General features: G+C 38.2%; 3 protein-coding genes and 1 pseudogene across 7 annotated transcripts; 2 read left to right on the forward strand and 2 right to left on the reverse strand.

The window, feature by feature from the left end:
* Positions 1-21827: 21827 nt before the first annotated feature.
* Positions 21828-94805, reverse strand: FAR1 (fatty acyl-CoA reductase 1). Of its 3 annotated transcripts, none has more exons than XM_067749820.1 (13): positions 94647-94805; positions 92827-92924; positions 61351-61546; positions 51183-51358; positions 43870-44049; positions 40766-40943; positions 39666-39710; positions 39424-39542; positions 38443-38510; positions 36769-36940; positions 29557-29686; positions 27046-27173; positions 21828-24731 (listed from the first exon to the last, which is right to left on the reverse strand). In XM_067749820.1, exons 3-13 carry the CDS (start codon positions 61537-61539, stop codon positions 24569-24571), a joined length of 1548 nt encoding a protein of 515 aa, XP_067605921.1. In that variant the 5' UTR covers positions 61540-61546; positions 92827-92924; positions 94647-94805; the 3' UTR covers positions 21828-24568. The 3 variants fall into 3 exon arrangements, with proteins under 3 accessions (XP_067605921.1, XP_067605923.1, XP_067605922.1); XM_067749822.1 differs by lacking the exon at positions 94647-94805 and adding an exon at positions 94307-94448; XM_067749821.1 differs by lacking the exon at positions 92827-92924.
* Positions 82734-83615, forward strand: LOC137231119 (small ribosomal subunit protein eS24 pseudogene; annotated as a pseudogene).
* A 342-nt stretch (positions 94806-95147) lies between the features above and the next one.
* On the forward strand, positions 95148-212845 carry PTH (parathyroid hormone). 3 transcript variants are annotated; one of them, XM_067749825.1, is made up of 6 exons: positions 95148-95275; positions 97751-97872; positions 99557-99687; positions 104132-104282; positions 212131-212221; positions 212341-212845. In XM_067749825.1, the coding sequence occupies exons 5-6, from the start codon at positions 212136-212138 to the stop codon at positions 212600-212602; spliced, it is 348 nt and encodes a 115-aa protein (XP_067605926.1). In that variant the 5' UTR covers positions 95148-95275; positions 97751-97872; positions 99557-99687; positions 104132-104282; positions 212131-212135; the 3' UTR covers positions 212603-212845. The 3 variants fall into 3 exon arrangements, with proteins under 3 accessions (XP_067605926.1, XP_067605927.1, XP_067605928.1); XM_067749826.1 differs by having other exon boundaries at positions 104132-104256; XM_067749827.1 differs by lacking the exons at positions 95148-95275; positions 97751-97872; positions 99557-99687; positions 104132-104282 and adding an exon at positions 209971-210226.
* LOC137230437 (large ribosomal subunit protein eL21-like) lies at positions 204113-204645 on the reverse strand. The gene has a single exon (XM_067749824.1). The coding sequence runs from the start codon at positions 204619-204621 to the stop codon at positions 204139-204141; it is 483 nt and encodes a 160-aa protein (XP_067605925.1). The 5' UTR covers positions 204622-204645; the 3' UTR covers positions 204113-204138.
* Positions 212846-223593: the final 10748 nt, after the last annotated feature.

Raw genomic sequence — 223593 nt, forward strand, 5'->3', positions numbered from 1 at the left:
AAAGCAGCCCACCAGGGGTGCTCAGAAGAGTCGTGCTTTGTATTTTCCCCTGCAGCCCAGGTGCAAGAGAATTTGCCCCAGCAGAAAACAACAGCTTGAGCATTCGTGCTAATCCTTTCTTTTTTCTTTGGCTTTTCTCCAAAAGGCAAGTATCTTGCGAAAACCTTCAGCTGTCTTTTTTCTTGCCATAGATGCAGCATGTGCCAGGGCTTTGAGGGAAGGCCTAAATTGCCCAGAAATAATATTACTGCTGAAGTTTCTAAAAGGCCTCCCTCAGGCCTTCAGGTCCGCTTCCTTAGGCCCCGGTCAGGCAACGCCTATTGGAATATTGGCTGCAGGGCTCCAGACCTTCCGAAGGCCGTTTTTCCTCACAGCCTGACTGGACCTGCCTGGGTGAGAAGGTGACGTAAGCAGGTATGTTTTGGATATGGGAGCTGTGTCTCTGCAGCAGGCAGAGGAAATATTTCCAGGATGAAGCCTACTGTAGGAGAGTTTTGAGCTTGCTTCAAGCTCCCCAAACAGCAGAGGCCTGAGAAACGATGGCTGCAGCCCTAGGTACACCCAGGGCATCTTCCTCCGCCTGCCCTCTGTTGGCTGAAATCCTCAGCAGAGGGTCATCATCAGCCAGGTGAGGCTGGTGCCCATTTCAGGGCTGGTCTTCCCGTTTCTCATTCACCGTGACTTTCTCTCTTGGAAGATCAGCCTCCTCCTAGGTCAGCTCTGGGTCAGGGAGAAGGCAGCAGGAGCACGAAGGAGGGAGTAAGGAACCACCAAGTAAGCTCGTCTGAGAAAGAACATTTAGAAACAGGACCCTCAACCCCAGAAGGAAGCTGACCTTCTGTCTCCACTGTCTGAATCTGTGCCCCTCCCACCTGTCACAGTCACTACTGCTGCCCCTCATCCCACTCCACTCCTACGTCCACCCAGCCTGTTTCCTCCCCCCTCATTTCTGGATTCACTACACTTTCTTCAGTTCCTCCAAGCTCAGCTGCACCCTGTGCCCAGACACCTCAGGGCTCTGGCCCAGCAGGATTGCCACAGAGCCCAGGGCCTATTTCTCCTGTGCCACCCCAGGCACCCCAGCCCGAGGCCTGACCCTTTTATGGCAGGTGTTGCCAGCCCAGCCCTGGCATGGCCTCATGGCTGCTACCCCATGTGGGCTGACTTCTCAGTGCCTCCCATTTGTCTTGATACTGGCTTCTGGGCCCAGAAGCAGTGGGACAACTGACTAGCTGAGGCCCTCCTGCTGTGGGTCCAATCATCTGCCCAGGTCACACTGAGGGCTGCAGTGCTCTCTGTGATGTCAGCCCCATTGACTCTGGGTTCCTTGAGGACAGAGAAGGTGTCATAGCCACAATTACCTCCCCAACACATGTCTAAGAATCTGGCACAGGGAACATTTGTGGGTGGACCCGTGGAAAGACGGACAGATGGTTGGATAAATGGATCAATGCCTGCTGGAGTCCCTGCCATGACTTAACCCCAGTGAGGCTCCATGACAGTCCAGTTCTCACTACTTCCTGGTATTTCAAAGGATGAGTCCAGTTGGCTCCAGAATTTCTATTTAGAAGGAGCTTAGGAGTAGCAATCAGGTTGGGAAGATTGGCAAGAGGATTTGTCTTAAAGTTGCATTTCCCACTTTTTTGTGTGTGGTAGACATGGAGGTTTACCACCACAGTCCCCTTTGAGGGAGGACTTGCTGCTCAGCTGCAGGGAGCATGGTCAGCAGACAGCCTTTGATGTCAGCTCCTACAGGGTCTGCCTCAGCTGAAGAGTTGCCATGTCCAAAATCATGCCCTCACCGGGGCAGCCCCTATCTGGTGACCGAGGGAGGTGGCATATCTAGGCTTAGCTATTTTGGCTTGATGCAAGACATCTAACAGGCAATGCTGACTTCCTGCTGGAGGGCTGAGGCTCTATCAGCATCCAACACAGTTTGATTTCCACCTCTACCAATTTCACAGGTGTTAATCCCTAACAAACAGCTTGATTCCAGAACCCCAACCCAGAGTCTGTTCCCCAAAACCCAAACTGTCACATTTCTTTAAATTTAAAGATAAATACAAATATCAATATTTTCTAAACTTCTTGTATTCAAGCCTTTCATACATTTGAGAAAAATCATCCCTACCGAAGAATACCAAGTGGTGGCTCCAGGGTGTCAGTGGAGATGGTGGAGAAGCTGAAGGCTCTCCAGTCCTCCCTTTTCACCACACTGACATCTGGTAGAGTTTTCTGGTTTGGAAGCCCTGTGTGTACAGACAAACTTAGCAAGGAGTACGTCAGGGACAGGGAGCTGGGTGCCCCAGGTGGATCTAGGGGGAGAAAGGGAGCTGCAGATTTCTTCCTGGATATCAGGCACCTCCCTAATGAGATGGCCAGAAACAGTAGCAAGATCACCCGCTTCTCACTCAGGAGGGACTTCCAGAGCCTTGGGGAGCCCAGGATTGAGCGTGGTCTTCCTAGGTGGAGGAAACAGAGAGCAGAGTCTGGAGCTGCTGAGGTGCCTGGAAATTGAGAGTCAGGATATCAGAGAGGAGGGAGCTGCACAGGGAAGGAGCTCCTGCAATCTGCGTATGAACCCCCTTGGGTCTTTCACCAAATGCTAACCTGTAGATGCACAGAGCAAGATACCACAGGTCTGTCAGAAAGGAATTATCCATTGGGGTCTGTATAAGCGAAATGAGGATTCTGAAGGCTGCACAGTGCTGAGATATTGGTGTTCCAACTAGCCAGAATAAAGTGACATCCCAGGCATTCAGTGGAGAGCTCAGAAGGACCATATCTTAGAAGTAGGTTTGCTCTAGCCTTAGAATAAGGGCTATGCTAGTCCCATCCTAATGAAGCCTAAAACCAAGTCCCAGTTGGATCAAACTGATGTGCCGATACATTAACTACCTAAAAGAACAAAAAAACAACACTCTTTGAGGGAAGAAAACAAATCCAGACTCTCAATAATGTAATATCCACATGGCTCAGCAAGCAATAACAATCATTAGACCTGGAAAGGAGCAAGAAAATGCGACCCATAACCAGGAGTAGCAACAACAAAACCAAAATGGTCCAAAGAAACAGACTCTGAGAGGACACTGGAATTAACAGCCAAGGACTTTAAAACAGCTATTATAAATATATTCAAGATTAAAAAAAAAAAAAAGATGGAGGTAAGGCATCTCAGCAGAGAAATGGAAACTATTAAAAAAAAAAAGAACAGAATGGAAATTCTAAAACTAAAAATCATAATATTTAAAATGAAATTTTGGGATTTCCCTGGCAGTCCAGTTGTTAAGACTCTGCGCTTCCACTGCAGGGGGGCGCAGGTTTGATCCGTGGTCGTGGTCGGGGAACTAAGATACCACATGCTGTGCAGCATGGCCAAGAAGAAAAAACAGCACAACAAAAATTTACTGGATGGGCTTAACAGCAAGTTGGACACTACAAAACAAAAATCAGTATATTTGAAAACAGGTGAATAGAAACTATCCAAACTGAAACACAGAAAGAAAAAGGATTGAAAAACACAGCCTCAGTGACTTATGGGATAATGTCAAGCAGTCTAATATACGTATATATGGAGCCTCAGAGGGAAAGAAAGATCAGCACAGAAAAGATTTTGAAGAAATAATGGCCAAAATTTTCTAAATTTGATAAAAACTGTCAACCCACAGATCCCAGAAGCTCAATAAAACACAAGCAGCATAAACATTAAAAAAAAAAAAACTAAACTAAAAATCCATCGTAGTCAAATTGCTAAAAGAAAATAAAAATAAAGCACCCAGAGGAAAAAAGGCACATTACATATGGGGGTCAATGATAAGAATAATCACTGACTGCTCATGAGAAGCAACGGAGATCAAAAGACAACAGAATGGAGACATTCAAGATGGCAGAAGAGTAACACGCGGAGATCACCTTCCTCCCCACAAATACATCAAAAATACATCTATATGTGGAACAACTCCTACAGAACACCTACTGAATGCTGGCAGAAGACCTCAGACTTCCCAAAAGGCAAGAAACTCCCCATGTACCTGGGTAGGGTAAAAGAAAAAACAGAGAGAAAAGAATAGGGACGGGACCTGCACCACTGGGAGGGAGCTGTGAAGCAGGAAAAATTTCCCCACACTAGAAAGCCCCTTCACTGGTGGAGATGGGGGCGGGGGGGTGAGGGGGAAGCTTCAGAGCCACAGAGGAGAGTGCAGCAACAGGGCTGCAGAAGGCAAAGTGGAGAGACTGCCACACAGAGGATCGGTGCCGACCAGCATTCACCAGCCCAAGAGGCTTGTCTGCTCACCCAGGGGGATGGGAAGGGGCTGGGAGCTGAGGCTCTGGCTTCGGAGGTCAGATCCCAGGGAGAGGACTGGGGTTGGCTGCATTAACACAGCCTGAAGGGGGCTAGTGCACCACAGCTAGCCGGGAGGGAGTCCGGGAAAACGTCTGGACCTGCCTAAGAGGCAAGAGACCATTGTTTTGGGGTGTGCGAGGAGAGGGGATTCAGAGCACCGCCTAAACGAGCTCCAGAGACGGGTGTGAGTCTTGGCTATCAGCATGGACCCCAGAGACAGGCATGAAACGCTAAGGCTGCTGCTGCAGCCACCAAGAAGCCTGTGTGCAAGCACAGGTCACTAACTACACCTCCCCTCCCAGGAGCCTGTGCAGCCCGCCACTGCCAGGGTCCTGTGATCCAGGGACAACTTCCCCAGGAGAACACACGGCGTGCCTCAGGCTGTTGCAATGTCATGCTGGCCTCTGCCACCACAGGATCACCCCTCATTCCGTACCCCTCCCTCCCCCTGGCCTGAGTGAAACAGAGCCCCCTAATCAGCTGCTACTTTAACCCCATCCTGTTTGAGCAAAGAACAGACGCCCTCAGGTGACCTACATGCAGAGGCAGGGCCAAATCCAAAGCTGAACCCCAGGAGCTGTGCAAACAAAGAAGAGAAAGGGAAATCTCTCCCAGCAGTCTCAGGAGCAGTGGATTAAACCTACACAATGAACTTGATGTACCCTGCATCTGTGGAATACATGAATAGACAACGAATCATCCCACTTAGGCGGTGGACTTTGGGAGCAATGATATATATATATATATATATTTTTTTTTTTTTCCTTTTCCTTTTCTTGTGAGTGTGTATGCTTCTGTGTGTGATTTTGTTTGTATAGCTTTGCTTTAACCATTTGTCCTAGGGTTCTGTCTGTCCGTTTTTTGTTTTTGCTTTTTGTTGTCGTTTTTAATATAGTTTTTACTACTTGTTATCACTGGTGGATTTGTTTTTTGGTTTGGTTGCTCTCTTCTTTCTTTCTTTCTATTACTTTTCAATTTTTAATAATTATTTTTTATTTTAACAACTTTATTATTTTTTTCTTTCGTTCATTCTTTTTTTCTCTCTTTTATTCTGAGCCATGTGGATGACAGGGTCTTGGTGCTCCGGCCAGCTGTCAGGCCTGTGCCTCTGAGGTGGGAGAGCCAAGTTCAGGACTATGGTCCACCAGAGACCTACCAGTTCCACGTAATATCAAATGGTGAAAATCTCCCAGAGATCTCCATCTCAACGCCAAGACCCAGCTCCACTCAACGATCAGCAAGCTACAGTGCTGGACACCCTATGCCAAACAACTAGCAAGACAGGAACACTACCCCACCCAATAGCAGAAAACCGGCCTAAAATCATACTAAGGTCACAGACACCCCAAAACACACCACTGGACAGAGACCTGCCCACCAGAAAGACACGATGCAGCCTCATCCACCAGAACACAGGAACTAGTCCCCTCCACTGCGAAGCCTACCCAACCCACTGAACCAACCTTAGCCATTGCGGGCAGACACCCAAAACAATAGGAACTATGAACCTGCAGCCTGTGAAAAGGATACCCCAAACACAGTAAGTTACGCAAAATGAGAAGACAGAAAAACACACAGCAGATGAAGGAGCAAGGTAAAAACCCACCAGACCAAACAAATGAAGAGGAAATAGGCAGTCTACCTGAAAAAGAATTCAGAGTAATGATAGTAAAGATGATGCAAAATCTTGGAAATAGAATGGAGAAAATACAAGAAACGTTTAACAAGGACCTACAAGAACTAAAGAGCAAACAAACAATGATGAATGACACAATAAATGAAATTAAAAATTCTCTAGAGGGACTCAATAGCAGAATAACTGAGGCAGAAGAACGGATAAGTGACCTGGAAGATAAAATAGTGGATATAACTATTGCAGAGCAGAATAAAGAAAAAAGAATGAAAAGAATTGAGGACAGTCTCAGAGACTACTGCGGCAACATTGAACGCACCAACATTCGATTTATAGGGCTCCCAGAAGAAGAGGAGAAAAAGAAAGGGACTGAGAAAATATTTGAAGAGATTATAGTTGAAAATTTCCCTAATATGGAAAAGGAAATAATCAAGTCCAGGAAGCACAGAGAGTCCCATACAGGATAAATCCAAGGAGAAACACGCCAAGACACATATTAATCAAACTATCAAAAATTAAATACAAAAAAAAATGTTAAAAGCAGCAAGGGAAAAACAACAAATAACATACAAGGGAATCCCCATAAGGTTAACAGCTGATCTTTCAGCAGAAACTATGCAAGCCAGACATATTTAGAGTAATGAAAGAGAAAAACCTACAATCAAGATTACTCTACCTGGCAAGGATCTCACTCAGATTTGAGGGAGAAATTAAAACGTTTACAGACAAGCAAAAGCTAAGAGAATTCAGCACCACCAAACCGGCTTTACAACAAATGCTAAAGGAAGTTCTCTAGGCAGGAAACACAAGAGATGGAAAAGACCTACAATAACAAACCCAAAACAATTAAAAAAATGGTAATAGGAACATACATATTGATAATTACCTTAAATGTAGATGGATTAAATGCTCCAACCAAAAGACACAGACTGGCTGAATGGATACAAAAACAAGACCCATATATATGCTGTCTACAAGAGACCCACTTCAGACCTAGGGACACATACAGACTGAAAGTGAGGGAATGGAAAACAATATTCCATGCAAATGGAAATCAAAAGAAAGCTGGAGTAGCAATACTCATATCAGACAAAATAGACTTTAAAATAAAGACTATTACAAGAGACAAAGAAGGACACTACATAATGATCAAGGGATCAATCCAAGAAGAAGGTATAACAATTGTATATATTTATGCACCCAACAAAGGAGCACCTCAATACCTAAGGCAAATGCTAACAGCCATAAAAGGGGAAATCAACAGTAACACAATCATAGTAGGGGACTTTAACACCTCACTTTCACCAATGGACAGATCATCCAGAATGAAAATAAATAAGGAAACACAAGCTTTAAATGATACATTAAACAAGATGGACTTAATTGATATTTATAGGACATTCCATTCAAAAAGAACAGAATATACTTTCTTCTCAAGTGCTCATGGAACATTCTCCAGGATAGATCATATCTTGGGTCACAAATCAAGCCTTGGTAAATTTAAGAAAACTGAAATCATATCAAGTATCTTTTCCGACCACAATACTATGAGGCTAGATATCGATTACAGGAAAAAAATCTGTAAAAAATACAAACACATGGAGGCTAAACAATACACTACTTAATAACCAAAAGATCACTGAAGAAATCAAAGAGGAAATTAAAAAATACCTAGAAACAAATGACAATGAAAACACGATGACCCAAAACCTATGGGATGCAGCAAAAGCAATTCTACGAGGGAAGTTTATAGCAATACAATCCTACCTTAAGAAACAAGAAACATCTCAAACAAACAAACTAAACTTATACTGAAAGCAATTAGAGAAAGAAGGACAAAAATACCCTCAAAGTTAGCAGAAGGAAAGAAATCATAAAGATCTGATCAGAAATAAATGAAAAAGAAATGAAGGAAACAATAGCACAGATCAATAAAACTAAAAGCTGGTTCTTTGAGAAGATAAACAAAATTGATAAACCATTAGCCAGAATCATCAAGAAAAAAAGGGAGAAGACTCAAATCAAGAGAATTAGAGATGAAAAAGGAGAAGTAACAACTGACACTGCAGAAATACAAAGGATCATGAGAGATTACTACAAGCAACTCTATGCCAATAAAATGGACAACCTGGAAGAAATGGACAAATCCTTAGAAAGCTATAACCTTCCAAGACTGAACCAGGAAGAAACGGAAAATATGAACAGACCAATCACAAGCACTGAAATTGAAACTGTGATTAAAAATCTTCCAACAAACAAAAGCCCAGGACCAGATGGCTTCACAGGCAAAGCCATCAAACATTTAGAGAAGAGCTAACACCTATCCTTCTCAAACTCTTCCAAAATATAGCAGAGGGAGGAACACTCCCAAACTCATTCTACAAGGCCACCATCACCCTGATTCCAAAACCAGACAAGGATGTCACAAAGAAAGAAAACTACAGGCCAATATCACTGATGAACACAGATGCAAAAAACCTCAACAAAATACTGGCAAACAGAATCCAACAGCACATTAAAAGGATCATACACCATGATAAGGGGGGTTTATCCCAGGAATGCAAGGATTCCTCATCATATGCAAATCAATCAATGTAATACACCATATTAACAAATTGAAGAATAAAAACAATATGATCATCTCAATAGATGCAGAAAAAGCTTTTGACAAAATTCAACACCCATTTATGATAAAAACCCTCCAGAAAGTAGGCATAGAGGGAACTTATCTCAACATAATAAAGGCTATATATGACAAACCCACAGCAAACATCGTCCTCAATGGTGAAAAACTGAAACCATTTCCACTAAGATCAGGAACAAGACAAGGTTGCCTACTCTTACCACTATTATTCAACATAGTTTTGGAAGTTTTAGCCACAGCAATCAGAGAAGAAAAAGAAATAAAAGGAATCCAAATTGGAAAAGAAGAAGTAAAGCTGTCACTGTTGGCAGATGACATGATACTATACATAGAGAATCCTAAAGATGCTACCAGAAAACTACTAGAGCTAATCAATGAATCTGGTAAAGTACAAGGATATAAAATCAATGCACAGAAATCTCTTGCATTCCCATACACTAATGATGAAAAATCTGAAAGAGAAATTAAGGAAACACTCCCATTTACCACTGCAACAAAAAGAATAAAATACCTAGGAATAAACATAACTAAGGAGACAAAAGACCTCTATGCAGAAGACTATAAGACACTGATGAAACAAATTAAAGATGATAGAAACAGATGGAGAGATATACCATGTTCTTGGATTGGAAGAATCAACATTGTGAAAATGACTATACTACCCAAAGCAATCTACAGATTCAATGCAATCCCTGTCAAACTACCACTGGCATTTTTCACAGAACTAGAACAAAAAATTTCACAATGTGTATGGAAACATGAAAGGCCCCGAATAGCCAAAGCAATCCTGAGAAAGAAAAATGGAGCTGGAGGAATCAGGCTCCCTGACTTCAGACTATAGTACAAACCTACAGTAATCAAGACAGTCTGGTACTGGCACAAAAACAGAAATATAGACAAATGGAACAGGATAGAAAGCCCAGAGATAAACCCACGCACCTATGGTCACATTATTTTTTGATAAAGGAGGCAAGAATATACAATGGAGAAAAGACAGCCTCTTCAATCAGTGGTGCTGGGAAAACTGGACGGCTACATGTAAAAGAATGAAATTAGAACACTCCCTAACACCATACACGAAAATAAACTCAAAATGGATTAAAGACCTAAATCTAAGGCCAGACACTATAAAACTCTTAGAGGAAAACATAGGCAGAACACCTCTATGACATAAATCACAGCAAGATCCTTTTTGATCCATCTCCTAGAGAAAGGGAAATAAAAACAAAAATAAACAAATGGGACCTAATGAAACTTAAAAGCTTTTGCACAGCAAAGGAAACCATACAGAAGACGAAAAGACAACCCTCAGAATGGGAGAAAATATTTGCAAATGAAGCAAAGGACAAAGGATTAACCTCCAAAATTTACAAGCAGCTCAATATCAAAAAAATAAACAACCCAATCCAAAAATGGGCAGAAGACCTAAATAGACATTTCTCCAAAGAAGATATACAGACTGCCAACAAACACATGAAAGAATGCTCAACATCACTAATCCTTAGAGAAATGTAAATCAAACTGCAATTAGGTATCACCTCACAGCAGTCAAAATGGCCATCATCAAACAATCTACAAACAATAAATGCTGGAGAAGGTGTGGAGAAGAGGGAACCTTCTTGCACTCTTGGTGGGAATGTGAATTGGTACAGCCACTATGGAGAACAGTATGGAGTTCCTTAAAAAACTAAAAATAGAACTACCCTACGACCCAGCAATCCCACTACTGGGCATATACACTGAGAAAACCACAATTTAAAAAGAGTCATGTACCAAAATGTTCATTGCAGCTCTATTTACAATAGCCAGGAGATGGAAACAACCTAAGTGTCCATCATCAGATGAATGGATAAAGAAGATGTGGCACATATATACAATGGAATATTACTCAGCCATAAAAAGAAACGAAATTGAGTTATTTGTAGTGAGGTCAATGGACCTAGAGTCTGTCATAAAGAGTGAAGTAAGTCACAAAGTGAAAAACAAATACCGTAAGCTAACACACATATATGGAATCTAGAAAAAAAAAAAAAGAATGGTTATGAAGAATCTAGGGAGAGGACGGGAATCAAGACGCAGACCTACTAGAGAATGGACTTGAGGACACAGGGAGGGGGAAGGGTAAGCTGGGATGAAGTGAGAGAGTGGCATGGACTTATATATACTACCAAATGTAAAATAGATAGCTAGTGGGAAGCAGCCGCATAGCACAGTGAGATCAGCTCGGTGCTTTGTGACCACCTAGAGGGGTGGGATAGGCAGGGTGGGAAGGAGACACAAGAGGGAGGAGATATGGGGATATATGTACAGCTGATTCACTGTGTTATAAAGCAGAAACTAACACACCACTGTAAAGCAATTATACTCCAATAAAGATGTTAAAAAAAAAAGACAACAGAATGATATATGTAAAGTGCTAAAGAGAAAAACTGTCAACCTAGAATTCTTTTTCCAGAGACAATATCCTATAAAATGAAGATGAAATATAGACATTTCCAGACAAAGGCACAAGAATTCATCACCAGCAGACCTACACAACAAGATATGATAATGTTTTCAGGCCAAAGGGAAATGGCACCAGATGGAAATATGAATCTACATGAAGAAATGAAGAACTCCAGAAATGTTAAATACTTTTTCTTAAAAGTACTTTAGAAAAAAAAAAAAAAAGTACTTTAGAAAATACAAAGTCTTGTTTTCATTACAAGAAAAACAGCTGACTGTTTAAAGCAAAAGTATTAACAATTTATTACAGTTTATAACATTTGGAAAAGCAAAAAAGAAAAAAAGAAAAAGAAAAATGTTTGGTAACAGTATCATGAAGAATGGGAAGGGGGTAATTGGAAATATACTGTTGTAAGGTTCTTATATGCTAAGTGGTGTAACATTAATTCCACGTAGACTGTGATAAGTAGAGATATTAGCAAGCTAAACTCAGTAGTGTATACAAAAGACACTATACAAAAACTAAATTGGGTTTAATCCTAGAAAAGTGAGTTTTATAATTTAAAGTGGAATAATTCACTCTATGCAAATTAAAGGAGAAAAAAATAATCATGTTTTTCCTATTCTAGAATTGTCCTTTTCCATCCTGACAAGCTAACTGTGCAACTTCTAACCAGGCCACATAGAGATGCTTAAGTTTGACAAAAGATGGCAGATATATTGCACACATCCCATGTTTCTGTTTTTGCACCCATGGCAGACATCAATAAATGATCATGCCTCGCATTCTCTTCTGCTGAGCCTCTCTTGGGTCTCAAATTTTTTCTCAATACAGATATTAGTTATCAACTGACTGGCAATAATACCTAAGATAATGTCCGTTTACAATAACTGGTTTGGACCAGAAGAATGAGATGTGGAATGGAGTTTTATCAGAAGTCTGGGATCACTTAAGAATGATGGTTAGAAGACTAATCTTATTATTATAAATAATAACAGTAATGATTATGATGATTATGACAGTAATGATCATAATGATTATGCCAGTAATAATGAATCAATGCTATCAACTGCCTATCTCCAGATTTCTTATATAAGAAAACTTAGTAGCAATCTGTTTTTGGATATTTGCCATTGAAAGCATTCTTGATACAGACTTGATGCCTAAATTGAAAAGTGAAAGATGGGTGAGAGCTGACAAAATTTTGCAGGTAGAGGCACGTCGTGATCAAGACAAGACAGAGATTAGAACTTTGGTAGAAAAGCAAGTGGTTGAGGCATGAGGAACAGGAAAAAATGTAGGAGATGAGAATGTTCAGATCATAATGAGCTTTAGAAATCTGTGTTATGAAGTACAAACTTTATCCTGGGTACAGTGTACAAATGGGAAGTCACTTAGGGGTTTTAAGTATGGAAACCAACATATCAGAATTGTGATTTAGAAAGATCATTCAGTTGTTGAAGAGAGCATGCTTTGGAGAGGAACCAGACTAGAGGCATGGAAATCAGTTAGGAAAATGTCATCACGATCCAGGTAAGAGAAATGTTGGTCTCTGGACCACAGCGGTAGCAATGAAGATGGAAGGAAGTTAACATATCCCCAATGTTAAGGGAATAGAATGGCAAAGATCTGGTGACTAATGCAAAAATTAGTATAAAGAGAGGGAAGAGCAAAGAATGATTCCCATTTCTAGTTTACCTGGGTGGATGATGGGGTCCATCTGATGGGACAGAGGAGGAGAGTTTGGGGGACAGGGAGAAAAATATAAGAGATAATTTCCATTTTTTGACAACCTTGAACAGTCTCTTCCAGAGCTGAGTTCATCTTAAGGAACGGATGAAGGGCTCTTTATTGAAGTACTACAACCGTGACTCCACTGACAAACAACAAAAGAGTGTGTGTGTGTGTGTGTGCGTGCGTGCGCGCGCGCACGCGCATGTGCGCACGCCTTTTTGGGAATGGGATGTATAGATGGGGAAGACAGACTAGGTAGAAAGAGTGGGGTTTTTTTTGTTTTTTGTTTTCAGGCAAAGAATTTGCCTTCTAGATGTTGGTGGGCTGACCAAATCTGCAAATTAGCAATCGGTTCCACAGTGATATAATACATATGGAAGAGCAAGGATGATTCCCATGTAATGATGGTGTGCCCATATCAGGTACTGACAAAGGAAGTAGTAGCCAACTTGAAAAAGTGAGAAAGGCAGTGAACATTTTTTCAGGACCAACCAGTAGGCTTTACTCCACCACATTTGGGGTCCTGAACTGTGTTAGTGGAAGGTACCAGCATTGCTAAGATGTAGATGAGGAGCTGTATCCAAACCGGACAGGAAACAGATGGCACACTGAGAAAAGTAACAGAGGTCAAGGAAGGGACTACAAAAGTATGAGCAGGGTTAAAGCAACGACGAGGAACGGTGAAGCACAGGGACTATCAACAGTGGGGAGCTGCAGGCAAGGGGAGGAGACGATGATTGGAACTCTGAGAAATGCGGAGCTGTAGGAGGGAGGCCACCCTGCAGCAGCAATGGCATTTGGTAGAGGAATGCAACCACTGCCAAACCAGAGCTCAGAGGGAATGACTGAGGAGCAAACAGTCCTATCCTTTCTCTCCTCTTGTCCTCTACTCCTGCCAGTGCCTCTCACGGGCTGAATCCAACTGGAAGCCAGAAGGCAAGGGAACCCAAATGTGTCATCCACAGAGGTCAGCTTGACGTGGCAAAGAGCAGCGTGGAGAATAGAGTGGGTCTGCAGGGGCAAAGAACATTCAGCAGAGGAACTTTCCTCTTGAGGGAAAAGGGTGAGGCGGGGTGCCTCTAAAGTGAGGACTGTGAATCAGAATTAGAAACTCAAATGAAATAACCAGCAAGCTCTAACCAAGGAAAAAAGGTAAAAAGTAACTAGACTTATCTTGGAAAAAAAATAATTGAAGCCCAGGGTAGGGGTGGGAGGGGGAAGAGGGGAACCTGACAACTGATGTGGAAACACTGTACATTCTCCTTTGAAAATGAGGAAGACTGAGAAAGCTGTACAGAATGCCTGGCAAAGCAAAGAATCAAATCTAGAGCTAAGAATCTGTGATTTAACAGTATACAAATACACGTACCCTGCAATTTCTAGTTGTAAGTGAAAATTTCCTGAAGATTTTTGATTCTGAGGAAGAAACCTTGTTCAAAAACGAATATTTTAAATGTGTATGTGGGAGGGTGGGATGATTTCCAGAATTGGCTTCTGGATAGTTCAAGTCTTTTCCTAATTACAGGCCACTGATCAGGATTGAGGACTACAGAGCTAATGGAATGCGAAATGCTCCAGCAGCCAAGTTATATAAACAATTAGAAAAAATTGACAGTTTGCAGTTCAAGTTTGTTTTATCTCTTTTAAATAAAAGCAAGAGGAGGGAAACTCCCCAAAGAATTCTTGGAACACAAATGAGGCCCAGGTCATGTGCTATAATCTACCTCAGCAAGAAGACAAACTATTGGGTTGACTACAGATCATTAGGGCAGATAAAGAGGGCCAGTTGTCTCAACGTGCCCGCGGGTGAAATGACTAAGTGGGACTTCTGTTCCCGTATGAGGAAATTTTGAAGGATCCTCATTTTATCCAGTGGGCAAGTCCTGTTGATTGCAGAAAAGCCACAGTGGAGAAGGGTGCTCAATTAAAGTGATAATAATATTAACACTGCAAGGTGTAAAGAGAACTGATTTCTTATACTTTTATTCAAAATGTTCAAAATTTGTATTCCTTAATGATTAAAAAAAGTGGTATCTGGGACTTTCCTGGCGGTCCAGTGGTTGAGACTTTGTCATCCAATGCAGGGGGGTGTGGGTTTGATCCCTGGTCAGGGGACTAGGATCCCACATGCCTCGGGGCCAAGAAACCAAAAACATAAAAGCGAGGGCAATATTGTGTCAAATTCATATTGTGTGTGCAATATTGTGTCAAATAAAAAATGAGGACTTCCCTGGTGGCACTGTGGTTAAGAATCCGCCTGCCAATGCAGGGGACACAGATTCGATCCCTGGTCAGGGACGATCCCACATGCCGCGGGGCAACTAAGCCCATGTGCCACAACTACTGAGCCTGCGCTCTAGAGCCCATGAGCCACAAGTTCTGAGCCCACGTGCCACAACTACTGAACCCGCACGCCTAGAGCCTGTGCTCCACAACGAGAAGCCACTGCAATGAGAAGCCCGTGTACCACAACGAAGAGTAGCCCCCGCTCACCGCAACTAGAGAAAGCCCGTGCACAGCAACAAAGACCCAACACAGCCAAAAATAAATAAATTTAGATTTTAAAAGAAGACTTTAAAAAAATGGCCCACATTAAAAAAATCTTTTAAAAAAAGTGTTATCAGAAATGGGGAAATCATAGTATAAAATTGGAGAATATAAATTGCGTTGCATTAGTATAACTAATTCCATAATTATTCCATAGCTTTATTCCTTAGGCATTTTTGGTGATTTTGAAGAAATAGTTACTGAACACTATGTAACACACACTTTATATTCATTATATCATTTAATCCTTACAACCACGTTCCTGGGCAGGTATTTTACAAAAGTGGAAACTGAGTCTGAGAGGTTAAATGACTCATTCATAGTCACACAGCTCATAAGCGGCAGTTGATTCATGCCTAGTCTTACAGCAAAACTAATGCTTTTTCTACTATACAATTCTGCTTCTCTGCCCTTACGGAAGTTTTGTTGTATTTTTTTAAAAATTTTAGAAGTGACTATGTACTTGTGCTCCAGTTACCATGGAACAGTATGTTAGAAAAGTAGACATGGAGTATTCATTCTCAAGAACAATTAGAATATCTGTGAGAATCCCTTTCGACACTAATCTTTAACTGCTTAGTTATTTTTATTATTATTATTAACATGGCTGTGCCACGCGGCTTGTGGGATCCTACTTCCCTGACCAGGGATCGAATCCAGGCCACGGTAGTGAAAGCACTGAGTCTTAACCACTGGGGCGCCAGGGAATTCCGCTTAGTTATTTTTTAAAACAGCAAATCCTTCATGTGTGCGGACCTTATAGGAATTAAGCCTCCTAGAAGGAATATTAGTCCAACTCCCTGCAAGAAGAATGTCAGTAATTCTGGAAGACTCACTGCAGCTGGAAAGGGAGTTTTCAAATGGGAAATGCGGAAGACAAGAGCAGAGAGAGAACTGTCAAGAACTATGTGACAAAAGGCAGAGTAGCAATGGGACCAGAGTGGGCAAACAAGCAGTAGTGACTCTCAAACAGATGAGGCTAGGTTTTAGTACATTACCTGGGCTTTGTGAAGAAGTCCCAGAGCTGGAGTTTTAAAATGCCTCAAAGTCAACGTTTTCCCCTTGCATTTTTTCTGTGTTAAGAAAAAAAAGCTTTCTTTTCAGACAAAAGGGATTCCTCCTAGGATGCCCAACCTAGGGGATGGTTCTGTGTGCCTTTTTGAGATTACGCTAATACGTGTGCCTAGTGCCAAGGAGGATCTCGGGATACTCCAGAATCCCAGTACTGACATTTCTTGAAGAATTTGTCCTTATGCTCTGCGATGACCTACAATTTTATGGTCTGTTAAGCAGAGTATTGATGTCTATGGATACAATATGCTTGCAGGTAAAGTGCATCTGACAATTCGAGAAGTAGGAGGGTGCTCATAACATGGTATAAGTTTGAACAATACTGGAATTATACAATGAGGAAATTGAGGGTTGAAGTGATGTCAGAGCAGGGCGGGCATTTCATATAGTGTACTGAACATTACCTCGTGTCAAAGGGAAAAAATTCAAAAATTGGCCTAGGCCTGCAAGATCATTCTGGTATACTGGGGAAGAAGGCAGATGATATAGCCAGGTCAAAAATGTGCCATCAGGCCATTCTACTGTGCTGCCAGATGTTACATGCACAGTCGACCCTCCCAGTTGCTTTCGCACCACTGAGCTAAGCAGATTCATAAAGCTTATCCAGAGATTTTCTGATCTAAAGCACACACCACTAGGAATCACCACACACCAGGAATCAAGTTGCCCTTCATTCTAGACAACTAGATTTCTTTGGATAAGTGTCTTCATAAAGAAAAACTCTAGAAGTAGTACAGACAGCAGTACTAGTACTTTATGATCTACTAAGAATTCAGAAGATTGTATATAGCATGACTTTACATTAGTGGAAAGCAAAGAGCCAATCAATGCTTATGGAATAAAAGACTAAACTTTGTCAATTGTGGAGTTTCTAACTTGGAGCATTTGCATTGTCTTTTGTTAGCATCTCTAGGTGAGGAAAAAAAATGAAATTATTGGTGTCAACTTTTATATTCCTTTTGGCAAATTCTTTTTTTTTTTTTTGATGTTGGGGGAAGGAGTTTATTTATTTATTTTTGCTGTGTTGGGTCTTCGTTTCTGTGCGAGTGCGAGGGCTTTCTCTAGTTGTGGCAAGCTGGGGCCACTCTTCATCGTGGTGCGCGGGCCTCTCACTATCGCGGCCTCTCTTGTTGCGGAGCACAGGCTCCAGACGCGCAGGCTCAGTAGTTGTGGCTCACGGGCCCAGCTGCTCCACGGCATATGGGATCCTCCCAGACCAGGGCTCGAACCTGTGTCCCCTGCATTAGCAGGCAGATTCTCAACCACTGTGCCACCCGGGAAGCCCTTGGCAAATTCTTGATTGTAATTTTGTATTATATAGGAAAAGGAAGCTTAACAATTCTGGGGCTGATAGAAGGAAGGACAAACTTCATATTATCAATTAAGCTGAGACATTTATTGAGTAACTTCTATGTGCCAGGTTCCTTAAAGAAATAGGCCCTGCCCTATGGGAGAGCTCACAAGTGCATGAAGTAAACAGAGTAAACAGGTATTTTCAATCTAATGGGGTTAGATCCTGTTTTCATATAGCTTAAGGCAAACCCCCTAATCATTTCAGATTTTCTCAAGTAAAACATTCTAAAATTAGCAATACTTTCAACTGCCTGCATGCTTTGGTAATTATGCGAGGTTCCCATGGCACAGGCTCTAGAACCCAGTTTTAAGGACAGAAACACCTTCTCAACCTATGAAGAGCTGAGCACTCTCTGTGACAGCTGACTCTCCATAAACTCACAATTAATTGATATATAAAATGAGCATTATAATGGGAATTACAATGGGAAAGTAAGCTAGTTGGAGGACTGTGGTAACTTGGCTGCACAGAAAGGACATACACTCATGCTTAGTACCAGATAAAGACTGAGTAAGAAACTAGTAAGCACAGAAATGAATATACTTACCAAGTTTACCAAAAACCTAACAAAGACCTGGACAATTTCAAAGGCTATCATAGCATAGTAAGTTGTTGTTCTCTAACCATGAGACAAAAATGCCATCTCAAGATCTGGAGTTAAAAACCCAGAATGAATGGACTTTTTTTTTTTTTTTTAAGTCTTTTCTTATTTTTCCAGATTCCGGAAACACACCCTCATTTGTTACTGTAAAATAAAAACTTTTGCTTTAGTTTACAAAAAACTCAGGCTCATTGCAGAAAACGTAGAAAATATGAAAGTATAAGGGTCAAAAAGCTAGACCACCCATAATTATCACATAAGGCTAACTTCTTGAACATTTTGGCATTATTCCTGTGAGGCCAGACCATTTCCTATGTATTACTATGTGTTTTGTGACATGTTTTATATATTGACTTTTAGTTTCAAGTGGGACTTTCCAGACCTTGTCCCAGGTCCTAGGAATGTACTCTACTTGGACCTTGCTGGTATCTCACGAAGACTGACTACTCAGACCAGCAGTTCTCCAACTTTAGTGTGCGTAACGATCACTTGGAGGCCACCTCAGAAGAGGCTGCTGGGCCCCACCCAGTTTCTGATTCAGTAAGTCTGGATGGGATCTGAAAGCTGCATTTCTATTGAGCTCCCAGGTGATGCAGATGCTGATGCTGCTGGTCTGGGATCATACTTTGAGAATCACAGAAAACTGAAAAACAGAGACACCAGCTGTTTAAACACTGGTGTGGCCTGTATTCTCAAAAATACTTAGTGTCACTATTTAAGTAGAATTTTTTCTCTTAAGTTGATTTCATTCAGGAAATAAGTGTTATAGGTCAGTTCACTGAAGTCCAAAATCTATTCATATTTAATAGGAATTGGTGTGCTTTGGCTAGGAGGACCTTCTCAGTGTTTTTGACCACAGCCATTCCACATTCCATAGTGAATTCTGAGCATATAAAGGCCCTTGGTTGGCCCCCAATTGCCTCCCCAGCCTCATCTTCCCTTAGTCATCCTCCCCTTTGGCACCAAGATATTTCCTCATGGCTCCCCACACTTCCCTTTACACATGCCCTTCTCTATACCTGGAATGCTTCCCTTTCCCACCATTCTTCCAATGAGACTTAAAACCACAATTCAACTGTTGTATGTCTGTATGAGCTCCTCCCTGAAACACTAAGCAGTAAATCACTCCTTTGTGCTTTTAGTATTTTGTTCTTTATATGTTATATTAAAACTATGTTTACTTACCTATGTTAAGTCATACAACCCTAAAGGGTAGTGGGTCATACTCCGATCTGAACCACTGACAAGTTTAGAGTGTGTTGAGTGATACAGACAGATAAACAGATAATTGCAATATATAAAACACAGTGCCTAACCCAACAGCATATAAGAGAACCTCTCTAAATGGTCCAGAAGCACATGCTCCTATAGTGAAAGACAGTATAGTGTCATGGACAAGTGTAGCAGGCTTTTGAGCTAGACTTACTTGAGTTCAAACCTTGGCTCTGCCACTAGCAGTGTTAACATGGATAAATTACTAATGTTACATACCTTAGTTACCACACCTATAAAACATGGGTAACAGAGGTGCCCTTCTCAAAGGGTTGCTGTAAGTCACAAATGGGTTAATACATGTAAAATGCTTAGAGTAGTGTCTGGCACATAGTGAGTGCTCAACAAGTGTTCACTAATGTTATTTCTACAGTGTAAAAGGTGCGAGCTGGTTTTCCTCTCAACAACCAGAAATCAACAACCCAGTTCGGGAAAATGACAAACCTGTGAAAGATGTAACATAAAGCAGAGAAGTAGGTATTATATGTCAAAAAATTAAGTACTGATGAAATAAACATATATTCTCCTGGGATGACTATTTTAAATAAAATCCATTCATCTGTATGTTTAGGTTCAGGTGTGTTTGTTAAAAAATAAAACAAAAAAAGCAGCTCTAATACTAGGGTAGAGTCATATGAGATTATCTTTGTAGTTCAAAGACCATCAAGTATTAGCATTTTTACGTGTTTCAACCTAACACTTTCTAGTTACACTTTGCTCTCAAAAACTGAAGATAAGCTTTCCACAGATATATGTGAGAGAGAGAGAAAGAGAGAAAGAGAATTAGGTTTTCTGTATAACAGCAGAAAATAAAGGAATTCTGCCTCCAAAGCATCTTTGGAGGACACCTAATTCAACCCCATAAAAAAACAAAGTCAAATGTCTAGGAGAGAATCTCAAAGTAAATATTTTGAGGAGAATAATGAGGTATGCTTATATATTTTAATAAATTCGGAAAAATCCCCACGGCCTCTCTTCATCTTTTTTTAAAATTTCTTGGCTGAACCACGCAGCATGTGGGATCTTAGTTCCCTGACCAGGGATTGAACCCACACCCCCTGCATCCCTGCATTGGAAGTGCGGAGTCTTAACCACTGGACTGCCAGGGAAGTCCCTGCCTCTCTTCATCTTGTATATAAGTATAGGTATTGTATGTGATCTGTGACAAAGGAAGGGAGGGAGGGAGGGAGGGAAAAAGAGGGAGAAAGAAAAGAAAGAAAACGACAATTATAGCCTTATTTGCCCACCATAAAGATATTTAACTCATATTTATCACTTTACATTTTTCTATATAAATGTATTCTTACAGCCATCAACTTGCAAAGGAGCACGTCAAACTTAATGTTACTCAAATTTTCTTTAATAAAGAAAAATCAAAGGAATAATTTAACAAATATGCTCAAATGACAAAGATGATTTGTTTAGGAATCTTAAGGGTAGCAGAGATGTATGCTAAGAGAGTACCATCATAAAAAAAAAAGGCATTCATTCATTCTATGACTTGAAAATGTCTCAAGATAAAAATACTAATTCAATAAGAAAATATTTCATATTTCTTTTATCACAGAGACTGTAAATTTAATTAACACATTTCTATATCAAGTTATGCAGTATACCTTCCTTTCTCTAGCTTCTCATGCAAAAGATTAGGGAGTTTTTCTCAAAATAGAGCAAGTCTGTGCTAATATTTTCAAGTCACAGCTTGGAGTCAGCCTAGAAGAGCTTGGCTAGGAAGGACATTTATATTCACCTGTACCCCAGCCTGATATCAGCTCTCTCCTTTTTTAGTTACCCTCTATTACTAATGAATGATTCTTTATACTTACTCAATAGACAAATTACAACAAATGTATTTATAAATTAATATAATATCATTCAATGTGGAGGAGAGGAGCTGGAGCCTAATGACACCCTGGCACTGTTTTTAGAAAAACCACCTCATTCCAGCTAATAAATAAAAATGATACTTTAACAAAAAGTATTCATCCTGCCTATATGCTTCCCCTAAAATGCTGTGTAAGAGATTTAGAATTCAATAAAATTAGGATATAAAAAGTAATGAGTACACCTTTAAAAAGGTAAGAAGTATAAATGAGAACTGTTTCCCGTAATCCTAACCACATTACCCCATGAGTGATTTTCAGGACAATTATTGTAAAAATACAATAAATACTATAATGGAAATATAGGGATTCATTTATTACTTTTTGGTTTACAAACAAAGGCACCCAATAATGCTTCTATTTATTTCTTATAAAAGACTATCGATTTACATTTAAAACAAAAAGCAAAAAACCCTGAAACAGTTCCTACAGACAAGCACAAAAAAGGGAGAGAAGATTTTTCCTCCCTGCTTCCAAGCTTTATTACACAGATTCAGAAAATATTTATTTTATACCATCCTTAAGTCAAAGAATGTATTGCCATGCTTCTCTGTGTTGAGTTTTTGAACATATTAATGTTGCCAAGTCAAGTTTAAATACAGTTATAATGACTTCACGACTGACAAATGCATATGTTAGAATTATAAGAATCAAGGGTGAATAGCGGGAAAAAACCCAATGTTTAAAAATCAGCTTTATCAAATGAGTTAAATGAAATATTAGATTTATTTAACAGGCTATCCTGTTAAAATTTGAGTTTGTGTGTAAAACACAATCAGAAAGAACTAAAAACCATATCTAGCAAATGACATAAATACAAATGATTTCCAAAATCTTTGTTTGAGTTAAGCTTAAAGTCAAGTTGGTGAGGATTAACAACCTATATACTTTTTATACTAATTTTAGAACTTTAAGTTCCAGAATGACATATTAATTTATTCATTAGCTTTCTTTTGACAGAATTCTAAACACACAAAATTAATGCAGTGGCCTCAGCACCCTCCCAGTTATCATTTCTTTAAGTTAGATTACAAGAACAATTACTAGAACTGAGAGTTCAGAGACATCACATTCCATGTGCTTCACACACCTGCCAAAGTTGTACCTGATTCTTTTGCAAGACACAAAGACAATTCATCTGATTCTAAGTATATTCAGCAGATGTGTAAAAATCATACAAATGTTAGCATGTTTTCAACACATTATGGAAATGTATTTGGAGAGATGGAGTACTCAATGTATAGAGCATCTATAGTTAACTTTGTGGGCCACTTCAAATCAAAGGCATCGTCATTTATTCCATTTTTAGACACTGCCATGGTCTCTCACACCTTACACAAGGTATGGTCCTAAACCAGAGACTTTAGTATCATTGCAAAGAATACATATGTATTTATATTTATATACATATTTCTTTTAAAATAATGTTTTAAAAGGTTTACTACAGAAAATCTGGCTTCAACATGGAAGCATTTTCCTTTTCAAGATTATACACCTGCATGGAAGAAGGTGGTTTCCTTTACATTTAGTTTTTTTCACAATAACAAAATAAATTTCTTATACATTGCATTTAAATTGATGAAGAAAATTAAGATGTAAAGTTCTATGTAACTTTTTGTATTGTGAACTGACTTCATTAAACATATTCAAGATACATTGTTAATGATTTAAATATAGTACAACTTGATCAGCTAAATTAGAACATGTTATGCTGATATGTTAAAGCAAATGTGTTATAACAGTAAGGAGAGTTACCTATTAAGATTTAAAGGGAATTATAATGTATCATTAAAATATACATCGATTTTCTTGCTATTACTTGTTTCTATAATGAATTCCTTTCTAAAAGCTAAAACCACATGCAGAAAAAAATAAATGATATCTTTAAACTCATTCAACAGTTTGCTACTTTATGTGGTATGTAAATAAAGTTCTTTAATTTTATACACATTATTTTATGTATTATTTTGTTTTTCTGGAAGAAATTCAGCTCTCAAGGTCAAAAATTAGTATGTGTTTACACACGAGAACATTTTCTTAATGCTATGACTACCTGCAAATACATTCTTCCATAGTAATGTACTTTTAGTTTTCATTGAAAAGACAGTATAAGCCTTTTAAAGTCCTATTAATAAAATTTATAAAGGGCAGAGAGCATAAGTATGGTGAATTCCTCCCTGCACCCACACCTGCTTGTCAAAGTCTCAAGTAATCATCCAGCTTCAAAATATGAACAAAATGTCACAGAACGGATTTTCATTTGGTCATAATGTGGTCAAGAAAAATGTATTCCTGTTCTTTTTGATACTAACTGTCTTACTGAATTTTCATTTTCCTTCTAAAAACACATAGCATATGTTGACATGATTCTCAAACTCATTTAGATCCAGTAGGGCCTCTATAATAATATATAGCCTTCTGATTATGAAAGCAACTGACTGCTTATAGAAAAATGATATGCATCAGACCTCTAATCAGAGAAAGAAAAATGAGAACGTGTCTCTCATGTCTGAGACTACTCAATAACTTACAGGATGAGGTGAAAATAGTTTGGCTGTAATTTTAACAAAACTAAAACCCACTTGAACTGATGAAAAAAATCAAACACTGAAGAATCAAATATCTACCACTTAGCTAGTATTCCTGTCCAAATAAATGCTTTCCACTGCACTAAATATTATAATTAGAAAATCACTGTATGTTAAGGCATATTTTAATTAATACGTTCCAGAATTGCACAGTTATACTGGTCAGTGTTCCTATTTCCCCACTCCTATCCTCACCCAACCCCTTTTCCCCAGGGATCAAAATGTTAAGTCATGGTTTTGGTGGCTATTATAGATTTGAGTTGGCATACCACAGTGTATTCACTAGGTTTTTATGAGCATATGTTACATAAAACGTTCCATAATTTACTCCACACTCTGAGTTAAGATGGTTTAATGTCTTGACAAAAGGTGAAATGACTTAAGTACATTTTACATTTTGTGCATTTAGACCACCATATGCATAGATGTTCTAATGCTAAATTCTTGTCTTCAGTATCTCATAGTGCTGGATGCTCGGAAGTAAGACAGAAACTTGTAGCACAGACTAACCACAAAGTACCAGATGTTTCTTGCCATTTGTGATCTTGCGATAAAAATGCGCCAAATCAGGATCACGAGGATAGTATTGAAACCGTAACGTATGTTCCTCAACCTGAAAAGCAAATCAAGAAATGTACTGGATACTATTTTCTAGAATAGAATATTGTTGGACAGCAGATAATTCATGCTCAGTTTTAATCTAATCAAAATTCAAATCCATATTAAGCTGCAACTTATTTAAAAACTAACTAGAAGCAACTTCCCTGGTGGTACAGTGGTTAAGAATCCACCTGCCGATGCAGGGGACATGGGTTCGAGCCCTGGTCTGGGAAGATCCCACATGCCACAGAGCAACTAAGCCCATGTGCCACAACTACTGAGCCTGTGTGCCACAACTACTGAAGCCCGTGCACCTAGAGCCAGTACTCCGCAGCAAGAGAAGCCACCGCAATGAGAAGCCTGTGCACCGCAATTAAGAGTAGTCCCCGCTCTCCACAACTAGAGAAAGCCCGCTCGCAGCAACTAAGAACCAACGCAGCCAAAAGTAAATAAACAAATCTATTAAAAAAAAAAAAACTAACTAGAAGTCCTTAAATTAGAAAGTTAGCAAACATCAAACAAACCTGACTGTGCACATTCTGGACAAGAGTCCATCAAACAATGCATTACCTCTATTAATAATGAATAATGCAAAGTTTTTTTATAACTACATTTGGGATGCAAATTTATTTATTTAACAAGTATTATTTAGCATCCTTCTGTATGCCCTATACTGTGCTAGTCAGCAAGTACATTAGTAGGTACAATAGACATATCTCTTGCACTTCGGAGCTTCCTATCTAATCTAAAAAGGTAGATTCATCATATACATCATCCTACAGACAAAATAAACATTTTTTGGACATCTTTAGCTGCTTACAAGTTGTCAGACAAGTGAATTTACTCCTTCAGTCACAGGATCAAAAGCCAACTGGACAAGTCCTCATTCATGAAAGAAACATGGCACTTGCTCTAAATAGGAAGACCCTCCTATTCTCAAAGAGCAACATGCACATTATCTTGCTCATGTTTCAAAACATTTTTGATGTTTTTTAATGGTGTTAGAAAGGAATATAAATCCTTTAGATATGCAATACTGTTACATAAATTCCATTAACTTCAACAGGCAGTGAAAGATATAGGACTACAGTTGATCCTTGAACAACGTGGGGGTTAGGGCATCGACCCTCCAACAATCCAAGTATAACTTCACAGTCAGCCCTTCTTACCCGTGTTTCTGCATCAGTGAATTCAACCAACTTCACATTGTGTAGTAACATAGTATGTATTTGTAGAAAAAAATCTACATGTAGCAATAAATGGACCCATGCAGTTCAAACCTATGTTGTTCAAGGGTTAACCAAACAACACACAAACAATGGGTGTAGACAAAAGAGCTTTGAATTAGGAGTCAAAGATCAGTATTCTAGTTTGCCCTGCCACTTAATACAATACGACCTTGTCAAACACAATTTTCTTAAGTCTCCATTTCCTCATCTATACAACTAGCTGCCCTACAAATTCTCAAAGAGTTGAAAACACAAGAATAATAATGTGAAACTTTTGAAAACTGTTATAAAACTTGTATTAAAAAATTACTATGGGGGCTTCCCTGGTGGCGCAGTGGTTGAGAAGTCCGCCTGCCGATGCAGGGGACATGGGTTCGTGCCCCGGTCTGGGAAGATCCCACATGTCGCGGAGCGGCTGGGTCCGTGAGCCATGGCCGCTGAGCCTGCGCATCCGGAGCCTGTGCTCCGCAATGGGAGAGGCCACAACAGTGAGAGGCCCACGTACCACACACACACACAAAAATTACTATGAATAAAAGAGATTACTATTAAAACTAACTGCATCTCTGAATAATGGATTAATAGTAATTTTTCCTTTTCTATTTTCTGAGGTTTTTTTTTTTAACAATTAGTATGTATTACTTTTATAAGAGACTAAGAGAATAATTACAACTATTTTATAAACAAGGAAAAAAATTCTATAGTGAATAATGTATTATTATACCTCTTTTCCTCTTCTAAAGATGTATTTAAATAGGGTAAAAGAAACTTTACATTACCTCCAGTTTAAAATATATTTTTATTTTCTCCTAATATCTTTACTTCTTCCTTCACTAGCATTAAGGGAAGATTAAAGTGATATTTAAAACTAAATTCCACCTGACTTTATTACTAATGGACAGTATAAGCTGATGAAAATAGTAAGGTTCCACAATCATAGGCTAAATTAATACTACCATAGTTACAGCTCAAAGGCAACCACTTTTCTTAAATATTGATACAATATGTTATTAGCAGTATCTCAATTTATCAGCTTAGAAAAAATTGTAATATTTCATAAGGAAGACAAGATGAAATCAAACCCATACAAAAACGTACTTGTTCAGATGTTTTCTAGCTGCAGGGAGGCCAGACATTTCTTCATTCAATACATATTTCTTAGTTCCCATACAGTAGTTCTCTATATATTCTGCCCAATGTAACTGTCGTACATCAATATTAAAAGTCTACATAAACAAAAAAATTATTGGTTACTTTCTTGGATAATTTTTTTCACAACCAGTCAAAAATTCACACTTTTTCTAAAGGCTAATTCCACATGACATGATTACAAAACATTTACTGTATTAATTGTTTAAATGTTACTGCTATTCACAAAAAAGTTCTTATTTCATATCGTCCATTAAACAAAGAAACATTTGAGAAGATAATCTAAAAACTCATGTCAGCTTTTAAAGAGGAGTACATGAAGAAGAAAGAAGCCTGCACCATTAAAAATAAATAAATAAACCAACAAAATCCCATTGTCCAAATAGACCTAAGTATTCCTTTTATACATGTAACAATACACCTGTTTCCAGTTTCCTTCTGTCTACACTATCTCTTCTTTTTGAACATCCTGCATACCACACAGATTAATTTTCCTAGAGAAACAGTATTGACATCAAGAGACAGAATATGTTATGAAAGCTGGCTTAGGAATTTAGATAACTTTAAGTAGGCCATTTGATGAAAAGGGTAGATAAATCTGAAAAAGAAAGCCTTACAAAAATGCTATTTCATGACAAAATAAGAGGGCTATACACTGCTCAGTGCTCCTCCACACACAATCAGGTAATTTTTTTGGTGTAATAAATTATTCACAATTTAATTTACCATTATTTCTGAAAATAGCAAGTTCTAGACCAAAAATAAAAAAGCTACCATAAATAAATCACTAAAGTACCAGTGCACTGAAATGGAGACTTGACTTAAGATATGAGATATTATGAGAAGGTCACACATATGTGCAACTGTATTCCCATAGGAAGAGTGAAAAAGAATAGAACAGAAGCAGTATCTGAAAAGACAATGGCTGGAAATTTTCCAAAAATGGTGAGAGACCAAGCCAAAGATTCAAAACACACATATACCACATATACACACATATATCTACACATATTAGAGTAAAACTGCTGAAAGTCAAAGAAAAAATTTTTTTAAAAACCAGAGAAGGCACTGTGGATTACCTCCAAAGAAACATTAGTCTGACCAACTGAATTCTGAAAAGAAGCAGTAGAAGCCAAAAGACTATGAGAAGATGTCTTCCAAGTGCTCAAAGAAAGCTGCTAACATAGAATTCTATACCAGTATAAATATCTTTGAAAAATAAAAATAGTCCCAGAAGAATAAAAACGGATACAAACTGACATCAATAGAAGACACACACTAGAAGAAGTATACTAATGGGTACTCTTCAGGCAGAATGAAAATGATTCCAGATTGAAGTCTGGAATCATTAGAGGAGGATGGACGATGGAGGAAGAAATAAGAGCAGTAAAAGGACAATTATGCCAGTAAATCTATATGAATACTAATTGACTAGACTACAATAGGAATGATTGTGAGGCACATAACATAAATACAGAATTAAAAAACATAACAACATAGCAGATAGGTGTTACCCTTTGCATTATCCAAGAAAAGGTAGAAGTATCAATATTATATTAGACCTTGCTAAATTAAGAAAGGATACCGTAAAGCAGCCGCAAATTAGACTGGCTTTTCAACACTAAGAAAATAAGACAAATATAAAAAGAAAGTTGTCTTTAATGTGCTGAAATCATGTAACATAATCACAAACTGAGAATTCACTACCAACATACCTGCTACTCAAACATATTCTCATATTCTGGATATATTTCAAGCAGAAAAAAAAATAACCCTAAAGAGAAGATCTTATAGCAAAGACTCTAGTAAATATATAGTTAAATCTCAGTAAAACTGAACAAAATAATCATTTCTAATTATGAGGTTTAAGTAGAGAACTAAAGTAACATATAACCATATAAGTTAATGAGGATGGTAATCAGAGCTAAAACATTTTATGGTCCTAAATATTATTAAGGAAGAGGCTATAGAAATTGCTCAATTTAGACTTTGTTAAGTATGCATGTTCAAATATCTAAGGTAACCTTAAAAAGAAAATACAGAGTTTAGTCTCAAACTAACAGAGAGCAAAATGTGGAATGGCAAAAAGTAAAAGAGTATACAAAAGCAATTTCTGAGAGGTTTTCCTTAAAACTTAAAGAAAACAGAGTGTTTGGGGGGAAAATGCATAAAGAATTCAAAATTCTCTTTGAATCTGGCATTAAAGAGAAAAAGAGAATCAACATGTCAATCATGCTTTGAAAATACCTCTGCTACTCTCATACTTACATTATAAATTCTAGGATAAAGCAACTTTATCACCACCAATTATGACTGAAGCTTTAATGGGAGAATATAAATAGATCAAATTTCTTATTGTATAATGGTTGGGGGAAATACTCAATTATTTCTCGGGTTGCTAATTAGCATACTCTAATTAGTATGCTACTTGTTTTCTAATATAAAACAGAAATTACTTGCCTTTTTATCTTCCGGGTTTAGTTGATTCATTAACATATTGACATTGTCAGTATTCCAAACCCAAGAATTACTTGTGAAATATTCAAGAAACACCATAGCTTTGTGAAGACGAGTTATTGTCTTCATCATCCTGTATTATAAGAAAAATTGAGATTCATAATTTGCATAGATAGGGAAAAATCTCATCACCACCCAGGGAACCAGTTTCTATTTTGAGACATTAACAATAAAATTGTAACACGTAATTCAATAAGTGTACCAAACCACCAGGAAAAAAGAATATTTCTGCATCTTAGAAGAACATTCTATAAATCCAAAATGAATTTAATACAGCAGCAGTAAGTTTAAGCAGCAGTAATTGAATTTAAGCAGCAGTAAATGCCTAAAGAGAGTTCTGCTGATATATGAAATTAATTTTCAAAGGAAATGCAATACTTCAAGCTCAAATTTTCTACATACAATACTAAGCAAATAAATGGATTCAATTAGTATTCCTTTCCTTTTTGTTCCTTAAGCCACATTTTAGTTCAGCTGCATTTTACTAAGATTATCTGTGAATTCATAACATACTGTTCCATTATAATCTCAACTCTTCATGGAAGCAAAGTATACAGAAATATTCATTTGCCATTTAGTCAACTCTCTCTATATATTTTAAATAACTTTCTCTTGAACACTAACGGGTTCCGTGATTGTCTGGACGTGCCATGAAATCAATGACTCATGTTGACAGCTTTCTGAAAAAAATATTCAAGATATTCAAGATATTCACTCACCTTCCCAAGTCCCCAATATCCATCCTTATGGAAACAAGGGAGTTCGATACTTTTTTTGTTTCTTTTTAGAAGTGTGAAGGGCTTTAATCTTTAAATTTGTCATTTTATATATCATGGCTCACCATAAGTCATTGATATCGTAACACTAACCAGAAAAGCAACATCTATACAATAATAATTACCTATGATAAGTAGAGGAACGGAAGAAAGAACTTTTTGAAACAAAACACACACCAAAAATTCCTAACCTCTGGTAAACAGAAAAATTACGTGTGAAGTAATACTTTAAAAGAATTCTATTTATAGTCCCACAATAAGTAATAGCATTATATGCAGTTTAGAAGTCCCAAAATTATGGGCTTCAGAAACGGGGGAAATAGGAGAAAATTAGAACATTAGAAATGGGGGGGAAATCAAAACAGTAACATTAGCTAAGAAATTCTGATGACATATACATTTAGAAAGAAACCCTAAATCCAGAATACTGAAAGAAAATGAGGCAACATGGACTATGTAAAGAAAAACTGTACTTCATGCAAGGAAGCAATTCCAAAATAAAACCTCCATTAAACACAAAAAGAATTATTGAGCATCAAAGGCTAAATGTGGACAGGAATAGTTCAAATAGAAAGTACTTGAAGGGGAAAAAAAACAATTCATGCTGCTTTTAGAAAAGCGATTAGGCAATTTTTTTCTAAAAAACAACAAAAAGATTTAACAGATTTGTAATTAACACCCACTATCACAGCCAGTATAGTACACTTGAATCACACATATACACATATTTAGTTAATGTGATTTTCCAACATACATCTTACTAAAAAGTTTTTCTTCCTAACTCCTTTTTCACTGACAATTCTCACCTAGTCTTATTTTCAGATTCATTCAAGTGACAGAATTACCCTAAAACCAATCACTGATTCAGCCATAATGACAATAAAAAATTGGAGGGGGAGAAGGAAATCTGAAAGGTCATATATGTGTGAAGTTCACAGAATACTTATCAAGCAATAAAACTCTGGATTGAATACTATGGGGGATAAAAAGAAACTTAAAGCTTTGCACCATCAATCTTTGGTTAAACATGCTGTAAGAGCAGATGCCTGGGACTACACTGCCATGTATGTTCTGAGTATTTATTCTTTATTACAGCAACCTGTAAAAAATAATCACAATCTTTTAGAGGCAGGCAAGATCTTAATGGTCATCTAGTCCAGGGTTCCTCAACCTCAGCACTATAGACATTTTAGGGCAGATAATTATTTGTGGTAGGGGGCTGTCCTGTGCACTGTAAGATGCTCGGCAGCATCCCTGGTCTCTACTCACTAGATGCTAGTAGCACCCATCCCCCAGTTGTGATAACTAAAAACATCTCCAAAAATTGTCCAATGTCCCTTGAGGGAGGCAAAATTGTCCTCCACTGAGAATCACAAAGATAAAAAAATATCATATTCAGAGAAGTTAAGCTGGAGAAAGTTAAGCTAAATAATCAAAAAAAAACAAGACAATGGAAACATTTTTTTTAAATACCATTTTAAGAGTGATGAAATATCTACTACATTTCAAGAGCTAGAGTAAATAATTTATACTGCTTCTACATGTGATAATATCATGCATCTTAGTCCCCAGTGACTATTAACCAGGAATCCATATGATGTGTATACTTTTTAAATTATGTCAAGATATAGAGTAAGTCAGATTTTTATCTAGCTGGTACTCAGAATAATGTAAATGAGTAAACTGGACATCACGAATGACATGACTGACATTAGTTTAATGCAGAACTAGGCATTATATTAAGGCCCCAATATAAGGTATAGAGGCTAGTACCTTGCTCAGTAAATATCTGAACAAATTAATATAAACTACATATTTATATTTGTAAATATGTAATTTATATTACATATAAATTAATATAAATTTGCTATATTTATATTTAACATTTATAATATTGCTAATAAAAAACCTTTATGTCTCTTGTTGCTTTTACAGTATAGGCTCCCAAAGCATTCCTGCTTTGATACTTAGGAAGGCTTGTACAGGACAAACCTCATGTAAGAAGATTCTTTATTTGATGTTTCCTATTTGTAGCAAATTTTAATTTCCAAAGGTGGCTGCAAATATTATCTCCCATCTTACATGTTCACCTATAATATCACCTTAATTATCGCCCTATTAAGAGGTGAAGGTAACTTATACAAAAAGAATGAGGAGGAAGTGACACTGTGTGACTTCCGTGGAGAGGTAAGAAAAAGTGATGTAGCTTTCTGCCTTGCTCACTGGAATACTCACCCTTGAAGCCTTCAGAGGTCATGTATGCTGTCCAACTCCCCCTGAGGCTGCCAGGCTGTGAGGAGGCCCAAATTAGTCCACGTGTAGAGACCACATTGAAAGGCTCTGAGACTATATGAAGAGAGAAAGATGCCTGGCCACCCAGCTGCTCTGTACCCTTTCTCTCCTTTACCATTCCTACAGTGTACCTGTTCCAGCCCCTATGACTGCAACCACTTGAAAGATCCTGAGAAAAAACCACCCCATCAAAGGCTTCTAGAATTTCTGACCCACAGAAATCATGAGCAATAAATGAAATGATTACTGTTTTAAGATACTAAGTTTGATGTCAATTAGATCTCAATTTTTTAAAAAAAGAAAGATAATAAATTTGAAAGATTTGCTATGCAGCACAAATAATGGGAACTGAAAGATTTGTTATGCAGCACAAATAATGGGAACAGATATCAGTACTGGGAGTGAGGGACTGCTATAATAAGAATCTAAACATGCAATACTGACTTTAGGATTAGGGGGCAGACAGAAACTGGAAGGCCCTGGAAACCACTGCTAAAACCTGGAAGGACCAAGAGTGTTAGTGGAAAAAATAAAAGGGCTCTAAGGAAACTGTTGGTGAGAGTTTCAAGGTAAGTGAGGAAAATAATGTTGGAAGTTAAAAGAACAAAATTGTCACCTGTGGTCACATGGAAAATGTATCTAATAAACTCGATGACCTAGCTAAGATTTCCTCAAAGATGATCTTAAAAAATGAACTATCTGTTTGGGTGCAACTTGGAAGGAATGTAAATTTCCAGCCAGGAATTCTTTAAGAAACAACTTCTGGGGATAGATCAAATCCAGAATGTAAATATAAGATTCTTTGTTAGGACCGCAGAAAGATTTAAGGTAGTATACTTCATAGAACCTTTCAGACAAACAAAAGTTTCACTCTAGATGTTAAAGACATGTCTTACATAAGCTCTACTGTTTAAGAGGCAGGATGTAAGAGTCTAAGGATCTAAGATTCAAGGGTGTTATCCCACAGTAACCTCATAAGGAACCCAAGATAGAGAAGGTTATGTCTCAAAAAGATATGTGGGCTTTGGTCTAATGGAGTGGATTGTTTTAAAATAGATACAAGGGAAACCCACACAGTTTTAAAAGGAATCCTATGAGTTTACACTTAAAAGGACAGAGACAGTACCAAATGAAAAGAGGCCTCTGGATCAAGGGCCAGCAAACCAGAGCTTAGGGGCCAAATCCACCTGTTTTTGTAAATAAAGTCTGATTGGAACACAGTCATGCTTATTCATTTACATATTGCCTAAGGCTGCAGAATTGAGTAGTTACAAGGTGGAAGCTACATTTAACAGCAGAGTTAAGTAGTTACAACAGAATCCATGGCTCACAAAGGCTAAAATATTTACTATATGGCCCTTTACAGAAAGTTTGCCAATCCCTGCCCTGAAGATTCCCAACTTTTTACAGGCAGGAAGTAGGGTACGAAGGCTGTTCAGTTGCAAACACAGGCCATTTTTTTTATGGGAAAAGAAGGATGACTCAGAGGGGAGAGCCAAAAGCCTCAGAAAACAACCAGGGAGTGGGAATGAGCCCTAACTAAGAAATCATCAAACGGGACCCTGCTGGAATGCAGAACTGTTATGGACCACTGATTGCTGCATGCCTCTCTTTTTCTCTCTTTCGAACAAGACTGTCTAAAGTATTTCCTATGCTTGTCTCACTATTATATGTTGGGTGGACGGGCAGCAGGTAACCTGTCACTTTAGTTCACAGGTTTTCAGATTAACACTTGAGGAACTATACCTGAAAAAACACTCCTAAAGAGCTTCATCCACAATTTACCAGATTTCGCTGACCACACTGGCTTCAAGCTGATGTCAGAGAGGTTTTGGGGGGAAAAGGCAAGAGTATTTTCCATGTAGGAGGAATATGAATTGTTTGCACCAGAGGCCTGACTATAGCAGACTGAACTTTCCAAAAATGGCTGCAACAATACCTTTCATCTCACCCGTTCATTTACAAGATGATCTTGACTATTCTCTATATCCCTTCTTCTTCAATCTTGGAGGATCTGTGACTCGCCTGTGACTAAAAGAATGAGGTGGAAGTAGTGCTGCATGATTTCCTTAGGTAGGTCAGAAAATGCACATAACTTCCACCTTGCCTGCTGAAGCACTTTTCCTTGAAGCCTTCAGTTGCCATGTAAGTAGTCCAATTCCCCTAAGGCTACCACTGGTCCTTGCAAAGAGACTCTATGAAGAGATCCTGACACAACATGAAGAGACAGTGATACCAGCTGTTCCACTGCACGCCCCCCTTTCAGCTCCATCTGACCACAATCACATGAAAGACCTCTAAGACAAAGTTGCCCAGTGGATTCCTTCCTGAATTCCAGATCCTGAAAGAAATAAAATGACTACTGCTGTTTTAAGCCACTAAGTTTGGGATGATTTGTTATGTAGCAACATCTACTATAAATTATTTAATAAACTTTGGCTCTTCATTTTTTAAGTTTACTAAGCCCCATTTTCTGTGTAAAGCACTGTGATATATTTAACTTATTTTACTTTTTTGACCTAGTTTTGATTGTTCTGCTCTAATTTGCAACAACTTTATTAATATCAAGACAGCATCACTGCCATCACTCATAAATTTACATCTGCTTTTTAGCCACGAAAGAATGTTGCCAATGACAAATACTGTACTTTGCAGATCATTCTAGGAAAACTTGAAGATGGCTTTAATGTATTTTGGATCTTCTTTCCACTGAGTATTTCTTTACCTATTCTAAAGTTGTTCAATTCAACACCTCTCTTGTATTTCAATATTTAACATACAGGGTTAGAAACATAATGGACAACTGAATCCACAGAAAATTCCCTACATGTAACTCAGATCTTGATACACTATAACTGGAAGATACCTCACTTTTATTTTTTTGAGCAGTTGATGAAAGTTCTGGAATCAGCATCTTCTTTATACATAAATACTCAAATCCTGAACTCTCTAATCAAAGGCTCTACTATAATGCCAATGTAGTTAAAAAAATAAATATTTTATAGTATATTTCACTATAATTGTGGTAAAGACAGTAGGATTACTTTAAGTTTGTGGGGTTTCAATAAAAAAGAAAAGAAAGAAAGGCCATAACAACTATAATAGAAAGTTTTCCATTTGTTAACTTTTGTTTTAAATTCTCAACCTTAAAAATTAGTCAAAAACGGTAATTACCATATTATAAGCTGAATAGGAAGCTGAGATAGCTCAAGCAGTTAATTTTCTAGAAGCATCCTAGGTTTTTTCATATAAAACTGCACAATCCACTTAAAGCAAAACATTCAACCCTTAATCCCCTATAAAACTCACCTCCAAGTTTTTAACGGGGAGAGAAGGGCTCAATTTCAGCTTATAATAACAATGACAACCTTGACGCTGGACATTTCCTATATTATGGGATTTTGGAGGATCAATGGCCCAATCAGATGAGATCCACAGTTAGTCTCCCCAAATATGCTTAATTTCTAAGAAATGTCCTAGCATCCTGACTGTGATTGTGATTAATCAGGTTAGTAATTCTAAAGGTAAAGCTCATGCTAGCGACTTTTTGTCTCTCCAGCAAGCTTCCACCACCTTACCAATACATAGTGTATTTACTGCTATTCTTCTTACCACGGTTTCTGACCTGTCAACCTGAGTGCAAGATCGAGCAATAATGCAGGTACTGTATGTCTGACACCCTTCCAATAATGAAGCAATAAGTTGTTGGAATACAACTTAATATTGGGGCGCCTGAATACTTGGTTTAAAGGATTCATCTTGAAGGAATGATTTAGATAATATCCTGTAGGAAAAATAAGCGTCAAAGCATTTTGAATGTTATTTGTTATTCAGAAAAAATACCTGAAGTTAGACCTAGAATTCAGCACATAACAATAATTTATCATCCAAACTTTAAAACAGAGTGAATTATAATACTACCTTCGCTTTTCTGACAAATTCTTAAATTCAAGAGTCTTCTCATTCACAAAAGGCCATTAAGCCTTATCATAAGCATAAACAAATACAGAGTTAATATGCATTTTAGCGTAAGCATGGGTTGCTTAACAGTCAGAGGAACAGATAAGACAGAGCTAGTCACCATTACCTTGGGCTTCTTCCAGTCATCCTGAGGTAGATATCATACAGGAATGCTGGGGCCTTATGGCTTACAGCAATCCAGTAATGATATAAAAGGTGATTGGAGGTTAGATTTACATTGGGCCGTCTGAAGGCCTGTTCGAGAGGATTCCTCTTGAAAGTGGAAATTACATGGTATTCTGAGGAAGAAAAGTTGTGTAACAGCTTTGATAATAACCATGTAATGAAGTTTTGAAAAAAAAAACAAAAACACATGTTTTTACAAAGCAAAATATTTTACCAAAGATGTAAGAGTTTGCTCATTTAAAAAACAAACTTTTCTATTTTCTATAGTAGCTAAGAGAATATGGGTATTAGACTGCGGAACTCAAATGATTTTAGAACTGCCACTATTTATGAATTTTAATTAGATGAATGAATTTTTGCTAAAATTCACTCTTAAAAATCCTTTTAATGTTTTACCTACATCAGTTTACAATGTCAGTTTCTATATTTCACCTCTCATGATAGCTTCTTTCTTTCTGTTCCTCTTTCCAGATTCTTATTACTGTACTTACTTAAAAAAGAAAAGGGAAACCATCATCCTTTGCTTGTGAATAATTAAGTTGCTCAAATTAACATATATCAACAAGCTTAAAACAACCCCAAATTAACTTCTGTTGTAATTTATTTAGGTTATGCAATATCAAAATAATCAAATCTATTATCATGTATGTTAATACTTCAATGGAAATGTATACTGGAATATTCACTAAAATAAAGCTCAACTTGATTTTTGCTAAACTTCATAACACAATGAAAGACTACAAAAAACCTAACTCATTAAAGTGTTTTAAAATTCTTAAAAGAATACAAAGTATCATAAAATTAAAAGCACCCTAGATTTTCTTTTTCTTATATGCTCTAACAGTCAATCTTTCAATTGAAATAAAAATGCCATAAAAAACCCGAGGATGAAAGACAAAGATTTACTTTAAAATCAAATCGCTCCTCAAGGGTAACAAAAATTGTTCAATTAGAGGTAAAATAAGACCTAGTACTAAATCAACACTGTAAATACATTTTACTTTAAATTTGAAAACATAAACCAACAACTTAAAAATGATTCAATTTAAGTAGGCCTTTAAGTTATACTATTCCTATTCTAAAACAAGTAACATAGCATATACACTACCTGCTGTGAATCTGTGAATTTAAACAGATTAATAAATGTAATAGAAAATATTCTGGCAACATGTATTCTACTTGCTAATTCCTTCAGTTATTACTCTTAGGACAACTAGCTATCTCCTACAATATACCAACTCTTGTAGTTGGAAGTGATACTGCCTGTGCACAGGGAACATCAGGATTGAGAGTACCCACGAGGGAGGAAAAAAGCATTATTTCCATACCACGAGTATCTATAGGCGTTGCTGCAGATGGCAGCAGAGAAATAGTAAGGGTCAGACAAGGGTGGGATGAGGAAGGAATATACAGCAGGATATTTTAAAATTTATGAAACATTATTAAGGACCAAAAGGCAGTACTAGTAGATATTCTAACATGGCAATTAAAATAAGAATAAATTGGTAACTGGTGGCTTTAATGCCTCATGGGTTATTCTAACGTAAAAACTCAGTGAACATTTTAAGTTCGTTAAAATTTATTCTAACATTCAAAAACACAGGTAAAATCATACCAACTTCACCCCAGTGGAAAGGATTAGTGCTGCCTGTTGTACAATTATACACCATGATGTTTCTTGGTCTGCAAAGACAAAGATCAAAGCAATGAAACATAAAAAGAGGCTAAACTTAACCAATCTAAATCTTACATGATACTTAAGTAGGAAGAAATGAGGATGATGGGTACCTCTTCTACAGTGAATATTTAAAATATTACCTTTAAAGGATTAATTTTTGTGTCTGAACGACTATTTACACTACCCTTTTTCCCTATTCTACCAAAAAAATTATTTATAAAAAATAATACAGACTTCATATTTTCTTCTTTGTATTAGCAGGAGTGTCTGTTTTTCATGCGAGGAAAAAGAACAACAAACAACCTCAGCTCTTCCTATCTCCTTCCCATTTTCAGAGGCTCTAGCTGAAACAATTATGAATTGAGTTCCCTTTCACCAGAAACAATATATTCATATAATCATATCCCTCCTTTTTAAGATATAAAATACTGACTTCAAAAATAAGGGCAGTTTATTATTTAGAAAAAAGTTATTAAGAAGCTTAGGTGTTTAGGCTTAGGTGTTACCTGTAAATGCTACTACTCCCTTTTAAAAGGAGGCCCATGAGTTGATTAAAGTGCTGTAGTGTGCATATTTGATATATGTAAGCCATTCTCTGCGAATTTTAGCTCTTTATATACGCCAAGTTTATACCAAGTTCTAGTTTGGATTTTTAAAAAAACATGTTTTTTTAATTTCTAATGACCTTGTCCATCCTGTGGGCAGTACACAAGAATTTATGTTAATTCTTAATAATTGCTGATGGAACCACTTCATCGCCTATTTAAACCAACTCTTGCAGTTTAAAGTGATAATGCCTATATAATATTGGTATGGGTTAATAAAACTGATAAATATCAGTTATGAGGGATTATTTAACATTAGTATTCCCATCTCAGTTACTATATATTTAACAAGTGACACTGTCATCTCATATACCTATTAACTCCGGAATACCAGGCTGCCGCAAGACTCATGTTGACAACTACATCTACAGGAACAAGATCTGCAAGGGCATTGTTGGAGGCACGCATTGTTCGAAGAATTCCTTTCCCTGCCTTTGTTGAAATTAAAAACAACACCTTAAGATATATAAGCCAAAGCACATATACACAATATACAGATACACAGAAAACAGAAAAAAAGTACAGAATATTCAATAAAACAAAAGGCTTACTTACCGCAATAAAGAGACCACTTGGTCCATTAAAGTTATCAATCCATCCCTAATACCAAAAATTAAAAAAAGGGAGGGAGCTTAGAAATATTATGAAACTAGAGATTTATCATTTGAAATCTATAACTCCACATACATACTTGGTAGTTTTCTTCTAAAAACTAAAAAACAGACTAGATTCAGGCCAGAATATTTCTCCCCATCTTAAATAGAAGCAGTCTTCCTCTGAGATTGCAAATGACTAAGTAAAATAGTTTTCAAAGGCGTACCTACTCTTCCATTAACTCTCTGCAAAGAGAATTTTTAAAAAAGGAGTTTATATCTGTCAAATATTTTAGCTAAATGATGACTGTTTAAGTTTGATTTTGTGCTATGTACTAAGGCAGTAGCCTGAGATTGAGGGAAATGGTAAATCCTCCTCAAAATTACTGAATAAAACAGAAGAAAACAGAATAATGCCAAAGCAACAGAAGAGATACTATCATTTACTACCATTACAGAGACCTAAGTTTTTCCTAAATCAATTTATCTCTTATGTTTTCTCTTATTTCAGGGATTCACAAATACCATAATGCCTTGCTTTTCTACAGCAGATCACAGAAATCTCTTATCTTCCGTAGCTTGTAATCTATACAGGGAGGAGTCAACCTCTTGGAAGGCCTCTTGCCTCTTTTTGGTACTAAAAAGCAAATTAAATAAAATAAGATCTGAATATTCTCATCTCTATTTCCTTCACCTCTGCAAGGGAAACTAATCTGCAAATAATTTTAAACTCCAACAAACGCTGACGTGTCAGAGTCCAATCCCTCATCAATCATGAAGAAAACTCATGGTCTCCTTTGACTCCAGACAACACCATAGCCTTCGATTTAATTTTCAATTAACATTTTAAAAATTGATCTGCATATGTATACATACAGTATTACATTAGAAATAAAAGTACCAAATAAGAGTGTCTCTTTCTACAAACGGAAACAACTTTGCCATAGTAAGCCATGTTCAGTAAACAAAACCCGCTCATAAAAAATTGCCAACTCTTTTTGTACAGAATTATGCCTTAAAATTCCCAATTCCAATTATTTACAAAGATTTCTAACAACTTACTGGAAAAGGTTCTTTCCAACTGGCACCAACAATTGATGGCCTCACAATCGCCACATTTAGCTTTGCTCCTTCTTGTTGTACAACATATTCTGCCAATGCTTTTGTGTATATGTATGTATTAGGTCTGTCTCCTATCAATTTTGGTGTGATGTCATTTACTAGGCCATCATCCATCCACCTGGTAAACAAAGAAATTGCATGCAAAAATATTTTCGGATGTTTTACTATAAAATGAAAAAACACTTTGCATATTTCAAACATATCTGTTGCTCTGACTCAAGTGATCTGACAACAACTTTTACTAAAAAAAATGGAAATTAGCTTTACTTTCATTAAATATCAACCAGAACTCCATTATCTCTTATATCCAGTGTCTATACCCACAAAGGTCTGAAAACCAAGAGTTCTTTAATAACTCATATGGTCGGTAGCAAAAGTGAATCAGAACTGATTTATGTTCTTTTTTTTTTTAAAAAAAAACATCATTTAGTTGTACGTATTCATATACTTCATATGTGTTTGATGAGGGGTGCTACCCCGAATCCAGTTGAAGTTATTTCATATTACACAATACATAGATTATATTTCCTTTCTAAAGTCTAAATAAATTCCAAAATACATCTGGCCCCAAGGGTTTCAGATTAGGAATTACAGATTTGTGTATAATCACCATAACAGCATAACATGTAAATTATATACATTTTAAATGAACATACATTTACAATCAACATAAAAGGTCTAGTAATCTAAATATTTAAGGTGAAGCACTAAAACTTGTTATACTCTCACTAGCAACACTAACAAATACTGGGGTAAATGATAAAAATAAATTGAACCGTGCTGTAAAAGTTCAATTAGCAACCTACTGTGAAGTCACAAAATTCCTCCAATTCTCTCAGTGTCTCTGAAGAAAAGTTCTACTATGATAATCTGTAAGAGGAGGGTGATACACTAGGTGATCTCTATGGTCTTTTCCAGTCTAAATTTCTAATTCCAAAACATTATGTACTTGTTTTCAGATAGTTTTTCTTCCTGTCTATAATACAATGCATACTAAGTACTCTATCAGTGCACAAATGATACCCATACTAACTGATAAGGGTGCATAAAATGGAGACTATCAAGATAAACTTTCTTCTGTACGTGGAAGTACTTTTTGCATGTAGAAGGAAAAGAACACTAACAAAATTGAAGGGAGGTTGCTACTCAACTTAGGAAAAATTCCATAGTGGAGATGAACTTTGAAAAATGGAAGAGAGAGCTGCTATATTAAAAAAAAACAAGGGCTTCCCTGGTGGCGCAGCAGTTGAGAGGCCGCCTGCCGATGCAGGGGACACGGGTTCGTGCCCCAGTCCGGGAAGATCCCACATGCCGCGAAGCGGCTGGGCCTGTAAGCCATGGCTGCTGAGCCTGCGCATCCGGAGCCTGTGCTCCACAACGGGAGAGGCCACAACGGTGAGAGGCCCGCGTACCGCAAAAAAAAGACAAACTAGCTAAATCGAGGAAAGACTTTTAGAGTCAGTAAGCCTCATCACTGGAGTGAGTTTACAGAGCCAATCTATGAGTTATCCTAAAATTATCTGTTGGCCAGTTGGTCAGATTTCTTTGTAAGCAAAGAAAGGAAATAATAGAATTAGAAGGTTATAGGCTCTTTCTCAGCAACTTCGATGTCTGGCTATACAAACTGCTAATAAGAGAAAAAGTAAAAAGATTTATTAACTTCCACACCCAGCTGTTCCCAGAGATATTAAACACTTCTGCCTACTGACCTGAGGAAAATGAGGTAGACATTTGGGACCATCTAAGAAACGAATTAGAAAACAGAAACCAGGGAACTGCCATAAGAATGTCTCAGTAAGCTCCCATACTTATTAGTTTCCTTACAAACCTGTCCACTTCCTCATATTTCCAGGAAAACTTTAAAGAAATAGACTTATGTGTTTATTTTAGAAGAAAACTTGGAGAAGGAGCTACCAACGTTCTGTAGCACCCTTGGGAAGAAAAGAATTCAACTGAGAAAACAGGGGATGGTAACTGAAGAGCTGAACGTGAATAGGATTCCTTGGAAGAAAAGAGACCGAAAAGCAAACAGAATAAAGGAGGAAAAAGCTCACAGGAATATTATATGAGGATTAACAAGTATGTGAAGATACGATACTGGAATTTTCTATAATTATCGTCTATAAAAGACCCTTTATTTATTCTTGCTCTGATCCTGTTTGTTTGTTTCACTCGATGAGAAAGTAAAGGCTGAAGCAAATGAAATCTTGGCCATGCCTATTTGTATCCATCAAATGCAAACATTTCTCAAGTAATAATTGATGACAGGATCCTAGTCCTCAGAAAGATGACAAACAACAACACTAGGAGTATCAATTAAAGGACCATGACTCCTCCGATTCCCTAATGATTCAAGGCCTCTCTGCAGATATACAGTTGACACTTGAAAAACATGGGGTTGGGGCGTTGACTGCGTTGACTACGCAGTCAAAAATCTACAGATAACTCTACAGTCAGCCCTCTGTATCATGGTTCTGCATCAAAAGATTCAACCAACTGCAGATTGTGTAGTACTAGAGTACTTATTTATTGAAAAAAATCTGTGTATAAGTGAACCCACATAGTTCAAGCCCGTGTTGTTCAAGGGTCAACTGTACTCCATTGGGCAAAATAAAAGGATAATCTTTTAATAAATTAGACCTTGCGACTGAATAGGCAGTCATTAGTCCCCATGGATATCAGGTACTTCTTAGCAGCTAAGATTGATTCCTTGGAAAAACGGAGACTCTAATACCATGGATGAGTTGTTCAGAGGCTTTCCTCCAACCATCACACCTGGTCAAAAGTGAAAGCTCTACACTGACTTTACACATTGACTTTATGGAGAGTCATTTAGGTACAAATCTATACAATAAAAAGAACATAGTAGATACATAATAATTTGCTGAATAAGGAAGAGGTAAATGTATACATAAGCATGGGTGGAGATTTAGAGAGAAAGAGATAGAACTGAAACAGACCAAGAGATACATGTAAATAGATCCAAAACTCGGATCCAAAGTTTGGGGTCAAAGCAAATGTATATAAATTTCAAACAAACGTACTCTAAAGAATCAATCAGCTTCTTGGGATCCACAGGGGGTGGATAGACTACTTCATCAATATGCTTTCGATTGCAGTAGGCATATGCCGTTGATACATGCATGAACACTTCCAGATTCTTCATCTGTTGTGCAAGCAGAATAAGCTGTCGTGTAGCAATCACATTTAACTGAACAGCATCTCTGTAAAAGAAAAAGTGACAATAAAAAATTGGGAAGCTGTGTCATTTTTTCACCTGTTAAAAAAATCTTATTTCCATTTTAGAGCATCAGAGACAGAAAGGGACAAAGAGGTTTTTGTTTCTTTACAACTGATCCCTTAGCTCAGATTTCGTGTGTTATTTCAACATGAAGTACAACCATTCTACCAGTTGTGTTTAAAATTTTTCTGATTATAAAATAAACTTCATATTAGGATTGTAAAAATAAAAGCACAAATTAAAAATTTTAAATTACCCAGAAATAGACACAGATAATTTCAGTCTTTGGCTTTTATGCATACATTTTTGAAGTCATTTTAGACTTCTTTTGCCTCTTGATTTTTGAAAGCATACTGTTTTCTGAATGGCTATACCACCAGGAGAAGTAAGAATCATTAAGTAATTTTAAAACGCTATGGTAGAGTCATCAATAAGGGTAAAACAGTCAAAGAAAACTCAAAAACATTAAATTATATTAATATATAATCAAGTAAAAGTATGTTTACTTCTCTCTTTGTAGCAATTAACCCAAACACCTTTTTAAGACTACCTTACAAAATTCAAAGCGGTGTTATAATACATTTGTTACAAGAGGCAAATGCAAGACCCCAAGATGATCTATATATTCCCTTCTTGAAATTTATTTGAGGTAAATAATTTCACAAATGCAAAAGTATATATGCAGAAAAATAATCGATGAAGCATCATCTAGTAATAGCAAAAGCCTAGAGAGCTCAAATATTCACTATGAAATGGTATAATAAAGTAGGTATCTTATCACAACGAAAGAATATAGCCATTAAATAACTGACAACTATAAAAACATGGAAAATCTGTGTGAATAATATTTTTTAAATATATAGATTATGAAGTGAAACAGGATTAAAAACAAGACTCTGGAATAAGATCTGGGTTCAAACCCTGGTTTAGCCTGCCTATCAGCTAGGATTAGGTGACCCTGTAAAGTCATTCAAGCACTCAGGCCTCAATTTCTTCATCTGTAAAGGAGAATACATAATGGAGACTAACTACTAAGATTTGTATAAAGTTAAATTAAACAAAACAGCTTGCAAGTATTCAGCATTATTCTTAACATAGTCCCAAAATAGGCATTCAATAAATATTACTTAAGGGGTGGATAGTTTTTCCTTTCTATTATACTTTTGTTTATAACTTACTTGAGGGAAAAAAAGTTGAAATACCCCAAACCAGTAATACTGTGAAAAAACTGGAAAAGTAATACACTGTTGGTGACACTATAAACTGATACAACTGATCTGAAAGAGACTAGGACAAAGTACCAGGAATTACAGAGATGACAGAGTTATTAATCTAGTTAACCCACTGAAATTAACTGAGAGGAAAAACTTGTTCTAACCGTAATTTTTCAAACAGAAAGAAATTAAGATTCCCTAAATTTGTTTTTTGGGTTTTTTGGTTGTGTTTTTGCTTTTGTGTTTTAATTGAAGTATACTTGATTTACAACGTTGTGTTAGCTTCTGGTGTACAGCAAAGTGATTCAGTTATACATATATATTCTTCTTCATATTCTTTTCCATTATGGTTTATTACAGGATATTAAATACAGTTCCCAGTGTATATACATTAGGACCTTGTTGTTTATCCATTCTATCTATAATAATTTGCATCCTCTAGTCCCCAACTCCCAATCCAACCCTCCCCCGCCCCTACCCCTTGGCAACCACAAGTCTGTTCTCTATGTCTGTGAGTCAGTTTGTTTTGTAGATAAGTTCATTTGTGTCATATTTTAGATTTTGCATATACGTGATATCATATGGTATTTGTCTTTCTCTTTCTGACTTACTTCATGTAATATGATAATCTCTAGGTCCATCCACGTAGTTGCAAATGGCGTTATTTCATTCTTTTTCATGGTTGAGTAATATTTCTCTGTGTGTGTGTGCGTGTGTGTGTGCACGCACACACACACACACACACGCACGCACACACACACCACCACATCTTCTCTATCCATTCATCTGCTGATGGACATTTAGGCTGTTTCCATGTCTTGGCTATTGTAAATAGTGCTGCTATGAACACAGGGTTGCATATATCTTTTTGAATTATAGTTTTGTCCAGATATATGTGCCCAGGAGTGGGATTGCTGGACCATATGGCAACTCTATTTTTAGTTTTTGAGGAACCTGCATACTGTTCTCCATAGAAATTGGCTGCACCAATTTACATTCCCACCAACAGCGTAGGAGGGTTCCCTTTTCTCCACACCCTCAGAAAAATTCCCTATATTTGCTATACTAAGTGAACATGACATAAATTACAGTATAGTAACATGATGAAATATCATATCATGAAAATTATAACTATGAAAAAGTTAGAAATATGGAAATTGTTTCAATAAGTAAAATTACAAATTCTATGTTTACGTTTTATGGAAAGCAACGTATTTTCAAAGAGAAACCACAAGAAAATTTTTTAAAAAAATAAAAATAGTTTTGAGTACTTTCCAAAATTCTTACATTTTCAGTATTTAAGAAGAAAAAAATCCAACTGTTCTTTTAAAAGGCCAGGATATGTCACAGATAGAATCTGGTCTACTTGACTGTAAAGTAGTTCTTTGATGCGTATCACATTTGCAAAACAGTGGGAATGGGGAGGGTACTGTTTTCGAAAAGGTATACAGAGAATATCCTGTTACAGGTTTCTGAGGACAGAACAACAAGTTCTGGGTCACTAGGAATAAGAAGTAATTCATGAGAGGAAAAACTCTTGGGACTTATTTTTTCTTTTAATTTAATATTATCTGAGAACCTATGAAGACATACTAAAAGGAAAAAAAAAATTTTAATGGAATAATTGGGCTGGGATCTTAAAAACATGAGTGTATCTTTTTCCTTCCTTATCTCAGCTGAGGGAGGAAAATCTGTTTAAATAGATATCCAGCAAAAAAGACGTTTCACAGAGAGGATACTGTCCACTAGACTATAAGGCAATGTGCTATTTTCTTTTGCATTTGCAAAACAATAGTGGTAGGGAGAGTGATGTTTTGGGAACAGAACACAAAGGATATTTTGTTACAGGTTCCTGAGGATGGTGACAGAATTTCTGGGTCACTGAAAATAAGGAATAACTTGAGAGAGGAAGCACTCCTGAGCTTTGCCTACTCACCTCTTCCCATCCATCCGCACCTGACAGCGCAAACCTGAAGGCATTTTGTGCCCATGTAAATAACTTAGTATCTCTGCCAGGCTAGTATCCTCATTCTGTTTTACTACCATCCAATTTGTACACCTTGAACTTTAGGCTGAGACCCTGACATGTTAGATCTGAAAGCATTTAGCAGTACCAAACAAACATAAAGTTCTCACTATGTTTTGGTTATGGGTATTCATAAACGCATCTTATATAACACTGGCTTTTTGGGGGGAGAGCAAAAATGAATAAATCTTTGTAATTATGGTCCATCACTAATGTAGACATAGAAACCACTTTAATAAAGGAAAAAGCTCAACTTGAACTGCCAATAAATTTTCTTATTCACCTGTCTTCTATTGACATATTGGGTTGTTCAAAATCTATGCTGATAACACTTTTAAGACCTTAAACCAGAGATCATGCTTTGCTTGACAGACACCTGTGAGCTTATTAAAAATGCAGATTGCTGGCCCTCATCTTCAGACACTTTTTAATGTGTCTTAAATCACATCTTTTTTTTTTTTTTTTTTGCGGTACGCGGGCCTCTCACTGTTGTGGCCTCTCCCGTTGCGGAGCACAGGCTCTGGACGCGCAGGCTCAGCGGCCATGGCTCATGGGCCTAGCCGCTCCGCGGCATGTAGGATCTTCCCGGACCGGAGCACGAACCCGTGTCCCCTGCATCGGCAGGTGGACTCTCAACCACTACGCCACCAGGGAAGCCCTTAAATCACATCTTATATAAGCTCCCCAGGCCATTCTGATCTCTTCCTCATCACTCCCTTCCCCACCTCTGAGAAAATACTACCTACATGAGATCTCATCACTATACTGCTGCTGATTTTTTTTTAACTTAATGAAGATATAGAAACAGATGTCTATTAAGGGGACAATTAATCAATCAGGGTAGGGGATCCAGTCGTTTGTAATTTAAATCACACCCTAGGCTCTTATTAAAAATGAGGATTCCTGGGTATTATCTCAAAACTAGAGGGTCTGAATTTGGCAAATACAGTCCAAGACTATGCATTTTTTTTTTTTTTGGCAGTACGCCGGCCTCTCACTGTTGTGGCATCTCCCGTTGCAGAGCACAGGCTCCGGATGCGCAGGCTCAGCGGCCATGGCTAACGGGCCCAGCCACTCCGCGGCATGTGGGATCTTCCCGGACAGGGGCACGAACCCGTGTCCCCTGCATCGGCAGGCAGACTCTCAACCACTGCGCCACCAGGGAAGCCCAAGACTATGCATTTTTAACACATTTTCCAGTAATCCTTAAGATTCATAATACATTCTAAAGTTTGAGAATCCATGCCCTTAGGCTCAACAGTTTCTTGATCTTTTCTAAATCATCTATCTTTACTTCCACTCCTTTCTGAACACCTACTCTCATATTCATACCCTGGGCCCTCTCACCCAAAATTGCTCTAGCTCTAAAATCTCATACTATGAATTTTCCCCAGACCACACTATCCGTCCTCCCATTTCTGCCCTTAAGCCTGTTTTCTGTCCTCATCATGGTCTTTAGTCTTCTGATACTTCTTTACTCTAAAGTCCAATGGCCCTGTTCTACCTTCACTTTCCTTACTAAGAGATACCATACCTGTGGTCAACTATTTAAGTAACTCCCTTTATTATCCTCAATATCACTCTCTCCTCAACTTTTGTCAGTATTTCTTTATAATTCCTAATCTTGATATCCATTTTTTCCCACTTCAAGATTTATAGACCACCGTATCTGAAAATAAATGAGCTCTGCCACCTCTCAACTCTCACAGCACTTTAATGTATGCTCTTCAGTAACTCCACATTTTCTATCCTATTTTATGGTTATTTAAGTATATTCCATTTCCTCTAATAGACAATATGGACTTTGCAAACAGGATCTGTGTACAATTTATTTTGATTTCTCCCAAAATACAGAGTATAATGTTGGGAGTAAAATCTGGATTTTCTTGTCCTGGCAGTAAAGGCTCTGAACAATTTTTTATTTGTGGGCTAACTTAAAAAGTGGCTATAAAGAATAATTGTTTTGTAAGTAGTTATTATATGTCAACCTACAGTATTTTAGAATGTTGTAGTATCACCACTTAGACATCAATATCCATTAAAATTGCTCCACAGAAAACAATAATCTCAATTAATGACTAGGATTAGGTCAGTAAATATGCATGCCCTGACAAAGAAGAGAAGAACAATAAATTTTCTTGTTCACCTGTCTACCTCCTTCCACTATGGCATCTCTAGTGAAAGAAGAAAGAATAATAATAAAAAGATTTCCCTTTTGTTAATGGTAACCTTGTTTACCCTGAGGGGAAGAGAAAGAGGAGAGAACATTCCCCAAAAGTGTTACACTTTGGTTCTCCTCGTTACTTGGATGAGTTTCACCCTAATGAATGTTGCCTGTTTGTAAAACAATTTCCCCTTCAAAAGCATCTGATTTTCCCTTTGAGGACTATACCATAATTATCAAGTATCTATATACCTTTTTCCTTGAAAACAGTTTCATAAGGCTATGTGAACTCTTTCTTTTGGTTATGAAAAAAATGAAAGCTAGAACTACAGGGAAAAATACCAGTTAGACGGACTATTTCATATTAAAAACCTACCTGTAATAGCACTATCCAAATATAATAACTGGCCAATATTAAAAGATATGTATATAAATACACATTTATGTACATACATATTTTATGAAAATGGGATTATACTATAGTTCTAATAAGATTCTTTTGTCACTTTTGAATCCTGAACACATTAATTGCTGCATAAAAAGAACTAAAATGTAAATAAATTATTACCACCAGATAATAAAGGATAAAGTCAAGATTAGAACTAAGGTGTGTAATTCCAAAGCTCATGCCCTCTCCATTATACAGTGCTGCCTCAGCTTCCTCAAGTATAAAATAGATTCGACCATTATATTACATTGGGTAACATTAAGCATGGAATGAAATAATGAGCGAGAAAACACCCTGAAACTATAAAGCATTGTTAGAGGAATCTAAGGGACTATTATAGTGTCCTTACCTGCAATATAGGCAAAACTCACTGTAATGCTTTGGCACTGAACTGTCATGTTATACACTGTCGATTAAGGTTTATACTTCTACACATAGACAATATGGGGGATAATCTCAAAACTCTTTACAATCAGAATTGAACTTAAAAACATTTTAAGAAGGCCGTCAAGCAATTATGAAACCTAAAGAAGTGTGCACCATTTTAATTGATATAAGACCATACAATTAGATTAACATTATAAAACTGTATATAACATCAAAAAATGCTCTGAATTAAGCACCATTATTTGAAATGTGTATTTGTTAGATTTTTAAAAACATAGTGACCATTTAAAATGTTATTTTTTTCTTGAAATAGGGCATCTTGAAGGAAGTCCAGACTGTTTTTAAAGTAAACCTATATCCAATGTACCCTGCCCTTAACACTGATACCAAAGTTTTAAAACAAAAACAGGGTATGACTTCAGTGTATAAGCCATTTCATCTTACTCTGCAAAACCTGAGCCTAACTTTTTAAAATTTTCAGATGAATATGTGTGAAGTAGACAAAGCTGCTGGGGTATATACTTCTGAAAGAATGGAGGGCAGAGGAAATAAACATTATTAGTTGTTAAGACTAATACTCCTACCCAAGGGAAACTTCTCTTTCTTCTACTCCACACTTCCCATTTCTTGCCTCCTCCCTGCCCCATATATAAATTTATGGCAACTTCTAATAAACATATACTAGCTATCCGATGTTTTTAAACTGTTAAGAAGAGAAAGAAAATTCTTTTAATACTCTGTAGGACACGGAATGCTACAATTAACAGAGAGCAAACATTTTCAAAACACTTTCAAATGACTTGACTAAAAAGTAGAATTCAAATTAGATCTTTTAACTGTGCTGCAGTTCAAATATCATATAAATACCTTTACTTACCTCAAGTTTTCATTAAACCTTACTGTAGCTGCACAGTGGAATATAATATTGGTAGACTCTATGATGATCTCTTTATCTTCTTCACTAAGAGCCAGTTTAGGTTGGGTGAGTTCACTGTTGACTGCTATAATTTTCTCCCTAAAATCTGGATTTTCATCTCTCAATCTGTCAAAAAGCTATCAAAGGGGAAAAACATTTTAGGGCAGTATTTTTCAACTTTCTAAAACCCATCATCACCACCTTTTCCTCCCCCAAGGATCACTATTTTTTAAATTGCAACTACGTGAATCCTAAGGTTGCTTAAATTGCTATCATTCTGCATGAAAAACACTCTATGGGGTCCACATTGTTATCCCCATTTTATAGATGAGGAATCTGAGACACAGAGAGGTTAAGTAACTTGCCAAAGGACATAGGGCTGGTAGCTTGCAGAGTTAAATTTTAACTGTCCATGCCTTTGTTGATTAGATTATATTATCTCTCAGAATAGACATAAGCAGCACAGACATCAGAACAATGTTTACAATGATCATCCAGAGACTTCCTGGTGGCGCAGCGGTTAAGAATCCGCCTGCCAATGCAGGGCACACGGGTTCAATCCCTGGTCCGGGAAGATCCCACATACCGCGGAGCAACTAAGCCTGTGCATCACAACCACTGAGCCTGCACTCTAGAGCCCACGAGCCACAACTACTGAGCCTGTGTGCCACAACTACTGAAGCCTGCACACCTAGAGCCCGTGCTCTGCAACAAGAGAAGCCACCGCAATGAGAAGCCCGTGCGCCGCAATGAAGAGGAGCCCCTACTCTCCACAACTAGAGAAAGCCTGCATGCAGCAACGAAGACCCAACTCAGATAAAAATAAATAAATAACATTTTTTAAAAAATAAATAAAAATAAAATGATCATTCAGATTTCTAAAATCCAAACCTTAATTTATCACTTCATTTTATTTTGCTTTTAGTCTCTTTTAGTAGATTAAAATACCAGTAATCATACTCTACCTAAAATCTTAGGAAAATTTTAAAGGGGAAAACAAAGTAAGTATGTTAAAGGAAAAAAAATTTGGTAAGCAAATGTGAATATGAAGCTGGATAAACTTGAGAAATACATATAGGATTCTAACTTGAAAATAGAAAATTCAATATTCCTTAAGTATACTCAAAGGAATAAATTTTTAGCTAGAGAATCAGATCCCAAAATGGTTACAGTATAAAGGTACATTCAATTTTGAGTCAAATTTAATTTTTTATCCCAGATTTTACAGAGGAACAATGATGTCACCTCCAGATCACTGTTCTATTACACCCTGACTCTCCACTCCATTTAAAGTCCATATTTGTAGTTTAAGCAGAGATTCTGAAATCTGGGGAAAAAGTCTATAAAACATATATGGTACTCGCTTTCACCTTCCCAGGTGACTTTTAGTAAGTAACAGTCTTCCCCTCCACCACTGCTAGCTAGTGACTTCAATATTATTGTTTTTTTATATTAATTAATAAAATATTTACTAAGCATTTCAGATGAACTAAGTACCTTCTAGACACTGAGAAAACAAGAATTATGACCTTTGCCTCAGGCTATTTAGAGTCTAATAGGAAAAATTAGACAAGTAAACAGTTAAAGTATAATGTTATAAGTAATAAAATAGGGATAATATAAGTGTTATGAGACTGTACAGGAGCAACATCTAGCCCTGCTAGTTGGGAAGGACCTGAGATTATAAAGTAGAAGAATAGTGTTTCAAGTAGAGAAAGTAGCATGTATAACCACCTAGAAGTAACAGAGCATTAATGTTTGGGAAATTTAAAAAACTCAGTAAGACTTGGCCAATGACTGGAAGAGGGATAAGGAATATAAACTCCATGTGGACAGGGACTAGGTCTATTTTGCTCAGAACAAAGGCCCTAGATAACAGAGTGCCTGGCAAGATAGTGACATGATAAACATTTGTTAAATGAATAAATTCATTAGGTGGAAAACACTGGAAGAGAAAGAAGTACAGCTATGGAGATATGAGTTCAGTTTTGTGAATGCTGAGTGTAAAGTGCCAATGAGAACACCCCAGAAGACTGGTCTAGTAGAGATAACTGGCTCTGTGGGTCCTGAGTTCAGGGAAGAAAGAGTCAGACTACTGATATAGATTTTATTAACCACCCAGGTAGCAGCAGTGATGAGCACCCAAGGTCCAGACTATATGAAGCTTTTTCCAAATCTAATTTAAAATACAACCTTTCACCTCACACAAAACAGAAGGTGCTGAGTAATTACCTAAATGGACCTAGTAAAAAGAGATCAAGGCCTAGGAAAGAATTCTGAAGAATATTTAAGGGTCTAGCAGAGAAAAAGGAGCCTGAGGAATGATCAGAAAAGTACTTTTAACACACTGAATTCAGACTTTTTCATTCTCCCAGACTGCCAATGACCTTTAATTCCCCTTCATATCAGATATCTCCACCACTACCACCAATACATGATCACGCTGCTTCACAAGTTACATCTCAAATGTGATGCTCTTCCCTTCTTTAGCTACCATCTCTTTATTCAATACCATCTTTTCCAAAGTTTTTAACCCACTGGTATCCCAATTAGTTCCTACTTTACTAAGTCCACTAATGCCCTCTTTAATGTATTTTATTCCCTTTCCAGAATTTATTTTGTGGTCAACTATTTGCACTCCTTGCCAGCAATGAGGTTTACCTTCCCAGAGACATTCCTGTAAATCAGTGGTTCTCAAGTTGGGGCAATTTTAGCCCCCAGGGAACATTTGGTGATGTCTGAAGACATTTTTCTTTGTCAAAACTGGGATGGTGAGGAGAGGGAGCTGCTGGCATTCAGTGGGTAGAGGCCAGGAATGCTGACCACCCTACAATGCATAGGACAGCTCCCCATAACAAAGAATTATCTGGCCCAAAATATGAATAGTGCTGAAGTTGAGAAATTCTGCTATAAGACAATGTCCCACTATAGTATATGCTCTATGCCTATGCTCTTTTATTCCTGTTTCAAAATCACAGAAGGCTCTACCTAAAAGTTTCTTAACAACTTTAAGTGTACATATTCACTGCTACTTGATATAAAAAGAACTCATTTTATTGATTCACCAGAAATGCTATACATAAGTGGGAATGAATGGCCCTAGGAGTAAGTGGTGGGATGTGCCGGGGGGAATTAAAAGCATAAGATAAAATGACAAAATTTTATAGAGTATTTTAGTCAAATATTTATTTAGACAAATACGTGGAGACAAGGCATTTTTATATTGAAAATAATGGCCATATGTTTAGACTAAACTATAAAAGTTCAATGAAATTTCAGGCTTTCAGTAGAAGATAACCATTTTCTTTACAAATCAGACTTACTGGTGAGGAAAAATTTTAGAAGCATTACCCTGGAGACCCCAGAGAAGATGCCCAACTCTTTCACATTTTACTTAGGTCCTCAATTCCAACCAAGACATCAGCTTCAATAATTGCTCCTATCCAATCTCTCTTAACACCTCTACACTCTCTCTTCCTTCCCTCCTCCCTCTTAAAAACTCTCTAGACTGTAGGCTCCATTAAGGCAGGGACTCTTATTTATTCCTGAATTCAACCCCTTACATCAAGTCAAGTGCCCAGCACTGAGTACACACAATAAATGTTTTCTGAAAAATAAAAAATGAATAAGAAAAAATAACCTCTCACTAGGGGGAAGGAGGGTGTTGGGAAGGGAATTACAATATACCAATTACAAGTGGTTCATGATAAAATGCCAAGATGAGTAAACAAAGGGCAGAGATGGCAGCAAAACACACATGCAGGCATTATTACTTAAAATAGGCCTTGTGGTCTGATAGCCCCCTTGATGACTCCCTTCTCACAGGTTTTCAGGGAAGCAAAGAATTCCAAAAGGATCTGGCAAAAAATCAGAAAGAGGAAAAAGAAGAGAGACTAACATACACTATCTGAGTAGTTAAGAAGTTTAGGGATAACTTCTAAATTTTGGAGAAAGGATTTTACATCCTACAGTTAAATAAAAATAAAAGCAACATGTTAAGTATCTGCTGCATGATGTCAAAGAAAAGCTACTGTGACATGACAATTAGTTCTAATCCAAAGAACTATCACAAAGGTATACGAAGTTCATTCAAAGTAAAAAATCTGGTTAGTTGCTATGTAAGGATTTGCTAATTTTTTTGTTTTTTCCAACAGGACTATAAGAATTTAGATAGACAAATGAGCATCATTCTCTTCCAAAAAAAAAAAAAATAATGCTATCATTGACATTTCTTTGGAGGGATATGCCTATAGAGTCAGAGCCCTTGCAAAACTGAGCTCACAGCTTTCTAATCACTTTGGTTTCTGACTCCAATTTTATTCTCTGAATCTTTACTGCCAAGCTTGGGTTCAAATTAATTTTGGATGTCTGCAAAAGTCAACTCTCTCCTTAAAGCATGAACATTTGCCCCTATTCAGTATATCCATTAGAATGTGCCAGTAGGCTGTCCCCACATGGTCTAAGCAACACTGTACACTCTTAATCAGCACCAGTTCGCAAAGTGTAGAAGATCCTAGGAGTCCCTGAGACTCCCACTTAGGGAGTTCACGAAGTCAAAACTATTTTCATAATAAAAGTAAAACATTATTTGCATTTTTCACTTTCATTCTCTCACAAGTATAGAGAGGAATTTTCCAAAGCTACATGTGTAATGACATCATCACTCTCGATGGCTCATGGAATGTGTGCTTGTATGTATATTCTTTTACTTTAAAAATTTCTCAATTTTAAATGGGACCTAATGAAAAAAGCTTTTGCACAGCAAAGGAAACCATAAACAAGACAAAAAGACAACCCTCAGAATGGGAGAAAATATTTGCAAATGAAGCAACTGACAAAGGATTAATTTCCAAAATTTACAAGCAGCTCATGCAACTCAATATCAAAAAAACAAAAAACCCAATCCAAAAATGGGCAGAAGACCTAAATAGACATTTCTCCAAAGAAGATACACAGATTGCCAACAAACACATGAAAGAATGTTGAACATCACTAATCATTAGAGAAATGCAAATCAAAACTACAATGAGGTATCACCTCACACCAGTCAGAATGGCCATCATCAAAAAATCTACAAACAATAAATGCTGGAGGGTGTGGAGAAAAGGGAACCTTCTTGCACTCTTGGTGGGAATGTAAATTGATACAGCCACTATGAAGAACAGTATGGAGGTTCCTTAAAAAACTAAAAATAGAACTACCATATGACTTAGCAATCCCACTACTGGGCATATACCCTGAGAAAACCATAGTTCAAAAAGGGTCATGTACCACAATGTTCACTGCAGTTCTATTTACAATAGCCAGGACATGGAAGCAACCTAAGTGTCCATCGACAGATGAATGGATAAAGAATTGGCACATATATACAATGGAATATTACTCAGCCATAAAAAGAAACAAAATTGAGTTATTTGTAGTGAGGTGCAAGGACACAGAGACTGTCATATAGAGTGAAGTAAGTCAGAAAGAGAAAAATAAATACCGTATGCTAACACATATATATGGAATCTAAAAAAAAAAAAAAGGTTCTGAAGAACCTAGGGACAGGACAGGAATAAAGACGCAGACGTAGAGAATGGACTTGAGGACACAGGGAGGGGGAAGGGTAAGCTGGGACAAAGTGAGAGAGTGGCATGGACTTACATATACTAACAAAGGTAAAATAGATAACTAGTGGGAAGCAGCCCATAGCACAGGGAGATCAGCTCGGTGCTTTGTGACCACCTAGAGGGGTGGGATAGGGAGGGTGGTAGGGAGACGCAAGAGGGAGGAGATACAGGGATATATGTATATGTATAGCTGATTCACTTTGTTATAAAGCATTAACTAACACACCATTGTAAAGCAATTATACTCCAATAAAGATGTTAAAAAAAAAGAAAAGAGGAAACTAGAAGAGGAATACAGCATAAAGCTTACTTTGATAAATCTATACACAGAAAAAGATGGGTGAAGAGCTGAACTCGGGAAGCACAGATCATACCTACAGTGTGAATACCCGACTGTTTGGAAAATTGTTCTTGTTAAATAACTCTCAGCACTCGATGAATGATCTAGCAATCCAGTATAAAATAAATCAATATTAATATTGCACTACAATTATCATAAGTACTAAATCACTATCATTGCTATTACTGCTTCTATCATGTTTTGAGTTTTTACTATGGCCCAGGCTCTGTGCAAAATGTTTTAAATAGCAGTATCTTATTTGAATCAATCATTCAACATGTATTTAACACGTAGTCTGTGTAAGGTATTGTTAAAGTCTCTAAACTTTACAAAGAGGTGTTACGGACTGAAAGAAAAAAAATTCTCAATTTTAATCTCTACTACGATAAAACATCAGTAAGATATTTGAAATAAAACCTCACAAAAACAAAATCTCTTTGAAGTCCTCAATAATTTTTAAGAGTGTAAAGGGGTCCAGAGATCAAAAGTTTGAGAATCACTGCCTTAAATAAACAGAATCTTTCAACCTATTTGGATGATATGAAAAAATACAGCCATAAGGTAATAATATCAGTCTGCAATACACTGCAGTCAATATACATTATCAAATAATTTGCTCAAGAGTTTTAATTAAAAGTCACTTGGAAAAAAGCTATAAATTATATCACATTTTTTAAAAAGTCCTTACACTAGGCTACCAAATACTTTTAATTTTAAAATGATATTGAATACAGTTTAGTTGATCTTCCCAGTTCTCAGGAAAAACTGAAAATGACCTTTGTACCTACCACACTTTAAGATGGCAAATTCTTCAAGCATAGTTATTATGTAGCTAGATTTTACGGTAGTAAATACTGAAATATTAACTCACATCTTTTTTTTATTGTCTCTAAAGAATTTAGAAACAATAATGAAAATGACTAAAACTTGTCTTTTTGTGTGTGTGTGTGGGGGGGGGCCATTCCCCTTGGCACCCAGGATCTTAGTTCCCCGACTAGGGATCGAACCCATGCCCCCTCCAGTGGAAGCAAAGAGTCTTAACCAATGGATCGCCAGGGAAGTCCCTTGTCTTTTTTTTTAATTGAGATAACTAACACTGGTTTATAACATCATATAAGTTCCACGATTAGGACATTATATTTTGACTCCTATATACACTACTGCGTGCTCACCAACAAAAGTTTAGTTTCCATCTGTCACCATACAGTTGACCCCCTTTACCCATTTCACCCTACCCCCAACCCCTTCCTCTCTGGTAATCACTACTCTGTTCTCTGTTTTCACATTTAACCCACATCTTACTTTTAAAAATAAGTACATAGAAAGTTCATGTGATAATTCCTTAATCTAAGAGTTTAAAGTTAACACTTGCTACATTTTTCTCATGTGTAAGTATAAATATTTGTTTGAAGCCCTCTTCCTCAAGTCAAACAAGCAAAAATTTAAAAGAATAATTAACAATTTCGATTGTATTTTAAAAGGCAAAAATCTCACTTGGGTAGAGGAAAGTGTTAGTAGGAATATACTCCGGCACTTAGTATTTACTTTACATGCCTTATACAGAGTCCAGTAAAGCAAACACCACAGCTTGCTCTGACACTCTTCCAACCTGCCAAGCAGTTCTCAGAGCCTTTGCCCGTGCTGTTCTCTCTACCTTTAACACTCTTCCTCCACGTACCACATGCATTCTTCCTCACTTCATCATTCAGGTCTCTGACCAAACGTCACCTCAGAGAGAACTTTTTCTGACCATCGTATCTAAAGCAGCACCTCCATCGCTTTCAATCCCCCTTTTCTGCTTTACTTTTGAACAGCACGTGGCACTATTCAACATGTTATATAGTTGTTAACTTGTCTCCCTAACTAGAATGTAAATTCCAAATGCTGGGATTTTGTTTTCTTCATTGCCGTATCTCTAGTAACCTGAACAGCTTCTAGTATGTAGCAGGACTCACATCTTTGTGGAAGGGAGGGCAAATGGGAAGAACACAAGTGCACGAGAGTTTGGGGCAATGGGAAGAACGTTACTAGAGTATAACTACCCTTGTGAGCTGTACTGTCACTGAGTAGCCCTCAAAGAAGTAGATTTGTTTTAAAAAGTAATTCAGAGAAAAGAAGTTTTTCTAGTTGAAATAAAGATTATTTAAAGTTTTCATGTGGGGACAAACTCAATAAACAGTGGGACAAAAGTAAATATTATTTTTATTCTTTAATGCCCTATTAATAGTTTCAAACAATTTATTTTTTAAAGTAAAAACAAATATTAATTTACATCACTGTTACAACCCTGTAGGTCTAGGATTACCTCTTAATGGGGAGGAGGGGGAATACAAACAAGAAAAACGTGGATGCTTCACAAAAGAGAAGTTTATCTTTCTGAACCAAAATTATATTTGAATGGAAATCATTCTCAAACAACGTAACATCTTAGTAAAGAAAACATTCTAAATATAGTTTAACCTTTTCTTAATTTATCCTAAGTCACTGTAGTGAATATTAGTGACTGTATTTTATTTTAACTCTGTAATGTTAAGAAAATTAAAAGTTATATTTAAACCCTCCCACACTTCTGTACAGGTCTTATTGTGTACCTTCTCTTTTTCTATTATTTTTCTGTTATCATACTTTATCACTCCTAGGAGATAAGCTTCCCACTACTGCCCTAACCCATAAACTGACTCTTATTCCTTCTGATGTTAACTTCTGTTATTCGCTGCCCTTCATGCACTTCTCCTTTGCTTTTGTCATCTTCTCTTTTAATTTTTGTAAACTTGGGCACCAAGCTTTTTGCCATTGGCTTAGGGAAATTAAGCTATTTTTACTCAGTGTGTACCAGCTACAACATACAACTAGTAAGGTATCCAAGTCTCAAGATTACTTTTTCCATTTTATCACAAAGTGTTCCATCATCTTTGCCTTACTTTCTTATCTATTGGGGAAGTAATGCTATAAAGTAGAAAGGGATTTGTTATCAAGTCATCTGCGTTATATCCGACATCTATTAGCTACACAACTTCAGATAAAATAACCACCTCTGAGACTCATTGTCCATATTTGTAAAATGCGATATATCAACATCTGTCCCTGCCAGAGCATGAGCTCTGGTTTCAATCGTTCACAGACATTGGCTCTAACACTAACTATATGACCTTGTAGAATGGGAATAAGACCAGTACTTACCTTGAAGAGTTCCCGTGATAATTAAATACATATGAGGTGCTTTGCACACAGTGCCTGGCACAACTTAAGCACTCAATAAATGTCAGCCACTATTAACTATGGATTTCTACTGAAAGATCAAAACAGGCTGGAATACAAATCATGTCTAATAAATTATTTATTAACTCTAGAGAACTGTTAATCTATAATTAATCAACATATCTTTTGATACTTTTCAGCAATTCTTTCACTGCTCAGAGTAACTCAGAGGTTTCTAGTTTTGGTCTTTTTTGTTTTTTTATACATAAGTCACAGCTGCCCTAGAAGGTTAAAAGGTACCAGATACCCACCTAATAACTAAAAAATTACATAGCTACTATACCAAACTTACTAACAATGAATGTCAGATAAATTCTAAAGCCTATAACTGTGAAATAATTTTACTCCAGCTCATTTCCATTTTTTCTTAGCCATATTTTACTAAAGGTTCAAATGTATGACATACTCTTATATTCTATATAACCCCTCTGTCACCATGTTCTTATTTGTCAAATGGGAATATGTGACTTTGCTACTTCCTAATACTTTTGTGAGGAGCAATTAGTGCTTACAAATTTTTAACTGTTATCAAAGCACTGTCTCACAGCATAGTAGGAGTTAGAAACTAACTCATTATTATCATTCTGAAACTATTTAAACATCTAGTAATTACAAATAACCTGCCTCAAATATTCTAAAAACACATTAAACCTTTACCATAAAGGTAATTTAGAACTTGTTATATAATTTTGTTCATCATAGAAGAAAGCTTTTTTCAAAAAAAAAAAAAAAGAAGAAAGCTTTTTTCTCCTCCTGATCACAAGTCATATTCAGTTTACTGCCATTCTTATAGGGGTTTTTTTTTACCAATTTTTTTCAGGATACTTAAGAAATATACTAAGCTGTTGATGATTACAATAATTACATGCACAAACACACACTTTTTTCTCTCTTCCAAATGATCATTTTCCATACTTACCTTGCCACTAATGACTTCTTCTACTCGTTCCTGGGGTGTCTGTCCAGCTTTCTGCCTCACCAAAACATACACTGAATTCACCTTAGGACAAGACCTCAGCAACTTTTCCAGAAGTACCTTCCCTAGGAAACCAGTAGCTCCAGTGAGGAGGACATTCTTGCCTTCATAGTATTCTGGGATTGAAACCATTCTGATCCTATGGAAAATATGACAAATAAGCATCAACTTCAAAGATTTATGTTCATTGTTACATACTGAAAATCTCTTGGTATTCAAATAAGTATTTTCAAGGACAGGCAAAAATCAAAGTTCAACGTTAACACAAAAGGGGACATTAACGTTTGGCTCATTGTAGTAAGGTGGAAAGTACAGTGAACTGCAACACTGGCTTCTAATCCCTGTTTTTACCTGGACCACCTCAGACAAGTCACTCACCTTCTCTGGGCCTGGGTTTCTTTAGTACAGTTTGTACCAAGTGACCTCTAAAAATTCCTTCAGCAATAAGAATCCAAATCTTCACTTAAACCTCAGTTAAACCCCAAACATGAATAAGTGGTGTTTCTCTGTCTCCAAAAGTATTTATAACACCAAATAGAGGTCAGCAGCAAGACTCAATTGCCTAGCTTGTATAACATGGTGAGGTGTCATATTCACCTATCATCACCAGTTGAAACAAGAGGTAACACCAAGTCCTTTCTTTTATATGTCTGTAGTGACAATATATTCAAAAGGTACTTAAACCTCCCTTTTAGTAAGAAATATAGTAAGGAATATATAGACTGACTTATCCTCCCTACCCAAATTCCACTGAAACAGCAGAAAAGAGAGTATACTAACAGAATGAACACACAAAAGAACCATGATGAGTGGAAAAAACAAGATGCAGAAGGACTCATGCAGTATGTCACTATTCAAGGCTCAAACACATTCAAAATGATGCTACTTACTGTTTAGAAATGCATATACATGATAATATTAATAAATGCATTAGAGAGAGTATAATACAATCAGAAAAGAGAATAAGAAGCTTCAATTGTATTTATGTTTTGTTTAAGCTAAGGAGTAGATACCTGTATTTTATATCTAAATTTTTCACAATTATAAAAAATTAAATTTATAACAATCTGAAAACCCATTAACAAGCAAAAAGAAAAGAAGGAAGGAAGGTAGGAAGGAAGGCAAGAAAAAAGAATTTCCACACGAAACAGATGAGACTAAACTGATAGAGAAGCCATAGCATAAGAAATAACAACCTAAGCAAAACAAACATAGGAAAGCACCATAAGGAGGCAAGAGCTGTCCCAACCCCCTAAATAGAAAACACCAAGTTCAGGATCAAGAAGCTGAATAAAAGCTTAGGGAAATTAAGGTACCTAAAGGTTGCTCACAGAACAGCAAAGCCACTCCTGACAGTCTTACTTCCTGTATAAACTTTGGCTCCCAGGCTTAGTATCCAGATCTGCTGAGAACATCCAGCATGGCTGCTAAAGGACAAAAGAGAAGTAGGGCTAAGTTTGAGGTTGCTCTGTACATCCACAAATGGAGGTGGGGCACTGGGAGAAAGGAAACAAAAACAACCAAAAGAAGAAAAGTCTTCAGAGCACTTGTGCCCCAGAAATAAATTTTAGGTCCTTAGATTATCTGGCTGCTGCTGACCCTTAAAACAAACTCATACAGAGCTCTCAGTAATTCCACTTGGAGAAAAGATCTCTTGGAAAATCAGGCTTCAGAAAACTGAGAGGAAGGCAGTATCAGCTACCAAAACCAATCATACTAGTCCTTCATAAATATGGATAACTAAGGATCATCAGATATTTAAGGAATATCCACAAAATTAAGAAGGACCAAAATGAAAAGCAACAGAATCAACCACGAAAACTAAGGTAATGAAAAATTTACAGGAAATTTAAATTCTAATAAATACCCCCCAAGTCATTCACAAGAATATTGCATCCATCGAGTAAACTACTATGAAAAAGGAACAGAGAATCAGAAACCATTGGAGACGGAGCTCTGCCCACCACAGCAACAGCCAGCTCTACCCACCACCAGTCCCTCCTATCAGGAAACTTGCACAAGCCTCTTAGATAGCCTCATCCACCAGAAGGCAGACAGCAGAAGCAAGAAGAACTACAATCCTGCAGCCTGTGGAACAAAAACCATATTCACAGAAAGATAGACAAGATGGAAAGGCAGAGTGCTATGCACCAGATGAAGGAACAAGATAAAACCCCAGAAAAGCAACTAAATGAAGTGGAGATAGGCAACCTTCCAGAAAAAGAAATCAGAATAATGATAGTGGAGATGATCCAGGACCTCGCAAAAAGAATGGAGGCAAAGATCAAGAAGATGCAAGAAATGTTTAACAAAGACCTAGAAGAATTAAAGAACGAACAGAAATGAACAACACAATAACTGAAATGGAAAATACACTAGAAGGAATCAATAGCAGAATAACTGAGGCAGAAGAACGGATGAGCGACCTGGAAGGCAGAATGGTGGAATTCACTGCTGCGGAACAGAATAAAGAAAAAAGAATGAAAAGAAATGAAGACAGCCTGAGAGACCTCTGGGACATTAAACACAACAACGTTCGCATTATAGGAGTCCCAGAAGGAGAAGAGAGAGAGAAATGACCTGAGAAAATATCTGAAAAGATTATAGGCGAAAACTTCCCTAACATGGGAAGGGAAATAGCCACCAACGTCCAGGAAGCACAGATAGTCCCATACAGGATAAACCCAAGGAGAAACACACTGAGACACACAGTAATCAAACTGGCAAAAATTAAAGACAAAAAAAAATTATTGAAAGCAGCAAGGAAAAAACGACAAATAACATACAAGGCAACTCCCATAAGGTTAACAGCTGATCTCTCAGCAGAAACTCTACAAGCCAGAAGGGAATGGCATGGCATATTTAAAGTGACGAAAGGGAAGAACCTACAACCAAGATTACTCTACACGGCAAGGATTTCATTCAGATTCGAAGGAGAAATCAAAAGCTTTACAGACAAGCAAAAGCTAAGAGAATTCAGCACCACCAAACCAGCTCTACAACAAATGCTAAAGGAACTTCTCTAAGTGGGAAACACAAGAGAAGAAAAGTACCAACCAAAACAAACCCAAAACAATTAAGAAAATGGTAACAGGAACGTACATATTGATAATTACCTTAAACGTGAATGGATTAAATGCTCCAACCAAAAGACACAGGCTTGCTGAATGGATACAAAAACAAGACCCATATATATGCTGTCTACAAGAGACCAACTTCAAACCTAGGAACACATACAGACTGAAAGTGAGGGGATGGAAAAAGATATTCCATGCAAATAGAAATCAAAAGAAAGCTGGAGTGGCAAAACTATATCAGACAAAATAGACTTTAAAATAAAGAATGTTACAAGACCCAAGGAAGGACACTACATAAGGATCAAGGGATCAATCCAAGAACAAAACATAACAATTATAAATATATATGCACCCAACATAGGAGCACCTCAATACATAAGGCAACTGCTAACAGCTATAAAAGAATAAATCGGGGCTTTCCTGGTGGTGCAGTGGTTGAGAGTCTGCCTGGTGATGCAGGGGACACGAGTTTGTGCCCCAGTCCGGGAAGATCCCACATGCCGTGGAGTGGCTGGGCCCGTGAGCCATGGTCTCTGAGCCTGCGCGTCTGGAGCCTGTGCTCCGCAACGGGAGAGGCCACAACAGTGAGAGGCCCACATACCGCCAAAACAAAACAAAACAATAAATCAACAATAACACAGTAATACTGGGGGACTTTAACACCTCACTTACATCAATGGACAGATCATCCAAACAGAAAATTAATAAGGAACACAAGCTTTAAATGACACAATAGACCAGACAGAATTAATTGATATCTATAGGACATTCCATCCGAAAACAGCAGATTACACTTTCTTCTCAAGTGCGCATGGAACGTTCTCCAGGATAGATCATGTCTTGGGTCACAAATCAAGACTCAGTAAATTTAAGAAAATTCAAATCATATCAAGCATCTTTTCTGACCACAACGCTATGGGATTAGAAAGCAATTACAGGGAAAAAAACGTAAAACACACAAACACATGGATTGTTCATATTTTGACAAAACAATATGTTACAAAATAACCAAGAGATCACTAAAGAAATCAAAGAGGAAATCAAAAAATACCTAGAGACAAAAGACAATGAAAACACAATGATCCAAAACCTATGGGATGCAGCAGAAGCAGTTCTAAGAGGGACGTTTATAGCAATACAAGCCTACCTCAAGAAACAAGAAAAATCTCAAATAAACAATCTAACCTTATGCCTAAAGGAACTAGAGAAAGAAGAACAAACAAAACCCAAAGTTAGCAGAAGGAAAGAAATTATAAAGATCAGAGAAGAAATAAATGAAATAGAAACAAAGAAGACAATAGCAAAGATCAACAAAACTAAAAGTTGGTTCTTTGAGAAGATAAACAAAATTGATAAACCATTAGCCAGACTCATCAAGAAAAAGAAGGAGAGCACTCAAATCAATAAAATTAGAAATGAAAAAGGAGAAGTTACAACAGACACCGCAGAAGTACAAAGCATCCTAAGACACTACTACCAACAACTCTATGCCAATAAAATGGACAACCTGGAAGAAATGGACAAATCCTTAGAAAGCTATAACCTTCCAAGACTGAACCAGGAAGAAATAGAAAATATGAACAGACCAATCACAAGCACTGAAATTGAAACTGTGATTAAAAATCTTCCAACAAACAAAAGTCCAGGACCAGATGGCTTCACAGGTGAATTCTACCAAACATTTAGAGAAGAGCTACCACCCATCCTTCTCAAACTCTTCCAAAAAATTGCAGAGGAAGAAACATGCCCAAACTCATTCTATGAGGCCACCATCACCCTGATACCAAAACCAGACAAAGATACTACAAAAAAAGAAAATTACACACCAATATCACTGATGAATACAGATGCAAAAATCCTCAACAAAATACTAGCAAACAGAATGCAACAACACATTAAAAGGATCATACACCATGATCAAGTGGGATTTATCCCAGGGATGCAAGGATTCTTCAATATACGCAAATCAATCAATGTGATAAACCATATGAACAAATTGAAGAATAAAAACCATATGATCAACTCAATACATGCAAAAAAGCTTTTGACAAAATTCAACACATATTTATGATAAAAACTCTCCAGAAAGTAGGCACAGAGGGAACCTACCTCAACATAAACAGGCCATATACGACAAACCCACAGCAAACATCATTCTCAATGGTGCAAAACTGAAAGCATTTCCTCTAAGATCAGGAACAAGACAAGGATGTCCACTCTCACCACTATTATTCAACATAGTCTTGGAAGTCCTAGCCACGGCAATCAGAGAAGAAAAAGAAATAAAAGGAATACAAATTGGAAAAGAAGAAGTAAAACTGTCACTGTTTGCAGATGACATGATACTATACATACAGAATCCTAAAGATGCCACCAAAAAACTGCTAGAGCTAATCAGTGAATCTGGTCAAGCTGCAGGATACAAAATTAATGCACAGAAATCTCTTGCATTCCTATACGCTAATGATGAAAAATCTGAAAGAGAAATTAAGGAAACACTCCCATTTACCACTGCAACAAAAATAATAAAATACCTAGGAATAAACCTACCCAGGGAGACAGAAGACCTGTATGCAGAAAACAATATGACACTGATGAACGAAATTAATGATACAAACAGATGGAGAGATGTTTAACATGTTCTTGGACTGGAAGAATCAATATTGTGAAAATGACTATACTACCCAAAGCAATCTACAGATTCAATGCAATCCCTATCAAATTACCAATGACATTTTTTACATAACTGGAACAACAAATCTTAAAATTTGTATGGAGACACAAAAGACCCCGAATAGCCAAAGCAATCTTGAGGGAGAAAAACGGAGCTGGAGGAATCAGACTCCCTGACTTCAGACTATACTACAAAGCTACAGTAATCAATATGATGGTACTGGCACAAAAGGAGAAATATAGATCAATAGAACAGGACAGAAAGCCCAGAGATAAACCCACACACCTATGGTCAACAATCTATGACAAAGGAGGCAAGGATATACAATGGAGAAAAGACAGTCTCTTCAATAAGTGATGCTGGGAAAACTGGACAGCTACATGTAAAAGACTGAAATTAGAACACTCCCTAACACCATACACAAAAATAATCTCAAAATGGATTAGAGACCTAAATGTAAGGCCAGACACTATAAAAACTCTTAGAGGAAAACATAGGACGAACACTCTTTGACATAAATCACAGCAAGACGTTTTTTGATCCACCTCTTAAGAGTAATGGAAATAAAAGCAAAAATAAACAAACGGGACCTAATGAAACCTAAAAGCTTTTGCAAAGCAAGGGAAACTACAAACAAGATGAAAAGACAACCCTCAGAATGGGAGAAAATATTTGCAAATGAATCAACGGACAAAGGGTTAATCTCCAAAATATATAAACAGCTCGTGCAGCTCAATATTAAAAAAACAAACAACCCAATCCAAAAATGGGCAGAAAACCTAAATAGACATTTCTTCAAAGACATACAGATGGCCAAGAAGAACATGAAAAGCGGCTCTACGTCACTAATTATTAGAGAAATGCAAATCAAAAGTACAATGAGGTATCACCTCACACCAGTTAGAAGGGGCATCATCAGAAAATCTACAAACAACAAATGCTGGAGAGGGTGTGGAGAAAAGGGAACCCTCTTGCACTGTTGGTGGGAATGTAAATTGATACCGCCACTATGGAGAACTGTATGGAGGTTCCTTAAAAAACTAAAAATAGAATTACCATATGACCCAGCAATACCACTACTGGGCATATACTCAGAGAAAACCATAATTCAAAAAGACACATGCACATCAATGTTCATTGCAGCACTATTTACTACAGCCAGGTCATGGAAGCAACCTAAATGCCCATTGACAGACAAATGGATGAAGAAGATGTGGTACATACATACAGTGGAATATTACTCAGCCATAAAAAGGAAAGAAATTGGGTCACCTTAGAGACATGGATGAATCTAGAGACTGTCATGCAGAGTGAAGTAAGTCAGGAAAAGAAAAATATCGTATATTAACACATATATGTGGAACCTATAAAAATGGTACAGATGAACCAGTTTGCAGGGCAGAAATTGAGACACAGATGTAGAGAACAAACATATGGACACCAAGGGGGGAAAGTGGCGGGGGGGGTGGGGGGGGGTGATGAATTGGGAGATTGGGATTGACATATATACACTAATATGTATAAAATGGATAACTAATAAGAACCTGCTGTATAAAAAAAAATAAAATTTAAAAAAAGAAAGCATTGGAAATCAGAAATGCAAATGTACACAGAAAATTCAGACAATACGTAAGTAAATTATTAGAATTACCAAGTGAATTTGAGAACTAGATACAAGGTTTATACAGAAAAAAAAACAAATGTATTTCTATACACCACCAACACACAAGAAATAAAGTTAAAAAAAAACTATACCACTTATAATACCATCCAAAACACCAAAAAATTATGGAAAATATCAAGTATCGACTGATGAGGATGCAGAGAAACTGGAACTCATGCACATTGCTGATGGGAATGAAAAATGATTCAGCTGCTGTGGGAAAGTTTGGCAGTTCCTCAAAAAGTTAAACAAAAAATTATCATATGACCCTGCAATTCTGCTCCTAGGTATACACCCCAAAGATCTGCAGATAGGTACTCAAAAAGTACACATACACACTTGCTTATAGCAGCAGTGTTTACAACAGCCAAATAGTACAAACAGCCCAAAAGTCCATCAACAAATGAATGGATCAACAAATCATGTACATATAGTGGAATATTATTCAGTCATAATAAGGAATGAAGTACTGACACGTACTACAATGGGGGATGAACCTCAAAAACATACTAAGTTTAAAAAATCAGATATAGAAGATCACATACTATAGGATTTCACTTTTATGAAATATCCAGAATAGATAAATCCATAGAGACAATGCAGACTAGTGGTTGGCAGGAGCTGAAGAGTGGAGAGAGTGGGCAGTGGAGGAAAACTGCTTCAGGAGCTTTACTCTGGAGTGAAGGAATTCTGGAACTAGACAGAGGTGGCAGCTGCATAACATTGTGAATGTAGCAAATGTCATTGAATTTTTCCCTTTAAAATGATTAATTTTATATTATGTGAATTTCACCTCAACGAATTTTTTTGGGGGGCTGAGTTGGGTCTTTGTTGTGGTGCACGGGCTTCTCATTACGGTGGTTTCTCTTGTTGCAGAGCACAGGCTCTAGGCACATGGGTTTCAGTAGCTGTGGCTCACGGTTCTAGAGCACAGACTCAGTAGTTGTGGCGCACAGGCTTAACTGCTCCATGGCATGTGGCATCTTCCCGGGCCAGGGCTCGAACCCGTGTCCCCTGCATTGGCAGGCGGATTCTTAACCACTGCACCACCAGGGAAGCCCCTGAATTATTTTTTTTTTGAGAACACCAAAAATTAGAAATAAATGTAAAAGATACTAATGGAAAACTACAAAACATTGAGAGAAATCAAACAGTACTTAAATAAATGGAGAGATGTACTACATTCCTTAGATTCAATACAATCCCAATCAAAATTTAAGCTGTTTTTATTTACGTATGGAAACTAAGACTCTAAAATGTTACAGAAATACAAAGGGCCAAGAGTAGCCAAGACAAGCATTAAGAACAACAAAGCTGGAGAACTTATATTACCATGTAACAAGATGTATTATAAAGCTACAGAAATGTGGTATTGGGACAAGAAGAGAAGAGTACAATCAATGGATGTCCATATAGCAAAAAATGAATCTTGACTTCTATACCACACCACACACAAAAATGAATTCCAGACAGACTATACACCCAAATGTGAAAGGTAAAATAGTTATGATTCTAGAAGATGACACAGAACATCTCCATGATCATGGGGTAGGCAAATATTTATTAAATAGGACACAAGAAGTGCTAACCAAAAAGGAAAAATATTGATAAACTGGAAGACACTAAAACTGAGTTCATCCCACAACACTATTAACAGAGAGAAAAGGCAAAACAGGTAAAAGATATTTGCAGTAGTATGTATAAATGACAACTGATTACTACCCAGAATATATGAAGAACTACAAATGAATAAGGAGAAGTGAAAAAAACAATAGAAAATGGGAAAGCCTTGAACAGAAAAGGAAGCATAAGGGAGAGTATCCAAATGGCCAATTAGCACATAAAAAAGGGCTGAGGACTTCCCTGGTGGCATAGTGGTTAAGAATCCACCTGCCAATGCAGGGGACATGGGTTCGATCCCTGGTCCGGGAAGATCCCACATGCCACGGAGCAACTATGCCTGTGTGCCACAACTACTGAGCCCACGCACCGAGAGCCCATGCTCCACAACAAGAGAAGCCACTGCAATGAGAAGTCCGCGCATGCAATGAAGAGTAGCCCCCGCTCCCCACAACTGGAGAAAGCCTGCGCACAGCAACAAAGACCCAATACAACCAAAAATAAATAAATAAAAATAAAATATAGTTTTAAAAAGGGCTGAACTTCATTAGTTATCAAACCTCAATGTGATCCTGGTACACTGTCCCCAGAATGGCTAAAATGAAAAAGACAGACAATACATAGTATTGGTAAAGTTTCAGAGAGAGAAAAATGGAACTCTCATCTACTGCTGGAGAAAGTACAGATAGTTATAACACTTAGTAAAAGTTGTACAACCTAATAAAGCTAAACAATCACATATCATATGATGTAGCAGCTCCATTCCTGATTATATACCCAACAGAAATGAGTACATTTGTTCACCAAAAGACTCATAAACAATGTTTACATGTTTGTAGCAGCACTATTCCTACTGACCCAAAATTTTAAAAACCCAATGTCTGGTCAATAGTATATTACATAAATTATAGTATATTCATACAATGGAATATTAAAAAACAATGAGAATGAAGGAATTATCCTACACACCACATGGATGGGGCTCACAAAGAGAACACTGAGCCAAAGAGGCCAGACACAAAAGGTGTATACTGTATGATATCATGCATATAAAGTTCAAAAACAGGCAAAAATCATCTATGGTTAAAAGTCAGAACAATGGTTATATTCCAGGGGAGGAAGAGGTAGTGACCAAAAAGGGTGTGAGGGAGGCTTCTGGGATACTGATTATGTTCTATTTCTTGATCCGGGTGGCTCATTTTTAAAACTCGTCAAGTTGTACACAGGATTTATGGACTTTCTGAAGGTATGTTATACGTCAATAAAAAGTTTACTGTAGGGCTTCCCTGGTGGCGCAGTGGTTGAGAGTCCGCCTGCCGCTGCAGGGGACATGGGATCGTGCCCGGGTCTGGGAAGATCCCACATGCCGCGGAGCGGCTGGGCCCGTGAGCCATGGCCGCTGAGCCTGCGCGTCCGGAGCCTGTGCTCCGCAACGGGAGAGGCCACAACAGTGAGAGGCCCGCGTACCGCAAAAAAAAAAAAAAAAAGTTCACTGTAAAAAATAAAAGTAAATATAGGGTTACCATATATGTCCTGGTTTTCCTGGAATAAGCCTGGTTTTACACATTATTCCAGCTTAACTTTGATTAGAGTCCCCTCTTCTCAAAAGTGTTCCAGTTTTCACAGTATGGTTACTCTACTTATAATCTGCTTCAGGTCTAATAAGACTATTTCAAGACTTCGTTGACCCCCAAACCTAATTAAAACTATAGAGCATTAAAATGTTGTCATAGGGGAGAAATGAAGAATAATTCTGCATCAATACACCTAACAAATCTGGTAAGTATTAATGACAATTACATACTAAATATATATTAAACACAGTGTCCTAGACACATGACCTAGAACAAGTTATTTAATTCTCTGAGCTTCATATGTAAAAATCTATTCAAGAAATATTTATTAAGCACCTACCAGATACCAGGAACCAGAAAGTTTTCCATAGGTGTACACATGCATTTAAGACAGAAAAAGATACTAAGCAGTTTGCCCTTTAATAATTGAAGATTTATAGCCTGAATATGTGATTGGCTCAACCCTAAAAGGATTGGCTCAACCCTTCCTCACCTACCAGGACACCCTCCCTATAAAAATCTGTTAAAACCAAACAACAGAAAATTTTTACCGAATTTAATACTCTCTCCTTAACAGTATAAAGATTATTTGCTAAGAGAGTTGTAGAATGAAACTACTTCTTACCAGTTTCAGGTAACTAGCTTAAAGCTAATTGCATGTGATTTTATCCTTAAGGTTCTCTTCATGGAAGAAAGAACAGATTCCCACAGCTCCCCAACTTTATCACAACACAACCAAAAACTTTACAAGCACCAAGTATTTTTAAACTCTGTCTCCAGGTATTCTTGATTCCCCCACCCACCAATATACTTTACCCTATTAACTTACTGGCAAAGTAAGTGCATATGAGCACTCCTTTTAAGGAAAGTCTAGACTTATCACATCTTCCACATAGTCCTGCTAGTATGGCCAAAAGCTACAGGAAAAGCAGAAGCCAGGAAAGAAATGCTGCCAATCCTTCCAGAGCATGCTGTTTAGGTTCCTACTGTATGATTCTACTTACACAGGAAAATATCTAAAGCTCCTATCAGCTGTTAAAAAGTAGCTGCAGCACTGCAGTAATGAGAAAAGCAGCAATATTATTCCATGTGCCAGGGCAGAGAAGCTGTGAAACATGATTCATATTTATTTTCACTGTTCTTGAGATGCCTTAGGATACACCACCTAGCAGTGGCAGCTGGGTATTTTCTTCAAAAAGTGCCTTATCCTATGGTTCAATAGTTAAAGAGGCAGAAATCTTTCAGAAGACCAGCAAAATGGTGGGTACCAAATATCACAATTACTTAGAGGCTTTCTTGCTAAAGTGGGTTTTCCTAGTGGGTTTTATATTATGCACATAAACTTACATTAAGAGAACACATTATAAAGCTACTTAAACTAAGATACCTTTACTTGCTAGTGGCTGAGGTCCAGGCTCTGCCACTTTGAAGCCATGAGATCCTAAGATAAACCTACTACTCTTAACCTGTTTCCTTATCTATAAAAGGAGAACATGCAGGCTCATGGGCAAAAAGAGCCTGGAATGGATGTAAATGGAGAAACCACAGATAATTCTAAGATAGCACTCACCCAATCAATATAAACTGCACCCTTGTAACATAATTGTAGTCTCTTAATAGATGTCCTAAAATTAATGGAAAGCCAATCATGTTGTCTCATTACTTTCAGAAACCTAGTTAAGATAAATAATTAGAGACAAGTTCCTTCTCTCATTTTCAACTTTTTAAAAAAGAGTTCTTTATACTGTGTATAAAGTGGATGACTGGTGAGAGTCTGCTGGGTGGTACAGGGAGCTCTACTCAGTGTTCTGTGGTGACCTAGATGGGAGGAAAATCAAAAAAAGAGCAGATATGTGTAAAAAACTAAAAATGTAAACTTAAATTTTTTAAAAAGAGTTCTTTAAATAGACAAAGCAATCAAAGTGAGAGACTGGGGTATTACAGTAACATGAAAACCACAAAAATCTGCCAAAAAAAGCAGCTCTTTAGTGCCAAGAAATGGGAATTCCTTTGCCTATATTACCGCTAAAAACAACTCAAATTAATTAAAACTTTTAATATACTGTCAAGTAGTTGTTTCAGAAACTTGCTAAGCAGAAAGACAAATGTGAACAAAGTACATGGAGATTAGGATATGGTGAGAGGAACGAGGTGGGTCCATGGGCTTGAAGCAAAGCTTTACAGAAGCCATTAGTGATGAGAAAAATAAATAATAAAAGGAAGACAGGAAAAGGAGAGATTAAGCACAAAAAACTACATCTCTCATGCTTTCCAATACAATTTCCTACAAGTCTTCGTAATAATTTTTCTTGCCTAAGGTCACTCAGCACCTATATATAGACAGAGGCAAATTTAAACCAGTATCTTCTAACTAAATTCCACATTTATAGAGAGTATAAGAAGTTTCCACTTGTCCTACAGTGAGGTAAAGGCATCAACTCATGGGTAAGGAGTGAGTGCATAACACTGGAAGAGAAGTTGCAGGAAAGTGAAAAGGCTGGAACAGATGGTCTTCCTTTCCATTTCTAAAGTTGTATGATTCACTATAAGAGGAAATGGACAGTATCTTTACTACAGGGTCTTCTTGGCATATAACAGTCAAGAACCTGCTCCACAGAAAATTTTAGCATATGAAATAAGGCAAATTGTGGCTGAAAAATCCTTAAAACTCCACATCATTTCACAGTAAAAGCTGATGGGCCAATTAAGCAACACAGTTTAGAAATGAGACTATTAACTGGTTCAGGTAGACTCTTAAACAATTAAAGCTCAAGAGCAATTAGACTTTACCAGTATTTCCCTGAAGGCCATTTCCAGAGGCACCCAGCAAAGAGAATGAGAAAGGAAAAGGTCTGTTGTCAAACTTAGAACTCGACTCACAAGAACACCGAAGCGGACTTAATTATTGCCACTATCAGTTTGAATAAAAAGACATCATTCTCAGGTTAAGAAATACACACTTATCGAAGGTTAGTGGATTTATTTCCAACTCTACTCTACCCGACCCACTGAAAGACCTTTTCTAAACAGAACTATTTATTGGAAGACTAGAAACAAAAAACTCAAGGCAGTAAAGGTAATAAGATAAGGTAAAGACAAGAAGCTCTGAGAGCTTCTTAAGGTCTTGCTTAAGATTAATAACAAAATTCAAACATGTTTCTATAAATATCTATACCAATATATGCAAATATCTGTACCAATATATATACTATGTATCACATTTACCTACCTTTGAAAAACAGTGAGTTCTGTGTAAGGGAGTATGGGATCAGAATTTACACCCCAAAGCTTATCACTAATAGCACATGGGTTACTTTGAGCTGAAGGAACTGAGATTCAACAGATGCAGAAAGAATTCTTCTCAGAGCTTCCCTCATCTGATTAAAAGCAGAAACTTCCAAGAAATGAGGGCTGCCATAATGAGGACTCTCTGGGTGAGTTTTATGGCCATGAAGAAGATGGAATGTTAGCAACCGATACCTTCTATTAGTTTTCCCACATATTTACCTTCCCACAATTTATTGCCCCTAGAAGCCCAAACTCCTTTTCCTTTGTCTAGTCACTTCTCCATAATTTATAACCCTTTGTTAATATGGTATATAAGCTCTCAAGTCTAACCATCTTTTTTTGGGTTTTCACTTTTCTGTGAAGCCTTTATGCACATTTTAAAAATATACATATGCCTTTTCTATTAATGTCTTTTGTCAGTTTAATTTGCAGGCATCAGTCCTAGAACATAAAAGGATAGAAGAAAAGTCTTCCTCCCTTACATAAGCTATTAAGAAATTAAGTCTCTAGTGAAGCCATTTTCAGTACTCTATTGAATCCGGCCCTGTTATAAACTGCTTCCTGATAAACAAGGTAGGCCCCCTTTGTGGAAACAAGCCTTTCAGATAACCCAATGCCATGATGTAGTGGGGACCTTTGGGCTCTGAGTCTAGCAGGGCTGGGCTGGAATCCAGGCTCATCCATTTATCTTGGGGGTGAGCTTACTTATCTGTTTGTTTCTGTAGTTTCCTCATTTCTAAAACATACAGACAGCATATACATCCCCACCCCTTCACTTCATAGCATCTGTGTAAGGATTAAGGCTGGGCACATAATTACATTTCCTTATTCATCTTCCCCATACTTCTTTGGCAGTGATTTCTCTGTGGTCCCTCAGCAGTCAGTCTGATCTGTAATATTTCAGTCTAAAAAACTTTAATTATCTTTTTTTATGGAAATAATCATTTAGTTATGAGTGTAATTTTTAGACTAGGAAAAAATTTTTATTACCAAAGTAAAAATAATAGCTACTTTATCTCTGGACTGTATGCTGTTACAGTCACATGCACATATACCCATTTTTTTAATTCTGGGAAGGAAATTAATGATTTTAGGAGAAGTAGGTTTAAACCAAACCTCTGAGGACTAAAGAAGGAAAGAGGTGGTTCAACTTATACTGATATGACACACAGCATTCATGATTAACTTTAAAAGCCAAGATGTAATATTCTGTATGATATACCACCTTTTATGGAAAAGGAATGAAAAAATGAATGCATATGTTTATAAATACACAGATTTTTCTGGCAAAAAAGCCAGAAAACTGGTAATAATGGTTGCCTCTGGGAGGGAGAATTGGATAACTAGGGAAGAGAAATGACGGGCATTTGCTTTTCACTATACACACTATATATCCTTTTGCACAATTTAAAATTATGTACATTATAAAGCAGAAACTAACACACCATTGTAAAGTAATTATACCCCAATGAAGATGTTAAAAAAAATAAATAAATAAAATAAAATAAAATTATGTACAAAGTGCATGTGTTATATATTTTAAACTACTGGTGCAGAAAGAAACATACAGGTAGAGCCTGTAAATAGAAAAATCAGAAGGTACCAAAAAAAATTTGAAAGCGTATATTTTCCCATCAATCAGCCAGTCTATACTATCTTTTGTCCTCTAACAATTTACATACTCACTTTCATCTATGAGAAAAAAAGTACGAAAAATCTTTTCTAAAGTGAAAAATAAAAGATGAGCATTGTGTTAAGAAAAAAAGTGTAATATCTTTCTTCTGCTAATCTTTATTACTTGAGTTTTTATTTCATTTCTTTATTAGATGGCAAACCTACTAGATTAAAAACCAGATGATGTTTTAACTATGAAACTGTTGTTTAACAAGACTTTAGCAGGCTGGATTTCCTAAATGGAATGTGAGAAATTCTTCCCCCGTCTGGATAATGTTGATCTTTGGATCAGATACCACTCTCTCCCATCTCCTGAGAGGACCCCTACGCTCACCATGTTCACCAAGGAGTCAAGTACACAGAATTACCAAACACAGTTCTGAGGTGAAGTTCTGCAGTGAGACTGGCTCTACCTATATGTTTCTTTCTGCACCAGTATTTATTGAACATACAGTAAAAACTGACAAAAGGTAATTGTAAGAACTCTTAGTTCCTTGTTTTAGCTGCTATAAATTTATTTAGGGAAACTAAGCACTGAATATGAAAATCTCTAGACAATGTCTAAACATTCATTCCAGCTTCCTATAAATTTCCACCTACAGCTACACCTTAAAGTAGGATCTACTTAGTTGTCTTCCTCTTAAAAAGTGACTCCTCTGTGCCTCTAGCATGTAAACAAACCCAAAGTAAATAACCTACCAATGGAGACAGTGGGGAGAGCAAAGAGACAAAGAATAAGCTATTTCATCTATCTTTTTATTGAGAGTCACTGATTGACTCCCAATCAGGGGCAATTCTGTGTTTAACACAGACACATCCAATGCTGTTTTGTCTCATAATCCTACTACACCTCTAAGCTGGAGGACCACTTGGCAGGAGTACTGGAGGAAATTCAAGCAGCAGTAGATAGAATGCTGAGCTAAATGGCCTTTTAATATCCCTTAGATTCCATGGCTGAAGAAGTAAAATAAATAAAAGAATTTCAAATATCCTTAAAAGAGGGGGAATTAATTCCAAAATATTCGAAACCAAGAGTTGGCAAAGGTTTCTGTAAAGGGTCAAGTAGTAAATATTTTCAGCTTGTGGGCCATACAATCTTAGTAGCAACTACTCCATTCTGCCATTTGGGGCACAAAATCAGCCATGAACAGTAAGTAAACAAATGGGCATGGCTCTGTTTCAATAAAACTTTATTCACAAAGACAGGACAACAGTTTGCAGGTCACAGTTTGCCAACCTCTGTTCTAAATAAAGATTCTGAATATTCCACATTCAGAAAAATGAACTACTAAGAAAGGCATCAATGGGAAACCAGCACAGTCTAAATATCCATTGCCTATGATTTCACTATTACTAGAGTTACTATGCATTTCACTCTAAAATGGACAGTAAATAATTGATACAATATTTTCAAAACAAAAACAATAAATGAATGACAGGCTTCAGAAACACAGATATGTCAGAGACTAAACACAACACAAAGACATGATCTTTAGCCTTTTTCAAGGTGTACCTAAAAATACGTATTTTTAAAAAGAGAGCCCATTAAGATAAGATGTTCAGGGGTGAAGCTTGGGCGATATTATTTTGGAGAAAAGGCTACAAGTGAAGAAGAGCACAGAATATAATCCTGTCGCAGACTCAGAAACCCTAGACCGCTACCATGTTCAAAAAAATCTTGATATAATAATCAAAAAATAACACAGAATTTAAAGAGGTCAAGAGTTAACCCAACACTGTTGCAGGATACAAAGCTTTGTTTATATACTGTGTACAGGTCTAAAACTACATAGATTATTCTTTTCTACATAAAAGTATAACGTTACTTATAATTTTATGTAGCCAAAGGTTATAATACATGGCTAAGGGAACGGGAATGGAAGCAGAAAAGAGACTACGCACATGGTAAATATCACAGAATTATGAAAATTCCCCAAAAAGCTGCACTGAGCTACAATGACCATGAGGGGATTCCATATACATACTTCTGCTTCCTCATTATTTTTCCTTTTCGTTTGCTTTTCCACTAAAAGGGAAATAGAAATTAGGTATCTGTAACTGATGGGAATTAATAACTCTCTAATCCAGAAGTTCATGAACAGGCTTGGGGGGTGGCGGGGAAATCCAAGAACGTGTTAAAGTTTCATGCAAAATATTGTTTTGAGTGTGTTTATGTGTGTGTGTACAAGTGTGCACTCCCGTGCATATATTTGTACATTTTTTCTAGAGGAAAAATCCACTGTTCTTATCAGATTCTCAAAAGGGTCAATGAGCGTAAACAGTAAAAAACTACTATCAAATTTTATGTGTAGTATGTATGTATGCTAGAGAGAAAGGGGACCTAAACTGCAGAGAATAGAGCTTCATGGTCACTGATTAAAAACCCCATTCACATCTAATCTGGAGTAAAAATGTTTAAATGGTTAACACATAATTATATCAATCTCCCTTGAAGCCTGTTATGGATTGAACTGTGTTCCCCCTAAAAAGATATGTTGAAATCCTAATCCCTAGGACTTCAGAATGTGACCTTATTCGGAAATGGGGTTGTTGAAGGTGTAATTAGTTAAGGTAAATGATATAACACTGGAGCAGAATGGGTCTCTAATCCAACATCACTGGTGTCCTTATAAGAGGAGAGGCATGTAAAGACATAGATATACACAGGGAGAACTCCACCTGACAACAAAAGCAGAGACTGGAATTACACAGCTACAAGCCAAGGAATATCAAAATTGCTAAAAAAAAACTAGGAAGAGGCAAGGAAGAATTCCCTCACAGGTTTCGGACAGAGCATGGATTTTGGGCTTCTAACCTCCAGAACTGTGAGACAATAAATATCTGTTGTTTTAAGCCACCCAGTTTGTAGTACTTTGTTACAGCAGCCCTAGGAAACTAAGAGAAGGCCAAATACCATAGTAACTAAAATTAAGGTACAGAGCAAAAGGCCTTCTAAAGATGATCATATGCTCTCATGACATAATAAACATATCATGGACACTTTCCAACAAACATGACAGTTTCAATTACCAAAATACATTCTACTAAATAGTTAAGGATGGAATGGCTTTTCCAAACGGGTACAGGAAAGAATGATAGAAAAAAAGCTTTATATATCAAAGGTAAAGACCAAAATAAAGTTAATGTTCAGATCCCAGAACAAATCATTGCGGTATATCACTAACTGTACATCTGTACACTGACAAATCTCAGTATATAGTAGCAGATTCAGGGAAAGTAGTGTTCTGATTATCTATTGCTATGTAACAAAATCACTCTAAAACAACATCTTAAAGCAACAATAATCATTTTTATTCTCTCTCATAGTTTCTGAGAGTTAGGAATTTGGGAATGGCTCAAATAAGCAGTTTTAGCTGAACAGTTCTAGCTCCTATCTTAGGGCCTCTTCACGTGGTCTGTCCACATGAGGCAGTCTGGGTTTCCTTATAGCATGGCAATCTCAGGCTATACTGATGAAAAGCTGTTGAAGACTTCAAGACCAGTATTTTGGTGAGCTGGATGGAAGCTCACCTTTTCTGACCTCACCTTATTGCTCACAAGTGATTCACAAGAACACCCAAATTCAAGGGAACGGAACATAACTCCACCTCAGGATGAGAGAATGGTCAAGGTCACAAGAACATGTGAGAAGGGACACATTGTTACAACTACTTTTAGAAAATACAATCTGCCACAAAGAATATGGTAAAGTAACTGCTCATTACTCCTGAGATGGTCAACCATTTGAAACTGTCCCATAGGTTAACAGAAACTGATGACTAAAAGAAATTCTTGAGCTTGTCTTACAGAACAGCAGCTAAGGGAACAGCTTATTAAAAACCCCCCTGATTGTAATATGCTTTCACTGATCAAGCTCATCTTAATTATTTCTTTTGGCTCCTTAACCACCACGTATAGATAACACCTCTGTCGTATGGGTCCCTACAGTATTGGGGGCTTATGCTGTTTTCCAGAAACTTGGAGTCAGCTCTTATCCAGTTCAAGCCGGCTAAGATTTTTGGTTGGGACAACTGACCCTAAAACTGGGCCTGCAAAGGTGTCCAATAAATGACCTTTTGACATCAGAGGACTCAAAACTCCACCCTCATATCATGCTAAGTGCCTCCATTTTTGAACATGCATCTCAAGAAGAAGCATGTAACTCAGATATGCCTGCAAAGAACACCAATTACCTCACCTTTTCCCTACCTCCAATCACCTTTCCCCATGCCTAATACCACCCTGCTTCTTTATCCCATAAATATTTCAAACCCCTTGCCTTCAGGGAGGCAGATCTGAGATCTGCTCTCCTGTCTCCTGTCTCCTGACTTGGCTGTCTCCTGAATAAACCCTTTCTCTGCTGCAAACCTCGGTGTCTCAGCGTTTGGCTTGCTGCACATCAGGCAAACAAACCTGGTTCGGTAACCCATTTAATCCATGTTCAAGTTACCCAAAATGCCTTAAAAAAATGGCCCCATGGGCCTCATACTTCTAAGTACAGATGATCCTTGAACAACACAGGTTTAAACTACATGGGTGTACTTATGCACAGATTTTTTTCAACAAATGCATATTACAGCATTATACAACCTGCAGTTGGTTGAACCTGAGAAGGCAGAACCACAGATACAGAGAGCCAACTGTAAAATTACACACAGATTTTTTTGACTTCTAGGAAGACTGGCACCCATAACTTCCACTGCTGCTCCAGGGTCAACTGATTTTGCCCACCAAATAATCTCATTCACTGAATAAAAATTTCACTTTCCCATATTCACTTAATTGTGAACTTATAACCAGTAGATTTCCACTTGGAGTTGACATACTTGTAGCCAAAAACAAGCCAACTCATTTTAGTTAGACTATTAAGAGGCCTCATATTATAGGTAAGCATATATTTTCTTTTAAAATTTTTGATAGACTCTCATCTGGAGGCATATCGGGAACCACTGGTATAGCGTCTTTTTACTATATTTTAATAACTCTAGAATATTTAGTGTTTTGATTAAGACTCAACATAAAAGAAAACCTCTGCAAGTGAACTGTAAACAACAAAAGAAGGACTAAAAAATGCAAACTCAAAATGTACAAGTTGATAAGAATAGTGGGTTCCTTTTTCTTTTCAAAAATTAAGGCTTACAAAGCATTTTTCAACAAACAAAAGAATAACTCTAGCATCTTGGTTTTCAATAAAAGATGCTAGTGTCCAACCCTGTTGTAAGCACCCATTGAAGTGAATATAATGGCCACTCTGTTTGCCTACACAGACATTGATATGCCAATATTTAACTCTCTATATCCAATCTTCCCCAATTTCTACGACACATCTTGGTAAGGAATCTCAGTAGGTTCGTTAGTTCTTAGGGCACTACACAACTATTTTGTATACTGATGTTACTCCGTAAGCATGGCACTTTGGCAAGTTAAAATGCCTCTAAAACCTCATTATCCTGGAAAATATTAAACGTTAAGAAAAATCAGACTCAGAATTCCTTTGAGTGATGTAAAAATCAAACACAAAAACATCCTTAAAAGTCAAGTTCTACTTCATCAGAGAGGAAATGTCAATTCTACAGCATTAAAATTATTTGCTGACAAGAAAACTTAAATTTTTTAGCAATACCCATTTTCCTTTGTTTCTGTCCTCGAGGCTTGTATACCAGTAGGGTAACTTCTCCACTGTAAAGCCTACAGAAGAAGGGCTATGCTCTTGTTAACACAGTTTGGTAATAAACAGTTCCACAGCTTGCAAAAACATGTATCCAATTCCATTCTGGGAGAAAACAATCTTAAAAAAGTAACCTCCAAAAGTCATACATGATTTTCTTTAGATCAACTATTGTGCTACAGATGCCTTACCTTAATAAAAATGTGTTCATGTTAAATATTGTAATTTTTATCCTAACACTTTCAGACTCAAAAAAGTGAAATACAATATACAAAGGCATACTAGTATTTTAAGTGTATTAGCAAAGATAAGGCTTCTTAAACTTCTCCAATACAACACAGAAATCGAAATATCCCATTTTGCTTAAAAACTCATTAAAGTTGTGCATCTGATTCCATAATATACCTAAGAATTAATATAAAAATATTTCACTCTTTTCCTCTCTGGCTGCTTGAAGATCAGCAACCATCATAAATGACACAGTAGCTCTCCAGACCAGGAAGTTCATGACCAACCAACTACTTTAGCAGAAACAATTGGTCATCGACATCCTTCACCCTGGGAAGGCAAAAGTAGCTAAGAGCGATATTCAGGAAAAACTAGCCAAAATGTACAAGACCACACCAGATGTCATCTTTGGATGTGGATTCAGAATCCATTTTGGCAGTGGCAAGACAACTGGCTTTGGCAGGATTTACGATTCCTTGGACTACAGAAAGAAAAATGAACCCTAACATAGACATGCAAGACATGGCCTGCATTAAGAAAAACACCTCAAGGAAACAGCAAAAGGAACGAAGAACAGAATGAAGAAAGTCAAGAGGACTGCAAAGGCCAATGTTGGTGCTGGGAAAAAGTGAGCTGTAGATTGGACAACAGAAGGAGTAAAGACTCTGCAGTGATTGTATCTGTGGTGACTGTGCAGATTTTTCATGAGACGATTAATAAACTAAGAACTTTTACGTGAAAATATATACACATTTCAAATTACTCAGCAAAATTGATTTTAACATGAAAATGTTCCATGTATACCACGAACATTACATGTAGACGTACACATACAAGTTTACCCAAAAAATTGACTCAGGCAGATTACTAATCATGTATCTTGTGTGGTCTGATTTAAAACTACCAAAGCCTATTCATGAAGATTAGTAACTTTAAGAACAAGTTGTTAGAATCAGGTATTTCACTGGTTACAGAAGTAGACTTTGTTTGAAAGCTGTTTATACTCAGTCTGATTATTATAGCAAATAACCTGCAACTCTTAACTACGGAAAAGTGCTTTGAAGTTCCTGCTGTATGCTGTTATTTCCTCTCCATTTCTCTTGTGTCACTTTCTTATGAAGCCTTCTGAATCTGTTCCCAAGGCTGAACCTAAAAACAGGCTCTAGGCCACCAAGGCAGCATTTTCCAAATTGTGGTAAATGGGGCTGCGATGCTGTACATTTTATCCCCAACCAGGAGCGCTACAAAGTGCATTAGCATATCAAAGACCTACAAAATGTACTGAGGTAAAGAAACTCCTAGACCTCTTTTTTTAATTTAATTTTTTTTTTATACAGCAGGTTCTTATTAGTTATCCATGTTATACATATTAGTGTATACATGTCAATCCCAATCGCCCAATTCATCACACACACCCCACCACCCCCCCGCCGCTTTCCCCCCTTGGTGTCCATACGTTTGTTCTCTACATCTATGTCTCAATTTCTGCCCTGCAAACCGGTTCATCTGACCTCTTTTTAAGGCTGGGCTTTCACCAATTTCCCAACACCGCTAGGGAAACAATGCTCCTGAAAAGCTCATTATTGCCACATCAGCCTTCTAAGGTAATGACTATACAAACATGGACCAAACCTCCCATGGTCTACAAATGATTTAGAAAGCATGACCTTCCATTGATCCACAAGGCTACTTATGAATAAACTATAAAGCCAGTTATTAAGAGTTGCAAATATGAGTATGTTATTAGAATGTACCGAAAACTTCAGTTTGTATACAATTAATAACTCTGCTTGCTGCAACTCACAATGCTCCAAATATGCACACTCAAAACCTGGAATTCTGTAATTTTCAAGAGGAGCAATCAATCATTGTCAGTGAAACTGGTCATGGTTTTCAATTATCATTATTCTTCTAATTAAGTTGAGCTTAATTATTATCATTTTAGTTGTTTTATTAAACCAGGAGAATGTGTTATATAATTCCATCACTAGAATTTGAGACCTACAGTTTTCTAACTAGTCTAAACTTTAAGATAAGTATATTTTTTGTGATTCAAATAAGGAACCATCCATTTCCCTAACTGCTGAAGAAAGTCCCTCTCTCCCCCAAAATGCTTATACCTTGACAATTTAGTTGTTATTATTCCACTAGAAAATGGGAATTACTGAGCTAAAGAATGACCCAGCTAAAGGGCCGAGATTAAAAGAGCTGGAGGGTCACCGTTCTAAAGGTCTTTACCCCAGCTATAGGCGCAGGTCTTCTCCCTGGTCACCAGGTCCACACCAACCAAATGTGGCATGAGGACTTGGAATCAGAGCCCTTCGTGGAAGTAATAGAAACTTCTCTGAACTTGAATGTCAATGACCCCTCCAGTCTCTAGTTTTGAGGAGGAAGCTTCCAGGAATCTCTTTAAACAACTGAATCCCATAACAAAGCCTCTTCTCAAAAATCTTCCTGGTCTAGCTTTAAAACCTTGCCAGGTTCTTATGTAAAGCTTGCAACAAACAAAATGCTGTCAAGCATAGAAAGGTACAGAAAACAGGAGGGAAGTGTTTGATGACTTTGTGGATTCTTAGAATCTCTTTCCAGCTCTGAAACTGACTTAACGCATCTAAGAAGCCCAGCGAATTCTTAGTCAATTTATCAATTGAGAATCAAAGTCACAATGCTAAAAACTCTGTCAAGATATTTCCTTCTCCAGAAACTGAGATCCAGAACGAAAAGACAGCCAAGATAAATAAGAGCAACAGACTACACTGTTGTGACTGCCACTAACCACGTGACCTTGGGCAAGTCAATTAATTGCTCTGATCAGTCATAAAATTCACTGAAGGGGAGGCTAAATCACTGATGGATAAATCCTCTTCTAGCTCTCAAAGTCTATGTATTACTGTATATTAGAATAAGTTTATTTCCTAGTAATACATTAGATACTCAGAAAATTATTAACTCCAATGGGTCACAAGGTTATCACTTTAAAGCCATACACCTAATATTCACTGATCTTCAAACAACCTATGCTCTGCTCTGCAGTCAAATGTCTCATTTAGCAGCTAAGTGATCTGTTCCTATCTCCTAAGGATTCTGCTTATGCTAATAACCATTATTACGATTATATTTTAGGTACAATCCACAAATTTTTAAAACCCCATACTTCTCACCTCACACTGGTCAGAACGGCCATCATCAAAAAAAAAATCCTCAAACAATAAATGCTGAAGAGAGTGTGGAGAAAAGGGAACCCTCTTGCACTGTTGGTGGGAATGTAAATTGATATACCCACTATGAAGAACAGTATGGAGGTTCCTTAAAAAACTAAAAACAGAACTACCATACGACCCAGCAATCCTACTACTGGGCATATACCCTGATAAAACCATAATTCAAAGAGTCATGTACCACAATGTTCACTGCAGCACTATTTACAATAGCCAGGACATGGAAGCAACCTAAGTGTCCACTGACGAATGGATAAAGAAGATGTGGCACATATATACAATGGAATATTACTCAGCCATAAAAAGAAACGAAATTGAGTTATTTGTAGTGAGGTGGATGGACCTAGAGTCTGTCACACAGAATGAAGTAAGTCAAAAAGAGAAAAACAAATACCGTATGCTAACACATATATATGGAATCTAAAAAAAAAAAAAGGTTCTGATGAACCCAGGGGCAGGACAGGAATAAAGATGCAGATGTAGAGAATGGACTTGAGGACACGAGGACGGGGAAGGGTAAGCTGGGACAAAGTGAAAGAGTAGCACTGACACATATACACTACCAAATGTAAAATCGATAGCTAGTGGGAAGCAGGCGCATCGCAAGGGGAGATCAGCTCAGTGCTTTGTGACCACCTACAGGGGTGGGATAGGGAGGGTGGGAGGCAGACGCAAGAGGGAGGGGATATGGGGATATATGCATACATATATCTGATTCATTTTGTTATACAGCAGAAACTAACACACCATTGTAAAGCAATTATACTCCAATAAAGATGTTAAAAAAAAAAACCATACTTCTAAGAAATATATTTAGGCCCATCCTTCAAACTAGATGGACAATAAACACTTATGATCTCAGGGCTCTACAGAGAATCAATCCTCTGTCAGACCAATACATGTTTCTAAGCCTCTGTGTATCATATCTAGGAGTTGTTTTAACACAAATGTGAACCTCAAAATACTTTAACAGATCCTTTCCTCCACAGATCTTAACTATTTAAGGGCAAGAGAGGTCAAACAAGATTTTCCTTTACCTCTGAAAAAGTGGTATTTATGTATTTATTCATTCTTAAATCATATTCTACTTCATCTTAATTCAGGATGGATAGAAGCCATTATATAAAGTTCCATACATTTATTCCAAAATCTTTGGTAAAATCATTCCTACATATTCAAACTGGCTACAGCTTGTTTTCCCCCAAGAATGCAATTAAGAATTGGTCTTTTAAAAAATTAGGCATTGCATAATGAATTTTATAATTTCACTCAATAATGAAAAACACTTGTTTGACTCAAAATTCCTTCAATGACCACTGCTAAGAATGCAGGTGTCGAAGAATCACTGATAGTTGAGAAAATTTTGCAAAGTTCTTCAGAAGTTGGTTATGACGCTATGCTTGGAGATTTTGTGAATATGGTGGAAAAAGGAATCACCGATCCAACTAAGGTTGTAAGAAGTGCCTTACTGGATGCTGCTGGAGTGGCCTCTCTGTTAACTACAGTAGAAGTCGTAGTCACAGAAATTCCTAAAGAAGAAAAGGATCCTGGAATGGGCGGAATGGGTGGGATGGGAGGTGGGATGGGAGGTGGCATGTCCTAATTCCTAGGATAGTGCTTTACCATCATTAATGAGATGTGAAAGGAAGCTCAAGGCAGCGTTCCTCACCAATAACTTTAAGAGAGGTCAGTTGAAGGAGATGACTGAAGAAAAGGCTGGCTGATGTTTAAGAAAATCACTATAACCATCAGTTACTGGTTTCAGTTGACAACATAGAATGGTTTACTGCTGTCATTGTCCATACCTACAGATAATTTATTTTGTATTTTTGAATAAAGACATTTGCACATTCCTGGTAAATGAGTATAAGAGCCAGGTACCAATGTACTGCTTTCAACTTAAATCACTGAGGCATTTTTACTACTATTCTATTAAAATCAGGATTTTAGTGATTGCCATCAACAGATGAGAAGCTAAGAAGCAGCCTTTCTGTGGAGAGTAAGAATAATTGTGTACAGAGTAGAGCAATATCCAATTATGTGACAACGTTTGTGTAATAAAAATTGTTTAAAGTTAAAAAAAACAAAAACACTTATATGTAGAAGGTGAAAAGCACAAAGAAATAAATAAAGTTGAGTTTTAGCAGTATGCTATCTGCCTATACATTAAAGAACGGATTATTAAACCAGAATCTGTAAACCTTCAAAGATACCTGAATGGGTTTTGAAAGTCTTATTATTAGCCTCCTGAAATTATTAGAAAAACTAAGTGTATATGTATATTTTTTCTGAGGAGAAGAGATAGCACAAAGCTCTGAGATGCTCAAAGAAGTTTATGACCTTTGACAAAGACTCTGCATCATGGGATATATTTTAAGATTTTAATTCTCAGTTAATAGTTCAAAGTTTTTAAGTCAATACTCCAAAATAATAAGATATAGTGGTAAGAATTCCTTACATTCAAGAAGGATTTCTCATGTGGCTGCCATGCCAACATTTTTGGCAAAAATTCCATAAAGAACAAGAATGATCTAGACTAGATATCTCAAAGCAATCTTAAAACTGTCAAACAGTTAAAACTTAAACACACACACACATACACACACTCCACCAATGTCATTTCCCATTTAGAATCTCTAATACTGGCATATGATCTTACGTTGCTACATTCTGTTTTATACATGTATATTCAGTCTCTCCAACTACTTATCCCTGTCCTACAGTAGATTATTATATCTAATTTCTCTTGCTCAGAACAGTATAATATACAAGTCTCAAATATATTTATATGAAGAAATTTCCACTTCACTTAGATTAGCATGTCTATTGTTGCATTTATCATGCTGTATGGTAATAACAGGTAAAAATGTCTAGGGACTTGTTTCAAAATTAAGAAGGGGGAGGGGAGTGGGTGGAGATACAGAAAAAACAAGATTGACCACAAGTTGAAAAATGTTAAAGCTGGTGATATGCATATTATTATATTTTTATGTTTGCAATTTTCCATAATACAAAGTTTAAAGACATTGGCCTCGCCTATTAGAACAGAGAGCTTCTTAAAGACAGGTGCAGGAGCTTTCCTCTTTGTACATCTGCCCAGTAGAGAGCAGTTACTTTGCTAAACACATTTCATTCTTTATGTGAAAGGCAGCAGTACTATCCTTCAATGAAACTTCAACAACTCTTTGATGGTATTTTATTTAAACAATTCTTTTATTAACCCAGATAAAACATATTCATTCATTCACTACTTACTGGTTACCTACTTTTCTCAGATATCCTGTCTTGATAAATGGAGGATATAAAAAGTAATTCATACTCTCTAATAAATTAAGAATCTGACAATACCCTCAAGGATCCATGGGAAAAAGGGCAGGGAGGGAAGAAAGGGAGATAAAGGGAAAGAAAAAATAGTAAAAAGCAACAAATACAGTATTTTAAGAAAGGGCTCTAAGGCATTCACATTTTTAATTAGAAAGAAGGCATACAGTTTCTTTAAGCTAGACAGGTCTAAAAGTTCCCCTCCCCACTCTATTCTACAGATGAGGAAACTAAAGCTCAGAGAGGGGAAGTGACTTGCCTCAAGTTACACATCAAGTTGCTAACAAAACCAAAAGTAAAATTCAGATCTGCTCATTCACAGTGCAATGTGAATTTTCTACATAAAAAATTTCCTCCTACCCCATAATATTCACTACCTAAAGAGAATGACTATTTTATTATTAATATACACTTCAATTCTGTATTCTACCATACTAAAAAAAAAAAGCAATACACTAAGTAAAGGGAGGAGGCTGGGTAGAAAATGCAAACAAACTGCTAAGACAGTTATACATGAATACTATATGCACATACCACACTTCCTTAATTCTGAGACACATTTGACTTTAAGACATAGTATCCATTTTGTAAACATTTTTTAAAAAATATAGACACTGTAAAATCTTCATTTCAAAAAATATTAAAATGTGAAAACACACACCTCTAAAGCAATAAAATATAACGCACCCTATAAGACACAAAAATCACTATCATTTAAGACCCCATGTCACAGGCACAAACACACAGAGCAAGAGTCCCATCTTCTAAAGTAACGAATAGTTACTAAATACCTAAGGCTATGTGGCATTTTTTTCAGTTGTCTGTATTAATAAACAAGTCCTTTTTGCCATACATCTCATATGCATGAGCTCTGGAGTCAGAGAAAGCAAACTGGAATCTCCAGCTCTGCCACTTAGCTCTCTGGCCTTTGGAAAGTTACTAATTTCTCCAAATCTCATTCTCTTCATAAAATAAGATAACCACCTTAGAGAATTGCCTGAGAATTAAATGTAATAATTTATTTAAGGAACATAGTACAGTGCCTAGATGAAATATTAAGTTTCCTTCCACAATTCCTATGGACCAAATGAAATTAAAACTAAAAACTACGTCCCATTCTTGACTTATAAGATTGGAATAAATCTGTACTAACCCTAGGGCAAATACTACTAATTTCCTTTGGAATAATTATTTGATAAGAAAAGCTTATTTTCTTGAAATTTCTCTCTTTTCTTCTTCAAACTGGGAACAGAAAACAATGACAAATTTTAAGTGTTTAAGTTAAACTTGTTATATGTAAACTCAGCACTTTCATGTTGCCTTACTGAACTGAGACTCTAAGCCCAATACAAACCCACTGACGAGAGGAACTATAAGCCTACGTGTGGGAGGAGAGAAGGGTATAAGGTCAAAAAGACACATTTAAAATGACTCAATGTACGACTGGTTTGGTTTTTTTTAACCTTAAATTCATTTATTAAACAATGTTCAGAAAAGCCAAGACCGTATCTCCATGATTCAGGGTACTTTAGTAACCTGATCCCCCAGATTAAGCAAATGTAGTTTCAGGTTGTTTCCAACAATAACAAGTCATTGCCAGGATGGGACTGTGCCTAGCAAAGTGGCTCATATGCAGTAGACACTGAAATAAGACCATCTTCTCTCCTACCCCAAACATAGTACAGACTAGACCACCCACATATTCTCTATTAGTTCATTTTAGTTGAATGATTTTTCCCCACTAATGATAAAAGTAACAATGTTTGTTTTTAAACTTGGAAAAATACAAAAAGTACCAGCATTTTTAAACTACCCATGATCTTACCAGCCAATAACTAAAATATTACAAAAGGACATACCAACATCTTTCCTATGAATTTGACCATAATTATGATCATACCAAACTTTAAATTTGTATAGAGCACTTGCCACTAAACACAATTAACTACCAGTCCATATGTTAGTATCTTCATTATGGCTTTCTTGAGACCAAATTCACACTGTTTTTCCTTACTTAACTCAATGGTTTCTTCTCAATCTTTCCTCTTCTGAGTCTCTACATATTTTGCTGATGATCACTTCCTCTTTCTTAAAACTCTATCCTAAGTTTCCCTAAACAGTATATTCCTCAGTGTCTACAAAAGTCTCTCCAACTAATCTTTTTCTATTTCTTCACTGGCTCTCTTCTGTTAACTCCTGACAATCTCTAAAACATGGCTCAGTCCTGACTTTGAATTTGCTTGTCAACCTTGAATCCCTAGCACTTAATAACACAATGCCTGGCATGAAGCAGATGCTCAATTTACGTTTACTTACTGACTTTGCCAACCCTGACCTGCCACCTACTAGTTGTGTTACCTTGGTTAAATTAAATCTTTCTGAACCTCAGTTCTCTCATTTATAAAGTAGGGATAATCAAAGGAAGATGATGCTTGGAAAGCTCAAAACAGTTTCTGGCACAAAGTTGCACCCAATAAATTTTGCTATTATTATCAACATAATCTAGTACAGGAATCAAAAATATTTATTATTGGGCTTCCCTGGTGGCACAGTGATTGAGAGTCTGCCTGCCGATACAGGGGACACGGGTTCGTGCCCCGGTCCGGGAAGATCCCACATGCCGCGGTGGCAGAGGCCACAACAGTGAGAGGCTTGCGTACCGCAAAAAAAAAAAAAGAATTTATTATTATATACGGTTGAACACCAAATCTACTTCTCAATAACCTAATTTACTTTCACCATATTCCTCTTATCATAACTATCAAAAAACATTTTTGTACTCTTCACCACTTATCTCTAATCCATCATCAACTATTCTAATTTTTCTCTCCTAGCCACCATACAAAACCATCATTTATCAACTAAGCTATAACAACAGACTTAGCTGATTTCTACACCTTTATATCTTCATTCATGGGCTTCCCTGGTGGCGCAGTGGTTAAGAATCCACCTGCCAATGCAGGGGACACATGTTCGAAACCTGGTCCGGGAAGATCCCACATGCTGCGGAGCAACTAAGCCCGTGTGCCTCAAGCAACTACTGAGCCTGCGCTTTAGAGCCCGCGTGCCACAACTACTGAAGCCTGCACACCTATAGCCGGTGCTCCACAACAAGAGAAGCCACCGCAATGAGAAGCCCATGCATCACAAAGAAGAGTAGCCCCAGCGCACCACAACTAGAGACAGCCTGCGTGCAACAACGAAGACCCAACTCAGCCAAAAATAAATAAATAAATAAAATTTATTTTTAAAAAGATCTTCATTCAAATCTTCAATCCTCCTTAAAAACCATTTTTAATTTGTCACTCTTGTCCACAGTTGCTTATAACATGTCCATACTACTGGAATGCCATCCTCTTATCTTGCAATAACCCATGTCCCAACTCCTAGTTCAAAAGATGGCTCAACACTCACCTCTTCCAGGAAACTTTCCCTGATTAACTCCACACCACTCAGATTACTTCTCTGCTTCGAGTCGCCTCAGCCCCTCAGCACTTAGGTACTCTGTTATACTAAGAGTAAAATGTGATCAGTGAATAGCATTACCAAGAAATTACTTCCACAAAACTATTTCTACATCCTAAAGAATGGTCCATTACCTATAATGCTTTGTTGATTTGGTTAATTAGGAAACATCCTATATGACAAATGCCCTCTTTGGGTTTTGTCCTTAACACTATACTACTTCATGTTGGTAAAGAAGCACTTAACTCTTCACAATCCTTTTGTCCTATCCTCAGGCAGAAATAATACCTCAGTTGTATCACCTCCTCCTGTTTAAATCCAATGGAAATGTAGTAATGGACCATTTTCTTTTCTACTATCTTTTCCCTGCCCCCAACCTCTGTCCATACCCCGCAAATAAAACTTCCAAAGCATTAAACAGAAAGGTAGTAGCAGTGATACCACGTTTTTCTTTCCTGTAAGTGAAAAGAACTTTGAACCTATTTAGCTACAAAACTCTTCCCAAGGCTGAAAAATTTCCCAACAAGCAGGATGCATAATCAAATTCTACATCAAAATGCTTGATTCTTATAGAGTAAGAGAATTGTACTTATGTTCACTCTTACTTGTGTTACTGTAAGAGATCTTACATCATTTTTATGACACATGACTGTTGAGAAACTCCCCTGTATTGCAGTTTTCGCAAAGTATCCTGTGATGTTGTCTTTAAACTAACACATTCTACTTTTTTTTGATATAAGAATTAAGCGATTCCTCACTGCCATCCAATCAAAAGCAAACAATATTTGTGCCATGGCTTGTGAGAAGATGAGTTCGTGTGCTGCTGAGGCAAAACAATGAGATGAACTGTCACACGGGTGGGAGAAGGGTTGGGGAGGAAGGAGGAGGGTTGGGGAGGGAGGACAATCAACCTCAGCGGTGAGAGTTAACAAGTCTGTGAGTTTGGCCGTCGATGAGTAGTGAATGAACCTATGGACCTGGCTAACTGACTCCTACCTGACAAAACCGACAGTTATTCTTGCTGACTTACTCATAAAAGATCCACACCCTTCAGTTACCATACATAAACCTACCTCGTTTGCTCCTCGTATACTTTCTCCTAACTGGCCACCTAACGCTTTCTAGTCTAACAGCCTCCAACCACACCTCACCTAAAACCTCTGCCTCTCAGTCACCTTCCGGCTTTAGTAAGTGCCTCTTACTCCAGATTCACGTGTCCCAAGCCTGTCCTCCCTTCACTCCCAGCTCATTTCCCCCCAGTCTCAATCAATGCCTATTTCCAAGAGGCCAACCACACGCCCCGGCTCCGCACCTTCTCCCCGGGCACCCTTTTCTGAGCATCACCCTATTCCCATCACTTTCTTCGTCCCCAGACCCAGAATCCTGCCATCACAGGCCTCCTTTCACTGCCACCCTCAGGCGCACAAACCTGCTCCTCCGTTAACTACTCCGCCCCACCTTCGCCACCTCTACGCGGTCTCACCGCCCCAGGCGGCGCCCCCAGGCTCCGCGTCTGCAAACCAAGCCCCCCCTATGGCACCGCTCTCAGTCCCGGCTCTCCAGAGGGCGGTGGCCCCGCCAAGCCTCGCAGAGACCATCCGGGCAGAAGCGGGCGCCCCCCGCTCTACGCAGCCGTGGGCGGGGGCGGGGCAGCTGGTGTAGCCCCCGCCTCGGCCAGGCCTGCCTCCCCGGCTCCCAGAGCCGTGGCCCCGGCCAGGCGAGGAGGGACCCGCAGCCCGCCTCTCCCGCCCGGCGTCCCCGCCTCTCACCTAGACGCAGAGGCTCGGGCCTCGCTTTCCTCCTGGCAGTCCAGAGAGGGCTCTGTCGCCGTCGGCGTCGCGCTCCCTTCACTCGCTCTTCCACCGCCCCCGACCGGCCGCTGAAGAGCAAACGGGCGGTGGCACGCCCATTGGCTGCGGCCCGCGCTCGCGTCAGCCGGCCCCGACACGGACCTCGGAATGTGACTGGCTAACGCGGCGCCTCTTTTCCACGTCTTGTCCTGATTGGCTCTCTAGTGCCCCCTTACTAGGAGGACCGCTCACCCTCCTCCTGGCTTCGGCCTCCCACCCCCTCAACCCCGTTTCCATCCGGGCGGGAGGAGACGGGAGCGGGCGCGGGTGGGACACGAACGGCCAATGGGAGGGCGGAGAGAGGGCCGGGAGGTGGGCTCTGCTCCCGGCCAGCTCGCGGGGAAAGTTCATCCAATGGTCGCGCGCCCCACACCCCGAGCTCACGAGCGCCCCCGCCGGCAGCTCGCGGTCTGGCGGGTCGCGTCCAGGGCCACACCCGGGCTGCCCGTCGCTTGGGAGCGGCGCCCACTGGAAAGGTGGGGAAGATGCGGCGAGGCGGCCGCGGGTGACCGCTGGCAGCCATTGTGGCGTGCTCCCGTGCTGTCTTCGTGAGTCCCGACGCGACTCTTGGCGGGGCTGGTTTGGGTCGGTGAGAGCGGAATCGTGGCTCTGTGGTCCCCTGGAGCCTCCGCGGGGTGCCCTATAGAGAGGGAGCCGAGCGTGCGTCTCGTCCAGCCCCGCGGGACTGTGGGTCAAATATTTCCACTTAACACTGCTTCCAGAGTAATTTCATACAAAATTTATCCATGAGAGAAATTAGAATAATGGTTATCTCGCGGGGGGGAGGAGGGGAAATGGAAAGGGCACAAGGGAACCTCACGGAAGCTCGGAGCGTTCTGCCTCTTGATCTGGGTGGTAGTTACCGAGGTGGTGTCTGCCTAGATAAAACTTCACCGAGTCGTACACTTAAGATTAGTTCACTCAACGCACTTTATGTATAATATCTCAATTTTTTAAATGATAAAAGGATTGTGAGAAAAACTCTAATATTACCATAACCGTAGGCTCCATGGGACACCCATGGTATAAACAATCCCACTAGGATTTAGCTATCGTTCAAAAACTAGAAACCAGAGGAAGAAAAAAAGGACTGTGAGAATTTAAAGTGAGTGAAAGCTCCTGGCACGGTGAATAACACTCACAGGTTGGTGCTTTAAGGATGAGCTAAGATGGTTCAGAATGATTTTTCTCTGAGGATTTAGAGCCTGTTTCAGTGCCTGACACTGTTACCAGAACTAAAGCACCCATGGTGCTGCACCCAGTTGGAAACTACAGAAGTTTACGGAGCTGCGTACTTTACTTTCATTTGAACACCATGGCTTCTGCCTTGGAGGAGCTCACAGTCCAGCACCAAGTACAGTCACCCTCTGTATCCGTGGGGAATTGGTTCCAGGACACACTCTCCCCCCGCCCCCCCCCGCAAATACCAAAACCACAGATGTTCATGTTCCTTATGTGAGATGGTGAAGAATCTTTGTTTCTGAACTTGACATATAAAGTTAGGTAAGATAGTATTTTCCACAGAGCATAGGATATAATAAGGACACAGACATAAACAGATAATTCCACTATAATGCAGGATGAGGGAATACATATAAACAGGATCTTACCCAGCCTAGGGAATTTAGGGGCATCTTCTTAGAAGATGCAGAATTAAGTTAACCACTGCTAACATAACCACTGTGCACATCCTCCCACATTCTTTAAATCATCTCTAGTTAACTTATAATACCTAATACAATGTAAATGCTATGTAAGTAGTTGTAAATACAATGTAAATGCTGGGTAAACAGTTGCTGACAAATAGCAAATTCAAACTTTTGCTTTTTGGAACTTTTCTAGAATTTTTTTTCTGAATATTTTCAATCCACAGTTATTTGAATTCACAGATGTGGAACCCACGGATACTGAGGCTGTCGATACAGTCATTCCTGGCAGAGGGCACTGAACACAAAACTAATACAGCTGCCTACCCTCAGGGATGAGTCATTTCCCTAGGCTAGGCAAGATGTATGTGTGTCTAAAACCCAGGCCATTAGCAAAATTCTGAAATATCCAGGGTCAGATGAAACACTTCTTAGCTATAGGTCAATAATATTCTTCCCAAAATAGCCACAAGAACTATGGGCCAAATGCTAGCCTGTGGAAGGGCATCAGCAGCAAAACAAGTTAAAGATTACAGGATTCGTGTTTATTAACTCAGTCATTAAGTTGTTCATTTCTGATAAATACCTTTGTTTAAAGTACTTGTCCCTGAACTAGGCACATAAAGTTAGGTAAGACAGTATTTCCCACAGAGTATAGGGTGTAATAGGGAGGCAGACATAAATAGATAATTCCATTATAATGAAGGATGAGAGAATATATATAAAAAGGATCTAACCCAGCCTAGGGAATTTAGGGGCATCTTCTTAGAAGATACAGAGCTAAGTTAACCACTGCTAAGGTTTATCACCATACCATAAGCAATTAGGCACTATTTCTGGGGAGTACTTTCATTACAAATTTTTAAATTTTTGTGCAAATACCTTCATTTTTTAAAAATAGTTATATGTAAATATAACAATATAATAGCTATATATAAATATATAAATTAATACTTAGTTCTGAGAAAAACGTGAAGAAATTAAGTAATTGCTTAATGAATACATTATGACTTTCAAAAATAACTTTAGGGTTGCAAGCTTAAAGGCATTCATTTGATTCAAGTCGATGTGTATGTAACATGTCCCTCCAGCAGAGACCCCCCACAGATGGGCAGCATGCATTCTGGAAGAGGACTTAAAATTAAAACAACGGTTTACTATCCAAGATGGTACAGTCTCATGGGCATGTTGTGTGGCTCATGTCCCTTGCAGTGCACCACCATTTGTACATGAATTCCAAGTCATATATCTATAAAAAGTGACTAATAGTCTTCACAAAAGGTAATGAAGGATTTTGCCCAGAGTCTAACACTTAAAATATAGTAATACCAAAAAAAAGTAATAATTCATTCAAATGCTTTTCCCATCTCTTTTCAGCAAGAGCCTCGAAAACTGGGCTGCCATATATTGGAATCTACTACATTGTAATTTTATTCACGTATGGAACACCTGTATATACTTTTGATTCTTGCTACAGAAACACAGTTCTGTAAATGAAGGTAAATTATACCAAGCCAAAAATGTATTACTATAGTTTACAGCCTAAGGATACCATACATTACTGAGAAAATAAATAGGAATAGACACCAAAAACACATATGTTACTCATAAACTAGTTATAGCTATTTGTGCATTCCCTCAGACTTCCATAACTTCTTTAAAAACAGAAGTCAAGTAAGGTCAAGCATTAACTTTTTTATGCAAACAGTACCTCTTCCTGCTCTGAGGAAATACTTTTCTCATGGCATGTATCATTTTCTAACTCATATGATATATTGTTCTGTCAATGTCTCATTAAACATAGTTTTGTTGAGGTTCTTCACTCCATCTTTACAACAACCCTATGCAAATGTTCATCTATTCATCTGAATTTTGTAGAAGAGAAAATTGAGGCTCAATGAGACAAGTAATTTGCCCAAAGTCACACATCTGTTAGGTGGCAGAAGTGGGATTGAAATCTAGGTCTATTTGATGGCAAATTCCATAATCTTTTTACTATGCCACATTTGCCTCCTCCAAAACAAGATCTGGTCATTTTGCCTTCTCCATACATCTTTGTGTTCCTCATAATGAGTAGCACAGAATCTTACGTATGTCTCTCATGGAACTCATGGTGTTAATAATTCTTTTCACCATGCTTTATCTTTACAGATTTCATGAAAAAGGAGAGTGTGAACTATTTAAAAGTAACTACTTCTTTTGACAAAACTAAAGGGAACACAACTTTGTAGTTGCAGTGAAGAGCCCATTACTGCTATCTAGAATGCATCAGAGATGCTCACTTTCATAGCATAGACTGAGCACAGCATAGAAAGAGTTTCAGGCAGCTTTTCTCAAGAGAGCCAAATTTCTAGTGAGTACAGTTACTCTCTGCAATTCATTTGGTGATCTCTACCTTGTTCTGTATTCAATTATGACATCCAGAATTGGTCTGCTTTAAACATATTTTTAAAGCTTGTTATTAAAAAGCAAACAAAAAAATTCTACCAAGTTTCTAACATTTCTGCTAATACATCAATTGTCAGTCTGAACGAGTACACACAGGTTTCTGTGGTTTCATTTCCTCATCTGTAAAAGAAGGGTGAAACTTAATGCCCAGTATCTGTTCTGAGTGTTTTAGAGATCTGTGAAATAAGTTTGGTTTTCACCTGGAGGCGAATCATCTGACCCTCAGTTATTCAACAGCTTTAATCTACGTGGAACAAAAATGGAGCTGCTGTGTTCTTGGCTCTTCTAAAATATTCCTTGTGTCCTGACCACTGACTTTCTGGTTTTTGAAGAGTGGCAGAATATGCCACCCCAAAATATGCCACTTTAGCATAAGGATTATTTTGAGCTAAAGTCACCTAAGAAACAGCAGATGCAAGAAGAGCCTTCTAAGCTCCCCTTTTCTTCCTGAAAACAGGAGATAAAAGCTCCCATGTGAAGGATGCTCTTATACCAGAAGAAAAGAAACATTCTTCAGTGGCAAATCAAAGCCGAGTATCCTGTATACATAGACTTTGTTAAAATAATTCGTATCTTCCTTTAGCCTCCCCATATAATTTACTTTTTCACAATTGCCTTTATTTATTCAACCTAGTATAAAAGCCTGTAGGTTTTGCCATTTCTTTGAGTCTTCATTTAACATAAACGTGTATACAGTTCTACTGTTAATCTGTTTTATGCCAATTTAATTCTCAGGCCCAGCCAAAAAACCTTAAGAAGATAGAGGTAAAATTTTGCCTCCCCTACGGTTTCTGGTTATGAGGTTGGGATTTCAATGGTTGGGACACTGAGAGATCCTGGGACAGCTGACAAAAAGCCAGCAGAAGGTAAGAATTCTTACACATCAATCCCTTAGATCTCTGCCTGCATGGCCCAACCAAAGCAAGAATAATGAAAGTCTCTCCTTATCTTTTTCCCTTTCTAAATGTAGCTTGGCAGGAGAAAAAGTATGTAAAACTTAGTTCTTTGAGTTGTGACCTTTGTATTTGGTTCTGAGTACCCATTGGTTATAATCCACAGCCTCCTAGTCTTTGTTTCTTTGTCTCTGTCTTTAGTGGTGCTTGTCATAAGGAGGAAAATCATAAAATGAGCTGCACCATTCATCTTGTTTCACATCTTCAGAGCTTGGCTTTGTGACCAGGGAAAATATTCTCTCTGGTCTCCACCAGCTGGACTGGACAGTACAAGTATTGGCTTGAGTCAGGTAACGAGCCAGACAGGGTGGAAATCAAGACACAAAATGACAAGCAGCATTCTCTTTGTCCATCCTTGCCACCTCTCAGAGAAGTGTGTCTTAAGAGAGATTCCAGTTTGTCTTGAGAGATTCCAGTCCATAAGAAGCCTTGGTTGTCTGACCTTTGTTGTCTTCATAGTGCTAGGAAGCCCTTATCCTAATGTCACCCACCCGATGCCACAAATGAGCTGGTCTATAGCTGGAGACATTTCAAGTTCCTGTAGGAAACAAGAGACACCAGTTTCACAAACACTATTCTTACTGCCTGTGACAGTAAAGCTCTTTGCATTCTTAGGCTAACTCTGGGAGTGAACTTTCTGGATTTTGGGAGGGCTGCGTCTTTTGTACTGTCTTTGGGGATGCCTCTCATGTCTGTGGCTAAGCCATAAAAGGCTTATTGGTTTTGAGTCATAATTAAAATAGGTATACTCTTGAATATTTGGACTTCTATATCTAAAAGGATTTTTTAGAGAGCTCCCACCCTATACAATTATCCTACTGTTACCTATGGGAAGGTCAAATTGAAAGGAAAAAATTAATAAGATGAAAATAACTCTTGTATAAGTTAGTAAATTTTGTGTTTCTATATTTATACCTAACTCATGGCTCAGGTTTAAAATGAAAACTGTAAGATCTCTTTTTGTATATGTCTCTATATGTCTATGTATACATGTAATATTTTTCTACCTCTGGATGATACTGCCAAAATTACTCTGTAAAAGAGTTCTATTTAATTGGTTTAAAAAAATAAATGCTTATATAAAGTATTCCTAAAACTCTCAGAAATATAGAAACTAACCCAAATGTTTCTCAGGTTCACAGGATCTGGGATAAAAGCTTGTTTAAGTCATGTCTTCAGAGTTGTCAACAGTAAATATAATGAAGACATAGCACTTATTCTATTTGGGTTTACTAGTCAAATGAATTTATGTTATCTCTACTAGATGTTCAAGATTGTAAAATTTTAAACTCAATTTAAAATCAGGACGTATAGTAAAAATAAATTGCTTGATGCATGTCAAACACAGCAGTACATTAAAAAAGTTGGAGAGGGCTTCCCTGGTGGCGCAGTGGTTGAGAGTCTGCCTGCCAATGCAGGGGACACTGGTTCGTGCCCCGGTCTGGGAAGATCCCACATGCCGCGGAGTGGCTAGGCCCGTGAGCCATGGCCGCTGAGACTGTGTGTCCGTAGCCTGTGCTCTGCAACGGGAGAGGCCACAACAGTGAGAGGCCCGCGTACCACAAAAAAACAAAACAAACAAACAAAAAAAACCCTCACTAAATGCCTGATTGTTCACATCATATGGAGATCTAACTTAGATGAGCTACTGCTCTCACCTGCACCACTGCCTCTTTAACTAAGACACAACTGTTCAAATAAACTGACCTATTCTCAAGACTAATTCGAGGAGAAACAGAATAATCTGCAAGCTCAGATTCTGCACTATGAATCTTTGGGGTGAAGTTTCACAGGGGAGGAATAAAAAGTGGCAGAATATACCACCCCAAAATATGCTACTGTGACATAAGGATTATTTTGAACTAAAGGCACTTGAAAGAATAGCAGATGCCAAAACAGCCTTCTAATTTCCCCATTTCTTCCTGAAAACAGGAGATAAAATCTCCCAGGTGAAAGATACCCTTCCTATACCAGAAGAAAGAAACATTCTTCAATGGGGAATCAAAGCTGGAAGAATCCTGTATAAACAGAACTGTTAATTCTTATCTTCCTTTAACCTCCCCATATAATTTAGTTACTTTCCCACAATTTCCTCTCTTTGTTCAACCTAATGTAAAAGCCTGTAGGTTTTGCCATTTCTTGGCGTCTTCATTTTCTTGTCAGAGCCCCCGTGTCACGTAAAACATATAAATTTGTATACATTTCTCCTGTCTTATGTCAGTTTAATTCTCAGGCCCAGCTGAAAACCCCTAAGGAGGTAGAGGTAAAATTTTGCCTTCCCTACATTCTCAAGTGTCTCCTCCAGACCCTGTTTATTGCTAACAGTGTTCTGGTGTTACCTGACTCACAGGTATTGGGAGGAAGAGGAACAGTATTTGTAACATTTCTTTAAATACCATCTGCTGTCTTTTTTCCAAGTGTCACTGTGGAAAGAAGTAACCATCTTGCTGGCCAGTTTCTTCCCACAACTGATTTGGTGGTCATTTGCCCTTCTTTTGTGGGTGGCATTGTCATTGTTTGGAGCTCACTTTGGGGGCAGTAGTAACTCAGTAGGACCCTGAGACCTGGAAATTATTCTTTTTTTCTTTTTCTTTCTTTTTTAGGGATTTACTCTCTTTGCACATTAGTCAGAACCGAGCTGCTTCAGATGCCCAGAAGTGGGAATCACTAGTTCATTATCTGTATTAGAACATCACAGCATGTTCAAGGTGTAAACCACAGACTCTGTCTCCCCTATGTCCTGCTCTCTGGGTGGTGCTTTTTGAGAACTGTGCCTAAAGTCTCTGAGATCAGTATCAGCTCACCCTTGAGCTTCTAGGGAAAGCCCTCTTCCCAGAAACAGTTGAAACAAAGGGCCTGAACTGGGAGAACCTCAGACAGCAAACCACATCTATGTGTAAAAAAAATCTGTCACACACATGTATGTGACACACATGTATGACTCTTAAGGAAATAAAACTTATATTTAACTCAGTTCCTAATCACTTATTCTCCAGATCAGAGAACAGTGCGCAGATTAGGTTCTCCATAAAAAAGCCATTTAACCACTCTGTTATGATATTTATTAGAGCAGCCAATTGTAGGTTTTTTCTAATAAATTAGTCAGTGCTTGGCTTGAGAAGAATAGAGCAGTGATTAACAGTCCTGACTCTGAACACCTGGGTGTAGAATCGAAGCACTACGACTTACTATGTGTGTGACCCTGGGCAAGTTACTTTCCCTCTGTGCCTCAGTTCCCTGGGGGTAAATGGAAATGACAGTAATAGCACTTACCTCATAGGGGTGCTATCAAGCTGAATGAGTTAATATTTTTAAGCTTTTTATCACAGTTTCCGGCACATGGTAAGCCTTATCTAAACTCTTACCTTTAGACTGTTAAAATCCTAAGGGGGAAAAAATAGAATGAAAGACTTCTCAGAACCAATAATAATGTCTTCTGTTTTTTAAAGGTATACTAACATGCCAAAGACTTTATAGGTATTATTTCCGAACCCCGCAACAGGTAGCTATTGTCTCCATTTTACAGGGAAGAAGTGGAAAACTGGGAAATTTAATTTCATTGCCTAAGAGCACATAACTGAGTAGTGGAGCTGGGAATTCTAACCAGGTGTGCCTAATTCCAAAGCCTGTGCCCTTCCACTGTGCAACATCGTCTCTTAAAATTTATCTGATCATTCATTGTTTTCATGACTCAACTCTAAATGCTCTGCATTCATTTATATCCACACTATTTCAGAACTGGTCTAAGTCTCACTTTGCCCATCCCCTCTGTCTTTCACAAGTAGGAAAACTTGAGTTCTTAACAAACAAGTGGCTTTCCCAAGACTAATTACTTAATGACTGTTAAGTAGCCATTGAATACCAACTAAACATTTGCCTGTAGGGAAAGGAATGAAGTTATGTATATTGCTTACCACAGTGCCTTTCACATGCAATCAGCACTAGCTAATTTTTATCATTGTTCATTTATTCATTAATTCATTTAGCAAGCATTTGTTAGGCATTTCTGACAAGTCGAACACCTGGGAATACAAAAATTAACAAGGTATGATTCCTTTTGAACGTCATACTAGTCTTTCAGTACAGGAGCCATTAACCACATGTGGCTATTGAGCACCTGCAATGTGGCCGGTCTGGAGTGGAAAATGTTATAAGTATAAAAAACACGCACAATTTTGAAGACTTAGTACCAAAAAATAAAGTACCTCATTAATAAATGTTACATGTTGAAATGATATTTGGGATGTATCAGGTTAAATTACAATATTTAAATTCTTTTAATCTGTTTCTGTTTACATTTTTTAATGTGGCTGCTAGAAAAGTTACATGTGGCTTGCATTATATTTCTATTGGACAGCATTGGTCAAGACAGCAGAAAAGATGAACCAACAGAATGTAAGTCCAATGAGAAGAGTCACTAGAACATCTGTGGGAGCACAGAGGAGAAACTGCCCAGGAGTCAAGAAAGTTTTCATAGAGGAGGTAATATTTGACTTGAATTCTGAAGGGTAAGTAAGAATATTGTCAGGTGAGTATTTTCTAGGCAGAAGATGAGCATGTAGAATGTCACATAAACATGAGAGAATAGCCCACACATTTTCAATTTGGGGATGGAAGAATGAGAAAGGAAGAGAGGAGATTTAGATGTCCATAACTTGGGCAATGGTAGTGGGAATTCATAAGACAGGGCCACAAAAGATACCTCAGAAGTAGAACTGACAGGACATGGTAATTCATGTCAGGGAAGCAACAAAAAGAGAGGGATCAAGAGAGATGCCCAGTTGTATTTGTACATGGCTATGTAGTGACATCTCCTTCTGTTCATTCACAAAATATTTATTGAAGGCTTACTTACGTGCCAAGTAGTAGGTAGTAGTGCTTAATGGGCTCCTGGTACAATGTCTTAACGTTATGTGATTATAGGAATCAGAAAAGAAAGTGTTAAATCCACATTTAATTACTGTCCCACTAACGAAACTTTTATTTCTGTGGAATAATCTTATTTTCAGGGACATTAAATGGGCAAAGTTCTTGTGCTAAGGTGAGAGTGGCAGTTCCTCCTCTAATGAGATAGAGCAGGAATCTGATCCCTGAGGGGAGAGATCAATCCACAGACTGGCAGGTATGAAGTCTGATGATATAAAGTTTAAGAAAGGATGTGAAGAAACAGGAGCTCCTTCATAAACTGCTTGCAGATTAGTACGTTGCATTTAGAAAAGCAATTTGGCAGTTTGCAGTAAAACTGAAAATGTACATTTTGTAGAACTTGGCCATTGGATTTCTGTATCCCTGAGCACTGTTCTGCAAAGCAAGGCTCTACCACCCCAGGCATGTGTGGGAAGAAAATGTGAGAACTTCTATAGATGTGTTTTTAAAATATGTATATATACAGAAATGAAAAAGAAATTGAGCTTTACTAAAATTTATTATAAGGATTGAAGCTTGCGCGTTTATTCAGTCTGTATGTCAGATATCATATGGATACTGACAACTCCCACATTTAAACATCCAGGCTTATCCTGTCCCCTGAACGTTGCCTACTAAGTATCTTCACTTGGAAATATGTGAGTACGTTGAAAAGGTGGAGAGACTAGGCAGTTAATTGATCATTCATTGATAAAATAAATGAATCAAGAGATAGTGGTATATGCTTATTCTTTAGGTTTATCAAGGCAAGTGACAGAATTCCATCTTGAGGTGCTAGAAGCAAATCTTTCTTCAGTACCATTCCCTGGAGGTGCTGTTCTCTTCCCTCTGACAATGAGAGTGGGCCTTCCGCATTACTGGCACTGGTGCAAGAACAGCATAACAATGGAGTAAGGGTGTGGGATGGTTGAGGAGCAGGGAGAATAGGGGCTGACCAAAGGCTGAAACATGAGGCAAGAAATTAGTGTACAAAGAACCTAAAGAAAGTTCTATGGAAAAGGGTGAGGCATTATTTCAGGGAGTGGGAGAATTAGGGTCTGAAGCTGTATTGGGATGGAGTTTACCCTTTCTCATTCCTTCTCCTTCTCATAAAATCCCAACTTGGGAAGTTCCCAGTCCAGTCAGCCTTTCTTGACCATGAGGGTAGTATAAAAGTTAGGAAGTAGGTGATGCAGAAGGACATGGTGTTGACTAATACCGTGGCAACAGCAGGTTGGACCTTTTTCCCCCTTCCTTGCTTGCTTTCGCCTTCACCTCACCTACTGTGAGCACAGTATGGAACGGGGGACCAGAATGAAGAGGAAACTGCGTCAAGGCCCTGGGACCCTGGCAAGGATCAGCTCCCAGAGAGAAGAATGAGGGGGGTTAACTGCTCATCCACAATGTAAAGGGAAGAAAATTTCCCACTCTTTACCCAATCCTGTGAGAGAAATATACAGAAGTCAGGCATTTCAAGGTCCAGGCTTGTCTGTAGTAATAAGACAAAAATTCTCTCAGTCAAAAATCACCCCATCCATTTCTCAAAGTTAAGTGTGTATTTACTGTAGGAAACACACACACACAAAATTATATGTAATCAAGTTTGAATAATGAAAAGGAAACAAATATTCAGCAACTTTACTTTTCATTGTGGGTTACACAGAAGATGCTCTGCATGCCTCTGCTTGATTCACTAACACATTTCTGTCTTTAGTATAGGGTTTGGTGAACTTTGAGTGGAAAGAAAAGCTCTCAGTTACAATAGTTACTAAAAATTATTGACAACCAGGTTAGAGTCGTGTGGGCCAGAAGAACTTGATGTTCAAGGCAAAGTTTTAGAATGGATAAAAAAGCGAGAAAGAGGAATGACTTCATACTTGAAATACAAATCACATGAGTACTTCTCTCTTCATCTCTGTAAAGGAAAGTGGCAATTCAGGTTACATAGGCCTTCAAACATAGAATGATAAGGAAAAGCACAAGTAATGTACACAGAGATTAAAGAAAAATTAGTTATACAGGAGGGAGAGAATCAAGTTCTTTTCTTTCAGCACAGTAAAAACCTGGTAGAGGCTGTATTCTAGAGTCATTGTTTATTGGTGTTGTGCCCTAATTTTTCTAGGATACAGCCACAACATTTACTTAGTAAAAATATCAAGGGAGCGGAGGGAATCTCACTTTTTAAACTGGTATTCATGTTATTCAAGAAAGTAAAAGTGATGCCAAGATATCAGAAATACCTTGTATATAGCTGGTATGGTGTTCCTGGAGGTATCACTGGGAGAGCTGACTATTGGGAGGCCTAATGGGCTGGAACAACAACGTGGATAAAGGGGTGCTGGGAGTGGGGGTGGGGAGGAATTGGAGAGGGAACCCACCAGACTGTAAGGTCTGAATTTGAGGCTTGCTAGTCCAGAAAATAGACTTTGGACCCTAGAATGAACAAGTTCTCAGTGAGAGATTCATAACAGAATCTTCTGAGTTGGTGCAATTAGCTTGAATGCTGGATGATTGATTTATAATAAGGGGATATGTCTTTCTAGTGACATTATGCTCCTGTGCCCTCTTCACTGCATTCCTTTCCCAGGACCACAGTCCCTTGTAGGCTGAATCAACATTCCGAAAGTTGTTGAATAAGCAGAGAATTCCAGTCAAAGCATATAGTTAGACCTGAGGCATATTTCAGCCAGCTCAGGCCTGGGGAAGTATTCTTGACCCACAGAAGAACGTTTTTCTTGTACTAGGCACTCTGTCAGAATTTGCTTTTCAGAACCACCTTATACTTTTGGAATAATTTTAGATTTACTAAAAAGTTGCAAAGGTAGTATCAAGTGTTCCCTTGTATCCTTCACCCAGCTTCCCCTACTGTTAACATCTTAACACAAACACGGTACAGTTGTCAAAACTAAGAAATTAACATAGTTATAATACCATTAACCTTGCACTTTATTTTTATTTTACCAGTTTTTCCGCTAATGTCCTTTTCCTATTTGAGGAGCCTACCTGGTATCCCATACTGCATTTAGTCATCACGGTTCCTTAATCCCCTCCAATCTTTGACAGTTTCTCAGTCTCTTTGTTCTTTATGACTTTGACAGTTTTGATGAGAGCTGGTCAGATACTTTGAGAATGTCCTTCAATTTGGGTTTTTCTCCTGATTATATGAGAGTTATGAGTTTTGGGGGAAATTACCACAAAGGTGAAGTGCCTTCTCCGCACATCATGTATCAGGAGGTATTATGATATCAAAATGATTTATTACTGATGATGTTAACCTTATTCAGTTGGTTAAGGTAGTACCTGCCAGTTTTCTCCATTGAAAGTTACTATTTTTCTTTCCCATACTTTCTTTGGAAGCAAGTCACTAAATCCAGCCCACACTCAAGGAGAGGGGAATTATCTCTACTTCTTGGAGGAGGAAGTATCTACAAATATTGTTTTGAATTCTTCTGTAAGAAAAATTTGTTCTTTCTTCAGCACTTACCTATCTACTTATTTATTCAATTGTTTATATCAGTATAGGTTCATGGATATTTTATTCTTTGGGTCATAATAGAGTACTGTCATTATTTTGTTGCTCAAATAGTTCCAGCTTTGGCCAAATTTTTCTAGCTTTGAGAGCTATTTCAGGTTGCCTCCAGTATCCTTTTATTGGAGAATTATACTTAGAAACCAAGGTTTGGGTCCTGGGTGTGCTCATTGCTACTGAGTTGCCACTGTTTCTCAGCCCACTCAGTGAACAAAGCTAGTAAATGTGTGTGTGTGTATGTATGTGTGTACATGTAGATACTAACCCATGTAAACACACATATATATGTTTCTGTATCTGTCTACATATATCTTAAAATAAACATGAGTTCATACATCCCCAACTCTAATACAGCACAATAGGATTAACTCTAGCCTCTTTCTCTGTAATTAATTTTTTAACTATTATCTGACAGTTGGAAATCTGCCTCCTATTATCTACAACTTATTTAATTCTTCTACCCTAGTATATATATAAAGCAGTTTCAGAAATGCTAACTCACGTCACTAGTTTTGTCTTTAGCCTTAAAGTATCCAGTCAAAACATGGTTTTCCAAAGTTACTTGTTAGCTCCTGTTTTCCTCACTTTCTTCAGTCAAGTTATATTATACATTTGTAATACAATTATGTTCATTAGTCATTTTCTGCATTCCATCCTGGGATCCCTGGGCATCCTGGTTGGTATTTTTGAAATTTGCATGCAGAAATTCACTATTTGTGATGCATAATTCTGTGGGTTGTGACAAAGATACAAGTCATCTGTCTAAAACTACAGTATCATATAGAGTATTTCCATCACCCTATAAATTCCCCTGTGCAGCCTATTTGTAGTCTGAACTGCTTTAAAATACTAGTTTTTCCTATTAATTGATTTATTCACTTTAACTATGTAGCTGTTCTCAGGGCCTAGGAGACATTTTGCTGGCTTCTTATATGTGTTGAGTTGATAGGTTTAGGATTCAAAGAGCAGCATTCTTTCTCATTTCTAAAATTTTAGAAGGCTCCTCACTGCTGCTCACTCCACTGCCAGGAATTAACTAAATAGCTCACCCATAAAATTATAATGACCCAAAAATTGCTTCTGAAAGACTAATTTGGGACTGAACTATGAGACCGTTCCATCCCCCCACTTTGCAATATCATATCAGAGTAAGATATAGAAAACTTTGTTGGAAAGCAAAGATTTATATTTAATCTATTATTTGCAGTTGGTGAGGACTTAGTATTTGTGTAATGAGTAACTCCCAGGGCAGTTGGTAAGGGTGCTGCTTTTTCAGACATGAGAACCCAGCCTTCAAATGTCAAAAATGGTCCACTCAGTTTAGATGTCTGTCTATAGTGGCTTCTTGACCTTTCTTGGCCAGTCTCATACCCTTCTAGAGTTTTCTGAGAATATGGTGAAAACTATGGACTCATCACCCAGAAAAATGAACACACATCAACTCAAAATGCTGTATGTAATTAGAATGTTTCATGGACCTCCTTCCCCCACCTGAAGATGGGAGACCCTCTAGAGGTCCATGGATTCCAGATTAAGAATCTTTATCTAAATACTAGTAAGGCAAATTGATGAATACAAGGGATTTGTTGTTAATTAATGAGTGTATTCTACTATAGAGTTAAATGTACATGTGTACATTGTGATGGTTAATTTTATCTGTCAACTTGATTAGATTATATGCGCAGTTGTTTGGTCAAACAACAGACTAGATGATCTGTAAGGGTTGTTTTTTTTAACATGTGATTAACATTTAAATCAGTGCAATCTGAATAATATGATGGGGCCTCATTCAATCAGTTCAAGGCCTTAAGAGCAAAGACTGAGGTTTCCTGAAAAAGGAATTCTCACAACTGCAACATAGAAGCCTTACCTGAGTTCGTAGCCTGCAGCCCTACAGAGTTCTCAATACTGCAACATCAACCTGAATTGCCAGGCTGCTAGCCAGCCCTACAGATTTCAAACTTGCCAGCTCTCCCATACAATTTAAGGAATTGTATGAGACAATTCCTTAAAACACACACACATACACACACACACCACCTCACATATAAAGTCTCCTATTGGATCTGTTTCTCTGGAGAACCTTAAATAATACATACATCAAACTGTAACAAATACACAGTGAATTCCCATAGAAATGTCCAGTTTTCTTATTGTGAAAAATGATGAAAACTCTTAATTAGTTTTTAGCTAGGTATTGCCTCTGTTTTGATCCAGTTTTGATTCCTGTTGTCTTTGCATTGTCCAAGTCTTGTAGATGATCTTTGCTTTGTCTCATGCTGTTCTTATTGTACATCAGCCTGTACTTGGATGCTCTAATGCTGCTGTAACAAATTATTCCAAACTTAGTGGCCTAAAACAACTTAAATTTATTATCTTATAGTTCTGGAGATCAAGTCTCAAATGGGTGTCAGCAGGGCTACATTCCTTCTGGAGGCTCCGACGGAGAATCCATTTCCTTTCCTGTTCTAGTTTGGGGAGGCCATCTGCATTCCTTGGCTATGGCCAACTTCAGCTCTGCTTCTGTTGTCACATTTCTTATTCTGACTCTGACCCTCCTGCCTCCCTTTTGTAAGAACTTTTGTGATTACACTGGGCCTCAGAGGATAATCAAAAAATATTTGATTTTTTGATTATTTCATGACAATTTTTTTATTATTTCATGACAATTTATTCATATCTTAACCCCTTTTGCATGTAACATTTACAGATTCCAGGGGTTAGGACATGGGTATCTTTGAGGACTTATTATTCTGTCTACCATAGATGTCCTTTTTTCTAATTTATTCTCTGTTTTACTTAACCTTTACTTTTGTTCATAAAGTTATTTACAAAGTTCACATTGAGGACTGTTTTGATTAGTTCATTTTCATAGGTTTATTCTTCTTATACTCTGCAGAAGTATTTTTCACTTGTTAAACCCCAATTACTTTTCTCTTTTTCTGACTGCATGATTTTGAAGCATTTCTCTCTATATATCTAGGACCTCTACATTCTCTCTGAGTTCTATTTTGTCCTTTGTATGGCAAAGGAAGGACAACTTAACAACCCTTTTGGTGAGAAAAATAAATTATTCATTAGTATTCTAACTGAAAATGGGTTTCCTTCCACTAGACAATGGTGTATGGTTAGGTAGTGCAATTACTCCACTACTATTCTCCCCCTATATCCTTGCCAATATTGGTTTTGGTTTGATTTTGGTTTGAAGTTGTAACAACCAAAACTGTTCACAGATATTGCCAAATGTCCCCTGGAGGTCAAAATCACCCTCAGTTGAGAATCACTGTCTTAGACCAATCATGACAATCCAGTTCTCCTTTTTCAGTGACTTATTTACGGAAGAGCATATGATCAAGTTCTGGAAAAAAGAAAGGAGAAGTCCATTTAGGGGTTGGGGTGGAAGGGAGAGAGGTTCTTAGGAAAAGTTTCTTTTCTGAAAAAAAGAGAGATAAAAAATGATAAGGCCCTTTTAGTGCATCCCCTTCCTTGTTGCCTGGGATGCTGGTGTGTATAAACTTGAATTTTGGAGCTGTGGCAGCCATCCTGTGATTTTGAGGTATGGCAGAACAGAAAAATGGGAAGAGATTATATCCTCAAGGACATAGTTAAACTGCAGAAATAACCTTGGAGCTGACTACCTCTAGATACTAGACATGTCAGATAACAGAAAGTATTTATTGTTTAAAACATTGTTAGTTAGAGCTTCTGTTATTTGCAGGCAAAAGCATCCTAACTGATAGGATTAAAACATGACAGAAATAAGGATATGCATTAAACATTCTCTGCCCCTGCAAAATACCCAAATGGTGAAAGTTTAGATGAGTGTGGGATGTTAAGGAAGAAACATCTGGAACTATTTAAATACTTTGCAGAATAAAAATGTTCATAAGTACACCTAAGGAAAATTTAATAAGAATTTCCGTTCAATAAAGCAAGAGCTCAAATACCAGATAAAATGAGACCAGATAAAAGGAGATGGAAAGGGAAATTGCAGAGTTGCAAAACCAATTCAAGGACCAAAATAACACTAACTTTCTCTAACAAATTAATATGAAATAGGAAGAAATAGAATGGGCACAACTGAAAAGAGATTTCTAGCACAAAAGAAAGCCTGGTTGATCACTTATAAGAGAAGAAAACAAAGGTGAAAGCAATTAGAAGTTAGACATTGCAGAGGACAAACATTATCCAACATAAGACTAATTATTATCCCTAGAAGAGTGAGCTTAAAAAATGCAGAGTGGATATATGTATACGTATAACTGATTCACTTTGCTGTATAGCAGAAAGTAACACAACATTGTAAATAAATGATACTCCAATAAAAAATTTTTAAAAAGAGGTCTAAATAGAGGTGACCAAAAAAATGCAGCAAAAAAAAGTATTAAAAGAAACTGAAACTGTAAATTAAAGGGCTGATTTTGATCATTCCAGAATGATCTACCTGAGATGAAACATATCAAATTAAGTTGAATTTCAAGGATTAAAGAATGTTCTTTAAGCATCAACCCAGAAAAAGAAGGTCATCTATAAGAGGGGGCAATGGGATTATCCTTTGACTCTTCCACAACAGTATTTATGCCAGAAAATAATAGAACAATCTCTAATAAGCTAAAATGTGAGACAAGAATACTACACATGTAAGGAAGCATATTAACATCCCTAAGCAGAAAGGAACTCAGGAATCACATTGCCCAGGAGTCCTAGCACAAAACTACTTAAAAAAAAAAAATCCATATATCCATGAGATTTAAGTATACAGAAGGTAAAGTAAGAGGATTGGTGGTAAACAATGAATACATTTAAATATGGAGTTAAATAACTGTGATATAGAGCATGGTCTGAAATGGTGTTCACCGAATATTTCTGATGATTATTTCTGGAGGATAGTATTTTTATTTCTTTTTACTTTCTTACTAATATGTTGCTGTGCTTCTTGAATGCTTTTCAAAGAGTGTGCTTTATTTGCCTTTTCACCAACACAGAAGTCATTGGTTTAAAAATAAATTTGTGATATAGATTAAGTAAATTATCTCTAGGAATTTTAGGAGGGGGTAAACTTAATCTGGGACAAAACTTGTTGTCTTGATTTTTGTCTTTTAAATATTTAGTACCTTGTTCGTAATAGTCTATCTTGATATGTAATATTTTGTATTCTAAGGGTGGAATTATGCAGCACAAAACAGTCTTTCATTTTCTTGGCTTTAATTGCATTACTAAAGTCCTTTCCAAACTTCAAAAAAATGGAGGAGGAGGGAAAACTTCCTGACTAATTCTATGAGGCCAGTGTTACCCTAATGCCAAAACCAGACAAAGGCGTCACAAGGAAAATGACAAAACCAAACTACAGACCAACATCCCTGTGAATATAGTCACAAAAATCCTCAGCAAAATAATAGCTGCATATTTATTCATTTGCAGACCACGTCTAGCAACGTATAAAAACGTATAAAAAAGGATTATATACCATGACCAATTGGGACTTATCCCAAGAATGCAATGTTGGTTTAACATACAAAAATCAAGCAACATTAATAGAATAAAGTTTAAAAATCATATAATCTCAATATTTCTGATAAAAACATTCAACAAACTAAGAATAGAAGGCAACTTCCTTAATCTGATAAAGGGCATCTGTGAAAAAACCACAGCTAACATCATGCTTAATGGTGAAAGTTTTAAAGCTTCCCCCTAAGATCAGGAACAAGACAAGGAAGGATGTTTGCTCTTGCCGCTTCTATTCAACATTGTGCTGGAGAGTCTGGTCAGTGCAATTAGGCAAAAAGAAAAAAAAAGAAAAGAATAGAAAAAAAGAAAAGCCCCATTCAGACTGGAAAGGAAGAAGTAAAACTACTTCTACTTGTAGATGACATAATCTTGTACATAGGAAATCCCAAGACTCCATTAAGAACATTAAAACTAAGAAATAAATTTACTCACTGAAGTTGCAAAATAGAAGCTCAATATACAAATGTCAATTGTACCTAGGTACACCAGCAAACAACAGTAAGAAAATAAGATTGAGAAAACAATTCCATTTTCAATAGCATCAAACAAATAAAATATTTAGAAATAATTTTTTTAATTGTTAAAAATTTTGAAAAAAATTAAAGAAGACCTAAATAAATGTGAAGACATGGTCACAGATTGGAAAAATTAATATTGTTAAGATGGCAATATACCCCAAGTTGATCTACAGATCCAGTGCAATCACTATCAAAATACCAACAGCTTTTCTTTTGATCCTAAAATTCACATGGAATAGCAAGGGATTTGAAATAGTGAAAGTAATCTTGAAAAAGATCAAAGTTGGAGGACACACAATTCTTGATTTCAAAACTTATTACAAAACTACAATCATCAAGGCATTGTGGTACTGGCATAAAGATAGCAATATAGATTAATGGAATCAAGTTGACAGTCCAGAAATAAACCCTTATATTTACAGTCATTTGATTTCAACAAGGATACCAAAACAACTCATTGGGGAAAAGAATAATCTTTTCCACAAATGACACGGGGACAGCAAGATATCCATGGGGACAGCAAGATATCCACGTGCAAAATGACACAGGGACAGCAACAAATCCACATGAATTTGTACCCCCTACCTCACACCATATAAAAAAATTAACTCAAAATGAATCAAATAACTAAATGTAAAACTTTAAACTGTAAAACTCTTAGAAGAAAGCATGAGTATAAGGTTTTGTAACCTTGGATTAACCAATGATTTCTTAACTATGCCACCAAATATGGGAATGCAAATTGATACAACCACTATGGAGAACAGTATGGAGGTTCCTTAAAAAACTAAAAATAGAACTACCATATGACCCAGCAATCCCACAACTGGGCATACACCCTGAGAAAACCATAATTGAAAAAGAGTCTTGTACCACAATGTTCATTGCAGCTCTATTTACAATAGCCAGGACATGGAAGTAACTTAAGTGTCCATCGACAGATGAATGGATAAAGAAGATGTGGCACATATATACAATGGAATATTACTCAGCCATAAAGAGAAACGAAATTGAGTTATTTGTAGTGAGGTGGCTGGACCTAGAGTCTGTCATACAGAGTGAAGTAAGTCAGAAAGAGAAAAATAAATACCGTATACTAACACATATATATGGAATCTAAGAAAAAAAAAAAAAGGTCATGAAGAACCTAGGGGTAAGATGGGAATAAAGACAGAGACCTACTAGAGAATGGACTTGAGGATATGGGGAGGGGGAAGGGTAAGCTGTGACAGAGTGAGAGAGTGGCATGGACATATATACACTACCAAATGTAAAATAGATGTCTAGTGGGAGGCGGCCACATAGCACAGGGAGATGAGCTCGGTGCTTTGTGACCACCTAGAGGGGTGGGACAGGGAGGGTGGGAGGGAGGGAGATGCAAGAGGGAAGAGATATGGGAACATATGTATATGTATAACTGATTCACTTTGTTATAAAGCAGAAAGTAACACACCATTGTAAAGCAATTATACTCCAATAAAGATGTTAAAAAAAAAAAAGATGTGGCACATATATACAATGGAATATTACTCAGCCATAAAAAGAAACGAAATTGAGTTATTTGCAGTGAGGTGGATGGACCTAGACACTGTCAGTGAAGTAAGTCAGAAAGAGGAATACAGATACCGTATGCTAACACACATATATGGAATCTAAAAAAAAAAATGGTTCTGAAGAACCTAGGGGCAGGACAGGAATAAAGACGCAGAGGAAGAGAATGGACTTGAGAACACAGGGAGGGGGAAGGGTAAGCTGGGACGAAGTGAGATAGTGGCATGGACATATATACACTACCAAATGTAAAATAGATGTCTAGTGGGAAGCAGCCACATAGCACAGGGAGATCAACTCAGTGCTTTGTGTCCACCTAGAGGGATGGGATAGGGAGGGTGGGAGGGAGACGCAAGAGGGAGGAGATAGGGGGATATATGTTTATGTATAGCTGATTCACTTTGTTATACAGCAGAAGCTGGCACACCTTTGTAAAGCAATTATACTCCAAAAAAGATGTTAAAAAAAAATGCCACCAAATAAAAATTATATTGGACTTCATCAAAATTAAAAATGTTTGTGCTTCAATGTCAAGAAAGTGAAATAACTAACCACAGAATGGGAGGAAATATTTGCAAATTATATATCAGATAAGAAACTAGTATCCAGAATACATAAAGGGCACTTTCAACTAAACAGTAAAAAGACAATCCAACTAAAATATGGGCAAAGGATTTGAATGGACATTTCTCCAGGGAAGGTACATAAATAGCCAATAAGCACATGAAAAGATGTTCAGCATCATCAGCCATTAGGGAAATGCAAATGGAAACCACGATGAGATACCATTTCTCACCCCCTAGAAAGGTTAAAATAAAAATGAGGGCCAAGTGTTACTGAGGATCTGGAATAGAACCTTATAGCTTGCAGATGGTGTTTGTCAGTTACTCGAAATGTTATACATAGAATTAACACGTGACCCAGTAATTACACTCCTAGGTGTATACCCAATAGAATTGAAAACACACATGGACACAAAAAATTGTACATGATGTTCATAACTGCATTATTTACAATAGCTATAAAGTAGAAACAACCCAAATATCTATCATTATGAGTGGATTAATAAATTGTGATGTATCCATACAATGGCATGTTGTTTAGCCATAAAAAGAAATAAAGTACTAATACATGTTACAACATGGATGAGCCTTGAAACATGCTAAATGAAAGAAACCAGGCACACAATGCCACATATTATATGATTCTATTTATATGAAATGTCCAGAATAGGCAAATTCATAGAGACAGAAAATAGACTAGTAGGGACTTCCCTGGGGGCGCAGTGGTTAAGCGCATTCGCCTGCCAATGCAGGGGACACGGGTTTGATCCCTTGTCTGGGAAGATCCCACATGCCGTGGAGCAACTAAGCCCGTGCACCACAGCTACTGAGCCTGCGCTCTAGAGCCCATGAGACACAACTACTGAGCCTGCGTGCCGCAACTACTGAAGCCCACGCACCTAGAGCCTGTGCTCTGCAACAAAGAGAAGCCACCGCAATGAGAATCCTGTGCACTGCAACAAAGAATAGCCTCTGCTCTCGGCAACTAGAGAAAGACCACGCACAGCAACGAAGACCCAACGCTGCCATAAATAAATAAATAAATAAATAAATAAATAAATTTATTAAAAGAAAAGAAAATAGACTAGTAGTTGTCAGCGGTTGAGGGAAGGTGAAAATGGGGAGTAACTGATGAAAATGTTCTGGTATTATATAGTAGTGATAGTTGCACAAGTTTGTGAATATACAGCAACCACTGAGTCACATTACTTAAAAGGGTGAATTTTATGGCATGTGAATTATAGCTCAATTAAAAAAAAAGAATGAGGGAGTGTAAGGGCCCACGTATTGCCCATTTGGGCTGATCTCTGAGCCGAACCATGCTAAACATTAACTGAGGAAGGAAATACTATTATGTTATGACCCCTTTCCCTTCCCACATGGAAAATGTCCCAAGAAAAAGCTGACAAGTCAAGAGGATCCAGCAGAGCCAAACAGTCTCTGAAGAAGCAAGTTGGGATCTTTTTTTGAGAGGTTTTTGATCATTTCTGTAGGAGACAGACCAAAAAAAAGCAGAAGAGCACCCTTTGCCTCACAATCTGCCTCAGCTGTCTCTGTTGCAAGGGACTGAGAATCATCATTCAAGTAACAGTTACGGGATAGCCGGGGTAATGGTACTCACAGGAATCAAAAGACAGGAATCAGAATCATGTGGGAAGGCCTATGGCAACACAGAAAAGGACAGAAAGCCACGTTGCTGGGCAGTGGACAGTTCTTGGTTTGGCTTCCCTATATTCATCTTTTCCTGTTCTTAGCCCCCCAGTTTCCTTTTCCCCTATTGCCTCTTCCACTTTGATTAATTTGGAGCTATTGTTTGAGATTTGGCTTGTAACCCAAGCTAGGAGGGCAGGCCCATGACTCAAGCTAGGGCATTGTATATCCCCTCCCTGGAATTTGAATCTCTAGCACAGGGACAAAGAGACTGAAGCTATCAATTATCAAATTTCACTCTGTCTGTATAGCAACATCTTGACCAGACCATTCCTGCCACCGAGACAGCTATTGTCTCTAGGGCTGTCTTGCTTCCCACCAGTCCTCAAGTCTGACTCTCCCACCTCCTGTCAATTTGATTATACCCCTAATGCCTCTTTTTTTAAAAAAAATAATTTATGTATCTATTTATTTGGCTGCGCTGGGTCTTAGTTGCAGCACGCAGGATCTTTTAGTTGCGGCATGCATGCAGGATCTAGTTCCACGACCAGGGATCGAACTAAGGCCCCTGCATTAGGAGAGCAGAGTCTTAACCACTGGACCACCAGGGAAGTCCCCCCCAATGCCTTTTGAATAAATTCCCTTCTGCTTAAGTTAGAGCCATTTTCTGCAGCTTGCCACAGAGAGCTTCACTCATGAATGGCTGGAACCATGGTAGAGCTGGGTCCCATGGGACTGGGTGGTCATGCAGAATCCAAAACAACTCTTGGGTCCTCAGCAGTAAAAACTGAAGTACTATCTCTCTAGTGCACCATGATCAGCTATTCTTTGTCTGCTATTCTCTGCATCTGTTTCTTTCCCTACTACGAATTCATCCTCACCCTTTATCTTCTCTCCAGCTCACAGTTCCTGTATACTCAAACTTTCAATTAGTCTCTTCAACACATTCATGACCCCTGCAGGGGAGGGAAAACCATTGCTCTACCCTCTTAGGTTCTGTGGCCAGGCCTGAGAATTAAACTGACATAAGAGAGATTAACAGGAGAAATATATACAAATTTTATTGAATATTGTTATGTGCACTTGGAGCCTTTATAGGAAAACTGAAGACCCGAAGAAGCAATTAGGACCAAGAGCTTATATACCTTTTTTTCTTTTTTTAATCAAAAAGACAATAAATTTGTGGAGAAATGACAAGACAAAGGAAAAGAGTTTAACCTTCTAGGAGTGGTAAATTGTGAGGAAGTGACTAGGAAATATTAGGGGAAAGTAATGAAAGATAAGGGTTGTTTTAGTAGGTTGGTTTGTACAGATCAATTTTGGCATTGACTCCCGATCTCTGGTGATAAGAATGTTCTCTTCCTGATACGTGGAGGACACTTTTCTTATGGGAAATTTTATGATCTGCTTTTAGGTAGAAAGGAGAAGTTCGGAGAGCCCTTCCTGCATCTGCTGTTTCTCAAATGCCTTCCACTCAAATAATCAATGTGTCAAAGCTGTGTATTTCGATTCGCATTTGGCATGTTCTGCTCCCCTCAGGCTTCTGAGCCTCTGCTTTCATCCTTAATTTACTGAAACTTTCAGGATTCAGCAATTAAACTTCTGTGAGTGAGACTCTGCCACAGCTCATTCCCCAATAATCAGAGTGCCACACAGGGCCAGGAAGGCCCCCAGAGAACAGAAGCAAGCAAGGCCCCCAGAGAACAGAATTTCAGAAGGCATGCACTCTGTGATGCCAGCCACGCACTTGTACAACCCTAAGAGGGAATGCCTCCTGACATGCTGCCCCCTGGCGGTCTTGCTGGCCTTACCCTAGTGCTGGCCCTGGACTGCCTCAGCACAGTGTTTGGAGGGCCAGCCTAATGCTTGCTAGAGTGCCCTTGAGTCAATTTCCCCTCCCTAAAGTACATTCCTCAAATCCCCAAGGTTCTGGGAGGGGGCCATGGCTTTTATCTTCCCCACAGAGTCCTCATATTATGCTCCAGAATTCACCTTGTCCCAGGGTGATTGAAGGTGGAAGCACACATTCTCTTCACCCCCCCATTCTCAGAGCTGTCCTCCCTTACCTTAGGTTCTCATCAAAAGATTCCTCTGAAAATAATGAGCCGTCCATTTTCCAAAATGTGAACAACTCAATCTTTTATAATATCACATGTAGGCTTACAACCAAGCAGTCAAGCTCGTTTTGGATATTTGTGGCTTGTCTTCAGTTCTAATTTCCTACTTCTAGTTACTTGGACAAAATCACATCCCTTCCTTCAAAACAGTGATTTTTAGGTGTAGGCTATTCTATTTCCAGATTAAGAAAAAATGTTTTTAATATCATTTTCAGGGATGTGGTTCTGCTAAAAAAAAACAAAAACAATTTACCCCTTTAAATAGGACCCTCGATTTTTCAACATAAACCATCTATATTTGTATATTTTTACAGAATTCCCCAAGGAAAGTTGATAGATACTTGACTCATATTCATGTAACTAAAAAGTCATGCAAAAATAATACTTTCCAGAGTGCGGGGAGGGTCTGCTCCTAAAAGTAATCTGTTTTTCCATCCTGCATGGCAGAAGGTGCTTGCAGCATATAAAATGAAAATGTTCTTCCATCTACACTTTTTGTAAGGTCCAGCCTTTAGTAAGCAAACTCCTTCCTCAGTTATGGCAAAGAATTTCATGTCATTCCACTGTACAGGATGTGGGCCAGCCTATGTATTGGTGGTTCTTCAGCCAGGTGCCTATGTATTGGTGGTTCTTCAGTCAGATGCCTACCTGGCCTCAATCAGCTGTGGCCATGTGGTATGGGGTGAGATAGTCACATAATAAAAAACAAGGTTACTTGGTCAGCATGGGCCATAAATGGTCTGGGGTAGAAGCAAGGTATTTACATCATTAACACAGGCCACAAGTGATTCTAATTTGAGAATCCCTAGGAAATGCATCTTTGAAAACAAAAGGTATGTATCTAGTGATAAATTCCCCATAAAAGAAAAGGAGCAGGGAACATCTGTGATTGGGATTTGATCTCCTCTACTCCCAGCCCAACTTGGTGTACATGGGGCTGATCCATATAAATAGGCAAAGTTTCAGAGAACAGGTTGAGAGAATGGAACATTTTGTTTATGACAAAGACTTCCAAAGGGCAGAGTGTATTGGGGAAGTTGCAGAGGAATATGATACTGCGTCAGATCACTAGCTAGAGGATGCTCAGAGCCATATAATTTAGTACGTCCCATCTTTCAAAAAATGCTTCTTGACCACACTTCCCCTTGCAAAAGCTTCTTTATTTCTCAATTCCACCTTACTGCAAAGCTCCTCAAAAGAGTTGTCTGTTATCTCTATTTTACTTCCTATCCTCATATTCTCTCTTATATTCACTCCATTCAGGCTTTATAACTTTGGCAAAGTAATCAATCTTCATGTTTCCAGGTCCAATGATTATTTTTCAGTTTCATCTTGTTAACCACCAGCAGTGGTTGACACAGTTGATCATTTCCTCTTTCTTGAAATATTTCTTCACTTGGCTTTAAGGGCATCATATCTCTTTTATTTTCCTTCTACCTCATAGACCATTTGTTCAGAGCCTCCATTGTTGATTTCTCCTCCTCAGCATTTATTGGAGTCTACCAAGGCTTAATGCCCAGCTCTCTTCTTTATCCACCTTCCCTCCCTAGATGATCTCATCCAGTATCATTACTTTAAGTGGCGTCTATATGCTGATGACTCCCCCAAATTCTTATCTCTAGTCCTGACCTTGACCCCACTCCCAAGTCAATAACTTTTACAACCACTTCTTGGTGTCTCCACTTGGAGAGTGTAGAAGTTTACATGTCCAACACTGTCTTTCTTCCCCCAAACCTGCTCTTCATATAGTTTTTCTCATTTTAATAAGTGGCAACCCCATTCTATCCGTTGCTCAGACAAAAAAATGATCCTGGATTCCTCTAACACCTCACATCCAGTCACTCTGGAAATCCTACTTCTTCTACCTTTAAAATATAACTTGAATCTAGCCATTTATCACCACCACTTATGCTACCCTGTTTCAAGTCACCATAGCTCTCATGTGGATTAATAGCCTCCTCACTTATCTTCCTGTGTTTCTATCCCCACCTTCCCACATAGTCTATTGTTAAGACAGCAGCCATAATGATCCTTTTAATACATAATTCAGATCATGTTACTCTTGCACAACCCTTCCATCCCACCCCAACCCCTGCATTTCCAATCAGTGAGAGGATACATTTTTAGTACTTGGCATTGGGTATATTTGGATAGTCCTTTGGCTAAATATTTTTATTGAAGCATAATTGATTTAAAGTATCATATTAGTTTCAGGTGTATCACATAGTGACTCTATTTTTATAGATTAAATCGATTTTATAAATTTAAAGTTATAAAATATTGCTTATATTCTTGTGCTGTACAATATATCTTTGCAGTATACTTATTTTATGCATAGTAGTTTGTACCTCTTAATCCCCTACCCCTGTCTTGCTCCTCCCCACTGGTAACCACAGTTTGTTTTCTATATCTGTGAGTCTGTTTCTGTTTTGTTATGTTCATTTGTTTCTTTTATTTTTTAGATACCACATATGTGGTAACATACAGTATTTGTCTTTCTCCATCTGACTTATTTCACTAAGCAATAATACCCTCCAGGTCCATTCATTTGTTGCAAATGGCAAAATTTCATTCTTTTTATAGGGCTAATTAATATTGTATTGTATATATATCACATCCATTTATCTTTATCCATTCATCTGTTGATGGACACTTAAGTTGCTTCCATATCTTGGCTATTGTAAATAATGCTGTGTGAACATCAAGGTGCATGGATCTTTTCAAATTAGTGTTTTTGTTATTTTATGGGTATATACCCAGGAGTGGAATTGCTGGATCATATGGTAACTCTATTTTTGTGTTTTGAGGAACTTCCACACTGTTTTCCATAGTGCACACCAACTTACCTTCCCACCAACAGTGTACTAGGGTACACGTTTCCCCACATTTGTTATTTGTAGACTTTTTGATGATAGCCATTCTGACAGGTGTGAGGTCATATCTCATTCCTTTGGCTAAAATTTAAAGTAAGAAATCTGTATTAGTTTCCTATTTCTGCGTTAAAAATTACCACAAACTTAGTGGCTTAAAACAACACAAATTTATTCTCTTACAGTTCTGGAGGTCAGAAGACTAAAATCAAGATATCAGCAGGGCTGTATTCATTCTGGAGGCTTCAGGAAAGAATGTATCTTTGCCTTTTTTTAGCCTCTAGATGCTGCCTGCATTCCTTTCCTCATGTCCCATTTCTTGCCTCATGGCTTATTCCTTGCAGCACTCCAACTTTTTGCTTCCCCTTCAGATCTCCTAGTACTACTTACTCTGATTGCCTGCCTCCTCCTTTTAAGGACCCTTGTGATTACTTCAGACCCACTCTGATAATACAGGATAATTTCCCCATTTAAAAATCCTTAATCTCATCTGCAAAGTTCCTTTTGCTATATATGATAATACTCAGTGGTTCTTGGAAGACCACTATTCAGCCTACCACAATCTCTTTCTCACATTGTTCACAAAAATAAATTCTGATGAATTTCAGGCCCATGTGTTTTTTATTTTTATTTTCAAAAATAATTTATTTATTTGGTTGTGCCAGGTCTTAGTTTGGTGCTAAGGATCTTCATTGCCACGTGTGGGATCTTTGTTGCGGCATGCGGGCTTTAGTTGAGGCATGCGGGATCTTTAGTTGCAGTATGAAAACTCTTAGTTGTGGTATGTGGGATCTAGTTCCCTGACCAGGGCTCGAACCCAGGCCCCCTGCATTGGGAGTGCAGAGTCTTAGTCACTGGACCACCAGGGAAGTCTCTCAGATCCATGTGTTTTTTAAAAAACATATCTTTCAAATAATAAAAGAAAATTTGAGGGAATAGATTTATTATCCTAGATGTAGAAAGTCCTTAAATGAGTTTCAGAAACCTAAATCAGAGTGACATCAGTGAAATTTTTAATTTTTTTATTATTTTTAATTTTAAAAATTTTGGCCACCTGCACGGCTTGTGGGATCTCACTCCTCTGACCAGGGATTGAACCTGGGCCACAACAGTGAAAGCACCAAATCCTAACCACTAGACCACCAGGGAACTCCCACATCAGTGAAAATTTTAAAGTAGAGAGGGAAATCCAAAGTTCTTCCCCTCCATAAAAGCAGTAAATAAACTGGAAAAAGAAAACTGTCAAAACCAACTTTATCAGAACCTCTAGAAAGTAATAAAAAGTTTGCAACCAGGCAAATGCTTAATCAAGAAAAAAAAAAAAAACAGGTGAATCTTGGTAAGACAGCTTTGTGGAATTTTGATTTTCACTCCTTATCCTCCATCCCTCACTCCCTGGTTCATTCAGCAGCAGCTTTCAAGACATCTTGCATTATAGGTTAAGTTCCAAGTGCCAGAGAGAGAAGAACAGACCTTATTCTCAAAGAATTATGGTAGTTTTTTTTTTTTTTACTTGTCTGGTGGTTCCCTGAAAGACCAGATCAAAGGACTTGACTTTATTTCACCTAACTTGGATCTCTCCCGATGCTAAGGCAGTTACCTGGAGGTATTTGTCAGAAACATTTAAAGGCAAGTGTATTATCTGCTGCTACATGGGGCAAAAAATAACAGTTGGAACAAGCAATAGAAAAGCTTGGGAGGGGAAATCCTGGGAAATGAGATGCTTTGGGGAATAAGGCTTCTGAAAAGTTCCCAAGACTCTGGAAGGGCATTGCATGCCCAGGGCTGGTGTGTGTTCAGAAAAGACCAGAGAAGACCCTGGGCTCTCACCTCTAGCTGGCCTTAAGTCTCTGCTCAAGCAGGAAGTGAAGTCTAAGGCACAGTTGCTAACATCTGGATAAGTGTTGAATGTGTGCCACAACATGCACATGGAGACCCGTAACAAACTGGGAGGTTTTCTGTTGTTGTTTTCCAGACATTAAAGGAAATCTGTCAAATCATTAGCTGATCATTGAGATAATTGAACAGAGACTTCAGTGGCCCACATGACCAAAAAAAAAGTGTTTACAAAATTAATTCAGAAAACTCAATAAAGAAACAAACAACAACTACAACAAGCAGGAACAGCAAACCTTGGGGAGGAAAGAATATAATTTCTGTAGATGCTGCATTATAATATTCAAAAGGTACTTATACAAAGAAGTAAAGGAAACCAGGAGAACAAAGTCTCATCAAATAGAGAATATCAATAAATAAATAGAGATTATTTAAAAATGAACCAAATAGAAATTCTGGAGCTGAAAAATGTATAACTGAAATTAAAAATTCACTTGAGGGTTCAACAGCAGATTTAAATATGCAAAAGAAAGAGTCAGTGAAATTAAAGATAGGTCAATTGAAATTATCTGATCTGAGGAGAACAAAGAAAAATGAATGAAAAAAAATGAAGAATCTCAGAAATTTGTGAGACACCACCAAGCATACCAACGTACACGTAATTGGAGTCCCAGAAGGAGAGAAGAGAAAGGGACAGAAAGAATGTTTGAAGAAATAATGGCTGAAAACCTCCTAGATTTGATAAAAGATGTGAATGGTCATATTCAACAAGCTCAGTGAACTTCAAGTAGGATAAAATCAAGGAGATACACACCAAGATACATTATAATCAAACTGTCAAAAATCAAAGACAAAGAGAATCATGAAATCAGCAAGGGAGCAATGACTTGTCAAGTACAAGTGATCATCAATAAGATTAACAGCTGATTTCTCATCAGAAACCACAGAGGCCAGAGGGTATGAGACAACATATTCAAAATGCTAAAAGAAAAAAAAAACCCTGTCAACCAAGAATTATATATCCAGCAAAATGATCTTGCAGAAATGAAAGAGGTATACTTATTGCATCATTTTTCACAATACCCAATATGTAGAAGCAACCTAAATTCCCATCAGTGGATTAAAGGATAAAGAAAATATTGAACATACATATAATAGAATATTATTCAGTCTTAAAAAAGGAAATCCTGTCATATACTACAGCAAGTATGAACTTTGAAGACAGTATGCTAAGTAAAATAATCCAATCACAAAAAGACAAACACTCATGATTCCATTTATATGAAATATCTAAAGTAATCAAACTCATAGAAATGAAATAATAGTAGTTTCCAGGGACTGGGGTGAGGAGGAAATGGGAGTTGTTGTTCAATGAATATAGAGTTTCAGTTATGCAAGATGAAAAAGTTCTAGAGAACTGTTGTACAACTATATGCATATAGTTAACAATACTGTAACATATACTTAAAAATTGTTAAGATGGTAAATTTATGTCATGTGTTGTTGTTGTTGTTTTTTAACCACACACAAGAAAAGCCTAACAAAAAAGGAAGAAACCAAGACTTTCGCAGATAAATAAAAACTGAGAAATTGTTTCTGGTAAACATTCCCCTACAAGAAATGAAAAAAGGAGCCCTTTAATCTGAAATAAAAGAACACTAGATGTAAATTCAAATCCACATGAAGAAATGTCCACTAATAAAGGTAACCACATAGCTAAATATAAGTCTTTTTTTAAAAAATTTTATTTATTTATTTTTGGCTTGTTGGGTCTTCGTTTCTGTGCATGGGTTTCCTCTAGTTGCGGCGAGTGGGGGCCACTCTTCATTGCAGTGCACGGGCGTCTCTCTGTCGCAGCCTCTCTTGTTGCAGAGCACAAGCTCCAAACGCACAGGCTCAGCTCAGTAGTTGTGGCACATGGGCCTAGTTGCTCCATGGCATGTGGGATCTTCCCAGACCAGGGCTCAAGCCCGTGTCCCCTGCATTGGCAGGCAGATTCTCAACCACTGCGCCACCAGGGAAGCCCAAAAGTTAGTCTTAATGTATTTTTGGTTATAACTTCTCTTTTTAGTCTACTCAATTTTTAAAAATCTACATAAAACAATAATTATAAATCTGTGTTGGGCACATATTGTGTAAAAATGTAATTTGAGGCAATAACAGCATAGGGAATGGAGGAGCTATATAGGAACAACGTTTTTATATATTATTGAAACTAAGTTGGTATTAACTGAAATTATCTTGTTGTAAATTAAGATGTTAATTGTAATCCCATGGGAAACCATTAAGAAAATAACTAGAAAATATATAGTAAAGGAATTGAAAAGAAAAAAATGGTATACTAGAAAAATATTATTTAATTAATTACTATCCACTTAACACAAAAGAAGGCAGTAATAGGGTAACTACAGAACAAAAAAGATATGAGACATATGTAAAACAAATAGAAAAATCACAAAAGTAAATCCTTTTCTACCAGTTATTACATTAAATATAAATGGGTTAAACTCTCACATTTAAAGCAGAGATTGGCAGAATGGATAAAAATTTGATCAAACTATATGCTGTCTACAAGAGACTCACTTTAGATCCAGGACACAAATAGACTGAGAATGAAAGAATGGAAAAATATATTTCAGTAAACAAAAGAGAGCAAACAGTAAGCAAAAGAGAATTGGAGTGGCTATTCTAATATCAGACAAAATAGACTTTAAGACAAAAATTGTTACACAGATAAAGAGGGGCATTACATAATAATAAAAGAGTCAATTCATCAAGAAGATACAACAATTGCAAACATATATGCAACTAACAACAGAGACCTAAAATATATTAAGCAAAAACTGACAGAGTTGAAGGGAGAAATAGACATTTCAACAACAGTAATTGGAGACTTCAACACCTCACTTTCAATAATCAATAGAACAACTAGACAGAAGATAAACAAGGAAATATAAAACTTGAATGACTATAAATCAACTAGACCTAACAGACATGTGTAGAATACTTCAGCCAAAAACAGCAGGATTCACATTATTTCCAACTGTACATGGAACATTCTTCAGCACAGAACATGTTGGGTCATGACACAAATCTCAATAAAGTTTAAAATATTAAATGTTATAAAGTATCTTCTCTGACAACAATGGAATGAAGTTAGAAATCAATAAAAGAAGAAAATCTGGAGATTCACAAATATGTGGAAATTAAACTACACAGTCTTAAACAAGCAATGGGTCAAAGAATAAATACAAAAGGAAATTAGAAAATACTTTGAGATGAATGAAAACAGAAACACAACATACCAAAACGTATGAGATGCAGCGAAAGCAGTGCTCAGGGGGAAATTTATAGATGTAAACATCTGCATTTTTAAAAAAGAAGAAAGATCTCAAATCCACAACCCAGCATTCCACCTTAAGGAACTAGAAAAAGAAGAGCAAACTAACCACAAAGTAACTAGAAGTAAGGAAACAATAAAGATTAGAGCAGAGATAAACAAAATAGAGAATAGAAAAACAATAGAATCAGTGTAAGTTTGGTCCTTTGAAGAGATCAACAAAATTAAACTTTTAGCTAGACTGACCCAGCAAAACAGAGAGAGGACTCAAATTAATAAAATCAAGAATGAAAATGGAGACATTACTTTCAATCTTGCATAAATAGAAAGTTTATAAGAGAATGCTTTGAAAAATGTACACCAACAAATTGGAGAAACTGGATAAAATAGACACATTCCTTAAAACACACAAAAACTAAAACTGACTAAAGAATAAATAGAAAATTTGAATAAACCTGTAACAAGTAAAAGGATTGATTCAGTTACCTGAAAACTTCCAACTAATAAAAGCCCAAGATCAGATGGCTTCACTAGTGAATTTTATCAAACATTTAAAGAAGAATTAACACCAGTCCTCAAGCTCTTCAAAAAAAAATGGAAGAGGAGATAACACTACCTAACTCATTGTGTGAGGCCAGTATTACTTTGATACCAAAGCCAGACAAAGAAATCACAATAATAGAAAATACAGACCAATATCCTTCATGAATAAAGATGTAGGGGCTTCCCTGGTGGCACAGTGGTTGAGAGTCTGCCTGCTGATGCATGGGACACGGGTTTGAGCCCTGATCTGGGAGGATTCCACATGCCGTGGAGCAACTGGGCCCGTGAGCCACAACTACTGAGCCTGCACGTCTGGAACCATGCTCCGTAATGAGAGGCCGCGACAGTGAGAGGCCCATGCACCGCGATGAAGAGTGGCCCCCACTCACTACAACTGGAGAAAGCCCTCGCACAGAAACGAAGACCCAACACGCCAAAAAATCAATTAATTAATTAATTTAAAAAAAAATAATAAAAGACGTAAAATTCCTCAACAAAATAGTAGCAAATGAAATCCAGCTGCATATTAAAAGGATTATACACCATGACCAAGTAGGATTTATTCCAGGAATGTAAGGGTGCGTCAACATACACCATATTACACCATATTATGAAAACGAAGGGGGGAAAGTCACATAATCAACTTGATAGATGGAGAAAAAGCATTTGACAAATTCCAGTACCCTTTCATGGAAAAAAACAAAAAACCTGTATTAAGTCAAGAAGAGACGGAATGCTCCGCAACCTAATAAAGGGCATCAGTGAAAAAACTCACAGCTAACATCATGTTTGAAGCTTTCTCCCTAAAATCAGGAACAAGACAAGGATATCTGCTTTCACACTTCTTTCCACTACCTAGCACTGGAAGTTCTAGTCAGAGCAATTAGGCAAGAAAAAGAAATAAAAGTCATACAAAATGGAAAAGAAGAAGTAAAGCTATTTCTATTCACAGATGACATAATTTTAAATATCGAAAACCATAAAGAATCTATTCAAAAACTATTAGAGCTAATAAATGAATTCAGCATAATTACAGGATACAAGATCACTTACAAAAATCAGTTGTATTTCTATACTCTTCAATGAACAACCTGAAAATGAAATTAAGAACACAGTTCTATTTACAACATCATCAAAAATAATAAAATACTTAATAAATTTAACTGAGGAGGTACAAGACTCATATACTGGAAACTGTAAAACACTGCTGATAGAAATAAAAGAGAACCTGAATAAATAAAAAGACATTCTGTGTTCATTGATTGGAAGACAATATTGTTAAGATGGCAATATTCCCTAAATTTACAGATTCAGTGCAATCCCTATCAAAATTTCAATTGCCTGTTTTCCAGAAATGGATAAGTTGATCCTAAAATCCATATAAAATAGCAAGAGACCCATAATAGTCAAAACAATCTTAAAAAGAACAAAGTTAGGGCTTTCCTGGTGGCGCAGTGGTTGAGAGTCTGCCTGCCGATGTAGGGGACACGGGTTCATGCCCCGGTCCAGGAAGATCCAACATGCTGTGGAGCGGCTAGGCCTGTGAGCCATGGCCACTGAGCCTGTGCTGCACAACGGGAGAGGCCATGGCAGTGAGAGGCCCGCGTACCAAAAAAAAAAAAAAAAAAAGGAACAAAATTAGAGGTCTCCCAATTCTAACCTCCAAAACTTACTACAGGGCTTCCCTGGTGGCACAGTGGTTGAGAATCTGCCTGCTAATGCAGGGGACATGGGTTCGAGCCCGGTCCGGGAGGATCCCACATGCTGCAGAGCGACTAGGCCTGTGAGCCACAACTACTGAGCCTGCGCGTCTGGAGCCTGTGCTCCGCAACAAGAGAGGCAGCAGTAGTGAGAGACCTGTGCACCGCGATGAAGAGTGGCCCCGCTTGCCACAACTAGAGAAAGTCCTCACACAGAAATGAAGACCCAACACAGCAAAAATAAATTAATTAATAAACTCCTACCCCCAACATCTTCTAAAAAAAAAAAAAAAAACTACAAAGCCACAGTAATCAAAACAGTGCAGTATTGGTATAAATATAGACATATAGATCAATGAAATAGAATTTTGAGTCCAGAAAGAAGCCCTCCCATTTATGGTCAACTGATTTTCAACAAGGGTGCCAACACTATTCAGTGGGACAAGAATAGTCTTTTCAACAAGTGGTACTGGGACAACTGGATATCAGTATGCATAAAAATGAAGTTGGACCCTTACCTCACACCATACACAAAAATTAACTCAAAATGGATCAAGATTTAATGTAAGAGATAATATAAAACTCTTAGAGGAAAACATAGGCGCAAATTTCCATTTCTTGGATTTGGCAGTGAAATCTTAGATAGGATATTAAAAACACAAGCAAAGAATATATAAGAAATAGGAAAAAATTAGTTAGACTTCATTAAAGTAAAAAAATCCTGTGCACTGAAGGACGCTATCAAGAAAGTTAAAAGAGAACCCACAGAATGGGAGAACATATTTGCAACTCAAATATCTGATAAGGATCTAGTATTCAGAATATATTTTTCAAAACCTCTTACAACTCATCAACAAAAAGACAAACAACTCAATTAAAAAATAGGCAAAAAGCAAAAAGAATAAAACACCAAAGAATAAATCGACCTACAGAGACAAAAGACCTGTATGCAGAAAACTATAAGACACTGATGAAAGAAATTAGAGATGATACAACCAGATGAAGAGATATACCATGTTCTTGGATTGGAAGAATCAACATTGTGAAAATGAATATACTACCCAAAGCAATCTACAGATTCAATGCAATCCCTATCAAACTACCAATGGCATTTTTCACAGAACTAGAACAAAAAATTTCACAATGTGTATGGAAACACAAAAGGCCCCAAATAGCCAAAGCAATCGTGAGAAAGAAAAATGGAGCTGGAGGAATCAGGTTCCCTGACTTCAGACTATACTACAAAGCTACAGTAATCAAGACAGTATGGTACTGGCACAAAACCAGAAATATAGATCAATGAAACGGGATAGAAAGCCCAGAGAAAAACCCACGCACATATGGTCACCTTATCTTTGATAAAGTAGGCAAGAATATACAATGGAGAAAAGACAGCCTCTTCAATCAGTGGTGCTGGGAAAACTGGACAGCTACATGAAAAAGAATGAAATTAGGGGCTTCCCTGGTGGCGCAGTGGTTGAGAGTCCGCCTGCTGATGCAGGGGACACGGGTTCATGCCCTGGTCTGGGAAGATCCCACATGCCGCAGAGTGGCTGGGCCCATGGGCCATGGCCGCTGAGCCTGTGCATCCGGAGACTGTGTTCTGCAATGGGAGAGGCCACAATGGTGAGAGGCCCGTGTACCGCAAAAAAAAAAAAAAAAAAATGAAATTAGAACACTCCCTAACACCATACACAAAAATAAACTCAAAATGGATTAGAGACCTAAATGTAAGACCAGACACTATAAAACTCTTAGAGGAAAACATAGAACACTCTATAACATAAATCCCAGCAAGATCCTTTTTGACCCACCTCCTAGAGAAAGGGAAATAAAAACAAAAATAAACAAATGAGACCTAATGAAACTTAAAAGCTCTTGCATAACAAAGGAAACCATAAACAAGGTGAAAAGACAACCCTCAGAATGGGAGAAAATATTTGCAAGCAAAGCAACTGACAAAGGATTAATCTCCAAAATATACCAGCAGCTCAAGCGGCTCAATATCAAAAAAACAAACAACCCAATCCAAAAAATGGGTGGTCGACCTAAATAAACATTTCTCCAAAGAAGTCATATAGTTTGCCAACAAACACATGAAAGGATGCTCAACACCACTAATCATTAGAGAAGTGCAAATCAAAACTACAGTGAGGTATCACCTCACACCAGTCAGAATGGCCATCATCAAAAAATCTACAGAAAATAAATGCTGGAAAGAGTGTGGAGAAAAGGGAACCCTCTGTTGGTGGGAATGTAAATTGATACAGCCACTATGGAGAACAGTATGGAGGTTCCTTAAAAAACTAAAAATAGAGCTACCATACGACCCAGCAATCCCACTACTGGGCATATACCCTGAGAAAACCATAATTCAAAAAGAGTCATGTACCACAGTGTTCACTGCAACTCTATTTACAATAGCCAGGACATGGAAACAACCTAAGTGTCCATCGACAGATGAATGGATAAAGAAGAAGTGGCACAAATATACAATGGAATATTACTCGGCCATAAAAATAAACAAAATTGAGTTATTTGTACTGAGGTGGATGGACCTAGAATCTGTCATACAGAGTGAAGTAAGTCAGAAAGAGAAAAGCAAATACTGTATGCTAACACATATATTTGGAATCCAAAAAAAAAAAAAAAAAGTTCTGATGAACCTAGGGACTGGACAGGAATAAAGACGCAGAGGTAGAGAATGGACTTGAGGACATGGAGAGGGGGAAGGGTAGACTTGGACAAAGTGAAAGAGTAGTATTGAAATATATACAATACCAAATGTAAAATAGATAGCTTAGCTACTGGGAAACAGCCGCATAGCACAGGGAGATCAGCTCGATGCTTTGTGACCATCTAGAGGGGTGGCAAAGGGAGAATGGGACAGAGGCACTAGAAGGAGGGGTTATGGGGATTTATATATACATATAACTGATTCACTTTGTTATACAATAGAAACGAACCCAACATTGTTAAGCAATTATACTCCAAAAAAGCTGTTAAAAAAAAAAAAGTGGATCCAAAGACCTAAATCTAAGCACTAAAAGTATAAAACTCTTAAAAGAAAACAGGTAAATCTTCATGACTTTGGATTAGGCAACAGTTTCTTAGATATGACACCAAAAATGTGTGCAACCATCAAAAAAAATGCATAAAGCAGAATTCATTAAAATTAAAAACTTTTGTGGCTTCCAAATACACTATTGAGAAAGTGAAAAGGCCACCCAGAGAAAGGAAGAAAATATTTGCAAATTATATATCTGATAAGGATCTCTTTTTAAGATATATAGGAACTCTTACAGCTCAACAATAAAAAGACAACTCAATTTTTTAAATGTACAAAAATTTGAGTAGACACTTCTCTAAAGATATGTACATTGTTAATAGGCACATGAAAAGATGCTCAGTGTCATTAGTCATTAAGGAAATGCAGATCAAAGCCAAAATGAGATGCCATTTCATATCTACTGAGATGGCTATAATCAAAAAAGCAGACATTAGTAAGTTTTGGTGAAGATGTGGAGAAATTGGAACACTCATACATTGCTGGTGGGAATACAAAATGGCGCAGCCACTTTGGAAAATAGTTTGGAAGTTCCACAGAGGTTAAACATAGAGTTATTCTGTGATCTAACTAGTACATGAGATTCATAAAAGCATTTTTTAATATTTATTAATTTATTTATTTGTTTTGGCTGAGCCGGGTTTTAGTTGCAGCACGCAGGATCTTTGTTGCAGCATGAGGGATCTTTAGTTGCAGCATGCAAACTCGTAGTTGTGGCAGGCATGCAGGATCTAGTTCCCCAACCAGGGATTGAACCTGGGCACCCTGCATTGGAAGTGCGGAGTCTTACCCACTGGACCACCAGGGAAGTCCCATAAAAGCATTTTAAATTATAGCTAAAAAGTAGAAACAGCTCAAGTGTCCATGCATGGATAAACAAAATGTGGTATATGTGTACAATGGAATGTTATTCAGGCATGAAAAAGGAATGGAGTACTGATACTTGCTACAACATAGGTGAACCTTGAAACTGTTATGCTAAGTGAAAGAAGCCAGTCACAAAAGGCCACATATTGTATGATTTCAGAGTAAGCAAATCTGTACAGACAGAATTAGTAGATAAGTGGTGGTCAAAATATGGAGGAGAGGGAGGAATGGGAAGTGACTGCTAACTGATATAGAGTTTCTTTTAGGAGTGGTGAAAGTGTTCTGGAATAGATAGTGGTGAACACACCTTGTGAATATACTAAAAACCACTGAATTGTATACTTTAATTTAAAACAGTGAATTTTATGTTATGAATTATATCCCAATAAAAATAAATTAAGAGTTATCTGGCCTAAAATGTCAATAGTACTGAGATTAAGAATCACAGTAATCTATATAGATGCTAAATTTAGTCACATGGCCACAGATAGCTACAAGGCAGGCTAGGAAACACAGCCTTTAGCTAGGCAGTCATGCACTCAGTTAAAAATTTTACAATTCTAAATCAAGGTTTGACAAAGTATAGCTGGGGGCCAAATCTTTCCATTGCCTCTTTTTGTAAATAATGATTTATTTGAACATAGTCATGAACATTTATTTATATTATATGGCCCTCAAGGCCAAAATTATTTACTGTCTGGTCCTTAACAGAAAAGGTTTTTTGACCTTGCTGTAGAAGAGAGATGACTATTGGGACCAGGTGAAAATCTCTGCCTTACTGTCCCACAACAGAAAGAGCCTGAGTTCCACATGATACATTTTTTTAGTGGTACAGCTCTTTCAGTTCACACATACAAAACAATTTTTCACATAACAACCCACAGTACCAAGGTGGGAGGGTAGAATCATTACTGCAACTATAGTGTTTTCCTATGGCCTCAGCCATCAATGTAAAAGCTGACCCACTGATCCATACAACCTTTTTCTTCATGAAGAGTATATTTTTAGGGTCAGTGTTCTCCTGTCCTTTATCTAGGTTTTGGCCAGACTCACTCTGATCCATCAGACCTCTTTCAATATCTTTGTTTCTTTATTTAATTGTGGATATAATTAGACATGTGTGGGAAGACAAGAAGTATCCTAATTCATCTGGCCATACCCTTAAAAATGAATCTGAGGGGTGACATTAGTCACTAACAGAACCTGAACTCCAAAGCTTTCATTTCAATTAATATGTCCTTTTACATTTTTAAAATGTGAACAACTTTGTTTTTATTTTTTTACTAAGTTATTAATCCATTAACAAAGAAATAGGTTTTGAGCACCTATGTTCCTGGCACTAGATACAGAAGTGAACAAGTGAAATCTTTTTTTCTCATTGCACTTATGTTCTAGTGTCAGGTAGGTATTGGGGAAGGGAGCAGAAAATTAATGAATAAACAAAAAGACAGAATTGAATGAGGGGTAAGAGAGTCAAGAAGGGTGAGAGGTTATTTAGATAAGGTAGACAGGGAAGGTCATTCTGAGTTGGTGATAATTAAATAAAGACTGGGCTGAGGTGAGGCAGCAGGTCATGTGACTCATCTGGGAACATTTCTATTGGAGAGAACAGCAGGCACAAATGCCCTGAGTTGGAAACTAGCTTCATGTATTTGAAGAACAGCAGGACCAGTGTAGCTGGAGTGTAGTGAGCAGGGAAAGAGCAGGAGGAACCAAGGAGACACAATCAAAACCGATTATGTAAGACCTTGTAGGCCAAGGCAAGGGCTTGATGGAACGTGATTTGAAATTTGATAAAAAGACAGTGAAATGATCTGATTTATGTTATAAAATACTTTGGCCACCCCCAAAGCAATGAACAGAATGGCAATAAGTACATACCTATCAATAATTACTTCAAATATAAATGGACTAAATGATCCAATAAAAAGGCATATAGTGACTGAAAGGATATAAAAACAAGACCCATATATATGGTGCCTACAAGAGACTCATTTCAGATTTAAAGACACACACAGACCAAAAGTGTTGGAATGGAAAAAAGTATTCCATGCAAATGGAAATTAAAAGAAAGCCAGGGCAGCAATACTTATATCAGACAAAATAGACTGTAAAACAAAGAGACAAAGAAGGACATTATATAATGATCAAGGGACCAATCCAAAAAGAAGATATAACAAATGCACTGAACATAGGAGCACATAAATATATAAAGCAGATACTAACAGACATAAAGGGAGAAATTGATAGTAACGCAATAATAGTAGGAGACTTTAGCACCCCACTTACATCAATAGACAGTTTCTCCAGACATAAAATTAATAAGGAAACACTGGCCTTAAACAACACATTAAATCAAATGGATTTAATAGATACAGATAAAGAACTTCTATGCAAAAACAGCAGAGTACATATTCTTTTTAAGGGCACATGGAACATTCTCCAGGATAGATCACATGCTAAGCCACAAAACAAGCCTCAGTAAATTTAAGAAAATGAAAACCATATCAAGCATCTTTTCTAATCACAACACTATGAGACTAGAAATTAACTACAAGAAAAAAAAACTGCAGTGGAATGAGATAAAGATCACAGAGTAGGGGGATGCAGAACTCACCTCCCCCCCAACCCATGAACACATCAAAAATACATCTACATGTTGAACACTTCTCACTGAAAACTAACTGAAGACTGTCAGAGAGACTCCTGTACAACCAAGGCTGTAAGAAAGATCCACATGGAATCGCGTAGGAAGAGAAGAGAAGCAATCAGGGACATGTGCCCCCGGGAGGGGACTCAGAAGAGAAGGGAGATTACATAGGGGAGATGCTCCCTGGGAAGTTTGAACCACATATTGGGTGCCCCAGCCCTGAGGTCCGGCACTGGGAAGATGAGTTCCCTAGGCTGGTTGAAGGGCCAGCAAGACTAACAGGAGGCTTGTAGGAAGCCTAGACTCCACTCATGAGGAGCATTTGCACACTTGCTCACTCCCAAAACAGCGTGGAGGGGATGAATTGAAACTGCATGTATTGCTGGCTGGTTTCCTGGACCACCCAGGTGTGCACCCCAGCCTGAGCCAAGTCACTACTCAAGCCCCACTTGCTTCATGATGCTCCACACTGAGATGCAGGCTGCTAAGCCAAGGAGAGAACTTGGCTGTGAGGCACAAAGGTGGCTCAGACCCAAAGTGACATCTAAGCAAGGTGGGGGCAGCCATTACTAGTGCTTACACAGGCAGCAAATCAGAAGCAGTCTGGATCTCTGACTGTGGCCAGACTGCCAAAACCTGCACCCTGACTCACTCTGAGCATCCATACAGGCCTCACCTGCTCTGCATTAAAGCTCCACAACAGGGCAAGGCCAGCATCAGCTGAGGGGAGAGCTCAGACCCAAAGTAGCATCTGAGCAGGGCACAGCCTCTGCTCAGACTCACCAAGTGCCCGCACCAGCCCCTCATGCTCCAGCACTCCAATCCTCTGGGGCAAGGATACTCTTAAAGGAAATAGAGCCGGCTTGGACTCAACACTCAGGCTTCTACTCCAGCAACTTGTGACCTGCACTGAATAGGGTGGTGATGGCCACTGGGCAAAGGAGAAACCCCAGCTCTCACCTGGCTCTGCCCCTAGCCACTCCATCTCCAGCTCTACCTCCTACCAAGGTGTTAGCTTCCAGAACACCCTGGGGAAAGATGTAACTTGTGTTCACATCAGATCCAGCTCTCCCACCAAAGCCACTGGGCACACACAGGCTGTATAGGGGCATGCTTACCCAAGGACACCCTTCAGGACCACAACAGGTAACTGTTTCAACTAATTTCATAAAGACAAAGTTAAGCAAAATGAGAAGACAGAGGAATTTATTTCAACTGAAGGAGCAAGAAAAAACTCCTGAAAAAAACAACAAATGAAACAAATAAACAATTTACCAGATAAAGAATTCCAAGCATTAGTAATAAGAACGCTAACTGAATTAGGAAAAGAATAGATGAACACGGCGAGAATTTTAACAAGGACCTAGAAAATATAAAAAAGAATGAGTCATACCACCTCACACCAGTCAGAAAGGCCATCATTAAAAAGTCTACAAATAACAAATGCTGGAGAAGGTGTGGAGAAAAGGGAACCCTCCTACACTGTTGGTGGGAATGTAAATTGGTGCAACCACTATGGAAAAAAAGTATGAAGTTCTTTGAAAAACTAAAAGTAGAGTTGCCATATGATCCAGCAATCCCACTCATGGACATATATCTGGAGAAAACTTGAATTCTAAAAGATACATGCACCCCAATGTTCATAGCAGCACTATTTACAATAGCCAAGACATGGAAGCAACATAAATGTCCATAACAGATGACAGGATAAAGAAGATGTGGTATATACATATATACACAATGGAATACTACTCAGCCATAAAAACGAATGAAATAATGCCATTTGCAGCAACATGGATGGACCTAGAGACTATCATACTAAATGAAGTAAATCAGAAAGAGAAAGACAAATACCATACAATATCACTTATATGTGGAATCTAAAATATGAAATAGGGACTTCCTTGGTGGCACAGTTGTTAAGAATCCAGCTGCCAATGAAGGGGACACAGGTTCAAGCCCTGGTCCGGGAAGATCCCACATGCTGCGGAGCAACTAAGCCCGTGCGCCACAACTACTGAGCCTGCGCTCTAGAGCCCATGAGCCACAACTGCTGAGCCTGTGCACCTAGAGCCCGTGCTCCGTAACAAGAGATGCCACCGCTCACTGCAACTCGAGAAAAGCCTGCGTACAGCAACAAAGACCCAATGCAGCCAAAAATAAATAAAATTTTAAAAAATAAATAAATTTAAAATATGGGGCTTCCCTGGTGGCACAGTGGTTGAGAGTCCGCCTGCTGGTGCGGGGGGCGCGGGTTCGTGCCCTGGTCTGGGGGGATCCCACGTGCCGCGGAGCGTCTGGGCCCATGGACCATGGACGCTGAGCCTGCGCTTCTGGAGCCTGTGCTCCGCAGCGGGAGAGGCCACAGCAGTGAGAGGCCCACGTACTGCAAAAACAAACAAACAACAACAAAAAAACATATGATACAAATGAACTTATTTATGAAGCAGAAACAGACTCACAGACATAGAAAACAAACTTATGGTTACCAAAGGGGAAAGAGGGTAAGGGAGGGATAAATTAGGAGTTTAGGATTAGCAGATACAAACTACTATATATAAAATAGATAAACAACAGAGTCCTACTGTATAGCACAAGGAGCTATATTTAATATCCTATAATAATCCATAATGGAAAAGAATATGAAAAAGAACACTTTGCTGTACCCCAGAAAATACTAGAGCATTGTAAATCAACTATACTTCAATTGAAAAAAAGAACCAGTCAGAACTGAATAATACAATAACTGAAGTGAAAAACACACTAGAAGGAATTAACAGCAGAATAGGTGATACAGAAGAACACATAAGTGATCTGGAAGATAGAATAATGGAAATTACCCAAGCAGAATGTCAAAGAGAAAAACAAATTTTAAAAATGAGGACATTTTAATGGATCTCCAGAACAACATCAAACATACCAACATTCTCCCAGAAGGAGAAGAGAGAGAAAAGATGGTTGAAAATGTATTTGATGAAATAATGGCTGAAAACTTTCCAAGCCTGAAGAAGGAAACAGATATTCAGGTACAGGAAGCACAGAGGATCCCAAACAAGATGAACCCAGACACATACCAAGACATATCATGATTAAAATGGCTAAATATAAAGTGAGAATTCTAAAAGCAGCAAGAGAAAGATAAAGAATCATGTACAAAGGAACCCACATAAGTCTATCAGATGATTTTTCTGCAGAAACTTTGCAGGCCGGAAGGGCATGGCATGGTACATTCAAAGTGCTGAAAGGGAAAACCCTGCACCCTAGGATACTCTACCCACCAAGATTATCATTTAGAATTGAAGGAGAGATAAAGATCTTCTAAGACAAGCAAAAACTAAAAGAGTTCATCAAGGGACTTCCCTGGCAGTCCAGTGGTTAAGAGTCTGTGCTCCCAGTGCAGGGGGCATGGCTTTGATCCCTGGTCAGGGAACTAAGATCCCGCATCCTGCACACTGCATGGCGTGGCCAAGTAAATAAATAAATAAATAAATTTAAAAGAGTTCATCAATACTAAACTTACCTTAAAAGAAATGTTACAGGGTCTTTTCTAAGTGGAAAAAAAGGCTATAACAAGAAGTAAGCATCTATGGGAAAGGGAAAATTCCACTAGTAAAAGTATATATATAGTAAGGCCTGGGATCAACCACTTAAATAAGCTAATATGAAGATTAAAAGACAAAAAATTTTAAGATCAACTGTAACTATAATAATCAGTAAAGGAATAACATGAAGATGTAAAATATGACATCTAAAACAGAAAATGTGTGGGAGGAGAGTAAAAAATGTAGATCTTTTAGAATGTGTTTGAACTTAAGTGACTACCAGTTTGAAACAAGTAGATACAGTTATAGGTCAGCATATATGAACCCCATGGTGTCCACAAATAAAAAAACCTAAAATAGATACACAAAAACTAAAGAGAAAGGAATACAAGCATACCACTAAAGAAAATCATCAAACTACAAGGGAAGAAATTAAAAGAAAAAGAAAAGAACAGAGAAGAACTACAAAAACAACCAGAAAACAAGTAATTAAATGGCAATAAGTACATACCTATTAATAATTACTCTAAATATCAATGGATCAAATTCTCCAATCAAATGACATAGAGTGGGTGATTGAATAAAAAAGCAAGAACCATGTATATGCTGTTTACAAGAGACTCACTTCAGAACTAAAGACACACAGACTGAAAGTGAGTGGATGGGAAAAGATATATCATGCAAATGTAAATGGCAAGAAAGTGGGGGCAGTAATACTCATATCAGACAAAATCGACTTTAAAACAAAGTCTATAAAGAAAAACAAAGAAGGGCATTATATAATGACAATGCAATCAATACAAGAAGAGGATAGTACACTCACTAACGCATAATCACCTAATACAGGAGCACCTAAATATGTAAAGCAAATATTAACAGACATAAAGGGAGAAATTGACAATAACACAATAATAGTAGGGGACTTTAACACCCCACTTACATCAACAGACAGTTTATCCAGACAGAAAATCAATAAGGAAACAGTGGTATTAAACAACACATTAGACCAGTTGGACGTAATAGATATCTTTAGGACATTTCATCCAAAAAGAGCAGGGTACATGTTATTTCCAAGTGCATATGGGATGTTCTCCAGGATAGATCATATGCTAGGCCACAAAACAAGTAAATTTAAGAGGATAGAAATTATATCAAGCACCTTTTTTTCCAGCCACAAGGGTAAGATGGTAGAAATTACAGGAAGAAAAATAGAGAAAACTCAAACATATGTTTAACAACGTGCTACTAAAAGACCAATGGGACAATGAATAAATCAAAGAGGAAATCAGAAAATACTTCAAGACAAATGAAAATGGAAGCACAACATTCCAAAATCTATGGATGCAGCAAAAGCAGTTCCAAGAGGGAAGTTTAATGATACAAGCCTATGTCAGGAAACAAGAAAAATCTCAAATAAGCAACCTAACCTTACACCTAAAAAAACTAGAAAAAGAACAAACAAGACCCAAAGTTAGCAAGTTAGTAGAAAGGAAGAAATAAAAAGATCAGAACAGAAATAAATGAAATAGAGACCAAAAACCCCCCAGAAAAACAGAAAAGGTCAATGAAACTAAGAGCTGGTTCTTGGAAAGATAAATAAAATTGATAAATCTTTAGTCAGACTCATCAAGAAAAAAAGAGAGAAGACCTAAACAGTAAAACTGGAAATGAAAAAGGGGAAGTTACAACTGACAACATAGAAATACAAAGGATCATAAGAGATTACTATAATTAATTATATGCCAATAAAATGGACATCCTGGAAGAAACGGGCAAATTCCTAGAAATGTACAATCTCCCAAGACTGAACCAGGGAGAAATAGAAAACATAAACAAATCAATTACCAGTAATGAAATTGAATCAGTAATTTTAAAAACTCCCAAAAATCAAAGTCCAGGACTGAATAGTTTCAGAGATGAATTCTACCAAACATTTAGAGAAGAGTTAACGTCTATGCTTCTCTATTCCAAAAAAACTATTCCAAAAAATCACAGAAGAAGAAATGCTTCCAAACTCATTCTATAAGACCAGTATCATCCTGATACCAAAACCATGCAAAGATATCACCAAAAAAGGAAAATTACAGGTCAACATCACTGATGAACACAGATGCAGAAATCCTCAACAAAATATTAGCAAACTTATCTCAACAATACATGTACATTAAAAGGATCATACACCATGATCAAGTAGGAACTATCCCAGGATGCAACGGTGGAACAATATTTGCAAATCAATCAATATGATATACCACATTACCAGAAGGAAGGATAAAAATCACATGATCATCTAAATAGATTCAGAAAAAGCATTTCACAAAATTCAACATCCATTCATGATAAAAACTTTCAACATAGTAGGTATAGAGGGAGCATACCTCAATATGATAAAAACCATATATGACAAGCCCACAGCTAACATCATATTCAACAGTGAAGAGCTGAAAGAATTTCCTTTATGGTTAGGAACAATACAAGGATGCCCACTCCCAGCACTTTTATTCAACATAGTATTGGAAGGCCTAGCCACAGTAATCAGACAAAAAAAAAAAAAAAAGAAAAGAAAAGAAAAAGGAATAAAAGGAATCCAAATTGGAAAGGAAGAAGTAAAACTCACTGTTTGCAAATGTCATTATACCATACAAAGAAAATCCTAAAGATGCCACCAAAAAACTACTAGAAGTTATATTTCTGTATGCTAACAATGAACTATCAGAAAGAGAAATTAAGAACACAATCTCATTTACAATCACATCAAAAAGAATACCTAGGGGGCTTCCCTGATGGCGCAGTGGTTGAGAGTCTGCTTGCTGATGCAGGGGACACAGGTTCATGTCCTGGGCCAGGAAGATCCCACATGCCACGGAGCGGCTGGGCCCGTGAGCCATGGCCGCTGAGCCTGTGCATCCAGAGGCTGTGCTCCGCAACGGGAGAGGCCACAACAGTGAGAGCCCGCACAACCGCAGGAAAAAAAAAAAAAAAAGAATACCTAGGAATAAATCTAAGGAAGTAAAATATCTATACTTGGAAAACTACAAGACACTGATGAAAGAAATTGAAGACAACACAAAGAAATGGAAAGATATACTGTGCTCATGGATTGGAAGAATTAATGTTGTTAAAATGACCATACTACACAAGGATATCTACAGAGTCAATGCAACCACTATTTAAGTACCAATGCTATTTTTGTACAGAACTAGAACAAATAATTCTAAAATTTACTTGGAAGCACAAAAGATCCCAAATAGCCAAAGCAATCTTGAGAAAGAAGAACAAAACTGGAGTTAGCTTGTTCCCTGATTTCAAACTATACTACAAAGCTACAGTAATCAAGACAGTATGGTACTGGTCCCCCAAAGACACACAGATCAATGGAGCAGAATAGAGAGCCCAGAAATGAACCCACATTTACAGGGACAATTGATCTACAACAAGGAGGCAAGAATATACAATGGGGAAAAGATAGCCTCTTTGATGAATGGTGTTGGGAAAATTGGACAGCTACATGCAAAAGAATCAAACTGCACTATTTTCTCACACCATGGACAGAAATAAATTCAAAGTAGATAAAGACTTAAGTGTAAAGTCTGAAACCATAAAAGTAAACTTAGACAGTATGCTCTTTGACATTAGTCTTAGCAACATTTTTTTGGATAAGTCTCCTCAGGCAAGGAAAACAAAAGTAAAAATAAACAAATGAGACTACATCAAACTAAAAAAGGTTTGCACAGTGAAGGAAACTGTCACCAAAATGAAAAGGTTGCCTACTGAATGGGAGAAGATATTTGCAAATGATATATCCAATAAGAGGTTAATATCCAAAATATACAAAGACCTCACACATCTCAACATCAAAAAAAAATGAACATCTGATTAAAAAATGGGCAGAGGACCTGATTAGCATTTTTCCAAAGAAGACATATAGATGGCTCACAAGCATATGAAAAGGTGCTCAACATCACTAATCTTTAGGGAAATACAAATCAAAACCGCAATGAGATATCACCCTCTCATTAAGAGATAGCCCTTTTCTCTTAATACAGATCCTACTAGCCCTGGTTAGTCTGTAGCTCTGGTCTGAGGGACAGATATCACCTCATACCTGTCAGAATAGCTATTATCAAAAAGACAAATGTTGGCAAGGATGTGGAAAAAAGAGAACCCTTGCGTGCTGTTGGTGCGAATGTAAATTGGTGCAGCAATTGTGGAAAACAGTATGGGGTTTCCTTTAAAAAGTGAAAATAATAAAAAAAATAAAAAGTGAAAATAGAAATACCATATGATTCAGCAATTCCTCTCCTGGGTATTTATCTGAAGAAAATGAAAACATTAATTAGAAAAGATATATGCACCCTTATGTTCACTGCAGCGTTATTTACGATAGCCAAGATATGGAAGCAACCAAAGTTGCTTAAGATAGATGAATGGATAAAAAAGATGTGGTATATATATTCAGTAGAATATTACTCACCCATAAAAAAAGAATGAAGGACTTCCCTGGTGGCACAGTGGTTAAGAATCTGCCTGTCAATGCAGGGGACAGGGGTTCAATCCTAGGTTTGGGAAAATCCCACATGCCGCGGAGGAACTAAGCCCGTGCACCGCAAATACTGAGCCTGCGCTCTAGAGCCTGCGAGCCACAACTACTGAAGTCTGCGTACCTAGAGCCCATGCTCCACAACAAGAGAAGCCACGACAATGAGAAGCCCACACACTGCAACGAAGAGTAGCCCCCACTCGCTGCGGCTACAGAAAGCCTGCACGCAGCAACGAAGACCAAACACAGCCAAAAATAAAAACAAATGAATTAATTAGTTTTTAAAAAAAGAATGAAATCTTGTCATTTGTGACAATATGTATGAATTTAGGGTATTATGCTAAGTGAAACAAATCAGAGAAAGACAAATACAGTATGATTTTACTTATATATAGAATCCTTAAAACAAAACAAATGAACAAACATAATAAAACAGTCATAGATACAGAGAACAAACAGGTGATTGCCAGAGGGGAGATGGATGGGATAAAACAGAAACAGGTGAGGGAGATTAAGAGGTACAAGCTTCCAGTAGGGTTATAAATGAGTTATGAGTGTGAATACAATATGGGGATCGCAGTGAATAATTATGTAATATCTTTTTATGCTGACAGACAGTAATTAGACTTATCATGGTCATCATTTAGAACTATATAGAATATCAAATCACTATGTTGTGAACAGAAACTAATATAGTGTTGTAGGACAATTATACTTCAAGAACAAACAAACTCAAAGAAAAAGAGGTCAGATTTATGGTTTCCAAAGGTGGGGTGTGGGGGGGAGGGAGAATTGGATGAAGGCAATCAAAAGATACACACTTCCAGTTATAATATAAATAAGTACTAGGGATGTAATATACAACATGATAAATAAAATTAACACTGCTGTATGTTGTATATGAAAGTTGTTAAGAAAGCAACCCTAAGAGGTCTTATCACAAGGAAAAAATTTTTTCTATTTAATTTTGTATCTATATGAGTTGATGGATGTTCACTGAACTTACTGTGATAATCACTTCACGATGTATGTAAGTCAAATCATTATGCTGTATACCTTAAACTTATATAGTACTGTATGTCAATTATATCTTCATAAAATGGAAGAAAAAAAGAAAAGAGAAAATATTTTGGCCACTGTGTAGGAGACTAAGAGCAAAAGCAGAAAGACCACTTAGGAGATTATTACAACAATAAGATGTGGGTTGAGGCTGGCTAGGGCTAAGATGATACTGATGGAGGAGGTGAGAAATGACTACACTTGGTTATATTTTGGTTTTAGAGGTAGATTCAATGCAGGGCATGAGAGAAAGAGAAGAAAAGAATCAAGGATGACTTCTAGTCTGGGGTCTGACCAATCGAATGAATGATTGTGTCATTATTCCTCCAGAAGGAAGGAATTCCTTTCTTCTCCTCCAGAAGGAAGACTGGAGGAGAAGCAGATTCGGGGCGTGGAGGACATCAAGATTTCTGTTCTGAATATGCTACATTTAAGATTCCAGATAGACATCCACGTACAGAACTTGAGAAATCGGGGGAGAACAACTAGCGTCATTAGAGTCATGGGGTAGTCAGAAGAGGGAGGAGAAGGAAAGCCCTGAGTGGAGGGAGACATCAATGAACAAATGAGGTTTTGTCCTTAGATAAGAGCATGCCAATTCCATTCCTTATAATACAGGGTCAACAGAGTAAGCAGATTCAGATGACGGAGGGTTGGTAGATTTGTGATGAGCACCTGCTCATCACAAATCTACCAACCCTCCAGCGTCTTGTCTGGATGTCTTGCCTGCTTGTCTCTAAAAGAAACGAGATTATCAGTCGAGGATAAGGAAAGGGAAGGGGATGTTGGAGATTCAGAGAGGAGAGTAATATGATAGTTTTAGAGAGTGTAGGATGACTTAACATAAATATACATGATATAATTGAATGTTGGCAAGTCCACGTCTAACATGTTCAAAACTTGAGGCTATATAAGTTAGTGAAAGCAATCTAGAGGTTAAAGACATAGAAAGTAATGAGAACAACCATAATTTTCTTTAACTCAATCTTATCCCTGGGAATTGGCCCAAGGCAGCCATGGAAAAGAAAATATTATTGTGTGGCCGTTGTTGACTGTAAATTTTATTAGTGTCATTAATAAAAGTTTGGGACTTCCCTGATGGCACAGTGGATAAGACTCCACACTCCCAAGGCAGGGGGCCTGGATTCAATCGCTGGTCAGGGAACTAGATCCCACATGCATGCCACAACTAAGAGTTCGCATGCCACATCTAAGGAGCCCGCCTGCCACAACTAAGACCTGGTGCAACCAAATAAATAAATAAATATTTTAAAAAGCAAAGAAAATAAAAGTTTTATGCTACACAACCAAAACAACCAATCATGTAGTAGCCACTGAGGAATCATACTTGAGGCTGTATAAGTTAGTGAAAGCAATCTAGAGGTTATAGAGAAAGAGTGTAGATTGTCACCCTTGTCTCATCTGCATTCTGTGCAATTTTAATTAGATGTTCATTTCTCTATTCACTGTAAGCCAACAACTAGGATCAGAGCCAGATGCTTTTCAAGCTCCAGATACTGTCTGTTCCTCATTCTGATAAATAATTTAAGACAGGCTTTCAAACAAGAAGGGCAACCATTTCAGGAGGCCTATAGTGATGAGGAAAATGCCAGTGTTTTGTATCTTGAGCGTATAGAACACCCCAACTTCCTTAGAAGACAATATAGTGCAGTTGTGAAGTCACAGACTGACACTGCTCTGCCTGGGTTTGCATCCCAGCTCTGCCAGTGATTCATAGAATCTTGGGCAAATTACCTACCCTCTCTGTACATCAGTATTCTCTTTGTTAGAATGGGGATAATAGTATATACCTCATAGAGTTGTGAAGATTAAATGAGGTCGTCTATACAAATTGTTTAGAATGACTCTAGCTATTTCAGTTATACTCATGGGATTTTAATTTATGGAGGTGACTGAGTGATGACATGGAGAGGCTAATGCCATTGAAAGAAGATTTTAATTACTTATGTTTCCAAGAGGAGGGGCCACACCACATGATGCAGGGCCACATTGGGAAGCACCAGGGTTGATCAGGAAGCAAAAAGGAGTGAGAGAAAGCCTGGCCAAAGACTTTATTGTTTTCTGTAAGAAAGGCAAGACAGGGTAGGGAAACTGCTTACAAATGGCTAGTTTGAATAATTCAAGTGGGCTCTGGGCTATAGGGGTAGTCACTAGTTGCCTGGTAACTGAACCTGAGAAATTTAGGGCAGGGGAAATATTTGCTTGGTGTAGAAGAGTTAGATAAAGGAGGGACTATGTATTTACTTGGGATTGGTTGATCTGTGTATGAAAAGTATGTCTTCAGGCAAGTTGTTTATTATCTCTGGGACTTAGCTAATCCTGGGAGAAGCAGTCTCTTCTCAGCCAGCTAGGGCCCCCAAGATGTCAAAACATCATAAAAATATTAAAAACATGATCAATACATTAGCCAATGGAAAGGGCTATATGAGTTTTGCTCTTCTTTTGCAGGAGATACTGAGACTTGTTAGCTGTCAAAGACAAGGAGAGTTCAGATAGGGCTAATTGTGAAGGTTTGAGTTGCTTTTGCTTTACAGGTGGCAGAGAACTTAAGGAAGCTTAGAAAAACTCCTGCCCAGAATTTTTCTGTTGGTTTGGAAAACTCTACTTCAGTTCTAGCTCCTGACACTATCCTGTTGACTTAGTGAACAATGTCTTGAGTTTAAGATTAAACCTCTCTGTGTCTGTCCACCTTTTGGTTTTCATGAAAACCAACCTAGAGATGTGCTTCACCATATTCTTGAATTGACCATGGTACTAAAGCTTTATGACATAAACCACCAACCTTTAAATGGGATAATACTAAGCTTGTACTACCAACCAGACTAACCAAATAAACAAAAGTATAGATGTGGGTGTGAACAAAATATGTTAGTAGCATACAGTATTCAGGAGACATGGTGGGAAGTTGTAGATATACAAACCTGAGGTAAAGGTTATATTGGTTCTTCTTGATACCATCTGAAAATGGCCTTCAACTTTTATCAACAGCTTAATGTATCTGGCCCAGCTCTTAGGACCTATTCGCCTTCTAGGCTGGTGCATGTCTTGTAGATTAAAGCTCTTGCAGATTAAAACTCTTAACTAGGTTGCCCTTGACCTCATAAACAAAAAGTTTCATAAGTAATTGTACAAGTGGTAAAAGTGGAATGGAGATGAATAGATTGGTTTGAGAATTCTTTCCAAAAATACCCACAGGACTTTATGGTAACTAATTATATATAGGGAATTAAGGGATGGGGGACTGAAATCTAATGACCTTGGGAAATGTTTGTTACCACTATGAAATGATGTTGAAAGGAAGTTGATTTGGAGAGTAAAGGGGGTCCACGTTCAGACATGCTCTATTTAAGGTTATGTGATATCCAATAGCTATGCCCTCTAGGCAAGAGGGAGCATTAGCCTGGATGAGAAGACATCAGAATAAGAATTGTTGTGAAACTGGCAAGCAACAGTAGGGTAGCCTAGGGCATGTCCCTTGGGTGTAGTAGGAAGAGAGAAGAAAGTACTAAGGAAAGTGGAGACCAGGTATTCAGAAGTAGGAGACCCAGGGTAGTATAATACCTGGACAGAGTTCAAAGGACATAGTTCACAAAGTAGAGAGCAGGCCATTGTGTCTAATGCAGTATAGACATTACATGAGACAAAAGCAAACTGATCCTTAAATGTGGCAACACAAGAGTCCTTGGCAAGAAGACTATGAATGGTGAGATAAGGAAGGCACATTTCAACAAATAAAGAAACACTTTATCTGGGTCAGGTAGAAGTGACTAGTATAGATCACTTAAGAAGTTTCACAATGAAGAGTCGGGCTAAACCCCCGGTAGGTACTCAGTATATTTTTTATTCTGTAAAGGTGTTATGTTTGATTTGATTTGATTCACAGATACTCTCTTTTGGAAAAGAAATTCCACTAATGTGAGAGTTCAATTGAACTTCCAGATTAATGCCAAAGTAGTTTAGAAATATAATGAAGTTATTTTAGAGAATATTTTTATTGAACAATATTATTCAGCACTCTAAAATTAAGAAGAAAGAAGGAGAAGAAGAAGAAAGAAGGAGAATCTGTCAGCCATTTTGCTAACATTTATCTTCTACAACAAGAATATCGCATGGTGCATTTGAAAAGGACAAAAACAATGTTATGTTGTGTTACTCTTGTATGTATATTATTATGCTTCATGAGAATAAAGTAAAAAATATATACAGACTTTCACAAAGTTAGAAATTTCTGCTATGACTTTCAACTGCCACCCTCTGAATAGCACCTTCATAGAATTTCATAATGCAAATGAACAAAAATAATAAATATGGGTATGGTTGTCAATATTCATGTTGAAATGTGTTATAATCATTGTGAGGTATGTTACAAGTAATTTATTATTAAGAAAAGTTAAATAACAATTTATAATCACAGCTGACTTCTTTGTAGAAATTGACAAGCTTTTCTTAAAATTTATATGGGGAAAAAAAAAATTTATATGGAGATTAAAGGGACTCAGAATAGCCAAACAATCCAAAACAGTCTTGGAGAAGAAGGACAAATTTGGAAGACTCAAGCTTCCCAATTTCAAAACTTACTATAGAGTTACACTAATCAAGACAGTGTGGTACTGGCATAAGGATAGAAATACAGATCAATGGAATAGAATTGAGATCCAGAAATAAACCTTCACATTTTATGATCAGTTGATTTTCAACAAAGGTGCCAAAACAATTCAATTGGAAAAGAAGAGTTTTTCAACAAATATTGCTGGGACAACTGGATATGCACATACAAAAGAGTGAATTTGGACCTATACCTCACATAATATACAAAAATTAACTAAAAATGAATAAAAACCTAAATCTAAACACTAAAGGTATAAAACTCTTAGGAGAAAACATAGGTGTAAATTATGACCTTTGATTAGCAATTGTTTCTTAAATATGAAACCAAAAGCAGGAGCAGCTGAAGGAAAAATAAATTAATTACACTTCATCAAGATTTAAAATTTTTGTGCTTCAAAGTATGCCACTGATAAAGTGAAAAGGCAGTCTACATAACGGGAGAAGATTTTTGTAAATCATATCTTGGATAAGAGATTAGAACCCAGGGACTTCCCTGGCTGTCCAGTGGTTAAGACTCCTTGCTCCTAATGCATGAGTCATGGGCTTGATCCCTAGTCGGGGAACTAAGATTCTGAATGCCACATGGTGTGGCCAAAAAAAAAAAGAGAGAGAGAGAGAGAGAGACTAGAATCCAGAATATATAAAAACACGTTCAGCTCAACCACAGAGAGACAAATAACCCAACTAAAACAGGGGCAAAGGATCAGAGTAGACATTTCTCCATCAGAAGATTAAAAAAATTTTGTTTTCATTCTTTCATGCAACATTATTTCCCAATAATTCATTTCTTCAGAGAAATGTATTTTTTCTTTTTTTTTTATACAGCAGGTTCTTCTAGTTATCTATTTTATACATACTAGTGTATATATGTCAATCCCAATCTCCCAGTTCATCCCACCACCACCCGCCCCCCCACTTTCCTGCCTTGGTCTCCATACGTTTGTTCTCTACATCTGTGTCTCTATTTCTGCCTTGCAAACCAGTTCATCTGTACCGTTTTTCTATATTCCACATATATGCGTTACTATACGATATTTGTTTTTCTCTTTCTGACTTATTTCACTCTGTATGACAGTCTCTAGGTCCATCCACATCTCTACAAATGACCCAATTTCGTTCCTTTTTATGGCTGAGTAATATTCCATTGTATATCTGTACCACATCTTCTTTATCCATTCGTCTGTTGATGGGCATTTAGGTTGCTTCCATGACCTGACTATTGTAAATAGTGCTGCAGTGAATATTGGGGTGCATGTCTCTTTTTGAATTATGGTTTTCTCTGGGTATGTGCCCAGTAGTGGGATTGCTGGCTCATATGGTAATTCTATTTTTAGTTTTTTAAGGAACTTCCATACTGTTCTGCATAGTGGCTGTATCAATTTACATTCCCACCAACAGTGCAAAAGTGTTCCTTTTTCTCCACACCCTCTCCAGCATTTATTCTTTGTAGATTTTCTGATGATGCCCATTCTAACTGGTGTGAGGTGATACCTCATTGTAGTTTGCATTTCCCTAATAATTAGTGATGTTGAGAATCTTTTCCTGTGCCTCTTGGCCATCTGTGTGTCTTCTTTGAAGAAATGTCTATTTAGGTCTTCTGCCCATTTTTGGATTGGGTTGTTTGTTTTTTTGATATTGAGCTGTATGAGCTGCTTGTATATTTTGGAGATTAATCCTTTGTCAGTTGCTTCATTTGCAAATATTTTCTCCCATTCTGAGGTTGTTTTTTCATCTTGTTTATGGTTTCCTTTGCTATTCAAATGCTTTTAAGTTTCATTAGGCCCCATTTGTTTATTTTTGTTTTTATTTCCATTTCTCTAGGAGGTGGGTCAAAAAAGATCTTGCTGGGATTTATGTCAAAGAGTGTTCTTCCTATGTTTTCCTCTAGGAGTTTTATAGTGTCCAGTTTTACATTTAGGTCTTTAATCCATTTTGAGTTTATTTGTGTGTATGGTGTTAGAGAGTGTTCTAATTTAATTCTTTTACATGTGGCTGCCCAGTTTTCCCAGCACCACTTATTGAAGAGACTGTCTTTTCTCCATTGTATATCCTTGCCTCCTTTGTCATAGATTAGTTGACCATAGGTGTGCGGGTTTATCTCTGAGCTTTCTATCCTGTTCCATTGATCTGTATTTCTGTTTTTGTGCTAGTACCATATTGTCTTGATTATTGTAGCTTTTTGTGTGTGTGTGTGTGTGGTACGCGGGCCTCTCACTGTTGTGGCCTCTCCTGTTGTGGAGCACAGGCTCTGGACACGCAGGCTCAGCGGCCATGGCTCACGGGCCCAGCCACTCCACGGCGTGTGGGATCTTCCCGGACCAGGGCACGAACCAGTGTCCCCTGCTTCAGCAGGTGGACTCTCAACAACTGCGCCACCAGGGAAGCCCGATTATTGTAGCTTTGAAGTATAGTCTGAAGTCAGAGAGTCTGATTCCCCCAGCTCCGTTTTTCTCCCTCAAGATTGCTTTGGCTATTCAGAGTCTTTTATGTCTCTATACAAATTTTAAGATTTTTTGTTCTACTTCTGTAAAAAATGCATTGGTAATTTGGCAGGGATTGCATTGAATCTGTAGATTGCTTTGGGTAGTATAGTCATTTTCACAATACTGATTCTTCCAATCCAAGAACATGGTATATCTCTCCATCTGTTTGTGTCATCTTTGATTTCTTTCATCAGTGCCTTATTGTTTTCTGAGTACAGGTCTTTTACCTCCTTAGGTAGGTTTATTCCTAGGTATTTTATTCTTTTTGTTGCAATGGTGAATGGGATTGTTTCCTTAGTTTCTCTTTCTGATCTTTCGTTGTTAGTATATAGGAATGCAAGAGATTTCTGTGCATTAATTTTGTAACCTGCAACTTTACCAAATTCATTGATTAGCTCTAGTAGTTTTCTGGTAACATCTTTAGGTTTATCTATGTATAGTTTCACGTCATCTGCAAACAGTGACAGTTTTACTTCTTTTCCAATTTTTATTCCTTTTATTTCTTTTTCTTCTCTGAGTGCTGTGGCTAGGACTTCCAAAACTATGTTGAATAAGAGTGGACATCCTTGTATTGTTCCTAATCTTAGAGAAAATGCTTTCAGTTTTTCACCATTGAGAATGATGTTTACTGTGGGTTTGTCATATATGGCCTTTATTATGTTGAGGTAGGTTCCCTCAATGCCCACTTTCTGGAGAGTTTTTATCATAAATGGGTGTTGAATTTTGTTGAAAGCTTTTGGTGCAACTATTGAGATGATCATATGGTTTTTATTCTTCAATTTGTTCATATGGTGTATCACACTGATTGATTTGCATATATTGAAGAATCCTTGCATCTCTGGGATAAATCCCACTTGATCATGGTGTATGATCCTTTTAATGTGCTGTTGGATTCTGTTTGCTAGTATTTTGTTGAGGATTTTTGCATCTATATTCATCAGTGATATTGGTCTGTAATTTTCTTTTTTTGTAGTATCTTTGTCTGGTTTTAGTATCAGGGTGATTGTGGCCTCGTAGAATGAGTTTGGGGGTGTTTCTTTCTCTGCAATTTTTTGGAAGAGTTTGAGAAGGATGGGTGTTAGCTCTTCCCTAAATGTTTGATAGAATTCACCTGTAAAGCCATCTGGTCCTGGACTTTTGTTTGTTGGAAGATTTTTAATCACAGTTTCAATTTCATTACTTGTGATTGGTCTGTTCATATTTTCTGTTTCTTTCTGCTTCAGTCTTGGAAGGTTATACCTTTCTGTGAACTTGTCCATTTCTTCCAGGTTGTCCTTTTTATTGGCATAGAGTTGCTTGTAGTAGTCTCTTAGGATGCTTTGTATTTCTGTGGTGTCCATTGTAACTTTTCCTTTTTCATTTCTAATTTTATCAATTCGAGTCCTCTCCCTCTTTTGCTTGTGAGTCTGGCTAATGGTTTATCAATTTTGTTTATCTTCTCAAAGAACCAGCTTTTAGTGTTATTGATCTTTGCTATTATTTTCTTCATTTCTATTTCATTTATTTCTGCTCTCATCTTTATGATTTCTTTCCTCCTACTAACTTTGGGTTTTGTTTTTTCTTCTTTCTCTAGTTCCTTTAGGCATAAGTTTAGATTGTTTATTTGAGATTTTTCTTGTTTCTTGAGGTAGGATTGTATTGCTATAAACTTCCCTCTTAGAGCTGCTTCTGCTGCATCCCATAGGTTTTGGATTGTTGTGTTTTTGTTGTAATTTATCACTAGGTATTTTTTGATTTCCTCTTTGATTTCTTCAGTGATCTCTTGGTTATTTAGTAACGTATTGTTTAGCTTCTATGTGTTTGTGTTTTTTACTTTTTTTCCCTGTAATTTATTTCTAATCTCATAATGTTGTGGTCAGAAAAGATGCTTGATATGATTTCAATTTTCTTAAATTTACTGAGGCTTGATTTGTGACCCAGGGTGTGATCTATCCTGGAGAATTTTCCATGTGCACTTGAGAAGAAAGTGTAATCTGCTGTTTTCAGATGGAATGTCCTATAAATATCAATTAAATCTATCTGGTCTATTGTGTCTTTTAAAGCTTGTGTTTTCTTATTAATTTTCTTTCTGGATGATCTGTCCATTGGTGTAACCGTGGTGTTAAATTCCCCCACTATTGTTGTGTTACTGTCATTTTGCTCTTTTATAGCGATTAACATTTGCCTTATGTATTGAGGTGATCCTATGTGGAGTGCATATATGTTTATAATTGTTATATCTACTTGGACTGATCCCTTGATCATTATGTAGTGCCCTTCCTTGTCTCTTGTAATGTTCTTTATTTTAAAGTCTATTTTATCTGATATGAGTATTGCTACTCCAGCTTTCTTTTGATTTCCATTGGCATGGAATAGCTTTTTCCATCCCCTCACTTTCAGTCTGTATGTGTCCCTAGGTCTGAAGTGGGTCTCTTGTAGATAGCATATATACAGGTCTTTTTTTGTACCTGTTCAGCAAGCCTGTGTCTTTTGGTTGGAGCATTTAATCCATTCACATTTAAGGTAATTATCAATATGTATGTTCCTATGACCATTTTCTTAATTGTTTGGGTTTGCTTTTGTAGGTCCTTTTCTTCTCCTGTGTTTCCCACTTAGAGAAGTTCCTTTAGCATTTGTTGTAGAGCTACTTTGGTGGTGCTGAATTCTCTTAGCTTTTGCTTGTCTGTAAAGCTTTTGATTTCTCTATGAACCTGAATAAGATCCTTGCCAGGTAGAGTAATCTTGGTTGTAGGTTCTTCCCTTTCATCACATTAAATATATCATGCCACTCCCTTCTGGCTTGTAGAGTTTCTGCTGAGAAATCAGCTGTTCACCTTATGGGAGTTCCCTTGTATGTTTTTTGTCATTTTTCCCTTGTTTTATAATTTTTCTTTGCCTTTAATTTTTGTCAATTTGATTACTATGTGTCTCAGCCTGCTTATCCATGGATTTATCATGCCTGGGATTCTCTGCCCTTCCTGGACTTGGGTGGCTATTTCCTTTCCCATGTAAGGGGAGTTTTCAAATATAATCTCTTCAAATATCTTCTTGGGTCCTTTCTCTCTCTCTTCTCCTTCTGGACCCCTATAATGTGAATGTTGGTGTGTTTAATGTTGTCCCAGAGGTCTCTTAGGATCTTCTTTTCCTTTTGTTCTTTTTTCTTTATTCTGTTCTGTTGCAGTGATTTCCACCATTCTGTCTTCCAGGTCACTTATCCATTCTTCTGCCTCAGTTACTATGCTATTGATTCCTTCTAGTGTATTTTTCATTTCAGTTATTGTATTGTTCATCTCTGTTTGTTCTTTAATTCTTCTAGGTGTTTGTTCTTTATTTCTTCTAGGTCTTTGTTAAACATTTCTTGCATTTTCTTGATCTTTACCTCCATTCCTTTTCAGAGGCCCTGGATCATCTTCACTATCATTATTCTGAATTATTTTTCTGGAAGAATTTTCTGAATTCTTTTTCTGCCTATCTCCACTTCATTTAGTTCTTTTTCTGGGGTTTTATCTTGTTCCTTCACCTGGTACATAGTCCTCTGCCTTTTCATTTTGTCTGTCTTTCTGTGAATGTGGTTTTCATTCTATAGGCTGCAGGATTGTAGTTCTTCATGCTTCTCTATTTTTTCTTTTTTATTTAGCTTGACCAATGAGTGAACAGAGGTGTCAGTTCTGGATGGAGGCTTTAAGGGTCAGCACCTTCCTCACCATGTTCTCCTTTCCATATGCCACAACTACTGACAATGTTCCAGATAGAGGCTGCTCTGACACCTTGTGCCCCAGATTGAAGATGATATGGAATAGAACCAGGGTCAACCTGCTGGTGTTGGTGGGTCTCCTGCAGAGGTGGGGGGGTGGGGGGGTGGGTCGACTGTGGCTTACCATGGGGATAAGGGCACTTGCAGCAGCAGTTCTGGGAAGTACTCATTGGCATGAGCCTTCCCAGAGGCCACCATTAGCCCCACCAATAAAAAAAAATTTTTTTTAATTCTAGAATATGGAAAATAAAAAAGAATGTGTTACTAGATGAGGTAACAAAAGAATCCACAGCCTAGAATAAGCTTCAAGGAGGCTGCTGTATAGCCAGGAGAGAGATATGTCTGGCAAACTCAGATAGGCTTTGGAGTCAATGTCATCAGATAAGACTGAGAGTAAGACTGAGACCTGCTACTAAGCACAAGGCATTCATCTGAGGTTTAAACACATGTTCAAAGGCAACAGGTCATGCAATGCCTACCCTCTTACCCAATAACCTAGGGTAGGGAGTTGGGGGGGAAGAAAGATTCTTCTCTAAAAGATTAGTCACCTTCCACTCACTTTCCTGATACAGGTTTATGTAGCATGTGCTTTTTGTGCCCCTAGTTTCATCCCCTCAGGCCAGCTTGGGTTTTAGTAGCAGCTGTGGTAGACAGTTTCCATGTTCGAAGTTCTCTTACCTCTAGCTCTCCCTATGCTTTGATGTTCAGCCTCAGTGTTTTTCCTGAAGCCAAGGAAGATCTGTCATCCCTCCACAGGGTAGTCCAGAAACACTCCTGGGAGCAAGCCTCAATAGAGGGTGGGAATCAGTTAAAAAAAAAAAAGCCATAGCTTCCCATCCTTAAGAAGGACAATTCTGAGGCCCATTTTGTGTATTTCTTTAGAGGGTTCAGAGAGGGACTGAATCCCAGTTGCCCACTCAGTAACTCAGTAACACATCTTTTTTAGCAGCAGTTTCTCTTTATCTCTCTCATTTTCTTTATTCCCTCATTCCTGCTTCCTGATATTACCTCCTACACCCAAGCCCTTGTTTCAAGCTCTCCTTTGTGAGGAATTGAAACTAAAATAATTGTTTAAAAGTATACATATAAAATTATATACAATATTTAATTTTATTTTATATACATACATACTCTTGCTAAGAAGGGGCAGGAGACAGCTTCAGGTACTCAGTTAGGGAGGAGATATGGGGATATATGTATATGTATAGCTGATTCACTTTGTTATAAAGCAGAAACACACACACCATTGTAAAGCAATTATACTCCAATAAAGATGTTTAAAAAAATTAAGTAAATAATATTGTTGAGTGTTTACATCCAATCTTGCTCCATTTAATTCTCAATAACTCAGCTGGTTGCACATTTGTCTTGGTTTAAGGGACACTGGTGTGTTTCCTGGTTAATCCAGAGACTAATTGGTCTTTCTTAGCAGAAGAAAAAATTCATAAAGAGGTAATGACCAAATGATGTGAGCATATTTGCATATTACCAAACTCTTAGAAGCTTGGTAAAATAATTAAAAGAAGCCTGGTGAAACAATCTAAGAAATTCTCTCACATACATTTAGTGTTTTGGCAAGATAAAATGGCTCCTATTTATTAGAATGCCTAAGGAAACATATCATGAGTCTGGGCCATGCCCTCAGCTCACATAGTAAGTCAAGGACAAGGAAAAGTTCAGCACATCCAGGATATGGATGACGCTAGGGGAGCCACTCCACTCAAGCGCCAGCAGAACCACAGGACCATACCTCATTAGACAGTCCCTCTTAACAGAGAGATAACTGGGATGTTGCTGAACCTTTTTGGAGTAAACTTCAGGAGCAACACTTTTTTGAGGGGTGATGTTGTCTTCCTTTTTGGCCGTACTCTACTCCTAACAGGTAGAAGAAAGAGAATTAAACTTGTCATTAGGGTTTATTAATTTAGTATAGCAGAGGAGCCAGGGATGATTGGGAAAGGGCAGAGGATAAATGCGAGAATTGCCATATCAGGAGGTGGCAAGGTTGGTGCTAGTAGTTGTAAGTGTGACTGAGTCCGGAAAAGAACACAACTGTGTTCCTCTGCCAGCACAGCACTGGTAGTGGGGGCAGTAGGCATGGAGAACTATATCCAGGTCTCCTGGCCTGATAGTGAAGATGTGAAGCTTCCAAGATGGGAATGAATCAGAGAAAATCAGATAAAGTCAAACTGAGGGTGCCGACAATTGATGTGACGCTGCAGTGATTGGTCATTATGGGGGAAGTAGACGCATAGTGTAGAGAGGCAGCATCCTTCCAAGTTTATCCTCTGAGACACAGCTGTGGGAGAAACTTGATGAGAGAAGGAATTCTCAAAGGCACAGCTTTCAAGAAGACCCTTTTTATTTTCTCGACCTCATCATGCTGAATGGTTTCATGGCCCACTGTTGATGTTGTAATGAACTATTTTATTTAATTTTTAAAATTTCATAAGTTATGTTTATTGTCAAAAAAGAAAATTTTAGATGAGAAAATGAATTTATAAACAGTTATAATAGCTCCTCGGATTTAGCCACTGTTGGTTATATGTGGCATCTAAAGTTTTTTGTACACAGATAGACATTTTTGTTGAGGAAAAAAAGAAAAAAAGATGGGCTCAGACGCGTGTACTATTTTGTGACTTGCTATGCTGAACAACTGGTTAAAAAAACAAACAAATATTGGTTTACTGTGGTTATAGCAAAGACTCCATAGCTGTTTGAAATACATCAGAGACTTCCTTGGGCTGGGTTCCTCAGAAGACCCCAAAGAATTGGGTGGATCTGAAGTTTTGTAAGGTCAATTCTGAGACTGAAACAGGAGGAAGAAAGGCGTCTCCTCTCTCTTCCCCACAGTCTCCCCCACCTCTTAGATTTTAAGAGCTGAGTCATGAAGCTCAGCTCACAGCACTACTCCAGAATGACTATGCCTCCCTCAAAGTCTCAGGCCACGAGGTCAAGAAAATGACTAAGGACAGAGGAGCCATCAGAGAGGCCAGTTCTACTCTTTGGTTTCACTTATCAAAATCTTCCTGCCAGGGCTTCCCAGGTGGCGCAGTGGTTGAGAGTCTGCCTGTCGATGCAGGGGACACGGGTTCGTGCCCCGGTCTGGCAGGATCCCACAGGCCGTGGAGCGGCTAGGCCTGTGAGCCATGGCTGCTGAGCCTGCGCATCTGGAGCCTGTGCATCTGGAGCCTGTGCTCCGTAACGGGAGAGGCCACAGCAGTGAGAGGCCCGAGTACCGCAAAAAAAAAAAAAAAAAATCTTCCTGCCTTTTTGAACACTGCTTCCGTTAGCCTATTTTGTTGTTATGATGTACACAGTATGATTCTCTTGTCTCTCTCTCTCTCCCCCAATTTAATTCTTTGCAACATCTTGGCTTTTGGTCTCTTGATCTTTTTATTTTCAGTGACCTCCACCGCTGTCACCTCAGCCACACACTCCCAATATTACACCCTGGACCTTGTCTTCACCTAAAATTATTTTGCCTGTAAAATCACTAAATCAGACAACCCATTCTCAGCCTTCCAGCCACCTCTCTTCCCACCCCTACCCCTTTGTCACGTCTCAGCTGGTGAACCTGCCTCTTATTTCACTGTGAAAGTAGAAGCTGATAAACTGGTACTCCTGCAGCCCTACCACAATATCCTCATACCCACCTGAAATGTGGACCCAACCCCATCTGTCCCTTTTGTTGTAATGTAACAAAATGTATCCTTCCTCTCACTTAAGGTGAATATTTGCATTTTTGCTTTTGATATCACTCCCCATCTCTTCTTAGTAAGCTTGGTCTATTATCCACCTTTCTCTTATAAGATTAATAGCTCCTTCTCCCCTAATATATAAAGAGCTCCTAGAAATTGATAAGAAAAAGACCAACAAGTCAAATGAAAAAATGGATAAAGACATAAACAATAAGACTCTTTGAGAGACAGAGTTCACAAAAAAAAATGCAAATTGCATTTAAACATACAAAAACACGTTCAACCTCTTTCATAGTAAGATAAATGCCAAGTAAAAGTATAATAAAATACCAATGACCACTGTAAGGTCGGATCTTAACAAACGGCACCGCGAAACAGGAAAGCTTCAAGTGAGCTTTATTAGGGAGCGCTCCTGGGCGAGGTTCACTGGTCCGAGAGAAAGGGGGCCAGAGAAGTCGCACCCGGGCGAGGGTTGGGCAAGATTTTATAAGGGAAGAAGGGAAAGGGGTGTGGTGAATCTGGGAGGGCGCAGGGTATTCCTTATTTGGTGGTCTTTTCGGGTATCCTGGGGGACCGTTAGTCCCGCCCCTCGAAAGGTGGGAAGGCTGGGCTGGGTTCAAAGTCCCCAAGTCAGTTTCCGGAACTGGGTGGTCCGGAGAATTTCGGTCCGATGCAACCTGTGAATCTGATTGTGTTCCTCTGCCTCGGGCCAGTTGGCCTTACAACCACTCATGAGATTACAAAAAAGTCAAAGATGTGATAGCATTTTCTGTAACAGACACTTTCACATAATGCCTGGGAGAACAAAATGATATGAACCCCATGGAAGGCAATATGACAATATCCATCAAAATTAAAAGTGCACCAATCTTTAATCCAGAAATCCCACTTCTGGAATTTTAACCTAAAAATATACCTATACATACAAACTTTCAACTGTATAAGGTTATCCAGTGCAGCATCGTTTATAGTAGCAAACGGTTGGAAACAACTTGTGTCCCTCTGTAGATACTAAGAAAGATATACAGGATCTATTGTTAAGTGAAAAAAATCAAAGCTGAGCTGCTTTTGTGGAAGAAAGAGGGGGAGGATTATTAATTTACATTAGCATATGCTCATATCTGCCTAAAGAAATAATAGAAAGATTCCAAAAAAACTAATAGATAGTGGTTACATATAAAAGTCAGAGTGGGGGATGTGGATTGTGGGGAACTAGAGTAAGACTACTCAATGCGTAATTTAAACCAAGTGAATTTATTACTTACTCAAAAATAATCAAATTGAATTTTTAAACATTTTGCCATCTGACCCACATAGCTGCTCCAAATGCTGACCTAATTCACTCCTCCCCTTTGCATTCAAAATTTTTTCAGAGTTGTTTCACTTACTGCGTCTATTTCCTTACCTCCTACTCATGAACACACTACAATCTGGCTTCTGTCCCCATTATTAGTTAAATTGCTGTTACCTGTTCTCTCCAGTGACCTCCATATTGCTACATCTGATGTGTATTATCTAGTTTTTCTCTTATGTAATCACTTAGGAACATTTGACAAACTGCCTCTTTTCTGATGTACGTTCTTCCCTTGATTTCCATGTCTCCACACAATCCTAGTTTTCCTCCCATCTCTCTGGATGCCCTCATTTTTCTTCTTCTCTTCTCCCTTACATTTTTTTTTCTCTTCTGGTCAAGGGCAATGTCTACAGACAGACTTAACAGTCGCAATTCTAGCAGCCCAAACTCCTGGCAGTTGTGGAAGGGAAATCTGGAGGAAGCATCAAAGCATCCACTGCAGATATATGTACTATTAATATTTTCTCCTAGGGCTTCCCTGGTGGCGCAGTAGTTAAGAATCCTCCTGCCAATGCAGGGGACATGGGTTCGAGCCCTAGTCCGGGAAGATCCCACATGCTCCGGAGCAACTAAGCCCACGCGCCACAACTACTGAAGCCCACGTGCCTAGAACCCGTGCTCCACAACAAGAGAAGCCACCGCGAGGAGAAGCCTGCACACCACAACAAAGAGTAGCCCTGCTCACCGCAGCTACAGAAAGCCACGCACAGCAACGAAGAACCAAAGCAGCCACAAATTAATTAATTAAAAATAAATAAAAGAAATGCAGCAAAAATATTTTAAAAATAAATAAAGACTATAGGGTTCCTGGGACTTCCGTGGTGGCGCAGTGGTTCAGAATCCACCCGCCAATGCAGGGTACACGGGTCCAAGCCCTGGTCTAGGAAGATCCCACATGTCGCGGAGCAACCAAGCCCCTGTGCCACAACTATTGAGCCTGTGCTCTAGAGCCCGTGAGCCACAACTACTGAGCCTGCGTGCCTAGAGCTCGTGCTGCGCAACAAGAGAAGCCACCGTAATGAGAAGCCCGCGCACTGCAATGAAGAGTAGCCCCCGCTCGCCATAATTAGAGAAAGCCCATGTGCAGCAATGAAGATCCAATGCAGCCAAAAATTAAAAAAAAAAAAAAAGACAATAGGGTTCCTTTTAAAATATATATACTTTTTTTCTCCTAGTATGTGATTTGCCTTTTCATTTTCTTTTCAGTGTCTCAATGAATGGCTAGTTTCAATTTTTACAAGGTCCAATAAATCATTTTTTTCTTTTATGTTAAGTGCTTTCTTTCTGTGAAGATTTTTTTTAAAATTTTATTGTGGTAAAAAACACATAACATAAAATTTACCATCTTAACCATTTTAAAGTATACAGTTCAATAGTGCTAAGTAGTTCACATTGTTATAAAACAGATCTCCAGAAGTTTTTCATCTTATAAATCTAAAACTGTATACCCATTAAACAACTCCCTCTTCTCTCTTCCTCCAGGCCCTGGTAACAACCTGTAGATTGAAAAAAATGCACCACCTAAAAGTGGAGAATTTTGTTTTATTTGGTGACAAAACTGAGGGCTTAAGCCCAGGATGCAGCCTCTCAGCTCAGAGAGACTGCTCCAAAGATGTAAGAGAGGAACCAGGATGTATAGGAGTATTTACAACAAATACCAGGTAGTAGGAACTTCAAAAGATTACAGTTGATTAAAGAGAACCAGACATCTCAAGTTAATGAATTTAGTGCTTTTCTATATATGAGAAGATGCAAAGCTCTGGGCTCATTGAGATTATTCCTTTGATAAGCACTTCAGCTATCTGGTGCCAGTATCCTGTGCTTTCTCATTCTGAGTCTCCTCGGGGTGCACCGTTGGGGGGTGCCTGCAGTGACTGATGGCAGCATCCTGTTTCTATCCTGAGTTCCCTCAGGGCTCACCATCAGGGCAGCTGCAGTGTGAAGGCTTGATGGCTACAACATCCTTTGTTTACTGATATGGCAGGCAACATTTTTTCATTGACAAACCATTCTGCTTTCTGTCTCTATGATTTTGACAACTCTATATACCTCATATAAGTGGAATCACACAGTATTTGTCTTTTTGTGACTGGCTTATCTAACTTAGCATTATGTCCTCAAGGTCCATCCATTTTATATCATGTGACGGGATTTACTCTCTTTTTAAAGTTGAGTAATATCCCATTGTATGTCTATACCACGTTTTATTTATCTATTCATCTATCAGTGGACATTTGAATTGCTTCTACCTCTTCTGTGAATAGTGCTACTATGAACATGGGCATGCAAATATCTCTTTTAGACCCTGCTTTCAATCCTTATGGATATATGCCCAGAAGTGGGATTGTTGGATCATCTGGTAGTTCTATTTTTAATTTTTAGAGGAAACTCCATATTGTTTTCCATAGTGACTGAACCATTTACAGTGCCACCAAAAGTGTTCGAGGGTTCCAATTTCTCCATATTCCCTCCAACCCCCCCCTTTTTTTTTTTTCACAGTAGTCATCCTAATGGGTATGAGGTATCTGGTGCTTTTAGTGACTTCTTTTAGAAATATTTACCTATCCCAAGTTTTCAAATATATCCTTCCACATTTAAAGTTTTGGCTTTTAACATTCAAGACAATGATTCATCCCAAGTTAATATTTGTGTGTGAAATGAGTCAAGGTTCATTTTTTTTGGTTGAATATCCAGCTGTTCTGGCACTATTTGTTGAAAAAACTTTACAATACACACTGAACTTTCTTGGCACCTTGACAAGTGTCTTTTTCTTTTTAAATTTTTATTTATTTTTTGGCTGCATTGGGTCTTCATTGCTGTGTGTGGGCTTTCTCTAGTTGTGGCGAGCTGGGGCTACTCTTCGTTGCGCTGTGCGGGCTTCTCATTGCGGTGGCTTCTCTTGTTGCAGAGCATGGGCTCTAGCCGCATGGTCTTCAGTAGTTGCAGCACACAGGCTCAGTAGTTGCGGCACGTGGGCTCAGTAGTTGTGGCTCGTGGTCTCTAGAGTGCAGGCTCAGTAGTTGTGGTGCACGGGCTTAGTTGCTCCGCAGCATGTGGGATCTTCCCGGACCAGGGATTGAACCCGTGTCCCCTGCATTGGCAGGTGGATTCTTAACCACTGCACCACCAGGGAAGTCCCGACAAGTGTCTTTTAACATTAGTGGGGTTTTTTTTGTTTTTTTGTTGTTGTTGTTTTTTGTTTTTTTGCAGTACGCGGGCCTCTCACTGTTGTGGCCTCTCCCGTTGCGGAGCACAGGCTCCGACGCGCAGGCTCAGCGGCCATGGCTCACGGGCCCAGCGGCTCCGCGGCATGTGGGATCTTCCTGGACCGGGGCACGAACCTGTGTCCACTGCATCAGCAGGCGGACTCTCAACCACTGCGCCACCAGGGAAGCCCTAACGTTAGTTTTAAGAAGCATCCCTACTTCAGAAATGTTAAGCTGTGGGGCAAAAACTGCATCTTAGAATTGAGAAAATAGGAACTTCTTTTGGAGTCTCACAGCACCTAGCAACTGTATGTGGGTCACACACAGGGAGTGGCATAAGGAGTTTTGGAATCAGACAAACCTGCATTCTGACTTAACTCTTCATGGCGTTGAACAATTTATCTAATTTCTTTTAGCCTCAGTTTCCTTGTATATACAGTGAGGATCCAGTGTTGTGATGAGAAATTAGACTATGTAAAATGCCTGGTGAAGCTATTTGATAAATATTCCTTTCCCCTCATATTTTCATTTTTTCCAATAAATATTTATTATCTTCATTTGTCTCAGTGACTTGGGGTGTAGGAGGAATTTCTCTACCTAATTTCTCTGTTTTTAAAAAAGACTTTCAAATTATTTCAACTCTCCTTACCTTTAGCAAGATATACCATCTAGTGTTAATCCTATTTTTCTCTGAAATATTCGACTTTTTCAACTTCTTGAGAGAGAGGTTTGCACATATTTATTTGGAAATTTCATCACGTTAAGGAGAAATTTAATAACAATGCTATTTGATCACCAGAAGTCAGAAATCTTTCAGCTTCAGTTAGATTAAAGCAGAGCCTCTCAACTTTAAGGGCCACACGACTCACCTGAGGATCTTGTTAAACTCTGATTCTGATTCAGAAGGTCTGGAGCGGAGCCTGATATTCTGCATTTCTAGTAGGCTCCAAGGAGATGCCAATGCCTCTGGTGTAAGGATCACATGTGCAGAAGCCAGGGATAAGAGGCTCGAATTCTCTGGGGGAAAAAAAATTGTTTTAACTCTGAGGTTCATGAATAATGTTGCCCTTGGCTGAGAATGCTTTGGTTGAAGGGAGAGAGGGGGTTGTTCATTGCATTTTTACTATGCATATACCGTGCAAGCATATGTATGGGGTGAAGGATACGCCGACTGAGCACAAATATTTTCTCTTTTAGGAACTTTGGATTTGGAGTCAGACGATATAGTTTCCTATCCCAGCTTCCCCACTTAGAATCCATTGTGATCTCTGGCAAGTTGCTGAGCTCTCCAATCCTCTCACAGGGTAGTAGTAAAGATGACATGAGATCATATAAATGCATTTATCCTGACTTCTCAATAACATTTACTAGGTATTACCTAAATATGCATTTCTGTGGCAATTCTTGCCAAACTATTTCACTAAATAAAAATAAAGAGCACTGGGTAGAGTGTCCGGTCCTGGGTTTGAGTCCTTACTCTATGCCCTAAGTAGCTGCGTGATCATTGGACAATTGGGAGCCCAGCATCTCATGCATAAAATAAGGAGATTGGGTGGGATATTGTCTTACAGTCCTAAGGGTCCTCACTCTGTAATGATCCATGTGATTCTTGAGCGCCTCTTCTCTGTAAGGCAGAGGCAGGCAAACATTAAAAGAAGCTGTCTCTTGAGTCAGGATTATCTGAATTGACATAGCAAACGAAGAGTCAGGGGAAGAAAGAAAAAGAGAGAGAGAGAAAAAAAAAGGATCTTGAATGGTGCTGACCCATCTCCTTGGTTCTGTCAGCTCATGCCAGCTTTCAAAAATGAAACAGCTCAGGGGAGGTGGCTTCCAGAGACACCTCATCTGTTTCAGTACTAATACGGGTTTTCAGCCCCTTAGTCACCACTCACCTTTAGGCCTTAGGACTAGGGGGAGAGGGGTGGTACATAAAGTATGCTCAGTGGGTCATTGACCCTGAGGTTTGTTCTGAATGCAGCCATCTCTCTTGCCAGGCATATGTGAGACTTCCATCAAAAATGGACTCACAAGTTCCAAACACAAAATTAGAAACTTTAAGGTAAAGAAACCCAAAATGATACTTGATAAAACTAAAGGGTAAGAAAATAAAGCTCTCAACCACATTTCAAGTTCAGTGTATTTTGCAGAATTCACAGAAGTATGTACAGAAGACATTAGGTACTAAGTAAACAAAGATCAAAGCCATATCAACAAACCATTATACTACTGTGACCAAATAATTATAGCTAATTTTTTTTAACTGTGAACAATGTCAATGGGTTAAAATCTTAACATAGATCGCCTCATTTGAATGTTAAAACAACCTTCTGAAGTAGGTGCTGTAATCTACAATGTCTAGTTGGGGCACTAGGCCTTAGAGAAATTAAGCCATTTACCCAAGATCATGGTTAGGGGGCAGCTGTTATTTGAAATGAGGCAATCTAATTCCTGATCCCACTTTCCTGATCATGATACTACACTGCTGTGCAGCTTTGTGGACCTGGCTGAGATTTACTCAGTATCAAGGTCTTCAGTCCAGCTTATGTGGGGTTAAATTCCTCAGAAAATATGAAGTAGAGTCCAAGCTACCTGAGCAGCTCACTGTGAGACAAGATTAAAAACATGGAAAAGAAGTATTATCTTTAATCTAGTAACGATAGCCTCATGACAGTGTGCATGACAAAGCTGGCTTAAACTTCAAAATACAGGAGTGTAGAGATTATTTTAGATGAAGAGACTGAGGTCTAAGAGACTAAGTAATTTATCCACATGAAAGACTAATAGAGTTTTGGGCTGCAAGTAATAGGAAACTTCACTCAAATGGTCTTAAGCAGTGAGGAGATATATTAATCAGGTTTATTAAGTCTAGAGACAGGGTAGCCTTCAGAGTCAGCACGTCTGGGTTCCAGCTGTACCTTTCTGCAATTCTCTTGGTTCTTTCCTCCATCATGGATTGGCTTTCATCTCACAAAGAGGCAAAAGTGGTTCCAGGCACCCCATTTAAACATGACAATGTGCAAAGGAAGAGGGGACCATCTCTCTCTGAGTCTCTATTTTAGGAATGAGGAAATCTTTTTTAGAAGCCTATCCCAGTAAACTTCACATCTCATTGCCAGGATTGACCCACTCCTACACTGAACACTGGTAAAGGGAAAGGGATTGCCACTCTTGGACTTGAGGTGGATGGAGAGAAAGTAGCAAATAACCATCAAGATGACAGCAACATACCATGCTGCATCTCCAGACAATGTCTGTTTTGGCCCAGAAGACCTGCTATGGTCCCTGACCAGACTCTCTTGTTTAGTATTCTCTGCCAGGAACATGTCTCATCACATCTCAGGACTCCTTGGACTAAGAGATGGAGATACCAGACCCACAAGACATTTTATCGAATATAATGGATGAGCTCAGCCTTAATTCAAGTATCCGGGAGACTTTTGAGGGGCCCATCGGTTAGGCCACAGCCACCAGGCGAGGGGACAGGGACAAAGTCCCTAGGAAGAGGGCACTGGCAAGAGTGAGGCAGTGTAGCAAGAGCTAAAGTACACATAGAAAAGAACATCAACATTCAAGGGGCACAGGGTTCCTTTACTCTCTGAGAACATAAGAGCAACACAGGTACTCACTAATCCATACTAGAACTCCTAGACTGGGAAGACAAATGATACTAAACTTCATCAGATACATGGACTTCAGATTCTTTCGTAATGCTATAATCTTATAAAATTTGGGAACTAGGACAGGGCAGATCCTGGGTCAGACCTGATGCAAGAGCCCCAGTGGAAGAGCTGGGGGGACAAAGACACAACCAACACTAGGGTCTCCCTCCTTAGATGTGGAAGTCAAATGACCTCCTTTTAGACTATGCAAGGCCCTGGAATTTTAGATAGTTCAAGGAGAATAGGAAGCTCTAAGAGGGAGATTTGGAATCTTCTATTGACCTAGCAGATCGGGGCACTAGTGATTTATTGAAAAAAAAATGGACTGTGACAATAATTCCATCCTGATTTTTAGGGGTGGTTTATACTAGTTGTACATATAATGGAATAGTGTACAGCTGATTTAAAAACTTATGATACAGCTATACATTTATTTCACAGAAAGATGTCCACAACATATTGTGAGGGGAAAAAAGCAAGTTACAAAATAGCACATGTACTATGATCCCATTTATGTAAAATGACTCACAAAGATAAGTATCAAGTATGTCTTATTTGCTTGAGTATAAAATAAAGTCATATTCTTTTACTGTTCAAATGATAATAACCTGAAGGCTATTCTTCTCAGCTTAGCAGAAAATACAATTTACCTTCTTGAGTCTCCTGCCCCAAGATTCCTCAGTGACATTCTTCAATGTCAATTTTGTTGATCTTTTCACAGAACCAACTTTTGGTTTTGCGATTTTTTTCCCTAATATTTTTCAATTTTTTATTTCATTGATCTCTGCTTTGGTCATTATTGTCTTCTTTCCAGCTTTGGGTTTAGCTTGTTTGAAGGTGCAACGTTAGGTTATTCCTCAGATGACAAGACTCTTACATGAATCTTCTGAATCAGTGCCCCTTGCCACTGCTAAGAAAGTTTGAGGATTCAAATGCGTCACTGCTTTCCAAAGTAGGCCTTGACTTCCCGACTTATAGCTCCTGATGGACAGGCTTTTCCATTGCTTCCATATACACCACTTGCTAGGATCACAAGCTTCCTCTCATATGAACTGAAACAGGGCAGAAGCTGATGTCTGCTGCCCCATTAACCCTAAATCTTCCTCACACTTAATTTCAGGGAAGAAGCCAGTCTACCACCTTCTGTCTTTTTGTTGGTCATGGGCATTTTTTGTCTCAGGGACCAGTTCTCTGCCACCCCAAATTGTTTAAGACCACTGCTTCAATTACTCTGAATATCAAAGAAGGATCTGGAACTTGCCCCTCTTAGAGGCACCAGTGATCCTTATACACATTTTCCCCTCTGTTGTAAATGTATATAAGGTAAATGTGTATGACTCTGCATATCACACACATACATGGAAATATAACTGGAAGGATTTTCACTAAAATGCTGACAATGGTCATGGACTAGTTTGGGTAGTGTCTGCTTTAAAAAAAAAAAAATTATATATTGCTGACTTTTTAGAATGGTAAGCATATATACTTTTATAATCAGAAGAGTAATAAAGAGCTAGCACTTATTAATTACTTACTATGTGCAAAAACTTTACATTTAATCCTTCACAAAACCTCTATGAGGTAGCTACAATTACTGTCCTCATTTTGCCAATGAAAAAACTGAAGCAGAGAGAAGTTAAGCAACTTGCCTGAGTCACACAGCTGGAAGTAACAGAGTCAGGATACAAACCTAGGCAGTTTGTTTTTACCTGCTATGTACTATACTGTATAAAGAATTTTTCTTGGAGTAGGAAGGAGTAAATTAGTGAGAACCCAAAGATGAATGTAAATTATGTGCTCAATATATTAATATTAAATTGTTTGTCAGTTACTAAAAGAAGAATGTTCTGGTTGGGCCAAGAGATATATTTCAGGATCTTGCCACATTTTCATCACTGATAAAAAGCTGAAAGTATTTAAATGCTCCTGCTGCATATTCATATGCATGACCAAATGTTCTTTGCTTTTCACATTTGGTTTGCTCAGCAATACTTATTGTTTCCAGAAATTATGCTTTTATATTATTGTGAATCTGGAAACTTTTCTAACATTTTACTAAAGGCCTGGGGCAAAAATGATCGCTAATCAGATACTGCAAATGGTAGATCTCCAAGAACATTCTGCAACTTAAAGCAAGTTGCAGTTTTATTGAGATGCCCCAGCCAGACAGGCAGTTTTTAGACATTATTTTGCAAGTTAAGACAACATGTATGATTATATAGTCAATCATGTTTTAAAGGAAATGTAGGTGAGCAGGAAGGTGAGGTGAAAAAGGTTGGGTTAGTGCACGTGGGTGGAAAGAACAAGTAAAGGGACTAAGGTGACTTCTAGTTTCTTGACTTGAGTGATCAGGGATGTACCGATGCCATTGACCAGGATAGAAAACAGAAGAATGGCAGATTGTGGGGAAAATAACTGGATTTTAAGCATTAAGTTGTGAGACACGTGAAGGATGTCTAGGTGGGGGTGGCTGTTAGAGTGTTGGAGATGCAGGTCTGGGATTTGTGATGTTTCGGCTGGGAGTGCCAGTATGCGAGTAGTTAGCATATATACTTCAGGTTGTCAGACTCTGAATAAGTTACTCAGCTTCTCTGGGTCTTAGGATCCTCACATACAAAGTAAGGATGATTTAGTTGTTCCTTCACAGAGACATTAAGAGGATTGAATCAACTACTGTATGTAGAGTGCCTGGTATAAGGGCCAGCACGGTGCAATGACTGAATGAGTGACACTGAGAGGTGGATCATTGACTGATGGTGACAGGTCTAGGTGGCCAGGGGACTTACAGTATCATCAGGCAGCGTGAGCACCTCTGAACTGGAGCAAGTTGACTTCTGTACCATTATGTTAATAAAACTTGGACTAGATTGTATATATCCAATGTATTAATAAACTCCTTTGAAAGTAGACTAAGACCTAGCAGAGGATTAGTGACAGAGAGGAAGTGACATAAGTATAGTGGGCTTTAAAGGAATATATTCTTGAGAAATTATTGCACAACAGAAGAGGCTATGATAATATAATAATTTAGCTCTATTGTAGAAGTTATTTTTGTAAAAATTTTAAGTTACTTTCATTAATATTTTTCCACCACAATAGGCATTGCTAGCCTATAAAACACAGTATGTTAGAGTACAATGAGCTTTAGGTTTGGAGTCAGAAGGCCTGGGATTGAGTTCTGGATTCACCATTTACTGGCCCCAAATCCTGTGCTCTACATGTATTTAATGGCAGTATTACCATCCACCTGGTAGTTCAAACTTGGCATCATCTTCTGATTCTCCCTTTCCCTTAACCCTCCAAATCCAACTGATTGCCCAGTTCTGACATGTCTGACTCCTAGAATCTCTTTAGTCTGCCTGTTTGTTCTCATCCTCATTGAGTCAGCCTTGGTTGGCACTGTCATCATCCCATGCCTGACTACTCCAACAGCCTCCAACTAATCCACTTCCTCCAGTGAAGCAGCCACACTGGCTCCAGAGTTACCTTCTTAAGACATTACTATGCTGATTTTGTAAGCAGTGGAAATACACAGATATTTTAAAAATCCAAGCTCTTTAGAATGGCATAGAGGCCCTTTACAATCTGGTTGCTACTGAGTTTCCCAGGCTCAACCCCATGACGTCTCATTACGTATGTAACTGATGCTCTCACTAGTCAATGGAATTTTCACCATTCTCTCACTGCCTTGGTCTTCTGTTGCTCCCTTGCACGTGATTTTTTTCTGCCTGGAAACCTCTCCTCCCTCTACTTTACATAGGAAATTTACTCACACTCTGTGAGATTCAACTCATTACTCTTAGGAAATACTTCCCAACTCTCCCCATCACAGTGGAGGACTTCTTCCTCTGTGTTATAATTACTTTACATATTTACAGCCAACAGTGAGGTTCTTGAACTTATTTCCCTTTATATTCCTGGAACCTGGTCAAGGGTGTGGTACGTAATAGAAAGTATGCAATTTTAGAGTGCTTTCTAAAAAAGTACTCCTGGACAAATCTCTGCTTTTCTGAGCCTCAGTTTCCTCATCTGTAAAGTTAGAATAATAATACCTACCTTGTAAATCAAACCCAATAATTTGCATAAGAGCACTTTCTAAGCCATACATTTTTGTAACATTTAACTTTTGATGTATCCAAGTATCCATTCTCTATGCATCAATCTAACACTTAGGTAATAGACTCTTAATAATGTCTGTTGAATTACGTCCAATTCAAAGGCATTCTGTGTGAGCCAGGCTAGTCACAGTGACAACACAAAGGATCAGGAACGTCTGAATGAACAAAAATGTCAAACTAGCCCTTTTATTTGTGTTAACCCTGGGGTGTTTCTCCTCTCTTCCTGCTTGATGGCAGCATCGCCCAAGTGCAATATCAAGAAACTACACCAGGGGGCTCCCCTGGATTTTCCAAATGAAGTCTGTAAAAACATCCTTCACCACCCTGAATAGTTCTGAGTTCTCAAGTATTAAGTATTTGCTTTCTTTCAGAACAAGGCAATAGAGAAACACAAGACAAGTCGCAAGCCTGGAAACAATACCTTTTATTTATATCAAACCACTGTCTGAGACTTTCTTAGTTTTTCTAAGTCTTTTAAAGAGCTGACAGGGAGATTTATTAGTCCCCATTACTGAAGGGATTTAGGAACTGTAAGTCATTCAACTGAGGACTACAATGAATTATTTATTATCAACAGGCTTGATCCCAAGTTGAGCTAAATAGAAGACAAACCTGATAATAGAAATATTTAATTACTGTGTTCGCAAAACCAAATAAATGAAAATACATTTGTTGCTTTTCTTCTAAAAAAAGCTACAAGTTGTAATGCAAATAGACCTAAATAAGAAGTCAAGGACTGGTTCTAATGCTGGATGTACTTCCAACTTCCGCTACTTGTGTGATCACTCTCCTTTAGATTTCAACTTTTTCGTCCCTAAGTGAGGTTTTGGGGTGATGCTGTTTTTAAAAATCAGCTTTAATGACAGATTATTTGCATATGCAATGCACCATTTTTAAGTGTAATTTGAAGAGTTCTGAAAATGTATATAGTCTTGTAACTACCACCGTTATCATGATATAGAACATTTCATTTTCATCACCACAAAATCCTGACCCTTGGCAAACAATCTCCTTCCCTTATCCCTGGCCCATGGAAAACACAGATCTGATTTTTATCCCTACAATTTTGCCTTTTCAAAAATTTCATGTCTGGTTTCTTTTATTTGGCACAATGTTTTTGAAATTCATCAGTGTTGTGCATATCAGTAACTTGTTTATTTATTGCTGAATTGTATGCCATTGTATATGAATGTATTGAAGTTTTCATCTATTTGTCAACTGATGAACATTTTGGGTTGTTCCCAGGTGTTTTGGGTTTTTAAAAATTTTTATTACTAAGTCTACTGTGAAGACTCATATACAAGTCTTTGAGTGAACATATTTTTTCATTTCTCTTGGGTAAACACCCAATAAGTGGTATTGCTGGGTTAGATAGTAAGTGTACATTTAGGTTTATAAGGAACTACAGACTGTTTTCTAAAGTGACTCTACCATTTCTCATTCCCACTGGCGCTTGTAGACAATCTAGTCATTCCACATACTTTTTAACACTTGGTATTGTCAGTCTTTTTCATTTTAGCCATTCTTTTGCAGGAGGGGGCCCCCTTCCAGGGCCTGAGAGTGGGCTCTTGTCTAACACTCGGAAATGAATTGTCTAAGGAGACACACACGCTGACAAAGCAAAAGGCTTTATTGGGAAGGGGCACCCGGGGGGAGAGCAGTAGGGTAAGGGAACCCAGGAGAACTGCTCTGCCACGTGGCTCACAGTCTCAGGTTTTATGGTAATTATGGGGTTAGTTTCTGGGTTGTCTATGGCCAATCATCTTGCTTGGCCCATGTTTGGTGACTCAGGGTCCTTCCTGTTGGTGCACGCATCTCTCAGCCAAGATGGATTCTAGTGTGAGGGCTTCTGGGAGGTTGGCAGGACACATCATCTCCTCCCTCCTCCTTTTGGCCCCTTCCAAATTCTCCCAATTAGTTTTAGGTAGCACTGCATTCTTTATCAGGACCTCCTGTTGTGAGACAACTTGGCCAAGCAGTTATCATTGTGCCTGGCCAAGGGGGGTGGTTTCAGTCAACAGTTCCCTAACAGTTCTAGTGGGTATGTAACTGTCTCTAATGGTTACTTTAATTAGCATTTCTCTAATCAATAATGATGTTGAGCATCTTTCTTGTATTTATTTGTCCTTCATATGTCTTTTTTGGTCAAAGAAGGTATCTTTAAATCTTTTACCCATTTTTAAAATTGAGTTGTTTGTCTTTTTCTTACAGAGTGCCTTGTATATTCTGAATAAATGTCATTATCAGATTTTTTCAAATATTTTAACCCAGCCTGTGGCTTGCCTTTATAGTTTCATAATAGTTTCATTTGAAGAGAAAACCACTGGTACATATGTCAACACTCAAATTCTTTAGATCTCAATTTCATCACACTTAAAATGAGGTCTTTGGGTAAATGTTCTTTTCTTTTTATAATGGTTTGATTGAGGAATATTTCATATACCATAAAATTTATCCTTTTAAAGTATGCAATTCAGTGGTTCTTAGTATAGCCACAGAGTTGTGCAACTATTGAAACTGAGCAGTACCCTGTGGGGCCCTCCTGGGCACAAAAGCCTTTCACAACCCAGTTTCTTATTTGCAAGATAAAGGCTTCAGCCTCCTAGAACTCCCTGAGTTCCAAAGAGCAGATTCAAACAGTTGCTAATCAGGGAAGTAAAGTAATGCAGAAACAAATGAGGAACAATCAGGAAACTATAGTGCAGCTATTAAAGCAGGATCCTGGTTCCTCCTGAAGGAATATACATAACAATGTCTTTAACTCAAGAACTAAGGCCCCCATTCAGGGGGAGGATGATAACTTCAGGCTGAGCACAAGATTCCTGGAACACCGCCCTGTTACCTCAACCAATCAGAAGACAGTCACACACCCTGTAGCCTTCACCCCAAATTTTGCCTATAAAAACTTGTCCCCGAAAACCATCGGGGAGTTTGGGTTTCTTGAGCATGAGCCACCCATTCTCCCTGCTTGGTCCTGTAATAAACCTTTCTCTGCTTCAAACTCCAAAGTTTTGGTTTGTTTGGCCTCACTCTGCGTCAGGCACAAGAACTTGCATTTGGGCTTCCCTGGTGGCGCAGTGGTTGAGAGTCCGCCTGCCGATGCAGGGGACACGGGTTCGTGCCCCGGTCTGGGAGGATCCCACATGCCGCGGAGCGGCTGGGCCCATGAGCCATGGCCGCTGAGCCTGCACGTCCGGAGCCTGTGCTCCGCAGCGGGAGAGGCCACAACAGTGAGAGGCCCGCGTACCGCACACACACACACAAAAAAGTACTTGCATTTGGTAACACTATCATCACTATGTAATTTCAGAACATTTTCATAACCCCCAAAAGAAACTCTATGCTTATTAGCAGTCATTCCTCCCTTTCCCAGCACCTGGCAACCATTAATCTAAGTTCTGTCTCAATGAATTGACCAATTCTGGACATTTCATATAAAAGGGGTCATACAATATTTGGTATGTTGTGTCTAGCTTCTTTCATTAGCATAATGTTTTCAAGGTTCATCCATGTTGTAGTATATACTATTACTTCATTAATTTTTATTGCTGACTAATATTCTATTCTATAAATATACCGTATGTTGTTTATCCATCCATCAGTTGATGGATATTTGGATCATCTCAACTTTTTACTTTTTATGAATAACAATTTTTATGAACATTTGTGTGCACATATTTTCAGTCCTCTTAGGTACATACTTAGGAGTGGAATTTCTGGGTCATATAACTCTATATTTAACATTTTGAGGAAATACCATATTGTGTTCCAAAGTGGCAGCACCATTTTACACTTCCACCAACAAGGTATGAGAGTCCAGTTTCTCCACGTTCTCACTAAAACTTTTTTTCACCACATATTTCTTTCCTTAAATAATTTTCTGCATTATTTATTGAAGTCTTTTTTTCCCCTGCTAATTCTTAGTAATGTTTGTATTTTTTTTTAATACCCATCCCATGGGTATGCAGTGGTATCTCAATTGTGGGGTTTTTTTTGTTTGTTTGTTTGTTTGTTTTTTTTATTTGGCTGCACTGGGTCTTCACTTGTGGCATGTGGGATATAGTTCCCTGACCAGGGATCAAACCCCGGCCTCCTGCATTAGGAGCATGGAATCTTAGCCACTGGACCACCAGGGAAGTCCCTCAGGTGTGGTTTTGATTGGCATTTCCCTAATGACTAATGATGTTGAGCATATTTTCATGTGCTTGTTGACCATTTGTATATCTTCCTTGAAGAAGTGTCTATTAAAATCCTTCGCCCATTTAAAAATTGGATTGTTTGTCCTTCTGTTGTTGAGTTGTAAGAGTTCTTTATATACTCTGAATATAACTCCTTTATTTAATATGTAATTTGTAAATATTTTCCCCTATTCTCTAGGTTGTCTTTTCACTTTCTTGACAGTGTCCTTTGGCACAAAAGTTTTTAGTTTTGATGAAGTTCAATTTATCTTTTTTCTTTTGGTTGCTTGTGCTTTTGGTGTCATACTTAAGAACTCATTGCCTAATAAAAAGTCACAAAGATTTACTCCCATGTTGTCTTCTAAGAACTTTGTGATTTTAGTTATATTTAGGTCTTTGATCCATTTGAGTTGGACTTTGTTTGTGGTGTGAGTAGGAATCCAGCTTCATTCTTTTGTATGTGGATACTCAGTTGTCCCAATATCATTTGTTAAAAATACTATTATTTCTCCATTGAATGATCTTGGCATCCTTGTCAAAAATCAAGTGACATAAACAATGTGGTACTGGCATATAGACAGACATATATATAGACCAAAGGAATAAAATAGAAAGCCTAGAAATAAATTCTTTTCTTATGTGGTCAAATGATTTTTGACAAGGATGTCAAGACAACTCAATGGTAAAAGGTCAGCCTTTTTAGCAAATGGTGCCGGCAAAACTGGATATCCACATGTAAAAGAATAAATGGACTTTTATCTAACATAACATACCAAAATTAACTCAAAATGGATCAAAAACTTAAATGTAAGGCCTAAAAGTATAAAACTCTTACAAGAAAACATAGGACAAAAGCTGCACAATATTGGATTTGGCAATGATTTCCTAGATGTGACACCAAAGGCACAGGCAACAAAATAAAAAATAGACAAATTACACTTCATGAAAATTTTTAAATTTTGTGCATCAAAAGACACTATCAATAAAAGGGCAATCCAAAGGATAAAGGAAAATATTTGCAGATCATATATATGATAAGGGATTAATATTCAGAATATATAGAAAACTCTTAAAACTCAACAACAACAGAAACAAACAAACTGATTAAAAATTGGGCAAAGGACTTGAACAGACATTTCTCCAAAGAAGATATATAAATGGCCAATAAGGGGGAATTCCCTGGTGGTCCAGTGGTTAGGACTCCACGCTTCCACTGCAGGGGGCATGCGTTCGATCCTTGGTTGGGGAACTAAGATCCCACACAGCTGCATGACACGGCCAAAACAAAAAACAAAAATTAAAAAAGTTGTCAGGACTTCCCTGGTGGTCCAGTGGTTAAGAATCCACCTTCCAATGCAGGGGATGTGGGTTCAATCCCTGCTAAGGGAATTAAGATCCCACATGCTGCAGGGCAACTAAGCCCATGTGCTGCAACTACTGAGCCTGTGCGCCACAACTAGAGAGAAACCTGCACTGCAATGAAGATCCCATGTGCCACAACAAAGACCCCACACACCCAAAAATTAAAATTTTTAAAAATTAAAAAGTTGTCTATAAATGGCCAATAACCACATGAAAAGATGCTCAACATCACTAATCATTAGGGAAATGCAAATCAAAACTATAATGAGATACCTCCCCACGTCCATTAGGATGGGTACTAGCAAAAAAAAAAGAAGAGACAAAAAAAACACACATGTTAGTGAGGATGTGGAGAAACTGGAACCCTTGTACATTGCTGGTGGGAAAGTAAAATGGTACAGCCACTATGGCAGTTCCTCAAAATATTAAAAATACAATTACCATATGATCTAGCATTCCACTTCTGGGTATATGCCCAAAAGAATTGGAATCAGGGACTCAAATAGACATTTGTACAGCCATGTTCATAGCAGTATTATTCACAATAGTTCAAACATGGAAGCAGCCTAAGTGCCCATCAATGGATGATTGAATGGTACAGTGTAGTATAAACATACAATGGAATATTATTTAACCTTAAAAAGGAAGGAAATTCTGGCATATGCTACAACATGGATAAACCTTGAGGACATTATGGTGATTGAAATGAGCCAGTCACAAAAAGACAAATACTGCACGTTTCTGCTTATATGAAGTAGATATTTAGAGTAGTCAAAATCTAGAGAGAGAAAGTAGAATTGTGGTTGCCAGGGGCTGGGAGGAGGGGTTATTGTTTAATTGGTATAGGGTTTCAGTTTTATAAGATTAAAAGTTATGAAGATGAATGGTGGTGATGGTTGCACAACATTATGAATGTACTTAATACCACAGAACTGTACACTTAAAAATGACTAAGATGGAAAATTTTAAGTTATGACATTCTACCTCAATAAAAAAAATTTTTTTAATTAACTGATAATAAACGTAATGGTTTATTTCTGGACTTTCAATTCTATTCCATTGATCTTTATGTCTAGTCTTATACCAGTACTGCACTGCCTTGATTACTGTAGCTTTTCAGTACGTTTTGAAATCATGAAATGTAAGTCCTCCAACTTTGTTCTTCTTCAGAGTTGCTTTGAATAAGAAAGCAACTTTGTTTCTTTCAACTATGTGTTCTATGCGGTAAATATTTAAAGAACGTTTATAATATACCCAAAACTTACATAAGTATCTAATATAATCCTCATAAAAATCCTGTAAGGTAATATTATGATTTTATTAATTAAACAATCATATTTTTACCATCTATTATGTGTCAGGCATTGTGGATGCAAGATACTGGGGCTGCAAGATACGCAACATGATCCCCGTTCTCACACATGAGGGAACTGAGGCTCAGAAAGTTTAGGTAACTCTCTTGAATTAGAATGGAGTTCTCGTGACTCCAAGTCCCATAATATTTTCACTGCAGAAAGGCTGATAGTTTGATTCCTTTTGCAGTTCTCAAACATCTTCTATACTTCCTCTCTGGTCTGAGCTAGGTAAGTGGCCACCTGAGTGGCATGAGGACCAGGATAAATACTGGATCTTACAGCCTTCTCATTTAGGTGGGAGATCATTCAATTGTTTGTTCATTTAAAGAATATTTATTCAGGGACTACTGTGTGCCAAGGATTAGTGATATAATCAAGAATAGACAATGTCACTGCCTTCATGAAGTTTACTTTCTTGCACAGGAGACATATAACAAGAAATTTCACAAATAACAAAATAATTACAGCAAATAATTGCATATTGCTGTAACGAAAAGGAAAGTCTGCCATAATTGAGAATACCAGGGATAACTACTAAGCAAAGAGCACAGTGATACTAGAGAGGTAAGTAGGCAATGATTACAAGGTGTTGTAGGTTATTCAAAAACTGATTTATCCAAAATACAATTAGAAGCGATTAAAGGATTTTAAACCAAAGAATGTTGTGATCTGATTTATCTTTTTAAAAGCTCACTCCTGCAATATGTATAGAATGGATTGGGTATATAGAGTAAACAAGGTTAGAATCTTGAAGTCCAGCTAAGAGGCTATTGAAGCTGTCAAAATGAAAGAAAGATGTGTTAGACAAGGATAGTACTAGTAGAGATACATGGAGAAAAGTAAAAATATTCTAGATGTATTTTGGAAACGAAAGTAACAGGTTGACCCTCAAGTTTCTGGCTTTCCGAACTCACTGGATGGTGGCATCATATGCTGAAATGGGGAAGAATAGAAGAGAACTAGAGAATATATAGGTTTTAAAAAATCATCCAGAATTCCATTTTAGACATGTTGTATTTGAAATGCCTATGAGACATTCAAAAGGCATGTAGGATAAGGGTCAGAGTCTTCCAGCAAGAAAAGCAGCTGAGGAAGAGAGCTTACTGTAAAGGGAAGTCTGACTTCCGGGGTGCTGGAGCAGGTGTCAGATGAAGGAGACCATTATCATGAGAACAGAGAAAAAAGAACCAAGAACTAAGAGTGCTACTGCAGCTCATCTTAGCAAATATTTATTGAAGGCCCATAAGAATCACCCTGAGGCTACTCTCAGATAATAGGAAGAGGCATGAACTTGAAAAGAAAAGACATGGTTTAAAGTCTGGTGACTTTGGCAAAGTTTAAACTTCTTTGATTTTTGTCAGATGATTGTGAAGATTAAATAGAAAAATTCATGTGAAAGCATCTGGCTGTATAAATGGAGGTTTATATTGTACCTTGTGGGAGCAGGCATTGGTATGAGCAATCAATATGAAAAATACTCTATACCTATAACATTGTTTTCTGAAAAAAATCCAACAACTTTGATGATGACTTAGGATCAAAATAAATGTATTTCACCCTGTACAGGCCAGCTCTTGCATCACCCAGGTGAAACAGATCAGGACAAAATGACACCAAGGAGACTGACGTGTATGTTGCGTTCCCATGTGGGTAAAGAACACACCTCAGAATCAATGGGTCTCAGCAGATCTTACCTTGATTGCATGTGACCATGACTAACAGCAACAGCTTGGTTACACTGGCTGCAGTCTCTTTGCCACTGCATCCCAAACATATCAGAGTGTTGTCTGTACATCTTGTACGCTCTTTTAGAGCCCACCTGTCAGCATTAGCCCACGACGTTGGTAAACATGCCAGTGATGATCTGCCTTCCCTCCCATATAATCTCATAGACTTGCTGCTTCAACAGAATAGGCACTTTTTTCACTCCTTTGCTCTAACCATGCAGAACAACTAATTTTTCTCAAATACCATATACTTTCACATTACCAAACTTTTGTTCTTACAAAGGTTCCTTAGGCCTAGAATGTCTTCACTACTCACCTTCCTGCTGATTTACTATTTATACTTACAGGCTCAGATAAATGTAAATTACCATTTCTCCTCAAAATACTCAATGGAATTCATTGCATCCTCATCTATATTTCCAGTTCATGCTGTTTATAGTTCAATATACTTATTCAGCAAACATTTATAGAATGCCTCCTGAATATCAGGACCTTTTAAGATGCAAATGACAGAAACCCAATCCAAGTAGCTTAAACAAACTAGCTCACCATTTTTCCATCCTCACCTATATTTCCATTTTACTCTATTTATAATTCAACATACTTAGTCAACAAACATTTCTAGAATGCTGCTAAATGTCAGGACTTTTTTAGATGCAAATGATAGAAACTCAAATCCAAATAGCTTAAACAAACCAGCTCACCTAATGGAAAAGTACAATGAAAAACATGGTGAGATCCAGCCATGCAAATGATGTTATTTGTATTCATCTTTCTTTTGTACCGCTTGATTAGGTTGGGTTCCCTAGAAATAGAGTCGGAGGTAGGATTCTCATGAAAGTGATTTATTGAAGGGATGCTTTCAGGAAAAGATGTGGGAGGAAAGAAAGCAGGGGAAGAAAGCTAACTAAGAATGCGGGCTCCACTGGAGAAAAAGCTCCACTAGTTTCAGCTTTTTCCCATGGGGAGATTTGAAGCATAAATCACACCATAGAGTTTATCCCACCTGGAGTCAAGGGGGGTTTGCCTTTTGCACTCCCTTGCCAATCAGTCAAGAATTGTTAGATGTGAAGGTTTGTGCTAATCTCCCCTGTGAACAGGACATGGGTGAGGCAGCAACAGCAACCATGTGGGAGGCATGGTGGCTGCCAAGATTCCTCTGCAGCTTGGCCACCCTCCAAGGAAAGATCTTCTCCTTAAGTCTCTGAAAAGTTCAGGGTGAACTCTGATGTGTGCAATTCTTTTGCAATACAGATGGGATCAGAGTCAAGTAAACCACATGCAGTAGATGCTTCACAGGAAAGAGGGTTCTTTTATTAAAGAAGACGGAAGAAGGCTGGGTAGGCAATGTCAAGCAAACACTCTACCAGGTTCCAGGCACTGGTGGGGGCAAAAGTGAGCAAAAAAGTACACACATCTCTGTTCTCACAGAGCATATGAGCCTTGTTTAGTGTATGACAGACTAACAAGAAACTGCAATGACGTAAAATATATGCTTTGGTGGGGGATGGATAGATTACTATGAATGCATTATGTGGGAGGGGTACCTTACTCTTCTCGAGGGCCCATATTTTATCCAACTTTATATATCCAGTGCCCAGATAGTACCCTCAGTATTGTAAGTGGTCAGTGAAAGAGTATATGCAGCTTGTTGTGTGAATTCAGGGGTTTGAGGAGGAAGTAGCGCCTCTCTAGGAGTTGTCTTTTTAGTCAGTTTATGGGCTGTGCAAGATAATCACTCACTACTTAATGGCCACATCATGCCTTTAAGTAGAATGATTCTTATACCTGACTTCTAATGACTTTTTACCTATTCCCAAATTCTGAAACCATTTTCAAATGGTAGATCTGCCAACTTTGAGGATATTTAATTTCTCTCAGTTTAGTTCAACATATAACTCATTGATCAACTTTGTGTTAATAGAATGCTAAGTGTTGCAAAAGGTACAGAGATGAATAAACCATAGTGCCAGCAAGCTAACAATTTAGGACAGCTGCCTAGCAGGATCCATGTAATGACTTGGAATGGCAAGGAATGCAAATTTCACTTTGTGCTTTCTCTGGTTAGCTGCTAGGGGAATTGCAGATTTTAAAATGTGCTCTTGATCATATTCAGTGTCATTGAATCTAAGGCCAAAAGGACATAAACTCAGAGAGAGAAGCATTTACATAAGTGCACTCAAGACAGGAGCAGCTGGGCTTCCCTGGTGGCGCAGTGGTTGAGAGTCCGCCTGCCGATGCAGGGGACACGGGTTCGTGCCCCGGTCCGGGAAGATCCCACATGCCGCGGAGCGGCTGGGCCCGTGAGCCATGGCCGCTGAGCCTGCGCTCCGGAGCCTGTGCTCCGCAACGGGAGAGGCCACAACAGTGAGAGGCCCGCGTACAGCAAAAAAAAAAAAAAAAAAAAATTTATTTGGCTGTGTCGGGTCTTAGTTGCAGCATGTGGGATCTTCATTGCAGCACGTGGGATCTTTCATTACGGTGTGCTGGCGTCTCTAGTTGCGACGCATGGGCTTCTCTCTAGTTGTGGCACGTGGACTCCAGAGCATGCAGGCTCAGTAGTTGCAGTATGCAGGTCCTTTAGTTGTGGCATGTGGGCTTAGTTGCCCCATTGGCATGTGGGATCTTAGTTCCCCAACCAGGGATCAAATCCACGTCCCCTGCATGGGAAGGCAGATTCTTAACCACTGGACCACCAGAGAAGTCCCTCCACTGTTTTTCAAGAAAATGAAAACAACACAAAAGTAGATGTTTTAGATGAAGCAGCTCAGTTTTCTGTTTGATTACATAAATTTGATGTGTTTTAGCAGTACTACTCTGCAGAATTTGTGCTTACTTGGGAAAAATTATTCTTTCTTTGATTGAATTTAAACAGCTTCATTGTTTGTTCTTATGGAAATATGAGAGTGTGTTTTTACTCCAAGAGATCTGGAAATCTGAAAAATGTACCAAAATATGAGATCCCAAACTTTTTCTGGAGCTGGAGAAAAGAATAGGAAGAAAGGAACTAGACTGAGCTAGACTGGACTGTTGGTTATTATCTACAGGTAATTTGAAGGAATAACCCAATTGTGCTGATGCTGAAATATTTTGATCTGAGATTTCATTTCTGTGAGCCATTGTGCACTGTAACCCTCCTGTGGATAGTAGAAGGGGTTTCTCATGGATGAAGTGGATATTTCCACTCCCACTCGTCCTGTCAGCCTAGAAAGACATTGGTTCTGGAACCGAAAATGAGGACTAGAGTGATAGACCTGAAACCTGCTTCATCATAGATGGAACTTCAACTTCATGTCAGGTGAGATGTTGAGGCAATTCTCTTTTGTGAGACAGAAGATGGTACCAACCAGAAGGTGATGGACCAGCAGCCAGACATCCTTCCATGACCTTGACAGGATGGGTCTGAAGACTCTGAGCAACCACATTGAGCAACAGGTGTACATTATTTTCTCTGTTCTACTTGCTATCCATTATCAATTAAAGGAAGGATTTATTTCCTTCTCTCACTGCCCATGCCAGAAGGGTAGTGGTAGCATATGCTTGACCATGGATGATAATCCCCAACTTGCAGCATGTGATTGGCAGGAAATGAGTGGCCATGCTTATGGATAGAAAAACCAATATTCTGAGGCCAGCAGCTTAATTAGGTAGCATACCCCACCAGGTTGGATTTGTGGGACATGTAAGCTTCTCTGCTGTTAAAACAACTTGGGAAAAGAGCCCAGGGAATGACTAAACCTTCTTCAGTCAAGTGAGATGGGAGCACAAAGCCCTCATAATTTGAATATCAAAGGAAATCACTTCAAATTCTCAGTTTGGAGAGATTTAGAATCATTAAGTCTATGACAGGTACCACAAGGAACACGAAAAGATTTTGCAGCAAGTTATTTCCCCTCTCAGAGCCCCAGACTCTTTGTTAGTGTCTCAGTCTGTCAAGGTGGCTATAACAAACTGCCATAGACTGGATGGCTTTATAACAAAAATTTATTTCTGTTCTGGAAGCTGGGAAGCCCAAGATCAAGGTGCCAGCAGATTCAGTTCCCAGTGAACCAGCCTTCTGGACTCACAGACAGCTGTTCTCTCTGCGTCTTCACATGTAGGAAAAGGGTGAGGGAGCTCTCTGGGGTCTCTTTTATAAGGGCAATAATCTCACTCATGAAGGCTCGCCTCATGACCTAATCACCTCCCAAAGACCCCACCTCCAAATACCACCACATTGAGGATTAGGTTTCAACATATGAATTTTCCGAGGACACAAACCTTCAGTCTGCAGCAGTTAATAACCGTGAAGGTGTTTAAATCATCTCTAATGGCCCTTTTAAATCTGAAACTATGTTTCTTTCAGGTTCTCTTCTCTTTGATCTAGTTGTAGAGACAAGATATACCTGTAAAACTTTTCAGTAATAATGTAATTCCTTACTTTCAAGACCCAGCTAGAAGGCTACCTCCTCTGAAAAAATTTTCTTTACAACCTCTCCACCCCTATCCTGGGATCCGACAGCAGTTTGTGTTTCCATAGCTACCATTAAGACATTTATCCCATACAGTTATGTGGATGTTGGTGTGGAAAAAAATCAAAGACCAACCAAATGAAAAAAGCCAAGTCTATTTATTCTAAGCTTGCTACAGCAAGGGAGTCAGCCACTGTCACTTGCATTTTGTCATAGACTCAAAGGCAGGCAGAGGAGGGATAAACGTTTATAGTGGAAAAAGGGGAAGCTTCAGATATGCTCTGATTAGAGGCCGTTGGCATGGTGAAGCTGTAGGTGGACTAATTAGAAGTAGAGCATCCTATGTGGTTGGTTAAGGGTACATATTTGGCTTCCTCTGGTTGGTCCTCAGTTGGAAGCAGGGACAAAATTAGAGAAACCGTTATCAATCAAGTCTTTGCCATTAGGCGCCAATTGTTACAGAAATTATTGTTTAGCTTCCTGGGCTGTTACCAGAGATAGCAGCCTGGCTTTCTGCAAGTCTGATTTACAGCAGACTGGCTTCCCGTGTTGTTTATTTTGATGAGGGGCTGGTTTCCTGAGTATGTTGCTGCAGGTTGTGGGCCAAGGTCCTGCTTTTATATATGGCCTGTCCATTGTCCATTTGTATATCAGCCTTTCATTGGCTTCTGGTTCTCTTCCTTAAATTGTGAGTTCCCCAAGGTTAGATACTGTTTATTCTCACTTTGCTTTATGCCACACCTAATCCAAGCCTGAAATATAGTAGGCTCCCAATAAATATTTGTTAATGACTTTTTCAAGAAGCCAGTTAAAGCATGACATTGATATTTTCAGTTTGGACACATGGAGTTGGAGTGCAAGTCATAGGATCCAGTTAACAAGTGGAGATATACAATCAGAATTTGGGTGAACACTCGGGACTAATAAAAACATTTTAGAGTCATTGGAAGATTAAAACTTAAACTAGGGCTTCCCTGGTGGCGCAGTGGTTGAGAGTCCGTCTGCCGATGCAGGGAACACGGGTTTATGCCCTGGTCCGGAAAGATCCCACATGCCGTGGAGCGGCTGGGCCCGTGAGCACAGGCCGCTGAGCCTGCGAGTTTGGAGCCTGTGCTCCGCAACGGGAGAGGCCACAGCAGTGAGAGGCCCACGTACTGCAAAAAACAGAAACAAAAACAAAAAAAACTTAAACTAAAAAAAAAAAGAAAATCAGTATTTCAAATTTAGAGAGATGACTTTAGCCCCAGACAATATCTTGACTGCAACCTCATGAAAGACCTATCACAAAACTGACCAGCCAAGCCACTGCTGAGTTCCTGACCACAGAAAGAGTAGAAATCACAAATAATTATTATCGTTTTAAGCCACCAAGTTTGGGGACAATTTGTAATGCAGTATTGGATTACTAATACATATAGTATAACATAGTGTTAGAAACGGCTCCCCTGGCCTCAGTTTGCACCATGGTGCTAAGTACAGAGATATCAGACATCAAAGTGTATATGAAACAGAGCTCCATAAACAGAATTTACAAAGGAAATGAGAGAAAACCCATTCCATGACTCTTGAACTTTCTCACCCACTTTTAGACTATGAAGCAGTATAGGAGAGATTTTGTGGAAAAGATATCTTTGAAGAAATTGCAATTTTACCTTAAAACCTAGTAAGGGAGGCTTCTGCAGTGCTGTGTAATATGTGAGCCCTACAGTTAACAGTGCAAAATTGACTGTGTATGTATATGTAAAACAGGAGGTTAAAGTGGAACAGACTTGGAAGGCTTCCCATTGGTCCTAGAAATTAATGGCTTGGAGCTTAGTGGGGACTGAGGGCAACTGGAAGGTGAATGGAATTTGCCATGGAGGAGCCAAGAGAAATCTACATAGTATCTGGCTCAGAGACACATAAAATTGCTCACTGCTGTTTATACCCCATAGCTCCCAAGCACATGAGCACTTGATCTCTCTCTTTAATCTCAGATAATTTAAGACTGATTGAGGGGGTTCATGGCAAACAAAAAAATTCAAATATGAAAAGAAATGATGACAGTACTCAAAACCACTATCACACAGCTTTTGTTTTCCTGAAAAGACAATCTCCAAGTCTTTATTAGCCCTCGTTTTGATATTCTTTGGTCAGTCTGCAAGTGTCACAGCTTAGAAGTTAATGTGAGAGGGCTTCCCTGGCGGTGCAGTGGTTAAGACTCCGCCTGCCGATGCAGGGCACATGGGTTCGAGCCCTGGTCCAGGAAGATCCCACATGCCGCGGAGCAACTAAGCCCTTGCGCCACAACTACTGAAGCCCGCATGCCTAAAGCCCGTGCTCCGCAATAAGAGAAGCCACTGCAATGAGAGGCCTGCACACCGCAAGGAAGAGTAGCCCCCTCTCAGCGCAACTAGAGAAAGCGCCCACACAGCAACGAAAACCCAATGCAGCCAAAAATAAATAAAATAAAACAAATAAATAAATTTTAAAAAAATCCTGCATTGGTGATGTAAACCAGGAAAATCTTTAAAAAAAGAAAAAAAGTTAATGTGAGCGACAGTGAGAGTAATAGAAATAGCTGGACTTGGGTTCCAGCCTTGGCTGCCATTTTCAGTGCTTTGGTAGAGATGAGTACAGAGTGCCTCAGGAATATCTCAGTGTTCATGCAGGCATCACAGATGAGGTTATAATTGTTCTGGATCTTAGAGATGGGCAGGTATTTGTCAACTGGCCAAGGAAAAACCAGAGCCTCAGAAGAGAGACTTGGCTCATGTAAAATTGCATAGGGGTGAGAAGCAGACTTCTCATTAGTGATTTGAAATTTTTCACATTATCTGTTGAGTAGTGGGATTCTGAGGAAATTCTACTGTAGGATATTTTTTTAGTAGAAAAGGAGGGGGAGAGTGAAAAGAGGCGAGGTAGACAGAGGTCACTTCATGTCCAGCCTCTTTGGCCATGGTTAGGAGTTTGGATTTAGGTACGTGTATGATGTGATCTGTTTCTGTTTTTAAGTGACTGTTCTGGCTACTGTGTGGAGAATGGATTTTCTGGAGGTTAGTTTAGTGCCATTATCCAGATGCAGGGTATTTACAATGACCTGGGTGGTAGAGTTGCTGTAGAGATACTTTGTTTTTTTTAATTTTTTTTTATTATTTTATTTTATTTTTTAATTTTTTTAACATCTTTATTGGGGTATAATTGCTTTACAATGGTGTGTTAGTTTCTGCTTTATAACAAAGTGAATCAGTTGTACATATACATATGTTCCCATATCTCTTCCCTCTTGCGTCTCCCTCCCTCCCACCCTCCCTATCCCACCACTCCAGGCGGTCACAAAGCACCGAGCTGATATCCCTGTGCCATGCGGCTGCTTCCCACTAGCTATCTACCTTACGTTTGTTAGTGTATATATGTCCATGACTCTCTCTCGCCCTGTCACAGCTCACCCTTCCCCCCTCCCCATATCCTCAAGTCCGTTCTCCAGTAGGTCTGTGTCTTTATTCCCGTCTTACCCCTAGGTTCTTCATGACATTTTTTTTTCTTAAATTCCATATATATGTGTTAGCATATGGTATTTGTCTTTTTCTTTCTGACTTACTTCACTCTGTATGACAGACTCTAGGTCTATCCACCTCATTACAAATAGCTCAATTTCGTTTCTTTTTATGGCTGAGTAATATTCCATTGTATATATGTGCCACATCTTCTTTATCCATTCATCCGATGATGGGCACTTAGGTTGTTTCCATCTCTGGGCTATTGTAAATAGAGCTGCAATGAACATTTTGGTACATGACTCTTTTTGAATTATGGTTTTCTCAGGGTATATGCCCAGTAGTGGGATTGCTGGGTCATATGGTAGTTCTATTTGTAGTTTTTTAAGGAACCTCCATACTGTTCTCCATAGTGGCTGAACCAATTCACATTCCCACCAGCAGTGCAAGAGTGTTCCCTTTTCTCCACACCCTCTCCAGCACGTATTGTTTCTAGATTTTTTGATGATGGCCATTCTGACTGGTGTGAGATGATGTCTCATTGTAGTTTTGATTTGCATTTTGTAGAGATACTTTGAAGCAACGACACAAATGTAAGAGGGGTAATATTATTTGAAAACATATTTATGTACCTCTTTTTTTGCATTTTTGAAAGTATAATGTTTTGTCTAACAGAACCTAAGCATCATCTGCTTGAGAGAGGTTGGAATTTGTTGCAGAAGGACTACAAAGAAAAAGAAATAAATAATATCCAGAAAATTTAATGTTTAAAATAGGATATTACAGCAAGAAAGCCAGGTTTTGTGAAAGAATTTTCTAAATTCCTTTAGCTTGTATTTAAAGTATCAAAAGTTAGATCTGAATCAGATCACAGTGTTCCTTCCATAAAGTTCCTTCCTTCAAGATAATCCCTCCACTTACTATGATTAGCACAGGAGATGCGCTGCCCGGTGGTAGGAGAGTATGTCATAGGTAAATTAAAATAAAATCCCACCGGGCTTCCCTGGTGGCACAGTGGTTGAGAGTCCACCTGCTGATGCAGGGGACACGGGTTCGTGCCCTGGTCTGGGAAGATCCCACATGCCGCGGAACGGCTGGTCCCCGTGAGCCATGGCCGCTGGGCCTGCACGTCCGGAGCCTATGCTCCGCAACGGGAGAGGCCACAACAGTGAGAGGCCCGCGTACCGCAAAAAAAAAAAAAAAAAAAAAAAAAGCCCACCACTTGTGGTCAAAATGGGGGTGGAAGGGAGACTTGTTGGAAGAGCAAGGAAGACTAAGAAGAGGAGAGGACAAGAGAGGAGAGGAGAGGAGAGGTAAGAAGTTATAGTCATGGATTCTCTTCACCTCTTCAGGACTTGCTCTGAGACAGAGTGGCATTGGATAATTTAAAATAAATTCCAAGAGCAGAAGAGTTCTTGCACTGATCCCCGTTCGAGACTTTGGAAGGAAATCACTATCCTGTGTGACTCCATAAAAGAAGGGAAGGTACAGCATAGCTAAGTGAGTTGAGTGGCCTTCTCAGGTAGAGAGAGCTTTCAGTTTGCTCTCTCATGTTCCCTGGGTTCCCCTGTGGTGGGTACTCTGAGTTGAGGGCCAGTGGTTCTGGCATGGGCTCACAATAGCAAAGTAAGATGATAATAGCAGCAAAGTCATGAACAGTGGACAGGATAGGCCAAGGCCTGGTTCGAGATTGTGACAGAATCTGGGAGTGGAAACTGTAATACCTAGAGACAAGAGAAACTAAACCAGCAAGGAGAAGTCACTGGAAACTAAGTGAGTAAGAAGACCAAAATCTCATGCTAAAGGTCAGGGATGAACCAACTGTACCTGAATAGATGGCAGGTTGTGCACGTGCGTGGACCAACTTAGGTACAGGACCTTTTACTCACCAGTCTCACAGGATCATGTAGGCCAGAACCCTCCAACTGTGCCCCTGGATACCATCTTGGAAAGGAAAAAGGAGAAGGGGTAAATTTAGAAAGTTTAAATTAAATTTAGAAATCCCTTTAACTGAGTGACTTGAACTAATTTTTTGGTTTTATTTTTTATTGTGGAAAAATATACATAACATAAAACTTACCATTTTAACCATTTTTATGTGTGCAGTTCAGTGGTGTTAGGTACATTCACATTGTTCTACAACCATGACCACTACCCTTCTCCAGAACTTCATCCTCCCAGGCTAAAATTCTGTATCTGCTAACAACTCCTCACCCACCCCACCCTCTGAGCCTCTGTCAACCACTATTCTACTTTCCATTTCTATGATTTTAACTATGCTAGGTACCTCATATAACTGGAATCATATAACATGTGTCCTTTCGTGTCTGACTTATTTCACTTAGCATAATGTCTTCAAGGTTTATCCATGTTGTATCATGTGTCAGAATTTCGTTCTTTTTTAAGGTTGGATAATAGTCCATACTATGCCTATGCCACATTTTGCTTATCCATTCATCTATTGATGGACATTTGGGTTGTTTCCACCTTTTGGCTGTTATGAATAACACTGCCATGAATATGAGTGTACGCATATCTGTTCTGGTCTCTGCTTTCATTTCTTTTGGGTATATACCTAGAAGTAGAATTTCTGGATCATATGGTAAGTCTATGTTTAATTTTTTGAGGAAGCACCGTGCTTTTTCCACAGCAGCTGCACCATTTTACATTTCACTATCAGTGCACAAGGGTTCCAATTTCTCCACATCCTCACCAACACTTATTATTTTCTATTTTGCTTTTGGTTTTGATTTTGGTTTTAAATAGCTATAATGATTGGTGTGAAGTGGTATGTCATTGTGGTTTTGGTTTGAATTTCCCTAATGACTATTGATGTAGATCATCTTCTCATGTGCTTATTGACTAAATGTATGTCTTCTTTGGAGAAGTAATAAATACTCCTTATTCAAGTCCTTTGCCCATTTTAAAATCAGGTTCTTTTGTTGTTGTTGTTGAGTTGTTGGAGTTCTTTTTCTAATCTAGATATCAATCTCTTATCACATATATGATTTGCAAATATTTCCTCCCATTCCACAGGTTGACTTTTCACTCTGTTGTCCTTTGATGCACAAAATTTTACAATTTTTGTGAAGTCCACTTTGTCTGTTTTTTATTTTGTTGCCTGTGCCTTTGGTGTCATATCCAAGAAATCATTGCCAAATCCAATGTTGTGCAGCTTTTGGCCTATGTTCTCTTCTAAGAGATTTATACTTTTAGGTCTTACATCTAAGTCTTCCATCCATTTTGAGTTAATTTTTCTTTTTCTTGGCCGTTCTGTGCAGCATGTGCGATTTAGTTCCCCCACCAGGGATGGAACCCACACCCCCTGCAGTGGAAGGGCAGGGTCTTAACCACTGGACCGCCAGGGAAGTCCCTTGAGTTAATTTTTTTATATGGTGTAAGGTTGAAAAGACTGTCCTTTTCCTATTGAATTATCTTGGCACCTTGTCGAAAATCATTCGACCATGTATGCAAGGGTTTGTTTCTGGGCTCTATTCTATTCTATTCTGTCGGTCTTCATATCTGTCATTATGCCAGTAACACACTATGTTGATTACCATAGATCTGTAGTAAGTTTTTAAATTATGAAATGTTGTTTTCAACTTTGTTCTTCTTTTTCAAGGTTGTTTTACCTACTCCAGGGTCCCTTGAGATTCCATATGAATTTTAGATGGATTTTTCTATCTCTACAAAAAAACACAACTGAGATTTTTATGGGGATTGTACTGAATCTGTAGATTGCTTTGGATAGTATTGACAGCTTAGGAATATGAAGTCTTCTTGGGAATTCCCTGGTGGTCCAGTGGTTAGGACTGTACTTCCACTGCCAAGGGCCCGGGTTTGATCCCTGATTTGGGGAACTAAGATCCCACAAGCCACACGGCATGGCCAAAAAAAAAAAAATTAAGTCTTCTAATCCATGAGCTTGAGCTGTCTTTCTATTTCTTGGTGTCTTTAATTTCTTTCAGCAATGTTTTGTAGTTATCACTATACAAGTATATAAGTCTCTCACCTCCATGGTTATGTTTATTCTTAAGTATTTTATTCTTTTTATGCTATTATAAATGGAATTGTCTTCTTAATGGGGGGGGGATGTTCTTTATTAGTGTAAATAAATGCAACTGGTGTTGTTGATTTTGTATCCTAAAACTTAGCTCTAACAGGTTGTGTGTGTGTGTGTGTGTGTGTGTGTGTTGGAATCTTTAGGATTTTCTATGTACATGTTGTCTGTGAACAGAGATAATTTTACTTCTTCCTTTCCAATTTGGATGCCTTTTATCTCTTTTTCTTGCCAAAGTGCTCTGGCTAGGACTTCCAGTACTATGTTGAATAAAAGTGGCAAAAGCCAGCATCTTTATTTTGTTCCTATTCTAAGAGAAAAGGCTTTCTGTCTTTCATCTTGGGCATGATGCAAGCTGTGAATTTTCATATGTAACCTTTATTATGTTGAGGTAATTTCCTTATATTCCTAGTTTGTTGAATGTTTTTATCATGAAAGGGTGATGAATTTTGTCAAATGCTTTTTCTGCACCAATTGAGATGATCATGCAGTTTTCCCACCTTCATTCTGTTAATGTTATACAGCACATTAATTGATTTTTGCATGTTAAGCCATCTGTACATTCCAGGAAGAAACCTCACGTAGTGGAAATTCCCTGGTGGTGCAGTGGTTAAGAATCTGCCTGCCAATGCAGGGGACAAGGGTTCAAGCCCTGGTGCAGGAAGATCCCACATGCCGGGGAGCAACTAAACCCGTGTGCCACAACTACTGAGCCTGCGCTCTAGGGCCTGCGAGCCACAACTACTGAGTCCACGTGCCACAACTACTGAAGCCCACACACCTAAAGCTCGTGCTCTGCAACAAGAGAAGCCACTGCAATGAGAAGCCTGAGCACCGCAACGAAGAGTAGCCCCGCTCGCTGCAACTAGAGAAAGCCCATGCTCAGCAACAAAGACTCAATGCAGCCAAAAATAAATGAATAAATTAAAAAAAAAAAGTACACTGGAAATAACATTTAAAAAAAAAAGAGAGACAGACAAGTGTTGGTTGGAAAGGAAAGGTTGCTGTGTTCAGATGGCCAGCAACCTGGGGAGAAGGAAGACTCGTGTTCAAGAACCAACTCCAAAGATTCTGCTTGACCATGAAAGTTTTTAAAGGGAAAAAGGGGAAGTTAATTGCAGGGGAGGGGATGAGAGTCTCTGATATTGTCCACTGTATGCAGACTTTCTTCTGATTGGTTGGTACTGAGGTAACAGAGTGCTGTTCCAGGAATCTTGTGCTCAGCTGGAAGTTACCATCCTCCACCTGGGTGGGGGCCTTAGTTCCTGCAGAAGATGGCAAAGATATTGTTATGTATATCTCTTGAGGGGGAACCAGGACCCTGCTTTATCACCGCACTATTATTTCTTGACTGCTTCTCCTTTGTTTCTGCATTCCCTCCCTTCCCGGATTAGCAACTGTTTGAATCTCCCTTTGGTCAGGGAAGGTCAGGGAGGCTGAATGAAGCCTATTTCCTACAAACAAGAAATGGGAGACACAGAAAGTATTTGTACCCAGGAGGGTCCCACAGGGTCCTGCTGGGTTTCAAATATACCATAATTATTATAAGTCATACTCCTGTGTCCAAATCATATCTCTGCCACTATAGTTTGATAACCCCACACAAGTTTTAAACCTATTTATGTTTCAGATTCCTCAGTTGTAAAATAGTTGTCAAAATAGTCCCATTTTATGACTGTTGTAAAGATTAAACATATAATGTTTATAAAGTACTTAGAATAGTTCCCAGCATATAGTAAGGGCGCTATAAGTGTAACTATTATTATATTATTGCACTCTGACTAATGAAAGATATGAGTATTTCGCTGAATCCAAGCTTAAAATCAAACTGCCAGCTAAATTATTTAGTGGCAAGGAAAGCACTTACGGTTGAAAAACTATAGGCAGAAATCTTTATACTAGATAAAAGATTGTCAGCTTTATCACTTGTGAGTGTCATCTTATTTACACCTGAAAAGAAACCAAGATGCCTATCCTTCAGTGTTCCCTCAGGTAAAAAGAAGTAATCTTCAAATCTGCAGAGACTGCATTTAAGTGAAGGAGTCTGACCTTGAAACTTTTTACCACTAGCAGGAATGAGGTTGTGTGCACATTAAACACCTACATCTGCCTCTCCTTCCCACTCCAATGGTCCTGGTATTATTGTAAATCATATTTGTCTGTCTTCCCCCCAGCACAAACATTCATCAAGGTCAAGGTTCATGCCTGACCTTCTCTATAATACCATCCCTTCCAACACCTTAGCAGATATGTTCTGGATTGAATTCCCTTCTTCCATTCTATTCACCTGTATTCTCTGTAATCTGACATTGCAGGAAAAGCCATGGATATAAGAGACATAGATTTAAATTCAGACCTTGTTCCCTCACTAGCTGAGTAAACTTGAACCAGTAACTTCATAAGTCCAAGCTTCAACTTCTCACTTAAAAGATAGGAATAATGTTTACCTCAAATATACTGTGAGAACCAAATAAGACAATGTATAATATGAAGTGCTGTGGAAAGTGATAACAGATGATCAAAATAATCTTATTTGACTGAATTTTGCTGTATTGTCACCACTCTAATTCTCAATTTAATTCCTAAACTTGTTTTTTTTGCTTAAATTACCACTCATTTATTTATCTTGGCCTGCGATACCTCCATGAACATTTAAAAAATTAATGGAATTCAGGGACTTCGCTGGTGTTCCAGTGGTTAAGAATCCACCTTCTGAGAAACAAGAAGAACTACAATCCTGCAGCCTGTGGACAAAAAACCACGTTCACATAAAGATAGACAAGATGAAAAGGAAGAGGGCTATGTACCAAATGAAGGAACAAGAAAAAACCCCAGAAAAGCAATTAAATGAAGTGGAGATAGGCAACCTTCCAGAAAAAGAAATCAGAATAATGATAGTGAAGATGATCCAGGACCTCGGAAAAAGAATGGAGGCAAAGATCAAGAAGATGCAAGAAATGTTTAACAAAGACCTAGATGAATTAAAGAACGAACAAACAGAGATGAACAATACAATAACTGAAATGAAAACTACATTAGAAGGAATCAATAGCAGAATAACTGAGGCAGAAGAATGGATAAGTGACCTGGAAGACAGAATGGTGGAGTTCACTGCTGCAGAACAGAATAAAGAAGAAAGAATGAAAAGAAATGAAGACAGCCTAAGAGACCTCTGGGACAACGTTAAATGCAACAACATTTGCATTATAGGGGTCCCAGAAGGAGAAGAGAGAGAGAAAGGACCAGAGAAAATATTTGAAGAGATTATAGTCAAAAACTTCCCTAACATGGGAAAGGAAAGAGTCAGCCAACTCCAGGAAGAACAGAGAGTCCCAGGCAGGATAAACCCAAAGAGAAACATGCTGAGACACATAGTAATCAAATTGGCAAAAATTAAAGACAAAGAAAAATTATTGAAAGCAGCAAGGGAAAAATGACAAATAACATACAAGGAAACTCCCATAAGGTTAACAGCTGATCTCTCAACAGAAACTCTACAAGCCAGAAGGGAGTGGCATGATATACTTAAAGTGATGAAAGGGAAGAAACTGCAACCAAGATTACCCTACCCAGCAAGGATCTCATTCAGATTTGATGGAGAAATCAAAAGCTTTACAGACAAGCAAAAGCTAAGAGAATTCAGCACCACCAAACCAGCTCTACAACAAATGCTAAAGGAACTTCTCTAAGCGGGAAACACAAGAGAAGAAAAGAACCTACAAAAACAAACCCAAAGCAATTAAGAAAATGGTCATAGGAACATACATATCGATAATGAGCTTAAACGTGAATGGATTAAATGCTCCAACCAAAAGACACAGGCTCGCTGAATGGATACAAAAACAAGACCCATATATAAGCTGTCTACAAGAGACCCACTTCAGACCTAGGGACACATACAGACTGAAAGTGAGGGAATGGAAAAAGCTATTCCATGCCAATGGAAATCAAAAGAAAGCTGGAGTAGCAATACTCATATCAGATAAAATAGACTTTAAAATAAAGAATGTTACAAGAGACAAGGAAGGACACTACATAATCATCAAGGGATCAATCCAAGAAGAACATATAACAATTATAAATATATATGCACTCAACCTAGGAGCACCACAATACATAGGGCAACTTCTAACAGCTCTAAAAGAGGAAATCAACAGTAACACAGTAATAGTGGGGGACTTTAACACCTCACTTACACCAATGGACAGATCATCGAAAATGAAAATAAATAAGGAAACTCAAGCTTTAAATGACACAATGGACCAGATAGATTTAATTGATATTTATAGGACATTCTATCCAAAAACAACAGATTACACTTTCTTCTCAAGTGCCCACAGAACATTCTCCAGGATAGATCACATCTTGGGTCACAAATCAAGCCTCAATAAATTAAAGAAAACTGAAATCATATCAAGCATCTTGTCTGACCACAACGCTATGAGATTAGAAATCAATTACAAGGAGAAAAACTTAAAAAACACAAACACATGAAGGCTAGACAATATGTTACTAAATAACCAAGAGATCACTGAAGAAATCAAAGAGGAAATCAAAAAATACCTAGAGACAAAAGACAATGAAAATGCGATGGTCCAAAACCTATGGGATGCAACAAAAGCAGTTTTAAGAGGGAAGTTTATAGCAATACAATCCTACCTCAAGAAACAAGAAAAATTTCAAATAAACAATCTAACCTTACACCTGAAGGAACTAGAGAAAGAAGAAAAAACAAAACCCAAAGTTAGTAGGAGGAAAGTCATCATAAAAATCAGAGCAGAAATAAATGAAATAGAAACAAAGAAAACAATAGCAAAGATCAATAAAACTAAAAGCTGGTTCTTTGAGAAGATAAACAAAATTGATAAACCATTAGCCAGACTCATCAAGAAAAAGAGGGAGAGGTCTCAAATCAATAAAATTGGAAATGAAAAAGGAGAAGTTACAACAAACACCACTGGAAAACATCCTAAGACTACTACAAGCAACTCTATGCCAATAAAATGGACAACCTGGAAGAAATGGACAAGTTCACAGAAAGGTATAACCTTTCAAGACTGAAACAGGAAGAAATAGAAAATATGAACAGACCAATCACAAGTAATAAAATTGAAACTGTGCTTAAAAATTATCCAACAAACAAAAGTCCAGGCCCAGATGGCTTCACAGGTGAATTCTATCAAACATTTAGAGAAGAGCTAACACCCATCCTTCTCAAACTCTTCCAAAAAATTGCAGAGGAACACTCCCAAACTCATTCTATGAGGCCACCATCACCCTGACACCAAAACCAGACAAAGATACTACAAAAAAAGAAAATTACAGACCAATATCACTGATGAATGTAGATGCAAAAATCCTCAACAAAATACTAGCAAACAGAATCCAACAACACATTAAAAGGATCATACACCATGATCAAGTGGGATTTATCCCAGGGATGCAAGGATTCTTCAGTATATGCAAATCAATCAATTGTGATACACCATATTAACAAATTGAAAAATAAAAACATATTATCATCTCAATAGATGCAGAAAACGCTTTTGACAAAGTTCAACACCCATTTATGATAAAAACTCTCCAGAAAGTGGGCATCGAGGGAACCTACCTCAACATAATAAAGGCCACATATGACAAACCCACAGCAAACATCATTCTCAATGGTGAAAAACTGAAAGCATTTCCTCTAAGATCAGGAAAAAGACAAGGATGTCCACTGTCATCACTATTATTCAACATAGTTTTGGAAGTCCTAGCCACGGCAATCAGAGAAGAAAAAGAAATAAAAGGAATACAAATTGGAAAAGAAGAAGTAAAACTGTCACTGTTTGCAGATGACATGATACTATACATAGAGGATTCTAGAGATGCCACCAGAAAACTACTAGAGCTAATGAGTGAAGTTGTTAAAGTTGCAGATTGCAAAATTAATGCACAGAAATCTCTTGCATTCCTATACACTAATGATGAAAAATCTGAAAGAGAAATTAAGGAAACACTCCCATTTACCACTGCAACAAAAAGAATAAAATATCTAGGAATAAAACCTACCTAGAGAGACAAAAGACCTGTATGCAGAAAACTATAAGACACTGTTGAAAGAAATTAAAGATGATACCAACAGATGGAGAGACATACCATGTTCTTGGATTGGAAGAATCAATATTGTGAAAATGACTATACTACCCAAAGCAATCCACGGATTCAATGCAACCCCTTTCAAACTACCAATGGCATTTTTCACAGAAGTGGAACAAAAATTTCATAATTTTTACAGAAACACAAAAGACCCCGAATAGCCAAAGCAATCTTGAGAAAGAAAAATGGAGCTGGAGGAATCAGGCTCCCTGACTTCGCACTATGCTACGAAGCTACAGTAATCAAGACAATATGGTACTGGCACAAAAACAGAAATATAGATCAATGAAACAGCACAGAAAGCCCAGAGATAAACCCACGCACCTGTGATCAACTAATCGATGACAAAGGAGGCAAGGATATACAATGGAGAAAAGACAGTCTCTTCATTAAGTGGTGCTGGGAAAACTGGACAGCTACATGTAAAGGAATGAAATTAGAGCACTCCCTAACATCATACACAAAAATAAACTCGAAATGGATTAAAGACCTAAATGTAAGACAGGACAATATAAAACTCTTAGAGGAAAACATAGGAAGAACACTCTTTGACATAAATCACAGCAAGATCTTTTTTGATCCACTTCCTAAAGTAATGGAAATAAAAACAAAAATAGGCAAATGGGACCTAATGAAACTTAAAAGCTTTTGCACAGCAAAGGAAACCATAAACAAGATGAAAAGACAACCCTCAGAATGGGAGAAAATATTTGCAAATGAATCAACAGACAAAGGATTAATCTCCAAAATATATAAACAGCTCTTGCAGCTCAATATTAAAAAAACTAACAATCCAATCCAAAAATGGGCAGAAGACCTAAATAGACATTTCTCCAAAGAAAACATACAGATGGCCAAGAAGCACATGAAAAGCTGCTCAACATCACTAATTTTTAGAGAAATGCAAATCCAAACTACAATGAGGTACCACCTCACACCAGTTAGAATGGGCGTCATCAGAAAATCTACAAACAACAAATGCTGGAGAGGGTGTGGAATAAAGGGAATCCTCTTGCACTGTTGGTGGGAATGTAAACTGATACAGCCACTATGGAGAAAGAGTATGGAGGTTCCTTAGAAAACTATAAATAAAATTACCATATGATCCAGCAGTCCCACTACTGGGCATATACCCAGAGAAAACCATAATTCAAAAAGACACATGCACCCCAATGTTCACTGCAGCACTATTTACAATAGTCAGGTCATGGAAGCAACCTAAATGCCCATCAACAGACGAATGGATAAAGAAGATGTGGTACATATATACAATGGAGTATTACTCAGCCATATAAAGAATGAAATTGGGTCATCTGTTGAGACGTGGATGGATCTAGAGACTGTCATACAGAGTGAAGTAAGTCAGAAAGAGAAAAACAAATATCGTATATTAACGCATGTACGTGGAACCTACAAAAATGGTACAGATGAACTGGTTTGCAGGGCAGAAAATGAGACACAGATGTAGAGAACAAACGTATGAACACCATGGGGGGAAAGCGACAGGGAGGTGAGGGTGGTAGTGTGATGAATTGGGTGATTGGGACTGACATGTATACATGTTAGTATATATTTTTATATTATAAAAATATAAATAAAATAAAATTAAAAAATTAAAAAAAAAATAAAGAATCCACCTTCCCATGCAGGGATCACGGGTTTGATCCCTGGTCGGGAAATTAAGATCCCACATGCCACAGGGCAACTAGACGTGTGCGCTGCAACTACAGAGAAGTCCACATGCTGCAAATACTGAGTCCGTGCGCTCTAGTGCCTGGGTGCCACAACTAGAGAAGCCCACAATGAAGAGCCCACACGCCACAATGAAGACCCAGCGCAGCCACACTAAAAAAATAATAAAAAACAAATAAATAAATAAGTAAATAATGGACTTCATTTTTTAAAACTTAATTAATTTATTTAGTTATTTTTGGCTGCGTTGGGTCTTTGTTGCTGTGCGTGGGCTTTCTCTAGTTGGAGCGAGCGGGGTGCTACTCTTCGTTGCGGTGCGCGGGCTTCTTATTGCGGTGGCTTCTCTTGCTGCGCAGCACGGGCTCTAGGGTGTGCAGGATCAGTAGTTGTGGCGCACGGGCTTCGTTGCTCTGCGGCATGTGGGATCTTCCCGGACCAGATCTCAAACCCGTGTCCCATACATTGGCAGGCGGATTTTTAACCACTGCGCCATCAGGGAAGCCCAATGGTCTTCATTTTTTTGAAGAGTTTTAGATTTACAGAAAATTTGACCAGGTAGCCCAGCACGTTCCCATAAACCCACCCCTACACACAGTTTCCCCTATAGTTAGCATATTATATTAATATGGTACACTTTTCATAATTAATGAGCCAATACTGATACATTTTTATTAGTTAAAAACCGTAGTTCAAACTAACACGCCATTGTAAAGCAATTATATTCCAATAAGCATGTTAAAAAAAAAAGAAACATAGTTCAATATTTATCCTGTTCAAACTGGATGATTAAATGATTTTTGTAATTTTGTTGGCATTCAGTATTATCCAATTCTCTCACATTTAAAAGCCCACTGACTTCTCTTTCACAAACACAAAGAATGCTCAGTTTACTTGATGCATTAAAATACTTTTTAAAGAAAACGTTCCCCAAATTCTTGTTGACTTTTTAAATACTCCATTAAATGGAGCCTTATTTCTTGTTCACAGTTTTCAATATTTCTTTGGCAATCAGATTATGCAAATTAAAAGAAGAACAGCAGTGTTATTAAAGTGCTCCATTGTTTATAGGAACTTTTAAAATATGTTCAATAAGAAAGAATTGATGAAAAGTGTTTCCCTTTAAGTACCTGTTCTTAAAAGGGATAACATTACTTATGAATGGGAAAAAAAATTCCAACTTGAAGTGGACAGTAATTATGACACTTGCCATAGCTATCTTTTCCAATGGATTTCATCCCTTGAAGAATTTGATTCTTTTACATGGATAGTCCTAAATACTTATCCAGCTTGGAAACAAGTGAAATCATCATGTACAGTGTTGAAGAAGAGGGGAATCAGAATTGGTGACAATATTCTTTTTTGTCAGTGGATAGCAATTTAAAGAGTCATTGATCAAGAGATGAAATGTAATTCTGAAGAAAGGGAAAAGCAGTTCATACCATGAAAGATGATATTATGTGCTTCAACAAATCAAATTTGAAGAGCAGTTCTTAGAGTTGATTTTATTCCAGTACATGTTCAGGATACCCGCTCATATGATAATCTTGAGCATGTTTTCACATTAATGTATGTTCAGTCCAGAAAAGAATGAAATAATTTGGATGTGGCCACTGTAGAAGCTATGTAACAATGTAATTGGAACATAGACTGTAACTGCAAGAAACCTGATAAGTAAATTCTACAAAATAGGACCTATTAAAAAAACCCAAGTCATTCGGGAAATAAAGAAAGAGGTACAGAATTCAGATATGTACTTCAGATAAACTCAAATAATTTTTATTACACATATGTCCCTTCCCTTGCAATATCTTTTTTTTTTTTTGCGGTACGCGGGCCTCCCACTGCTGTGGCCCCTCCCACTTCGGAGCACAGGCTCCGGACGCGCAGGCTCAGCGGCCACGGCTCACGGGCCCAGCAGCTCCACGGCATGTGGGATCCTCCCAGACCGGGGCACAAAGGCGTGCCCCGCGCACCGGCAGGCGGGACTCTCAACCACTGCGCCACCAGAGAATCCCACCATATCTTTTTTAATCTCAGTGTGCATTTGCATAGGTAATTAGAACTAATTCAAATTTAACTTCTTGTCCTGTGGGATTTTTTTAATTCCTTCTTTTTATTTTGGCCGAGCCACACAGGGATCTTGGTTCCCTGACCAGGGATTGAATCCATGCTCTTGGCAGTGAAAGCGCTGCGTCCTAACCATTGGACCACCAGGGAATTCCCTAATTCCTTTTTTTTAAATTGTGGAAAAAACAAAAACATTTAACATGAGATTTACCCTCTTAATAAAACTTTAAATATAGAATATATTATTATTGTTGACTGGTATTCTGTGTTTTTATTATTGAAACTGGAGAATGAAACTGGAGAATGTCCCTGGCAGGGAAATATAGAATCTCATTTTCATGCCTCTCTTTGCACCCATTAGATCATTCTTTTGGACAGTTTGTTGAGTTAGGCCATGCTGAAGATTCTCTTCATTGTTGAAAGACGAAGCCAATAGCATTCTAGGTTAAGCCTTTAGAGCATCTCTGTGATGTTTGAAATGCCACGCAATCAGCTTAAAATGGGGACACAGAAAGCTACCAATTGGAATTATATGACCTTAACAGGATTCATGAAAATAATAATAATAATTATTATTATTATTTTACAGTCCAGGTCTTTTATTTTCTTTATACCCATCATGCCATGAATTCATAGGGAATGGGCTCCAACAGTTCAGGCTCCTTTCCATTGGTTCTCACGAAATGTGCTTCTCTGGGTGGTGCAGGCTGGCGCTTCAGTTGAACCCAAGTACCTTTCTCTTTGGCTTCCTTCTTTTTCTGATCATTTTCCTTCACCCGTTTCAGGAAGCTATCTTGGCTCTTAGAGTGCTTAATATGCTCGTTACGCACATTAATTCTCTTGGCAAGAATCTTGCCCTTAACTTGTTTGTTTACAAGGATGCCAACAGCATGCTGAGTAACATTGTAGACTCTCCCAGTTTTGCCATGGTAACATTTGTGGGGCATTCCTTTTTGAACAGTGCCCATTCCCTTGACATCTACAATATCACGTTTCTTGTAGATTTGCATGTGTGTGGCCAAAGGAACAACTCCATGTTTTTTAAAAGACCTAGAGAACATGTAGCGGGTGCCCCTCCTCTTTCCCTTTGTGTTGGTCATTTTGGCGAATTACTGGAAGATGGCGGTTCTGGCCGAAAGCCATGAAAATAATTATTATTGTTAGTTGTGATTTTAATCAATACCATGTATGCAGTTGACAAAGTGCATTCATATATATTATTCTATGTGATCCTCACAATAACTCTGTGGAGTAGTTCGTATCTATTTTTCTGTAGAAATTATGGTTCTGTGCTAAAATGACTTGGGTTGTGCAACTAATAAGTGCCAAACATTTACCCTCATCTTCCGTATTCGGGTCCTGAGTGTTTCACTGCATAGTGCTGCTAGGTGGATGTAAGAAGAACATAGCTTCTAGGGCTGCCTGTCAGTTTAACTTGCATTGGAGCCCACTCTCCAGTCACACTCGGCACATTTTATTACGAACAATAGAAAGATATGCTTAGTTTTAGTTTAAATTTTACAATTCTTTGTGCAATTAGCAAATTCAAAATGGAATTTATGAACACCATAACTGCCTACTGCCTCAGAATTCTTTGCACTTCAGGGGGCTGGGCTGAAGGAGGAAGAGAGCAGATTGAGCCCAGGAGCTCAACACTCTCCATGTTTAGGACTGGGGACTCCTGGAATGAGGTGGACGCATGTGACAGAATGGGCAAGGGACAATTACCTTTCAGATTTAGATTCAACATACATTTTAAAAAAAATTTTTTTTATTCGGTACATGGGCCTCTCACTGTTGTGGCCTCTCCCATTGTGGAGCACAGGCTGCGGACACACAGGCTCAGCGGCCATGGCTCACAGGCCCAGCTGCTCCACGGCATGTGAGATCTTCCCGGACCGGGGCACAAACCCGTGTCCCCTGCATCGGCAGGCGGACTCTTAACCACTGCGCCACCAGGGAAGGCCCCACATGCATTTTTTGAATGCCATTTACAGTCAAAACACTTTCACATATGATAGCTCATCTCTGAAAGCTCATAACTAAAAGGAGGGAAGGCAGTATTCTACTTTGAGATGTAGAATTTGAGATCTGAGAAGTTAATATGCTCTAACTTAAAAAAAAAAAAATCACAGGAAAAAAAAGTTCAGGGAGAAGATTGTGAGCAGGGAAATTGCTACTGTTCTAGACTGGCTGATTTTAGGTGCTCAACAAATCTTTACTATGCTGGATTGAAATGGTAATTTGGATTGACATGCTGGCATTCCTAACTCAGACTCTGAGCACCCAGATCATTTGACTTAAAACTTCACTAATGGAAAACCAATACCCCCTGTCCTGCTTTATTTTCCCCACACTATTTTAAAACACAAAGAAAGAATCAAGGTACACAGACTATTGGCTCCAGTTGACTATTGGGAAGGGATGTGAAAGACATTGTATTTTTTTTTCTGATGTCATAAATTGCATATAATATTCTACCAAGGGTAAAGGGAAAATGCAGCAGAACTAAGAATCTATTCCAAGGGAAGATTCACATTTACTGAGGAAAACATATTGTCTATACTCCAAATGAGAACACTTGGTCTGAAAAGTATATTTACGAGACAAGAAAAGAAGAATGTTTAGAATTAGCGGTGACATCAGTGGTCTGGTCAGCTCACTGAAAAGGGTCATTAAAAATGTGAGACTTTACTTCTTCATTAAATTGCTATGGCTGTCCAACTTCCTTATGGTTCCAAAAATAAAAATGAAAACTCTCAAAGCCTACTTTCCCCCCGCACCTCCATTTCTTTAAGAAACAGAGGGTACAATTAAATCTCAGGGGGCTTTTGAATGAGGAACACTCAAGGACTTGTTCCAGTGCTTACCTATATCATGAGAACATTACAGAGGCATCTGCACTACTAGAAATCTTTTCAATCAGTAAAGATCCCAAGGCTTCCCGAAGTGACACCCTGGTTTACACTGTGACATTCCTTGCTGTACTTAGAAGGACTCTCTCATCCCAGGCATCCAGAATCTTTTTACCCTCAGTCCCCACCTGCAGAGATGCCTTTTTCTAACTGTGAAAACAGTGCATGTCATTTTAACACTCCTCCATTCCACATAAACATGGAGAAGGAATACAGGCAGGGATGGACGCTCACTGATAGAATGGACAAAAAGCAACAAGTAGTATTTTATTTGTGAAAGTAGCTGCATATTTCATCTTTGAAGGGCTACTCAGGTATAATGTATCCCAGGGTTTATAACAGCTTATACATATAAAGAGATCAATGGCTTATTAAACGCTGCCTATCAGAGAACCACACTTGAAATATCCATCAATAAAGATTATGGAGAAAGAAAAATAAAGAAATGAATATTATAAAAAGCAAGTGGAAAATTCAACAGTTATTATATGCTGTCCTTTAAAACATTTTTACTCATTGTCTCTAACAACAGAAACGTCTGGGGGCTGGTGAGTAGGAGGGAGGAAAATTGTGTCTGACATATTAAGAATTCAGTAGCTCAATAACCCACAGGAGAGCTTAAAGCAAAAGAGTAGGTCAACTGTTAAGACAGTCACCAATTAATCTGTTGACAAAACATGGAAGTAGGAGAACTATAGCTGGATTTCCCAGCGCTGGAAGTTTCTTCTTGATGTTAAGTTCCCAAAGCCATACTAATTCTTATTGAGCAAACAGAAGGAAAAAGTATCAGTCTCAAATTAAACCTCCCATAATGCAAGGGGAAATAACACATGGCCCTTTATCCTTACCAAATGTGAGGAGGAATACAGTAGGTTGTCTGACCCTAGCTTCAGAGAACTTGAGAGCGCTGAGAAAGGCTGAGCTTTTCAAAGGAAAAAGCTACGCTCAGCTCTTTTCTGTCACTCTGACATCAGTCTCTTGTGCCCACATAGCCCTTAGCCCTCTTATTCCTAAATGGTTTCCTTCTATCTAATGTCTACAGTCCCAGAGGCTGATGGTTCAGATAAACTATGTGCCAAATCTTGGCAGCTGTGTCTCTTCGTGGGAAGGTCAAAGTAGTACTTCACAAAATCCCAAGGACACAAAATATTACTAATGCACACATGTGTTTAGAGAGGACTACAAGATAAAACTCCTAGGCATACACACAGAAGACTTCCATAACTTGTACCATACTTACTTTTTTAGGGTCATTACCCATCTCCCCCCTCCTCCCACTAGCGTGTATTCAGTCTTCATTGCCTCTATGCCTTTGCACATGCTGTTCCTTCTTGTCCTTTCTCACCTTCTCTGATGGAAAACTCATTCATCCTTGAGAATACTTAAACTTCTCAGGAAAACAACTTGCAACAACTACAGGGAAATTAGTCACTTCTTCCTCTGTGCTTTTTGTAAGCCTCTGTTAATATGGCTATTATAACGCCTATTATATTATATTCCAATTTATATGTCAAATTTCAGGGCAAGGATCATGTCACAATCATTTAGTGATTAACACAGCCTCCGGCAGATACCTAGTATATACTCAATGCATTTTTTGAATGAATAAGCTTTGTCTGTTTTCTTCATTTTTCTGTAAAACTAGTTTAATAATGTGGTTATCTTCAATATGGCAGTTTATTCTTAAATAATTGTAATAAGAGGAAGACAGTGAAAACAGTGTGCATTACTCCTGGAAAGCTGTCAGTTATACCGAACTTACCCAAAGAAGTGGGAAAAATCTCCAAATTAAAATGTTAAACATGGCTTTATAATAACAATCAAAAAATGTGTTTATAAAACCATTTATTTTTCCAGTTCTTCTACTTCTTAACAGAGCGTAAGAAAAAATGGTACACAAACATCAGGTTTAGACTTTGCATCAGAAGAGGTCTTTTAAAGGATCAAAACAATAGATTTTTTTTTTGAGTCGAAAGGGACCTCTTGGTTATCTAGTTCAACTCTCTGCTCTGTATGAATCTCTATGATATCTCTGAAAGATGCTCACCCAGCTTCTACTTGAACACTTCCAGTGATCGGGAACTCACTACTTAGGAAGGTAATTGATTCTTTATTTTGACAATTACGATATCCAAGTTGAGCCCAAATCTGCCTCCTTGTAATCTTTAGCCATTGGACTCAGTCCTTCCTTCTTAAACCACAGAAGATATTCCTTCTTCCTTGTAGAAGCCCTATAAAGAATTAAAAACAGCTACATCATCATCCCAAGTCTTTTCTTTTCCAGACTTTTCCAGTTTGATTCAACTCCTTCTGATATGTCATGTTTATCAACATTTTCACCAACCTGGTTCATATCCTCCAGGCACGTTGCAGTTTGTCTCTAAGACTTCTGAAACGGAGCCTGGAACACTACTCCAAATGAGATTTGCTCAGTGTAGAGGATTCCTCAGAACAGCACTAACACATATCTTTCATTCTAGCCTCTGTACAGGTATTTGAAATTTGGACTGGCTCTCACTTGATGTAGAGTCAAAGCTTGGCAAGAGTTAGCAGGAAAGAGGATAACATGAAGCCTGGGTAGGAGCAGAGCTAAGAGAACTAATCCAATTCTGGGGCTTTAGTTGGGAGGCAAGCTGCCTAAACGAACCCTAGATATACCAAGGGGATTCAAGGGGTTTTGATCAATAGATGGGGACAAGGCTGTAGCAATATTTGAAATTAGACAGGTGGTAGCATCTTGCCTCTATTAGGTTTTGGAGCAGGCCCTCCATCACCAGGTGGGGAACATGAGAAAAAAGACCCAACTCCTGGCAAAGAGTCTGGAAAGGGTTAGGCAAATTAGAGTCAGGGAGACTGGGGTTCAAAGAAGGGCTACATTTCTAAGGGGAAACTGAGGTAGTAAGAATTAAAATAGCTCTGGAATCATAAAGACCTTTGTTGAACTCCATCTTCTTCATTTTCCAAACCTCAGTTTCCTCATGTGAAGATAATAGTATTTACTTTAAAGGATTGCTGTGAAGACTTAGTGGGATGATATATGTAAAGTCTGGCATATAGTTACTGCTTTTCAAATGTTTTTATTGCAAATTAAAATAAAAAGAGATAAAATGTAAGTTAAATGAATTTTAAAATAATTTCACCTTTGAAGCCTTTCAAATTAATTATGTACTAAGAGCATATTCTCAAAACATTTTTAACACTTCCTTTAAGAAAAGCACTATACCTATTTTTTTGAAAGATGATCAGGAATGATATGGATTGGTTGAACATGGCTTGTAAAGTAAGCATAATGTAATATGATTCATTATAATCCTCATAATAGTTGTGCCAATATTATGGTTATAAGAAATATACTTATTTTCAGATTTTACTTTCAAATAAGTGATGACTTGGCCATAAATCTCTGAAGTCAGTCTTTTTTGTAATATAAATTCACTAATCCAGTCAGAATTACAATTCACTATTTGTTAGAAATCTTTGCATAAATCCTTTTCCCAGCCCCACACTGTTTTCCTTTTAATATCCAATTATCTAAAATTTAAGAGGAATGAGCACCGCCCCATGGGAGTGTGTGTGCTGCTCTGATCCTATAGTTAAAATTCAGAGAATTGGGAGTGACGTCATCCGTAACAATAAAAAAGCTTCTCTTGGTGTGTGGAAGACCTATATATAAAAGTCACATTTAAGGGTCTACAACTCAATTCATCAGCTTTCTCAGGTTTACTCAACTTTGAGAAAGCATCAGCTGCTAATACACCTGAAAGAAGATCGTGTCCTAAGACATTGTGTGGTGAGTAATCTTTATTTTCTCTTTTAAATTTCATATGAGTTCTTTTTTATGATCAAGCAATTATTTAATGTGTACCATTTTCTACAATGTCATGCTGCTTGTTCAAGGTAAAATGTTAAGGGAGGGTTTGAATATTATTTAATCTAAAAATGCTGTAATAAAAAATAAATTTATGCTACTAAAATATTGTTAAATCATTTATTTTTGTGATTAAAGTCTTTTGAGAGGCCTTGCTTTTTATAAACTCATCTGAAATTACATGAAAAATAATTAAAATTTGGCATGATGTGCTTTAATGGTATCTTATTAAAATTTTGAAATAAAACAGCCTAATGAGAAATGAATAATTCTGATTTAAATAATCAATGTAAATTTATTTCTCTGAGTTAAAATTCCACTTTTCCTCCAGAATATCCTCATAGAGAGCTCAATCTGTGTACTATAGTTGGAGAAACTCAGTTTTACTGCTGAATATTTATTCCCTTTACATAAAGCCTTTTCTAATTTTCTATTCTGAAAACTGTACATGAATTTTAAGGATGTTTTACAACCATTTTTCAGCTTTTTAAATGACATTCTTGTAAGAACCTCATCTCTCTATTAAGAACAAGGAAGCAAGGCAGAGGCGTTCGGTGAATGTGACAAGGCTAGAATAGGACACCAAAGCTTCTGTCCTCTGGCTATAATGATTGTTTCTAACACAAACCAAAAATGAAGAATATTCATTTGTTCCTCCTTCAATAGCTTTATATTGCACAGTGAAAATAAATATAGTAGATTATAATGCTCCTTATGCTACTTCTAAATGATGCAGATTCCCTTTAAAATATGAGTACATAGCCACCCTATGTGTATGTTAAAACGGAGAACGTTAAGTATTAAGAAAAGGCACGTCTATGATAAAAGGCTTTGCAATTGTTGAAATGCAGATTACGGTAAGACTTTTCTATTTTGAGATGAAAAGCTTAAAAGCAAAAGAGGAATGTACTAAAAATTATACTCAAACAAAATTGTTAATAAAATAAGCTGAAAAGATAAGATACAGACAGGCATTTTATATGGAGTCAAAGCTCTAAATTCATATAACAAGTAATTAATTAGATGATGTTTAAATGCTTTGACACATTCTTTTTAACGGTAGGAGAAGTGTGTGTTAATTTAGTAAAAATCTCTAAATCAGAGCCTATTCATTTGACATTTATGTTTATCATTGCGTTGAAAGGAAGTTTACTTATGAAAAAGAGATTTGCTAAGTCAACAAACACTGTTGACAATTTACCTAATTAAAAGAAGTAGGGACTTCCCTGGTGGTCCAGTTGGTAAGACTCCATGCTCCCAATGCAGGGGGACCTGCATTGGATCCCTGGTCGGGAACTAGATCCTGCACGCATGCCGCAACTAAAGATCCCACATGCTGCAAGGAGGATCCTGCGTGCTGCAACTAAGAGCCGGCACAGCCAAAATAATAAATAAATACATAAATAAATAAATAAGAAGTAGCCATTTTCAAGCTTCTTGTGTATTTAGTCATAACACAAAATGTGGGAGGAAATTCTAAACAGTAAGGTTTTTTATTCTTCATGTAGCTTAAATTCATATATTAAAACTTGCACAAGAACTCTCAAAAAGATACCTAAGAAAGTAAAGCTAATCTGTCTGATTTCTAAGTCAAATTTTGTGTATACATAATATATACTAATTATCTGTATATATAATATATACTTATATATACTGTAAAATAAAGAGGCTGATTCCAAAAGTCTCTTATGAAAAACAATCCAATTAGTTACTGTCACACTCTGTACAAAGTTGTATGATTATAAATATAAACTACTATAAATTTAATTGTATTGTTTGGAATATTAAAAATATTTTAAATGCCTCCATTTCGCTTTTTCTTTTAGTGAAGATGATGTCTGCAAAAGACATGGTTAAAGTAATGGTTGTCATGTTCGCGGTTTGTTTTCTTGCAAGATCAGAAGGGAAGTCTGTTAAGTAAGTACCATAGCCTGTTCTGCACGGTGAGGGCATGGGAATTGGATTTTTAAGGTTGGCTTTATGATTTGGAAGAGGGGAGCTAATGGAGTGATCCTCTCTGATTCTGTTCCCTCTAGGAAGAGATCTGTGAGTGAAATACAGCTTATGCATAACCTGGGCAAGCATCTGAGCTCCATGGAAAGAGTGGAATGGCTGCGTAAGAAGTTGCAGGATGTGCACAACTTTGTTGCTCTCGGAACTTCTATAGCTTACAGAGATGGTAGTTCCCAGAGACCCCGAAAAAAGGAAGACAATGTCCTGGTTGAGAGCCATCAAAAAAGTCTTGCAGAAGCAGACAAAGCTGATGTGGATGTATTAATTAAAGCTAAACCCCAGTGAAAACAGATATGATCAGAGCACTGCTCTAGACAGCATAGGGCAACAACATTACATGCTGCTAATGTTTTCAAGCTCTATTAAGATTAAGTGCCAATATTTCTAATATTACCAAACTTTATGTGTAATCTATTGCTAACTGTGGTAGCAGCAATTTTAATTGATTATTTTGATTTTACTTTTATTCATCTAAGAGCTCTTTTAATAATTCTATTTCTATTGATTCTAAATAAATGAAGTTAAGTATTTCTTCCCTGTTATAAAAATATCTTTTGGTTATGAGTAACACCAATATGTTTAAATTGAATGTGACTAAGAAGAACAACACAAATTTTTTTTAACCCTATGTCTAACATTCTGATATTTTGAAATTATCCTTTAAATATTATCAAAGTACCAGGTCCCCGAATCATCACTAGCTAGTTACTATTGTCCTCTTCATTTCAGGAAAGGAAATGAAATGCCCCTGGTCATATTCCTAGTCTGGACCCCAAATTGCAAGGAATAGAATTTTTGTGTTTCATAGAATACAACTTTGTTCATTTGTCCTTCCTCACACGCATTTCTAACAAAACGGACTGACTTAACCAAAGACAATTTAGAATATCAATGGGCATTATGGGGAACTTTTGAAATCCCCAGACTCAACGTTCTTAAAACCAAATTGGACTACCATAGCTCTAAGATTTCCAAAACTGAATGAAATGCCTATTTTGATTGGTATTATGAGGCCTCCAATATCACCAGGACCCTAAAATAGCCTCTCTGCAAAATAGGATTTTAAGGTTAACTGAGGCAAACAAGCAATTAAAGAAAGATGAAGTGGCTTCGGAAGCCTCGTGCTCCTCTTCCTTGGCGCCTTGTGCTCAGGCTTCACGTCCGGCGCCATCTTCCTCCTTCCCTTCTATACTTCTATACCCACACCTCCTCCACACCCTCAGCTCCCCCTTACTAATTCTCTCATTGAACCTTCATATTTCTTTGAAACCCTCCCCACTCCTTTTTCCTCTGAACTTATCAGAACCTGTCCCCTTAACATTAAGCCTTCTGAGGATCCAGAGACTAAACCCTGAATTTCTTATATTCCCTGGACTAAAGCTAAACTGCGAGCCACAGTTAAATATTTTCCCAAAGTAACCGAAGATCTTCACAGATTTGCTGAGGAATTTAACAGAGTCTTTCAAACTTGTCAACCTGGTTTCTCTGATTTAAATCAGTTAGTTCATATGCTTGTTGGTAAAGGCCCAGCCCAGCACTGCATGAAAACTGGTAATTGGGAAAATCCTGAAAGTCTCTAGAATCACAACTGGGAGACCAGCTTGCTAACTTATTATACGATCAAGCTTGGACAGTTGCTAGGCAACTTCATGAAGCAACTCCTAGGCCTTTTCCAAAGCCTGTTGATTGCAGCAAAATTTAGGTTTGCACAAAAAAATCAGATGAATCTGTTCATGACTATTACAATTGACTTCAGATTACTTTTAAAGAAAATTCTGGTCTTCCTTCAGATGTTTATTCCACCTGGGTAGCTTTTAACTCTATGTTTATTAATGGGCTGAACCAGGACCTTTCCCTTCTAGTAAAAAGGATCAGGATGGAATGGGAAAATATGTCCACTCCAGACTTAGTTAATCTGACAAACTTACTCTCTTGCACTCTAGATGATTCACCTAAAAGAAAGACCACTAGGGAATTCCCTGGCTGTCCAGTGGTTAGGACTCCACGCTTCCACTGCCATGGCCCAGGTTCGATCCCTGGTCGGGGAACTAAGATCCCACAAGCTGTGTGGAGTGTCCAAAAAAGACCCCAAAAAACAAAACCAAAAAAAGCCACACTAAAATTCTTCAACTCCAGCAAATAAAAACCCCTAAACAAAAACAAAACCCTCCTAGTTTCTGCTATTATTGCAAAAAGCTAGGACACTGGAAAAGAGATTGTTATACCTTTAAGTGCTTTAGGCACCTTCAGCCCTCTAACAAGCCTTTCCAACGTCCTCCCAATTCTCAATGATGGGGCTCTGAGAAACTACAGGGGCTCTTCCCAATCATCCCTCTTAATCTGCTTGGAGAAACGTCTCTCCAGATTGGGTATGAATCTGTTCCAGTCCTAACTGACACCAGAGCCACACTCTCGGTGCTTGACTCCACTACTATGAAATAGCCCCTGCCTCGAAGTACTAAAACAGTTCAAATAGTGGGGATCTCTAATCAACTGCAAGAGATGCCTCTCCCTGAACTTATTTCCTTTTGTTTGGCCCTTTGAGAGATACATGCCTTTTTCTCCTTAGTTCCTCAACCCCATCCATCTATCAGGCTGAGACTTCTTAGAGAAGTATCATGCTGGAATTTCTTTCTTCCAAAGGGAGAAAAAAAAAATCATAAAGGGAATTCCCAGGCAGTCCAGTGGTTAGGACTCCACGCTTTCACTGCCAAGGGCCTTGGTCAGGGAACAAAAATCCCACAAGCCACACAGTGCGGCAAAAAAAAAAAAAATTGCAAAGGTAGAAATAATTCTAGAACTTCAGAGTAGTCATTGAAATAACAAACCAGGTGAATTAAATGACCCCTTGACATCTTTTATTTGCTCCATCTCTAATGATTCTAGAGCTGATTCTGGAAACACTGATAGTTTGTCCCTATCAATCCAGCTACCATCTTTATTATGGGCAAAATCTCCAACTGATATTGGCAAAATTCACAGCACCCCTCCCATCAATATTCAAATAGATCTCTCAAAACCTCTGCTCAGAATTAATCAATATTCTATAGGAAAGAATCTCTAAAAAGCATAAAGCCCATAACAGAAGATTACAAGGGCCAAGGCATCATTATCCCTTGCACTAGCCCCTGCAATACTCCCATTTTGCTAGTGAGAAAACCTAAGGGCCAAGGGTAGATGCTTGTCCAGGACCTTTGAGCAATAAACAACATTGTTATCCCTCAACACCCTGTTGTTCCTAATATCCATTACTAATATCCACTCCCACTGAAAGCAATTTCTTTACAGTAATTGATTTATGCAGTACATTCTTTAGTATTCCAGTTGATGAAACTAGCCAATACGTTTTTTTTTTTTTTTTTAATTTTTGGCCGCGTTGGGTCTTTGTTGCTGTGCACAGGCTTTCTCTAGTTGCGGCGAGAGGGGGCTACTCTTCATTGCAATGCGCAGGCTTCTCAGCGCGGTGGCATCTCTTGTTGTGGAGCACAGGCTCTAGGTGTGTGGGCTTCAGTAGTTGCAGCATACAGGCTCAGTAGTTGCGGCATGCAGGCACTAGAGCGTGCGGGCTTCAGTAGTTGTGGCTTGTAGGCTCTAGAGTGCAGGCTCAGTAGTTGTGGTGCACGGGCTTAGCTGATCGCGGCATATGGGTTCTTCCCAGACCAGGGATCAAACCCGTGTCCCCTGCATTGGCAGGCAGATTCTTAACCACTGCGCCACCAGGGAAGTCCCCTAGCCAATACCTTTTTTTACTTCACTTGGTAAGAAAAACAGTTCACATGGGCAGTAATGCCTCAGCCCTTACTTATTTCTCACAAATCCTGAAGGCTTATCCAGGTGATAAAAAGTTCCCTAGAAGTTCTATTTTGTTGTAACTTGTGAAAGAAATCTCTGTGCTCTCCTTCTCAAGCCTCTTCACCGGAAGGCAGCATCCATATGTCAAAGCTTTTAGCCTTAAAGAGACATAACATTGTCAAGGAAAAAAATCAGTTTGCCCAAACCCAGGTTTCATATTTAGGGCATCTGATATCAGAACAAGGACCACACCCAGATCCAGATAGACTTCGTGGTGTCCTAAGTTTCCAAAAACCCAAAACTAAGTGCCAACTGCTAGTTGCTTGTTGCCAAAATTGGATTCTAAATTTCTCTTTTATGGCCAAAACTCTGTATGTTTTACTAAGCAATAACAACTCCAATCCAATTTGATGGGAAGAACCAGACAACATAGCTTTTAAGGCCTTAAAGGAGAGTTTGATGAACCTGCCTGTGTTTGGACATCCCAGTTATCAAATTCTCTTTTTCCTTTTGTATATGAAAAGGAAGGGAATGCCCTGAGGGTACTCACCCAAAAACACTGGGACCACCATTGACCCATATGGTATTATAGCCAATAACTGGACCCTGTGGCATGGAGATACCCTTCTTGCCTTAGAACAATTACTGTCTCTGCCCTTTTGGTTAAGGCCACAAGAAAGTTATTGTGGGATCCCCATTACCCATTTTTATACCTCATGCAGTAGAAGTCCTCCCCAATTCTCATTACACTCAACCTTTCTCAGTGAGCCCCCTCAACTCCTATGAAGCCCTTTTGTTAACTACTCCTCATGTAACTCTTTTACAGTGTAATAACTTTAATCCTGGTACTCTTCTTCCCACCATCACCAATGACATCTCTCATGACTGCCTAACGCTGATGGATCACCTCCTGACTCCTGGTGATAATCTACAGGCAATTCCTCTGGGTAACACTGGCTTTTCATGGTTCACTGATGGTTCTTACTTAAAAGGTGACAATGGTAAATACTGTGCTGTTTAGTCTATTACAACTCCTTTTGATACTGATGAGGCACCATCTATACGTATGACTACTTTGGCCCAACAGCCTGAATTATATACCATTACACAGGCTTGTACTTTAGTCAAGGGCAAAACTTCTAATATTTATACTGATAGCAGATGTGCTTTCAGAGTAGTTCATGATTTTGGACTGTTTTACAAGCAATGTGGCTTCCTTTCTTCCAGCAGATATAAAATTTTAAATGGCCCCTTTGTTCAGGAATTCTTGGATGTAACGCTTTTACCCTCCACTTTAGCTGTTATTAAGATTCCAGAGCATTCTATTTTTTTTTTAATTTATTTTGGCTGCGGTAGGTCTTAGCTGTGGCACGCGGGATCTTTTAGTTGCAGCATGCGGGCTTCTTAGTAGCGGCATGTGGACTCTTAGTTGCGGCATGCATGTGGGATCTAGTTCCCCGACCAGGGATCAAACCCAGGCCCCCTGCATTGGGAGCTCGGAGTCTTACCCACTGGACTACACGGGAAGTCCCAAGATTCCAGGGCATTCTAAACATGACTCCTGGAAGTAAATCTCCGTGCTGGAATTTCCACAAGGAATGCTGCCCTTAAAGGAACCAAGAGCAATCAGACCTCTGTCATGGTCCAAAGAGATATTTCCCCAAATGACAAGTTAGAAAAACTGGTTAGAGAAGCCCAACAGTTGGCCTCAGAAAAGAAAAAACAGGTTGAAAATTCACAGTTGTTGGTTTGAAAAAAGAGAAAGCTCTGATTCAAACCAAATAACATTCTAGTCCTACCAGAAACCCTAAAAATCCCATTGCTAGCCACTGTACATGCATTAAACCATTGGTCTATTCATAAAATGATAGCATTCATGAGACAACATTGGTGGAGAAACATTAACAAAGTCACAAAATAGTGCCTGCCTCACTTGTCGCACTTGTTATAAATACAATCCAGGAAGCCTGTTTGTACTGCTCTCAGACATTTTAAACTGCCTCATGGACCGTTTGAGTTCTGCCCAATGGGTTTCATACAACTTCCTCCATCTCATGGATATACATATGTTTTAGTCATGGCATGTATGTTTTCACACCAGACTGACGGACTACTGCCTGTTCTGTGACTAAAGTCCTTTTGGATATGATTATCCTTACCTGGGGAACTCCTCTTAAACTTCATAATGATCAAGGAACCCATTTTTACTGTTCATGTATTTCGACCAGTCTGCTCTGTTTGGCTGGTTTTACAACAACTTCACTGTGTTTATCACCTTCAATCCTCTGGTTTAGTTGAAGGTACACAGCATTATTGAGTCAACTGACAAAATGTGTAGAGGCCTTCCAAATACCTTGGCCAAAAGCCTTGCTGGTGGTCCTTCTAAATCTCAGATCTACCTCTTTTGGAACTCATAAACTCTCACCCTTTGGGATAGTCAGAGGATGCCCAGTGTACTTGGCTCCTGCCTCTTTTGACCCACAAGAGATGAAAGATACTCCAATATTGCAAAGGTCTAATTGCTTTTACTACAAATAACTATGTTTGATAGAGCAATCTTTTCACAGAGCATTCTTGGGAGAGGAAGACCTTAAGCATCCTACCCTGCAAGCTGGAAAATGCACCTCCAGAAAGACTCTCTTCAACCTTGCTGGAAAGGCCCCTATCAGGTACTGCAAACTAATCCTGTGCTGCCAAACTCCAGGGAATAAACTCTGAGAACATGTGACACACCTAAAGAAAACACCAAACACTGACTGGACCTACACATTATCTAGTGACCTGAAAGTAAAGATTTCCTGGAATTGAAGCAGACAATATCTGATGAGATAGCTTTCCAAAGATATCTGGACCAGGCCTGTTGGAAGTTTGTCTGCCAAACCGTTGATGATGACGTAATGCTTCAGGTGATCTCCAATGCCTAATATCTTGATAATATATAAACTTTAAATTCAAAGTGCCTGGGAGTTCTCTCTCTCACCCTCCTTGTTACTCAAATGTGACTTCAATAGGTTTCCACTCTGTGTTCTTTCCCTCTGATGTGAGACATTATACCCAGGAAAAGTCCTTCCTGGCATTGAGGGACAGGGAGCTGCTGAAACGAGAAAACCTGACTCGATCAGTGATACTTTCAAAGAAATATCTTGATTAAAAGAGGGAAATGTAAAAAATTAATAAACAGAAACCTCAAGTAGTCAGGAAACCAGAAGAGGGAGCCCTCACGCCCTGCTACCAAAGTAGGACCCAACTGGAAGAAGAAAGACCTCCTCTTCTTTCCTGGCAACAACTCAGCCAATAAAAAGCCCTGGACTGTTTGTTTATTATAGCCCTCCCAACATCCTTTTGCCTTCTGAGAAAGAGTTCTCCTTCCCTTGCTATGTGAGGACTTACATGTTGCTCTCCATGGTGGCAGACCCTGAATTGTAATTCTTTGCTTAACACAAATAAACTTTTTTTTGCTGGGGAAATAACTAGGTTTATTTTAGCTCAACACCTTAAACTGTGAGCCTCCTGGGTCTAGTTCAACATCATCCTGAGCAAAGCTCAGTATGTAAATTAAGTTAGGTTTTAAAATCAATTATTTGTTTTTGTAATTCTTAGATAGTTTTCCCAATCATATAAACTCCTGGTAATATCAGGAAAGCTTGGGGGTATATGATGCATCAGTTTCACCCTATATGCTCTTCTTTGGGGTTAAGACATAACATATCTCTTTGAAAGGACTGTGGCCAAACTGCAACATCTGTAGCATTCTTGGCACAGATCTTCATGGGTTGTACATTTTCACCTTCTCTTGAGATCCCCAGGAAAAAGGGTGGGCACAGGAGACTCCAAGGTAAGACACATTTTTCATTCTCACCAAGAACTTTTTGAGCAGTGTATTCACTAACTGAACGAACTTTTTGGCCAACTCAATATTTGTGAAGATATATAAATGAAAACCATCAGAGGCATGGAAAAATAAAATGGCTTTCAGGTCCCAGTCCAGAAAAATCCTCACCTCTGTAAGTCTGAGTTCACGTGGAGAACAGTCCTGGTTTCTGTACTGGCAGTGACTTAATGTCTCCTCCTGAGGCTCACAACCCAGAACCCCAGACCTGAAGATACCAGGAAAGGGCAATCATGATATGCAGGATCCCTGCAAACAACCACAGCCAATTCCAGTGTTTCTCCAACTTCCACCTCCTAATAACGTCAGTCAGAGGTGAAGCAGGATGACCCCAGCACACAAGAAGCAGAGATAAATGTTTTGGCATTCTCTGGTTGTCTTGTCTGAACCTACCCATATTCAATGCTCTGCAGGTCATTAAGAGAATAAGAGGGTGTCACTGGCTATCACCAGAGCTAGAGTCATTTTCACATAGAATCTCAGCACAGACATCATCACTTAGATCTCAGTCTCACCAGTTTCCCCAGGGCCATGCTGGTCTGGATCCTCTGGATCTAGGAGATGTCAAGACACTGGAGACAAGAGAAAAGACTGTCCTGATGCCTAAGGCAGGAGAAACAGAAGTTATGTTTGCAGAATGTCAAACAGCGATCTTGGAAATAGTTCAGGCAGGTGAAATGTGTTGATTCTTTTCTGAGTTTTTCTGCCATGGCCATCATTTCAATACGGCTGTTATTAGTTTTGTGCTTCTCTGGGGTGCTGCAACTTCTTAACTGGATCCTAGACTTCTCATGAAGGTATTTTGCTCTGTATATTATTGCTAAATCAGTGTTTCTGTGAGGAACCAAGGCCTAGGACTTCCTATTCCACCATCTTGCTGATGTTACTAACATAGGTTTATTTTTGAGCTCTATGTGTTTATTCTGTTATATTGATGTATTTGTTCTTGCAGTATAAAGTACACACACACACACACATACACACACACACACACACACACACACACACACACACATATCCTTCTTTATAGACCTTTATTCTACCATTCAATATTTACACTGAATTTGTTGGGTTCTCTTCTAAAAAAATCCAGCTGCAATTTTGATTGGGATTGTATTAAAATTATGTTAATTTTAGGAAGAATTGTCATCTTTATTATATCGTCCTATTCATCAACATAGTAAGCCTTTTCACTTATTCTGACCTACTTTAATACCTTTTAAATAGAGTTTAAACATTTTCTCTAGAAAATCTTATGTATCCTTTGTTAATCGCTAAATTCTATATGGTTTACTGTGAAAGTTATATAAATGTTTATTATATTTTTAATTGGTTATTTTTGGTATAGAGAAACATTGTTCATTTTCCTAATTTTCTCTTATAACCAATAAACTTGCTGAACTGTCTTATTAATTCTAATAACTTATGTCTTGTTTACATTCTTTTCTATGTAGATGATCATATAATCTCAAATAATGACACTTTTATCTCTTTTCTCCCTGTGATTACACTTTGTTTTTCATTTCTTATAGTAGTATCTGGCATCTCAGTACCATGCTACTGAATGATGCTACTGGGTTTCTTTATCATATTCTGGACCTTAATGGTAACGTGTATGTAATTTCTCAACAAGAGAATGGTTTTTAACATATTGATGACATTCCCTTCTATAACTAGTTTTCTAAGGGTTCTTTTGAAATTATAAAAGAACTTTATAAAATGCTGTTTCTCCAAAAATATGTAACTTTTCACTTTTAGTCGATTAATGTAATAAATCAAATATTTTTGCATGCCTGGAATAAAATCTACTTGATATTGACGTGTTTTTACTTTTTAAAATAGTAAAATTTATTGTACATACAAAATTTCTTGTACAGGACTTCCCAGGTGGTGCAGTGGTTGGGAATCTGCCTGCCAATGCAGGAGACACGGGTTTGAGCCCTGGTCCGGGAGGATCCCACATGCCGCGGAGCAACTAAGCCTGTGTGCCACAGCTACTGACCTGCACGCCACAACTACTGAAGCCTGAGCTGTGCCTAGAGCCCGTGCTCCACAACAAGAGAAGCCACCACAATGAGAAGCCCATGCACCACAACGAAGAGTAGCCCCTGCTTGCCACAAAGAGAGAAAGCCCACACACAGCAACGAAGACCCAACACAGCCAAAAATAAATAAGTAAATAAATAAATTTATTAAAAAAATTTGTACATATATGTAGATTTTTTAAGGAAAAAACACGCATGACTCATTATTCAGATTGTGAAATAGAATATTGCTAGTACCTCAGAAATTCCTGTAAGTTCTTCTCTGTTCATATCTCCTTCATCGTCACTTCCTTATTTTTATATTTATCATTATTCTTTTGCTTTTCTTTATAGAAAGTCAATATCCCTTGGTTAGATTGGATAGTCTAATATGTATATTTCAAATATATGCTGTTGCATAGCATAGGCTCTGTCTTTCCAGCCTGTGGCATCTATTTTCTCACCATCCACTATGGCTAAGCCCCTGCTCCATATTTTTAGATTTTTACCAGTCAGCACCCCATTTAAAGGTACTCATTTCAGAATTAGTTAGGGTGAGCAAATTGCTGTAAAAAATAGTTCCCAAATATATAACCACCTAAATTAAATAGAAGTTTCTTTCTTATTCACATAATATTACTGGAATGTTATATTACTGGTCAGGTGAACAATTCAATAGGGTAGCCAGAGACTCAACTTCTACCATGGTAGCCCTAAGGTTGTCTCCTCTCTAGATAACTGTATGTGGAAAAGGTAGGAATGCCATGTGGGAAGTTTTTACTGGTCAGGCCTGGAAAGGTGACATCATCTCTTCCTATTTCATTAATTATATTGTAGTCATGCAACCATACCTAATATTTTAAAGTGGGGTGGGGTGGGGCAGCTGAAAAATGTAGTCTCTGGCTGCGTAGATACTTCCCAGTGACAACTCTGTACTAGGAAAGCACAGGTTTTGGTGACATATCTATCACAGTTCATATATATATATAAAACATTCTGTGTGTGTGTGTGTGTATATATATATCTTAAAAATTTTCTGTCTGGTTTTGGACAAAATGTCCAAATTTACCATATTATTTACCATATTTAGTATTTTGCATTCTGTTATTTTCACTTGTGAGATTCATCTCTATTGATGCATGTAGCTGTAGTTATTTTTTTTTTTTTTTTTTTTTTTTTTTGCATTATGCGGGCCTCTCACTGTTGTGGCCTCTCTCGTTGTGGAGCACAGGCTCCGGATGCACAGGCTTAGCAGCCATGGCTCACGGGCCCAGCCGCTCCGCGGCATGTGGGATCTTCCCGGACCGGGGCACGAACCCATGTCCCCTGCATCGGCAGGCAGACTCTCAACCACTGCGCCACCAGGGAAGCCCTGTAGTTATTTTAATTGTGTAGTATTTCATTGTAAAGTATACTTCAGTTTATTTATGCATTTATTCTTAATGGATATCTGGGTTGTTTTCAGTTTTGAGCTATTACTGACAATGAGCATTCTTTTAGATGTCTTTTACACCTGTAAGAGTTTCCTTAGGATATGTACCTAGAAATGGAATTGCATGTTCCACTTTTCT

The sequence above is a fragment of the Pseudorca crassidens genome, chromosome 9 (genome assembly GCF_039906515.1).
Source record: "Pseudorca crassidens isolate mPseCra1 chromosome 9, mPseCra1.hap1, whole genome shotgun sequence".
NCBI classification, from domain to species: Eukaryota; Metazoa; Chordata; class Mammalia; order Artiodactyla; family Delphinidae; genus Pseudorca; species Pseudorca crassidens.

Bases quoted from the DNA above. Each gene is read 5' to 3' on its own strand.
- LOC137230437 (XM_067749824.1), bottom strand. From the start codon at position 204,621: ATGACCAACACAAAGGGAAAGAGGAGGGGCACCCGCTACATGTTCTCT.
- FAR1 (XM_067749821.1), bottom strand. From the start codon at position 61,539: ATGGTTTCAATCCCAGAATACTATGAAGGCAAGAATGTCCTCCTCACT. The intron at 39,543-39,665 runs GTAAGTAAGCCT...ATTTCAACAAAG, and splicing joins CAAGTGGTCTCTTTATTGCG to GCAGGGAAAGGAATTCTTCG. The intron at 27,174-29,556 runs GCAAGTAATTTC...TTGTTTATGTAG, and splicing joins TAAACCCGGAAGATAAAAAG to ACTTTTAATATTGATGTACG.
- PTH (XM_067749825.1), top strand. From the start codon at position 212,136: ATGATGTCTGCAAAAGACATGGTTAAAGTAATGGTTGTCATGTTCGCG. The intron at 212,222-212,340 runs GTAAGTACCATA...TGTTCCCTCTAG, and splicing joins TCAGAAGGGAAGTCTGTTAA to GAAGAGATCTGTGAGTGAAA.